The 243,793-nt window shown below is 50.3% G+C and overlaps 1 protein-coding gene across 1 annotated transcript; it reads right to left on the bottom strand.

The window, feature by feature from the left end:
- Positions 1 to 5,559: 5,559 nt before the first annotated feature.
- On the bottom strand, positions 5,560 to 196,577 carry TCERG1L (transcription elongation regulator 1 like). Its single transcript, XM_028119878.2, has 12 exons — positions 196,242 to 196,577; positions 194,080 to 194,226; positions 193,154 to 193,334; positions 148,888 to 149,070; positions 67,465 to 67,556; positions 64,503 to 64,591; positions 50,875 to 51,029; positions 42,699 to 42,768; positions 24,089 to 24,224; positions 13,844 to 13,933; positions 9,987 to 10,105; positions 5,560 to 5,716 (listed from the first exon to the last, which is right to left on the bottom strand). Exons 1-12 carry the CDS (start codon positions 196,575 to 196,577, stop codon positions 5,560 to 5,562), a joined length of 1,755 nt encoding a protein of 584 aa, XP_027975679.1.
- Between the last annotated feature and the right edge of the window lie 47,216 nt (positions 196,578 to 243,793).

The following is a 243,793-nucleotide window of genomic DNA, read 5'->3' as shown; positions in this document are numbered from 1 at the left end:
AGACCCCAGGCAGGCCTGACGACCAGAGCACCTCCATCTGCCCTTCCCGTGTGATCCGCGCTTCTCCAGGACGGGGCGGCTCCCAGGGAGGGTGTCCCAAGCCAGGACCAGCAGGGGAGGCCGTAACCTCTTTGGGGCCTGGCCTGCCGAGTGCCGCCACATTGCTTCTGCCACATCTGTGCTGGACATATCACGGACCCCTGCCCTGCCCCACGCCTGTGACAGGAGTGTCAGCACGTGGTAATAAGGGTACGTGTGATTGTGTGTGATTGTGTGTGTGATTGCGTGCGTGCATGCGTGGTTGTTTTTGGGAGGTTCAATCCACCACAAACTTGTACCGAAGTGCAGTGGACACTGTTCAGCGTTGTGGCAGGGAAGAGCCACCGAAGCCCACGGGAGGCTTTGTCCATGTGGCTCCTCACTTTCCTGCAATGAGCATTCATCACTTTGATGATCACTGAAAATCACATTTTTTTAAAAAGTGTAATACAGTTTTTAAAGACTGTTTCTTGGAGAGCAGAAAGTGGGGACAGAGAGGGGTCATATCACATGACAAACATCTCCAAAATTTCATGGAAACAATTCTGTTTGCTTCAAATTCCACCCCCCAGCAGGCTCTACCCCTTACCCCTTACCGCCTGACCGCCGCTCTCCCGCGTAGCCCCCGCCAGGTCCGCCCCCTCGCCTCCGCACCGCCCGGCCCAGCCAGCACGCGGTGTTTCTGGACACCTCCTCTTCAAGCATTTTCTCCCACCACTGACCCCCACGAAGGTATTACCCCAGAACCTCAACAGCCTTTCCGGAGTGATCCGGAGGCTTTACTGGGTCACCTTTCAAATACCTTATGGGGAAAATGGAAACCAAGTTTAAGTATTTGGGGGAAAAAAGACAAATGGACCACTTTCTCCCACTGTCATTTGTGGATTGTTTGAAGCAGATCACTCAAAGGAGGCCACAGGAAAATAAGCCGTAGGGACAATAAACACTCAGTAAGGAAATAAACCTTCAGCAAATCCAGTAGAAGAAATTCATCACAGCCGTCGATAAAGAAACCAGTGGGAAAGAATCCACTTGGGTTTGTCCTTTTTATTGACTCACAAGCTCCATCTGGATCACTGCTGCTCGGGGCCTGGGGCCCAGCACCTTCTGAGGACCCTCCACAGGGCCCGATGGAGGGGCTGAGCTCTCCGACGGACCTCCGCCCTGGGCCAGAAGTTCTCTCGGGCGGAGGAAGAGACAGGCGTGGCATTGCCAAGAAGATGCAGAGGAAGGCGGGTCACTGCAGAAGGAGGGCCTCGCACACCAGGACCCAGGTGTGGCCGTGCCAGTGTGGGTGGGACAGCTGGGTGAGGGGCTCGGTCCAGAGGACGGTGATTGCTGCGTCACGCTTGGGGAGACAAGAAAAGGGACAGGTTGGTCGGAGGCCTGGGCCCTGGTGGTCGGGGTGAGGACTCAGACTGGGAGGCTCTGGCCTCTAGGACACGGAGGTCTAATCCAGGGATCACCGACAGAACGACCCATCGCCCCTGGGTTGGCCCTTTGATTGGAGGCAGTCATAACTGATTGACGGGCTCTGCGTTTCCTGCTGGATTTTGGCAGCTCAGAGGTCATGACAGAGTTAACCCAAGTTCCCTGGGGGCCTTTAAAATAAAAGGTAGATGTACAAAAATGAAGCAAGGCTATCATTTAAAAGACATCTTAGTCTATTGTCCTTCCATAATGTCTTAAATTCATGGAAGAGACGTAAGAAATGAATGACCTCTGCAGTCTTCCAAGTGGGCAAGCATTTGGAATACAGACGCAAACAAACCAACTGGTTCTGGGTTTTCTCCCTGATAACGCCACAGTTGACCTTTCATCCCCAACAGCTTGCCGGCTGATAGCTGGATAGAGACGAATGTGACCGTGGATGTCGATGGATCCTCTGTCTATAACTTTAAATATCTAATCTTCTTAGCTTCAAAATCACGGTTATACAAACTAAAACGGAAGTTCCCAAACATTTGGGTGAATGTCTAGAAATTTCCGTAGAGGCAGATGGCTGCCTGTGTATCTCCAAGCACTGAGATTATGGGTGTTTTCCACCTTCCTCCGGCACCGAGGCTGGGATTGTATGATCCCCTCCGTCCTCGGGCTAATGTCGTTTCTGGTGTCATTCTGTGTCGTTGTGAGCTCTTTGAGTATGGTGATGGTAACGATGATGGTGGTGATTAAGTCGTGCTGACAGCCAACAGATGGGCTGCAGTCAGAATGACCGAGCAGAGCTTCACAGAGGGGCAATTAGGATCGCAGGAGCAGAGTTACAGGTTAGCACACACGGCCAAGTGCCCGGGACAAAGCTTCGTGGGGGCCGCCTCCCGTGGGCCTAAAGGAGCAGAGGACGGGAGCCTGGGCGGAAGCTGTGGGTACAGGAGGGGCCGCCCCGCCCGAGCTAGGCTGTACCCACCCAGGCTGGGCCCCAGGAAGGAAGCTCGACCGTCATGGTGTGCACGGGCTCTGGGGCCACCGGGCAGGGGAGAGGGTGTCGGGGGATAGTCCAACCCTGGAGCCTGCAGACCGCTCGCTGTCATGGTTGAAGACCACACTTGTGACCCTGGCATGGCCGACCATCCAACCCCATCTTCATGAGGTGAGGCGAATTAATTCAGTCACATGTCTGAAACCCAAGGACTACCACATGGGGTAATAGGAGCAAGGAAGGGAGAAGAAAATCCATGTAAAAACATGGCACTGCAGACCCCAGCCTTCTCCCCACAGGCCCTCGGGCTTTGGTTAGCCTCAGCTGTGTGCTGAGTGGTACTCCGGGCACCTGGGGAACACCCTGGGTTCCTGACACTACCCCCCATCCCCATGAGACACCAGAAGCATAAATTCCCCTTCAAGAATTGAGATAATGCCCCGGCAAGCACAGCCACCACCTTCTCTCCCCCTTGTTTCAGTGCCATGAGGAGTCGAAATGGCCAGGATCCCAGCATCTATGAACCCGACCGAGACGGTGAGTTCTGCCCTGGGACAACAGGATCTCCAAATTCACCAAGCCTGGGGTTGTAAGGATGAGGTTCATTGAGTATAATGAGAGGGGCCGCTCCCACCTCCCGTTTTTGGGGACCAGAGTCAAGCACTGTGATTCCAGGGAGACAGCTGGTTTGAGGCCAACAGGTGACCCCCCTACAGGGCACCACCCAACCTTACAGAGCCTGGTCCCACGGATGGCACTGTGCCTTCAGCAGGCCGTTCCAGCGCTTTGCCAGTCAGCTGCTTCTGGGCCATAGGGTTCATGGGAGTGCAGCAGATTTGGTGGGCATGACCTACTGTGGCAATGACTATCCTTAAAATGAAGGTCTTGGTCAAGAAGACAGTATGTGGGAAGTTGTGTGGTACATAAGCCTTTCTGTAACAGCCTGGACTGTGATGATGGGAAGGGAAGGAGAATCTGCCTCTGAGAGGTTCCTTTTTGTCAGGATGAATTGTTCCCCATTAACAATGCGAGGATTTCATGGGATGAAAAGGGGTCTGTGTCGGACACTGAGCAAGAACCAGGTGGCGAGGGAGATGCCACCTGACATTCCCAGGACTGCCCATCTGGTGACCTGGTTATCAGAGCTTCGTATGAAGCACCTGGGCCATGTAGACTCCCAGCTCTGTGCCTACCCATGTCCCCCAATCTCTTCATCGCCCAGTGATGCCAATCTTATGCCTTCCAAACCCCCAATCAGTGGGCCACCCCAGCCCAGCCCACAAATCAGTGTAGATCCGTAGCCCAGGCCCCACCACCTCTCCCAGGAAAGTTTACAGAACTGTCCTTCAGTATAGCCCACGCTCCCCCACAGAGATAGGGAAAGCAAAGTTGACTGAGTGATAGTACAAAGCCTGACATCTCTCAGGGTGCTGAGGCCCGGGCAGCTAGTGGCACCCCCGGCCCGACATCTCTCGGGTGCTGCTGGGCAGAGGGCATCCAGTGTGACACCGCCACATGAGAGACTTCCCCGGCACACTCGGCGGGGGGGTGGTCCCAGCTTTCCTGGAGCCATGGCTGTACCTCGTCCAGCAAGCGCCCCATCTCTGCACGGCCCTGGGGCTAAGAGCTGTTGCTCGCAGGTTCTCTGCAGTATCTATAGTCACTAACCTCATTACTCCAATGCCCCATTATAACTCGTAATTCTCTCCATTAAATTTCTCTGTGCTGGGCAACCCTCTCCGGTCCCCTCCCTCTTTGGGAGCTTTGTACTATCACTCAGTAAACTTTGCTTCACTGTCACTCAACAAACCTTGCTTTGCTGCCCACCAAAAAAAAAAAAAATTCTCTGTTCCATTTACAAGGCGGTCTCTTACTTCCAGACTGGAGCCTCATGGAGGGTCTGCCTCCTGGTGTCGGCCTCCTGCTCACACCCTGGATGTCCAACCCCACGGGGTCCCGGCTGGACCTGAGCGAGGCCCCAGCACCCAGAACCAACAGAGAAGCTAAGCTAACAACCCTGGTGCCAAGCCCAGGGTGTGCCCCAAAGAGAGAACCCCACCTTGCCCAGTTACGTCCTAATACGTGTGGTGGAACTGTCCGAGGACCGGGCAGGCAGGTGAGAACTGGTGTCACCGTGCACGGGGACAACTACAGTCCCTCCGAAGAGATGCTCAGTAAACCACACGATAAACACGCAACAATTTAGAGAATATGAGGAATTAGCTGGGGTGTTACCAGCATTGCGCCACCCAGACCTGGAAGGTTGAAAAGCAAGATTTTTGTTTGTACATACTCAGCCTTTATGTGTACTCACAAACATTTTTATGAATCTTTCAAAACAGAGTGTCTTAGCTGACAATTTTGCCGCTGAATATTGTGTCAGAAGTCTTCCCACAAAACCACACTGGTTTAAAATATTTATTAATTAAAAAAAATTTAAAATTCTTTTTATACAAAGATGATGAGAAAAATCTCATGCAAACTCTGGGCATACAATAAAAATAACTCAAATATTAATATGATGATTTTGTACAAAATAATTCCATTTTAAGTCAGACCTCCGACAGTGCAGCCGCCCTCTCCGGGCCCGGTGCCCCTCGGGGATGAGGCAATCCCCCTCAGACTCCTGCAGGGGGTCCAGGGTCCACGTGTGGAAATGCTCACGGTTGTCACTATGATTGATGATGAATATCCTATTGCTACTACTCAGAACACGGGACCGAGACCTAACACATTCGCGTAAGGAGCTCAGAATCGAAGGAACGCACAGAAGTTTTCAGAAAAGTTTCAGATAATTGGCTCAACTCATGGAAATGCTGGGAGATGGTTATAGATGTTTCTGCTTAGTTACAAACCTGCAGTGGATTTATAATTTGTATATATTACAAGTAATTTGCATAATTAAAACAATTAAGGGAGCGACCTATCATGGCAATTAGAAATGCATCAAACTCGGAATGTCGTACAAAAGAGAGCTTCAATATGAAACAGTAATCCTCTGAGAACTGCGCGCAGTCCCTGCCTGGCGGCCGCGCGGACACCCACACCCCCTCACCGCGCCCCCTCCGCTCTGCACCTGCCTTATTGCACTCCTTACACACTCATCTCATTTTCCGTAGCCTGAGTCTGTTCTCCTTGTCCCGTTTCTTAAGAATAAGGATGAATTGGTTGAAAAAATGCTCCTGGTCCTTCTTTTTTTGAACAAGTCGAAACCTCTGATCCCGGCCGTACTTCTCCGCAAACTCCTTAAATGTGGTCCTGAAAAACAAGAGCTTTCCTGAGACGCCCCCTGCCCCGGGGGTGGGTTTGACGCTCCCTGAACACCACCGGCTGGCATCCCCTGAGGGGGCAGACAGCTCCTTCCACCACACCTGGCTGTCATTCTGCCGCAGGGTCGGGACGTGGGGCAGGCCGGGGACGGGGCGGGTCGTGGGGCAGGTAACGGACTGAAGGCCGTAGCTGTGGGCCTCTCACACCTGCCCCGCCTGCTCCTGTATGGGCTTCAGCTCCCAGGAAGGAGCAGCAGGATCCTGACCCCACTGAACTCCCTTATGGCTGCATCTCACCCTCTGGAAGTGAGCCGACTCTCCTGCCTCTTTGGCCTCCGTCACCCGGAGCTGGCCACCGCCCACCTGCGCCCACCACTGCCCTGGCCACATGGGTCCCCTGCTGTCCCTGGCTCTCATGCCCTCCCTTGCTTCTGCACGCACCACCACTGGAAGTCGGCATGTCTTGTTCGGGGAACCTCGCCCTACAGACAGGGTCCTTCACGGCCCTTGTCGTGGTCACCACCACGGGAGGCCCTAACTGTGCCATTTGCTCTGCCACCCCCCTCCGTTGGCAGCATTGCTATCCACTTCGTTCCCCGCTGAAGGTCCCAAATGTCTGGCCCAGTGGCCGAACGGATCCAGGGCTGTGGGGCCAGGGAGTCCGACACAAGGTCGGGCGGCTCTCAGGGCAAGCAGGGGACGTCGCTTGCTGGGAAAAAGCATGCCTTGGTGAGCACTGGGTCCCCGGCTCCCCCTCCTCCCTGGCCTGAGCTTGCAGCAGGAACAGGCCCTGGAGGGCTGAGCAGCAGGCGGCCCCCGGGCTGTGCTTGGCCCAGGCCACCCTCCGATTCCCCCATTTCTCTTTGCAGAGACCTTTATATTCTGTGCAGACATTAAATTGTTATATTGAATGATTATAATGTACTAGCTTTTTTATACCCAAACAACAAGATTGCACGGACAGGGCTGTGAGGACCCAGATTCACCCCCTGTGGTCGCCAACCCCCCTCGTCCTCCTTCAGTGTCACCGTCCCCCTGGTCACACGCTGGGGTCCTGCCTGCTCACGGGCTTCTCAGAAAGAAATCACTTCTCTCCTGTGCTCTCCTCCCTTCTTCCCTCTTTCCCCCTTGCTGTGGATGGAAGGCACTTGTCCCCCAGAATCATATGTTGGCCTCTCCTAACCCCCAGGTGCTAACCCTGGGGATGAGGGTGGCGCCCCCATGATGGGGATGACTGCCCTTGCAAAAGAGACCCCGGATCGCCCCCTACTCCTTCCCCATGGGGGGACACAGAGGGAAGACAGCCGTCCAGGGGCCAGGATGGGCCTCACCAGACCCCACACCACTGGAGCCCTGTTTTCAGCTTCCAGCCTCCAGAACTATGAGAAAGAATTCTGTGTTGCTTAAGGCCCCTGGTTTTGTATTTGTAATTTGTTAAGCAGCCCAAATGAACTAAGACCCCTTTTCCTTTCTTCCTTCCAAGATGAGAATTACAGGGGCTTGTTACTTTCTTCACTTGTGTGGGTAGCAGCCTAAGCATTTTATGGTCAGGGGTGGGCAGAGGTCCTGTCTGCAAGGTCCCACTCTGGGCACTTCCAGAAAGAAGCATCCCTGGAAAGAAAGGGAGAGTTACAAATCCGTGGCCCCACAGCCATGCCCAAGGGCACAGCCTGGTTTCCGCTGGCCCTTGTGAACTGTCCAGTGAGCCTGGGGAGCCCCCTGAGTCCTGGGCACAGCATCCCCATCTTCCCTCTGGCAGCTGGGGACACAGCCCACCTGTATGTGAGGCAGGAGGCCTTCAAGAAGGAGCACAGAGTACAGATCCCATACCCTGGCCAGCAGCCCAAGGAGAGGTCGCTTGTGGCTCCTGGCCCCATCCCAAGACCCCGAGAGCTGGGCAGGGCTGGGGGCTGGCTCTGGGGCTGGCTCTGTGGCTGTGGGGACAGGGTCAGAGCTGCTGAGCTCCTAGAGGCTATCTCTAGGGACGCTCAGATGGCCTGTGCCTAGCTCACCTGGCCATCCAGTGTGCAGTGACTTGAACTGCACGGTTCTACTAGCACGTCTAGGGAACAGTAGGAAGAAAAGGTCAAGAAGTCGGAAAGAGTCCTGAAGATGTTGCAGAATCAGCTATTTTGACATAAAAATGGCTAAATAATCATAAAAGGACATATGCACTGTAGTCACTCATTTCCCCTGTGTGTGTGTGTGTGGTGTGTGGTGTGATCTTTCTCCTAATTGCTCAAAGCATTCTGAATATTTTCTCCTTTGCCTTCATAATGGGAGGGGAAATGTGTTGGCTTATTGTTAATATTTCACCAATGGACAGACCAAGAATATTACCTAAATATTGTTGATGATGATGTTGGTGATGGTGATGATGATGGTGGTGGTGATGATGATGATGGTGATGTTGATGATGATGGTGAAGGTGATGGTGGTGATGATGATGGTGATGATGGTGATGATAGTGGTGGTGGTGATTATAGTGATGGTGATGATGGTGATGTTGATGATGATGGTGAAGGTGATGGTGGTGATGATGATGGTGATGATGGTGATGATAGTGGTGGTGGTGATTATAGTGATGGTGATGATGGTGATGGTGATGGTGGTGATGATGATGGTGAAGGTGATGGTGATGACAGTGATGGTGGTGATGATGATGATGGTGAAGGTGATGGTGATTATGGTGATGGTGATGATGGTGATGGTGGTGATGATGATAGTGATGATGGTGATGATAGTGGTGGTGGTGATTATAGTGATGGTGATGATGATGTTGATGGTGATGGTGGTGATGATGGTGATGGTGGTGATGATGATGGTGATGATGATGGTGATGGTGATGATGGTGAAGGTGATGGTGATGACGGTGATAGTGCTGGTGATGGTGATGACGGTGATGATGCTGATGGTGGTGATGATGTGATGGTGGTGTTGGTGATGGTGATGATGGGCATCCCCTTCACCAAGCTCCTTCCAGCTACCAGGCACTATGTTTGCTTCCCTGCCTGCCCCCCTGCCCCAAGGAGCCTGCTGCAGCTGTTGTGCTGCAGATGAGGTCAGAAGCTTAGACAGGTGCAATGCCTCACCCCATTGCAGGGCTTAGGAGGGGCTGAGCAGGCTGTGCACTGAGGCAGGGGCTCCAGACCAACTCCTCTCTCCTAGGGTCACCATGTGGGGGACACAGAAAAGCCAGTGTTCTTACCTCTAATAGTAGAAAATCACAATTTACAAATGTTTAGATGCACATTTGTTTTTCTAGATTAGCATTTTGTGATGGGGATAATTCTTGCTACATTTTCTCCCATTCAGAAAATATCTGCCTTTTAAATACTTGCAGTTTTATAAGGACCATGTACCCAACATCCAATTACTTACTGACCAGGAGAACTAAACAATTATCAATCTAAATATGGGAGCCTGGGGTCTGCATTGAAAGCAACATCAATTAACATCTACTTAAAAAATAATGTTGCATTTATGCATTAGTATTAAAATACTAATGCATAAATGTCCATTTAGACATGATATCCCAACCCTCATACAAAAATAAACCAAAATCCTTTTTGCTTGTAAAAGTTATAGCTCTATAACTCTAAAAGTAGTACACGTTCATTACTTTTTAAATATCAGTCGATGAAAGCTAATTTTTAAGAACAGTTAAGTCCATGTGTTTTTCTAATTTCTGACGTCTAAGTTTCCCATCGGCTTGCTTTATTTTGTGGGAGTAATGCCTGGTTATTTTAGGTGCATTTTGGCAGCAAGTTTACTTGGCCCATTTGCCTTGATGTGTGCATCTTCTGTCTACACCCCAGCCAACTGGGAAGGCGTCTGGAAGCAATGGGGCTGGTGGGGTTTATGTTATGGCTGCTATCTGCTGCGTTCTGCATTTTAGTCTCTGATCCCTAGTTCTGAAGTTATACCTCCTCTCTGAGTGCTGACCTACCTATTAGTTATTAAGACCATGGAGTCGGGGCTGCCAGGCTGGTAAACCAGGTGGTGGGGCAGCAGAACAGAGGGACCGTGGTGCAGGTGGGGGGCGAAGGGCGTGGGGCGTTGCAGCCGCGGGCGGGCCTGGGGGCTCACTCACCCATAGCACGGGGCGAGGTGGGCTTCTCTCCCCAGCAGGTCTCTGCTATTACACTTGTGGTGTCTAGGGCACGTGAGGGTATACAGTTTAGCGGAAACAGACTGTAAAAGCCCTCCTACAGTCATGGGCAAATGTCCAGCCCTGGGGCTTGTGTCTATCTCCATACCTGGGTGACACTTTAGATTCCTCCAAAAGTTTTTTGAATTCTTCTTTGGCTAGCAGCAGTTTGCTTTTCTTTTCCTTGTACTCTTCTTTTATCCTTGTCTTGACAAACTGTTCAAATATCTTAAAACACACACACAAGAGACATATTACAAGGTTGCACATCAGAAATGAAATCTTGGGTTTCAAACACAACACAAAAGAATAGCGAGGGAATCTGTGGTTAAGCCTTTCTATCCCGTAGTGGCTGGGGTTGAAGCCACAGCCTTTCAGTGAGGCACTCTCAACATCATGAGACAAGTGTCTACAAAAGTAAGCCTGGGTCCTCATGAGGCGCCGTCTCGGGGCCACACACTGACTCAGCCCTGCCCGTGGAGGCGAGGGATGGGCAGCGGCAGCCCTCCCTGGAGGCTGTGGGAGCCACTGACAGTCCAGGCGCCCGGCTCTGCTGCCCCTGTGGTTCTGGTTTGGGAACACCGTGAGCAGCTCATACACTGGCCGACCATCACACCGCCGCTGGTAGTCCTAATAACACGTGAGATTGTGTAATTTCTTCTAGTCAGTTCCTACAGGAACATAATTGGCATTTGGGTCTCCAAATGTGATTTTACCTTTGTGAAAAGAAAGTTGACCTGGCATCTCTGGCTCCCCACCCTCTAGTCCCCACGAAGACCACCTGTGAACGTGGGGGTCTGGTCATCAGGGGGCTCGTGTGGACACAGCAAGCCTGTCCTGGGGGGTCGTGGAGCCTCCAGGTGAACACGCCTGACCCTCAGACACTGCACTAGCCCCAGCCTAACAAGAAGTGGGTTTTAAAGCTAATAGGAGAACCCCATTCCCTAGCCTAAAGGGTATGGGTATTGTCTGGCAGGCAGGTGCATCCGTGACTCCAGGACTGTATCTCTTGCAAACTGGCAGCCAACGCAATCACATGACACCGGGGAACCTGTCTGCAGTGGTCTCCGGAAGGATCCTCCCTCGCCAGGACGGAGGTGGCTCACTGTTCTAGTATCAGAATATTGTCATTTATAAACCAGAGTCTAAAGGACGTGGAGACAGCTGTTTAATTAATATCGCTATCGGAGCCTCAAGAACATTAAAAAGAAAATACTGGAGATAATTTAAATGTGCGTGCAGACATAAATAAAAAGATCAATAAAAATTGCACATGTGATCGTGGAAGGCCAATAAATAGCACTTCTGTACCATCCCAGTCAATGGCTGTGGCGGGCATTAGAGTCTGACCCGAGGGCTCTGGGGTGGGGGTCTCCTGCACACCTGCCCTGGTGCAGGAGGCGGGATGTGCACCCACGGCCACTGCAGGAGGGCGCTCACCAGCTTTCAGTAACCACAGGCTTATAGGGTTGCAAATACCAAATGCCACTCTCCTCCGGACGGCTCAGCCTCAACATGAGGCACCAGGAACAGGACTTAAACTGAAAGGGCGTGCGTATATGTTAAAGTAAGAATAGGCTCCGCACCTCCAAGGCAAGTGGAGTGCTAGCTCTCCAGTTGTCTTATAATTTAGACTCAAAAAGGGTGAAGGAAGTGTTATCATCCAAATAAAAGCATGTGGCTCATCATTAGCCAGAGTTTTGCTCTATTAACTTGAAATCGGGACAGAAGAAACCCTGCCTGCCCGAGGGGTCAGGGGCTGAGGGGAGACTTGCTTCTCGGATGCCTGAACCACTCACCCAGCAAACCGGATTTCTCTGCTCATCTTTGCTCTGTTGCTCTACTTACGCTGCTCTAATTTAATGTAGCAGGGTTTCTTCCCTCTGACAAATATGCGACTTTCATTCAAAGTGGGGCATGACTTTTTAAAAGAGAACCATCCGCCATTACCTCCTTATGGCGTGATCTGCCATAATAAAAAGGAAACACTATCTGTTACCCTGGAAATGGGTCTGATGAGCGCTGCCTGACCCCGACTCTGCTTGGGCTCAGTCACCTCCTTTGCAGCCCCCGGTGGTAGGACCAGGTTTTCGGATGTGGCCCAAATACTGCTTCCTTCAGCAGTGCAGCGCCCATGCGCACGGGAATCGCAACACTTCCCCTGGATCGCCAGTGGTTTGTTGCCCACACACAGCGTTCAATCGGAGGGCTCCTGGCGCTGCATGCCTGGGCTCCCAGGGAGGCCGCTCCCCGCTCTTCCTCACTGGGCCTCGGGGCAAGCTGCAGGCTGGTGACACAGGCCTGCAGTGTCCTCAGGGTGGCTTCCTGGGGTGTTTGAGGGAGTGGATGTGGCCGGAAGTACAGCTCGGCAGCGCCACCTGTCCGGGTCAGGAGGAACCCGCTCAACACAACAGCCCCCTGAGCCCGGTGTATGCCGCGCACTCAGGGACGGGACATAAGCGTGAGATCATAAACGGGCCTGTTCTTTGAGGGTCGGGGAGCCTCACTTCCTCCTCTTCCTTCAAAGGGCTAATGGTCTCTCAAAACCCCCGTGAACTGGAGAGGACAGTGCTGACCGTGACCAGCGGCGAAAGCAGTCTACAGATGTGCTGACGGTCAGCAGATGTTAGCCAGCACGCGGATCTGCACCTCGGCAGGAAAACAAGCAAGCTTCTCCGTGTTGTCCTAGTCGAGGAGTCAGACTTTCTGGTCTTCAATATTGCAACAAAAGGGTGAAATATGACCTACAATTAAAGCCTGCAGTTTTCTTTGGAGTCTACGTATATAATCTAACCTCGTCTGACTCTGTAACTTTTTTTTTGCCTTTTTTTTTTGGAGCCACCGCTAGCTAACACATTTCACACATTTTCAAATGTTTCTTTCTGGAAAATACATCTCAGCTGGAATGCAGCAAAAGGATCGTTAATTCTAAGTTCATGAAAGATCCAAGCTCTGTATTCTACTGTGGCCAATCTAGGACCATCCCAACCACCTGCCTGTGCCGAGGGGAAGGGGCCTCTGCCATTGCGGGGACCATCAGGGTCTGCAGGCCCGAGGCTCTGCCTGGATGGTCCGTCCCGGCGGGTGCTTGGAGGAACTTCACGCCACAACAGAATGTGACATTAAATAGCCCTTTCTGGCCCTGGCCCAGGCCTTCCCAGACTCTGCAGTGTGACCATGCAGGCCATGGTGACCGAGCCCACCGCTGAGAGGACGCTCGGGCCTTCTCTGTTTTCAGCGGCCATTCTTGATGACCCACTCCCCATGTGCCTCACTTCGCCCTCCAAGGGCAGCGGGAGGGAGAGGTGGGACTGGCACAGGAACCAGAAAGAAGGAAATCCGGGTCTTCTGCAACTGATATCAGGGCCCATCTGTCTGGGCTCCAGGGACCACCCAGTCCCGGAGGGCTGTGCAAACATGCACCTCATGGCCTCAGCTCCTCCCCTGGCAGTCAGCACCGCCCGTCCCTCTGTCTGCCTGCCTCCTCTGGGAAGCAATACTGGCTCTGTGACCTGCTTGTCAACAAGCCCGGCCAGAGCCGTCAGGTGAAGCTGCCCTCTGACCCATTCCTGCGCTTTCTGGGGACCCGCTTTCTAGAACTTCCATCTCATACATGTGCTCCTACTGTTCCCTGGGCCCTCTTCTCCTTCACTGTTATCATCTAAGACCTTAAGTCTTCTGAACACACTCATCTGGGGTGAGGCCAGTGCCTTCTCATGTCTGAATGGGAGGATCTGTCCTATGGAGTCACCACCAGATGGTTCGCTAGGAACAGTGAGGGATAGCTTCCTCTGTCCCGGTCACCACTCCTGTGCAAGCTCACAAGCGAGCGTGCACTCCGTCTGCAGCCCTCCCCCTGACAACAGGAACGCAACAGTCACCTGCGCATCGGCAAGCACCTGCGGAGGTGTGCCATGCTGGTGCTGCGCGTGCAGAGCCCGCCCCCACGCCTCACCCCCCCATTACCTGTTTCCGCTCGTCAGAGTTTAGCAGGAGGTAGCGTGGATCAAACACGATTTTATGTAATTCTTTCTCCCAGGTAGAAAATGCTGACACCTGAAGAAAGATATTCAATAGAGTTGCTTTTAGCATCTAAGGCTGAGCCTGAATTCATGCTGAAATGATCAATGGTGGAAAACAGCGTTAAGGTACCGTGGGCTCAGTGACACGGCTTGTATGGAAGCCTTACGCACGCCCAACTCTCTAGGAAATCGATACTTAGAGCATTAGAAAATTTAATTTCTACACTCATGACACTATTTCTTCCTTGGATTTCTTCCAGGGCCACGTGCCTCTGATCTGAAGCCCCTGTTATGTCCGGGGAGCTGGGGCATTCTGGAATGTCACATCTTGAAGGCAGAAGTGTTTGTGAGAATTTTCAGAACACCAAGGGCCATGACAGGGGGCAACTTCTTGCCAATAGTCTTGAGTTTAGCATACTTTTAGTTGATTTTTAAATCAATATTTAAACCTTTTAGGTAGGTCATTTTTTTTAAACACACTATTTTACTTTACAATAGTTTTAGATTTACAGAAAAGTTACAAATATATTACAAGGTGACATGTCCTACCCAGTTTCCCATACTCTTAACACCTTACATTGGTTATGGATGCTAGATTCATCTACACTATTGTTAACCAAGGTCCACACTTCAGACTTCTTTAGTTTTAACCTAGGTTTGTTTTTCTTGCTAGGGTCCCACCCAGGACACCACATGACAGCATCACATCTCCTGAGGCCCCTCTGGGCTGTGACCGTTTCTAGACTTTCCCTGCTGTTTTGACCTTAATGGTTTTGAGGAGTGCTTGGCCAGGTATGTTGTAAGATGCCCCTCTACTGGATTGATCTCAGCTTTGCTCATGATTAGTCAGGGGTTCTCGGTTCTAGGGGAAGACATCCCTCTACTAGACTGATCTCAGCTTTGCTCATGATTAGATGGGGGTTCTGGGTTCTGGGGGAAGATGCCCCTCTACTGGACTGATCTCAGCTTTGCTCATGATTAGTTGGGGGTTCTCAGTTCTGGGGGAGGAGCCCAGAGCCAGGTGCCACTGTCACCACAACCCCTCAAGGTACTTACTGTCACCGTGACTTCTGGCAGGTCGGAGTTGGCCCCGGCCTCCTGGCTGAGGTTGCACTCCCCGGATCTGTCCTCCACAAATTCACTCTCTGTCCCCGTTCCGTGCTGTGCTACTCGGGGGGAGTCACTTTGTGCAGCCTATGCTCAGGGCTACGCTCCACCTCTTGGGGGAGGGCGTATCCAAATACAGGTTATTTGGAATTTTGAATGGGATGTTCACCCATTCTCTCACATTTACTTCTTTTTCCATCACTCACATGTACCACTACACACTCATGGCTATTTATTTCATAATCTGGGTGATAATCCAATATGACTTTATGCTTTTGCTCAAATGGTTCCAGTTTTGGCCATGGGGAGCTTCGCTGCCTGGCTCCTGTGTTCCTTTGGCTACCGCATCATTTTGGGGTGGGGCACTTCCTTATTTCCTGGAACGTCAGGGTACTCCAGCCTCGTCTCGTGTCTCTCCTGCCTCAGCCCTAGAATCAGACACTTCTCCGGGAATCCCGGTTCCTCTTGTTGCAGGACGAATCAGACACCATGATCTGGTGCTGAGTGTGCCTGTTGCTGTGGGATGTGCAGCTTCTAGCTTCTCCCCGTTGACAGAGCAAGGAAATGTTTAAGTCATTTACAGAATAATGTATTCACTTAAAAACATTGACTAAATATTGACTCTGCATTAGGCTCTGCGCTGTGTCTGAGGACTCAGAGGAAGTCAGGCTCCCAGACACCAGAAAGCCCATGGTCTGGGCTCAGGCGGATAAATAAGCTAATAGTCTCCTGGGAGGCAACTGGGCCACAGCAGAGATGTGCCCGGGTGCTGAGGGTCCCTCCACCAGCCTGGGGATGAGTCTCCAGAGCAGCGACTATTCTGGAACGTGGACACTCACCGAGCTCCTGAAGGGACGGGAACACATCTGGAAGGGGCTGTCTGGGGTGAAAAGGCCACATTCCTGAGCTGGGGGAACGTGGTAGCTGCAGTGGGGGAGCAGGGTTGGGGGTGAAGGAGCCCAGGAGGAGCTGGGAAGAGGTGGGAGAGTCCCAGGCAGACTGAGGAAGCTGTGCCTTATCTCGAGAGCCATAGTCCCACGTCACGTGTGTGTTAGGAAGGGCTACTCTGGGGCCTGGGTGGGGAATGAGCCCCTGGGCAAGAGGAGAGGGGGCGCTAACAGGCAGCTTACGTTCACCCTCTTAGTTTGCACACGTTAAAGTTTTCCCAGGAGAGATACTATTTTAAGGTGCTTTACTTGGTAGAGCATAATGTACGGGGTTTTTTTGTTTTGTTTTGTTTTCTTTTAACTGACATTTTCTATCTCTCCTAATAAAAATAAAACCCCCTTTTTAATATTCATGAGCTCTGTTCTTGGGCAGGATGACCCAGGCTCCACGCAGAGACTTTCTTCCAAGGACTGAGAACATGATAAAATGTGGGCACTGGGGCAGGGATTTCCTGGGGAAGCGTCCAGGCTGACTGACCCCAGGGTTCAACCTCAACTCAGCCCACACGGATAGGCTCCTGTCCACCTGGTATCTGCAGTGGACACCCCCATCTCAGCTCGCTAGGGAAGGCACAGTGCGGGTTAGAATTGGTGTGTTGAGGGTTTTTGGAGTTCTAGATGTATAATACAATCTTCCTTTAAAAAGTAATAATATATAGTTGGCTCCAAAGGAATTTTCAATCTGTGTGTGAGGCAAGAGAGCCATCTCTGCAATGACTGTAATTTACAATGACAGAACGCGTGCTGTCACCTCACCTGAGAGCCACGCTGACAGGTGCTGTTCAAGTTCAGAGAACAGTGGCCGTGGTGGACAGAGGCACAGCCAGGCACGGGACCCGGGGCCGGGGGCCAGAGCAGAAGGGGAGGATGCACAGCCGTGCGTGGAACAGGGCCTTTCATTGCCTGCAGGGGGCACAGCCCTGTCTGTGAGACCCAGCTGTTGCCAGAGGACTCCCGAGAACTGCAGTTATAGGATGGACCATGAGAATCGCTTCTGATAAAAGCCTGGGCCTCCCGTGTCCCCAAGGTCATGTCTTGGTTGGGAAGCTCACTCCACGGGACAGGGATGGAGGCCTCCCCTCTCTTGCTGAGCCAGCAGGAGCCCTTCTCAGTCCCAAGGCCGCCAGGGTTCCCTGCCACAGCCCTTCCGTGCCAGTGTGGCTTGCTTCTCCACAGCCGGCGGGAGAATCTGCGTGTAAGACTTGTGACGTCCTGTAATGTCCCCATGGAGAGACCCACCATCCTACTCACTGGCCTGCCCATTCCCAAGGGAGGGGGTTATTCCGGGGTGCACCCCGGGGGTGGGGACCTTGGCGCTGCCTTAGGATCCCACCGCCTTGCCGGGTCCCAGGACTGGCACGCGGCCACTTGTCTCCTAGCCTAGCCTGCACGTCTTGGACTCTGGCATTCCCACACAGCTGGCTCCTTGAGCAGTGGAATTCCCCAGCCGCTGGGTCCCGTGCCCGTTCTGTGTCCCTTGCAGGCCTGGGCTCTGTGAGCCCGCTATCAGCTCCTGTCACCTGTAATCCCGGACTTGTGTGAGCACCTGGGCGAGCCAGCCACCGGGAGATAGGGCTCCTCCGGGAGGGCTGGAGCTCTGCGGCCCCGGAGCGCTCCCCGGGGCGCTATCCTAGGCTGTGCCGTCTGCCTCTCCTCAGCACTCCTGCACAATCTTTATTTCGGCCACCCCGCGGTGTCCCCCCCGCCCCCCGCCTGAGGCAGCACCACGGACTCGACAGGTCACCGCGGCACCATGACCCTGCCTTCCCCCCTGCGCGGCCTCGCACCCCTCCAGCGCACGCGCTCCCCTCACCATCTCTAGGGCCTGAGCTGCCGTTTCCTGCTGTCTACGCAGCGGAGGCCGTGGGGCCTGTGGTTTAAGACACACGCAGCCAGGGCGCCCGTCCCGAACCCCAGCAGATGCCGCCATAACCTGAAACTGCAGGCCGGCATGGACCTCTGGGCGGTGGGTGGAGGGGCACATGGCTCCTGGCTTAGGGGTGTCCGCATGTGGCACGTCTGGAGGATGACGGGCAGCAGGGGAACCTGCACCCTCTCGCAGCCGCGCGAGCCAGGCCCTCCTCTTCCAGTGCTTGTCAGTGTGCTCTCCAGGAAAATAACCTGGTTTGGACACACCAACGAGTCCTGCTGGAACTAGCTGTAAATGGCACCTCGCCACTGCAGCTCGTGGACATGGTCATCTCGTGCCTGCACAATCTCGATGGTCTCCTAACTGTTCCATTTCTTCAGCTCTCAGACTGGCCGGCCGTTCACCCAGGGCCCCCGTGGCTCCCAGTCACCCTCCCGGCTTCAGTGTGGGGGCTCCCCGGCAGGCTGAGCTCTGAGCTTCCCTGAGCACCCACCCCAGCTGGCAGGGTCCTCCGGGGGTGCCCCGTGCTCAGCGGCTGCCTCCTCTACCTGCTGGGCACAGGCGAGGCTGACCTTCCATCAAAGCCCAGTGAGGGTGACTGTCTTGTGCAAAAAGAAGAAAAATCTCCAGATGAGACTGGTTCTGACCTCAGCCCCAGCTGCACGAAAGCCTCTCTGAAAGCTGAGGAAAAGGGTCTTGCGTTGGGTTCTAGCTGGAACCTGAGATGTCACGTGGGCTCAGGGAGGTCGTCATGACCAGAAAGGCCCCCATGGGCAGGGCGCCCCGAAGGAAAGAGTCGGATGCTGCTTTTATCCTCAAAGGCCACTCTGAGCATCTGTCAATCACTGGATCACAGAACAACCAGGGACTGAAGGGCCAGGGGAAGGGAGGAAGGCTGCCGAGGATGGGTCCTGCCTGCCCCGAGTGCCAGCGGGCCGGACAGCATGTGCTGGGACACACTCGGGTAGCACCTGGGCAGCCCGTGAGCCAGGGCAGGGCTGCAGATGTGACCGAGTCTGTCTGTCTGTCATTGGCACCATCCTTGTTGCCTCCCACCGGCTCTGTCAGGGTTCCACCCCCAGCAGCTGCCGTCTGGGCTCAGGAACACTGCTGGGTGACCTCGGGGTCTCCGAGGGGCTCATCTCCAGCTCTAACACAAGTGCATGTACATCAGAAGCTAATGTTTTTGCCCAAATTTGACTCTCAGCCACGCTGTATTTACTCTTTCCTTGCTCTGTGTGTGTCAGTGGTGACATGGAATCCGGAGCATGGGCTATTCATCATTAGGGTGGCTTTTTCCTCTGGTTTCCATGGCTTCCCTGCCCCATGGAAGGCAGCGATCTCTCTCAATCACGCTCACGGCTCTGCGACAAGAGCTCCAGCCTCGGGACGCAGGCCCCACAGCCGTGGCCAGCGCACTCTTGTCTTCAGGCTGCACCCGCCCAGGGCCCAGAGGACGGCTCCACGGGCCGTCTCAGCGTAGCGACGCGAGTGAAACTCCTGGAGAACGCTCCCTTCCATGACACTAAAAACAAGAAAAACAGGCAAGCGAGACCGCTCACCGGCGTGTGGGGGCAGCCTGTGCTTGGAGCTGCCAGAGGAGGGGGCCGGGCTGGGCATCAGGGACCTGCCTTCGGTCCCTGGTCACTGGCAGGGCCCCACACTCAGCCATCTCCAGCACCCCAGCCTCAGGGACGTTAACCAATGCCCCTGTTGGGGGAGGCAGCAGGCCTCTCTCACCAGGACGGAAGGAGGTGGAGAGCAGGTGCAGGGCTCTGAGGGGCACCGAAGCCACTGGGTACAGGTGGACGTGGTGCTTCGTCAGCCACGCTGGAGACCCAGTGGCCCCTGAAGAAGGTTCAGGAACCTCCCTCCAGCCTGAGCCCACCCACCTCTGCCTCCAGGACCAGAGGCTGGAGACGTGGGCCCCTTGTTTGGGAGTTTGTTCCGCTTTGCCAGCCAGCTTGTCTAGCTCCCCTCCCACACTGGCCTCGACACCGTGCAGGATCCTCCATCCCCAGCTCCGCCGGACCCCGCCTGAGCCCAGACGTCCCCACTCCACCCACAACTCACCTTCCAGGACTTGCTCCTCCCCAGCAGCCCAGGCCCCCACAGCCATCGCCCACAAACCCTCGTGGCACCGGGTCCCGTGGACGAGTTTCAGTTCTGAAATCTGCATCGCTGTCCTCCGTCCCTGCTCCACGTCCCTCCTCTGCCCTGCTCTCCTGCCGGCTCCCGCGGGCTCAGGCTGGTAACAAATACCATGTTCCTTGTAATTAGCACTTATACCATTCCCTTCTTTACCCAATTTCCTGGGAGGCATGGATTCTGGAGTTCCTGACCACTGAAGGCAGCTTGGGCAGCTGGAAAGGTGAGAGGTGCTCCTTGCTCATCCTCGATGGTGACGCTCATAGGATTTTACCAACTTCAGCTTCTTTCTTCTATTTTGATCGATACATAGAATTGTACACTGTCATCCCAACATCCTCCGTGGATTTAATTTATGTTTGAGGGTTATTTTCCCATTAGGGATAGACAGAATCCCGTTCCGGCAATGAGAGGGGGTGGTCCACTGTCCGCCCCAAGGGCATCTCCATGACGAGAACACGATATCATCACTAATAAAATAGCATCTGAAGACCCGGATCACCACGGCCATGGCGGTCCGTTCAGGAAAGAGGAACCACACCATCGAGGCCGAGACAAAACGTAAACCCAAGGAAACGAACGATGCAGTTCAAAAAATAATAAATATTTACAGTTCTCACTCATCAGGCGGGGTTTGCTGGCAAAACACACTCTCGGGAATTCTCAAACATGGCCACTAGAAGAGTACACTGCATGAAAATGACTTTTCTCAAAGCAATTTGGTAAGAGAGGCCAAATGTTTATAACCTGTAGAAACAATCCTACATACCCAGAGTTCACGTGTCAACATGATCATTGGGTGTTATTTAAAATAGCAAATTTGAAGAATACGAGCAATGAATGAAAATGCAGGATTTTTGAACTGACAATGAACTGAATATCATGACCTCATCTAAAATGTTTTCCAAAGGTTGATACTGACACTTTAAAAAAATGCTTAAAAAGAGAAAACAGTACACAAATTTATAAGTGAAGGTTGAGCCTCATAAAATCGACGATGTTAAACAAAATATTTGGTTGAGCCACATGCCATTACATTCAATCCCGGTTATATACTACAAGACAAAGATATTTATGATTGATATCTTAAAATCTATTTTTAGAAAGACTGGAAAGAAGTGTACCTCACTGATGAAAATAACTCTCTCTTAGGATAGGATTTGGGGTGACCTTTTTTCCTATTGAGACTTTTTTTTGCAAATTTTCTTTTACTGCCTATATGACTTGCACAGCACAATTGTGTGTTATCCGTGGTACTCTGTGTGCCCTGAGAGCTCTGAGGAATTGCCATAGGAACACGGGCCGCTCAGCTCCCTGAGGAGCACAGAGTCACCGCGTGGAGCGGACTGCAGGTGCACATGGCCACAGGGCCATGACGGGCTGCTGGTACATGAGGACGACTGAGCCCTTCAGCGTGCATCCTGCCCCAAGGGCCAGCTCCAGCTCCAGAGAGCAAAGCTGTCTGCGTGTTCACGGGAAGGGGGACCTCAGAAGTCGGGGTGTGAGGTGGGGCCTCTAGCTGCAGGGAGAAGGCCTAGAGTCCCCGGGACAAGATCCAGGGCTCTCCAAAGGTCTTCCTTTCCCGGCCCCTGGGAAAGCCATCCCTACTCCTGAGGGATACGAGGCAGGAGGAAGAAGTTCTCCATAAAATGTTTCTAATACATTTATCTAAATAGGTGGGATCACATGAACAACCTGCTATCCAATTAAACCTGCCCCTTCATAGGCTGAGGTTTGTTTTGTTTTGGTTTGGTTTTAAGCTCTATTGTGGTTTGTATAGTAAAACAAAATAAAAATAAAACCTTCCTTGAGCCATCAGAGACCTACTACAAAACCACAAAGCCGAAGGCCCCTTCCCAATCCATAATCCCTCATGGAGTGCCCCAAACCATGCCCTCCTTAAACTACTGGAAACCTGCAGGAACTGGCTCCATCATTCTGTAAGTACATGAATTTCTGGACGGAAGCATTGAACAAATGCAATAAAAAACCTTATTAATCACTCAGTCCATGAAAAAAGCGACCTTTCTGTGCCTCATTTTTAAGCAACTAGAAATATTATGGGCTTAGCTATCAAATTCTCTTGAGCATGAATAACTTATAAAATCTGCTGGCATATTTTATAAAGTCAAAAAAGTCATAAATGGTGGCATTGCTTTATGACATCAGCAGTAAATTCAAATTGATCTTTTCTATTCATGAACTGTGTGTGGGCTTCTTCTGAAATCCTCCTAACATAGGGGTTCAGGCTTTACCCCCAGACTCTTTTTCCCAGGGGAAACTCAGAAATCCAGGGTGGTGCTTTATATTTCCACATTGTTTTTGCTGATTCTCATCTACATAAGATTCTCACATAGAAGCATCTAAGAATCAAAGAGAATCACCCGCCTCAACGAGGCAAGAATGCACTGAAAATCTCATTATTAAAACTGCTCAACGAAGGCCATTGGGATAAATTCAAGAAGCCTTATAGACCTGGCTTGCCAGCAGGAAGGTGGGTGTCTCAGGCAGCCTTAAGGTGCCATGGGGTTAGTTTGATGCTGTGCTGGTGAGCAGGGCCTGGTTGGTTTCCAAAACAAAGAGATGGGCAATGTAGGCATTATAAAGATGAAATGAATGCTTGCTTCTATTTCTCGAAGGCTCCTAATGCCATCATGTCTCCTGCTGGCTGATTCAACTGGAACAGACTGGCCAGCTCGATTCAAATGCTCAGAAATACACATATTTCTGCACGTGACAAGGGCAGAGAACCACCTGCACGTCCATCAACACCTAACGAGGGCCAAGGCAAACCTCAGGAGCAAGCAGGCCGATGGCTCTCCAGGACAGAAGCAGCCTATTTGGGCGTTTTGCGGGGAGAAGACTATGCTTTATCACTTCTCAGGAGCAATGCCACAGACCTGTCCTGCAGCTGCCTGGGGGCAACGTGAAGGTGGAGAGGAAGAGAGGACAGCAGGTACTACAGCAGATCAGCCCCTGCGTCGCGGGCTCTGTGGGTCCACTCCAGGGTCAGCACTGGACTGGGGCCGTGGAGCACGTCATCTGTGCTCGCAGACCGTCCTGTGTGGGTTCCTCCTAGCACCTCTGTGCTACTTGGCATCAATGTTAATTTAGCCTTCGCACGTTGCTTTTTGCAGTTTCGAGTTCATGAGTCTACTTTTCCTTCCAGTCCCTCACGGCCGAGGGCTGTATTTCAGTTTTAAGTGGATAACAAGCTGGAGTGATGCTTAGGCATTAACACTCACGGTGCACAGGAAGGGAGCGCTCCCACAGCTGGACCGCCCCTTTCCTACCGTCCCAGCTTCCCTGCACCCCCAGGGCCTCCAGCCAGCCCGACTCTGGGGATCCCTGCTCCACCCCCTGCTCTGGGGGGAGTGGGGTCTTCCTGACACCTGGCCGCAGCACCCCCTGCACCTGCTGCTGGGAGGGGCCGGCCCAGCCAGAGGCAGCCTGGGGGCGGCTGCTCACTGCAGAGGGGATTTGCTTGAGTTCCCAAGGTCACTATCGTGTCCATTATAATCACCAGCACACAGAGGCTCCCACTACCACCCCTGCGTTCAGCCTCATTTTGTGAAGAAATCCAACTGGGCTATTAGAGCTGGCTCATTTTATATCCGAAAACCAAAGATGGAAATAAAAGTCACGGGAAGGTTATTTGATTCTAAAATGTTTTCCCCCCTAAATTCAAACCAGGGTTCAGAAGTCAACTATAATTAAGACATCCTAATTTCATTAAAACTGGCCCCTGTTTGGCAAAGATGAGCACAGGGGACTCCCCTCTGGGAGGTGTGGGCCCCCAAATCTGCCCAGGCTCCAGCAGGAAGCTCATCAATGCAGAGGCTTTCTGCACGCAGTCCTGGTGACCGTCCCCTCCTGTCTGTTCTCAGGGGCCTGCACCTGCAGGTGCAGGAAGGGGCTGGCGACTCCTCCACACCCTTCAAGACAAGCAGCAGAGGCTCTTTTCATGTTGCTTCGGTCTCAAACGATTTGGCACCCGAATTTCACTCAGCCTGATTCCATGAACTCAGGGAGGAAGGGAAGTGTCCCTCGGGCTGTGGGGGGCCATTACTCAGTGACTGGCTTTGGGGACAGCCGTCATCTGCATTCGGGTCCTTACCCCTCGCTCCAGCAGCATGTCTCGGAAGTGGGTCACCCGCTCCTCTAGCGGCAGGAGGATCTGGGGCGGCGGTGTCCTGGCACCCTTGCTCTGTCCTTCTGCCTCCTCCGGCCCAGGACTCACATGGCCTTCTGTCCTTTAGGGCACAAGATACAGAGAGTTAAACGTGCCCCGGGAGGCCCACCCGCCACCTCTGACAGCCTCCAGGTAACACCTGCAGAGGCAAGCACTCCGAGAACCCGGGAGAATGCCAGGCGCCGGTAGCCCCACAAAGGACGCGCTTTTGCTCTTGGATGCGGACTGCTTTGTTGTGTTCGGGGTGCAGCCGAGACCGAAGCCCTGACCCAACGGGCACCAGCCGGGAGCGAAGGTCATGGTGGGTGCACGTGTGGGCCGAGTCGGGCCCCCGGGAAGGCCCAGAGTTGCCGTCTCACCCCCCAGACCTGGCGTCAGAGGATGTAAAGGGGTGAGCCTTTCCACCAGAGCAACCCGTCAGGGCTTGCATCCTGTTCTGTTTTGTTTTAGCGAGGCCTTCATTTTGGACAAACGCAGGAAGACAATTACCAGGGAGTGTGCGATCAACACTCTGGGTACAGAAACACTGTCCTGGGGTCTAACCCGACAGGGAGAGGTCAGTGACAGCAGCAGGGACCCAGACCCCGCCCCAGGCAATCTGCGCAGGGAAAGGTGCAGAGCGGGACCTCCGGACCCTTCCCTCCCCCCGGCCCAGGGGTGGCTGCACCACGGCCCACACAGCAGGCTGCATCGGGAGCAGGCAGGAGCCAGGGCCCAGCGGGGCAGCGGGGATCCAACGCGCCACCTTCAGCAGGCTGGCGGCTCGGGGGAAGGAAGGAGCCGGCTCTTACTGAGCACCAGCTCAGCATCCTGCCTTTTGTCCTCTGCCGCCCATTCGATAGCTCTCTCTTCGTTCTGCACCTTATCCCAGCAGCACTGCGGGCCCTCCTTCTAAACCATCTCAGTGTTTGCTGCTGGAAGAAGTTCAGCCACCTGCAGACACAGGTGCTCACATGACGCCCTCCCCTTCCCTGACCTGGCCCGCGTGGGAGCAAGCCCATCCAGCCGCCGCTCCGGTCCCCTCGTTGCAGGCTGTGCTTAGCCCTGAGGCACAGAGTCCACCTACACTGGCCAGAGAGCAGCTTGATGTGACCCCACGGATCCCTCTGTGCGGCCTCCCCCTGGCCCAGCCCTGCCCCATTCTTCCCCATAGTCGGGTCCCATGGCCAGCGACTCCAGCAACGAGGGGGGAAAATCTACTCTGTCCTCAGACCGGCAGTTTTAGGGAACCTTCCCTTTCTGATGGCACTGTGGTCAAGTTAGGCTGCCAACTCCCCCTGCCAAGCACCGTGACTCGGTGCCCCCTGTATGCCTGCTAGGGGATGTAGAAAGAGCAAAGAACATGCACCTACAGAGAATGGCATGTCCCCACTTCTTTGCAAAACCAGCCTCACCCTGGGAATTAGTGGGTGAAAGCACTCATGCCACACCCACCCGGGCTTCCTGACACAGGGGCAGAACCGTGCCCTCGCCCAGGGTGCTCGTGCTCCCGGGGGACATCTGGTGGCTATTGGCACATGGAGATGCAGAGACCAGAGATGCTGCTCTGGTGCTGCATCATGGACGCCCGCACGGATTATCCGGCAAGTCTGCCCAATCCGTGCGTTTTGGGGGGAGAGCAGGAGGAGGCCCGTTCAAGGTCATACCATCACTCAACCAAGCCAGTCCCTGCCCCCTGATGCCCGCGTTTCCCATCACTCTCCATCCAGGACACCATGGAAATCCGTCAGTTACCAACTTTAGGATGTGCTGAGAATACGCAGTGTTCTCTAACACTCACCAGGGGTGGAGTATGGATTAACCCAACCTACTATAAAATGCACAAAGGAAAAAACAACAACAACAAAGACGTTTGCTCAGCCCATTAGGGAATCTTATTTATAGGCCAACTATTTCAGGAGAACTTACATTCTCTGCTTCTTATGTGATTATGTGGATTTTCAAAAAAAAAGAAAATCACCAGTGGATTTGCAATTGTCTCCTATTCCAGAGTGTGTAATTAGGATTTCATTGTAATAAATTTTCATTAGTTAAAAATAGAAGTATGGAAACAAGACCTATATTGTTGGAACTTGAAACAAGATTAATAGGAACGTTGCAAGCTCAGCGATGATCACGTATTATAGCTCATTCAACACAATATTTTGTTCAGAGCTGCTGGATGCCTTCCAGAATGTGAAGCTCTCAGTTCAGTTAGAAATGGTCAAAAGTAAATGCAAACTTGCTAAATATACTTTTGACATTCTTATGGCTGAATGAGTTTGGTATCTTTAACAAAAAGCAAATTCTAATACTTTTAACAAAACTAGCTCAAGCCCAAACCACCAAGGATGAGAGGCAGCATCCCCAAGGGCAGAGTCACTGGTACCCACAAGTCTTGCCAGCTGTGTGGGGTGCCTCTCATCTGGAAGCAGTTTTACCCCATGGCAGATGCCTTGACAGGTTGGCACCTGCTTGGGGAAATTTTTCGGGTCAAGTGCGTAGGTTGAAAGGGGCTTGGTCTTGTCCGGCCTGTCCCCCAGAGCGGGGGTCCCCAAGTCTGGGCCACATACTGGGGTCCCTTCACTCTGGGGGACAGCATGCTCCCTGGCTCCCGTCTCCCATCCTTGGGGAGACATTATGGTGGCCACCCCCTACCTGGGGCAGAAGGGCTGTTTTCCCCCATTCTGCCCCTCGCCTCAGCCCTCTGACCACTCCTGAGCTTGTCCAGCTGAGCCGGGAATGGCGCGTGAGCAGGTGCACACGTGGGTCTGCCCTGGGGTGCGAGGTCAAGCACGGGGTTTTCTGATTCTGCCCATGTGCACTGGACAGCAGATGATTTGGTAAAATTCACTAGACTCACACTTAGTGCAAACGGATTCTAGACACAGCACGACTGGTTGCTGGTTTCCTTTTGGGACACCAAACGTGTATCTGAGGCCGAGGGAACTCGGGGCACCGGACTCTGCCCTGCGCCCACAGGTCACCTCTCAGAAGCACAGACGCTTCTCCCTACCTCCCGAATCCTCCTGTGGAGAGACGCAGAGATTCGGAACAGTGCACCGTTTTCATGGCGGGTGCTTACGAGGGGGTGCGTTTCTCAGCACTTCCGAGGCCTCCCTCTCCCTCCCTCCCCCGCCCTCTCCCATTCCTCTCCACCAGCCCTCCCCCCATTCCCCTTCCCCTGCTCCTCCTTCTCCCGTCCCTAACCCCCACATGCTCCTCCCTCCCCCTTCTTCCCTCTCGCCCCCCACCAGCACTATCAGTTGAGAGGCTGCACAGAAGTAGAAGACATTCTCTGTAACCACTGCTCCAACGCAGAGCACGAGAGGGGAAGAGGCAAGGGCTGACTCGGGCGGTGATGAGTGAGTCCATCTCCTGTGAAGAGACGCTGGGGTCTGAGCGAGCGCCTGGTTCCAGGGAAGAAACCACACGTGGCTATGTGGCGCTCAACGTGCTTCTGAGCCCCCTTGGGGATAGCTTGCTGCAAAATCTTGGGCAAATTATGGAAGCTCTCTGGACCTGGTTTTGGTAAAACACGTGGTTTGGATGAGACGATCTTGAAATGCCTCAAGGACGGCCATCCTGGGATGCGAGTGTGATCCTGTTCCTTTAGTCCTGCTGAAATATTCAAACATCTTGATTCTGCCATCGACTCATTAGCTCTCCCAACTTTGCAGTTCCTAGAAATCTGATAAGCAGGCCTCCTGCATCTTCATCCAACTTGCTCTTAAATCCTTCAGCAGGAAAAGCCAAAGGCAGTCGCCTCCTGCCAGCCCCCAGCCCCACCCTGCTGGGGACACTGTCCTGGTCAGCCTCCTGCAGCACCTGCGTCTTCATTAGCCATGGCCACCACCCGGGTCCCCACCGTTGGCCGGCCGGCGGCACCCCTCTCAAAGGGGCTGCTGAGTGACTCTGGTTTGTTTAGACCCCCTCTTGCTCCCTCCCTGCCCTCGGGTGGGCTTCCCTGGCATTTCTGCTTTACCGCCATTGTCTGCAACCAGTGGCCCCTCGGGGCCACACGGCCTGCTGTCAGGGCCGGCTAGCCGGTCGGTGTGCTGGCAGGAGTGAACCGTGGGATAACAAAGGCTGTGTCTGGCCTCTGTCCTTGCTTTCTCTGTGAATTTCCCAAGCGACAGGGGTGTCCTTGTACAGGAGCCTCTTTTGGCCCCTCCTAAGCTCAGGTGGTCCCTAGTTTCCGGGGAGGGCCTGGCCCACCGGAAAACGACCGCATAGTCAGAGGGCAGGAACCCTCAGGAAGGGAGGGGATGAGCTTGAGTTGGGTCACACGGCCGGAGATTCAATCCTTCCAGCCCACATACTGACACCAGTAGAACTCCAGACAATGGGGCTAGGGGAGCTCCCTGGGTGGGGGGCTTCTTGGTGCCCCGGGAGGGAGGGGCACCCCAACTCTACAGGGACAGAGGCCTGGGTGCTCTGGACCCTTCCAGAGCTCACCCTTCTTATCTCTTCCATTTGGCTGAGTCGTGCCCTTTATGATAAAACCGTAAGCTTACATATAGCGCTCTCCAGAGTTCTGGGAGTCAATCTTGCAAATCCCCAAACCTCAAGGGAGGTTATGAGACCCCTGAGTTTATAGCCAAGTCAGAGGTGGGGATGGGCTGGGGACCCCACTTCCTTCTGGTGTCTGATGTGGGGGCAGTTTTGATTGGACTGGCCGCTTCACCTACGGGGCCTGCACTAACTCTGGTTGGTTACTGTCAGAGTGGAGCTGTAGGATGCCAGGTGACCGTCAGGGAACTGCCCTCCGATGGCAGGCACTATTGGTTTCTTCTAATTCCATCAGCAGGTGTGCCCAACGGCCTGCAGTGTGGCAGCCAGCAGCCAGGGCTGAACGTGTGGCTCCTGAGCCCCCTGGTTCAATCCCAGCAGACATCCCCCTCCACCCCTGCAGCTCTCAGCCAGGATCACCAGTGAGTGCCTGCCAGAGGTGGAGAGGGAGGGTCTGTCCCCGGGCCTGCCCAGCTTGGTGGCTGACCGGCAATCTCTGGGTCCCTTGGTGTTGGAGGCATCATCCAGGTCTCTGCCCTCAGCTTCCCACAGTGTCCCCGTGTGTGTCTGTATCAAAATGTCCCCTTCCATAAGGACAGCATCATTGGCTTAGGGCACACCCTAAGGCCCCATTCTGCGGTTCCGGGGCTGGGACTCCAGCATCTGGATGGGGTAGAGGAACACGCCCATAAGCAGGGCATCCTCCCTGGAAGAGCAAGGCCTCTTCAACACGAAAGTCAATGGGCTGGAAATGAGGAGCCCGAGGTTTCCCTGGGTGTGAAATGTGGGGCCAACATGCCCAGCCCAATCCAGGAATCACTACACCAACCTCACCCTCCCCGGAGTGACCAACCACCTGGGTCATGGGCTTTTTTCTAGAACATTCACACTGGTTTGTGCAGAGAAGTCTCAACTTCTCCAGGACAGGTCTCTGGTTGCCTGTAGCCCACGCTGGGGTCTCCTGAGAGCCTCTCGGTGCCATCACCACAGAGCACCATGCCCTGCAGTCCGGGCCACATCCGCATGCTGGTGGCCCCAAGCTGCGACCTTTCCCCATTCTCTTCTAGCCGCAGCCCTGACAGACCATCCTGGCAGAAGGGCCACCTGCTCCCTCAGGTCCTCATTCCACCAACCTGGTCCAGTGGCCCCGTCTTCATGGCTCCCTCACCTCTGTGCCTTCACCACGATGTTTCTGCTTCACACCTGCTCTTCCTGCTCCTTGTCCACTCATAGCTGGCTTGGCTTCATCTGGTCACCTGGCCATTACCCCTGCAGGACATGCCACACCCTGTGCGACTGAGCTGCTTTCTCCTCTGCGCTCAGAGGGTGGGGCTCCTGAGCAGGAGGGCCAGACACATGATGCTTTTGTCGGAGCCACGTCTGAATCTGCCTCTATGACTGCTGGGCACATTCCTGAAGGCAGCTTCAGGCCTGTTCACGTGTTCTTCTCCACCACGAGGCGAGGCAGTGTGCTTGATACTCAAAAGGCAGTGAATACATTGTTGACTTAGATTTTGCGGTTGAGTTTGTTCCTTGTGATTTCCTTGGAGACACATTAAATGTAGTGGAGCTCCGGGTCCCACCTTCTGAAGAGGACAGGCATCACGGTGTTTAGACGTCTTTCTTACAGCCACAGAATGGTGCCCTTCTGAGCTATGCCTCCAGAATTTGTCTGGATGTAATTAACACATTTTTGTAAGCCTTCTGAATGCATGGTTGTTCTCGCTGAAGAATTGTCAGAGGAATTTATAAAACAAGGTTATTTTTGTAAATGTACTGGGGTTTGGTATCCACTGTTCTGTGCCACATAAAATTGCTGAGAGCAACGCTTCAGGACCCAAGCATACCTGGAACCTCTTCACGGCTCACAGTAACTGTCTTCTGGATTTTCATTAACCTCTTCAAGCTCCATAATCCATATCCTCAAAATGGGAAGAAGGAGGAAGAGGAGGAAGGGAGGAGGAAGGGGAGGGGGAAGTGGGGGGAAGGGGGAGAGCTCCATGGTAGGGATGATGCAGGAGGCAGAGTGTTGGGCATTAATTGTTTGATCTCAACAGACTTGTCTTTGAACTTGGACTTTCACACAAAATGTACTGTGTTTTCAGGAAAATCTCATCATTTCACTGATTTTTTTTAACTGTAAAGTTTAAATTATAATACTTGCCACTTTAGATTTTTTGTAAGAATTAAATGAAGTAATATGAACACCTGATATTTGTTGACATTCTGTGTGTAAAACCCTGTCCTCCTACTTTGCCTCTATCAGCTCATCCGATCCTTATCACAGCCCTGTAGGGCAGCCATGGGTATCGTCCTCATTTCACAGATGGGAAGACTGAGATGATGCATGTAAAGTACTTAGCACAATGGCTGGTCTGTAATAGTACTGATGATGATAGTGATGGTGGTAGTGGTGATGGTGATGGTGGTGGTCCCATGATAGTGATGATGGTGATGATGGTGACAATACAGTGACGATGGTGATGGTGGTGATGATGGTGATGGTGGTGATGATGGTGATGTTGATGGTGGTGATGATGGTCGTGATGGTGATGATAGCCATGTGGTGATGATGATGGTGATGATGGTGACAAAACAGTGATGATGGTGATGGTGATGGTGGTGATGATGATGTTGATGGTGGTGATGATCGTGATGATGATGGTGATAATGGTGATGATGGTGATGATGGTGACAATACAGTGAAGATGGTGATGGTGATGGTGGTGATGATGATGATGATGATGGTGGTAATGATGGTGGTGATGATGATGGTGATGGTGGTGATGATCGTGATGATGGTTATAATGTTGGTGATGATGGTGGTGATGGTGATGCTGATGGTGGTGGTGATGGTGATGGTGGTGATGATGGTGGTGATGGTGGTGATGGTGATGATGGTATTGATGGTGATGGTGGTGTTGATGGTGATGATGGTGGTGGTGGTGATGGTGGTGGTGATGGTGATGGTGGTGATGATGGTGATGGTGGTGGTGATGGTGGTGATGGTGATGATGGTATTGATGGTGATGGTGGTGTTGATGGTGATGGTGGTGTTGATGGTGATGATGGTGGTGGTGGTGATGATGGTGGTGGTGGTGATGGTGATGATCACGGTGATGATGATGGTGGTGATGATGATGATGATGGTGGTGATGGCCATAGTGGTGATGATGATGGTGATAATGGTGGTCATGTGATGATGGTAGTGATGATTCTTCACTTTCACTGTCTCTGGCAGCCTCTGACCATCCACACCAACCCTCCCAACAATGAGATCCAGCACTTTGACTGGGTGATGTCTCACCTTTTATTTGACTTAATGGATGGGGAGAACTTGCTCTTTCTCTTGGCAAAAAAGGCTGGGAATTTATCATCAAAATACTGCCAGCCTATAACTCCAGTGTTAGACACAATATGAAATTCCGCAGGATTCAAAGTCTATGAATCTCTGCCTTGTGGGGCCTCAGACATTCTGTCATGTGGTTGTAACAAATGGCCTTCAGATGAGGCGAACTTTGGAAGATCTGTATTCTATAGTTTTTAGCCCTGACACTGCAGGATGGGAGCTGTCTCTGGATGCTGTCAGAACACTGGCACATCACTCAGGGTAGGCTCCGGGTCCCTTGGTGGGGCTGGGGTACAGGGGCCCCAGCTTGGCCAGCACTGCCCTTCTCGTGTGGATGGTCAGGATTCAAAGTCAACGGTGGCATCGAACAGGATGCCTCCCTAGGTTGGAACACAGCCATAGGCAAGATCCTGGATCCAGGAAAGAGCAAGGAGCCATGGGAGCATGGGATATAGCTGTCCCCTGCCTGCATGCAGAGGCAAGGCTCTAGGAAGCACAGGGACACAAGCTCTGCCTGGAGAAGTAGGACTTGGGTGCAGGCTGGGGCCTGAGCTGCTCGGGACCTTGGGTACCCACCCTAGGACCTCACTGCCCCCCGTGGTCTCACTGACCGCTGACCACCTGGCAAACCTCTGCCTGCCCTGCCCTGCCCAGCTCTCCCCACTTCTGGAGTTTTGCTCTGGCCCCACCTTCTGGTCCTGATGACACCTACCCAGAAAGGGTCTGGGGATCACCAAAGGCACCCCAGCCTGCTGAGGCCAGGCAGACCTCTCCACGGTGGTGTGACTTCATTCATCCATCCCTTTCTGTGCACACAGTTGTGGCATGTCACTTATGACCCAGGGCCCATGACCTCCTACCACACCGATGGCCTTGCCGGCAAGGGCCTTTGGAGGGACAGAAGGGTGTTTCAACTGCAGCTTTATTTGTCAGCTCAAGGGCCGCCCCTGTGTCCAAAGGCCATGGTTCCTTCCATTCCACCTGCTAAAAGGTGTTTGTTGCTAATAGCAGATGGCCTTCCTCTGGGTGGCACTGAGCTCAGACTCTGAGTCTCCAGACACTGGTCAGTTTTCTTGTCCAAAGGGCAGGTCCTGACCCCGTACCTGCTTTACAACACAGCTCTGTAGGTGCCAGGCCGTCCTATCTGGGGGCTTGTCTTGGCTAAATCGGAAAGAGTTCCGAGCAGTGAGGGGTCCTCAAGCACCGTGGGGGGCCCTGTGCTGTCTCTTCATCTGGGAACGCATATGGTCTCAGAGCCCAGGATGTTTTCTCCACGACGGCAGCACAAGGGACCCAGACCTGGTCCCACGGCACTGGGTTCTCACTGTTCCTCGAGCAAGAGGTACCTCCTTTTGTTCTCCATGTTGCCCCACACTCGGTGCTGAGCACACGTGGGCTTGAGGAGCCGGCCCAGGGCACATCTTCGGCTTGGGGGACGTGGGGTGTGGCTCACAGAGGCTGCTGGGTCACTCACGTTGCAACAGCAACAACAAAAGGCCCGAGATGGCCCCAGTTTGAGAGGCGGCCCCGGGCCGTGGCTTTGGACCAGGCCGACAGAGGGGGTGCCTGCAGATGCTCGAGGGGCCTTCCGGGCTCCAACCTCAGATGAACCAACATGGCCCGGAACTTGGAAGGGTGAGGTGGCCGGGGCTGGGACCTGAGGGTCCCTTCAGGATAAAACTTGAGAAAAATGCAAAGAGAAACTGGCGTGAGCATATGGGAATTACAGAGGCACGCCAAGGAAGGGAAGGGAAGGCACAGGCAAAAGTGAGGGACACTGCAGACAGGCTCCAAACGCAGGGCATGCTCTGGTTTTGAGACAAGGAGAGGGAGTTCCAGAGCCTAGTGACCAGGAACCACCTCCCCGTCACCAGCTCATCTAAGCTTGAGCTGTAGGAAAAGGTCATTGTCCAATCCCATACAAATGAGCAGAGAACAGTAATGCAGAGAATAAATGCCCCCACAGGCAAGCAGCAAGGCCAAAGGGCAGCCAGGACTCTGATGAAAATACTACCCGGCTACTGGAACATGAGCTAATTTTTCAAAGGACACGGTAGAGGTTATAAAATCACAGCACGTATCAGGATAGACAATTCAGTGGGAAAAGGGCATGTTGGGCCAAGTACAGATCTGAAAAGACATCTGAATGATGCAAGAAATTAGAAACAAAAGGGGAAAAACTTCAGAAATGAAGAATACACCCGAATGTACGCAAACGTGAATAGAATAAACACCATGGATAATGCCTAAAGGGGAACAGTTAAGAAGGAGAGGAGAAACCAAAAGAAACCGGGAAAGAGACAAAAAGGATGTGGAAGCAAGTGGGGCAGAAAGAAAAAGCCTACGACGTACCTGGAGCGGCCAGTGAGGAGGCTCAAAGTGGGAAAGGGAGCAGATGCTACAAAGTAACTTAAGGGAAGTCTCCTGGTAGAAAAAAGATGTTCACCCACATGTTGAAAAGCACGTGTCAGACCCGGGGCGGTCCAAGAATCACCACAATAGAGACACAAACTCTGACTTCTGGACAGAAGCAGTGACTGAGACCGACGCGCATCAACTCTGTTTCCATCTGGGAATTCACCGTGCATTCAGCACCTGTGCAGGATGCTGGCAAATCAACAGGGTGTTGTGAAAATGAGTTTTAACGGGAAGGAATCAGCATTCGTCCTGTGTTTTCTGTCTGAACTACAACTCCAAGGAACCAGAAAGTGGATGAGGACGTTGCTCTTTGTAAAGTGCTCAAGCTCACGGGTGCAAATAACATGGTAGGACTGACCTACCCAAATTTACCAGTCCTGAAGGAAATGATGGTCCCAGGCTAATCACCTGCTCGCATCACAGGAAGACAGGAGGCCAGAGGCCACCTGTGAGGCCGCCTGATGGAAGGAGCTCAGCCTGCTGTGAGGTTCTCTTGCCCAACGCTGACCAACCCCGGGCGGATGCAGCCCCTCCGTGTGGCTGAGCGCACAGAAGCTACAGGGCAAGGAGCTCGCGGACGCACTCAGGGGGGCAAGGACACAGACTGGGGGGACTTCAGCAAGGGGAAAAACGCTGATTGCTTTCAAAGCAAATGAAGAAAACCAAACTGGGCCAAGAGAGGAGAAAAGTGCAGGTTAACAGACTCAGGAACGTGACCAGCAGGGTGTGGAGTGCAAACCTGATGCGGATCCGGGTCTGAAAAATAAAACTGCAAGAGAAAATAAAACAGTGGAGGGAACACAGACAACATCAGGAGGCGAAGGGGTCACGTCAGGGAATTGCTCTTTGCTGCTTGTTCTCAGGTGGGATTATGGTTATCTTTTAAAAATCTTCTATGTTAGTCATGCGTCCTGAAATATGGACACACGAAATTTATATGAGATCTGGGGTTTGTTTCAAAACAGTCGGAGCGGGGTGGCGGGACCAGGCATGCGAGGTGCCGGCAGGAGGCAGTGGCTGAGCAGGAAGGTGACTGAGGGATGACGCCCTGCTCCATCATCTGTACTGGATTTGGCCACATTAAAAAGCTGAAAATCGGCACACTGACGGTGACTTCGTGGTGGGGGACGTGGGTCATTCTCGCAGTATTGGGCCTTCTCCAGCGACTGTGCTAGAGCTGGATGAACCAGGGGCTGCCCGGGCGGTCCCCCACCCCTCACACTCCGACCTCTCGGCTTCGCCAGACATCACCATGCCTGGGCCCTCTGAGTTTATCTCCCCTGCGTTTCCCCGCACACAACCCTCGTCCTTGGATTTGCCCTGTTCTGGCACTCGCCCCTCATCGCGGACCAGCGCCTTCAGGACGGCACGCGCTCCGCGTCCCCCTCCTCCCCCGTCACCATCACTGCAGCTGCCCCTCCCCGCGTCCCCCAGCTGAGCGCTGCCTGCAGAAGTCAGCATCTGGGGGAGCCGGGCTAACCAGTTCATTATCCTGAGTCCGTGGTAAAGACATGCTTTCTCATGGACGACGAGAAAAACCTGCCTCAACTGTCACACATTTATACTTCAAGGGGTGACAGAAGGAGCCAAAATGCTTGACAACCAGGCTTGTGCAGAGGGAGGCGAGGTTGCCATGGGATGGAGTCAGCGTCTCTCCATGTCCCCGCAGCGACAGCATCAGAACTCCGGCAAACCGTAACCACGCCGTGGGTAACGGTTAACGTGACCAGATGGGGAGGCTGCAGAAGGAGGGCCACGTTCTGGAAAGAAAGCAGGTGGCGCATGCTGGTGAGTGTCCGTGTGCAGGCCACCAGGCGCCGCTCACCTCACTCGCCCTCAGGCACGCCCCCACAAAAATATCTGGTGACTCAGAAAATGCATTTCCACTTGAAAAGCTGCAGGGATTTCAGAAATCCGAACTGGGATTGCCACCGTTAGCCGGTTTCTGATGATCAGTGGCTCACTCCTGTGGGACCAAGAGCAGCTGCAACACTTCTCAGCCTTGACCAGCCAGATGGAGATGGGTCTGGAGTGAGGAAATGCCCCGGCTTCCGTTAAAAGGGAGAGTTCTGAAGTCGGAAATTTAAAGAAGAGGTGGAAACCGAAACTGTCTTCTCAAATCCAAGAGCATCGCCAGGGACAGTTCAGTCCTCCGCTCCCTGCAGAGCAGGTGGCCGACAGCCCTCAGCACCCCGGCGCCCCGGGTAGGACAGGTCCCTGCCTTCTCCTGGCCTGGGGGCTGGTAGTGATGGAGGGAGAGAAGGAGACGTCCCCTCCAGCCCTCTCTCTGTGGCTTCGTCCTCCAGTCCCTGGGGAAGCCTGTCAAAAGCATCTTGTTTAAGGGGCGCCTGCGTGGCTCAGTCGGTGAAGCGTCTGCCTTCCGGTCAGGTCATGATCCCGGGGTCCTGGGATGGAGCCCCGCATCGGGCTCCCTGCTCAGCATGGCGCCTTCTTCCCCCTGCCCCCGTTCATGCTCTCTCCCTGTCTCAAATAAATAAATAAAATATTTTTAAAAAATCCTCTTGTTTAAAACTCAGCATACACTTCGCCTCCCTAATGGCCTGATGCCCACATGGCCTCACAGGGAATCCCCAGACTGCTTTCTCACGGAAGGCTACACAGACGGGCCTCAGCTCTGGTGTGGACGGGGCTGTGTGACACCCGACGCCAGGCAGGAATTCAGATCAAACAACCCAGAGAGCCCAGGAGTGGCCAGATGCCCACGGAAGGCCCAGAACCAGTTACGGTGCCTGCCCCCGTGCCAAGGGGAGGGGCTGCAGCTCAGTCGTGGTTCATTGTCGGCTGACGGAGAACCAGAGAGGGAACTTTGGGGGTGTGGGTTCTGGAACCGACTTGGACTGGCCCCCCGCAGGCCAGATTTCAGATGCATCTGCATGTGAGTGCCGGCCACGTGGACGCTGCCCAGAGGACTCTGCTTGCCCACCCAAAGGCCAAGGGCAGTGTCCACGACGTCGGTGGGCTGCCCGGCATGCTGCACAGGGTTCCTTGCGAATGCCGACATCTGGTCACCCCTTCCAGAAATACATGCATGTATAAATCTTTTTGAACAGCAAATAAATGCCAGGAATATCTGTGTTTGGTTAAAAAAGACAAACTAGAATCCCGTCACAACTGAGGCTTGCACGCTCAATCCCAAAGGCAGCCCTCACCAGGTAAGTGGTGTAGGATGTCCTCATGACACAGGCACAGACTCAGTACTGTTTACAAAACCACGGGTTTCTATACAGAACCCACTGATCAACCCAAATCATGAATTATGTAAAAAGAATAACCTAGAAGGCAAGTGGGTGTTAATGACTTGTTTGCCACGCACGTCCAAGAGCATGAGCCACCCTCTGTTATGAAGTCCCCTGGAGAATGTGAGACTCCCACGCTGATAGCGGAACACAGATCGTTCTCATTCTATAGGGTCAAATTAAAGATATAATTTTATAGCAAGTTTTATTTAAAGTCCACCTATTTTCTAGCATTATTTTATAGCATTTCAAAGAAGCAATGCTCTTACCTTCTCGACAGTAATTTTTCTGGGATTCTAGAAACCCTGTGTATAGAAGTGAACGGAGCTCACTCCCACTTGTCTCTGCGGCATGTTGCCCTCCCCACGGCCCACACACTGACCATCACTTGCCTTTGCGCCCAAATCAGCAGCTTCCTGCTGCAGTAAGAGTGTTTCCCTCCACCTTCCACAGCTGGCTCTCTCTATGTGGGCTCAACTTGGGGACAGTCCCTGGATAGTGTCCTCAAAACCTCCAGACTTTAAATCAGGTTTTTTGTCTTCTAGATGGTAATGTTGTTTTTGTTCTAGATGGATTCTCCCAGCCCTAGGTGGCCCCCAGGTGAAGTGCAGAACTGTGGATGGACAGATCACAACCCCATGACCCAGCCTTGTCCCGAGGACCTGCCCAGAGTGTGTCTTGGCCTCCATGGTTTGCCAAGAGAATATTCAGGCCATATTTGGGGTAAGCAGAATAATCACAAGGTACTTCCTGCTGATTCTATGCTCTCAGAGGACTCCAGCCCAAACTGCATCTGACCCCAAGAAAACACCCTACTTGACATGAAGATTTTATGGTATAAGGTCAACTTCATCACTTACAACCAAAGCTATCGACTGGGCATCCCCCAAACTCACAAACTACAAAATCTATAAACTTAGAAATAAACAATGTTCCAAGCCAAGACATTCTTTTGGTGGCCCACAGGACAAGAAGTCGATGCCAACCCCCGTGGGGCCAGTCATCACTGAAGGAGCAAGGCCACCCTCTCATGCTCCAGGGCACCATTATGGAGGAGGAATCTCCCAGCCTATCCACTGGCCAAGACTGGCGCCTCATGGAATGGCTAGAGGCCACATGCGTCGCGGGCAATTTCTTCTCTGATGTGTTTTGCAGATAATTTCATTCTGAGTTTTAAACTAAATGCCTCACTTTCGCTGAATCCTTAAAATAGTTCAGTTCAATTATTTGAAATAAATCCTAAGTTCTTAAAATAGACTGCACATTTGAAAAGCAGGTCTGAACTAAGAAAAGACTACATGTCAGAAACTGGCAGAACCTCTGGGCATCGCACAGACACGGGGAGAAGCAATCAATTTTCTGGTTCCAGGGAAGATGTCGGATCGTGTATCAGGAATGCATTCCATTAAATAGTAAATAACAAGCTACTTGACACGGCACACTCACCGGGTCGTTTAAAATATTTTAGTTATTTGAAAGCTTGTCATTGTGACATATTTCTCTTCCCAGGGAATTCCAGGAAAAGTATCATTTAGACCTGAGTTATTTGATCAATTGATTTAATTCCATCTGTGAAAGAGCGTGCACAATGTGTATGAATTGTGTGAGGGTTCGAGAGAGATGCAGGAGTAGGAGGTGATGTCCAAAGTGAGCATGTGGCTTATTCCCTTTCTTCTACAACATGGCTGCTAGTGAGTTGCACACTGTAGGAAGATTTCACAGTCTTCTTGATGAGGAAAAATTCTATGATTTATACAAAAAAAAGGTGGATCAAAAGGGACTGATTTTAGCCCATCCTCTGGAGGCCTGTTCTCTTACTATATATGCCAGAACCCGCTAATTAAAAACACACAAAAGCAGTTAGGAGCTTGAGAAGAGCCTGAACTTATTGACATTAACCTTCTGGAAGACAGACAATGCAGAGCTGATGCTGGTGGGCTGACCGCCTGGGGCGATCTGCTCTGAGAAAGGGACATGCCGATCCGGCTGTCGGGGGCATTTGGAAAAACAGCTCGGGGGTGAGGCTTCCGAACAGAACAGGTGGTTTGTGTGCACAGCTCAGAGATGAATGAGCAGGACGGGCGGAACATTCTAGATCCCCAGTCCAGCTGCATCACTAAGCAGAGACAGCATTTCCTCCAAGGGCTCCGTGGGAGAACAGAGCCTCCCAGACAGCAGGGCCTGCAGCTCAGGACGGACTGGGCAGGTGGAAAACAGGGAGGCTCTGCCCAAATCCACTGTGTCTGCTCCAAAGCTGTTGTTTAATCATGGAAATCCCTCAGATGATTAACAGTGAAATTAATGTTCTGATGTTTCTTAAATACCAACTGATCAGAATTCAAGGCCAGTCCCTCAGGAAAATGAGTGAAATCGGGCCGTGCAGGCAGATGGCCCAGCTCCTCTGGATCCTATCCAGCCTCCCCTCCAACACGAGTTCAACATCATCCCATAGTGGCTGGATTTCCGCACTTCTGGTGCCTCGGGAAGGGCGTCTTGATTTCAAGATTCTATATGCATTTATCCAAAGACTGACAGAGACCTGCTTGGCCGATACCCGTGCTCTGAACATAAAGACATGACTCTTTACTCCCTTTCCTGGAGCCCATGGGCCCATCAAAGGCACTTGGCATCCATCCTCTGGGTGCATGCAAGTGTTCTTTGGTGCCCAAAAGTGACTTTATAAAGAGAAGGTGGGAGATTGGGCTGGGGGGCTCCTCACTCCAGCACCACAGGGACCCTCATGCCAACTGCAGCCTGGATCCCCGTCGCCCCAGGAAGGAGACCCCCTCTCCCTGCACCGGGACAGCTCCCTGTCTTGGGGAGGACCGTGCTCACCCTTCCCGGAACTGTTTCTGGAAAGTTCTGTGGTGTCTGTTTGTTATCAGTTAAAATTACAATATACCTGGGCCGTGGTCAGCGGAATGATTTTTTGAGGCGGTGCATGGTAGGGAAAGGCCCAGCGGCGTCGAAATGAAGGGACCTGAAGCCACCCAGGGAGAAGGCTGCAGGTTTGGGCCTCCAGCCTCGTCGGTCTGTCACAGAGAAGAGTCCCATCCCGTGTGGGGGTCGGGGGCCAGGTCCCACGGCCCGGTACCAGTCCTCTTCCTCCCTCCCCTCTGCTGCCAGGAAGCCCCAGTAAGGGCGGAAGATACCAGGATGGACGCAGGCTCTGAGGCAAGACGGCATTTTTCTCCCTGCAGACAGGTGCCATTTCTAAGAAAGGATTTTTTTTTTTTTTGGTAGAAATAATACTGAAACTGTATTTTTCAGACTTCATACAACAGAAGCTTAAAGAATAATTGGGTGACATGGGGGCACCTGGCCGTTTCAGTCAGTGGAACGTGCCACTCGTGATCTCAGGGTCGTGAGTTGGAGCCCCACGCTGGGTGCAGAGATGACTTAAGAATAAAACCCTTAAAAACATATAAAGATAAAAAAACAAAGAATAATCAGGGGGCATAAAAATGGTGACCGGGTGATGGTTTTAACCAGAAATCATCATAAATCAATGATGTGAGGTCTGTTTCTCTCAGATCTGCAGAGAATGATTTTTCTTTACGATGATCACACTTTCCATCTGTGATGCTATTTATACAAACATCAGTTTTTAGAACTTGGCACTGGAACCCTAGCCGCCGCCGTCCCCTTGGTCTCGCACGCCCTCACAGCCCGCCAACCGACCATCGGCCTGTGGGCCCTCTCATGGTGGTCTTCCGTGTGCCGCGTCTGCCCTCACAGGGTCCTCTGAGTCTCCTGACTTTCAGAATGACTTCCAGGACGAGGCCCTGTTCTACCCGAGCAGAGCAGGGGGTGGGCTCCGGTGGCACCGCCTGCCTCCTGAATGTGCTCCGGACTCTAGGGCACATTTTTTTTTTTTACAAGATTTATTGGTTTAACTGAGAGAGAGCGGGGACAGGGGCAGAGGGAGAGGGAGAATCTCAAGCAGACTCCCCGCTGAGCATGGAACCTGACCCGTGCTCAATCCCAGGGCCCGGAGATCATGACCTGCGCCGAAACCAAGAGTCGGGGTCTTCACTGACTGCGACACCCAGGTGCCCACATACCCACGGCACTGACCCTTGACACGGGCGGCTGGCTCCCTGCTGGAGGCCCAGGCCATCCCGTGAGAGCACAGATGTGTGGGCGGCGGGTCGCGGCTGAGTGTGCCCGCTGGGCACGTTGAGCACCAGGCTCTGGCCGGACGTCGGGCACCACCTGAGCTCAGGAAGTGGCCCCTGACTCTCTCTTCATGGGTGGCCTTTTAGATCCCCTGCCTTCTCTGCCAGAGACGGTGGCCCACCAACCTTGCCACGCCTTCTGCCCCCCTTCCAGGGAGCTCAGACACACAGACCCCGAATTACACCCCTTTGTGTGGGACTCAGGAGGAAAGGAGCCACAGACCAGGGCCGGCAGGGGGGAGCTCCCGGCGGGTCTCCCGGCCACGGGTGCTGCCGCCACAGCTGGGGGGCGACGAGTGTGGAGAGCTGTGCACACACGGAGTGTGACCGCAGTCACGCAGCACCCCCCACCCCCCTTCACTTGCCACCTCAAGCTGCCACTGGGAGCTCCTGCAATCTCGTGCAGAGGGGAAATCTGAGGCCAGGGGGAATTACTTTGCCCAACATCACGAAGCAAGCAGGAGGCACCCAACTCCACCCCAAGAGCTGCCGGACATGCACACCCATGCCCTTGCCCAACACACAGCACCCGTGTCACCCTGGCAGCTCCGTGCATGCCTTCAGGGCTCCGGAGGCCAGGCCAGGCAGAGCACATGGGCCCCGGGGAGGGCCAGACGCTGTCCAGGGCCCACAGTGCCTGGAACCACCGAGACACCTGCCCACTGAGGCACGGGGCGCCCAGAGCAGAGTCACTGAGACGGGACCTGAGACCTCCCACCCTCTGCCTACTGGTTAAATCTGCTCTTTACTCAGTCACTAGAGTCAAAACAATCCTTTTTCTTTCTACGCCTCCTAACTGTCTGCGAAGGAAAGACGCGGGAGCAAAAGGCCTTGTCCCCTACCTGTTCCTCTTGGTCTTCAGGTCCCGGTCCGCCCTGCCGTCTTCAGACTGTGACGCGTCACTGTGGTCGGCTGGAAGAAAATCAGCTTAATGAGGCTGGAATGTCAGCTCCCATCACTCTGGCAAACCCCTGAGATGCACTCACTTTCCAGCAGAGTCATCTGGGAATCAGGAACACAGAGATCAACCCCTGGAACCAGGCTTCTCTTAGTATTCCTTGTAAGTTCCAGCAGAAGAGAAATCTGATTTTCTTCTGTGCAGAGAAGGCATTTAGAGGCTGCTAGATCATCCAGCAAAGCCAGAGGACAGAGAATCGAAGGATGGCATCTCCCAACCCCTCCCCGGGCACGTGGGGATGCAGGCCCTGGATGAGCCCTTCTATGTCCTTTCTATGTCACGTGCGCCCTCACATTCTTGCAAGTGGACCAAGAGACCCTGGTTCCCTCCTTTGCCTCCAGGAAGCATCACCCCTCCCCTGCATGCGGCATGCACGTCATTCCCGACTACGTGTCTACTTCAAAAACCCAAATTGATTTTGAAGACAGGTCCCCTATTTCCAACCTGAGACGGCTGGCCTTATAAATATTGGATGAGCTTTTGGAATGAAAAAGTAAAAAGGTGCTTCAGTGTTTCATATTTGTCTCCAAAGGGGAGAGAGAAAAAATGAGGATCAACGTGGTTCTAGAGCATTATTATTTCAGTCCTGACACATGAATGATTTCCAGACATTCCCTGGCATCACAATGTTTTCTTGCCTTGCTTCTCACTCTGTATCCATCACGCCCCAGAGACCCCTTGCTCTTGCTCCTGTCCCGGGCGGGCAGAGGTGCAGGGGGCTGGGCTCTGTGGCGCATCCCCAGGTCCCCGTGTCCCCCACCCACCTGGCTGCCCAAGCCCCGCCCTTCCTGAGGAGGCTCCGCCAGGAGAACACGGCCCACCGCCTCAAAGAATGCACTGTTTGGAACCCAGCGAAGCCTCCAATCCAGTCAATTCCTAATTTGCTTCAGTGTTCAGTGTGGGGCTGGCAGCAAGATGAGAGTCAGGTTCTGGACGCCCACCCGTGGCCACCCACGCCACGCTGTGTGCACTCCACCATCCCGGGACCCAGGGGGACCTGAACGGGACCAAGAACGGGCCACAGGCCTGTCCACGCCACATGCCCTCGGCTCGGCTGGCAGGACAACACCCTCTGGAGGACACTCGCCGAGGAAGGCGGCCCCACAGACATGGACCCTGTCCAAATGAGCATGGAGCAGAGTGAGCTCCTTGTGGGACAGAGTGTGTGTGTTTGGGGGAGGGGGGCGGGCACTCAGGACCTCAGCTCAGGGAAGGCTGAGCATCGGTGGCCTCAGCGGCCCCATCAGGGCGCCTCACGCCCTAGTGACACTCGGGCCATCCTGTGCGCTAGAGGGAGGCTGCTCAGCACGTGCCAGAAGCAGAAGGGACAGGTCCCAGGTCCAGAAACTGCCAAACACCCCCCCTAGGGGACAGAAGCCCCCCTCCTCATTGAGAACCAGAGGAAAGAACGTTTGTGAGAAATGCGCTCATGTGGGGCGAAGTTCACCTTCTTCCCGCTCCACACACTCTTCCCACACGGCCGCTCCGGGACGCGGGCCATCCGTCCCTTCTAGGCTGCTGACCCCTGCAGGCCAAGAGGCACGCTCTCCCCCACTCCGCCCTGCTCCCTCCTCCTGGCCTCTCTGCCTCAGTGACCCCACGGGCACCCCAGCCCTGCACGTTCAGACTGGGTCCACCCTCACGCGCCCCGTTCCCTGTCCCAGCCTCCACGCCCACCGGCATCCCTGCACATGACACCCAGGCCCGGATCCCGGCCGCTCTGCCCCCGCGTGCGCACTGGGCTCTCACACGGACCCCGCCTCTGCCTCTGACCTGACTTCTCTCCCTCGCGCCCTGCAGACACCTCTCTCGGCACTTTGTAAACTCCATGACATTTGCAACAGGCGAGGCGTTCAGGTAAAGTTGTCTGTCCTGTCACTCTTTACACTGGTGTTTGTGAGACAACGTGAGGGAGAGGCGCCTTGGTTCCTTCCGAGGCACAGAAGAGAGAAAGACCCCCAACCCTGGGGCTGCCCTCGGCAAACAGAGGGGCAAGGCCGGGGTGCTCTCCTGCCTGGACAAGAGCCCCAGGAGCCTCTCCTCCCCTAGACAGGGTCAGAACCGGCCCAAGGTGGGAGAGCTGGGGCGGCGGACCCGGGGGCATGGTCATGGGCGTTGGGACGAGATGCCAAGCAGCAGGGCTCCCTCGTTTTTCGGGGTGGCTTTCTTGCACCAACAACTACATCTCCAATTCTCTGGACACTGACTGGGACTGGATGCGCAATAATTCAATTAGACTCTGGCACTAGCTGCCTGGAGACCACGTGGGGCCCACAGGACACGGGTACCCCTGCTTCTGACCGACCGGCTGGAAATCGTGATGCTTGATGTGTGCTAGAACAGTCCACAGAATACAGGGAAACACCTTGTTCCCTGGCTCAGAACTCACTGTTCCTGGGCAGCAGGTGTCCTGCCACGTGCCCCTCCTCCCTGCCTCTCCCCCCTCCCCCTGATTCCTCCTCTGCAGGCCCAGGGCAGGTGGCAGAGACGGGTGGGGGTGTCAGCCTGCACTGGGGGACATGAGGGAATTAGAACAGGTAGATCTGGACCCTGCACTATGGCCCTATCGACCTCCACTAGCTGGGGACCTCCTGACACCAAAACCAGTCTCTGCGTTCTTTGTTCCTCGGCAGGTCATATTCAATCTATGAAAGAAGTGCAGAATGACAGAGTCAGGCAGAGACAGAGCCTGAGCGGAGCTGGGCAGTGTTGCCTGCGGCCCCAGAAAGAGGGTAGAAGCCTTGGCAGAGGTTGCTGGGCCAGAGAGTCCGGCAGGAACCAGGGGTCAGGCACCCTGAGGGACGAGCCTCCTGGTCACTTGGAAAGGCTGCACTTACGGTGCTTCCCCACCCCCGAGTTTCACCGTGAGCTTGCCCAGGCTCCTGCCCCTCCCCGAGCCCCCCACAGGAAATGGGGGCCCCCAGGTGGGCCCCCCTCCCTACTTCCTGGGGTGCAGTGTGAGCGGATCCTCTTCAGGAAGCTCCCCGGCCACTGGTCTGGGGACTCAACGTTGCACCGTCCACCCACAGCCTCTCCTCCTGCCCCACAACACGGCTGTCGCTGCCTGTCACTCCCCGTGGGCCGTCTGCTCGCTGCTGGGTCCGGGGTCCAGCCCGGGGCTAGTCCGTCCAGCCCCCAAGTGCGCAGTGATCGGTCTGGAAGGGAACTGTGCCCTCTTCCCTCCCCCTCCTCCTTCGTTCCTGGGTCCGCAGAGGGGGTGACAGCTTGAAGCATTAGGTTCTGGGGGAAACCACTTGGGAAAATGCTCTCCCAGTCTCCCCGGTCCACAGCTGCACGCAGCCCCAAGGCACAGACGGGATCAGCGCTCATTCAGTGGCGCATCTGAAACCCAGAAGGGCCTCTGACCTGCCGTCCAGGCCGCCGGGCTGCAGCAGGGGAGGAGGGAGGGTCACAGAGCATCGTGACGACCCCGCGGTGCCCAGGTGTCTGGTCTGTTCCTTCCAACCCGGCGGCCTGGCAGCTTCCACTGGAGTTCATCAGGCTCCCTGCAGGTGGCTTTCTGAGCATATGGCCTGTCTCCACTCATCTGCCGGGTCTAGGGTCCTGGATTGGTCAGTGTGCAAAGAGGGGGCCCAGGCTGGGGGCTGCCGGGCGAGGGATGCGGGTCCCATGTGAGGGTCAGGGTCCCTCCCAAACAGCAGGGACGGGGGAACTCTGCATGGGGGGGTGCTCTCCTCCACCTGATCCTTGGGACAGGTGATGCCCACCTTTGGGTGGCGGAGGCCAAGTCGCCAGGGACATTGTCAGCTGAGCCTGGACACCTGGTCCCACTGTGGCTCTGAGACCCGTGTACCTCCCCGGGCAAACACAGCTTGGCAAAGCCAGCCTCTCACAAGTCACAGCTGTGTTTACTCACAGGGATGGTTTTATATCCCACTTGCAAAATGAACATTATTACCAATGTACATTTGTCTTGAATTTAAATGACTAAAATGTTTACAGAGGAACTGAAGCCAAGTGACGTCCGTGCCACCTCTATGGCAGGCTGGGGACAAAGCAGCGACAGGACAGGGCTGCCTGCACCTGACCGTGGGTGTGTCAGGCACAGGGAGCAAAACGTCTTCCAAGAGAGCGTTCTTATCACAGATTCATAGCTCATAAGAAGCCTGGTAAAGCTGTCCCTCCTCAGATGTGGAGTCCGACCCACCTGGGTGTAAATCCTGCCCCTGCCCCTCCCCTGCCCCCCGCTTGGTAGAAATGTGACCTTGGGCGAGTTAATTAATCAATCTCCTTTAATTCCCTCTTCTGTAAAATGGGTATAGAGCCGGTGGGGTGTAGAATGATGGTCCCCAAAGATGGGCATGCCTGCTGCCTGCACCTGTGAAGGTATTAGGTTCTAGAGCATAGGGGGATCCAGGCGGCTAAGCAGCTGACCTTGGGGTGGGAGAGCATCCCAGGTGATCCAGGTGAGCCCAGTGTAATCATAAGGACCCTTCCAAGGGGAGGAGGAAGGCAGGGGAGTCCCAGAAAGATTTGAGGACGCTGTCCCGCTGCCTCTGAAGGGGGAGCAAGGGGCCTAGAGCCGCAGAAACCAGGCGGCCAGGAAACCCGGCTCTGCCAACCCCACTGGGACTCACGCAACGTAACAAACTGGGCTTGTGTTAAGCTACCGAGCCTGTGCTAATGTGTAGCATTAGCTGTAGCTGCACCGGGCCATTCACAGGCGGCACCCACCTGCTGAGGCTGTGCTGAGCGTAAGCGACCAGGCTCCGTACCCCCATTTTCCCTGCAGAGTCTCTCCCCTCTCCCACCTCTGCGGCTCTCAGCCCACGGGGCTCCCCCTGCCCGGAGCCGGGGACGGAGGGCAGCGCTGCTGCAGGGGAACGCAGGCAAAGAGTGCAGCGTCTGACAGGCTTGAGGACCGCGTGAGGACAAGCAGGTGGACACACGTCCTCTCCACCAGGGAGCCGGCCAAGGCCCCCAAACGTCGGGCCAGGGACTGAATGCCGGCCCAGACCCCTGCTTCCTGGTTCCCTTTGGCTCGGTGGGTATTTGCTCCGAACTAACAGAAGTACTAGAGCCATAAAAAATCTGGAGGCACCGCAAGATAATTAGGAAATAATTCAGGTCTTTGTCTGAGTCTCTCAGCAACGCTAACAGAATGAAAAAGGGGACTTTTCCCTTAGCTGTTGAGTGATGAGTGGCTTAGCACTTTTGGCAGTTTTGTATCCCGTACCACCAAGCCGCCTAACCGCATTAGCTCCCACTCGAGCCGTATGTTCCTAGCACACAAACACATCTAGAACCGAGAGCCCGACGTGCAGCAGCTGTTTTATAAAATTCATTTATTTCATTTGCCTCTTGAAAAATAGCTGGTATCAATTGGAATGCCTAATTGTTCTATTTCAGACTAGAAACAGGTATTAATATATTCAAATCCATAATGACTCATAGTTGAACAAAATGTGAAAAGCAAAATTCTCCACCAAGAACACTCTCCCCTGGAGCCGGTTCTCATAATAATTAGGGTCAAATCGTTTGATGAGTCATGATGGATGAAACAGCAAGGGAAAAATGTCACTTGCCGATGGCTGGAGGTTATCAACTCTGCCCACTAATCGCTAATTAATCCTCCAGGAACACCTTCTGCCCAGATTGTTTTGCTGCAAACAAAACAATTTGGGTGGTTGGATCTTAGAAAATTAGAAATTATTCACTGAAATGTCAAGTCTACCCTGCAACAAGAAGTTGAGAATTAAGGTCATTTGCATATCTTTAAGATTCTGGTTAAAAAAAAAAAAACACTCATTTTAAGAAAATCTCTTCCTCTTTTTACAAGCAGAAGCAAGATTAAAACTTGTTTTGTAACTACATGTAATGTTATTAATAATATCTACCCAGGTAGAGTAGTTAGGGCCCTTGTAATAAGCTAATGGAAGACAAGTACCTTGATATATCAAATCTAAACTAATTAGGTATTTCTGGTTGTGTTTGTGTTTGTTAGACTTCAGGCTCAATTCTCTACTGTTTTTTAGTATAAAGTGAGTGAAATGGAACGCTGATCTGTGACCCAGGTAATTCAGATCCTGCCGTAAATTAAACAAGGAGGCCATTAGGCCAACAGGGCTCTGAGGCCTTGGAGGGCTACTTAAGCAAACCGAAACCTAAGCCCATAAATGTCTCAGGTTGCAGAATCAATCAAAATGCTGAGGACGGTCAATCACAAAGAGCCACGTAGGCTTCAAGCTACAGCCAACCCCACCGTCTCTGTATCTCTCTCCTGGGCTGCCACCAGCCACCTCGAACTGCATCAGATATGGTGCTGCCGCATTGGAACCCGGTTTCTGCGCAAATAAACTTCAAATGTTTCATATACCTCAGTTTACCCTCCACCCTGTCCTCCACCTGCAGTCCTCACAAGCCCTGACATGGCAGGTGACTCAGTGGGGAGTTCTGCGGACGCCTCTCTGTCACTCCTAGACCTGGCTTCATTAGGTCCAAAGGAGAGAAGCCACGGGGCAGCCAGGCACTGACTATTAATGAGTTCCTTTCTGGTGCCTGCCAAGCTTTGGGGAATAAAGAGGGAAGGAAGGAAGGAAGGAACGAAGGAAGGAACGAAGGAAGGAACGAAGGAAGGAAGGAAGAAAGGAAGGAAGGAAAGGAGGAAAGGAGGGAGGGAGGGAGAGAGGGAGAAACAGCCCCCAATTATCTATGATGCAAGCTAAGGAAACTGCCTCCATTATTTGACTTTTATCAGTCAAATCAAATCACAGCCATGATAACTGCACCTTGATCTGTCTTAGGAGACTGGGGGTCTCCCGATGCCCCAATATGTGTACTGTTCTGTTGTCTGTGAGTTGGGACCTTGGGAGATTGTTTTCTATGAGGATTTGTTTTCAAACCCTTCAACAAAACATCCCATTTTGAGGAAACAAAATCACAAACCCAATGCTTATTGTCCCTGAATGCAGCTAAGTTTTTACAGATTCAATTAAATATGCACCTAAAACATTTCTCGTCCCAACATGCAGTGACTCAGGCTCTCTGGAGAAGTTCTCGTCATGCTAGGTGAAATAAGCATATTAAATCTGCCTTTCTCAATCTCAACAGACTGCCACCAGCTTTAGAAGAGCAGCATTTTCCAGTCTCTCAGCACTGTTAAAAATGTTAAGAACACTTTTATAACACCATTTTCTAAAGTTCCAGTTAAATGCCTCTGCCTTTGGCTAAAAATGTGGGTGGATGTTGTTGTGCGTTGGCCCTCTATGATGGGAATAAAAAACATCATTGCAAACTCAATAAAACACCCCATAAAAATAAAACAAAGCCCCCTTTCAAGGGGTCAAGATCCAGTTTCCTGGCCTCTCAGCCACATGTGTGCATCTCAGGCTGGGAGGCAGCTCCTAAGCTTCCGCGCCGGAGCCAATGCTCTTTTTACCCACATGCTCAGGGAATGGGGCTTTCCCAACACCGCAGCTAATAAAAAATATACTACATCTAATCGAAAAGGATCCTTGCTGGAAATGCTAACCGTTCTTCTCTGACTCCGGGGAAATGGGATTTCCACGGGTGTCTTCAGACACAGTTACCTCTCCGCCAAGTGCCCGTCCCTCCGGCGGGAGCGCATCCTTCGGCCCATGTGGCCTTTCCCTTGAATTCAAGCACCCTTTGAATAAACAATGGATGATGGGTCCCGTTCAAAGCTTTGACATGGACGTGTGAGGTAGAAGGAAATATGCTCCTGTTTGCATGCATGTGGTCTCGCAAGTGGAGTTCATGAAACATTTGGAATAAAAATTAAATGTTGGCTAATGACCATGCGGGAAGCTTTAAGAAGTTGAGGGAACAAAAAAGCCTTCTCTGAGTTAACAACTTTGCGAAATGTGAAAAGAAAGCCCTAGCCAGCCCCCTGGAAGAAAGTGTCTTCGGCAGGAAGTGCCATAAAATCTTAACTACTAAATTCTCAAATAGTGAACACAATTCTTTAAAAATCAATTTCCAGCATAACCAGGAAAAACATGCTTTCCCTTCCCGTTCATTAGGAATACACAGTTTAAACACTTAGGAAAGCGGATGCAAACAGCCCGGTTGTTAATTACGTGTTGGCGCCTCCAGCTTGCGCTTGTGGGGTGGGTCCTCGATGATCCTGTTGAGGTCCCCGCGGTTTTTCAGGTCCACGGGCTTCTCCCACACGGACAGCTGCATCGTCGGGTTGAAGAAGAAAACCCGGTCATCGCCCGTCCAGACCACACACCTGTTTGAGTGGAAAACTCACCTCAGTTCCCCTTGAAGACATTCAGTTAAGAAATCACTGACCTGCGACCTAACCCAAGAAACGCTTGGTGCCTGAAATCCACACTTTTGCAAAGGTGACTTATGTAACTTATAAATTAAAATGACCCTGTCTGGCTTTTTAGGGGACTTTACAGAGCTTCTCCTATTTTCCCATTTGATTAACAGGTAGATACTCTCCTGATGTCCTTTTATCAGGTAGGGACAATGGAGGTGAGCAAAGCAAGCAGCTCGACAAGGGCCCTGGAGAGGGTCCTCCAAGGGCCAAGCTCCTCCCGGCACGAGTCCACCTCTGCTTCAATGTGGCTCCAACTCAGACCCTGCACTCTGGGGACCTCTAGCCGCCCACCCGGGGATCGTGTCATTTGGAGGGGGCTTCCCAGTAAACATTCCTGATTCACAGGACTTGGAGGCATGTGGGAATCCATACCCTCCCGCATCCGAGATATTAAACGGGCCACTGTGATTAGCAACTCTGGCCCTCATTCTCCAGTTTGTTTCTAGAAGAACAAAGAATTAAGCTTTGTGTTTTCATAAATAGGAATCTAAAATCTCCAAACAGAATAATATGCCATTTTAAGACACTGTCTCTGTGGAAGGTCATCAGAGAGGAGAAAAGATTAAAAAGAAGTGAAGAAAAACAGAAGAAAGAAAGGCCGTGATCTGTTCCTAAGGAGTATGAGTGGGTCTATAAGGGCCTGCGCCCCAGAACCTGGATCCAGTTGCACAGTGTCCCAAAGAACATGGCCACTCAAGGCCACCAGCCTGGCCCCTGGCTCTGTCCCGAGGGTGGGTCCGGGATGGCGCAGAGAAGCAGCCCTGTGCGGGCACCAAGGCCTGCTTCCGGTCTGCGCTCCCGGAAATTTCCCCTTGGGCAAGTGCTGCCCGTCCCTGGGCCCCAGCTTCCCACAGCGGCCTCCCAGAGCCCTACAGCCCCAGGGTTCCCAGACTCCAGACCTGGTGGGACTGAGTGGGAAAGCCCACATGTGCTGAGACCCTCTGGCTATCGATTTTCCTCTAAGGGGGAACCTCTGACAGACGGAGAGCCGCCTGCCGGGCCCTGCCTTTGGCCCTGATGACCAGCTGCTCCAGCCGTGCGTGGCTGCCCGCCATCAGGACGGAGCCGACCAGCCGTAGCCACTCCGCTCTGCACACAGGATATCCGTCTAACCTGAGTCTGCATACTCACCCAGCTAGACACTTCCCATGGGCCATGCAGAGGGCTCGGGGATTGAACCCCACGTTCTGGGACTCTGAACAGACCAGGCTCCTTCCCGGAAGTGATGCTGAGACGGTCTGTCGGACTCAGTATGCCGGCCGGACCAGGTTCGTGGGTGTGGTAAGCAGAATGAGGGCCCCTAACATGTCCACGTCTTAATCCTTAGAAGCTGGGAATGTGTGACCTCACATAGCAAGGGAGGCTTTGCCGATATGACTGAGTTAATATCTTGAGGTGGGAAATGATCCTGGATTGTCTGGGTGGGAGAGGGAGGCGGGAGGACCCCCCACTGCCGGTCTTGGGGATGGAGGAAGGACTAAGGAAGGCAAGAGGCTCCAGAAGCTGGAAAGGCAAGGAAGAGATCTCCCCTGGAGGCTCCAGGAGGAACATGGCCCACCCACACCTGGATTTGAGTCCCATGAGACCCAGGTGGGCCTTCTGACCTCCAGAATTATGAGATGCTAAATTTGTGCAGCTGAAGCCTCTGGGTTTGTGGCAGACTGGTCAACGGGGCTCACCTGTGGCCCCTCTCTGTCCTGGGCACCAGCATCAGGACCCGCCTCCAGCCAGCTGTGACCCAAACCCCAGGCACTGGGCCCACACGCATTGGCCACCACTGGCCTAGCCACTGAAGGTGGAAGAAGACAGCGACCTGCCCCCTGGTTGACATCTCCTTCAGCTCTAGACCTGTCCTTGACCTTAAGGTGACCTTGGGAGCTTCCTGTGGCCCAGGCGGCCTCGGTTTCAACCTGGGTGTAGGAGGGGGTTGGAATGGAAATGTGCATTATTCTTACCCCCACCCCCTGCTATGGGGACACCAGGGCCCTTGTCTTTATTAGAAGTGGGGGGCTCTTGGGCCCACAGGGGTGCTGCCCAGCCCATGCTGGGGCTGGAAGTCGAGGGGGGGGCTGGCAACCAGGATGTTCGGATCCTGTCTCTGCCCCAGTGTGCCCGGGTGGGTCATGCTTCACCTCTGCGGGAGGGAGGGGGCTGTGTGTCTTTGCAGTGTGCAACTTGTCCGGCATGGGAAGTTTTTATTGAGTATCAGGCTGAAGGTAAACGTGCCGTGCTATAATTATGCACAGTTCAGCTGCTGCCGGGCCTCTCCAGACGGGGTCCTGCGCCGGCGGGGACCATAAACCCTGTCAGAGCAACGCGGCTCCTTCCTGCTCATATGCGGCTCCGGGGACGGAGGGTGCCTGGCCTGCCTGGCCTCCCTGGGGGCTGCACTCCTGGCAACATGCAGCCCTCGTCTGGGCACCCCACTGGCCGGCCTGCACTCTCTGGGGCCTGGGGGGTGGTTGTCTGGTCACGAGGGCAGACTCTGCGCCCAGCTGCACCTGGTTTCCCAGGACGGTGGTTCCTGCCGTGTCAGAGGCAAGTAGGCCAGCAGCGTGCAGGAGAGGATGGCAGGTCCCGAGCCTCTTCCTATGTGCTGCCGTGAGCACAGTCAGGCTTGTGGTGCCCACGGCTGCCAACCGCGGCCCCACACGCCAGCTTCAGGAGCCTCCTCTGGCTGGAAGTCCGGAGCTCCAGGCAGCAGTCTTGTTCTCTTGTTCATGGTGTCTGATGGCACTTGGCCTGAGCAGAATATTCCAAAGCATCCCTGGCCCCCTGCGTTCCCATCAGCCCCCTCAACATAGCGTCTCCTTGGAGCCCCAACCTCACCTGGTGGAGCAGAGAATGACTTCTGCCAGGCCTGCTACAGCTAACAGACCTCACGGCACCGCAGCCCCTGGCAGCCGGGCATCCTGACCTCACCGCCTCCCCGAGCAACCCAGAGCCCCGGCCCCAGTGCTGACTGACCTGTTCCCTCCTCTAGAGCCCTCGAGGGAGAGAGCACTCAGCTGGGAGCACTACTCAGCTGTGGATTCACGGCCTCAGCGTCCTCATTTTTAAAAGGCTGATGGACGAGGGTCTACTCCCAGATGGTTTACTCTACCCCTCCCAGCTTCTATTCCACTTTCTATTCTTTTCTCTTCATTTTCCAGTTCGGTGCCAGGACCCCAGTCATGGTCATGCTGGTGTCCCTCCCCAGACCCACCTTACTGGCTGGTGCACCCATGCCCAGCCCCTGAGCTCGGCAGCCTTGGGCTCACAGTGGCATGTTGTTGGATGATGGTGCTCAGCCCATCCTGACCTCACCCAGAGGCTGTGCCTCCCCCGGGGCTGCCTGACGTGGGGTGAAGTGGTGGGTGTGGCCCACGGTCCAGGGCCCCCAGGCTCAGCCGCAGCTGCCCTACCCACTTTCCTGCTCCCTTCTGCCCGGAAATCACTCCTTTGGGACACACAGGCATCCACTCCTTCTAGGACCCTGATCAGGACAAACCCCAAAGGGGAGGAAGGACTAAGTGTTCCAGGAGACTTTCCATCAGGTGAGACAGCAGCTGGTGCCTGTGCCAGGGACACCTGCCCTCACCTGCCCCCACTGCCTCCCTCTTCCCTAGAAGACCTGCATTTTGGGTTTTCAAAACCAAGACCTGATCCCACCAAACACGGCCCTGCCATCTCTATGGTAGCTCGAGGACCCAGGCAACAACGTGAGATGTTCATTGAGAAGGGGGTGGTTAACCAGGCTCTGCAGATGTGACACAGGCCTGGGGCACTTCAGCTCATCCCACAAACAGCTGGGCCATTTCAGGGGAGAATTACTAAGGAGCTGGCAGCCTTGGAAATGCAGGTGCCTGGTGGCTTGGAGAGGTGTCTGTCTGGCTGTGGGCACAGGGAGAGGGCAGAGTTGGCCCCGGGCCAAAGTCCATGAGGGGGACCAGCCTCAGATGACCCCCAGGCTCTCCCACCTGGCTCTGGGAGACTGTCCTACCCACAGAGCATTGGCCTCCTAGGTAATCCACTGTAAGTCACTAGTTTTCCTAAGACCCAAGCAGGGTGCTGGGTCCTAAGAAAGTTCTGGTCAGCAGCGGCGGGGGGGGGGGGGGGGGGGGACTTGAGAATAAGAAGCTGAAGACGAGTGAAGACATCCACTGCTCCTGGGCTGGGCAAGCCCACGTCCTGTCATGCAGTGTCATGGGGCTTAAGAGAGATGGGGTTTCAACTCTGCGCCCTAGGCTGCCACTTACCGATCTTGTGCTGACCTGACACCATGCTGAAGGGAGGCCAGCGGGTCTCGGCAGGTGGGCCTGGGCGGGTGGGGCCCTCAGGTGAGTTTGGGCAGTAAGTCTAGACAGGTGGCTTATGGTCAGGTGGGTCTAGGCAGATGGGCTTGGGCACCTGAGTCTGGACTAGAAGGCCCAGGCAGCTGGGTGCAAGCAAGGGTCTGGACCGAAAGGTCTGGCAGATGGGTCTGGGCAGCTGTGCAGCAGGGAATTAGGGACTCTGCTGAAGCAGCCCCCAGTGCCGGGCTGACTGGTGTGAGAGGGACCCCTGGCTTCCTGGCCTCCTCTACTGGAAAGCGTAAGGTGGGGCTGCCCAGGTGGGACTGACCTCCGGCAGGGCCTGTGGGACCCACCTGAATTCCTCCCAGTGTCCCGGTTTCCAAAGAAAACCAGGTATCTCGTCAGCACAGACCAGAGCAGTCAGGGGAAGTCGGCTCTCTCAAGCGCCAAGTGCCGCGGCTAAGGGCCGCTCCCCACGGCTGTCTCTCCTGTCCCCGGTGAAACCTGCGTCCTCGACACTCGAAAACATGCTGCCCCACGGCAAGGCCCCAGATCTTCTCCCTCAGGCGGGCACGGTTCATTCTCTCACTAACTTCCCGAGGGACATTCCTCCTGGCCCCAAGGAACTGCTGTTAACTCAAGCAAGAGACTTCACATCTGGGGACATATTCGGCACAGTTCTCCCCGGATCCTGGGTCAGTCTCCTGTTTTGGGGACACACTAACTCTGTAACCTCCCGGAGCTGAGTCCAGAGACACCCCTCTAGCACCTGAATCACCGGAAGAGCCAGCACCCAAAACCACCCTGAAGTGTGGGCAGCAATCACTGCTCCCTGACTCCATCAGTGAGCTTCCAGAGAAGGGAAGAGAGGAGCTAATTAGGCACTTAATAGGGGATTATTACCAGGGAGAGAGCCGAGCGACAACAATTACCATGGCACACATTTCATCCAGGCTACAAAGAACCCAGTTCTGGTGCCACGGGGACACGTGTGGATTTGAACCAAAGAGTTGGTGGCAGGGTAAATAAACGTGATCCCCCATGAGAAATCTGCCCATCCACTTGTTACGGTTGGTTTCAAGTAGAGGGAGCCAGCTGTAACATGCAAAATTAATTTTATGTATCATTTTATGCACATTTTAAGTAATATGTATGTGTTCGCCTTCTCTAATCACGCTGCATAATATCTGGATAGCTGCCATATTCCCTCTTCTCTTTAACTGTCCCCGGATCCCAGAGGATGTAATTAGCACATCAGAGTTATTTAAGTCTGGGACAGAACATCCACACTTAGCAGCCCTCATAGATGAAGATCTGGATCCCATGAGGCTGCGCTGGCCACTATGGGGCACTGCAGGGGTCCCAGGGGCACCCGCAGACACAGGGCTACATTGTAGCTCCAGGAGCAGAGGATGCAAAGACTCGTGCTGGGTACCCGCCCCCCTCTCTCCACCTGATTTGTTCCCTCCACGTGCCCAAGGGGACAGAGCCCGACGTCCCCTGGGTCTGCCCCCAGGGCTGGGTGCCCTTTGCTCTTCCCTCCCTGTCCTCACCCCTCCTCCATCTCAGGCAGGGCTGGCCCGGCAGCACCCAGGGGCTCTGGCTGGTGCACAGGGTGGGCTGGGTGAGGGGGCACAGATTCTTGGAGGAGAGGGTAAAAACCTCCCTCCCACCTCCCCTCCCAGGATAGTGCAATTTGCAGTAAGAAGTACGTATTTGGTCTTGTCACTGTTTCTGGCACAGCGCTCCTAAAATCCTTGGGATTTCCTAGGACATGAGCACAGAGAGAGAAAGGTGGGGGTCTCTTGTTACTGGCATCACAAGTCCTTTATGCCAATGAGGTGACTTTGGGACAGCCCACAGGGATGGGGGCAGGTGGCCAGGAGAACCAGCCATGTGACTAGAGGGTTGGAAATGTCAACCCCCCCACACCGCCTCACCTCTTGGGATGGGAGTCGGGGCTGGGGGTTGAATCCATCAACAACGGCCAATGATTTTGTCACTTGTGCCTACAGGATGAAGCCTCCATGAAAACCCAAAAAGAGGGGGGATCAGAGAGCTTCTCAGTTGCTGTTCCCATGGAGCCTGGGGAGAGTGGCCCCCAGATGAGGGTGTGGAAGCTCCTCACCCACTCCCCACACCTCGCCCATGCTTCTCGTCCATCTGGCTATTCCCACGTTGTATCCTTTTATAATAAACCGGTAATCTAGTAAATAAAATGTTTTCCATGAGCCACTCTAGCAAATTAATCCAGCCGGAGGAGGGGGTCGTGGGAACCCCGGATCTATAGCCAGTCGGACGCAAGCAGGGGGGACAGCCTGGACTTGAGATTGGTGTCTCCAGCGGGGAGGGGGCGGTCTCGGGCATGGAGCCCTCGAGCTGCGTGGGGGGCCTGAGCCGTCTCCAGGTAGACAGGGTCAGAGTTCGCCTGCAGGGCACCCAGCTGGTGTCGCGGAAGGCTTGGGGTGGGAAGACCCACAGCAGGTCATGGCAGAAGTGAGGCCCAGGAGACCCGGGAGGTGCCTTTGTCTGCACCTCCTCAGCCGGCTCTCCACGCCGCCCACCCTGGGCTGCAGCGCCCACCCCCACGGCGCTTATTCAGGGAAGAGCTCAGGGATGACCAGGTGACACCTGCCCTCCAGACGAGGGCACAGCTGCTCACAGCAATGACTTGTCTTCGTGGGGACACGTGTTGGCACGTGTGTGCTCAGCTCTAGGACGCGGCGGCCTTGCCATGTCTTGTGAAGACCGGTCAGGATGGTGAGCTCACAGTGTCATTCCAGACAGAAGATGTTCCAGTCGCCGGGCCGCGTGGGTGCCACCGGGGAAAGGCCAGGATGCTGAGGGCGCATGGCCCGGACAAGGGACAGGGGCGGCTCAGCACCCTGCGCCCTACGTTCCTGGGAGAAAAGGGGCCCCTGCTCCTCCGTCTGAGGGAAGGCTGCCCATGGGGATGAAAAGACGAAGCCTGCGGGAAAGGCAGGGTGGCAGCTTCTGGGCTCTGTCCAGCCTGCGGCACCCGGGGAGGGCGTCTGAGCTGATGAGGGTCCACGAGCCGTATGTGCACCGGTCTCTGCTCCTGAACACAGTCACCTTAACATCTTCATGCAAACTCCTGGAAGCATCTCTCCATCTTTGGTTACTGTATTTGTAAATGTAGTTCCCATTTTCAGATGAGTAGCGGAAAGGCGGCCGGCAGCAATCCACAGAGCTGGGCTCCCACTCCAGAGTCCTGGCTGTCTGTCTGTTCAGCCTCTCACACAGGAAACGCGGACGCCCAGGACGTGTGTTCTCAGCACCCGAACGAGGCCCAGAACAAAGTCCGTGGTGGCTCCGTCTCGACTGCAGCTCTGGGTTTCAGGAGACTCTGTTTTCTGGAAAGTCACGATGTCACCTCCACGCCGTGGGTCCACTGGAGCCTGGCGTCGGCGACCACAGGGCCTGCTCCTGCCCCAGGTCCCTGACCGGTCGGGTGACGCAGGCCAGGGGCCCACAGCGGCCCTCACGCCCCATCGCCGCGTCGGCGTGAAAGCAAGCCCCCTGAGGACTCCTCAAAGTGAGCAGGGAGCAGAGCGGGAGAGGCGCAGCTAACGGCCCATCCCAGGAGCTGCCCGCTCGGGAGCCTCTTAACTGTGGATTGAAATGGCAGCCTCCTCACGCGCCCCCTCGTCTGCCTTAACTACGCCACTGACATTTCACTGAACATTAGAATCCCCTCCCCAGCAAGTAATGTCTCACCTGTCCCTTCCGTGACATAATGAGAGACTCGATTATGCTAAGGGGACAGAGTGACATTTGGCTTCTCCTCAGCGGCGTGTGCGCAAGGCAGGGAGGGTGTACGGGCCCCGTCGTGGTGACTGAGTGCACACGTCCCGCTGTGTGACAGCCCAGCGTCCTCTTCACTGCGCTTCCCGATTACTTTGCTCCTGTCAAACCTCATCCATACCTTTTAGGCTTTGGGGAATTTTCCTTTCTTTCTGGAAAAGTTCTACCTTTATCCAAGAACATGTTTTTATATTCTTTTAAAGTCAAACGTGTCCACTACCCCTATTTAGAAAAATCCAGAGAACCTACTATTAAAACATCACACTCAGTGGATTTATATCACGAGTGAATAAAAGGATGCCGTCAGTGCGTGTAAGATGGCGAATAAAGTCAGAATAAATAGCGTGCTATGAACATAAAGTCAGGGGGAGCGGAGAGTGCACCTGGGGCATGGTGCCTCTAGGCACCCGCTCAGAGGATGCCCACCCACTCCACGGCAGAAGGCTACACCCGCAAAACCGCCTCCTTCCTCACGGCAACTGCACGGGTGGGCCTGGCCGGGAGGCGGCACCTGCTGACTGGCGGAGTGAGCACATGCTGGTGCTTCGAGCTCTTGTCGGTCCCTGGTCCTAAGCCACTGTGAAAAGGACTCGGGGTTTTGCTACAAAGGCATCACGGACACAAAACTTAGGTACCAAGTCAATCTTGACCTTTTGGAAAATGATCTTATTTCAAAACCAATGTTCATTTTTTTTAATTTTACAAAAAATAGTGAATTATTTGTAAATCCATAATCTTTTAGAGAATTGTAAAATGTTAATTAATCATTGGCAGCGCCATTGATTGTCCATTGAGCCAAAGGCTCATGAACTTTACACTTTGTTTAACGGTTTTTAGGTTTTTTTGTGTCTTCAACCATGCCAAGGAACACATTTTAATGACGTTCCAGTAACAGAGCGGCTGAGTTGTCCCAGAATGGCCATGCGGGTCAAAAGCCAAGTTATAAAAAAGAAGGAGTACAGGCAGGAGAAATGGAGAAACAGAAACCCGTAAGAGACTGAGCAGCGCTGTTCCGGAATGACCACACGGAAGACGGGAGCAGATTAGAAAGGACAGCTCAGGTTAGACCGTGTCTCTCCCTCGAGCTCCCTCTTCCATCTTGAGGCCAATAGGATGTCCCCTTCTGTGAAAGTTCATACACAGTCTTCATTTTCTCGTGTCTCCTTAAACGCCATGCGTCAGATTATGGCATCCTTAAACCCTCCCGCCGGCATTAAGCTCCTTCCGGGTGGCGGGGCTAACCGGAGACATCGTCCCGGGCTCCGGAGCCGTGTCCGTGGTTCAGCTGACAAGGCAGGAAGAACGAGGGTCGGTTCCTCCCCCTTGGCCACCAGGTGCCCTGGCACCGGCCTGGCATTTCGGAAGGGCTCGTGGGACGCTAGCATTTTTGAGAAGGCTGTACGTCGGGCCGTGTGTCTTGGCAGCCAGAAGAGCAGAGAGAATCGCAGGCAGGTGAGGATGATCACGGAAGCCACCTGTGTGCGGGGGCGATCCACTCGTGCTCAACAGCTCTCCGGGACGGAACCACGAGCAACAGCGCCTTCCCCACTCTCACTTCCAAAGCAGCGGACGCCCCCCTTGGTTTTCGTGGAGGCTTCAACCTCTCACGGCAAGCTTCTCCTTTACCACTACGTTGGGGCGGTCTTGGGTCTTAGCGGACCCTGCCCTCCTCCCACACGTTCGATTGCTCACCTCCAATTTGGTAAATACGTGATCACAGCGAAAAAGTTAGCAGAGTAAGAATATTTTGATTTCCCTTTTAGGGGCACCTGGGGGGCTCAGTCCATTGAGTCTCTGTCTGCCTTCGTCTCAGGTCGTGATCCCAGGGTCCTGGGATCGAGACCCTCATCGGGCTCCCTGCTCCACAAGGTGTCTTGGTCTCCCTCTCCCCCTGCTGCCTCCCTGCTCATGCGCTCTATTTCTCTGTCTCAAATAAATAAATAAAATCTAAAAAAAAAGAATATTTTGATTTCCATTTTACATGTTCTGAATAAATTCCAAAACTTTTTACTTCTTTATTGTGACACCAGCTGTCCCCACCTGGCTCTGTGATGGTCACGAGCAGTCCTTCCCAGCCTGTCTGGCCTGCCTCACCTACCCTGAAACCTCTAGAATCTTCTAGAAATCCCAAGTTTTCTCCAGAGAATGTTGGTCTGAGGCCAAGGCTCAGGTTCACAGGTGATGTCTCATTGTCGGATCTGACCTGAGGCCTCACCCTTCCCTCCAGAGGGAGGTCTGCTCCCAAAGGCAGGAATGGGGCCTGCCCGACTGACGGGACCACCGTGGAGAGGGCATGCCTGCAGGGGAAGACAAGAACCAGATTCCCCAAGACTCGAGCAGGGAGCCCTGGCACTTGACCTTGAGAAGTAAAGAGACTCAGTGAAAACACAGAGCTCCTGGGGGGCGCTGCCACTCCGCGGTCACCCACCTGCACCTGCAGGACCTGCCGGCATCCCCAGCTCACCTCCAAGGGACCCAATCACAACCCACCGTCCCCCCACCCCAGGTCCACACGGAACACCTCACCATCACGCCCTCCTGATCAGAGAGGTGGAGGTGTATTCCTGGAATATTCCCCACCTGGATGAGGTTGTCCCCAGCACAACATGGGCAGATTCAGATGCCTTGACGCACAGGGGGCCGGCGAGGGCGACAGGGCACGGAGCCAGGGTCCTGAACCTCCCGTGGATCCCTCTGCCCTCCGACTGCCTGAGGACCGACCGACCAGAAGAAGGGCCAACCAGCAAGCAGCAAACCGCAGGGCAAGGCTGTCAGGACTGGCTTAAGTAAGGGAAGCAGACACAGCTCCCAGGCGGGAGGGCGCTTGCCTGGCCACAGACGGTGGGGTCAGTGCGGTGCCCTGGGACTAGGCTCCCACACGTGCGATGCCAAGATTAATGCGGATGTCAGACCACGCGGCACGCGAAGCCCCCTCCCAACTGGGGCTCTGTCCCTCAACACTGCCCTCACTTCAGACCCGGATGCCAATGGCCTGGCTGATGGCAAATGTGGGGGTTCTACAACTTCCCCTCGGGTATGATAATTTGCTAGGATGACTCACAGAGCTCAGGAGAAAGGTTTCCTTGTGGTTACAGTTTTATTAGGAAGGATCCAGCTCTGGAACAGCCTGATGGAAGAGACCAGACAAGAGAACGAGGGAGTGGGGGCCCCTTCCCCCGCGAGGTCGAGGGTCCGTCCTCCGTGTTCAGGGGACGTGCAAACCCAGGCTGGAAGGCGTGGTGGGGGTCTGTCAACACTCCCGTCCTTAACCCAACAGCTGCTCGACAAAGCCAGGCCACTCTCCTTCAAGGGCTGAGTCAGAAAAGCTGAGTCAGAAAAGTGCAAACGGAGGAGCAGAGAGTGCACATGGGCAGCTTCTCTATAATCTTGGGGGAGGAACGCACAGGTTCCAGCTGGCAGGCCTGACTCCCACCCAGAAAGCACGTCCTTGGGGCCAGGAAGCTGTCCGTGAACGGGCCGGCCCGTGGTGCCCTGCAGAACGGTGACCCTGCCCGCGTCCATCCTGCTGGGGAGTCAGCCAGAGGACGCCAGACTTCAGGCTCCACCACGAGCCGCTGCCAGGGCTGGAGGCCCAGGGAGGGCACATGCTGATTCATAATTTATGGACAAAGGACCCATGCTGCGGCGAGTGACAGTGAGGGGCCTCCCTGATCCCACCTTGCAGTTTGCATTCTCTATTTAGTAAATATTACTGAGGAAGGAAAACCGTGGCCTCACAATTAGAAACTTCCAATGCTCAAGGTCATATTTGCTACCGAATTATAATCCTCCAAGGGCCACTCACCTGTGCTGCATTTACCCCAACCCCCTAAACAGAACTTGGAAAGTGTGCCTACCTTAGAGATACATTGGAGAGACTCTGGTAATAGGGGACCCCAAGCAGTATTTGTGGCGTAATAAAAAATACGTATTTGGTCTTCATTCCTCATTCAATTCCTGGCAAATCACTTGGCCAGTGATCCAATCAGTCATGCCTTTGTAATGCAACTCCCATAAATAACTGGGTTCGTGAACTCATGTCCTGAAGGTGCTGCTCTCAGGGGCCCGGAAGCTCATGGACCTCCCTACACAGCTCAACCGCTGGTCTCTTCCATTGGGCTATTCCAGAGCTGGATCCTTCCTAATAAAACTGTAACCACAAGGAAACCTTTCTCCTGAGCTCTGTGAGTCATCCTAGCAAATTATCATACCCGAGGGGAAGTTGTAGAACCCCCACATTTGCCATCAGCCAGGCCACTGGCATCCGGGTCTGAAGCGAGGGCAGTGTTGAGGGTCAGAGCCCTTTGCCCCTGGGTCTGGGGAACTCTGCGTCGGTGTCACAACAGACCTGAATTGCAGGACACTCTCTAAGTGTTAGGATGACTAGAGAACTGAGTGTGAACTGTTGGCAGAAGAAGGCTCTTCCCCAACGGTATGTTCAGCTGAAGACAGAGGGTGGGGGCCGCCAGGGCTGGCCGTGCAAAGAAGGAGTGCGTGCCCAGGCTCTCCAGTGAAGAACATGATTCACCAGATAAGCAGGTGCTCAGGGCAGAGCCACAGGGCCCAGCAGATACATGCCCAACGTGCCCTTCCAGCATCGCTGGTCACCGGGGACACCATGCAAGGCTGGTGTCACACTGAGGCCATCAGCAGGTGGCTGTTCCTGCACAGAGGGTGCCTGACGCAGACGCAAGGGCGCCGTCTCTGTTGTCTGAATTAGCTGTTCCTTCCAGCTCTGTCCTACCCTCTAATCTTCAGGTTTTAAAACTAATTTTTATTATAATAACCTTTTTATTCTGCTTCCAAATTACTCCATTATAAAAGGACATTTTTAAAAACCAAAGACAGAGGCTCCCTGGTGGAGGGTATGTTGAGTACAGCATATACTCAAAGATCAAGGATCCTCCCAGGGCAGCTGGAGAGAGTCAGACACATCTTTAATTAACAGTCATTCAGTTACTGTGTCCTTGGAGTAGAGGGAAAAAAGCTCTCTGAAGCGTAATGCATGCTACATTTTCTTCAGACACCATCTTTCACTGAAATATATGCAACAGCTTATTATTTTAATACAGATGCGCAAATGTCTGGGAACAGAATAACCTATCGCTTAAATGCTATTTTTCTTTCTGCAGAATGTCACACGGTGTGGAGCTGTGGCTGCCACAAGTTGCAAATTAATTTTTTAAATCCCTGTATTACTTAAGGAACGTGCACTTTCTCACCGGTGTCAGCAAGCAAGTGCCGGGTGTCGTTGCTCTCAGGTCTCGGGGCGTCTTACCAGGGGGATCCGGGCACCGGGGTGGAGGCCACGGGTCTGTCTCCCTCGGCCGCACTGTCCTCTCTTGTGACTAGTATCGATGGAGGCTCCTTTCAACAGAAAGAGAAGGACAGCGCTGTTTTTTTGTTTTTTTTTTTTTTAATTTAAGCACTCATCTTCAATTAGGCAACCAAGTGGAGAATAACAAGTCTCCTGCAGACAGACCTGCCTACAGGACCCACTGATGATGGCCTGCTCAGTACAGCAAAGCAAAGGGAACTGAGCAATTATGCTGAGAATACGGAATCTAAGGCACAACAGACCATGCTGAGTAACTCAGACAAGGGCATCTCCCTAATTACCCGAAATTGGCTAAACTATCTGCTTTTACAGACACGGAGACAGGAAGCAGTGGCCGCGAGATTGCTTCTGGATGCCTTAACATCTCGTGGGTAAAACATCACGCGGATTCATCTCCAGAAATGGGCTGACCCAGAGGCTGGGGTCCAGGGGTTCCAAAACTGTGCACTGTGGCAGGGACCCTGGAAGCAGCAAAGGGTCCTGGGTGCTGGACCCTGGAAGCAGCAAAGGGTCCTGGGCTTGCTCATCCCGGGCCCTCGAAGGCAGGAGGAAGACACAAGCCCCCTTCCTTGCAGCATCTGTGAGGCTGGCCGCCCCTTTCTGGGCATCTAGCTGGGGGCAGCGTTCAGGGGGCGTATGACATGGTGCAGGGGATTCTGGGGCGGAGTTGGGTTTGAAAAATCACTCTGTCTCTGTTTAGAAAATAAGGAATGTTTGAACATGACACCACCTAGAAGAAAATGAAGATTTATTCTCTAATATTAAGAAGAAAAAAAAAAAAACCCATGGCTGGGACACTTGCTCATCGTTCATTATGGATACAATTTGTAGAGAAGTGAAAGTTGCTTGAGGATAGACGCCACGGAGCGGTTACAAGGCCAACATAAACGCAGACCGAAGGTTTGGATTAACTTATTTAGCTGCCTTCCTGTGGGAGGAGTGCCGGCTCTGTGCCAAATGGAGGGAAAACAGAACCAAGTCGCTGCAGGTGTGACGGCAAAGCCACGGTGAGGAATCTTTAAAAACGCGTCACCTCCGGGGCAGCCACAGGAAAGGGAGTCGCATCGAGCACAGTAAACTCTCGCGGTGTGTGGGGGGGGGACGATGTTCTCCTTTTCCCGGCTGCTTCTGTAGTTTTAATCTCAAAGTTAGAATATTACGATACTGGGTTCTCTTTCTCTTAAAAAATCAGGTGAGATTTAAAAAACACAAGGACGTGGTTCAAAACAAGAACCAGGCTCTTGGATGAGAATGTCAGGTGCAATTAAAGCTCTAGATTCCTTGCATAAAAGGAAAAAACAAAGGATGCCATCTTGATTTCTACCATGGCTTGTGCCAGGACATTAAGGGACACTGTAGGTGAGGAGGTGGTTAACCGCGTGTTTGGACGGTCCGTGGGGCCACGCCGCCGTGTGCGCACCCACGCGTACCTCGGCCAACACTCACGTACACCGTGTCAGCCTCCGTTCAAACAGAAGAGCTGGAAAGGCAAACGCTAAATTATGGACGCACTGAAACACGAGATTCAGACAAGAAGTTCAAAGAACGCTGAGTGTCTCAGAGCCCAGGGCAAAGAAAGTCCCACGCGAGGAAACGTGGCGCTCTGTTGGGCCACCCCCGTTGCCCCCGCCCACCCTCAAGACGGGGACTGGGAAGGGCCCCCGTGGTCAGGCTTGAGTGGCCAGTGCGAGCAGAGCCGGCCGAGAGGAAGGACAGGAGTCCTGAGCGGACAACATTCCTCCGGAAAGTGCCCTCGGGGTCGCGGGTTGAGGGCAAGGCGGGCATGGCAGCTCACCAACAGACAGGCGATGCCCGGGAAGCGAAGGGCCGTCTCACTCATGCGTGAGCATCCTGGGCTTTCCCTGGGCTCCTCTTGTGGCCCTCCATTCGCTGACCCAGATAATGATTTTTAGTTTATATAATTAGCCCTAAGTTTAACAATAATTTCTTTTGAATTTTCAGGTAGTAGGAGATGTCTTCCCCTCCTGTGAGGAAAATAAAGGTCAGATTGAACGTAACAGGGAGGACTCAGAAAGTGGTGTTAAAAGAAATACACTGAGACCAGAGTTTATACTACTAATCCAATTAGAAAAACGAGGGGAGATTTTCCTTATGGAGCTAATTGAACACTAGAAACCCAACGAGGTCCTCTGAGCAGTGGATTACCCCGGCTAATTACTCACACGGATTTGGCGGGGCATGATTTGTGGCAGGGACTAACACTGAAATTTGGCAAGGCTGGGATCGTCTCCCGCTAATTACCACCGTCTCCTTCATGGGGCGCACGCTGCCCATGATTTCCTGTTGGTGATAAAAATGGCATAAAACTCCCTTTCCGCACTAAAGTGATAAAAGTGAATTAGAGGCACAGAGCCCAGGGATGAAGAAAGTAGTTAAGGCACTAGAAAGGGTATTTGTTTAATAAATATGTAATTCTGGCATGGATGTTCATCTCTTACAGAGAAATCCTGTGTCCGGGAGCAAACGTTCAATCTAACATTCGCGACCCACTTCTCCACCGACCATTGGCGCTAAGGATGGGGAGGGCGTGAACAGGCCGGCAATGGCACCCTCTCCTGAAGTGTGGGGACAGCACACGCGGGAAGCCAGGTCACCACCTAAGCTCCTCCACACAGAAGCCGACCGGCGAGCCCTGGAACGGGACCTGCCGGGAAGGCCAGCGGCTGTTCCCAAAGCCCTTGGCCCCCGCCCCTCTGCTGTGTTCTGGAATCATCCTGCCGGGTTTGGCTCCATTTCACAGAGCAGACCGCAAAGTGTCACCACACAAGAGCCAGGTGGGAAAACAGGTGCGGGGCAGGGGCGGGGGGTGGATTTCCAGCCCCGAGTCCCCCTCACCCGGGGTTTCACATCTTTAAAACACAAGCGGAGTCCACAGACCCACCTTCTCTGTCCCGTCCCCGGCCGGGCTCTTCCTGTCGGCGTGAAGCATGAGGGCAGGAGGGCGGGGCGCTCGGCTGCGCTCTCTGCTTTTATCTGTTGGACCAAAACAACTGTCATTAGCATCTCATTTGTCACGTCACTTTGGAAAACTAAACAAGGACAGAAAGTGGCCTTGAAAATTCAACTTGGCAGCCCACACTGCGCATCCCACAGCAAGGTCCCAGGGAAGGGCAGACTTGGGGGCCAAATGAGGCCCCTGCACCTCCATCCCACCTTCCTTAAGCTGCTGCAAACTTGGCTTCCTTGGCCACGTGTCCTGGCAAGGAGGCTGTGGGAAGGGGCCACACAGGCCGGGACCCCACACGGGGCCCCGCCACCTGTCCACAGTGGGCGTCCGCACCTGGAACCCTCAAGACTGCAGCCCTGGTGCAGCCGGCAGGGCAACCTGTCCCGGAGCCCACAGGTGGGTCAGTGTTGACCTCCGGGCCCCGGGGAGCCATGACCACCCCCAGGAGACATCGGCTGGGGCCTGGCAACACCAAATATAGGTCCATGTCCAGATCAGCCCCAAGGAAGGAACAGTCAAGCTTTCGCTGAACTGTCTGACCACACCTGAGTCACGAAAATTCTGACCTCAGGGCAGTGGGGATACCTTATTATCACTCGTGGGGATAAGCAGAGCCCCCGGACAGAGCTAACCTCTCCGGAACCTGTAAGGGTTACTCCCCAAAGTCCACCTTCCATCCAGGTGTGAGGAGCAGTGAGGAGCCTGGGCACCCAGCCCTCTGTGGGCTCCACGTGGGGCCGCCCACAGCAGCCCCAGCCCCACGGCACAGGCCGCACATCCACGCGGAGGGAGGAGCTAAACGTGCAAACCATGTCAGTAAATGAGGCATGGCCTGGGAAAGCCAAGGGGAAGACAAGTGTGACTCAGTTTACTGGGTGTCTCAGGAGCCTGGTGTTCTGGTTTGAAATCCCAGGACTACTCCATCAGTGTCTTCTGCTACATGTGGGGACACCTCATCCTCATGTTAACGATGCCTGATCACCAGCGTCAGCATCAAAGCTGTGCCTGTCCACGATTCCTCCCGGGCTGCCCGCTCCGCTGCTTTACTCCATGGAGACCATTTGTGCCATGAAGACTCACGACCTAAACATCCAGCAACTTCAACATCTGCTTCTGGTGGAACGCACCATAGAGCAAGTGTCAGCGATTCAGTCAGATAGCGGACAGACTTTCCGGATGCTCTGCCCCACCCCACCCCTCCGAGGGGCCCAGGCTGGTAACAAGACGCCAGACCCCAGGGATCCCCATCTTGGCTTCAGCCCACGGCCCCTGGATCCCGCTGCCCACCACGTGCTTGAGACCGAGGGTGCCCAGGAGGCATCAGAGAAGTGGTTCTGGAGCCCCTGGCTCTTCTCCCCGCTGCAGCTGAGCAAACGGAACAGGAAGAGTGTGTGCACGGAAGGATGTCCAGACCGGCCAGAGACACGCGTGGGCCGGCGTCAGGGGGACCGTGGAGGACGGAGCCACAGAGGGTGGGTGGCTGCAGAAGCCACAAGCGCATTCTATAAGAAAGAAGGAGGCCGGCCATCGGGAACCCTGCCGCGGCCTCGGGGAACAGCACGGAAGGCGCTCCAGAGCCGCCAGGCACGACCTCAGACTTGCGTTCCCTGCTGCACCAGGGAGGCCGAACTGAGATGAGCTGAGCCCACCCTCCTGCCTCCCAGCCGAGACCCAGCCCAAGGCAGGCCTAAGGGGCAGAAATGCATGGGCTTGGGCCAGAGTCCCACTCTTCGGGGATGGCCCTGGTCTCCACTGACGTGGTTCCTGCCCTGGGACCTGCTTTGTCGCTAGAAATGAGCAGATGGTGGCTTACTTCCTGCCTCCACCCGAGCCAGAGCCATTGGTCTGCATTTCCCGCAAACTTCAAGGGGCGGGGCAGGGAGCCCAGGAGGGTGTACCGTCACTCTCTGTGACGGACCCCGTGTCTGCCTGTGGCAGCCCCACGAAGATCACGGCCCCCGTGAGTGAGCACGCATGTCAGGACCTTCTCCCGTACGGAGTGCGTAAGGAACGCACTCCGTAAAACCCGTGTTCCGAGACCTGGTGGCAGGGCTGCGGGCTCCTCCAGCTCATCTCAAACGAGAGTTGCCGCACTCAAGTTTATCCCCGATATATCCCCTCATTATCTTGAGGAGACATCTGACAAACTTTCTCTTATCGAGAATGGTTGATCCTGGTAAACAACAGCTGTTCAGATCTAGCTTTTGAGGCCAAAGCACTTGCACTGTCAGTGAGGATCCTCCCAAAGTCCTGAGTCACAGCCGTGGGCCACCAGGCTCCCCAGGACAGGTGCCAGTGCTCCCGGGACAGGTGCCAGGCTCCCCCGGACAGGTGTCGGTGCTCCCGGACAGGTGCCAGGCTCCCCAGAACAGGTGCCGTGGAGGGCATGGCCTCTCCAGGAGCCCGTCGCTTCTGCTAACAGACACGGGTTCACAGCAGCCGCTGCACCTTGGACTCTCACGTGGAACGGGGTCGGCGTCCGGGCCGTCCCACTGCGGACCTGCTCGCTGCTTGGCTCTCTGTGGGCCACTTCTGGGGACAGCTCTGAGATGCTCAAGGACTCCTTGCTCTGGGCCTCTCCACAAAGCCCAATGATGTTGTCAGGAAAGGCTCCCTCAGGTGTCCAAGAGAGCAAATTGATGGAGGACTTTCTACAAGTCTGGATGTCCAGGGTGCAAAGGCAGCTAGGGCCACACGAAGTGTTCCAGGGTGGAGGGGGCCTGGGGGTCAGATCTTTCAGTGCCATCCACCTATCGATCACGCCCGGCGCCGCAATCTGAAGTGCTCTCAAATGGCCTGCAGTTCGATTTTGCTCCTGGCAGAGCTGAGAGGCCAGGGGCTCGGGAAAGGCTGCATGGAGGTCTGGAAGGAGGGAAGGCCTCTCTGCTGAAAATCACCACATCCATCACCTGACAAGCGCTGATGTGCATCCAGCCCAGTCCCGGGGCAGTGGGGGACACGCGGGAAAGTGACACAAGCAATTAGCTGGCTCTTCCCTCGAGTCCGTCAGGCTGACCCGAGGCCAGGACGCAGCAACAGCCCTGGGAAGGCGCGCAGGGGCCATAACTCAACCCCTTGAACAAATCAGGGCATCGGGCCACCGATCAAAGACGGCTCTGGGGCACACGATGAGGCAGCAGGTCTGGTGGGAACTGGACCCTCTGCTCAGTAAAGGCTGTGCTTCCATTGGACAAAGCACCAGGATTTTTCTTTAAACATTCAAAAAAACTTTTTTTAATTATTAAAATGAACTGCAGACAAAAATACCTAATGTGTCAAAAAGGTAAGAGAAATATATCAGTATCTCCTACATCAAAGGAACATTCTACATTCCACCTAATTCTAATTCGGTAAATATTGACCTCCCTTGGTCCCAGTCTCCCCATCCATAAGATGAAATGATCTCTCAAGTTCCTCCAATTTGGGGATTCTAAAAGTCATCTCGGTACTGGGAACTATGTGGGGTATATCCCAAAGAAAGAGAAGTGACCTTGGGGGGCTGGTGAGAGAGTCTTGCAGGTTCCCATGGGGGAGAAGGGCCACCTCTGGAAAATGGATTAACCCCAAGGAAGTGGGCGGGGGAAAGAATTCACCGTTTCTATCCTGAAAGCCGGTAGTGACCTCAGATGGACGGCTCCTTTGGAACCAACCTCCTCTGATGGATTTGGAGTTAAGTGGGAAATCTCCTCTGAGGCTAAGGGACCCCTGGCCCACCCACATCTCCCCCATGTGACCCTGACGGTGATTTCCCAGGGTGGCATGAGGTTGAAGGGAGGTTGAAGGTCCTCTGGCTGGTGCAGACCACGGGGGTATAGGAAGGGTTTACAAGGAGAATCCACAGCACGACCCCAGTGTGCACGCTGGCCTCAGCCTACAGCATGCTGGAGGTTAACAGTGAGACAGGCTCCACGGATGGCCCGTCCCAGGGACACTGTGCCTGGAAACAGGTGTCTGTCCCCAGGGACCTCCATTCACGACAGGCCGGTGTAGACAGGTGAGTGTTAGCGGACAATCCTGGAGTCACAGGGGCTCCGTTTTCTGGGTTTGCCGGTGGGGCAACCCCCTGTCCATATTTGAGTGTTCTCACCTCCAGGAACAGAGAATTTATCAGGAACGAACAGAAGTGTCTTAAGGGGATTTCTGAGCAGTGTTTTAACCTTGCACACCAACCCCCAAGTGCCATCTTGACATAATTTCCCAGACGCGTGGGCCGAGCAGGAACCATTATCTCATTTACACGGAAGAAAAACAGACCAGGTGAGTCATTTCCCAGGTTACAAAATAAACCATTAGGGAGGGTGGAAATTGTTTGTCAATTTAAGTGGCATCGAGCTCCCCTGAAAATCTGACAATAAAATCAAGAGAAAAATGCAATTTATGTCTCAGGTAATAAAAATGACACAGTCAGGCCTGCTGTACGCGGTTCTAAATGAGGCCTGGACAACACACTGGCTTTCAGTGTGCGCCTCCTGGGGACTAAAGCATCCAAGGGAGACCCCGTCCCTGGGAAAGCTGGGGTTCCAGTTCTCACGCTGCCCAGGGGTGAATCAGCAGGTGCTGCCGGTCAGGGCACCGACGGACAGACAGACAGAAAGAAGCAAGACACAGATTCCAGGGCTGAGAACAGGCGAAGCTGGGAGGGCTGGGGGGCCAGGGAGCCACAGCTCCGTCGATCCCTTTTCCGTCCGAGACCCCCGCATCCTATCCCTGCGACATCACTGAGGCCAAGGCCTGCTGGCCAGGAGGCTCCCAAAGGGCGGGACTGAGCAGACGGCCCCCCATTCTCCCCGCCAGGAAGGAGGAGGCGAGTGGTGAGCTCCTAGGGAGTCCTGCCACCTGGTGCCGGCTCAGGGGCCACAGCAGGGCCTGGCCGGCAGGGTGGCTGGGAGCAGAGGCGGCAAAGGCGGCTGGACATGAGGGTCACCCCCTCCCCCCACCAGGGGACGTGCAGGCTGGGTCCCCCGCCTTCTCCAGGGCGGCCGATGCAGTCCAGTAGCCGGACATCCGGGAGTGAGGCTGTTTCAACCTCGGTGAAGCCGAGGCTCTGAATGTCCACACGGACACGCAGTTACGGGGAGAGCCACGTCCTCATCTGAGAAGCCCAGCACGGGAGCCCCCAGCCCACGCACCAGCAACAGACGCAGAAATGCTGGTGGCCGTCGGCTGTGGGATAGAAAGACAGGACCCCTGCCTGGCGGTGGAGTCTCCCAGGAACGACGATCGCAAGCCTGCTCGGCGGGGGGAGCACAGCAGGTGTCGGAGGGGGCCCGGGGCCCGGGGGGGCATGTGAGGACCGGCCTTGTCCGGGCCCACCTCCCCACTCGCCACCCACCCCGGCAAAGGCTGGCCAGTGAGGTCCCGGGGCACCTGCCAGAGCTCCCCTATAACTGAACAATATTTTCATGTCGATGGCAAATCATTCCTGAGTCCTTCCAAATTTTCCACGGACAGTGATTCCCCGAGTTGACAAGCTGCCGAGAGAACTCATTTTCTACCTGTTTGTAACATCCTGGATTTCACTTTGCTGGAATAAAGGGTTTCAAAACACTGAGATTGGAGGGCGTGAGCTTGGCGTCCCCCACAGAAAAAGCATCAGGTTCTGTGACACGCCCCCACTCCCGGACAGGGTTCTGCCCCCATCCCCAGCCAAGATCCCAGGCCAGGCCTTCCAGAATCTGCTGCTGGTCCGTCTGTGTTAACAAGGAGCTGATGTCACCGCTGGATAGAATGGCCTGGGGAGATGATGGGTCATCGTCCCCCGACTGTTCTAGAACCCGAACCTCTCCAGTTCTCTGATGAAGGCAGGTTTCCGATGGGGAGCGCTGACCTTACAATGGGGTTGCAGGAAGTCTGCGTGGAGCAGGGCAGGCTGAGGGACGCTCCCTCGTTCCAGCAGGGGTGGGCAGTGTCCTCCATGCCCAGCCCAGGGGCAGGGCAGGGGCTGCCCGGGAAACTGGCCCCAATGCTGTCCACGGGGCTGTGAGCAGAGGAAGTGGGCAGCCAGGCACAGCGTCTGTGCAGGGAGTGACCAGTAGGGCTAGCATCCCAGTCCACCCCACCGACCCCATCAGCGTGTGTTCACTGAGTGACTGAATGAACTACAGGTGAGTCCCATGTGATTTCAAAAGATTCGTTCAACGTTAAGATTATCATCCACAAGTAGGGATAGCAAAGGCAATGGGGCCATCATCGTGAGTGAGACTGTTCTGAGCCCTGTCCGGTGTACGGTGGGCCCTGCCACACACCAGGACCAGGAAGAGGGGGCAGTGGGGCAGGGGGAGGCCAGGATGCAGAGGCGCCTGGAAGTGTAAACGGAGGTGAGGGAGGGACAGGAAGAGCGGGGGGAGAGGGACAGAGACGGGTCCCTGCAAACCTGCAAACATCATTAACACAGCTCCGTCCGGCTCCAGTGGAACGTGTTGCAAAAGTACAGCATTCAAGCCTTTCCAGAAAGCGTAAATCCATTTCACGGTGCCGGGCTGAGCAACCCGCAGCCCGCACCCTCGAAGCGGCCCGGGAGCAAGACCCGCGGAAAGCAGGGGTCACCTCCTCTCTCCCTGGACCCGGCGAGGCTCCGGAACGCGCACCCCACCCCGCGTGCTCGGCCGGCCTGGCCGTCGTGAAGGCACAGCTGGGCTGGTCACTGGGTGTGCCCTGGGGACGTGAGCGGCACTGGGGGCTCAGGTGCCCATCCGGAGGCAGACGCGCCCCCCCCGCACACGCACACGCACGCACGCACACACACGTGCGCGAGGACAGAAGAGACTAGTAATAGGACTGCGATGGGCTGTTAGCCATCGCGGAAGATGAGCACGTTGGCCAGGATCCTCCGCTTAGCTAGGTTAGTCTCAGGTCTACACACGCCAGAGAGGAGAGGAAGAAAACCTGACGGGGGTCGCTACAAACGAACAAACAAAATGGCAGTGGTGACTTTTTCTGAAGGGGACACCAAAAGTAAGTTCTCTGTTGTAAAAATGATAAATGCTACGCACCACTTCCGAAACACAGACACCACCTTTGGAAACTGCCCGAAAGCGTTATCATTCCCCCTCCCGCAGTGGAAGCCCCTCTTCTGAGTCCAAGGGCACTTTATCATCTCCTCCAGCTGGGGTGCTCCCGCTTGCTGGCTGGGTCGTGGGAGGCGGTGCGGGGTCCCCTCGGAGCTGCATGTCCCCAAGACCCCCAGGAATGCCTGCTTCTGGGACGCCGAACAGGTGAACGGGTGAACAGGTGAAGGGCTCGGGGACATATTTCCACGAGGGTGCTGGCTGACGCCTCCCCTTCTGCACTGAAGGCTGACCCACACCTGTTTCTTTCAGTCTTCCGTGACACTTGCACCCCAAACAGTAGCCATCCAACCCCTCAGGCCCCTCAGGTCAAGTTACTTTCACTTGTTTCCTCTGGGAACAGACGGGGCCTGTGGCCACCTCTCACCTGACCGGCCAGTCCATCGTGGACAGCCACACCTCCCCGCCCTCTCCTTCATCCCGAGCTGTTTCCACAAATCCTCAAGGTCTCCTTGGAGCCTTAACAAAACAGCTGCTTACAGAACCCGGGGTCAGAGGGGAGCCGGTTCTTACACGGTGACAGCACAGTTCGAGGACCCGCAACCCAAGCCCATGCACAGGCAGGGACCCACTGGGTCCCTGGGACTCCACCTCGGAGCTGACCTCTCTCAGGGAAGCCTCTTCGGGAAGCTGTTCGGAGCCTCTGCACCCTGGGCTCAGTGTGTCCTTTAACAGGATGATGAATCTAAAACAGGTCAACGGCATGAGTGATGTCCCAGGAGCTCAGTGGAGGTTTCCGGAGGCCAACGTAAGAATGGCAAAGCTCGCTGGTGGGAGGGCCTCGAAGTGGTTTTGGAAAAGGACAGTCTGGGTCTATAGCCTGCACATCTCTCTTTTCCATCAGCTAGGCCCCAATGAAAGGGATGGAGAGATTCTCGGGGCTCTGGGGTGGTCCTTGAAAGGCTGGAAAGAGCCACTGATGGCTGAGCATGCTTCCCAGGCCTTGAGAGACAGTGGGGCTCCTTAACCTCAGAGCAGGACACCCTGCCCTAAAAGCTTCTCGTCTTGATTTGGAATCAGGCCGTAGAGACCTCCACCCTCCCTGGGCCTGGGAGACCCCAGTCACTCTGTGCGGAAGCCCCCTGGGGGAGAACCCCCCGCCCCGCAGCCCAGGGTTGTCCTCCCTCGGGGCCCCCACACCCCTGCCAGGCACCACCTCAGCATAAACGCTCCCAGGGTGACTGGTTTTCCACACTCGATGGGTCTCTTTCATCAAGTTAAATAACAGAATCAACAGATGGGACTCCACTGTACACTCTAAAGAGCCACAAATTAATTGTTTAATGAGAAAACAAAGCAATTCTGATAGAGGCGCGCAAACACCGCATTGGACTCCAGTAATCCAGAGCTCATATGTGCTCCTGAGTGCACATTTACACCCCGCAGCGACACACTCCCCCGCCCAGCCTCGCAGCCTGACCTCCAGCAGGTGGATGTCAGGCACACGGGGTGGCTGGGGCTCCTGTGAACGCACTCCCCCTGGCTCCGGGGAAACCACGCAGGTCTGTGCAGGGCAGGAGGTGAGCTGGCCACCTGGCCACTGAGCAGCACCCGGGGGGTAAGGACGCTGTTTCCTCCTCCGGCGCAAAATGACAGACCAAGCCATGCTTACAGGCAGGCTTGGCTTGAGTGATAAACATGGAAACATCAAAATGCGTATTATTTAAGTCGGTTTTTAAACTTTTCTTTTAATTCGAGAATGCGCTAACCAGGGGCATGAAGAAGCTGCCCCTCTGAGCGGGGCGCAGTGTGACCTGGAGAGCACGGGCCCTCCCTCCCTCAGAGGACCCCGGCAGCCTGGGGTTCGCCCTGTGGCGACGCCTCCAAACTCCTGACCCTGGAAAGTTCAGACAAAGCCCCACCCACTGATGGGACCACCAGGGACAGCTGGAGGCGAGGGTTCCCAGCAGTTTCATCCAGTCCTAGGTTACTGAGCAAGGACCACAGATTTTATTTGATTTTGGTTTTGAGGTTGGTAACAACTGTGCTAATCTAGAATCTACAGCAAGTGGGCAGAACCTTAAACAACAGGTGATAGTTTTGTCACATAGACGACTATGGGATGGTCTTTCCCTGAGGTCAGGGCCCATGCACCCCTTCTAGTCCTGCTGCAGACAGGTGAGCATTTCCATCTCTGAGCCCTGGACAATAGTCCTCCCCAAAGACAAAGGGTTTACAGCTGTTTCTTCCTTTTTTGCCCAGAAGTATGTGCCGAGCACCGTCCTGCTCTTGCTCGGCGTGAGACGTGAGGGGCTTGAGAGAGAGAAAGGCAAAGTGTGAGGCCGGCGTGAGTTTCGGCAGCTAGCAGCGATCCGGCGAGCAGCCACACTGCAGCATGGGGCCGCTGGATGAGGCCAGGCCAGGCCCCTCTGCAGTGGGGCGGGCGACTTGCTCACATAAGGACCAAGGAGAGAGTCTCCAGGACATGACACTGAGACCCCAAAGACGGGAAGGGATGGGGACAAGGGGCCGGAAACGTCATATGGAGATGAGGATGAGCAGGTGCAAAGTCCCAGAACTCAGATAGCCCTGACCCAGCTCCAAGGCCAGGGCTGGGGGAGCCGGGGCCGGGGTGGGGGGGGGCCGGGGCCAGGGGGGCCGGGGCTGGGGGCCGGGGAGGGAAGCTGGGGCCAGCGGGGAGCCAAGCAGCAGCTGCCTTCCCTGCATTTGGACGTTCAGGGAGCAGCCAAGATGGAAAATGTGCAGACAATGACGTGCGGCCTTGCCAATATTAACAATACTAGTCGTGATGCATTACATGCAGTATCGCAATGTTGCATACACGTGATAAAAGGGACTAAACTTTATTTTCACACTGAAAATTTTTTTCAAGGCCCCTAATTACTGTTACTAAGATTTCATAGAGAAAGGAATCTCAGGAGGGGCCTATAATACCTTAGGTGCATTCTGACAAAGCTGAAATTAAGTCTTGCAGCCTCAGAGTTCAAATATTATCTTAGCAGTTTGGTTATGTTAGCATGAGTATTCACGGCTTCAGACTTTAAAACATCTCCAAAGTACCTTTTCATAAGCTTTAGTTACATATGGAAGAGAAATGCATGATTAAATATATTCACATTTTAAATTACATCATTAAATTTTATCAAATAGGAATATTTTTGTGAAAGAATGGGATTCAGTATTAAAGCAATTATAATATAACAGGGAGGTTATGAAACCCATATTTCTGGAGCAGGAATTATGACCCCTGAGTCTGTTGGCTTCAAGGGGAGTTGTGTAGCTGGGTCTCTGGGTTCAAGAGCACCCCACTGGCTGCATTCTCGTGAGGGCAACTTTAGGGCTCAGGCCAAGAAGGGCACAGCGCCCCACTGCCCCATGGAACTGAGCCAGTCTGGGGGCTCCCCGATGCTGCTCGGGTCTGCCCAGTTGAGACATACCCTCCAGTCCTCCAGCCCCCACCACGGAGCCCCGGCCTGGGAGGAAGGGGCTGCAGAGGGGCTCATGGAGGGTCCCCACGCTCCTTTCACCTGGTCTGGGGCAGTCACTGCCCCTCGGGGACCAGACTGGAGAGGGGCTCAGCAGCTGGGGGGGGGGGGCGGGAATCCAGCTCAGCTGGACCGCTTCCTACCCCCGAAGTATGGGGATGATGGGTTTGGGGCAGGCCACCGCAGAATGCGGATTATTTCCAGCTCAAGACCATTAGGGCCCAGCCGACAAGAACAGCATTCTACCTCCCCCTATTGCCTTTGCCTTCCTTAGAGTTTACTAGGAGGCCTGTAAGGGGAAGAGAGCTCTCACCAAAGATAACAATTTTTTACATAAGAAAGACTTCTAGAACATTTGCTGCTCCCACCTCCTGTGAATCATCTCCTGACCTTGGGAGCTGGACCCCAACCCTTTCCCCTTAGCTCAGGAGGGCAGGTAAGCCTCCCTGCCTGACAGTCCAGGAGCCCTTTATTTCTTTGTGGGACTCCAGCACGAATGTAATTAAATTTGTTTTCCTCCTGTTAATATATCTTATGCAAATCGAATTATCATTTCAGCCAAAGAACGTGGAAGGGAAGAAGGGACAAGTCTTCATCCCTACAGGGACAATCGCTTCCTTCTCTGAGTTTCAGGTGTCCCAACAAAATGGGACAAACGACGCCTGTAGCTCACACTATAGGTGGGGGGGCATGTCTTCCTCACAGGCCCAGGAGCTTGGAGTCCCCGGCCAGGGTGCCGGCCTCGTGGGATTCTGGGGAGAGCCTCGGCCTGGCCTGCAGATGCTGCCTCCTCACTGCACCTTCCCACGGGCAGGAAGAGCACGCTTGGTCCTCTTCTTACAAGGGCCCCCTCTCATGACCACATCTAAACATCATGACCCCCCCACGGCTCTGCCTCCAAATACCGTCACATTGCCAGCTAGGGCTTCAACACATGACTTTGGGGAACACGGGCATTCGGTCCATAACAAGACTACACGGAAGATTCTGGCTATGGGCAGTGCTATGCACAGTATCTACCACAGCAGGTGCGCACGGAATGGGATTCTAGCAGTTTCCAGGGCAAAATCATCTGAAACCAGCTTTATCCACCGGGGAGACTCTGCCTGGGGGCGAGCAAGCGCAGAGGACCCCTGTGGGTCAGGAGCAGAGGGCTCTCTGGCTCACTACTCTCCCCAAGCGCAAACTCAGGCCCCCCGGGTCCAGTCACCTTCTTTGACAGGCGCAGCCTCATCGTCTAGGTGGGGCTTCCAGAACATTGTGCTAGCAATGATTCTAGCATGACGCATTTAAGGGAAACACTGCTTCCCAATATATTGGGAAAGACGATTCATTCCTCCTGAAGCATCCTCGCCGTACTCAAGTGTAGCTGTAAATCGGGACGCAGAAAGTGGCACGACTCGGCTGCGGCAGAGGGTCCAAGTGCATCTGTGTGCAGGTGCCTGCATTTCCAGGCTTCAATCAAGCCACCTGCTGAATGTTCTAGACCCTTCCACTCGTCCCAGGTCCCCTGTGAGCAGACGTAAGAGACAAAATTCTGAAGAATTTTCTCCTGTGTCCTAATAAATGCGTCTGGCACTGTCCTCTTATGGCAGAGATGAAACATATATCGGTCTATCACATCATAAGGATGGTGTAGGGGCTGCCCGCCCTGCCCAGCATCTTTCCGGCCCCTGCACCCCTAGGGGCTTGGCACCAGCTGGACCTCATTACCTACCTAAGTTGAAAGGAACAGCATCTATTATAAAAATTCTCTTAGCTATAAATCATGATTCGTGATAAATTCATCCTACCCCAACTCATTTGCATTATTTAAATGAACAGACACTTATACAAGGGTATATGCCCAGTGCCCAAAAGTGTACTTGTGTTTCCTGTAACTCTATGTGATTAAAACGAAAGGTGATGCTAACAGACCCATCCTCTGCAGCCACACATCGGACTGCGGTGGCCTTTTGATTCCTACACCTGCATCCTGGCACGTGTCATCTGCTTGCTCTCTGAAGAGCCCATATTGAGTCAGTTCTGACTTTTTGCAGGCCAATCTGTATGAAAATGCAGTCCTCACCTAGCTGATATATTTTCACATTTAGATGTAATAAAATTAACAGTGCAGTTCTCATTTCAGTTGATGAAATTAACTGAGACTTTTTAAAAAAATCCAACTTCCTTCAGTTATTTTCTTTATTTTCAAAAGGAAAGTTATTCCAGTCATTTGATACAAATGGCTTTAATTAGTTTAAGGCAAACATAACCTTTAACGAATACAGGCTTGGGATCCCTAGTCTGTGTGCTAAGGGATACAGAACAGTGCTGTTTTCACACATTGATTTGTAATGTCAGCCTGCACAATCTGATTTGGTTTGGCTTCAGAGTAAACCACCCCTCACCCGAAAGAATAATCCCTCTGCTGAGGCCATCAAGAAGCCAGCCCATCCCCACGTACACAAACGCATCATTACAACATAGGCAGGTGCATTTTGTGCAATGCCAGGGAGCAGGAGACCCAACACGTCCATATGCTGTGTATTGTGTTTGGTATACTGCCCAAGATGGAGGCTTGGGCTGGCTTGGAGGATGGCAGACGTGTTCTAAGGAACGTGCATTTTTAATGACTCCTTCTTGTAAAGGTATTAAAAATTAAAAACAGTTAATCCTACATTTACCATGAAACACCTAGTAAAAAGAAACCCTTTGTTTCAGAATTACTCCAGTGGAGGTTCTTGTCTTGGGTTTACCTTTTACCCGGTCTACTGAGCTGGGTACCGCCCGTGTCAGCTCCGTGTCACCTAGAATCAGAGTCTCTGTGCGTCAACCACACATCTAGTGCGGACCTGATCCAATGCCCTTCAGTAGCACCGCGAATCCCATTCCTTTCCCATCAGTATCTGGTTCCCCAGGAGCCCCCCACTGCCTAAACCCCTTCCCCAGAACAATGCCGCTTCGGACAACTGCTCGATCTGGAATATCTTCTCCACCCCTCCCTCACACAGCTCAGGGCTCATCTCCCTGCGACCGTCCGCGACTCTCCACGTGAGCACAACAGCCTGGCTCTGCCCTCCACTCCGTCCATTATTCCTGTCTTTACAGATCGTAGTCAATTGTTGGCTGATGAATCTCTCCTTGGAAGATAAACGCCTTCGAGGTGGAAACCTGTCTCCAGCATTTCTGTCCGCCATGCACCTGCACAGGCCCAGGGTTCAGTGGGGATCCCCCAACCCCTTTAGCCAAAGTCACTTTTCCACCTCGGTGAGGATTCCTCCTCTCTGCCTCTGGGCAGGCCGAGCCATGGGCTTCTCCAGCTCACCGCACTGGGTCTGTCCCAATGTTACTATTTCCTGGAATTTGTCTGCCTTCCCGCCTGACAGTCCTCCATGCATTAGAAAATGTGATCCTCAGCAAAGCCTTCACGCCGGCTCTTGCTTGGGGTAAAGATCTTATTGTCCTGTGTTCTCCACTATATATATTTCTGTTCTAGCATATCACATTCAGATGACTCATCTCATGTCTGTGAGCTCCCAGAAAACAGAAGCCGTGTCTTTTAATCTTTAAATCTATTTTAAATAAACTATGTGATCGACACAAAATAGATGCTGAATGAATGTTGGATGGCTGATTAAATGTATATTTGCTCAAATGAATGAACAACCATCCTCTGGAAGAGATAAGTGGGCTTATCAATCTGCCCCCTCCCATGTGCAGAGCCGTCAGACAAAAGAGAAACAAATCAGCAAATAAACAAGAAGCTGGACACACTGTCTGGCAGAAGCTGAGGCAGCTAGTGTGGGGATTTTCCATTCTGGAGCAAAATCCTCCATCCCAATCACTGAAGGGCCCGACCAGCAAACGGCCAGCACCCAGCACACCTGACCTCGAGGCAGACCTGTCCCTGGAGGCTCTACATGGATACAGAAATCATAGTCAGCTTTCTACTGGCTGATCCTGAAGTGTGAATGGGCAGCTCAGGGCTGCCAGACACCTGAGCACGTCTGCAGCACAAAATAACAAGGCCAACTGTAGGACACGGGGCGGTGAACGGCAGTGGACCTCTCATAATGGAGAGGAACGTGTAAAATAATCAGAAAGCATAGTTAATTTCTAGGAAAAAATACATAAAATATATAATACACATTAAATCATATTATATATATATATTCCCTAGTATATTTACATATACTCATATTTCCCAGAGCTCTGTCTTATTACTCTCTAGCTTATATATAAAATACATATGAATTTACATTACTATATGTATATATACGTTTGAAAGACAACATCGGGGCACCTGGGTGGCTCAGTGGGTTAAGGGTCCGACTCCTGGTTTTGGCTCAGGTCACGATTTCAGGGTAGTGAGATCGAACCCCATGTCAGGCTCCCTGCTGGGCGTGGAGTCAGCTTGAAATTCTCCCTCTCCCTCTGCCCCTCCCCACCCCCACTCACACACACCCTCTCTCTCCCTAAGAAAGAAAAAAAAAAAAAAGAAGAGAAAGATACCATCAAATATCTCAAAATAGAGAAGAATGTGATAAAAATTTTCAAAACATAGAGATGTGACCTCGGGTTTGGCAGTGGATTCTTGGCTATGACACCATAAACACGAGTAGCCAAAGAAAAAATAGATAAATTGTACCTTTTCTAAAATGAAAAATTTTTCTGCATCAAAGGACAATATTAAGAAAGTGAAAAGACCCACAAAATGGCAGAAAATATTTCCAAATCATTTATCTGAAAAAGGGTTAGCATTCAGAATACACAAAGAACTATAACAATGTAATAAGAAGACAAACAACCCAATTAAAACATGATTTGCTCAGAAGGCTCTAGACCCACCTGACACTCTGCACTGAGTGCCCCACAAGGGTCCTTCCCCTGGCAGCCCACTCCCTCCCTCCATTCCAACACGCGACCGGGGAAGGCCACCAGAGACACCCCCTTTGGCTCCAAGGGTAACTGGGAAGGGCAGGCCAAAGCACCCTGGACGGAGGACACAGGAGTCTCTCGATACAGTGACCTCAGTGATGGGGCATGCCAGTCAAGGACGCCACCAGCCCCACCCCAGCTCCCTGTGCAGGAGGCTCTGAGGAAAGGGCAGGGGTAGTAATGAAATGAGCAGCAGATATCTGTGAGGGGGCTGTGTGACCTCAGAGTCCAGGAGAGCTCATCCAGAGCGGTCCCGGACACTCCCATTGTCTGGGACACACAATGGAAGTCCAGGTGGCCCAGCGGGAGCATTCGGTTTGGTGTTCCGCTCTGCTGAGATTCAACCCAATGGCCTCATTAAGGACTGGCCCCATCCCCGTCCCACAATACTCCTGCCCTGTGCGGGATGTTTGCAAGGGGGGCATCTCCCCTGCTTTTTGTCCACTCCACTGCAAGAAAACCAAGGCCGAGATCATCTGCCCCTTGCTGGCAGCAGAGCCTCCTTGGTCCTCTCTTCAGCCTGGAATTTCTCAGCCTCCTGCAGACCCCTTCACTACCTGCCAGGGACAAAACAGCTCTGTGTGGGATGTTTGGGCCACTTGCTTCTGGGCAAGAGCTCCCTGGTGGGCCCAGGCGGCACCCCTACTGAGCGCTTGGTCCCCCCACATTGGGTCAAGTAGGGTGAGCAGTCAGAAGAAAGAGACCCGCAAGGTCTCCGGCAGAGGGGAGCCCCTGTGTGCCGCACAACCACTGCTCCTTCCCTGGCTAGTCTCCGGCCTGATGGAAGGGGATCAATCTGGAAGTGAGTATGCACAGTCTGTATCCTGAGGTGCTCCTCTCCTCCCAATAGACAGTCTCTCCTCTGCTCTGTCCCCAGCACATGCCGCCACCGCCCACCCCTGGTGCAATTAGAGCCATGAGCACCCGGCTTTTGACAAGAAGATGGAGGGCTTCGCCGTCCTGGCGGTTAATTGGCGGTGTTATTTATGAGTGTTGAATGCTCGTGGAGTTCCCTGGCTGTTTCTGATGCAATTAGTTTCATTGATGGCAAGGTTTATGAGTTGAAATAGTGGGAATCAAAGGACCACCTGATACAATAGAACACAATAAAAATGAGCATGCTCGGCTAGTTTCCATGCAGAACACCTAGAAAATGGGTTTCAAAGTTTTTACAGGGAGATAAAAGATCCCTCTGGCTTGCTCAATTACTTTATCCACACTGGAAACATAGAGACCACAGTCAGAGGGCAATGAGCTTCGGAAATAAAAGGCAAATTTTACTTGTAGGCTGCCCCAACATCTTAGTATTGCAAAAACAAATCTGAATTTCTATATTTCAATGACTCCTACACTCAGTAATGGGCACATAATTAATTCAGAATAATTATTACAGAAAATTCAAAAGATGCTTCACACCAATGTTTCAATAGATCTGACTATGGGTGTTTTGCCTGCGACAGTTATGCAGGTACATGGGACCTGACTCCGTAACTTTCTTTTTAAATCAACTTAAATGTTAATAGATAATATGCCCAATGAGTAGTTATTCAGATTCCAAAAAAATACAGAAGAATATAACGTGAAATATCTCCCTCCACTCCTAAACCCACACACAGAACGCTCTTTGGAATTGATGAATGTTAGCCTCTCCGTGAGCCTCTCCGACATTCTGTGCATCTACACGAATCTGAGGATGCACGCTTTCTTTTCTGTACATAGGTGTACCGTAATATATATTTGCATTGTGCCTTTTCTCTTAAATTTAATCATGTAACTTTGAGACCCAGGTAAAGAAAGTCTGCATTGTCCTTTTTAACAGCTCTGAATATCCACTGTACGGACGACCAGAGTTTGCAGAACCCCCCTCCGCATTTTCTAGGTGTTCTGCCAGGGAATGAGCAGAGCACGCTCATTTTTTGTGTGTTCCATTGTATGGACATGAAGATTTTTCTAGTCTTTTGCTCTTACAGCTGTTACTGCCACAAGCAGCCCTATGTCCCTGTCACCTGCCCCCCAGCAGTTCAGGTGAAGGTAAAGCCCTGTAGGAGAGTGGCTGGGTAGGAAGCTACAGTCTCTGTGATTATGGTTTTGTTGTTGCTGAACTGGCCATCCCATTTCTAATTTTAATTAGTGACCACACCTACCCCCCCTCCCTGGGGGAGTGCCCGGCTTCTGGCTCCTGGCCACGCTATGGGCATTAAGCATTGCCTAGGACCAATCTGAGAGGTGGTGCTTGTCTTAAGAGAGATCGCTTTCCTTTGGGCTCCTCCATTGAACACATGCTTACTGAGAGCCTACTGTGTGCCAGGCACTGTTCTTGGCCCAGGGGAGTACACGGGGAACACAATAGGTGAAATTTCCTGTGCCCCGGAATGTCCATTCTGATGAAGACAGACCCAGTGTCACTATGACTGCAAGAAGCACCTTCCCAGAGCTGAAAAAGGTCTCTGTGCGTATCTTCTCTTCCGTGAACTATATGACCGTGACTTCTGCTTATTTTCCCTCTGGATTGGGGATCTTTGTCTTACAGATTCACAGAACCCTTCTGGCTGGGAAAGGGATGGGAAAATGCTGTCCTCCTTTTAGTTTCATTATGATGGTGGTTTCTATGGCCCACAGTTTTATTTCTAAGGGGTCAGATTTTCAAGTCTTTCCGTGTAGAGCTTCTGGGTTTTTGCTGTACTGGGAAAGAGCCTCCTCACCAACAGCACGTAATTAATTCTTGCCTATCATTGTCGGCTCCACCTGAACTTCATCTGATGAAGGCGTGAGGCAGGGATGCACATCCGTAATCCACCTGGTGGCTTCTCGGTGCCATTTTCCTGATGATCCACATCAGCCCTTGATTTGAGATGCCTCCTTCATCACATACCAAGTCCCTGCAGGGAGTGGAGTCCATTCCCAGACACAGACACATAGGCACTTACTTACATACTCATGTAACATTTCTGCACACACACACACACACACACACACACATGCTATTTTAAGATCAAAGAGCAAAGAAAGTTGATGGTAGATTCGGGCAGACGATGCACGTGTGTTACTAAATCTGACCCCCCTACATTTTCATCACTCCTCTTGCTGAGGTCCCTAAGAGCAGCACAGACCCCAGGAGCCAGGCCCCTCTGCTATCTGCAGATCCTGTCTCTGTCCCGCTGGTTCAGGCCACGTTTCAGGTTTAAGCACACTTGGGACTCACTCCGACAAGCATAGGGACAGTGGGGAAATGGGGAACAGGTGCATACTCTTGTCACATTAGCAAACCTCCCAGGAGCCTGGAACCATGAACAGAAAGCCTGAACCACAGCCTGTCCGTTGTCCTCACTTGGCAAGTGTGTATGGCTGTCTTCCGTCTTCCTCGCATGGGGGTGCCTCACTGCTCAGAAACCACAGACTGGGATGCCAACAGAAAGTCCTATCATCCGAAAGCTTAGGACCCCATGGGGATAGCCAGAACCCAGCTTATGAAATCAAACTCAACCTGATTTTGAGCTGTGTCGGGAATCCTTTCCTGAGATGGGCCATGGGAATGTCGGCTTATTTCTCGCGACGTTCTCCTGACGGTCTTCCCAGCTCCGCTCCTCTAAGAGCTTCTGTGGGGGTGTGGGGGCACAGGACAAAGACGGAACCCCCTGCCTGGGTCTGGGGCGCCCATCAGCAGAGGCTGTGGTTCCGCCCACACCCCCGAAGCTATACACAGGCAGACACACTTGCCGGGTGCAGCGTTGCCGAGGGGCTCTGCCCAATGGCACAGGCATTCCATAACTTCTGCGCATGGTCCTGTGGGGTTACCATGGGAAGTCATGGCCACGTGTGGTGTGTGTGTGTCACATACATGCTGCCTTATGGAGTAGACTCAGATAGGACTAGTTGTTGTTAGAATGAATCCTCATCTTACAGCTGGACACATCTGACGAGTGAAAGAAGTTCTCATCCACTTGCTTGCAACCTGGTCCCACGCACCTGGGCCCCCACATGCTCCGCCGTACCACCAGCCGCAGCAGGACAGAGGTGAGAGCAGAGGAGGAAGTTGTACCTGCCTGGGAGCTGGGTCCACCTGGCGTGGCTGGCCCTGCCCTGCTGGAAGGGGGCAGTGGGCTACGGAAAGGTATCCCTGCTGCACCTGCCCAACTAAAAGAAATCGCCCTTCCCTTCCCCACACTGCATCCTGAGTGCCCATGAGCACTCCACCCCGACCTCGCAGAAGGAGCCGCGACCAGGTGGCAGGGAGACCACACACAGCAGTCGTAATGGGTCACAGTCCAGCATCTTGGCAGACTTGGCGCGAACACACTGTCATGCAGACACAGGCGTCAGCAGCTCCTTCCTGGAGTGTTGGCTTCACTCTCGTGTCTGTAAGCCCATCACTGAAGCCCTGGGACCGTCTGCCTTGATATTTTAACATACCATCTCCATGCTTCCAAAGCTCTTCACGAGCACAATTTTAATAACTGTCTCCTCTCTCAACAGAAGTATAGATTGCAATTTGCTCAGTCCCTGCAGTTGGGCACTTAGACTTTTATTATTTTTGATTGCCCTATTTTAAACTATATTCTGTGGCATGTCGTTATGCTCTCCCCCTGCCCATCGTGGGCCCGTAATCATGCTCTAAGCTTTCAGCTGCTATTTCAAGCTTGAGATCGACTGGTCACTTTGCTATGGAGCCTGACCCCTACCTCACCCCACATCCAGGCATGCCCTGTGCTGGGAGAACTCCCGCCAGCCCCTCGTGTGAGGAAAAACGTGTCACAGAAGTTAAGAAGATGCCCCCGCCCCGGGGCCAGGAGGGGAGTGGTGGGTTCAACCAGGTCCCATGAGCTGCAGCCCCATGTGGGATTTCTGATGATGGGATTTCTTCGGATTGAGTCCCATGATTGGAACTGCTGGATTCAATAATACATAAAATTAAGCATCTTGATTTATATTAATCCATTTCTTTCTAGAAACATTGTGCCAAGGTACAGTATCACCAGCTACACGTGATACTTTTCCACCTGCTTGAAGAAGCATGTAGAAAAAACTCATCAAGGACTGTTTCTGATGCCCCACGTTAGCAATACTATGTCCAACCACAAACAAATATGTTTATGCCCATACCACGGACTATTCCTGGAGCAGCTAAGACTGGACATTCTTTCTGTGTCACTGCATTTTGGGTTTCAAGGTATGTTGCTAAATTCTGTACTGTACAACCCCATGCACGTTAAAACAAACATGAATACATGTGTGTGCACGTCATGCAAGGGAAATATTCTGATTATCATGTGACTCTGCTAAGAGAGGTTTCCTTTGTGAGAAGAACAGGGTTGAGAGGAGGTAGATTCTATATACTTCTAAATTATTCCCATTTCTTAAATGGAATATATTCACATTTTATAGTTTAATTAGGAGAAAGCAAACATTTAACTAATGAAGTCTCTGGTCCACGGAGACACACACCTCCATCAGAGCCTGCCTGATGGTGCATGTGAATCAGCTGCCATCCTAAGTGGAGGTTTGGGGTAAGAGGCTCCTGCGGGCCACAGACAATGGGAGAGGACTGGAGGCCAGCCTGACGTGCATATGCTTGATTCACAGCACAGCCACCAGGAATGCCACTTCTGAATTCAAGAACCGTCGTGACAACGGCCCCAGAAGAGCCTGGCACGGCTGTGAGAGGGCTTGTCGAGGAGCTGCGGCGGGTGTGAACAGTGCTCAGGCTGCATGAGCACCCCCAGTCTCGGCGCCTCCCTGACCATGCCTGTGCGGGAGGGGCTGCTCCTTCACTGCCTCCCTGTGTCCCCAGGGCGCACCACGCGGCCCGCGACACCCGCTGGCTTGGTGAAGGACGGTGTTCAATTAGGCTGATGACAGAGAAGTGCCAGACTGCTCTTTTGTCGTCAGACAAACCGCTTCTGGTAGAGTATCTAAATTGACCCCGCACACGCACTTGTGTCTACTCTAAGGAGAGGCTCTCCCTGCCGCGCGAAGCCACTCAAGTTTGGAGATGATTCATCACTTGCATCAGAGCCGATGGGTATCAGCAACCATGATTCAGGAAGCCATCCTTCCTCCTCAGGGCCGCATCCCCAGAGCCTCGGTGTGTCTGGGATCACAAGGAAGGCAGGGGACGCGAGGTGCAGAACATGCATCCCCACCCCTCGCCACCATGCCAGGGACCTGACACTCGTCACTTCTGCTTACGTTCGGGTTTGGCCTGGCCAAGTGGGCTGCCCTGGCTCAGGGTGTCCAGGGCAGGGCAGGCTGGTCCCAGCAGCCATTTTCCAGCCACAACCCCACCCCCCCAGCTCAGAAGGGGTGGCAAGTCTTGAGCGGGCAGCAGGTGTCTCCAGCAGAGCTGAAATGGGGGGGGGGGGGGGCGGGACCTTAAGCCACAAACCAAGGGGGCTGGTGTGACCGGCTCCACCTGCCAGGTGGTCACAGCTCCTCCAACGACCTCTGGGATCCCTCATCCGGGTCCTGGCATGGGTCTCCTAGAGTCCCCGAGGAGAGTCCTAGGCACCAACCTGGAGCCCTCTCTACTCACACCGTTGCTTGAAGAGGGACAGAGTTTCACTGCCCCGTAAAGCTGGTTCATCCAGGGATAAAGTGAAGGTTTTTACAAGAGAGAATTAATTATGATGTTTTCTCTTAATTACAGTCATTTTAATTGGGCCATTTGGCCTTGGGTGCGCTGCCATCACCACGAGGGGACTCCAAGACATCACAGAGATACGTGGAGAAGGGGAATGTTTGGATGAAATCTGCCCTTGGCATGTGGCTAAGGATGTTTAGCCCAACTGGGCTCCTCCACTGGATTTCATCCATTCTGGCCATCCCCGCACCATCACGCTCTGCCGATGCTGCCGTCCAGCCTCCAGCAATAAAAAGCACTCAGGCTGCAGAGTGTGCACCAGGCCTTTGTGCGGTGGGAAGGGTCCTGGAGGGGCCCTGGCCAGGAGGTGCAGCATCACCCTGCCTGTGCTCCCTTGAGTTCTATGACAAACTCTTTCTCTCCTGTGGCTTGTGCAAACTGGGTGTGGTCTGGGTGGAAGGAAGTAAATGGGCAGTGGGGGGCCAGGGGTGTTAGAGGAGAAAGCATGGATTTTGACCCAGACCCACCATTGAGAGGCTCCAAAAACTAGCAAGTTACTTGTCCTCGTAACCTCCATATGCATGGCTGAGAAATGGGGGTGAACATGGTTCGATCCCTCCAAGGTGCCAGGAAGCACCTGTTAAGCTCTTTCCCAGGGGAGGAGGTCTCTTGAATGCCAGTTGACCCACACTTCTGGCTAGGCAAGCAGCTCACCAGCCACCAGCTCCCATGCAGTGCCGGGCATGGGGGAAACCAAATGCAGTGTCCTTGAATGGAATGCATTGTCTACCCTTCCTCCTTCGCAGGCTAAAATGAATCAATCCGCAGGCTAAAATGAATCAATCCGCAGGCTAAAATGAATCAAGGAAGCTACAATGTGACAAGGGGAAATTTGTCTTCAGACCAGACTTCCCTTAAGGGAGAAGCCCCCTTGGGAAGGGACTTTTTCCATCAGTGCTTTCACTGCCCAGCCCCCAGGGTCAGTGGGTTGGCCTCGGATCAGACCTGTAATAGCCTGGACAGAGAAGAGTGCCAGTGGGAGGGGAGACAGAAGCCCCGCAGAGGAGGGGACGCAGCAGGATAGAGGGGAATCTGCATGTCTGGGGGGCCAGGATGCCCTGGGCTGTGTCATGTGCACCACACATCCCCTCAACATTCCCACAAAATTTCACTTTGCTCATTGTTCTAATGTCCTGGGGCTGCCCGGTAAATGACCACAGAGTGGCTTCAACCAGCAGGAATGTATTCCCTCATGGCTCCAGATCTCAGAAATCCTAAGTCCATGTGTCAGCAGGCTGTGCTCCCTCCGGAGGCTCTGGGGCGGGGGGGATCACTCCTGCTCTTCCTGCCCGCCCCGGGGGCTCGAAGTGTCCCTGGGCTGGTGGCCGTGTCCCCCCCACCCCGATCTCTGCTTCTGCCATCATGGACTTAGGGCCACCGTAAATTCGACCCGTGTACTTTGGAAATAGATTTCTTTTTAGAGGATGCTACAAAGTATGCTTCCCGCTTCCATGTTATTACAAACTGAAACGAACAAGGGGTTTGCATAAGAAGTCACAAATGGATACCCTGAAACATTCAAAGGCTTAAATGTCACTTGGTCCTTTATACCAAGAAGAAATCCGGAGAATAATCTCAGCCACCTCCCGGCTTCACCAGTGAATGGAGGGAGAGGTTTGCAGGCAGGCTGGAGACATCCTGGCCCCCAAGCCCAGCATCACGTCGGTGGGCTGAGGGCTCGGCGGGTCCGTGTCCGGGGTCTGGCCCAGGAACTGTCCTGCCTCGGTGCTGGCCCGGCACTCTCTCGGGGACTGCCGTGGGAAGCCAGCTGCGTCACATCCAATGGTTCATTTCATAACCAGACCCATCCTCCCTCAATCCAATCTCATCAGACCTGATTTCATTGCCTTTTGTGCTTGATAAGTGGTTCCCTTAAAAAGGGAAAGAAAATGTTCATCTTAGCGCTTTACCCTTTCATCCCAGCAGACCTCTTCGGGGGGAGCGCTGCATAATTAAGCAGGGACGCCAGGCTTTGCTGTGCCGCATGAATCACACGCATCCTGGCTACTGGCCGCGTCATTTACCTCTGAAATGTGAGGCTATAAAAGCCAAACAGGTTTTCAATTCCTCCTAACGTCAAAAGAATAGCAATAAAATCAAAAAGTGAGAGAAAGGAAAAGGTAGCTAGGCTCTGGGAGCGGCACCCCTCAGGAACCCACATTAGAAGTGAATTATTCCCATGATGATTTCTCCGTGGAGCGGCCTCATTCTGGCCTGTCTCTCACACTGACAATCTTCAATGGCCTGAACTTCAGTTTGGAAAAAATAAAATAAAAAGCTCCTCCTAAGTAGCTCCAGCTGCAGTGGGCACCACTTTCCGTGGCCTCCCTGTGTATACCAAATGAGGGCCACATCCTGGAGGGTAGAGTGTCCCCCAGAGCCACCTCTCGAGGCCCCAGGCCCTGCAGGCCCAGGGCTGCAGGCACCTGTCCCCTACATGCTGTATTCAAGCCACCGGAAGCAGGGTCACTCAAGACGCAGAGCCCAGGACATGGCCAATGTCGTGGGACTGAGATGATCATGGCTGCCACCCCACCCAACCCACCCCCAGGGTCTGCAGAGCTGGCCCTCCAAATTCCCCAGTCTGGAGAACTGGCAGGTGGCCCTGCATTCTAGAATAACACAGACAGCCGACATTGAAAAAATAATCAGGCATCAGTGGACCCGCCCTACTGGGGGTCCAGCCAAGGTCAGCAGAGAGAATCCTCACAAGGAAAGCTGGGGGGCCCCCATCAGAATGACCAGGTCCGGTGATGGGAATGATGGTCCCACAGCCGTCAACCCGGGAGTGGACTGCACAGTGGGGTGCAGCCGAGGGTCCTCTGGGTAGACACTGAGGCAGTGCACTTAAGCATGGGGCACGGGGAATAGGGAAATGCTGGGGGGCTCGTCACTGCCTCCAAGGCCCCCAGACATCCGGGAAGGACAGAACTCGGGGCAGGACACAAGGAGAGGAATAAGCCATCAGAGAGAAGGGCAGCTCCAGGCCCGGGAGGCCACCAGGGAAGGCAGAGTGGTGGGCCTTCTGTGCATGCAGCCATCATCTGTGAAGGCTGATCGTGAGCCCAGGCAGGGGGTGCCAAGTCCATGCAGAAGGGATCCCCAGCGCCGAGCTCACCGCTTGCAGCAGCTGAGGGGAGGGGGCAGAGGTAAACATGTCCTGTGTCCAGAACACTGACTGAGAACCCGGCTGCCGCAGAGTGAACACACGTTGGTCTCGGAGCTGGAGGAGACAGGGAGAAGGGGGGGCGGGAGGGGGCTACAGGCAGAGCTGGAAGGAGGCCTGGCACATGCTGGGATGTCTGCATATGGGGATCCCACGTTCACGTTACAGAGGATTAGGAACACAGGGGTGGGGGAAAGGGCAGGTGCATGGCCTCTGCTTGTGGTCATACAGTCATGTCCATAAATTAAATTCCGGGTATAATTTTAACACAGGAACCCTAGGGACCAGCCCCAACCACTGAGGGGCCAGCCCCACCCAGCCACAAGGGACTCCAGGAGAGAGGACCCTGAGGTTGAGAGAAAACAGACTGACCTTCATAAGCCACCTCTGATCTCCTTGGAGGCTCAATCCTGCACGCCTCCTCTGAGGGATCCCCCAAATCCAGAACCCTCCTTTGAGGAATCCCCAGATCCAGATGCCCCTCTGAGGGATCCCCCAGAACCAGAACCAGGTCCGGAAGCACAAGCTCCATGGGGAGGTGCTCCAGCCCAGGCTGTGGCGGTGGCATGGGCCCCATGGCCCCGAGAGTCCCCAGTCTCCCACACGGCCTCCGTTTCCTGGGCACTGTCTTCTTGCTGGTGTTAGAGCAGACAGAGCTGCACAGTTGGAGGGAAAATGCACACAGCCCCGACGCACACGCACTGGGGTATTATCCCCTGCCCGACCATGCCGGGCAGGCAAAGGCCACTGTCTGCCTTCAGAAAGACTCTCAGTCTTCACACACCTGGAAACCACGAACCATTTAAATAGGAACGTGAACGAAACAGGAAGGGGAAACTGATCCTTGCGTACTACAATTATGATAAAAACAGGAGATTTGTTTCAAAAGCATTGGGGAACCGTTCTTAGAACTCTGAGGAACAGACCTTTTTATTTGCACATGGCATGACTTGTACAATAATTCTATTATCACAAAGGTGGATGTTCTGAATAAATGTACTCATAAATATACAATGTATCCTCCCCGCTCGCACGGCCGCCGATCTTCGCGGAGAAATCGCTCCAGCTCCATAGCTTCCCGCAGCTCAACACCCGTCTGTCTCCGGCCACCCTGACCAACCCGCCTGGCAGCGTCCCCGCGACGATTATGTTTTATAATCATTTAAATACTTACCACAATCAATTATTAAGTAAGCCCTTTGATAATTATCTAAATAAATATAAGTAGATAGCTTTAAGCCGAAAGAAGACTTTCTGGTTTTAATATTAATTTTCAAAGATAAATGCTTTCTAAATGTTATTGTTTAATGAATCAGAATCTGGGGGCTCAGTCGTTAATCGTCTGCCTTCGGCTCAGGTCGTGATCCCGGGGTCCTGGGATCGAGCCCCACGTCGGGCACCCTGCTCAGCAGGAAGCCTGCTTCTCCTTCTCCCACTCCCCCTGCTTGTGTTCCCTCTCTCTGTCAAATAAATAAAATCGTTAAAAATAAATAAATAAATCAGAATCTGGACACTGCAGCACTGAGGTAGTAGGATCATGAATAGATTCATGCCTGCAAACCCAGCACTCGTGATCGGGGCATATGGGGAAGCTAGTGTCATCTCACCGGGCCGCTCATACCAACACAAGTGAGAATTAAAAAGCTAGAGGATGTTTCCCTTTTCCTAGTTTTCAAACAGGTATTTTCGACTAAGCAAGGAACGTCCATGAGATATGACTGGCTAGAGGAAAATGAGGACCTAACCTGAACCTCAGTGTAAGACTCAATTTCCAAGCGTTCTGCTTCCTCCCCTTGCTGTCACTGCCGTAATTTCAGGAACACCCGGAACTGCGGGAGCCCATTCTCCAGATGGGGACACTGACGGCTGGAGGCACGAGGCTCTCCCAACCTCCAGCTCTGCAGCAGGTGTCGGCTCACAGACCTTATCACCTCCGGGTCCCTTGCCGCCCTCAGTCCGCCATCATCCACGGCAGAGCTGAGAACCTATCCAGCTTCTCGCCTTAGTCCCTGCCACGGCCCCCCACAGCCCCCTCTAGCAGGGAGACTCCCTAATGACTGGGACTCCCTGGGCAACATCAAGAGGAAGACAGGAGAAATCTGATCATCTGGGGAAAACAAAATGCTGGGTGGGGGGTGGCCAAGTACTGCACTTAGGAGAAGTGTAGCTTTGCCCAGAAAATGGTAGGAAAACTAACGCAGAGCGTGGCAGGATGAGACCACATCAGGAGGAACCCAGCAGGTCTGTCCCGGGGCACACCCTCCTCTTCCTCACCCTCCTGCGGGCTCCCTCTCTGCTCCACTTCTTATTCCTTCTTCCAGCTATGCTCACCACCCCATTAAGACCAGGTTGCACACATATTTTGCTTATTAATAATAAATTATATCTGCAGTCAATAACTCATTTTCCAAAAATTAATTTGGGAGCTACAGTACACAGTTTCCCATGTAAAATCAAGTAGGCACTGCAAACCACTGAAACCTCAACTCATCATTTCACGTCCTTCCCATTTGCTCGTTTTCCTCCAAGGAAGATTTACAATTTCCATGAGGAGCTGCCATGCACTTTAGTGTTTTAATCAAAATAAAACATCTAGAGACATTTTGTTCAATCTGCCCTTCTGACTCAGACCCACCTGGGGACATTCTAAATGCCTGTTTTTCAGATGCTGCCTGCAGCATATGCACCTGTGTTCTGGGGATGGCTGCAGAGGGTCATGCGTGGACAGGGAGACAGGTGGATGCTGTCTGGGTGGTGGGGCAGGCAGGCACCACAGTCCCCTTCCCACAAATGCAGGAACCAGGCCAGCCTGGAAGGGCAGGGGCCACCCTGGGCTCTCAAGCCCCACATAGGTAGAATTATAATTAGACTAGAATCCCCAAATCAGGACAGTATCTGATGAGCCTAGAATATGACTAGGTTTGAACATGCAGCCAACCACAGCTCTATCTTACTGACCCTTGTGGCTGGTGGGGGCGGGTTTCCTACTGTAATTCTCTTCCTGGTGTTTGTGGGTCCATGCTGTGCTGAGGACCCTGCTATTCAAATATTCCTACCTCCACTGACAAATGTCACCTACCACTGCACCATCACCACCACCACAACCATCCCCACAACGATCACCACCATTATGACCATCCCCACCACCATCACCACCACCACCATCACCACCACCATCATCATCATCACCATCACCATCATCATCACCATCATCACCACTACCACTACCACCATCACCATCCCCACCACCACCACCACCACCACCATCTCCACAACCATCACCACCATCATCACCACCATTACCACCATTACCATCACCATCATCACCACAATCATCACCACCACCATGACCACCATCACCACCACCATCACCACCACCACCATCACCACCACCACCACCACCACCACCACCATCACCACCACCATCACCACCACTACCACCATCACCACCACCATCACCACCACCATCACCACCACCACCATCACCACCATCATCATCACCATCATCACCACCATCACCATCACCACCACCATCACCACCACCATCACCACCATCATCATCATCACCATCATCATTACCATCATCACCACCATCATCACCATCATCACCACCATCATCACCACCACCACCACCACCATCACCACCACCATCACCACCACTACCACCATCACCACCACCATCACCACCACCATCACCACCACTACCACCATCACCACCATCATCACCACCACCACCACCACCATCACCACCACCATCACCACCACCACCATCATCACCACCATCATCACCACCACCACCACCACCATCACCACCACCATCACCACCACTACCACCATCACCACCACCATCATCACCACCACCACCACCACCATCACCACCACCACCACCATCATCATCACCATCATCACCACCATCACCATCACCACCACCATCACCACCACCATCACCACCATCATCATCATCACCATCATCATTACCATCATCACCACCATCATCACCATCATCACCACCATCATCACCATCACCACCACCATCACCACCACCATCACCACCACCACCATCACCACCACCATCACCACCACCATCATCATCACCATCATCATCACCATCATCACCACCATCATCACCATCACCACCACCATCACCACCACCATCATCATCACCATCATCATCACCATCATCACCACCATCACCACCACCATCACCACCACCATCACCACCATCATCATCACCACCATCATCACCATCACCACCACCATCACCACCACCATCACCACCACTACCACCACCACCACACCATCATCACCACTGCAGTCACCATTACAGTACTCATTATAGCTACTAATGCTTTGGGAGCCTTCCTCTGTGCAAGGCCCTACATTAAGCATCCTTAGATACAGTGTTTTACTTAATTCTTCCACCTACCTTCACAATCTATATTTTATAGTGAAGAAACTGAGGCACAGAGAAATGGCTTCCCTAAGATTAGACAGCTCTTAGATGACAAAGCTAGGTTTTGAACCACAGACATGGGACTTTAAGACCATGGCTTCCGAGCCCTAAGCCACGTGTTAGGGTCCTGGGCTGACCAGGGCCATCCTCCTCATCTCTGGGCCAGACACCTCTTCTCTAGCACCAGACCTGACTGCAGAAAGGTTAGGCTGCCATCCCCAACCCCCTTTAGCCTGCAGCCTGGACTCCCGCCCAGGTCCCATTCTCCCCCCACCCAACTCTTGCTCCATTTTGCTGCAACCTAACCAAACTGGGGTCACCATAGTCCGCTGGACAGCAGCTGGCTTTCCTAGAGGGAGTAAGCCAAATATGCAGCCAGTTCTAGATACCTGCCCCACCTCACGTGGCTTCTCCTCTGAGCTTCCCCCAAGGCTCCCTGAGCTGGGCCATGCACACTTGACTGTCCTACTCAAATTCAGTTCCCAGGGGGCAACCTCAGACCAGGGACTGAGCGCAAAGCCACAGAGTCAGGGAGTGTTCAAGAGTCAGGGAAGGGAATGTAACAGGAAGCAGACACAGGTAGGCCCCCAGTCTAGGAGTCAAGGCCAGCTGAGGCCCAGAGCACCCACAGGAGAAAAAGCTCACCCTCCTCACTCAAGGCTCTCAGGGGACCATGCTCCAGGAAGGAGAACAAAAATGGGCAACACGAAGGATAGGTTCCCACGGAGTATCTCCTGGGCTCAGTCTGGACTCTCCCTCCCCCCGACTCTCCCTATCTCTGTCTGTGTCTCTCTTCCTGTGTCTCTCTCTTCCCTCTCTGTCTCTCTCTCTCTTTGAATCTCTCTGTGTGTCTCTCCGTGTCTCTCTCTGTCTCTCTCCCCCCTCTCTCTCCTTGCACTGTGTCTCTGTGTCTGTGTGTGTCTCCCCACTCCACCGGCTCACACTGTACATGGGGAGAGGAGCAGAAGGCTGGGAGGCAGCTTTCCAGCATAACCCACCATGACCCATCAGCAAAAGGAGACATTTTCAGAATAACAGCAACTAACGTGGAAAGTGACAGAGAACCACAGTAACTGCTTTTGCACAAGTTAAAATCCATCCCTAGGGAAAAGCTGGCCTGCTTCTGACGTGCCATTGGCCCCAACTCGGTGTTACCCAGTGTGCCGAGAGCATCCCTTTGCCTTCCCGCTCAATGCCTCAGCGAAACCCTCAAGCACTCTGGACTTAGATTCTAAAGAGCAGAGGCTCTCAAATGGAGGAAGCTGAGCCCCCCAAGCCACGGGGCAGGGAGAGGTTCATGGACGGCCTCCCGTGTGTCAGAGCCCAGCCCTCACCCACGAGGAGCCCGGGGGCCAGCTCTCCACTGACGTGGAAGAGCTCGGTGTGATGATGGTGATGCTCCAATTCACATCAGACCAGCAGGCGTCTGGTTCAAACTGGGAACTATGACGTGGATGCCGCTTATTCTGCCATAAAACCTTCAGACGGAGGATCCACGGCATGGGAGGTGTAGTATGATGGCGCCTCGGGTGGTAAAAAGCCGGAGGGGCCAGAACTCGTGCCGGATATGCTGGAAGCTCTCACATCTGACAAACAGCACGGCAGGAACGCCCTGCTGCAGGGTGACGTTTTCACTCACCTCCCAGGTGGTGAGCGCAGAGCCAGACCCTGCGTTCCAGCCTTGGGAGGACCTTTGCCAGAAAGATTATGAATGGCTTCTCTCACGCATGTGATGGACATTATTAGCATTTAGAGCTTCGAACTGCACAGCCAGAGAAAGGGCATTGCCAGGATGTGGCCTCAGCCTGCACCCCAAGAAGCTCCAGAGAGCTGACCGCCCCCCACTTGCCCCCATCGCCCCTTGAACACACAGTGGCCGGCCGCATCCATTACTCTGGTTGAAAGGGATTATGCAAGGACTGTAAAATAGCAAAGTAATCAAATTAGCAGAAATGTCCACAGCATTAGTTCTAAGTGAGACTGTCTTTTTGCCTTTGCTGGGAACACACTCGACCCTCAATAGGTCTTATTTCTTCCCCAGGTCAGGAAGCAATGACAAATGATAAAACATGGCGACTCTAAGGATTTTGTGCAGATGAGCACCCACCTATGTTCATGGACCAACATTCTCTCTGCAGGAGCTGATGTTCTCCGCTGAAGCACGGGGAGCGTCCACCGGAGAGAAAGCACTCTGCCCCTCTGGCTGTGTGGCTGAGGGAGAAAGGCAACATGTCTCTGTGCCTCCACTCCCTCATCTGGGGAGGGAATCATAATACCTAACAGCGCCTTCTCCATGAGACTGCAGGAGAACAAGATGAGTCTTTAGAACTGGGCCTGCCACAAGGTAGGCATGATAGCTGTTTAGTTATTATGCTTCGATGGGATTATTAAGAAGCCTGGGGGAACAGTGTTGCACTGACCTGGCTTAGAGAGAAGAATTCTATTTCTAGACTAGAAAGGTAAAGCTGCTCTCACCCCTAAAATCTCCCAGCTGAATTTAAATCTGGGTGTCGCCCTCCGTCCAGCAAAGTTCATAGACACAAAGCACCAAGAGCTTGTGAGTCAAGCGTGCACTGGACCACGTCACCCTAATTTCTTGGGTGGATGAGAGACGGTCTCATCCCTTATGAGATCATGAACCTGCAGTCAGGTCAGTTAATTGTGGGTCTGCCTCCTTGTCCTTCCTCCCCACTTGCGGACACCATCTTAACACAGACTCGGGGGCTGGGCAAGAAGGCCATCCCCTCGCCCCCAGTGCTCTCCCACTCACAGCACTATCTATTTTGCAAGGTCTTAATGAAAAGATCTTGAAGGTCCTTCTCAGTGTTGTAAGGGCCCAGGGCAGGTTGCTCCCAAATGTGCCACTTGGGTATATTGATTATTTTATTTTATTTTAAAGATTTTATTTATTTGAGAAAGAACAAGCAGTGGGGAGAGGCAGAGGGGGGAGAGAAACAGACTTCCTGCTGAGCAAGGAGCCCAACGTGGGGCTTGATCCCAGGACCCGGAGATCATGACCTGAGCTGAAGGCAGACACCTAACTGACTGAGCCACCTAGGCGCCCCACATATTGATAATCTTAAATGAAAGTTTACTGAGGAGAGAGCATGTGGAAGACAGACACTCAGGCTTCCCTCTGCCCCCTGGAAGCAAGGAACAAATCTTCCACAGGGAAGGTGGCCTCCCTGTACCAGGAGGTGAAGGGACTTCCTTGTCACCAGAGGTGGGAAATTCAGGGCTGGGAGGGCTGTATAAACACTTCTTGTTACTCCTTCCTCATTTACCAGCAGGCCCAAACTGAAGCTCCAGAACAGAAGTGTTCTTCGTCTTGCCAATTCCCCACAGATTTGTTACCTCTTTGTCTAAAAAGGTATAAAATCACCCTGCATTGGTTATTTCTCTGGGTCTCAGTTTCATTATTGGGCTTCTGTGTGCACGTGATAAAACTTTGTTTTCTTTCTCCTGTTGATCTCTCTCACATAAATTTAATTCTTTGTCCAGCTGGAAGACCTTGAAGGGTAGAGGAAGACTTTCTCCTTCCCCACCGTGTCTACACCCATGGCCCCGAAGTTAAGAGTACCTCAAATGCATGATGGTAAACTTTACTTGCTCATCTTGGCTTCTGCAAGATCAAAATTATGAGACCTCACCTAATGAGCTTATAATTAAATTTGGCCTCCAAAGTAGAATGGCAAATAAAAGAGGTGAAGTTCCAGATGATACATCAAATATGTGTAGACAATTCTTTGAAGGGTCTCAGGTACCCATTAGTTTACACGTACACACGTCTGTTATTCCAAGATTCTTAATTACACCTGGAACTACCAAATTAGGTCTATGAACCTGTGGCTAATAAAACAACTAATTAATTTGTGAATGCTGTAAGCAGCCACAGAGGCAAATTAAAGCTCATTTTACAAGAAGATGAAGGAAGTGAAGGCATGGGGAGTTCAGATGGTTGGTGATGCGTGCTGGGGCAGGTGATGAAGGTGCCCTACGTGGGGCCACACCCCTAGAGCTCCCACATTCCTCTCAGCCACTCGGCCTTCAGTTGCATGTTGGAGCTGAAGACCTTAATTACCGATCAGCCTGAAAATGTCCCTTTCTGCCCCTGCGAGGCAGGCGGCCCAGAAAGCCTTTCCCAAATCAGCCTCAATCAGAGGCTGCACGGGCAGGAAGGGGCGTGTACAGGACTGAGGACTGTCCGCAACCTGGGACACTAGGAGGATCCCCCTCCTGGGGTCAGCATGGTCCTAGCCCCCAGGAAGAGGGCACATTTCAGACTCAACATCTGCGCATCAATCCTCCATGACCTTGCGAGGGCTTGGTATCCAGGCGGCCCACTTGTTCAACATTTCTACAGACATGCAAACATGCAAAATAGATATAATTGGAACAACAGCTCCTATTATACAATTTCTCCACTGGAACCAGGTATTTGTAAACTCCCATAGGTGTTTAAACATGATTCTGTTCTTCAAATGCCTAGTGATGACCAGACAGCATCTAGGAGCTCAGCCTGCCCCGGAGTCCAGCTCCGCCTGCGGAGCTCCCCGTCTATGGAGTGGGGACAGTAAGCGGAGCCACCTCTAAAGCCACTGGCCAAGAAGGTTCAGCAAGCTAATTTATGCAAAGCACTTAGCGCTGCACCTGGCTCCAGGTGAGCCCTGAACAAATGTGATTCTGTGTATCCTGCTCTCTGCTCTGTTTGCTGAACAAAAGCCTAACTGAAACAACAATTTACACATAAGTGTGAGAATTCAATTCCACACGAGCTTGGGGCTACTGATGTGGGAGCTTGCTCCCTCCCTGGGCATGATACCGGAGGACACCAGAGCACTGTCCACGGGGGACCACGGTCCCAGGCCCCCAGAAGCACTCGCAACACCAGTCTGCCCTGCGGTGAGGACGGCTCTGGACGCTGGCCGTGAATGCAGGTAACCCAGCAGACATGAGACGTTGCAGGTATCCAGCAGAGGTGAGAGGTAGCAGGTAACCCGGCAGAGGTGAGACGTAGCAGAATGAGGACACACTTTCATGTAAAACGAGCAGAACAAAACACAGTGACGCTGTCGACTGCAGATCTGGGCACTCGCCAGGGAATTCCCAGTTCCTTGAGGAACCTACGGGCTTCCTGATGTCCCCATGGGGGCGGCTGGTCCTGGAGACAGCTCGACCCTCCCCCCACCCTGGCCTCTGCCCTTGGTTGGCAGTGTCTCCTCCTCCATCTAGAAAATCAGTCTTTATGTTTGCTATTGAATAAAGGACTCACCATCCTTGACACTTCTATCTCCACTAAACAGTGCGTAACAGGAGGGTAAGGAGCTGCCTCCCTCACTGAAGTGTTTCCTGTAAAGCTCATTGCTGCCCGGCTCTGGGGCCAAATTTAATGGGGGGCAGGGCAGGCTTCAGTTCAGCCTAAGAAGGATTTCGGAGACTGTCGGAGGAGGGCATGGGTGCCCTGCACGTCCCCAGCCCCTGACACAAGCCTCGTGAATCCTCACACCAGCCCTTGTGGTGAGTACTGGGGGCGTCCCCGCTCAAAGACAGGAAGGGGGTGCTCAGGGCCGGGCTGAGCAGCCTGCAGGGGATCAGGGGTCGCACAGAGCAAGTCGAGGACGGGCTCAGCCAGGCACTCGAAGCAGCACTCAGGCTCAGAAGTGTGACTGATGCATCCCCACACAGGCACCCCCCGTCGTCCCACTGTATGTACAATATCATGGTCCTGACCCGCGGACGATTTCTGTTCCTGTGGAAACCTCCAGGCCATGCACCCCCCGCCCTGCACGCCCGCGACCTCCCAGTGAATGGACGGCACCCCGCGGAGAGCCAGAACCCATGCTAATCACGGAAGACTGGTTCTAAGTCATGGTAGCGTTTTAAATGCGGAGCTCGCCACTGGACAAACAGATCAACTGCTGAGAGAAAATGACCTTAAATGTATATTTAAACACAAAAGGAAATTGTAGCTCCAATCCAGTGTGATTAAAATGGAACACATGTAATCAGTGAAAGCAGATGCCTGCAGGTCTGTGGAGGTGCCCCTGTATGGATGAGATCATGGGGCCTAACCAGTGGGGACACTGGGCCCGAATGGCACCCCGCAGGGTAGAGTGGGCCCCAGCGGAGGTGAGAGCTGCTGGAAGGAACACGGTGGGAAATGCGGGTTCTGGGGGCACAGGTCCCACGCAGGAGAGCTGGCGACAGTCAGAGGGAAGGCTGCAGAGACACAAGATCAGGGAAGTGAGGCCCCGGGTTAGAGAACATTGCTGCAGAGCAGGGAAGAATGTGGTCCTGGGCCAAGGGTTTACAGTCCTGGATCAGAAACCCGCACAGGAAAGGACAGAGTAAGCGTGTGCAGACAAACACAGCACTATCTTCAGAGGCAAAACGCATGACCAAGAAAAAGTGACCACACTGGAGTGCAAAGGGCGGGGCCTGGCCACCCCTGCAGGAGCTGGGTCTGAGCGGGGCTCGGCCCCGATGGAGAGCTAGGAAACCAGTCCCAGCAAACAAACAAACAGAATTCAGAAGCGGGTCAAGTGAACCCGGGAAGGAAAGGTGGAGCCTGGGGCCGGGATGCTTACTTCGCTGCAGACACTGCTCTGGAAGCGCTCAGCCCCCAGATCTGCACCATCTGTCACCGCAGACAGCCATCCACTCGTTCCCACGGTGAGTCCTTCAGTGTGGACACGGTTTTGCCTCTTCCAAGAGCTGTTTTGAGAATCTTGGATAAAATGGGCACTCACCCACTTTGGAAACTAAAGTAGGTTTTATCATGTGTTCTCTCGGATTACGAAGAAGGAAACGGGAGTCTCCTCTGGCTAGAGTCAGGCCAAGAACTGATTTTTCCAAACACTCAACTTTCTCTTCCACACTATTGGAACGGGGGCAGCAGGAAAATGAACAGGAAGCTCAGAAAACAGCCTGAGGATCAGCCCAGGACGTGGGATTTCACCCACACTGACCAAGGTCGGGGGGTAGACAGTGACGGCATTTACAGCGGCCAGCCATGGGGGGCGCATCCCGTGCCTCTTCTCCAGCCACTCCAGCCCCGGGCGGGATGTGCCCCCCGGCCCAGCTGCGGAGGAGGACACTGCTGCCCAGGCTAAGGAGACAGGGCAGGGCTGGCTGCAGTCTGGCTCCCAGACACGGGGATGGGGGTGGAACCTTGCAGAGAATCCTACTGTGTCCGGAGACCAAGGCTGTAGCCATGTTAGCAACGCCAAGTGAAAAGTGGGAAAAGCACCCCCCAGCCAAGCGTGGCTCCAATCTGGTGACGGCTGGCTTTTTAATGAAAGGAAGAAACAGTGCAAGCCCCTCCAGGCATGAGCCTCGGGCAGAGCAGGGTCCATGCTACTTGCTGGGTCAGAGGTCTGCCTTCCCCCACCCACACTGCCATCCCTTCTTGCAAACACCTCCCTCCCCAGCACCTCGATTTTCATTGTTTAACCAGTACACGAGTCCTGCTCATATTTCTACATGGAGTTCTGTGAGTACTCTCCTGCAAAGTGCCAGTACATCTGGCAGAAAAATGAAAGGTCTAGAAAGCCCGTTTTTTAAGAAAACACATAAATTATGCAACGCCCCACGGAAACACCATAACCCTATATTAGCTGTCCACCCTCACCCTGGAGGGCGACCAGCCCAAGCGCTCCCTCCCCCGCAAAGACCCTGGCGTTCTCTCTAGCCTGTGAGACCCACATCATCGTGCCCCCAGCTACAGCTCATGTAGGGAAACTGAGTGAGTTCAAATCTACAGAAACTTTAATTCACTTCCCTAACTGCTTTCCAGGAGAAACCACCCCTTCTCAAACTGCTGACTTCAGGCACTGGGGGCAGGATGGCAAGGTGTCAGTGGTTTACGCAAAGCAACATATCGTCTAGAACTCTCTTCTCATCCAGCAGCCGGCCGTCCAAGCCCGAGGAAGACCTGCCTCCATCAAGCAGGGAGGCAGAGGAGGGTGTGGAGATTGTACGGGTGATTCTACGGGCATGCCGGCCCTGTGCAGACAGCCTCTGTGGACGCACCTGAGTCAGAGACCGGCCACGGAACCTGCCCCTGGAGGGTTTCGTCAGGAGGGTCCACTGCCCAGAAACGAGACCCCCATTCACAGGAAAGCTCCTCCCTCTTGTATTTTTTCATAAGCACAAGATTTGAGAAGCACCCTCAGCCGAGATCGGACAGTCATAGGACAATCTGCATGAATTCTGATTCAAGGGAAAGAAGCATAGAATTCCATCTGGTCATCAATATTGGCCTGTCTTCCCCTATAGTCGATTCTGTTGGTGTGCATCAGTTTATACATGTCAATGAATTTCGCAGGGTAGATTCTGAGAATATATGTGTCTTTTTTATCATCATATACATTTCTATGGGGTTCTCCTTTTATAAAATTTTCAAATATGGATCCTAAAAAACCTGAAGTCCACTAGTTCTCTGCCCCTAGCACCGCCACCTGCAATGTCTGGCACGAGCCCGCGTGCCCACGTGTGGAGCACGGTGCAGACATGCAACCCACCGGCTCTTGGGGGCGGGCGTTCTAACTGCCCCGTTTATCACTGAGAGGACAGAGTGGCATCAGGAATACGTGGAACTCCCCTTGGCATCCCAGAGTCGGCAAGACCGCTCATATCAGAGGACTCCGGGGCAAAGCCAGGCAAATTTACTGGTGTGTTCTTCCTTCCAGATTCACCCAAGTTACTTTTAGATGCACTTGTGCTGTCCTTTGCAAAGACAGAAGCATGTCCCCTGTGGCCCTGATGGGTTCCAGTCACAATGAAAACTAACAGAGTGACCAGATAAAGCAGTCTGGTGCTAAGAAGTAAAATACAATTGTACAAATATGGAAAACTATTTAGGTGTGGTCAATACAAGTTTTCAGTGTACATTTTCACAGGCTTTGTGCCCCAGATGCAGCGGGAGACTCCTGAGGGGCGGGGGCCAGCTGGGAAAGCTTTCCTGGGGGACGTGGGGACAAGGGAGCCAGTGAGGAAGGCAGCCCAGGGGCCTGAGTGCACATGCCTCCCCCCAGCCCCAGAGCTTAGGATCCAGGCCACAGGCTACAGAGAGGGCCAAGCGTCACTCAGTCCACCAACAAACGCTTATTGAGCACCTACTACGCGCCAGGCTCCTAGCCAAGCACAGGGATCACCTGGGAGACAGCCAAGTGTGGACACAGTCAGACATCCGTGCAGCCAGCGGCTGGCTGGGGGACAGCTCAGGGGAGAAGCCCGGCACCAAGCGCGGGCACCTGCGAGCCATGGGTCTGTGGTGAGAGCGGCTGCCCTAGCCCTGCGCGTGGCCCGGGCTCAGGCCGAGGGGCCAGCACGCATGCGGCAGCAAGCAAGCATTCCTCTCCCTTGCACACTGACTGGTGAGTAATTAAGGAATGCAACAGACCAGTCTGCCCAGTTGGAGTTCTGCTCCTGTTTCTGGTTTGGACATGAAATAAAAGGAGGGATGGGCTTGGCTCTCTGATCCCCGTGGCGTCTGTGGGCCGGGGACAGGCTCCAGAGACAGAAGGGGGAGCTCAGGGGGTCTGCCCTGTATCCCTGAGCTGTAGGAAAGGGGCCTGCTTGACCCCCGGCTCCTCTGAGCCTGAACTGTCCAAATCCTCGGCACTACTTAAAGGCTACAGTAAGGAAGGGCAATGCGTTGTGGGGGAGCAGGGCCCTGGGGGGCAGACCCCACGTTTTGCCAACTGCTCTGCCGGACCAATGTGTGTGCATAACATCTTAGCCCCTGCCCTGGGACCAGGGCCATCACAGTCTAGGGTTACAGAGCCCTGTGCCACCAGGCGGCCCTGCGTCCCCACCAGCCCCCACTGAGGAGCTGGGAAATATCTCCCACCTGATCTGACGAGAGCTGTAGCCCCTCCCAGCCTGCCGTGGGGCAGGGGGGGTCTTCAGACAGGAAAGGCGATGCCAAGGAACAAGAGCAGGCTAGCAGGGAGGACCCCCATGGTTACAACACACAGCTGTCCCAACCAGTGGGACCTCTTCTGAAGGACGGGGCCCCTCAGCCTCCCTTCCTCCCACCAGCTCTGTGGCCAAAACATGCTCTGCTCCCTGCCCTGTGCTGGTGGATCATGCCCAGGCTAATCAGTCTTATTAGGGGCCCAACTTGAACAAGACCCTGCGTTAGGGCTTAGGGACCCAGTGATGAGAAACGGGCCTGTAACGCCCAGCGCAGCTAACCAGAGAGCCCCCGTTCGGGGGGCGACAGCAGTAAGCACACTGACCAGGGCCAAGAGGAGCCCAGAGAAGCGCTCCGGGGAGAAGGCAGCCCCAGAAAGGCGGGGTCTCCTAACCATGGCACCTCTCTCCAAATGGGAAATTTCCCAGAGATCCACAGCAGGGATGTGCATTCACAAGTAATACGTTTATAAAAATACGCCAGACATGAGTTGAAAGTTATCTCTGTTGCAATTACTCATTAAGAAACAGAATTATCGGTACGAGTTTTTACAGCTGGCCGGGTCCCCGTGCTGTGACCCGGGTCACCAAGGGCAGATGCCAGAACATGTCACGTGCAGACAGGAGAGCCATCCGCACTCACTGTCCTGCTGCCCTGAGGCCATTCGGGACGGAGAGGAGGCGCGTGCGCACTGATCGGTCCACCCCGGCCGCGCGTGGCCGCCCCAGCAAGAGTCTTGCCCACGCGCAGCTAATGGACGAGGCCGCCCGTGTTGGGGTGTTCCGATTTTCGCCCATGTCCTACAGCACGCGGAGGACTGACGCCTCGTTCCTCACTCCTCAAAACCCCAGACGGCGAGAGGCCGGCCTCGCTCGGTCTGGTCCACAACTGTGCAACATATTACGCAGTAAACGTGAAATGGCCTTACAGGTTCCAGGCCATTAAGATGGCTGTTTCCGGTGTTAGTATGGCAAATGTGACGATCTATCAAAAGAATGAATTATTGATGCACATTCAGGCATCCTGAGTGTCCAAACCTGACAAATGCTTCAAAATGATCACAAATGGTATTCCTGTTTGGACAGCGGTGGCTGTCTTCTGGACCACGCTCTGCTTACTATCCAGGTATGAACTGGTACCATTCTGATGGGCCGTGAGTCCGGAAGACGAGCTGGCTTCTTCACACAGAATTCAGCATTCTGAGGGGGGCACATGGCTCGACCGGCAGGTAGGAAACCCACTATAATTTCCCCACCAAAGTCCAAAGCCCCTGCCCTGTGTGGGTGTGAGCTCCAGTGCTGAGACTCCCTGATGAGAGAAGAGAAAGCTCTAGATGGTCAGGTGGTTTATTCAACGCAGTGGACCTCTGCGAGCGCTTCCGCACAAGTCCCGAAGTCGGGCTCCCTGAGGCAGATGGGGCCTGGCTGTGCAGGATGTCCCCGCGGGGAGCGCAACGCTCATGCCACGGTGCACACGGCGTATGAAGTAGGCCTTCTGACTGGTTCTCCTCCCCCACCACCCTGCACCCTCTTACACAGAGATTATAGGCTGGACAAGGCCCCTTCCCGACTCCGAGCCTCCGGGCAGGTCACGGGAGATGCAGTGCAGATGCTCTGTGCGTCTCACCGTTCCCCGGGGCAGGTGCCTGGTCAGCCACTGGCCTCAGGGGTCTGGACGCCCCCAGGGTCACGGAGGCCGAGGGCATGCTGAGCTGTGGCCAGCGTAGGGAAGACCCAGGCGAGGCCTGCCAGGGGCAAGGACCATCTCCCCACGAAGGGACCCACCAGCAGGGCAGCTGGGCTGCACTTTGCTCCGGGGAGCCTGGAACAACGCCCAGTGTGATTTACTCAAATATTCTTTGAAGTCCATTCTTTCCTAGGCACTGAATTTCTATCTGTTGGCTCTTTTTCTTAGAATACAAACATATCCCAGTGTTTTTTACGTTAAAAACCACAGCTACAAAAATGAGACAAAGCAAAGTATGTGTGCACACACTCGCGTGCACACACTCACACATGGACACACACATACGTATACTGACACACTTGGTTCTGAGCCAGGTGGGGTCTAGTTACTACCCGATTAAGTTTTTTTCCAGCGAACTTTCCTGTAAGGTCTCTGTGTGCAGAGTCTGTGTCCCGCCTCCTTTGGCTCCCGGGATCTGCTAACCAGAGAAACTCTGCTCTCCTGCGTGATTTTTCAGACACCCTGCCCAGCTCTCAGGGCTCTGTCCATGTGGCCGTCTGCACGCTCGGACACTGGCGACCAGCCTGCCTTGGAGCATCTTCTGGGACCCATCGGCCCCCAGGTCTGCTTTGAGCCCCGGGTTGGGCCCTCGCGGCCCCCAGGCGATCCCTGAGCCCCCCTGCCCCCCGGCCCACTGCTCCTTGGGGCCCGCTGTGACCGGCTCCCCGAGGACCCGTGCTCCACATGCTGAGCACCACACCGGCCGAGTCCTGGTGGTTGCCCTGGTCCTCGCCCTCCTCGCTCTGCCACCCGCTGTGGTGAGGGCAGCCCGAGCCTGCCAGGGCCTTACGGAGGACACGTGGAGGTCCTTCCCACTGTCTGCCAGGGCCTGCAACGTCCCTAGCTCCAGAGAATGCCACCCCAGTGCTCCCCAGAAGCTGGTGTGCCAGCCCCAGGGAAGCCCTTTCCACCCTCCCTCCTGGGCGCGGCTGAGCACCTGCGGCTGGGTCATCGGAGCCCTCTGACCTCAGGCTTCGTGCCAATCCAGGGCCCGGTGGGAGGCTGAGTGGAGACAGTGGAGAGCACGTGGCGTCTGTCCCCGCATATCCCCTCCCCCAAGTCGCCCAGATGGGACCGAGGGAAGCACCACAGTGTGTGGGGATCCCCAGAAGGAGCTTCTGCAAGTTCAAACCTTGATAAAACCCAGTTTCTACTCTAAATGGAGCATCTGAACTTTACACATTCTGAATGCAGTAAGAAGGAGCACTGGCTCACATCACTGAAGATAAACGGAGTCAATAACGCAGTTCATGAGAGTGATGAACATCTTTTTGTGTTGTGTGTCTGTTACGCACCAAGCACTCCGACCCATGAGTGCTGTCAACGTGTCACCCTGGGGAAATCTTCGCATCATCCCACTTCACAGACGGGCACAGCGAGGCTCTGAAAGCCAGGACGGCAGCTGACGGCACTAAGATCCCCCAGACGCTAGAGCTTTTGCTCTTCCTTCCACGTCATGCACCCCGCTAGCTTCTCAGAGGAAAAGAGCTTTGAGGAGAGAAAAACTGCCACAGCCCGACAGCTTCCTCTGGGACGGGCCCTGCACCCTGGACACAAACACCCAGAAAATAGAACCGGGCTGGGCAGGCAGGCTGTAAATGCTGGGCTGCCACCGGATCATCAGGAAGGGCCTTCCAGGACGGGCTCAGAGGAGGCACTGCCTCTGTTTGCAGAGCTCGGTATTCTCCCCACCGGCAGAAAGGGGAAAACAGGCATTCCTCACGGTTTTATATGATGACCTCACGACGCCAGCTCAGAGCGTTACCCTCCGCCCTTCAAGCTGCCTTCACGCACCCAGCTTGTGTTTCTTTCAGACCAGGACACACTTTGATGCTGACAACAAAAGCAGCACATCTGAAGGGAAACCCCAAATCCCACAGCGAGTGTGGAAGCGTCCCCCCAGAGCCGGGGAGTGTGGACTCCCTGAGAGGCAGCTGTAGAACATGTCCACATCAGTGCATACCCCTGACCCTGCCCACCAGCCCCTCCCAGGACTGCTGCCCTGATCTCTGCGTGTAAGAGTCCCTGAGGTTAGCACTGGGCCAAAATGGAGTGCAGTCCACCTCATCATCAATGACTTTGTTTCTAAATCACCCCGCGAGATGAAATGACTTGAAGATACACACCCCAGAGGAACACACTCTGGACCTCGGATATTAATTTTCCTTAAACATCTAACTGGCCTGATATTTCCTCACTCCAAAGAACCCCTGTCAGCCCCCAAAACAGGTGACTACCTTTCCAGAAGAGTGGGGAATCCAGAAAATGATTGGGTTTCCAACATCTCCTTCAGAACCATAAAAATCCGGATTACCCCCGTGAAAATCAGCATTCAGCAGAAGTAGGTTTTCTGCTCGGAAGCCAGGGAACTGAAGCGTGGTCTTATTAAGCAGACAAGCAAAGGAAGTGGGAAATAATCAATGGGACAGCTGGTGTGAGAGAGAGAAGAACATCCCACAAATTCAATTTCAAGGCATTCAAGGTAAATTAGCCACATAGTAAAGACACGTAATCAAAAATAATTATGGGGTTTATAAGTTTTAAAGCCCAGGCAACAGAAACTAGGTTCATTTTGAACAAAGAGGACTCCTGCTCTTGCCCAAGGACAATGGACAGATACAATGCTGTATTTTACAGTTCCTGTAAAAGTTGGAGGGACTCCGCTTTCCTGCTTCAAAGTAAAAGCACTGAAATCAAACAAAGACACGAATGTGGGGGTCCTTACACCTGCGGGCTCGGTCGCTCTGCTCCCTGCAGCTGGAGGCCACTGCTCCAGGCCGGGCGGGCTCTGGGCAAGAAGGACGCGTCCCTCCCCTCTCCCCCAGGTGCCCACCTGCTCTCCGGGTGTGTCCTCGGCCTCTGGCCTCCTCGAAACAGCAATGTTGAAAACAGGCCTGGCCCTCTCCCCTCATAGGCCCCCGGACACAGCAACTCTCCATTCAGAGGCCTGCTCTCCACAACTTGCTGTGGGTGTGGCCCCTGCCCATGGGAAGGGAGCTCTCCTTTCCCGTGGAGCTCGCCACCAGGGATGGAGACGCAATGGCCCGTCTGAGCCCAGACCAGCACGCGTCCCCATGGAGGGCTGCCGTCTCTAAGCCTGGGCGTGGTGGCTCGGGAAAGACCACCCAGCTGGGCTCAGAGCCGGCAAAGAGGAAGAGCAGAATGCACTTGGATGGGCCAGGACGTGTAGGCAGAGGTGGACGGGGTCACCACAGGCCTCAGGCTTTGCCTCGTCCCAGGCCGGCCTAGTCTCCCTGCTGTCGGGTCGTGGAGGGGGTGGGGGAAGGGTGGCAGCCCTCCCCCAACCCTCGGGCAGGAGGGGCTAGCCCCTCCCCCACCCCCACAGGCAGGCCTGATGCACACCTGAAATGGCCAACACCCCCATGGACCAGGCGGACCAGCGGGCTCGGGCTCAGAGGAGGAAGGATGGAGAAGCCGGGCCCCGTGCAGTCACGAAGCTCCATGGAGCCAACCGCTCAGCATAGACACTCGATCAGACCGGCCCCAGAGCTTGAATCAGTCAAGCCGGCTGTGTCGCTGGCCGTTTGGGCCCGAACACATGAACAGCCATGAGCACACATCTAAGACATACACTGTGATCTTTCAGAACAGATGACAGTCATAGTCATTAAAATATTGACCGCTTATAATGTTCTTTATTTCTCAGTTTTTAAGCAGAAAGGGGAACTCTTCTCGGGTTCTCCAGGCATCTGGGTAGCATTTTATGTTGAGTTGAGCCCCACTGTCTTTAAGGTCAGTGCTCCGTGGCGATGGGGCCGGGCCGGGCTGGAGACCCTTCTCACTCACAGACGGTCCTGTCCGCTGGCAGCAGACCATCCTGCACCCCAGTCGTCCTGGGTCTCTGCACCCTGACCCCCGCCTTCTCCTCTGTGGGGCGGCTGCTACCTCTCCTGCCCAGCCGACCTGCTTGTCCTTCTCAGGACATCCCTGGACCGTGTCCACGTGCCTCAGAGCGCAGGAAAACGACTCCCCCTACCTCGTGGGTCTCTAGTCCTGGCTTCACCTCCAGGTCACCATCACCACGGGGACAGCCTGGGGTCCCACTCCTCTAACATGACCTACACCGAAGCACAGAGCCTGCGGGACTAATGCTTCCTTCAGAATTCCCTTTTTCAGTTTTGATTTCCTTCTGAATGGATGGACAGGGGCGTTAAATGCCTTCACGTATCACATCAAGATCTCTAAGAAGAGCAAGTCTTGCCGGCCAATGACATACACGTGTTTTACGGTCCCCACCCTCGATGCTGATTGCCAAATTGCCTACTCAAACATTCATCCCACAGCACTAAGGCTGTTCAACCTCACTACTCACGAGTGAAGGTCACTGTAACAGTAAAGGTTAAGAAATGTTAGGTACAAATGCCAACTACTCATTAGCATACTCATCAACTTCTGATTCTCGGAGGCGAAGGAAACCCCAATAACCCAAGATATATAGGGCTCTTCTATCATGGGAAAGCTGATGAGGAGGAATCAAGGAATGGTAGGAGAAACCTCCTAAATCTCACAGCAGCCAGGCTTTAGAAGGCCGTGACTGTACCTTCCTGCAGCGTCCACCCTTCCCGTCACTGCGTTTTATGAGGACAGGGCAGTGGCCTTCTGTCCTCTCCACAGAGGCTGGTCCTGAGCCCGGAAGTGTCTCTAAAGCAGAGGGGAGGACAGTCATGGGTAGCCCACCAACTCAGCCCTCAGCTGCTCAGCACAATGATCTGGTGGCCAACACATTCCTGTGGGAGCACAGTTTAGCAGGTGGACGACCGCCATCCCAGGGAGCCCTCACCAACCCCCGCCACCGTAGCCGGCCGTCCTGCAGCCCAGGAGAGCGGAATGAATGGGGACACGCCCCAGCCCGAGGAGCAAACACCTGCCGGGCATCTGAGTGAGACACACGTGCACGCCCTGAGGACCACCACCGGCCCCAGTCCTCACTCCGGACAAGTGCTGGCTGTGGGCAAAGCCTGCACTGAGGGCAGCACTGAGGTTTGGGAGAGGCCTTCAGAGGGGCCAACGACTCCCGCAGGCCAGTCCCACAGCTCCGTCAGAGCACGCGGTCCTGAACGCACCTTTAGAGACACAGTCTGTGACAATCCCCTGAGAGTTTTGTTACTTGAAGACACTTTCATAAAACATTCTGCAAAGAGCATAAGACCTTTTGTATATAATTAAGTTCCTACTCTACCAGTTTCATGTCTACACATGTGATGGTTAATTTTCTGTGCCAACTTGCCTGGGCCGTCGGGTGCCTAGGTACATGATGGCACACGGTCCTGGGTGTGTCTGCCAGGATGCTCTGGATGCCGTTAGCCTTTGCGTCCATGGACCGAGTGAAGAAGACGTCCCCTCCCAGTGGGGATGGACCCTATCCAATGGTTGAGGGCCCGGATAGAACAAAAAGATGGAAGAAGTATGACTAATGAGCTAGGAATCCATCTCCCGCCCTTTGTGCTCCTGTTTCTCAGGCTTCCAGACCAGGCCCCTGGCCTTCCTGAGTCTTAGCTGGCAGCCTCCTGTGAGCCAGTTCCTGCTAATAAATCCCATTATACTCCGATAAGCTCAGGATATATCTATATAGTTACAGAGATCCATAGATGGACGCATATATCCTGTGGGTTCCATTTCCCCAGAGAACCCCCCCGAATACGACATGCAGACACGGTGATGCATGTGCTGGTGCGTGTGTGTACGGTGTGTGCACGTGCATGTACATATACATATGATCTGTCCACCGATGGACCTTCACTTTCACAGACAATTTTGAAATTCTAATCATTAATATTAAAATATATGTTGAAGGATAACCTCACCCATTCTTATGGGGCACTGAATGGACCACCCTCCCTGATTTCAGCCGCACTAAACCCGATGCGAACAGGGGGCGCCGTGGCTGGGTGGTCCCTGCACCTCCCGACAGCAGGTCAGGATCACAGACTCTTGGCCACACACACACCTGCTGAATCAGAAGCTACATTTTAACGAGGTCCCCAGGGGATCCCCGAGGGCAGGGAAGTGTGAGACCCACGGACTTCGACTGTGCTCTGACCCAGAGAAAACTGTCCCCACATGCCCAGCTTCAGAAGCCCCCCCCTCCCTGCCTGCACCCCCACCTCAGGCTCCCGGCTGCAGCCACCCAGGCCTGAACATCGCACCCCAGGGCAGCTCCCAATCTGCCTGTAGACCAGCCTGCTCCCAAGCACCCCCTTCTACCTACCCCCTTCTAGGGTCTCTTCCTAAGCTCGCCTGCCCCCGCCTGCCTCTGAGCCAAGGCCACGGGGCAGCTCTCCACTCGAGCGGGAAGGCTCACGCCGTAAGGACGAACTTCCACGTGGGACCAGCGGTGAGTTAAGCAGTGTGCCTTCAATCATGACAATGATGGAAATATTCCCGCTGGACCCCCGCTCAATTAAAGAACAGGGCATCAAACATACTTAGTACAACCTTCCTGCCAGTTTGTTCCTACACCCCGTTCTCAGGGCGGCCTCTCAGGCCTGGAGGGTCCCACTGCGGCGCTGGCCACCTGAGCTCTGTCTACATCCTGCCCTTGGGCTGCTCTTGGGGCTCTCAACCGTCTCAAGGGCCCGCTCATAGCTGGGGGCCAGGGAGAAGCTAAAGGACGGAGCTCCACGTGCTGCTGGGGAGACACAGGCCTCCACGGGTCTGGGAAGGCGGCTCCCGACAGGTGCACAGCAGCCACTCACAAGGAGAGCAGTGGGCCCCGAGACAGCGCAGGGGGACGGCCGCCACCGGGAGCTGGGTGCAGGCCAGAAGAGAACCTCTCCATGGTGGGGGGAAGCCCTGAAGCGATAGAAGATTGGGATTGGGCCCAAAAACCACAGAAGCAGTTGTGGTCAATCGACGGTCAGGCCCAGAGGACCTCAGGCAGCGTGACCATCGGGCCGGGAGGGGGTTTGCCAGGCCAGTGTGAATCCGCCGACCGGTGCTCGGGCGCTTCTGACAGTGGCAAGCCACCAGCGTATGCGTGCTCCTTGGGAAGGCTGCCATGCCGTGATCTGTGCTGTCAAGAGAATTCGGTCAATGGCACCTGCTAATCGCTTTCTAAGCTCCAACTGTGTGACAGACACACATGCATCCCTGTCCAGCCGTGCCCTCCGGAGGCCAATGTCACTGGTCTCACTTTAGAGGCGAGCAGCTGGTGCTCGGAGAGCTTGCGCCCCTGGAGCCTCGGCCACACCTGGATCTGCACGGACCCAGCCTGCAGAACTTGGACCCCAAGCCACCATGGCTACGCTGCTTCTGGCTGAGGCAGCCCCTCTCATGCCTCTGCCCTCCCCGTGGGACCAACATGGCAGGCGAGCGGCCAAGGCAGGAGGGGCGCACAGAGCCCCGGCGGACCGGCCGTCACTCCCCATGGGGCCATTCCGATCCTTCGACCACCTGCCAAGACGGGGACCTGGCAGAAGCCCTGTCAAGGTGAGTCGCCGCCCAGCTGTCCTGAGATGGACGGCCGTGGACACTTGTCACTCCGGCCACCAAGGTTCTGTCTACTTGCGGCAGCACGGGGAGAACGGGTCACCGACATGCCCGCACACCTGGCGCTCGCTCGAGCACACCTGTGCCTCCCGGAGGCTCGAGGAGTCCGCACGCGGCGGTGACTGCAGGTGCTCTGTCCACAGCCCGTTTTCGTTCACAGAAAATTGAGTTAGACAGGTTGATGAATCCTGAAACAAGTTTAAAAATAGTTTTTGTTCTTTCTCTTTAAAATCGCAATGTATAGAAACATTGTCCTGAGTGAAGGGCTGGGTGCCGGGAAACGCTCTGCCGGGAGCTGCCGTGGCGGGCGCCGACCCAGGCCCCGTCCCCCATGCTGACGTCCTCGCTGCAGCCCACCAGACCACGGCCAGCTCAGGGAAACGTCCCCGCCAGGCTCTTCTCTGCATCCGGAAACGCCACGTGTGAGCAGCATTTTAGGTGACCCTGTAGTCTTCATAAATAGCTTAGAAAAGGCCCAGAGAAGAGTTACTTCGGAGAAGCATTTAGAGATAGCACTCCGGGAGATGGAAGTTGCTGACCGGTTTGAATATCTCAAATAGCTCTGCCTGGAGTCAATTTCCTGTCTCCCGAGACTGAATTCCCCGAGGAGAATTGTCAGTCAGAGGCTGTCAGCACGCGCAGGCGAGTGACACCAGTCCCCACAATGTTTTCTAAAAAATCCTTTACTTCGATAAAAGCAGCGTCTGAGCCTCTGCAGACCTCGTAGAAGGGAGGAGCCGGGGGTGGGGGTGGGGCAGGAGGGAGAAATTAGGTAGTAAAACATTGAGCTCTCACTGCTACAAGTTGTATTTTTTGATTATTAACAAAGTTACATTGATTCTGTATTTTTATTAACTCGGGTATTTCTACTGTCTTGCTCCCCTTATACCCATAGCACTATGTTCTCATACTAAGAGCTAATGTCAATACACCTGTGTGTATCCTGTCAGTATATACGTATCTGCACACACATACTTAGGAAAGTAGGCATTTCCCATTTCTGTATTTTGTAACTTTTTTCATTCATTTGTACAGTTTACTAAGTCCTTTTTTGTCCACATGTTTTTTCTGATCAGCCCTGGTTTTTATATGCAACTTTATAATCCATTTCTTTTAAAGATTTTATTTATTTATTTGACAGAGAGACACAGCGAGAGAGGGAACGCAAGCAGGGGGAGTGGGAGAGGGAGAAGCAGGCTTCCCGCGGAGCAGGGAGCCCGACGCGGGGCTCGATCCCAGGACCCCGGGACCATGCCCTGAGCCGAAGGCAGACGCTGAACGGCTGAGCCACCCAGGCGCCCCTATAATCCATTTTTAATGCTACATGAAAACATACAGTTTGAAACTATGAAATGCATATTGCAGTGGAAAGAGAATCTCATTTTAATTTTCATTAAACATTTAAGGAAGTACTTAATTCCTTAAAAATTCTTAAAGGCAGCCTACCAGGTGCTTTTGTTTTGATTACATCCTGCTCGAATCAACCCTGATCCGTTGCTCCCAAGAGACTCAAGGCACCTTCCAGGTATGCTGTCGGAAAAGTACTCCATTGCAGGATAAGCTGATTTTACAAACGTCATTTCATGAATGGTTGCTATGACCAATATTATTTTTTTTGCAGTCTATCACTGGCTGTTAGCAACACCAAATTGTTAAAAGAGTGGATGAAATATGAAGACCATGGAGCAAATTATGAAAATCTTATGAGAAAGTTCTGAGAAACCTGGGATGACTCCAGGGGTCCACAGAGCTGCCTGCAGGTCAGCTGAAAGCTTGCATCCCCAGCTCAAGGACAGCTCTGGAAGGAGAGGGCAGGCTGCCCTGTGAGCTGGCCACTTCCCATGGGTGGCTGGTCCGTGAGCAGCAGGAGCTCCAGGGAAGTGCTCCTGGAGGGCTCCCACCCCTGCAAGGGGGCCTCGGGGGCATGAGGGTCGGTTCCTACCACCAGCACCCAGGACGGCCCCCACACCTAGAGTGGCTCCTGGACCAAGAGTCCAAGCAGAGTTGTTGTCCAGGAGAATTTCAGTAATGACAACCCTCCTGAAGGGAGAGAGGAAGGTGGGGACTTCTGGACAGACGTTGGGTAGCATTATTTTTAAATTAAAAAGTTAACATTTGGCCCAACAATTTCATCTCCGGGAGTCTGTCCTAAAGACAGCACACATAAGCACAGAGATGTGTGCCTGTTGTTTGCAATGATCAAAACCTAAAACAATACTGATAGGCCAGTGAATCCCAGAAGGTCCAAATGAGGGAGTGTTCCAATGAACTTTAACAGAACGAGGGAGGTGGGTGTGGGCCAACGTGGGAGCCATTCGGTGTTCCCAGAACCACAGTGAAGACACGATCCATTCCCCACTGTGTTTTTCCAGCACCGGGATGCAGATCGGCTCACTGTACATGTGGATTTACTTCTCCATCCTCCCCCGTCCACCTCTGTGTCTGTCCTCATGCCAGGACAATGCTGTTTGAATCACTATTGCTTTTCAGCGTGTTCTGAAGCCAAGAAGTTGATGCCCCCAGCTTTGCTCTTACTCCAGACTGCTCTGGCTATTCAGGGCCTTCTGTGGCTCATCTACATTTTAGGAATTGTTTCTATTTCTGTAAGGGGTATCCTTGGGGTTTTGACAAAATACAGCACTGAATCTGTAGATTCCTTAGGGTATATGGACATTTCAACAATAAAAGTCTTCCAGTCCGTGGACATGGATGTCTTTCCATTCATTTATGTCTTTAATGTCTTTCATCGACTTTTATAGTTTCCAGTGTGGTCCCTTCAACAGGGCTGGGAAAACGGCCCACACGTGAAAGAATGAATCAGATGCTCATCTCACACCATACACAAAAGTCAACTGGAAATGGACAAAAAGATTGAAATGTGAGACCCAAAACCATAAAATCATGTTAAGAAATCAGAGAAAGAGCTTCCTAACATCGGACTTGGCAATGATTTCTTGGATCTGACACCAAAAACACAATCAAGGAAGCATAAAGAGACTCAAACTCTTCTGCAAAGGAAACAGTTAACAAGAATCAGTTAACTGAATTGTATTAAATTTGTTAATTTCAATTAATTGATTGAATTAATTGAAAAGGCAATCCATGCAGTGTGAGAAAATATTTGCAAACCACCCATGTTATAAGAGATTACTATCCAAAATACATAAGGAAGTCCTGCAACTCGATAGCTGAACAAACAAACGATTGGCTTAATTAAAAAGTCGGTGAAGGACTTGAACAGATACTTCTCCAAAGAAGCTGCCCACACAGCGCACAGGCGTGTGAAAATGTAGGCTCGTCACTGTCGTCCGGGAAGTCAAGACCATGAACTGGGATCTCGCCCCGGTTAGGGTAGCTGTTACCAGAGACAGTCAGTGCAGGTGAGGATGGGGAAACAGCGAAACCCTCGTGTGCCATTGGTGGGAACGTGAAATGATACGGTGACGACAGGAAAAAGTATGGTAAAATGGAAGTTACCGTATTAGGCGGCATTCCTGGCTGGGGGCATGTGTGTGTCCCGAGGAGCTGAAATCAGGATCTTGAAAAGACTCGTGCCCTCCTATGTGCCTTCCAGCTCAACTACAGGAGCCAAGACACTGAAACAGCCTGAATGTGCATTCCCAGACGAACGGGTTAAGAAAACCCAGTAGACCCACACAACGGAATGTTACCCGGCCTCAAAGACGAAGGGAGTCCCGCCCTCCCTGACGACGTGGATGAACCTGGGGGCTGTTAGGAGAGAAGCCAGTCCCAGAAGGACAAATGCCGCGTGACTCCTCCTACAGGAGCCAACTAAGACGGCGGCATCACAGAAGCAGAGAGAAGGGTGGTTTGCAGGGGCTTGGGGTCGGGGAACACAGGGGGATGCTCAACGGACCTGAAGTTTCAGTTATGGAGGCTGAAGGAGCTCCAGAGCCCGGCTGCACACGTGATGCCGGGACGAACTTTGCATCGTACACGGTACGTGGGCAGATCTCACGGCACGTGTTCTAACAAAAATGTTTTTTAAAAACTACTTTTAGAACAACACTCATAATATCCTGTTTGTGCGCACCATCTGAGAAGGCCGGTGTGTGTGTGCGGCGCAGAGGAGGTCCGGAAGTTCTGGGGGGACCACCAAAGGCAGACAGGAGGCCAAAGCAGTGACGTCTTGCTCTCCATACCTTCGCTCTGTACGAATCTTGTAACGGGAAGCTGCACTTGTCTATTGCTTTGAAACAACAGATACAACTTTAGGTAATAATTTCTGAGGGGCACCTGGGTGGCCCAGTCAGTTCAGTGTCTGCCTTCGGCTCAGGTCATGATTCCGGGGTCCTGGGATCGAGCCCCACATCGGGATCCCTGCTCAGTGGGAAGCCTGCTTCTCCCTCTCCCTCTGCCCCTCCCCCTGCTTGTGTTCCCTCTCTCTGTCAAATGAATAAAATCTTCAAAAAAAAAAAGGAAATAATTTCCGAATTAAAGAACTATCCAGAAGGTACGATGCAAACAGAGTCCTTCACCGGGAACAAAGGAGAGACATGTCATCGCATGGAGGTGTGCTCAGATGCTCATGCCAGGCAGCAAGTTTCCCTGCAATGCCTAACTCAGCCCCAAATCCAGGATAATTTTTCCACTCTCCGTCTCCCAAGACACCCTGTATCTTGGTTACATGCAAACCCCAGCTTCTGGGTCCTGTTACCCCTGCTGTGGTCCATGGTCCTCAATGTTGATATGTACAAGGTCACACACCTCAATCTATGATTCAACCATAAAGACCGTGAAAAAAAAGGTTCTCAGAAAATTAGTCATTACTGCTGCTTATTCAAACAATTTAATTAAAACAGCCATTTGGTAATGGGCCATGGAAGCCCATGACGCCACGGTGAGAACAGAGTACACCATCTCACAGCACCTGGGGGTCACCACTGACCATGCACCCCTGTCACAGCCCCTGTCACAGCTCCAGGTTGTTTGTCGCTAAACATGACAAGTATTCAATCACGGCCATCCCCACTGGGTAAAGGGCACTAAATCTTTTGATCAGCTGTCTCCCTGCCTTGAATCACAGCTGCAGACTCCCCAGGGGTGAGGCCACTGGACAGAGAGCACTGAGTCTATAACAGGAGGCTTCCAGGAGCCGAGGATCTGGGGAGAAAGGGCTAAGGCAGGTAAGCGAGACCAACTACAGCCCTACAGGCTGGTGCAAAAGAAGTGTCCAACGGACACGTTAGTTTGATATGAATCCGCGAGCCGCTGGTCTTATAAATTCCACGATGTGGATGTCTGCTCTGCCCCTTGGCCCCGATGGTTGGTTCTCAGCAGTCCCAGTGGCCACAGGCATGGGCGGTGAGGAGGGCTTGCTTTCTCATACGGCCACCGTGAGACATGGGAAGAGGTCTCCTCCGAGAGGCGCTCTGGAAGTTACATGGGCTCCTAGTTGAAGCTTTTCTGGGTATATTCCTTATCTCTGGTGTTCGTCCGAGTGCTCTAGGATTCCAAGAAATAGAAATCACGCTGCTGTTGGCAACCCTGCGGCCTTAGCTCCAGCAAGGAGAATAAGGAACTTGACTAGAAGCACACTTGGGGGAGGCTTGCAGAGATTTCTCCGGAAGTACTGGGGCTGCGAGCTGGAAAGGGGCCCTGGGAGCTGCCCCCACACGGGCCACCCTCTCCTCATCAGGAAGGCTGGACAGGAGGGCAGGGGGCGGGGGGGCGGGGGCCCGGCTGCAGCCTTGGCTCAGCCCGGCAGTGCCTGGAGCCCCTCTGCCTGGAGGCCCGGCCCCTCTGCGTGCTGGCCCCTGCATCTCCTTGCCGGCTGCATCCTTGAACTCTGAGAACATAAAAGTAGCACATGTGCTTTTTCATCTGCTGTAAACCAAACAGAGCACTTGCCCCAAAGGGCCATCCTGGGCCAGCCACCAGGAAGCTGGGACATAAAGAAGCACAGAGCTGAGCCCCTCACTCCCACCCAGACACAGAAGTCCCATCTGCAGCTGCGTTTTTGAAGATTTAATTCCACGCCTTCCCTTGAATGCACCCTTTATCAGACATAAAAAAAAAAATAACAGTCCAAAAACTGTTTGCTGATATGGGAACCAAAGATATGCAGATAGAAAGAGACCTGCCACAGAAGACATTTATGTAATGCCCAGATTAAAAATGAGAATTAAATGTCAACATACATCTTATCTCCTAAAAATAAAGGCATGTCAAACAAAGAATACATTCCCTTGTTATCTGCTCATTTCTTTATTTATTACCTCTGAAGAAAGCTTTTTGCAGATTTGACAGTGGTCAAATAATGGAAACAAGTTTGGTAATAAATAGACACCTTTCCCAAACACCACACTCCGTGATTTGTATCTGCCGGGCCGCCAAACGCTCAGGTGCTTCCGAATCCTATGTGCTGAGGGGAAAAGTAACGGGAGGCCCGCATGCAGCATAGGCAGAGACTTCTTACAGGCTGGCCTGGAAGACCTTGGTGCCAGGCACACTGGGGGGAAATCGCTTTGAGCTCGATGGAAATCTTACCGCTTGCTTTCCTGCCCAGGCTCTGATCTGCAGGGACCCTGCCTCAACCTGGGTCAGAGTCAGGACCCTTCCGGGGCTCCTCATGGCTCCCCAGAAGAGCAGGTCTTCGTAAAACTTCCCAGGACATGGAGGACAGCAACGCCATCCAAACACGGGTCAGGTGGTGTGAGGAATGGGGTACCTGGGGTCGGGGGAAAAGGTACCCCCACAGACACCCTTCCTGCCCTATCCTTGTGAAGGGACCTTAGACTTTAGAATGCCTGTCCCTGACCAAGTGGGATTTATCCCTGGGCTGCAAGGTTGGTTCAACATCTGCAAATCAATCAACGTGATACAATACATTAACAAAAGAAAGAACAAGAATCATATGATCCTCTCAATAGATGCAGAAAAAGCATTTGACAAAGTACAGCATCCTTTCTTGATCAAAACTCTTCAGAGTATAGGGATAGAGGGTACATACCTCACTCAAGAAAAACCTACAGCAAATATCATTCTCAATGGGGAAAAGCTGAGAGCTTTTCCCCTAAGGTCAGGAACGTGGCAGGGATGTCCACTCTCACCACTGCTATTCAACATAGTATTAGAAGTCCTGGCCACAGCAATCAGACAACAAAAAGAAATCAAAGGCATCCAAATCGGCAAAGAGGAAGTCAAACTCTCACTCTTTGCAGATGATATGATACTTTATGTGGAAAACCCAGAAGACTCCACCCCAAAACTGCTAGAACTCATACAGGAATTCAGTAAAGTGGCAGGATATAAAATCAATGCACAGAAATCAGTGGCATTCCTATACACCAACAACAAGACAGAAGAGAGACAAATGAAGGAGTCAATCCCATTTACAATTGCATCCAAAACCGTAAGATACCTAGGAATAAATCTAACCAAAGAGGCAAAGGATCTGTACTCAGAAAACTATAAAATACTCACGAAAGAAATTGAAGAAGACACAAAGAAATGGAAAAACGTTCCATGCTCATGGATTGGAAGAACAAACATTGTGAAGATGTCAGTGCTACCTAGAGCAATCTACACATTCAGTGTAATCCCCATCAAAATACCATCCACTTTTTTCAAAGAAATGGAACAAATAATCCTAAAATTTGTATGGAACCAGAAAAGACCCTGAATAGCCAGAGGAAAGTTGAAAAAGAAAAGCAAATCTGGTGGCATCACAATTCTGGACTCTATTACAAAGCTGTCATCATCAAGACAGTATGGTACTGGCACAAAAACAGACACATAGATCAATGGAACAGAATAGCCCAGAAATGGACCCTCAACTCTATGGTCAACTAATCTTTCACAAAGCAGGGAAGAATGTCCAATGGAAAAAAGACAGTCTCTTCAACAAATGGTGTTGGGAAAATTGGACAGCCCCATGCAGAAGAATGAAACTGGACCATTTCCTTACACCACACACAAAAATAGACTCCAAATGGTTGAAAGACCTAAACGTGAGACAGGAGTCCATCAAAGTCCTAAAGGAGAAAACAGGCAGCAACCTCTTCGACCTCAGCCGCAGCAACTTCTTCCTAGAAACGTCGCCAAAGGCGAGGGAAGCAAGGGCAAAAATGAACTATTGGGATTTCATCAAGATAAAAAGCTTTTGCACAGCAAAAGAAACAGTCCACAAAACCAAAAGACAACCGACAGAATGGGAGAAGATATTTGCAAATGACATATCAGATAAAGGGCTAGTATCCAAAATCTATAAAGAACTTATCAAACTCAACACCCAAAGAACAAATAATCCAATCAAGAAATGGGCAGAAGACATGAACAGACATTTTTCCAAAGAAGACATCCAAATGGCCAACAGGCACATGAAAAAGTGCTCCACATCGCTCGGCATCAGGGAAATCCAAATCAAAACCTCAATGAGATACCACCTCACACCAGTCAGAATGGCTAAAATTAACAAGTCAGGAAACGACAGATGTTGGTGGGGATCTGGAGAAAGGGAAACCCTCCTTCACTGTTGGTGGGAATGCAAGCTGGTGCAGCCCCTCTGGAAAACAGTATGGAGGTTCCTCAAACAGTTGAAAATAGAGCTACCATACGATCCAGCAATTGCACTACTGGGTATTGACCCCTAAGATACAAATGTAGGGATCCGAAGGGGTACGTGCACCCCAATGTTTATAGCAGCAATGTCCACAATAGCCAAACTGTGGAAAGAGCCAAGATGTCCATCGACAGATGAATGGATAAAGAAGAGGTGGTATATATACACAATGGAATATTATGCAGCCATCCAAAGGAATGAGATCTTGCCATTTGCAAGGACGTGGATGCAACTGGAGGGTGTTATGCTGAGTGAAATAAGTCCATCAGAGAAAGACATGTATCATATGACCTCACTGATATGAGCAGTTCTTAATCTCAGGAAACAAACTGAGGGTTGCTGGAGTGGTGGGGGGTGGGAGGGATGGGGTGGCTGGGTGATAGACATTGGGGAGGGTATGTGCTATGGTGAGCGCTGTGAATTGTGCAAGACTGTTGAATCACAGACCTGTACTTCTGAAACAAATAATGCAATATATGTTAAGAAAAAAAAAAGAAGAAGATAGCAGGAGGGGAAGAATGAAGGGGGGGAAATCAGAGGGGGAGACGAACCATGAGAGACGATGGACTCTGAAAAACAAACTGAGGGTTCTGGGGGGGGATGGGTTAGCCCTGTGATGGGTATCAAAGAGGGCATGTTCTGCGTGGAGCACTGGGTGTTATGCACAAACAATGAATCATGGAACACTACATCAGAAACTAATGATGTAATGTATGGTGATTAACATAACAATAAAAATTAAAGAAAAAAAAAAGAATGCCTGTCCCTGGGAGCCCAGCAACACCAGGTCAACCCTGTCTTTAATTCTGTGCAGAGATGCATGCCCTGTCCTGGAAGCATATCCCCAGCCTGAGGCAGTCCTTGCTACATCCAGATCTGAGTGTGGACCGTGCACAGAGCAGGTGTGCCTCAGACCACCAGCAGCGTCCGTGGGACATGGCAGACATCTGTGCCTGCCTCTGGTAGCAGGCACACAGGAATTGAGAAATTTTCCTCCTCCTCCTGTACTTTTCCCATCCATTCACTTATGGAATACATTCCTGGAGCTGATTCACTGTGCGTCTTATCTGTCTCCTCTGGCCAACCTGCAAGCCTCTGGAGAGCAGGGACGCTCGCCTCTTCTGGAGATGGACAGTCTCAAGAACTTGGCCCAATGCCCTGCACACAGGAAGGGCTCAGCACACGTTTGGTGAAAGGATGGATGGATGGATGGATGGATGGATGGATGGATGGATGAGCGAATGGATGGGATGAGTGAGCGTCTACCCCAGAGGCCCGGCCTGAAGTGTGGAGATGTGACAGAGAGGACAGCACAGTCCCACCTGGACAGAGTTTAGTCTTGGGACAGGGACATTAGCCAAATGGTCTCAAAAACAACACACAGCCTGAAGCTTCAAGACTGAGGGGTGGCACCTGTGCTCCGGGGCCTCCTGATGCAAACATGAAGGAGCCAGAAGGGAGACAGGACTGGATGGGGCGGGCAAAGGGGGGTCCCTCACCGGCAAGAGATTTCCACAGGTTTCGGGAAGGAGAGGCAGACAGGAGCCAGCAGTGAAGTGACTGGGGCAGAAGCCAGGGTCCCCTCGGAGGGTGCAGGGCGGCGGGTCTCTTGGCTAAACCCCGAGAGGGCTCTGCCCCACTGCCCCCACGCAGACAAGACCCACCTGCCCGCCCAGGATTTCTCCTCAGCTCGAGAGGAACAGTGAGCGGCGCAGACGAGGCAGAGGCGAAGAGGCTGCAGGAAAGGGAGACGGAGATGATCCAAGACAAAGTCACCCAGGGGGCTGGACGGAACTGCCAAGGACACTGCGCATCCCACAGACACCGCGTGCACCGTGGGGAGAACGGGCAAGTGTGCGGAGCCAGAGCACCTGCCCAGAGAAGGCAGAAGCGCTCCAGAAGGCACAAACACAGGCTTTAAAACTTCACTAGATTAGGAAAACGCAGCTGAGGAGGTCTCCTGGAATGTGGGGAAAAGTCAAACAGGCAGAAAATAAGAGACGAGGAAGGACAATCCTGGACAGCTTGCCGCCCAGGGGCAGGCGCCCCGGGAACAAAGCACATACCCGGGGCGGGGGGAGGGGGCAAGGGGGAGGGGAGGGAGGGGAGGGGGCGGGGGAGGGGGCGGGGAGTCATACAGTAGGTGATTCCCACCACACTGTAGGTAACATGTGTTTTATACTGTAACATACATAATGTATTGCTATAGACTTAAGACACAGTATGACATATAATATATAATACATAATATACAATATGATGTAGAGCGTGATATAAAAATGTATATGTAATATATACCAAGAGCACGTATGTGAATGTGTATCTGTGTGTGTGTAAACAGAAGAGAATTTTCCAGAAGAAAAACAGGAATCTTTCTATTGAAACGCTCATAGAATGTTCCAGAGAATATTTAAAAGTGTGTAGATCATTAGAAATTCACTGAACGTCAAAGATAAGCGAGGTATTATTACCATAGTATTTTTCCAGAAAAACCACCAACACAAGCCACCTATGAAGCCACACAAACTGGAATGAGTCCCTTTGTGAGTTCAGATTTCAGAAGGATGACAGAGCAATTTCTTTAAAATTCTGAGGGAAAATCAGTTCATGTAACTATTGTATCACCTGACAACCTACCAATCTAGTGTGAAGGCATGTGAGAAATATGAACATCAAAGAAATGAGGACTACTTCCATTGGTACAGCATGCTTGGACCCACCGCGGGAGAGGGCAGCTGGGACCAGGCTGGATTCGGGGGGGCAGAGGCTCCGAGCCAGGGAGCAGGGACTCAGCCCACAGCCAGGGGATGGGGGCTCGGCCAGCGGATGAATCAGAAAGACAGATGCTCTGGGGAAGGAGCAGAAGAGAACAGAAGGCACAGGGAGGGACGGGAGAAATTGCTGGCGATAGGGCAGAGCAAAGGCCTGAGGGACGGCAGGACAGCCAGGCAGACCCCTGTGGGAAAGGCCTCCCTAACCGGGTGTGATCAAAGCAACACGAGAGGAGAAGAGGTACCTGCTGGACCGCGACTTCCCAGGTGGGCATTCCCTAGGGAACAGCATCGAGTTCATTACAATCCTGAAAAGGTATTCATTGTTTTCCTGACTATGAACGTGAGGAACCAGACTCCGAACAAGGCCTGGAAATGTCAGCAGAGCCCACGAGCGGGATCTATGTATTCACACCCTTGACAATGGAAAAGCAGAGCCGAGGCCTCAGAGAGCTGAGGAGGAGACAGGGATGTCAATATCCTCACGCTTCTAAAAAAAGAAGAAGAATTGCCATCTTAGGGGAAAACTCACCTTTTTATGGAAGAAGAATTAGAGGTTTAAGTATTCTATTTATGTTAAGATTTATTGTGAAGAGTCCTTGGTTTGAACTATCTGAAATGATGGAAGAAGCATTTTGGGGGATGCTGGAGGGAGGCTGTGGCAGCAAGAGCCTCCAGCTTTCTCCCACCTCGGCGTCCGTGCCTGTTGGGACATCCACCCTCACCAGCCCCGGGACTGACCGTAGACCCACACTGGCTGGTGGGGCAGCAGGGCACGTGACGCAGACACTTGCCCGCGGCTTGAGCCTCACCATCTCTCCCTCCTCCTAGAACTGCAACCTGCCCGTGGAAAACATGGTCTCGCTCAGGAGGGGCAGGGGGCCAGTCCCCCTTTCTCCCGGGCAGAGGGCTGCCAACTGACTGGCATGTGATTTTTTTTAAAAGATTGTATTTATTCATTTGAGATAGAGAGCGAGCGAGTGTAAGAGAGAGAACAAGCAGGGAGAAGGAGAAGCAGACTCCCTGCCGAGCAGGGAGCCCGATGCAGGGCTCGATCCCAGGACCCCGGGATCATGACCTGAGCTGAAGGCAGACGCTTCACCAATGGAGCCATCAGGCACCTCGGGCATGTGATTACCACCACCCTAGGTCATCCGGCCGCAGGGCTGAGTGACAACTGACTGACACTGAGGGACACAGCCAGGAGCAATGGAAGAACTGGCCGGCAGAGCCCGGCCTCCAGCGCTGACGCTCGTGGCGTCATGAGCTAAGTAAACACCGGCTGTTGTAAGCCCCCAGGTTTCAGGCAGTTGATTACACAGCAGGACGTGACCGTCACACACTCGGGTATTGAAAGTGCTGCCAAAGCAGAAACCTAAAAAGCATAGCACGTGTGTAAAGGATGAGTCAGAAAGTGGGAACCGTGCCGTCACATGGGACTAACACCCTGACACGCCACCGCCTGTAGAACGCGGACGTGACCCGTGGGCCCTGGGGGAGGACTTCTGAGAAAAAGGCCCTAAGTGTCAGTCGGCCTGTGGTCTGCTTGTGATGAGACACAGAGGAGCAAAGAAGCCGGAGAAACGAGTGTTCAGTGTGCAAGAAGAGCTGGGAGGGGCTGAGACTTGCGAGCTGGAGGACACGGCTCATTTCCTGCCCCCTGTCGGGAAGTGATTCTCGATGTTCAGTGAGCCAGAGGCAAAGAAAGAAGTTCCTGTGTGAGCCACTGCCAGACGTCGGGGAGGCTCAGGGCCCGTCTGGGAGTGAGACTGCAAGTCTCGTAAGATGGGGCGCCCAGGTGCCTCGATCGGACGAGCACCCGACTCATCCTTTTGACTCAGGTTGTGATCTCAGGGTTGTGGGATCAAGCCCCATGCCCAGCTCTGCGCTGAGTTTGCAACCCGCTTGGGATTCTCTCTCCCTGCCCTCCCCCCACTCATGCTCTCTCTCTCCCTAAAAAAAAAGAAAAGAAAAGAAGAAAAAAGTCTTGTTAGACGTCTTGCAGGGATAATCTTGCAGAGGCCTAACCCTAGAGTTGCTGTAACTCTTACAGAGAGATGTTTTGTTGAATCTAATATATAGGAAACCCACACACTTTTTAAGAGTATTGTACCAGCGGAAGAACCATCTGCCTGAACCCAGCCCAAACTGCTGACCCAAAACATCATGAGTTAAATAAGGGGTCAGTCTTTGAAGCCACTGCACATTGGGATAGTTTGCTAGTCAGCAAAAGCTAACTTGTCCATTACACAGCCACAGGTAACAAGCAACAATCTTCATCTGTCGTATGATGTCAGTAGACATTGTCTAAAATTGACAAATCAAGAAATCAAGACATGAACAGTCTAGTTACAGTGGAAAAATTAATTTGCAAAAATGCAAGACAGAGAATCAAAGTAGCAGCCACTGAGAGAAGCTGCCTCTGGGGTGGGGGTGTGAGGGCCCCGGGGCAGGAGACCCTCACTCTTGGTCTAGGTCTTCTGTCCCCATGAGCACAGGTGTGTGAATAAAAATAAATGTGAGAAGGTCTGAAATCAGAGCCATGGGAAACAGAGGTGCCAGATGCACCCCATCCTGTAGGAGGCATGTGTTCTCCCTGGGAGGTAGCTATGCAAAGGGAGGGGTGGCTAGGGGTGCCTCGTGAGGGAGGGCACTCTTGGCAGCCCGCAAAGGTCATCTGAAGTATGGTGGGTGGAGGGACAGAGGAAGCGTTGTGTCACCAAGATCCACTACATGGTGGATGGGGGACAGCCAACTCAGGCTCTGGAGCGGATGGTGGCCAGCTAGCGCACGGTGCTGTGCTCCCTACCAACCCAGCCCGGACTCAGCCTCAGGGATGCGGGGGCGTATCCTCCATAGACTCTGCTCAAGACAACCAGTGAGAGGACTTCCCCAGCTCCCGGCCCCGGCGATCACAGCGCAGTGTGAACATGCCTTCCTGCCGGACAAGTCATCCGTGTGGCTTCAGCAGCACCGTGGGCTGCAGGGTCCAGGGCCCCAGCCCCGCTCAGTCCCTGTGTAGACTCTCAGCGCCATTCCCTGGGCAGAGGGGAAATCATAAAAGACCTGGCACATCTCCCTTCTCGTGACCACAGGTGGGGCCAGGTGTCCTCCTGCTCAGGACACTCTGGCCTTGGGGCAGCAAAACACAGGAGCAGCAGGGGCCGTGGCAACTGAGGAAAGAAGGTCCTGGAGGGGCCCCGGGGGGGGGCACGGGATGAAGAGAAGCCCCTTCCAGGGGCGGCAGTGGTGGCGACCCAAGCACGCCCAGGTCCCAGGGACACCGTGCAGCATGAGCCCGACTCCGGTCACCTCCTCCCCGTCAGAGATGGGGGGCCAGCAGGACCCGCACCCTCTCCAAGGGTCTCCCTGGCATGCCGGCCACGCCGACCATGGCACACGGAGCAGGGCACTGCGCCCCACGTCGTCCCAGAGAAAGGGACATAATTACAGCATCCAGCGAATGGAGGCTGCAGGAGGGTATTAATTACAGCATTTAATCCATTAGGCACTGTTGCCAGGTTCACCTCTTTGGAATTCTTCGAGTTTGTCTATGATTAATTATTTTTGGAAATAACAGCCAGCATCGTGGCTTGTTAATATGCTTAAAATAATAAGTTTTAAAGACACCATGAGAGGGTTACATGTGCTTTAGCTTCCAGGGCGCAAACAGTAATTTCATGTGTGAAGTGCATCAGCAAGCCCTTCCGCGCCCCGCACTTCCCCTGCACGAAGGCCCGGCCCTCTGTGTGCGGGAGCCCCAGATACAGCCAAGTCAGCAGCCCCGCACCCTCCCCAGAGCCCCGTACACGCACTCTCTCCAGCCGCCTTCCACGGCGACAGTGGACAGAGCAGAGGGGCTTCCCAAAGCAGCTACTGTGATTCATTCTAACAGTCAAATAGCATGTCCTAACAAGGATCCGGTGCATGGTCTGCATGGTGGCAGGGATGCAGAGGGTGTCACACAAATATGGGGACCGTTCACGGCCGCTGTCATCTGGGAAGGGAGCCGTGTCAGGTGGGGGGACCTCTGGAAGGCTGGGCTAGATATCCGGCAGGAGGTCTGGGGGGGCAGATGCTCTCCAGGGCTCCCCATCCAGAGGGGACCAGCACTGCATGATTCACAGTGACACACGGCGCAGCACTGGCCGGGGTGCATGGGGCACATAACCAGCCCGCAGCGGCCAGGTCGGGCAGGTGCACTCAGGAAGGCTTTCTGGAGGTAATGCCAGCTCAAAGTTCGAGGGTGAGCAAGAGTTGTCCAGGACCACCGTGGAGAGAGGCAAGGGGGCCCCAAGAGATGTAGTGGACACCAAACATGGAGAGTGAGGGTGGGAGACAGGCTGGCGAAGGCAGCAGGGGCTGGGACGGGAGAGGTCCGCACACCAGGCCAGGGCCTGATGCTGGAGACCGAGGGGATGTAGGCTGGAAACCACGTGGTTTGGGTGGTGCACTACAGTTTGCGTGTGGCCCTGGAAATAATGGGCATGCCAGAGGCAGGGAGAGCTGAGGGGTGTTGGCCAGTTGGAGAGGGATGGTGGGAAGCAAAGAAAAAGTTGGGGGACCCATGAAACCCCCCGTCTCCATTCTCCACCCTGCCCCTGCAGAGAGCTCCTCCATGGGGCCCTCTATGTCTTCATATGCTGGAACTCAGGGCCACCCCAGGGATGCTTACCACATCCCAGCAATGGCAAGCGGCTTGGCCCAGAGGGGAAACTGAGGATCCACCTTCTGCCCCCCAGGCGGGGACCATCTGTGGGTGAGATGCACTCCCAGCCGCAGGCCCTCCATCCTTCCTGGGACACTGTAGACAGGTGGTTAAGCACTCCAGGGACACGGTGGCAAGCGGTCTGTATGCAAACATAACTCACAAACACCCCCTCCCGCTACCCTCTCCACCCAACGCTCCGGGGCCGTGGCTCAACGAATTCCCAAGCCGAGGGATGTGTGGGGAGGCAGACACGCAAGTTCGACAACATAGAGCACGGAGAGTTGCAGCACCTCTCAAATGAGATGCAAACATGAATTATGCAGGTGGGGGGCATGCTTCCTCCCACCACACATGGTGCCCGGCACGTTTCCATTACAAGGAGCAGCTCATGCCGCGGTGCTCAGGCCTACCTTGTGTCGGGCAGGCCCGGTGTCTTCTCTGTAAATTCACTTCTATTAATTACTGTAAATTGAGTATTTATATACTTAAGTATTATTATGCATGAGCTGTAACAAATTATATCCGTGCGTTCTTGCTCACCATTACCAAATTCTGCAGTATGTGCCTATAAGTCAGCGTCGTCTACTAGGCCTGGCCTGACCTCATTCCTTTCTTCCTGCCCTGGGGTCTTCCTCCCTGAAATGACCCTGAGCACCTAAGGACCCCTGGGGCACAGGACCAGCCGTGGGGAAGGCTTCTTTGTCCCCTGAGGACAGGTGGGACGAAAATGCTGGAAGGAACCTCAAGTGAGCACGAGGTCCCTGATCGCAAAGGGTTGTCAGCCTGGGTCACCTGTGACACCTTGTCCCCATAGCGCGCCCTGGATCGGCCCACGTCTGTCCCTTTCCTGTCTTCCAGGCTCTCAGATCCACTTCCCAGAGCTGTGTCCGTCTATCCCCCGCCCCGTCCCAGCGTCACTGAGGTCACCTGGCCCCCCGTGTGGCTACAATCACACCTGCACACACGTGTGACTCACACGCACCCTCACACCCGCACACACACACCTTACAGCTCGTGCTTACTGGCACGTGTTTGCAAACAAACATCAATCTGTGGAGGTCGCTGAGCAAACCAGGGAGACATTGTGAATTCTGGGCACAAGCACTGGGGCTTCTGATCCCCGTGCTCTTTCAAGGGAGGATGAAGAAAGTTCCTCCCTCAGCTCACACGAGGAAGCGCCTGTGTGCGTGTGGTTTCCCCTGTGAGCAACAGTGATGGTGGGTCCACAGCTCTGGGAGGCCAGCAGCTGAACACTCACCACAAAGCACCACGGGAAGGCCGGTGAACGCAGGGGGCCACGGGGTTGGAACTGGAGAGGACCCTCCGTGGGAGGAGCTTCTGCAGGTCACAGAGGGCTGGGGGCAGGGACCCCTCACTCTGGGCCCAGGACGCCCTGACTCTCCAGGTGGAGACTCGTTCCCCCTCAAACTTTCCTGAGAAGGACTGTGCTGCCCGGGGAACAGCGTCCGCACCCGGACCTCGGCTCCTCTCTGGGAGCACCCGACCCCCCAGTGAGAACAGGACCCGACACAGACACAGGACAGAGCAGCTCTTTGGACTGAAGAAGAGGAAATAAATAAAAATACCGATACACGCAGGTCCCACTCTCAAGGCAAAGCAGCCGCTCCTTCTGGAACACAGCGGAGGGCCTTCCGAAGGGTTTAGCAGGGACCGCTCAACTGCAAACAGAGCTAGAATATAGGTCACCTTCCCAAGCTATCACTACAAGAAAAGGATTTAGAAAATGCTCCATAAACATGAATAAAATAACTCAAATAATTTTATGTGCATTTGGGAAAATAATTAAATCACTTTTGAAAGCACAGATTTACCAGTTACTAAAATGTGTCTGAGGACGTGCCTGTGATCACGTGCGCTGCGTATCCTTTGGGCACCAGATTCCCTTTCTGCAGGACCCCCTTCACCATGTCCTGGGCGGTGACTCATGCTGAGTGGACAGGAGAGGAAGGGCCAGTCATGATCCCTGCCCCACGTTAACTGCGCAAGAACGGCCACCTGAACCAGACTCTGCACCCTCCTGCCCCTCATCCCGACCTCAGGGCTGCAGAGGCATGAACTGCCTTCCAGTCCTCTCTGCTGCCCTTCCCCATCCCCCAGACCCACAGACCCTCACCTGTACCCCCCTCCCTCCATCCCCCAGACCCTCACCTGTACCCCCATGCCTCCATCCCCCAGACCCTTGCCTGTACCCCCTCCCTCCATCTCCCATCCCCCAGACCCTCACCTGTACCCCCATCCCTCCATCTCCCATCCCCTAGACCTTCACCTGTACCCCCCTCCCTCCATCCCCCGACCCACAGACCCTCACCTGTACCCCCCTCCCTCCATCCCCCAGACCCACAGACCCTCACCTGTACCCCCCTCCCTCCATCCCCCAGACCCTCAGACCCTCACCTGTACCCCCACGCCTCCATCCCCCAGACCCTCACCTGTACCCCCCTCCCTCCATCCCCCAGACCCTCAGACCCTCACCTGTACCCCATCCCTCCATCTCCCATCCCCCAGACCCTCACCTGAACCCCATCCCTCCATCTCCCATCCCCCAGACCCTCACCTGTACCCCCATCCCTCCATCTCCCATCCCCCAGACCCTCACCTGTACCCCCCTCCCTCCATCTCCCATCCCCCAGACCTTCACCTGTACCCCCCTCCCTCCATCTCCCAGACCCACAGACCCTCACCTGTACCCCATCCCTTCATCCCAGCTTCCCAGGGACCCCTGTGCCTGATCCTGGGGAGGAAGTTGGAACCTCAAGATGGCCAGACCAACACAGAAAGGCAGTGAAGGGTCTGAGACCTGAGACCTCCCCTTGCAGGCCCAGGGTCCCTTTATGAGCAGCCCGGGCCTCTGATAGGATGATGACCATGGTCATACAGATCTGCAAAGCTACCAGGAAAAAGCGGAAAACATTCAAATACAAAATTACTGGAATTAGTCGATTTGACAGACCACTCTTGCTCTCTCCCCAGGAGGGGTGTTTAACTGATGGGATCTGAAGTTGTTCTCACTGCCACTTTATTCCAGAGCAATTCCGGCACGTGGCGGTGCAAGGCTGTGGACCCCGCCCCGCCCCCCCCCCCCCCCCCGCCAGCAAAGCTGCATGTGGGGGCTGGAAGCGAAGTGGGTGCTCTGCACATATTTATCTTCCTATAATGGCTTTATTAAGATATAATTCACGTACCATAAAATTCACCCATTTGAATACAGTTGGTGGTTTTTACTAGATTCAGAGAGTTGTGAAACCATCACCACAATCATTGTTAGCACACTCTCACCCCAAAAAGAAACCCCGTGCCCATTAGCAACCACTTCCCCTTTCCCCCTAACCTCCCCACCCTGCCCTCTACCCTACGCAGCCTCTAAATTCTACTTTCTGTCTCCGTGGATTTGCCTGTTCCGGACGTCTCATATAAACAAAAACATATACTGTGTGGTTTTTGTGACGGGCTTGGGTCACTGAGCATCACATGGCCAAGGTCCCTCCGTCCAGGGGTCAGTACTTCCTGGACATCTGGGTGGTGTCCACTCTTCGACTGTTGTGAGTAATGCTGCTACAAACACTTGCATGCACATTTTGTGTGGACAGATGTCTTCCTCTCTTGTATATTCTAGAAGTGGAGCTGCAGAGCCTGTGGTCTGTCTGAGCATCCGAGGCACTGCCAAGCTGTCTTCCACCGCTCTGCATTCACCAGCCTGTAAGGGGCCCCAGTCTCCTCACGCCCTTGCCTACACTGGTCACTACCCATCCCTCTTATTTTAGCCACCCCGTGGGTGCAAAGTGCATTTCATGCTGGCTTTGATTTGCATTTCTTGATGGCTTAATGGTACTGAGCATCTTTTCATGTGTTCATGGGCCACCTGTGTGTCTTCCTGGGAGAAATGTCTATTCCGAGTCCCTGCTCATTTATTCGTCGGGTGCTTTCTCTTGTATGTATACTTCTACAGTCCAAATGAATCTTTACCAAACTTGCAAATTCTACCACATGTGGAAAATGACAGCTACATCCACATAATTGATGCAGACTGAGTGGCTTCTGTGGTAAGCTCAAGCTCCTCGCTGTTCGGCCACAAGCTTCCTAACAAAGTCCCCAGATCCCCTCCAGGAACTAGGGCACACCCTCAATGACCATGAGACTCTTAACACAAGGACCCTGAAAGTGTCCGTGCTACCTGCCTCTCAGCAATTGTCCATAACATACCCTCCATCTTTTATACCATTGATCCTCTTTCCGTAAGTGTTGCTTCCACCTGTGTAAATGACCAAGCCATATACAGCCCCAGTGAAAACATCAGAACACTGACTCATGCTCATCTGCTGGCTACCATGGCGGCCGGGCAGCACCTGCACTTGCTCACGCACGCTGGGGGGAGGTTTAGAGAGGGCCCCAGGAGCCCCTCCTCCTTCCCTTCCAAACCGGTCCAGGAACACACGAGCTGTCTGCAGCACAGGAGAACCTGGGGACAGGGGACGGTCCTCTGCCCTTGCTCTTGGAATGATTCAGACGCTGGTCTTCACCCGGTGAAGGGAGCTGCCCTTGCAGAAAGCAGCAGGGACCTGCCCAAATGCCCAGCATGAACGCCGCACCCAAGCTCTACTCCGGGCCTGGCAGAGCTGCCGGGAGAGATCAAAGCAGCAAGGTTCAATGACATGCTTAACCATGAGGGTGAGTGGACTGAGTCCACAGAAGATGCAGTAAGGGCATCCTACCTGCACACCCGATGGCAAGCCACGGAGTGTACACGGCCCCCAAATGATCCTCTGAGAGAGAGTCCACCGAGAACCACCAACCCCAGCCGTCCATGGGTTTCCTCCAGCAGCTGTGCCATGCGTGACTGGAAAGTGGGAGGGAGCAGCCGGTGCTGAACACTGGGAGCAACTCTGCACACACGGGCTAATCCCACTTGCTCACGCACTGCTTCTGTTAAAACGAAATGTCTCAATGGTTTGCAGAGGCCAGGGGATTATGGGCAACTTGAATTTTCTCATTTACACTTCTTGATTATTTTCTAAGTGTTTTAAGTGAGCATTAATCACTTTAATAATTGGGGAAATCTATGAAGGATATAATGAAAAGGAAAACAACAGCCAAAAACGATGCCTTCAGTTCACCAACAGCTAAACTGGAGGCCACTGTCCCCGGGACTCTGCCATGTATGAAGGGACAGATGATGCTAGTTGTCCACAGAGCCGTTCTGGCCCCGTGGGTGCGTTTCTTGGGATCAGAGCTGCGGCTGGTGCATGGGCTGGGCAGAGGCAAAGGGGAGGATGAGCTGCAGGTGGAGGTGCCGATGTGTGTGTCTTCATGGGCTCAGCAGGGAAAGCAGGTGGTGGATGCCGGGTGCCCTGACTGCACACAGCAGACTGGCTGGGGTGCACAGAAGGCATTAACAGTCATTCTACCACAAAACCCTTCTTATGAGAGTGCAGCTATGCAGGCACGACAGAAATTTAAAAATCATGAGAAACCTAGGAATACCTTTACCTCCGTGAATCGGAAAGTTCAGAAGCAAAGGACAAATTCCAGGGAAGGAGAAATGTGCCAGAACTGACTCAGGAAAATAAAGAAAACTTAAATAGTCATGTGGTTAGAAAAAATATTAAGTTATTACTTAAAACTCTTCCAACAAAGAAAAAGCATAGGTCCGAACAAACTCATGGGAGAGTTCTGGTAGTCCTGCCTCATAGAGATTCTTCCAGAATGAAGAGAGACAGACTGGGGCCAGGATGAGCCATCACACAGGGTCCCACGCCATCTGTGCGTGTGCAGAACCTCCAGGACAGGTCACCCATAGGGCAGCAGCTCAGAGGCTGCCCGGGGACTGGTCGGGGGCAGGGGGCGGGGGGCAGTGAAAGGAAGGGGCCGATCAATAGGTTCAGGGATTTTGGGGGGGTGATGGAGATGTTCTGGAACCAGAAGGCGGTGTTGGTGACCCAGCACTAGGCGGATGAATGTCACTGAACTTCATGCTGCCAAACAGCTAATGGTTCACTTTACATTTTGTGAATTCGAACTCAATAAAAACTGGGCACATCAGCCTCATTCATGAACTAAGAAGAAAAACTTCCAGAAGTTGTCTAAGGGAGGTGTTTCTGAGCATGGACCAGGGAGGTCTTTGATCCAGCACCAAGGTCAGGGGTGGGCCAGCAGGAGCCCATTCCTGCCAAAGGGGACCATGGGGCTGCCCAAGCACGCAGCAGACCAGGGAGAGACCTCGTGCATGTCTCGCCGGCACTAACAGCTGACCTGGCCGGAGAAGAGAGTGGAAAGCTTCCTCAGGCTGGGCTGAGAGGGCAGGGGTGGGTGGGGGTCTGGACCACGCGGTCAGCCCCTTCCACAAGATGAGGAACCATTCCTCCATCAGAAGCAGTGGGCACCTCTGTGCCTCCTGGATACAGGCCTCCCTGGCTCTGAGGCTCTGCCCTCCCAGCTCTGCACTCAGGGTCCCCCATTCATCCCCTTGGAGTGGAAGGGCATTTCCACCTTTTGCTTGGCTGTCCAGGACCCTCCCCGGCCCACACTGAGCACACAGGGATACGGGGCGGCTTCCCGGCATGTGAAAGGTCAGGCTTCTAACTCTATCTTAGGTTGGATGGCACGGGAGCATCGCCAATGTCCATCCAGCAGAGAGCACACGAGATGCATCTGACAAGACATGTGTGACTGGGAAGGAGTCACGAGCTCGTGCATCTCCCCGAGCACGGCGGTGCTGGCACACACAGCGCAAGGAAATGAGCAGACTGAAGACACCGAGGTCACCTATAGGAGGGAATGGACTGTGAGGACCTGGGCTGTTTCTTTCTCGGGTCGGCAGGACCGTCTTCACGGGCAGATAACAGGAAAGGACCTCATTCTGCACATGCTGGGTAAACAGGGAAGGGGCATTCTTAGAACATGGTATAATTTTCATGATCCAGCCTAACTTGACCGGTGGAGTCTCCCACCTAGGAAATCCTCGGAGCAGCGGCCGAGTGCTCAGGAGCCGTGCTGAGCGCCCAGCAGGGTGCAGCGCCGTGGACCCCGCCCTGTGGACGTTCAGCACGGGGATTTGAAGCGCAGACTTGTCAACAACCTGCTACCAGGTGAGGGACGAGCACAGGGTAAGAGGCCGGCGGCTGGAAAGGTTCCAGCAACTGACAGCGGTCACGGCAGGTGCCACGCACAGACAAGGTCAGTGCTCTACTGGACTTGCGGAAATGGGGGAGGGGTGTGAACAGAGGGGGAAGGAAAGGCCATGGAAAGAGGGCGCAGGTGGAAGGCAGAGCAGTTAGCAGTCAGGTGGTCGTTCTAACACCATGCGCCTGCTCCTTTCTGAGGGTCCCTCTTTCTCGTGAGGGCGGTCCTGCAGCCCGTGGTCTGGCACCATGCAGGGACACGGTGGCGGGAGAGCCTGGGATCCCACGTGACTGCCAGCCCTGTGCCATCATTCACCTGCAGTGAATGAAATGCAGGGAAAGGGCGAGGGTTGAGAGAAGGGGTGAGCTCCCAGGGGTACGAGTGGCTCTCACAGCGCAATGTGTCCCCACCGAGCCACGGTCCATGGCCCAGGGCCCAGGCTGCAGAGGTGCCGCCTCGCTCATCCCATTCCCACTCTGCCCTCCCACTGGACTCCAGCAAGATGAGCTGATGGGCTGAGCACTAAGCTCAAGGTCATGCTGTCACCCTGGGGCCCCCGAGGCACCTCTGTGCACCCACGTGGCCTCAGGGAAAGTCACAGTCTTCTGTCTCAAGCTCATGACCGACGGTCTACGGGGGTCCGTGACCAACTAGCCGACCAGCATGTTCCTCGTTCTGAACTAAACTGAAAACATGCAGCACCCAGGTGTGCAGGGCAGTGATAATCTACAACAGGGTCAGGAGGGAGAGCACCATGGGAGGAGACTGTGGTCAGGTTCTGACTGTGTTTACGGCACATAAGTACCCACCAGGGACATTTAAAATGGAAACGCTGGGCCCAGAGGAATGCTCAGCACACAGCAGGCTGCATGCTGCCTGGCACTGGAGCACCCGTCCCCCCAAATGGAAAGACGGCCAGCGCACCAGAGTCCTGAGAGCCGCAACCCCGGGGAGACAGCCGTGGACGTTCACGACCCCGTCGGAGCACAGCTGTTCATAGACTCTTCCGGGGAAGGGGTTGAAACGGTGACCGAGTGCTTGCTCATGGCCTGCTCTGAGGAGGCCCCTGGACCTCTCCTCCCCAGCAAGGGAGCCGCCAGGCGTCTAGCTGACTTTCAGGGAAATGAGCAGTTGCGCTTGCCGGTGAGTAGCGAGAGCACATCCCCTTCGTCGCGGACGTTTATAAAACCTCCAACACCGACAGAGCGTTTCAACTGCACGCATCCTTCTCTGCTAAACAGCTTCCCCAGCGCACACTTGTCTCATGACCAAGGACCACCGCGAGTGTGCAGAGCGCCCCGACCCCGCAGGGCCTCCCCGGCTGCCGCATCTCAGGGTCAGCTGCTCTTGCCTCGGAGAGCCGAGGCCAGGCCGGAATTCTCCGGAGTGTTACAGTGTCAGTGTGCTGACAGTCCGTGGGCCCGCGGGAGGGGGTCCCGCTCGTTATTATGGCATATGGCGCGCGGGGGCCCCGGGATTCCTGCAGAGCATGGCGGGCAGTCCTCCCCCTCGTAGGGGTCTCCCACCGTCCGCACGGACACACCCTCAGTGCTCTGACCTCTGCCCTGGCCCCAGGTCCAGCGTTGGGGGTCTGCCGGTACACGCTGAGGCCAAACCTCGACTTGTCTACCCTGTTCTCCTCTGGCCCACCCTTCCTCCCGTCTCGTGCCTGTCCCACCTCAGGGTGACCTGGTCCTGCCACCCTCAGCTGCCCCAGTGAGCACAGTCCCACAGGCAGAGGCCACTCAGGCCAGCCCGGGCCTCGGCCACCTTCTGCCCTCTTCCAGTCCCACCTCAGGTCTGCTGGCCACCCCTGGAGCCAGCACAGCGCGTGCACTTTGCCACGGCTGTCCGCCCGCACGCTTGGAGGACTTCCGTCCTCTGCATGCCTCCGTTTCTATGTTGTGCCGGAAATCTGGCTGCTGGAAAAGCTGTTACTGGGGTTTAATCAGAGGAGACGCACCTGCCACACTGTCAGAAATGTGACTTACAAAGAAGAGCATAAGCAGTAAAGTGTCGTCTCTACATCTTACTTAATGCTGTTCTCCTGGCACTTTCCAAATCCCTAAAATAAATTAGACTTAGGTGCGCCGACATTTTATGCACAATGTTTGCGTGGCTTTAATCTTATTTCCTCACCAAAGAGGTCTGTTTGAGAGTTAAGGCCAAAGCAGCTTAGCCCAGAGATCCTTCTGGGTGTGCGCCTGGACCAGCCACCTGCAGAGATGTGCATCAGGGTCCCTTCCCGCGTCCTCGATGCCGCCACCGGCCGTGGACGTTGTTTCCAACGGTGCTGTCATCACAGAAGGATTGAAGGGGCCCAGCCCAGGAAGGAGCTGGGTGCGCCAGTTACAGGCACACTAAGACAATGCTCAGGCCCGTGGCTATAGCAACCAAGCCTCCTCCGAGCATGTTTTCCATTCAAGCAACCACCACCACGTGGCTCTTGCCTCATTCCTGTGTCTCAGACCAGCCTATTTTTCTCACAGCCCTTGCAGGCTCTCCAGTAATGACGGCTCCCTTGGAAGACCACAGGCCCACCGCAGGGTTCCCACGGCCCACAGCGCTGTGTGTGAGCCTGTGAGTGTGTGAGTGGGGCTTTGCAGCCCTCCTCTGCCAGGGCTGGCCACAGACTATGGATTAAGGCCCTCGGTGCCAGGGGACCCGGCCATAGGGCTGGAACATCCCCATGGTGCCGGTGGCCCCACCTCCAGAGTCCTGATCACTGATTTTAGCACAGTGGCTTTTTTGCTGAGTGTGACTGGCTGGTGGAGGGAGGGACAGGGGGGCAGAGGGCCGGCAGCGCATAAAAAAAAACACGCAAGGCTTTTGGATGGGGGCCTGGGTCCCAGCCGGCTCTACCCTTCCCAGCACCAGCATGTAGGTAAGGTGGACCTCCCCAGCCTCCCACCCTGGCTCCCAGCATTAAGGAATGGAATCGGTTGAACAGGGTCCAGGAGCCTTTTCAGGGTGAAACTTTGGGGTATGGGGAAACTTCAGTCTTGCAAGAATGTAACAGTTGGGTCGGGACCATTCCTGAGAAGTCCTTCACCACGAATGCTGAGCTGATGAGCAATGTCAGGAGCCAGTTCTGTGTCCCCAACTCTGCTGAGAAAGTCTGGGGCGGGTGGAAGGTTCCCTGAGCCGCGAGCCTGTGGGTTAGGCCGGAGGCAGTGGGCCTAATGGACCACCTTCAGAGCAGCCTGTCACCTCTCCTAAACAACATCACTGTTACTGGCTAGGCCTCATTCAGCAGAGAGGTGCCTGGAGACAGCTGTGCCCTGTGCGCCAGCCTCAGAACTACTCAGGGCGAATAAGACCCAGAAAGCCACTGACCTCCTGGAGTTAACGTTCAGGGTTGGGAGGGTAAAGGCACACCAGGCCCGAAACAGACACCAAAGAGAACTCTGGACAATGAGCAACGCTACCAAGTAAATAAGCAGGTGAGGCGGGGTTTACTCCAGAGGTGCTGCAGAACGGGAGACACGGGTCTCAGAGCCGAGGCCCCAGTGACGGAGGAATAACTGGATGTGCGTACTGGGATAAGAGCTGAAGGCAGAGGCAGTGGCCAGTGCAAAGGCCCTGAGGCAGGGTGGGGAAGTGGGGGATGGTGCAAGCAGCAGCCAAAGCACCAGCTGGGGTCACAAACGGTGGGTCCCAGGGACTCTGGGTAGAAGTCTGGGGTTTGTTCCCAGCTCCCAGAGACAACCCCCAGGAGTCCTAAGCAGGGGAAGGCTTGGTGTGGTATACATTTCTGAGGAGTGACCCATGACTCCTGTGTGGAAAACAGCTTATACGAAAGGGCACAGTGGGAGCAGAGAGACAGCATGCGGGAGCCACGGTCTGCTGGTGGTGCTGGTCCGGACGAGGAAGGCGGACTTGGGGGTGGGTTTCAGGGGGGTGATGGCTGACGGGCTGGATGTGACGGATCAGGCAAAGACAGGAGCCAGGGATGCCCCCGATCAGGCAGACTGGGGGGTCCTCAGGAAGAAGAGGGTTTACCCAGAAGGCTGCAGGAGGAACATGTTCTTGTGTTCTGCTTTATGAGCAGGACCGTGGGCTGGGGATCAATACTCCCTTTATAGGAAAGTGCAGTGTGAGACGTCCATCAGAAAGAACAGGTGCCCAGTGGGAAACCAGATCCATCAACATAGCACCCAGAGGAGAAACAGGCCCAGGAGATAAGGCTGGGCAAGTTACCATCCGAGGAGAGGGTCTGGGATGACCGAGAGAGGCGGTGTTGGACACTGTAGGGTCCTGTGCACACGCCCTCCCCCCGGAACACCAGCAGGAGGGGACCACCATGCTGGGCATTTCAGGAAACAGCCCAGACGCCCACCAGCAGCAGAACACAGGACGCACGGTGTGGATCCCCACTAATGAATGAAGGTTTTACCAAGGGCACGTGATTGCATTACAACTCCAAGCATCAGTGGGATGGCTTAAAAAAACAAACAATAACAAAACCATCATTTGAGCAAAAAAAGAGAATCACGAGAATGCATGGATTATGATATTTATGTAAAATTCAAAAGAGCCTGAATCACACAGTATATTGTTTGGAGACAATACATGTATGGTAAGCATATTTCTAAAACACAGCAAAGTAGTGATTCGCATACATTCAGGAGAGTAATTACCCCCGGGGTAGTCAGGAGTCGAGGCTCCCAGGAGCATGGGGGGTGTGGAAACGTCCACTTTTCCAGGCTCAGATGGAGGTATTGGGGCGTTCTTTATACTTGGCATAAATATATACGTGCTTTTGTGCGCGTGATGGATTTCTGATTTTTTTTTTCAAAGAAAGAGTGAATCGCAGCTACCAGTGCAGACGGCCACCCGAGCTGAGAGCCAGGCATTTCTCAGGGAAGGCGGCAAGAAGGGAGATGGCCAGGGGGCAGACAGGTCAGCGAAGGAGCTTTCCTAGATGGACGCTCGAGAGCACGTGCACTCGCTCTCGGGGAGGACTCACCGCGGGAGCCCTCCCCACGTTGGCATCTCCATTGAGGGAAATCTGCACTTCCCTTGCCCAAGGGCCAACCTGACTGTTTGCAGCTTGTCCCCTTAACAGGAGTTCACTGTGGAGAACAGACTATACACAAAGCCTTTTTGTTTGTTTGTTTAAATCCAATAATTTTTCTATGAAAAGCAGCTTGATCCCTGTTTAGAGACACGTATGCCTTCCTCACAGAAGCTGGCTGAGTCCCAGGCACTTTGGGGTGTCAGTGATTTCACTGTTATAAGCATTTTTGTCTCTGAAAACTCTCTAAAGTGTAAAGATGTAGGATGACGTTTTTGATTACAGTGGGGGAGGAAATAATTCCTGGATAAGGAGAGAAGAGCCTTCCTCCCCCGCGGCCAGGTTCCTGTTGTTATGAACCCGTGTCGGCACCTGTGAGTATGCCGCTAACGAGGGCGGCCGCGGCCGCGGAAGGCCGTGTGGCAGGGCGCTGGCGTGGGGGTCCCTGGCTTGTTGCGGAGCTCGGATGCTACCTCCCGATACAAACAAGAATAGTCACTTCCCAGCTGTTCGGTGGCAGGACAAAATGTGAAATTTAAACCATTAAATAGTTCTGGAAGCAAAAGAACAGGTGGTAAATGGTTTCCCAGACAGATGGTACTTTTTAATCATTGTGTTTGACCGTCAGCCGCTCTATGAGTGGCTGTAACTATCACTCATATTTTACCTTTTTCACTTGAATGCTTGCAAAATGGGGGCCAAGATTCAAAACGAGCTACCATCAGTCTTAAAAAAAAGAAGAATCACTTCATTTATTTTCTCAACTCGGGCAGTGCCGGAGCCGTGCGGCGCTGTGACCCCGCGGTGTCAGGGACGGGCAGCGCGCAGAGCCGCCCTCCGCTGCACGCTGAAGGCTCCCCCTGAAACCTCAGGGTCTCCTTAAACACTAGGAAATGAGTACGGTACAAGATCCGTCTTTCTCCAAACTCTTCCTTCTTTAGCCTGAGTTCTAACACTTAAAGGAGCCCTTGGAACGGAGGCAAAGCGCGTCCAGCTGCAAGCCAGCGGACAGAGCAGACGGGAGGACAGGAAGACGTGCACCCCGCCGCCCCCCAGCCGCCGCCACAGACCCTCAGGCATATCTGCAGGCCTAGCCCCGGCTCCGCCTTCCCCCCCGTCTATGTCACCCTGACTCAGGAGCAGGCGTGTGAGAATCAGCAGCAGAGATGGTGTGAATGACAGAACCGGTCACACGGTATGGAGACCAGCCGTGCCCGCGGGGGAAACTGCCCAAGGTGCAGACGTGAGGAGCACGGCCTGGTGCCCGCCGCGGGCTGGGCGAGGACAGGCAGACACAGCCCCGCCACACACGACCTACAGGCCGGGGAAGGGGACAGACGCACGAACAGACGGCGGTCTGTGCAGTCCCGGGAAGAGGACACGCAAGGACCAGCTCCTCGTGTGCCCGCAGGGCCCTGGAGGGAAGACTCCAGTTCACGATTGACGTGGACCAGCTCGTGGGGCTCTTCAAATACGGTGTCTTATTGGAAATGTTAAATCATGTGAAAGACATATAATTAAGTGTAACTCTTCCGGCTGATCTTCTTTGCAGCGATAAGCCTATCTCCTTCTGGGTCCCTCGTTACTGGATCACTAACGCTCCCCGCTGAGCTTATTCACACACCAGCATAGGTTTCCACACCTTGTTAAGGGGGGTTCTAGAATATAAACCAGGGTTTCTCGGCAGAAGCACTACTAACATCTTGGGCCAGATAAGTCCTCATCATGGGGGCCGTCCCAGGCGGTGTGCGGTGTGCGGCGGTCTCCTGGCCTCTGCCCGCCAGATCCCAGTAGAACCCCCAACTTCTGGCGACCAAAAAAATGTCTTCAGCTGTTGCCAACCATCTGCCCCCGCGTGAGAAGCATAGAGCTACACCCCGCAGGGCTTCTACGCTTACCTGGATTTCATGACCAAGCCAAGGGTGTAAATAAAATAGTCCAGCTCCTTTACCAAATATGTGAATTCTCTGAATAAAAACAAGATTATTCATCTGTAGATAAATTAAAATTCACATGTTTTTATAAAATCAATTTCAATATGGCGCACACTTCGCAGACAGGTGTGTTTTTCTTGTTCTGTAAAATCCGCGTCGCGTGGGCAGGGATGTCATTCTGTCTCAGCCCCACCTAGCCTTTCTCCCAGCCCTGTCCCCCTCCAGGAGCCTGTTCTGAGGGGTGGCAGGAGTTTCCCAGCATCGAGAATGCTCATCGACCCTGGCAACTCCTCGACCTCACCAAATCTCATTCTATGGAGCTACTGACTGTAGTTAAAACAAACTCTGAGAGACAAACTATCTGCTCAGGCTCCTCCAAGCCACGGTTCCCAGAAAGTTCTCAAGGAAATTCTGGAAAGGTCTCATCACAGGCATGGCCAGTCTCACACAGATGCCTTCTGCTGACATCAAGGGGACATGGCCAGGGACAGACTGCTAGGTGGTTGGGTCTCCCAAAGGACGCACTTAGCAGGGCTGCCCCAGGTAGGACCACAGCCACTGCGGGTGCTAGAGCTGGGCACAGAGCTCAGAGGCTGCCCCCCGGGCTGGGGTTGTGCATCCAGACCAGCCCCCCCACTCTTATTCAATTCCTACCTGATCCCTCTGCTGTAGCATTCGGTTTTTGTTTTTGGGTTTTTGGATCAATACCACAGGGACCATTTTAGAAGCTGCCTCTGGACGCCCCCCCCCCTTCTTCCTGACGGCACATTTCGGTGGTTACCTACAAGACAGATCATGTTGACACAGTCATCCTCTAACTGAATGCACATTACGGCAAATCTGATTATAGCACCTTATAAAATGCAAACACAGAAAGACACCTAATTATTATGTCACTTTATATATCAAAGGAGGCATGGGAAGTGAAGCCACCCCTGGGTACATGGGTTTGGGTTCCTTCTAAGATTCATTTTCTCAGAAAACAGTAAGTCATCCTTAATAAATGCCAATGGACTGATGGATTTTAACTGAAATCTTGACACAGCTGTAAATTATGTTCCACACGAGATTATTTATGTGTTTTATTTATTTCCCCCATCACACCCTAAATGCATGTTCACTAACAGCCTGAAATAGAAATAAGATTTTGTTCTTGAGAATACAATGTTCTACTGACCAACTAATTTATCAAGCCTTAGTGAACTACAGACACCAAAGACCACATCTGATTTTCCAGAAACAGTATCAGCAAATCAAAACAGGAAAAGAATGAAAATGGGTTATTGCCCTTTCTTCCAAGAACTTGGACGTGTGTGTGCACGTGTCTCACAATCTAGTGATGTTTCCTATTACTGATAACCTGGCGATCGATGATATTAATGCTAACATTAGAATTCTAGTATCAGATTCATACGAGAACCCACAGAATTTTTATTCAGGTCTTATCACATCACAAGCAAACCTAACACTGAGGTAGTAGTACCAGCTCTCAAGATCTGAGTACTTACTAAAGGTCATTCCAAATTCATGACTTTTTGCTACACTTAAGGGAAGGACCTAAGCTCACATTCACTGGCAGCTCGGACACATGGCCTGCCAGTCACGATTAACAGACACACACCAACATCTGTGAACACATGGACACAGAGCTGTAACCAGTCCAAGACCCGGGTCTCTCCGTCTCCCTGCTGAGCCCCCGAACACGCATCACGGCTCCACTCGGGTACCAGAGTGCCTACCAGCCCCACATCCGCCCTGAAGACTTCCCAGAAGAAGCACACACCCATGCATTAAAAGGAAGCTGAGGACCTCCATGGCCATCCATGCCCCTCACAGTCAGCCACGCGCATCAGGGACTTCCCGATATCTCTGCCCCCACATTCACAATGAGCCAGCCGGCAAGCCCAGAGGGGGTGACTTCGTGAGTACCGGCGTTGCACATTTTTGTGTTTTATTAACTTAGATGCTTAGCTATTTTCTGTTGTCTTTGTTCCCTTCCGAGTTCCATGTAAGGAAACCACAAACCTCTGGGGACGTTGACACTTTCAGTGACTACATTACTCTGCCTCAACACTTAGTAAAGGGAAGTCTCACTTCTCCGAATAGAAACTTCTAACTTGACTTCATGGCAGAAAACACCCAAGTAGACTTAGCAGGACATTCTTCAATGGAGTTGAGGTCCATTTGTGTAGTGTGAAGATGAGCAGAACCTGGGTAACCCCCACAGCATGTCCCTCCCTGGGTGCCCGCAGCACACGAATCTAGGGATCCCCAAAACTGGAGGCAGGCTGTGAGCTCCGAACCAGCTCCAGGCTTAGAGAGCCCATGCTCTGTGCTTACCGGAGAAGGGGGCGGTCCTCAGCGGTATCGTGATGGGTGCCAATGTCAGGAAGTGGCAGGGCTGCACGCTGGAGGGGGATGGGCCCCCAAGTCCCTCGGGGTCCACAGACACCATGGCGGCCGCAGCAGTGATGGCAATCCCGGGGCTACTGCCAACAGGCTTCAGGCTGTTGTGACAACCACCTGCAGAACAGGGACAGGGAGGTCAGCACGGGGACGCCTGGTGTCCACCAGGGGCAGCTGCCGTATCATGACGCAGTGCATCATCACCCAGAAAACAAGGGCAGCACTAACCCGTTTCTTGGAAACCCATGCTGTGTGCTACTATCCCAGAAATAAATGGGATGGGTTCTCAATCTGTCCAAATGTTTACTGTGCACAGAGCACATGTACACCACTATGTGATGTTCTGTGAGGCACAAAGCTTAGGCACCAGGGGACACGCGTGCCTTAAGAGAGCGGCTCCTTGGCTGTGGGGCACACGTGGTACATATATAACCAGGGATGGTGGTGACAAGCACACAAATTCCTTGAGCAGCGGGGGCTGAGGGCCAAGACAGGAGCACATAAAGGTCGGAGCGGGCTCAGAGGAGAAGGCAGCTGTGGGTCAGGGTGGGGAGGGTTCTCTAGAGCCCAGGAGGCTCAGCTGATACCTGAGGATGTGGCTGCCACCTGCCCGGCCTCTGCAGAGGAGGAACTTCATACCCATATCGGCTTGGGCAGCCCCTTGTGAGGAGTCAGGCTCCAAACTCACAATTCAGCTTGTCTTTCCTGGCATAATTGGAAACACTTGAAAATTTGCTTCCATCTCTGCCTTTTCTATAAAGCTGTTTTTTGGTTTTTTTTTTTTTTAAGGAATCTTCAGTCCCTAAAATAAGTATGGTTTCTAAGAAATATTCTGTTGGTACCAGCTTATATTGATGGTGCAAGTTCTGGAAAGCAATCTGGAAATATATTTTAAAAATGTTAATATAGTTTACCACTTTCGATCTAATGTTTCCCTTTCTAGAATTCACCCACATGCCCAATGCCTTAGGATAAAGGTTTATAGCGAGAAACTAGAAAAGCCAGCAAAGGGCAGATGCTTGTATTAACAACGGTGCGTCCACTCAACGAGACACTGAACAGTCGGATCGTACAAGGGAGAACACTCGGCACCATAGGGGATGGCTCACAATATGTTCAGTAAATAAAGCAAATTACAAAATCATTTATTTTTCTATACCATATAGTCATTCAGTCAGCAACTTTTGATTTGGTTGACTAGATGCCAACCATGTTCTAGCTCTTAGGGACAGAGCAATGAACCGAGCAGATGGAAGGCCTGCCTTCAGGGACCACACCTCCCAAGGAGGGAAGACAGATGGCATATACTTCCCTTTTTTATTTGCTTTGTGTTATAGGTTGATGGGCAGGGACGAAAAAGATGGGGAACTGGTAGGTGGGTTTCATCTTCATACAGGTTTGTCAGGAAGGTCTGCCCTGAGAAGAGAATTTATGGGTGACAGCCTGCAGGAGGCGAGAGGTTAAGAGCAGGCCAGAGAGAGGTGGGGAAGTGCAAAGGCCCTGAGGCAGGTGCCTACCCAGTGTGTTCCAGAAGCTGCAAGGCAAGCAGGGAGGTGGAGTGGAGAGGCAGAGATGAGGAAATGTGGGTGCGGGGTCGGGAGGAGACTGTGCTTTGCAGGCACACTGAGGTATGTAGCTGACAGGAGGGTGGGGTGCAGAGGAGGGGCATGCTCTGAGTTTCATTTCAGCGTCTCACCCAGGCTGCCTTGTTGGCAACACATGGGAAGGGGGCCAGCTATGTCCTGGCTACACTCTGCCAGATCCTGTCTGGTCTGTCTTTATTTTTGTCTTCCCACAGTGTTCAAATCCCCTTTGATGGGCATATACAAATTTTAAAACTGTAACTTAATTTTTATGGAGTAGTTCGAAGTGTACAGAAAAATGGAGCACAAAGTATAGAGTTCGCACAATGCCACCACACCGAGCCCCCAGCACCCCCAGCTTCCGGTCTTGCATCAGTGTGGTGCACCGTTACACTGATGAACAGACACTGGTACACGGTGGCTAACTCAAGCCCATCCTTGACAGCAAGCTTTGCGGTTTGTGCTGGGCATTCTCTGAGCTTTGCCAAAGACAGACTGTCATGCATTCCCATCGCAGAATATAGAATACAGAAGAGCTTCACTGTCCTAAAATCCTGTGTCCTGCCTGTTCATCCCCCTCCCGACCCCCCCCAACAACCACAGACCTTCTTACTGCCTCTACAGTTTCCCCTTTTCCAGGATGCCGTATAATTGGAACCAGACATTATGTAGCCTTTTCAGACTGGTTTCTTGCTCTTAACAATGTGTGATTGAAATCTCTCTGTCTTTTCGTGGCAAGACAGGTCCTTTCCTTTTATCACTGAATAATATTCAATCGTCTGGAGGGACCACAGCTCACTCATCCACTCGGCTACTGAAGGGCATCTTGGTGGCTTCCAAGTTTTTGCAATTGTGAATAAAACAGTTATAAACATGTGCGTGCATGTTTTTGTTTGGATGCAAGTTCTTTATTTGGGTAAATACCGAGCAATGTGCCCGCTGGATCGTATGGGAAGACAACATTTAGCTTTGTAACAAACCGCCAGACTGTCAAAGTGGCTGCACCATGTTGCAACCCCACCAGCCAGGAACGAGCGCTCCTGTGGCTCCTCAGGCTCGCCAGCATCTGATGTCAACGTTCTGGATTCTGGCTGGTGTGTAGGAGCATGTCCTTGTTGTCACACACACATTCGCAGTTAAGAAAAAAAAAAACCACTATTCTAAATATATTATCTTACTTGACAATAAAAACCCATTATAGAAAATTTATAAAACAGAGTGAATAAGTATGTAAAAATGTCCCTGCAGACTCCCCAGCTGATCACAGCTGATCATTTGTCGTGCAGCAAACCCGTTTCCTGGGGGCACGGTCTGGCTGCACCGGTGTCCCCATCAGACAGCAGGAACAGCTTTTTCAGGAGGTGTTAAAAAATAAACACTTCCCTTATCATTAAATGGCTTACCCAATCCAATTACTAATCGGAGCCTAGTATTCCAGGAAATACAGCTGTCACACAAATTTGCCATGTTCACTACGATCCCCCATCATAACAGGTGTTGCCTCCTATTATAAATAAACATAATAAACAACGGTTTGCAAAAACATTCATTTCTGCATTTATTGCTCTGGGATAGATGTTCAGGGTCAAGACAGTGTGAATATTTTTGGGTGTGCATGTGTCAGTTTAATGAGCTAATTTTGTGAAAGCCAACACACTCTAACAGCCCTCTATAAATGTCTCTTATTAAATTCGGCTTCTCTCCCTCAGGATCTACACATTTATATGATCTCCCCGTGGGTGTGTTCACTGGGGTTCAGCCACCAGTCTGCACTGTTTGGAGACAGACCCGCTGGTGAGACACACCGCGGAGTTCCATGACCTCAGTGACATGCTGCCTGTTGGATTTGTCTAATAATCCCAACCTGCTGTTCAAAATGAGGATGACCTTTTAGCAATAAATGACAAAGCAATTACTGGTGTTGTAAAAGAAGCAGATGCCAAGGCAGGAGCGTTTTGTAGATGGACGTATAGGGACATGTTTATTATCATATGATTTTGTTGTCAAAAATAATATGTCACTTCCTGATTTCAAGTCTACCATGAAGCTATAATCACCAAAACAGTGTGGTACTGGCATTAAAAACAGACAAATCAGGCAAAGGAACAGAATCAAGAGCCCAGAAATGAACCCAGTCATATATGGTCAACTAGTGTCTCCGCAAGGGAGCTAAGGACACTCAGTGGAGGAAACACATCTTAAACGGTGCTGCGATAACTGGAGAAATGAAACGGGACCCTCATCTCACACCACTCACAGAAATTAACTCAGAATGGATTAAAGACTGAAACGTAAGACCCAAAACTGTGAAGCTAGAAGAAGACATGGTAACAAAGCTCCCTGACGTGGGTCTTGGTAATGATTTTTTTTTTTTGAAATTACACCTAAAGCACACAAGCAACGAAAACAAAATCGACAAGTGGGACATCAAACCAAACAGCTTCTGCACAGCAAAGGAAACCATCAATAAGGTGAAAAGGCAACCGGCAGAATGGGAGAAATATATATTTGCAAACCATATATCCGATAAAGGGTTAGTATCCAAAATATATAAAGAACCCCTACAGATCAATAGCAAAAAAACACAAATAATCCAATTTAAAAATGGGCAAAGGACCTCATAGATGTTTCTCCGCAGAAGATGCATGAAAGGCCAGCAGGTAGGTGAACTGGTGCTCCACTCCACTCCTCATCTGGGAAATGCAAATCAAAACCTCGATGAGGGATCGCCCCACACCTGTGAGAACGGCTGTCACCCCAAAGATGAGACGACAGATGTTGGCGAGGATGTGGAGGAAACGGAGAGTGCAGACAGGGGCAGCCGTGGTGGACAGCATGGAAGATCCACCGAAACATTAAATATAGGGCGACCACGTGATCCAGCAAGTCCACTCCCGGGACTATATCCACAGGTAATGAAAACACTAACCCAAAAATCTACACTCCCAGCACACAGCCTGATTCACAACGGCCAAGGCATGGAGACACCGTGTCCATCGATGGATGAATGGATGGAGAACGTGTGTGTGAATATATGGACTGCTATTCAGTCATAAAACTCAGGAAATCTTACCGTCTGTGACAACACAGACGGACTCTGAAGGCATTATTCTAAGCGAGCTAAGTCAGACAGAGAAAGACAAACACCACATGATTCCACTGATATGTGGAGTCTTAAAAGAAAAAAAAATACGATAATAAAACAAAAACCCAAACAGAAAGAGACCAGCCCTGTGGCTCCCAGAGGCAGAGCTGGTGAGGAGGGGGAGGGAGGGAGGTGCCCAGGGGAAAACTTCCAGGTGTAAAGATAGTGCTGAGGAGGTCGCCTACACCAGGACACCTGTGGTTGACGTCGCCCAGGGATTCACAGGAACGTGGTTAAAAGAAATCCTGAGAGTTCTCATCACACAGAGAAAAATGCTTTTCCTTCTTTCTTTCTTTGTATTGTCTCTATACAAGCAGATGGATGTTCGCCTGACCTACTGTGGTGACCGTTTCACAAAGGACATAAATCCAGCCAACGTGCTGTATGCCTTACACTTACACAGTGATCTATGTCAATGACTTCTCAATAAAACCAGAAAAAAATAATGAGTCAGCTGAAAAGGAAAAGAGAGAAGTATACCTTATCTACTCTTTTTTTTAAAAAAGGCTGCAAAGATAGTTTTTAACCTGCTTTGAATTCATTCGTAGTTCTGAACATACAAAAAGGCAACCCTCTCCAGTTAGTTCACAAAATCGACTGAACATCAGTGAAGTCAGGACGTTCATAACCAACAGCCACAAAAGAAGGCTCATAATTGGTGGACGAAATGGAAGGTGCCCTGGTCTTCTTGCTGCAAAGGTTCCGCCAGGCTCCGGGCCACAACGGGGTGCACTGCACTGACATCCCACCCAGGTGCCTGGAGTGGGAGCAGAACCTTGCACCCACACCGGCGCACACCAAGGGCACACGTGAGCCCAGACGCACCTGTGTGTGTGTGCGAATGAGCAGAACACACTTTGGGACCTGGTGCTACAGATGAGCACACAATAATAAAATTCGGGGAGCCCGGCTTGGGAAGGAAGTTGTTGGCCACCTCGTGTTTTCCTCTCTGTTTGCTTCCCCACACACCTTGGCCGGGCAAATTCCGAGCACCTCTACCTGGCAGACTGCGCCCAGCTTGGGACCGGGAGATGACATGAAAGGAGACACCCATGCAAACAGACCAGCGCCGCCCAAGGACGCCAGGAGGCAGGTGTGCAGAGCCAGCAAGAGCCCGGGCACACCAGCTGCTCCCCCAAGGGGTGCCTCCGGAGCCCAGTCTTGGAAGACGAGTAGGCACTCAATAAATTGTGTTGACTGGTAAGAATTATCATAACTTGCTTTCCCCAAAGGACTGCAGAGAATCCCTCAGTGGAGTAAATAAACAGTGAGATAAGAGGTCTAGCCAAAAAAAAAACTGCTAAGCCAGCTAAGAGATAAGCCAGAAATGCTATCCCGTAAGTATTGCTTGTAAAAAAATCAATGTTTTAAGCAAAACCGTAATTAGCCGTGAGCTTCCCTTGAAGACGGGCGGAGGAGAGCGTGCAGGCCAGCAGCTGGGGCGGGGGGTGCGCTGTGCGTGCCAGAGCCTGGCCCGCGGGCTGCAGTATGATCACCTTTCCCGTCCTCTCCCTCCTCCTCTGATTCCAAACTTGTAAAAGAGCTCTGCTTGCAGGTTTTATTCTGAGTAATCCGTCTAGTAGCCCTGCGGAGGAGAACTTCTATTGTCTTCTGTAGCGGGAGAGTGGGGCTCAGTAAGCATGATGGCCCCGAACTCCAGAGTCAGGTGCGAACCCCCTGCAGGGCAGGCGCCCCACTGGCCGGGCATGTGCCGCCTCCAGTCTGAGACACTCGGTGGACTGCGGCCGGAGGCCTTCCACCTTTGCTCGCTGAGTCCACGGGGAGCCTGTGGTCCCGGCCCCCACGCTGGCCTGTCTCACCTCCATCGGCCTGGGCGACCCTGGAGGGCAGGCAGGCTCTGGCGGGGGGCTGTGCTCACAGGTACACGGCAATCATATCCTCCCAGAGTCCGCCTGCCCAATCGGGAACCCAGCCAGCAGCTGGATTTTGCTTTTCTCAGGATTCAGCGAGGAAACAAGAGAAAGGCTGGTGGCCATGGGAACGGGGATGGCAGGATAGTCGGGGACACTCTGGAACCGCCCAGCATCAGTGCAGGCCTCCAGGTTTGGACAGCGCTGTCTGTCCTGGCTCCCCTGGATCTCCTGCCCCCATCCAGGCGTGCTCTCCGCCTGGTGGCCCTCAGCCACCGCGGGGGACAGGAGGTGCCAGGGAGGATGCAGCCCTGGTCCAGGCCTCTACCCCCCCCGCACCCCACCCCCCGCCATGAAGGGATGCTCAGCCTCCCAGGGCTGCTCTGGCCTCAGAGCATCACCAAACACTAAGCTGGGGATTCAAAGCAGTAGCGGGGTGCGGAACAGATACATGCTAGTGGTTTGGCTTCTGCGTCTTCTGAGAAGAGCAGGAGGAAGGCCGCGCATACCCTGTCTGTCTGGGAGAACGCCCCTGTGGAGGCGAAGACCCGCAGGTGTCCAGGATGGCAGAGGGGGGACGCGTGAACAACGGGACGGCGGACGAGTCCTCTGCTGGGAAGGAAACCTCCGCTGACAAACACCAGCTGTTCCCTTCTCTGTGCTGAAGCACATATTCAAAAAAACAAACAATCATTAGTTTATTATGTCTATTTAGCAAATGATTTCAGCTCCGGTGGAAATCCTTCAGGCAATATATCTACCAAATGGTAATTATTTCTGCAAAAACAACTGTTTGATCAGAGCAGTGACTTCAGCCATGCGGTGCATGTGGTTGACGTTCTCGGAGGCGAGTCTGGGGTCTGCGGCGGGCAGACGGGAGGGCTGCAGGGCTCGGCGTTAAAGAGTCCGATGCCGTCCCCCTTCCTGGCCCCTGAGAGCCCTCGGACACCCCACTCTCAGGAACGAGGACATCCTTTCAGCAAGATGGTGATGGGCTGTGTCTTCATGTGATGAGCTTTTCCCAAAGAGCTACGTCAGAGCTGGTGGCATTTTGTCTCTTCGTATGGACACTTACCAGCTGTGGTGAATGTGGAAATGACAGAGTGTCCATCCACATTCCCCAGACCCCCCCCCTTCTGAATTGTTATCTTGGGTGAAGTTGGGTAGACTCAGGGTCTCAGAGTCGAGCCCACAGCTGTGGGCACAGACCTTGAAGATCCCACGGTGCTGCTCTGAGCCCCGCACCCCATGACTGACGATCCCTCCAGGTCACTGTCCCCTGACCAGATGATGAAAGGTGTCCACGCTTCCTGGCTCTTGGCACTGAAGGGGCCTCCAGCCAGGATTAATTCAACTCCTTCTCCTCACAGCCGTGGGGACCCTCTGGGGCTCCTCCCAAGGAGCTGAAGAGCAAAAGGTATAGCTTTGACATGTGTCTCTAGTAGGGACACCTGATGATGGGCGCTCAGAATGTTCACTGGATCCCACCAGGGCAATATGAATGAGAACCCCATCCCCCAACTGGACAGAAGCCCAAACACCTAATCACGGAGCCACGTTCTGAGGGCAGCACGCACAGAACAGGAGCATGAAGTTGGCTCTCCCTGCCTTGGCCTTGTAGACCATACAAGACAAGGACGCATGACTTATTCAATGCTGAGACGGTGGCAAATTCACTTAGCTCTGTGCATCAGTTTAGAAATACTAATTTGTTTTATTTTTATGATTTCATGTAACTTGGTACACAATCATTTGAATATTCATTTTATTAAAACTAGAGATTAATTATACTACCCCAAAGAACAAATTGCTGCTAATACTGGGTAATCTAAATGTCCTGATTGCTGTAATAAACTGAGTCAGGGAAGGAAAGGAAGAGAGAGCAGGGTAGCAATTTTCTTCATTAAGAAACAATGGACCGTTTGACAGTAGCTTCCGCTGAGCACTGTGAGCCCAGCCTTCCGCTCTGGGTCAGCACCTCCCATGGCAGTTGGCTCTCTGGAATCCCAGCACCACCACGGGAAGGAGCGGGATGTGCAGCAGACCAGGTGGGGGTGCCTGAGGTGGAACTAGATGGTGACAGCTAGCTCAGCTGAGCCCAAGGGCTGGCTCGGCTGAGTCCATCAGAACATCCAAGACAACATGGCCATCTCCACCACACACACTTATAAACTCCTTGGGGGCAGGACTGTGCCCATAGGGCATGTCCAGATATTCCGTATGCAGTTGGTGCTTGACAGATGCATGCCAACTGAGTGGCTCCTAGACAATACTGGTCTTCTGAAGGATTCACTCTGTAAGTGGCTTAGTGGGTTCCATGGGTCCATACAGACTTCTGAATTCACTCCTGAGTGGGCCTCGCGCCTGGGGGTCTAGGGATGCCTGTCCTACAGCCTCCCCCCAACCCCGGCCCGAACGTGCGTGGCTATCCCTAAAGGGAGCGCCTCCTTCTATGGAATGCAGAGGCACTGGTGAAAGATTAACCTTTTGCCTTAAAATAAGTGTATTTACACTCCAACAGGAAGCCTGAGGTTTTGCTGACCTTGAAGCAGGACGAAAGCTTATTTGTTTGCACGATGACAAAAGTTGTTTGAAGGGTTCTTTAATGCGTTCAGCAAAACTATGCTGTTTATCATCTTGCAGCTGTTTTCAAGCCCCTTCATTATGCTCTGCGCACACATGACTTACACTCGCCTCTTACCTGGCTCATAATGTCCCCTGGCAGTAATGAAGCACAGGAAATTATTCTCAGCCCGAGTCTTTCTCTTCAGAGACACATTTAGACAGCGATGCCATCAACCAGATGACGATTTTTAGGAATTTTCCTGCTTTGCCGTGCCTACCTTCATTATGAAATTAAGATGATTGAATGCCTCATAATGGAGACAGCAGCTATGCCTTTCCCTTCACCACCTGCCAGAGTGGCTCTGTCCCCTGAACCTCCCCAGGTAAACGCATGTGGCTGTTCCCTTGCAGGAAGGTTCAGCGCGGTGGGCGGGGCTTCTGCAGATGACGTCAGGGCAACCATGTCTGCGCTGAGGACCTTCTTCCTCAGAGCCCAAGTGCTGCCCCCCAAAACAGCCTCTGGACCAGGGTTCCATGCGTATCCCTGATGACGACGCACAGGGCTTGAGAGCGAACATGTTAAGGCAGAAATTTTCAGAAAAACGTCCTCATCACAGGTAGCTGCTGCTCAAAGACACTGTACCGAATTCACGTCTGGGTTCCGGCAAAACATGGTGCCATTGTGTCTGTCCTTGTGGAACCGATGCCCTATGGGAGACCAGAGTCTGAGTGTTCGGAATGCAGGCATCGTTAGAAACAAGGATTACCCCACCCCGGCTCACGCAGGAGAATTCTCTCGCAGACAGACCTGGCCCAGCAGGCTCCGGCCAGGCTCAGAACCTCAGCTCCTACTCCCACAGGCTGATCGCCAAGGACAAAGGGGACATAAAATCAGCAGGCCCATTACAGAGATTATGAAAGATACAACGGAGGTTTGGGACCACTTTTGAGCCCCTGCCCCTAAATCGTGAGGATTCTCTGGAGCAAAGCCAGCCTGCCCCCAGAGCCTCACAAGAGGCCTGCCGTGGAGCGGGGGCAGCTACGCGGACCCATGGCCGAGGGTCTCCCGCGGGCTGTGAGCGGTGGCCTGCGCCAGGCGCTTGCCACGCAAGGGGCGGCCCTCTGCCTCCCGCCTTGCTGGCGGGTGTCCCCCGCGGCCGAGTGCACGCACTCACTCAGTGCACACTTACCGAGCACCTCCCCCACGCAGGCACGCTCAGAACCCACAGCCCGGCCCTCGGGAGGTTCAAGCCCAGTGTGGGAGGCCGACCGCCAGCAGGTAAGGGGGTGGATCATGGCCACGTCAGGTGTTGGGTGGCCAAGGACGTTCAGAGAAGGACACAGAGGCAGGGGTGCTCGCATGAAGGGGGCGGGGAGCCGCCTGAGGTCACGTCTCAGCAGCGATCTTAAGGGAGCAGGGGGTGAGCCGCGAGGATTTCTGGAGGAATGGCGATCCAGGAGGAGAGAACAGCAAGTGCAAAGGCCACACGCAGGTGGTTGGTAAGTGGAAGGAGCTAGAGGGGCAGGAGCTCCCCAGGTAGGGGGAGTGACCGGGGTGGGGGCCACCCTGGGTTTTGGGTTTCCTTCCCCCTGCAGGGGCTTTGGTCACTCACCAAGGCTCCGGCTGCAGGAAAGGCCGCGAAGCTTTGCAGGCGCTCCCGGGGAGGGGCCGAAAAAAAGAGGCTGCTGGGCAGAAAGCTGCAGCGGCTGCCCGCCCCACCCCGCCGCACAGGGTCCACACGGCCTCCATCCGGGCCTCTGACCCCACGGTCGGAGCCCGGGGCCGTGGGAAGGACCTGAACTCCCAGCGCCTGCACCTGCGCCTGCGCGGTCGGTGGGCTGTCTGCGGGGCGGACCACCCCGTCCGGGCAGCGCCCGCGCAACATCCACGCAGCATCCACGCAGCGCAGGCGCGGCGGCCCCTACCCTCCAGTTCCTCTCCTAACCTGAGCCACCGGGGTCTTCTCAACACTCAAAACCGACCACGTGAGTTCCGTGGGCATCATTTCCCCACCACCCTCGGGCCTCCGGGCTGCCGGCCCCGAGAGCGGCTTTCCGAAGGACGGCAGGGTAAGCACGGTGGCCCCAGTCACCCCAACGCTTTCCCGTCTCCCCCTCCGCGACCGCCCCCCTGCCTGCCCTGCCAGGATATCGGCAGCTGCCTGGGAAACGTGGCTCCCTCGTGGCCTCAGAGCCACAACAGCCCGGAGACCTTGCCCGGCTGCTGCAACAACCCCCTTCTGGAGCCCCGTCCAGCCTCACCGCAGGACCAGGTGCCCCCTGGGATGGGGACACTGTTACCCCTCCACCAAGCCTGTGTGAGAACTCGGTGAGTAATCCCCCTGCACGGGCAAGGCCTTTATAAAGTGCCTGCGCACTGCGCGTGCTCAAGTAAAAATGTGTCATTATCCTTGCAGTTTTAAGGCAGGGTAAACAGGTGCTGACTTCACAAAGGGACAGAAGGAGGGAGGGATGGAGGGGGAAGGCAGCGGCAGGCAGGTAAGCAGGAGCCTAAGATGCTTGGTGCAACAGATTCACCATAATCGTCACTCCTGCCCGTAAGTCCCAGGCGTCACCACGTGCCCCGACTTGCTACCACTGAAAGCATTCCCAGGAGGGGCCAAAGAAACAGTACCATCAGCATCAAAAGCAGAGTGCAGAAGCCCTGTTGGAAGTGACATTTGGCGAGACAGATGCAAGTCACACTTTTAATGGTGCCCAAAGCAGAGAAGACCATGATCACATTAGCCTGGCATCCATGGAAAATGCCCAACAAAGGAGATGGAAAATCAAGATGGACCCAGGAGGAACACGGGCCACCCAGTGTCTCCGGGAGGACCGTCACCCTTCAACAGACCCACCTCAATTTATGGAGTCCCAAAATCATCTGAAAGAAGGGAAAACGGATGAGTTCAGCACTTTAGTGGGTCTCAGATGGCCCTAGCCCACAGCAGCCTGTCCAAACCCACTTCCAGCCGCCCCATTGCCTTTCAGTGCACTGATTAAGCCACACTCTCAAGCAGCGCATCCTGTTCCTACGGGACTCCTCCTGGGAATCCCTTGCTGGGAGTTTCCCCCGTGGAGGAGCTGGTCTGCATCCTTAAATAGTAGGCCACACGTGGCATCTGTGCCTGCTCAGAAACACACCTGCTGTCTCTACGGTTGCAATGTGTGGATCGGCCACCCGTTTACCTGGGTGTCGTCAGAGACGGGTGAGGGCAGGCAGTGGGCGAGCCTGGCCACCAGAGCCTCGGCAGCTAGAGGCTCACTGAGGCGGGCTCTCCTGGACCTTATCTTTTCCTTTCCCCAACATAAAGGGAAGAAGTTCTGCCATCCATGGGATCCAAGCAAACCCTGGGGTCCTGCCCTTCCTCTTCCATCTCAGTACTCGTACCTCGACCTTTAGAGTCAGTCACAACAGTTCATTTATAAAACGTGTGCTCAGTGAGAACTGCTTAACTCTTACCCAAGCCTGCATCAACGTCTCTCTCTACACCTCTTTCTCATGATCAAAGGCAAAATTCTACAGCCAACAGTCACTAACCTTCTTCCTTCTCTTGCAAATCATAAAACTCCATTCTCTGCATTCCAAATTGCATTCAGTCTTCCTTTTACTGAATCAGCAGACATTTTTTGGGTGTCCATTATGTGCAAGGTCTTACAAAAATGCATCTGAAGGATACCCTGCATTCCTCACACTGCATAAGTAAATCTGCTATGCAGGCTTGTTTCTCTATCATGAAGAATGAATGCAAATAGGCTAATTAGATCAGAAGAGATTCAAGGTTCATTTCCAATTTAAAAAGAATCCACTGTATTGAAGATAATGTTACCTGAAATGAATACTTATTTTTCTTAAATGAGTGAATAATGTATTGTTTATGTAAAAGGCACTTACATTGATGTAAGGAGGTACCAGGAAGTTGCAAGTAAAGCTCAGGACCACCAGGTCATTATCACAAGAAGAAATACAAGGACTGGTCCCTGGAAAACACTCATATATTTATTCTTTCCAAAGGCAGATCTGATTTGAAGCTCTTGAGGCTTAACCTCCAGGGAGCTCATTCACACAAACTCTCTCAAGCCTCCATCTTTAATTTCTATTAGTGACTTTGTCTTCTTTTCCTTAAGAAGAAAACCAAATTTGCATAAATGTCACGGTCTGAAACACCTGGCCTGCCCCTTCTTACCACCTTCAGTATCTAAAAGTAAATATTGTCCAAGACAAATGAAAACCCATGCTTCTGCAAAGCCACTTGGAAAGAATTGGCCCATCCCCATTTCCTGGAGTACACACAAGAGCTAGATATTTGGGTCTTAAGCTTGCAAGTTTCTCAGAATTCTAACTGAAATCACATTTGCATGAATTCAACAAATTTAACGATGATTGCAGGAAATTTTAGAAACAAGCATCATTTTTAGGATTCCTAGTGCAGTTTTTCTGTTGTTTGTTTTAATTTGCAATGTTGGTAAGACCTCGCAAGCAGAAGGGAACTGATTCTTCATTATAGAAACCAGTGGAAGTAGCCTTGGGTGTCGTACCAGAAAGACTGGGTCTCCCTATCTGAAAACTTTCCACCAAGGGTATTTTAATCTATTCATACAACAAGTGATATAGTAAAATGTTAACAAAATCAGCTAGAATATAAGACCTACAGAAGCCAATTTTTTAATCTGTTTGGTTTACCATCTATACCCCAGAGCATGGTATGTGGTAGGTGCTCAATCCATACTTGTGGTATTGATCATTGTTTAATATTTCCAAGCACTTGTTAGAGGCAAGACACATTGCCAGGCCCTAGAGACCCAGCAGTAAACAAAACAGGGTTTTTGCTCTCGAAGAACTTGTTTCCCACCTGCATGATGCTGATACTGAATGTTTAAAGGAAGAAAATTATGGTTGGGCAAGCTGAATATCTAACTTTTATCAAAAACATTGTATCTCATAAGTTAACTCCTTATAAGTCTTGAACCTAACTTTTGATTGAAATACAGTGCTGGTGATATTCATATTTCAAGAGAAATCTATGACTCTCTGCCTGGCTGTCCAACCACAAGGGTATCTAATGTAAGAGAAAAAAAAATGTATACTCTATTAGAGGAATACTTATTACACAATTATAGAAGTAAGTGGATATGGGCCACTGAGTTGGCTGGTCTTCTCAGTCGAAAGAGTTGAGCTGACTTACGTTTCCAACAGTGTGATGAGTTAAGTATTCTAACTAACAGACTCTCCAGTCACTGAAAAGAACTGCCCTGGATAGAATCCACTTTGGGATGCTTTGCTAAGCTTGCCGATAGTAGAAGTGGTCTCCAAAGATTGCACCTCTTCTCACTTACCAGGAAGAATTTCGTCTCAGGTCTACAGGTGGCAGACGGGAGGGGCACTCTTGGAGGCTGGCCTGCAGTGAGATGGGGAAGCTGAGTCTAGGGTTTTATAATTGGGCAGGAGTTGTATATTCATGGGGGACTTGTCTCATCCTGGGTGCCCCTTATTTCTGCAGAAGTAAGTATAAAACCTCTTAGAGGAAAGCACAACCAACTCAGGACCACTGACATTCCACATATTATGATAAAGTGATAACCTCATCACTAAAGCCTATTCAAATGCACATGCATCGAACCTTAATGGATGCACATGCATCCACCATTAACCGATGCACATTCTGATCAATCATGACAAATGTATCAGGCCGTAAAGCAAATCTCAACAAGTTTCAAAAGAATTGTGGTTATATAGGCCACATATCCGACCACAAGTTATTTAAATTATAAATGAATAACAAAAAGAAAATTACAGAACTTATGAATGATAAAATTAATTAAACAGATATATCTTAAAAATCCATGAGACATAAAATTACAATAAAAATGTAAAATCTATAGGATTGAATGATAAAAATGCTTTTACAAATTGATGGAAAGCAGTGAAATATGTAGAGGGAAAGGTATAGCTTTAAATCTTTTATTAGAAAAGAAGACAAAAAATAATGTGCAAATATATAACTTAAGGATTTAAGAAAAGAAAAATTCTGAATGAATCCAAAGAAAATGGAAGAAACTAGAGGTAAAATCAGAAATAAATAAGGATGAAAATACCTATAGAAAATATTTTTAAAGGGCGAAATTGTTTCTTTGAAGCCCTAATAAAATGGACAAGTTTCTAGTCAAGTTGAACAAGTAAACTGTTTTTAAATAAAGAGGTATAAATAGCAAGATTATATGTTTAAAAAGACAAAACTATTAGTAGAGTATATTAAAACAATAGGTAAATATCATGAGAAATTGTATACCAAAAACAATTTGGAAATGTAAATGTAAGTATGAATTCTAGGAAAGACATCTATAACGTGTTGATCCTTGCAGGAATAAGAGGCAGAAAACGTGAACAGTCATATGGCAAATAAATACATTAAATCAGGTACTTAAAATCTTTCCACAGATGAAAAAACAGGATCTTATATTTTAACAGGAAAGTCCTAAAAATTGCTTTTTAAGGAGTATCCCATTCTAATATAAAACCCTTCCAAAGAATCAAAAAAGAGGATCCACTTCTCAATTTATTCTATGAACCCAGTATAACTTCCACACTAAAACCAGGTGAGCAGAGTGGAAGAAAAGAAATAGCAGAGCAGAAGCACAGATCAACCACCCTGGACAAGGGAATAACTGTAATGCAGCACTCTATACAGAAATGGCAATTTGCAATGAAGAACTCGGGTTTATCCAAGGAATGCAAGTGATTTAACATTAATCTTTTTAATAGCATACACTACAATAACAAATTAAAAGGAGAAAAATGTGATTATCTTAACATAAAAAGAAAAAAAAACATTTGAAAAATTTTACATCTAAATTATGATAACAAGCAATAACCACCAGCAAATAGGAGCAGCAGGAACTTTCCTCAGCTCCGTAACGGGTAATTAATAAAAACTGTACCACACATCAGTGTTAATGGAAAGGTTTAAAAGACTCCCTTCAAAACGGGGACAGCCCGGAGTGCCTACCATCATTACTACATTAGTTACTGCACTAAAGCAAGGGAAAGACTGTGACAACCTGGCTTGAGAGGTCTTTAGGAAGTCTGGGGACTTACGAAGAAGCGATGCTAAACGCCTAAAAAATATGTACCCACGGCGAAAATGTGGAAATAGTGTCCTCTGCTGCATGTATGTTAACTAAACTCTGATTCGTCAGCTGGATTTTGAAAAAATTATCAAAATTATCAAAAAAATTATCAATTATTTGAAATAATTATCAAAAATTATCAATTATCTAACATCTTCTAATGTATCCAATCATGAAGAAATACATATTAAAACATTAAGTCAGAGTAGAAAGCAAGACAGTAGCTACAATATTGTAGCAACATAGCACTGCTTGGAAACCCATCCTGGAGCCTCTGGTGACTTTTTTTCCTTCCTTCCACATTTTGGTTGTTTCCAAATTTTCTATACCTAACAGATACGGTTAATTCTTCAATTGGGAAAAGTGAAATGTGTTAAAATGAAAGGCAAACCATTTGTGCATATAAATCATACATGCTTATTCCCTTTTAAGTATTCTACATATAGGATAAAATTGGTGCTTTATATTTATAAGATCATAGGCATAGAAAGGTCACATTTGAATTCAAGTTGTTTGCAAAATGGGCATTGGGTAAATTTCTTTGAAATGCTATCTTCACAGCTTATTGACTAGCTATTCTATAAAATACCCTGACAAAGAGATCTTTAAGGTCTCCACTGATACACTTTGTTCTTATCTTCCGGCGCTGCCCTGTCCTGCACGGGGACGTCAGCCACACGAGCCCATCAGCCACACGAGCCCATCAGCCACACGAGCCCATCAAACGCTGGCTGGTCTGCACTGAGGTGTGTTGTGTGTGTAAAATACAATACAGAAAATACCAAGACAATACAAAAAAAAAAACAAAAACCAGAAGATAAATATCTCATTAATATTTTAGACTGATTACATATTAAAATTAATTTCACCTGTTTCATTATACTTTTTTAAAAGTATATATGAGTACCAGAACATTTAAAATTCTATAAGTGGTTCGCAGTCTATTTCCAAAGGAGAATAGTGCTTTAGAATAGGTACCAGCATCTGGAAAGTTCTCCTGAGAAGAAAGTAGGGAATAATCATGTCTAATGTAGATTTTGAAGTCCACACTTACCATGGAATTCTGACATTTCCCTTGTTATTTTCTGAATAGGCTCAGTAGTACTACAATGATTCAGAATCAAATCAGTGACCTACAACTCTCATCTTTCAAGTTTCATTATTTTGTGGAATGTCCCCATACATCCAAGAACAAAAAGATCACAGGATGCAAACCCCCAGTTCTGTAAAAAGATATGAGTTATGTCGGTTAGTTTGTTCATTATCTAGGCAACCTGTCAATTGTTGTTGATATCTGAATAATATCCCAGTGGTTCTGGGGGCACAACCAGTTTTCCCAGAAATGGAGCCTTGAAGTGTAGTCGAGACACAGAGAAAATATAAAGTGATCCGAAGGGCTGGCTGGTCCACCGGATGATCTCTGAGAAGACACTCCTCCACTGTGTCTGCAGAAGCACTGGATGCGAGCATCTCTACAAAGCAGCTGGGATGGCACGGTGCGATCCCCAGATGCGATGGGGATGTTAGCATTTATACTGATTACTGATGTTGTCATAATAATGTATTGAATTCTGGAAAGAGCCCCACTTTACATATGAGAAACACTGTCCCCAAGGTTGCACCGCTAATAAGAGGAAGGGTCAGTTTGAACTCAGGCAGCCTGTCTTCTGTGATGCCACTTCTCCAAAACAAACTTTTAAGCCACTCATTAGAAGATGACTTGGATGCATGTCTTTCCCACGCCAGCATGTCTCTGACTTCCTGCAGAGGGCGCAGTTCACAGCGCTTCTTGGACCGCCCCCCCCCCCCCCAAACACACACACAGAGTTTTCTCTGGGACTGGAGGGAAGTGTGAACATACTCCTGGGGTGCACAGCAGACCCTAAACTGGTCACCACGAGCCTGAAGTCCCTTGAGGGCTTCCCGTTTTCTGAAACAATCAAACACACATCTTCCACTAAAATACCTGGCTTCCCATCATATAAAAGCAGCATGTTTCCCACAACCCTGTCGGTAAAAGTGGGGGTCCTGGAGATCTATCTGCTTATGCTCTCACTGCAGAAATACCAGGCCCTGGGTGGCCAGTTGGAGAGCTGAGGCCGAAGGCCAGATGGCTGGGATGGCATGGTTTTGTTTCCTAGGAAGCAGGCTGAGTCCTGGCGAGCGGTGATGCACTCTGCACACACACTCCTTCCCCCTCATCCATCCCCAGCACCTGGACGTCCAGGCCTGGAGGGGGGGGCACATCAAACCGTTCAGGGGGTGCTCCGTGGGGACACCACTGTCGGGAAGGTGGTGCCACCACCTGCGCTGGCCCCCAAGGATCCATAGGGCTCTGTTTCCAAGGAGGAAATGAAAGAGACAGCTGTCTAAGGCTCTGGCCTCAAAATGGGGCGCAGCTCCTTCCCCAGGCAGGATGAGGGCTAGAAAAAAATGGAGCACCGCTTAGCACGGCCGTTTCCTTGTGGCACAGGAACACACAGCTGCATTCTCTTGTTCTGCCAGAGGTACGCAGCTGATGAGAAGCCCCAGCGGCAGGTGATACTCTCCTCTTCAATGGCATGAAGAGAAAGCAGCATTTTCATGTATTTTATGACCCTTTTCTGATTATAGAAGTAATACCTGCTCATTAAACATGGAAAATAAAAGATACTCTATAGGTGGACGTAAAAGCGCCTCCTCATTTCCCCTCCAGAAAGGTACTATCGTTCTGGTACGTTTCCTTGTCTTTTACCAGTGTGCGTGACGGTGAGTGTGTGTGTGTATGAACAGTGCTCTGAAATTTGGATCACCCTCTGCCCATACACTTTGCAAGCTGCTTTTCAAACTTACCAAAACAAAACAAGAGCACTTCCTTTTGTCTAAATAACCTTCCAAATATGATTTTATTGATGGTTGAAGACTATTTTTTAATACTGACATATCCTAACTCACTTAACCAACTATCTAGTCGTAGATATTTGAGATTTTATTTTTTCTTTTTGGTATTCTAAATAATGATGTGCTGAATCACTGTACATACGTATTTGTTCTTTCTCCAAGAAGTAGAATCACTGAGTGAAATTATATTAACTTTTTTTAAAAGATCTGAAAGTCAAACTGCATGACCCATTACACACTACACTTAATAGCTTTGAGAATGAGTGCACATCCCACTCCATTATTGCAAACACGGAGCAGCACCAAGGTTTTCGAAAGTGTGCCAATTTAATAGGAATATTATATTTGGTGGTTTAAATTTGCGTTCCTTGAATTACTTATGAGTAAACCACGTACTGCATAATGATCTCTGATGATTATTCTGTGAGTCATCTGTTTGTCTTTTTTTTATGATGGTATTAGAATATTGTCATATATAACAATTCTTTTAACACTCATAGCATTAATCTCTATGTAGATTAGTATATCAGCACCCCATTTTTAAAAACCAATGCAACTTTAGAATAAGAAGTTAAGTCTGTCTTACTACAGATTTTTTAAAAGTATATAGTTGCCCATCTCATGGGTGTAATCCCTGATCTACAATTTAAAATGATTTTCTCAGGGCGCCTGGGTGGCTCAGTCATTAAGCGTCTGCCTTCAGCTCAGGTCATGATCCCAGGGTCCTGGGGTCGAGTCCCTGAATTGGGCTCCCTGCTCAGCAGGAAGCCTGCTTCTCCCTCTCCCACTCCCCCTGCTTGTGTTCCTGCTCTCACTGTCTCTCTCTCTCTGTCAGATAAATAAATAAAATCTTAAAAAAATAAAATTATTTTCTCACATTCCAAAAAACTAACAAAATTCGCATTATATTATATCCATAAGCTAATGTGAGAAGAATTGATATCCTCACAATGTTCCATTTTCCTATCCAAACCCATAGTGAGTCTGTCCAGTTGAAAAGTACCATTTACAGCAAATTCTTAGTTTCCTCTTTTAGATTTATACCCAGGGGAAAGTTCTGATGTACCTGCCTGTCAATAGCTGTGTGCAGGTACTTGATGCATTTTCCATGTGCTGAGAGAGCATCTCCCCACTGCAATCTCTAAATAACTATTAACATGTAGGAAACATACTGTCTTTTGTATGTTTATATTTTATCAATCCTTTTTGCTGAATGAACTGCCTTTCTAATTCTGAGAATTTTTAAGCTGAATGTCTTGAGTTTTCAAAATATAAAGGCATACAAACTTCAAGCAGAATTTCATATTTGTGTTTCATTTCTTATTGCAATGGCTGCAACTTCCAGAAAACAGCCAAGCAAAAGATACATAGTGATTGATTTTCATGGGAAGGACAGTGATGTTTGCTGTGTGATGTGGCAGTTTTTAGATAAATACATATCATGTTGAGGGATTACACTTCAGTTTTTAGATTTCTCATTTTTTAAATGGCTGTTGAGTTTTATCAAACAATACATCTTCCTCCTAAAATCCAATTAAAGAATATTTTTTCTTATTAACCCTACTGATAAAATATTGTTGCCAATCCCTTTCTTATTGTTATACAATTTCTGCCACCATTAAATGTACTCCACTGGATCCTGGCCAATGTTATTGCTATCATACTATTACATTTTCAGCAATACTTTTAGGATTTTTGCAGCCACTTTTACAACTGAGATCTTGTAGTAATTTATTTTCTTGTCCAAGTAATTTATTTGCTTCTCTTTTTTTTCCTGTCTTTGAGAAACATTGGTAAAATAGGAAGCCGACTTTATAATCTACATCAGCATGTTACCATTTTCTACGTTTGGAAACAAGCTCTGTGTCAGGAGAAGACTTTCCTTGGTGTTTGGAGACCTGACAGGTGACACCCGTGGAGTGCCCGTCAAGGGACGCAGTTGGAGGGACCATGACAATGAGGTCTGTGAGCTTGCGGCCGTCACAGGAGGCGAGACTGTGGGCTGTGACAAGGCTGCCCCACCTTGATCCAAGTTGAATAGCTAATTACGTCCCAGAAAACAGTTTTTTAATCTTAAAAATATTACTGATATTGACCAGAAATGTTTCCACGTGATATGTTTATTTTTTTTCTGACCTTTGGTGGGGCATGTTTTCTGTTTTTTTTTTATTTTTTTTAAAGATTTTATCTATTTGAGGGAGAGAGAATGAGAGAGAGAGAGAGCACATGAAAGAGGGGAGGGTCAGTGGGAGAAACAACCCCCATCGAGCAGGGAGCCCAACGCGGGACTCAGTCTGGGGGCTCCAGGATCACGACCCAAGCCGAAGGCAGTCGCCTAACCAACTGAGCCACCCAGGTGCCCGGGCATGTTTTCTTTTAAATCAATGTATTTGTTTCTAAAACTATGAACGTCTGTCTTTATTTTTATCATTTTCCTCACTTTTCTCTAACTTTCTAATGCCTTGATTTGAAAGCAAGTTTACGCTGCGCCCGTGGTAACACCATCATCATTTTGGGGCTTAGGTTTGCCAGGCGTACGGTACCACTGGCCAAAACCTATCCCTTCTAATATGCACACATCATGTTTGGTTATTTTATAAAAGGTTTATTTTCGTCAGTTGATTTCTGTCTCATTCATTTGTTTTTCGATACTACTAACTTTATGGGGGCTGGGTGCCTCTTTATAGTTCACCTTGAATTGTCAAGTTCGCTGCACTGGGGCAGGCAGGTGGGATCTGCACCATCACTCTGTGGTTTCTTGAGTGTGCTCCTGGCACTATTGCTTACTCTTTTTTCTTCAATTTTCATTATGAAAACTTCCAACAGTAATATAAGAGAGAACAGTGCGATAACCCACACATCCCCAGCACCCCTCCCACGAGTGGCAGCTCCGGGCTGGGCGTGCTTGGTGCTCACACTCCCACCCCCGATTCCGCTCCCGTAAACCCGGGACCCCCCTCCAGCTCCACCAGCATGTCGCAGCAGGTTCTCTCTCAGACAGAGGGGTTCTTTTGAAAGGCATAAGCATGGAACTCTTGTTACACCTACAAATGAACCCAATTAACAAGAACTCCTTAGAATTATTAAATACCTAGTCAGTGTTCAGATTTCTCCAGTTGTCTCACAATTTTTTTGTTTGGCTTGTTCAAACCAGGATCACGTGACGTCTGCCTGTGTTACTGGGAAGGTCTCTTACGACTCTTCTTTTAAAAAAAAAAAAAGTTGGGTGCATTCAGATAACAATTTACATATAGTGGAATTCACTCCTTTTCCACAACTGCCCCCGTGTAACCACGCCCTCCATGAGACAACTTACCACAACCCCACAAGGTGCCCTCTGCCCCTCTATAGTCAGTACCCCCCTCCCACCCCCAATCCCTGGAAGCTACTGATCTGGTTTGGGTCTCACAGTTTCACTTTCCCTAGAACATCATGAAAAGGGAATCATATACGACACAAATGTTTGATTCTGCACTCTCCCTTAGCATAATATTTTTGGGATTCGGTCACGTTGCTGCATGTACCAGAGGTCCATCCCTACCATAGGCCATTGTTTGGACGTGCCCAAGCTTGTCGATCCATTCAACGATTAATAGATATGTGGATTGTCCCCAAGTTTGTTGCTCACCACGAAAGCCAGTATAAATACTTGTGTATAGGTTTTTGTGTGGACATGCCTGTTTTTCGGTAAATACCCAGCAATGATATCACGGGATATATGACATGGGTATGTTTACAAGAAACTGCCAAACTGAATTCCGAAGTGATCCTATCATGTTGCATTCCCACCAGCAAGCTATGAACATTTCAGCTGCCCCACCTCTTCCCGGGTACGTGGCACTGCCCATGTAGGGTTTAAATTACAGCTATTCTAATATGAAGGGGGGGTCTCATTATGGATTTAATCTGCATTTTCCTAATGGTAGAGAACACTGAGCATATTTTCATGTGCTCAACTGCCATCCATATATCTTTGCTGTTGATGTGTCTGGTCACATATTTTGCCTATTTTCTTATTATTGACTTCTAAGTGTTCTTTGTATATTCTGGATCTCAATTCTTTATCAGATATATGTTTTATGAATCTATCTGTGAGCTGTGACCAGGCTGCCCAACCTTACGACTTTTCTTTTCATTTCATTAAAAGTCCTTTCGAAGAACAACATTTAATTTTGATGAAGTACAATGTATCAATACACTTTCTTTTATGGTTCAGGCTTTTGGTGTCATATCTAAGAAATCTTTCCCTAATTCAAGGTGAAAATTTTTTCTTTAATGTTTTCTTTCAGAAGTTCTAGGGTATTTTGTTTTATAATCAGGTCTATAATCTATTTTCAGTTAATTTTCGTATATGATGCAAGGTATTGGTTAGGGTCTCTTTGTTTATTTTAAAGATGGATTGTTCCTAAACCGTTTATTGGAAAAAGGCAAATTTTCTCTATCAAATGCTTTTGCAGCTTTGTCAAAAACAAATTAACCATATATGTGTGTGTCTATTTCTGGAAAGTCTATTACTATGTTCTATTGATCTTTGTTCCTATGGGTTTGCCAATTATATAACACCCATTCCTGTAGCTTTATCATAAGCATTCAAATCAGTTATGTATGATTCCTCCGCATTTTTTTTTCAAAACTACAGTGGCTATTCTCCTTTCTTCAGCTTGTCAATTTCAGTAAACTGGGATTTTGTTTAGGTTTGCAGAGATTATAGATCAATTTGGAGAGAACTGATATCTTAACATTATGGAGTCTTCCTGCCCATTAATACAAAATATCTCTCCATTTATTAATGTCCTTGATTTCTCCAATCAATGTTTTATAGTTTTCAGGACATACGTTTTGTTAGGTTAACCTGTAAATATTTTGTGATTTGAGTGCTTTAGTGATACTGGTATTTTATTTTAATTTCCAATTGTTCATCACCAGTAATACAGGAATACAATTGAATTTTCACATTGACCTTGTGTCCTGCAACTTGCTAACCTCACTTACGAGAACTAGTAGCTTTTAGTAGATTCCTTGAGATAGTCCATATGGCAATCATTTTGTCTGTATATTGTCTGCACTTTGTATGCTTTCCAACATTTTCTTTTTGCCTTATTGCATTGGTTAGGACTTCTAGTAAAATTTCACGTAAGAATAGGGAGAACACAAACTCTTTCCTTGTTCTCCATCTTAGAGAAAAAACATCAGGGATTACTACTAAATATAACATTAGCTGTGACTCTTTAAAAGATGTCCTTTCTTAGTTTGAGGACATTCCCTTTAATTCCTAGTTGACCTCAGGTGGCTCAGTCGGTTAAGCATCTGCCTTCAGCTCAGGTCATGATCCCAGGGTCCTGAGATCAAACCCTGTGTCCTGTTCCCTGCTCAGTGGAGAGTCTGCTTCTCCCTCCCCCTCTGCTGCTCCCCCTGCTTGTGCTGTCTTGCTTGCTCTCTTCTCAAATAAATAAATAAAAAATCTTTAAAACAATAATTCCTAGTTGACTTAGAGCTTCGTTTGTTATTTTTTTAAATCTGAATAGATGTTGAGCTTGACAAATGAATTTTCTGTATCTATTGAAATGATCATATCGCTTTTCTTCTTTATCCTTTTGATAAAGTAAATAACATCGATTTGCTAATGTGGAACCAACATTGATTTCCTAGAAAAAGCCCTGCTTGGTCATGATGTATTTATCAGTTTTATATATTGTTAATATCATGTTGAAGACATTTGCATCTCTTTTTATGAAGTATATTGGTTGGTAATTATCTCTCTTTGCACTATTTTGTTTCCAAATCAGAGGAATGCTGAATGAATGAATGAATGAATGAATACTAGGCAATGTTATTCCTGCTTTTATTTTCAAACAAGTTTGCTTAAATTTGGTATCATTTCTTCCTTAAATATTTGGTAGAACTCCACTGAAGCTGTCTGAGTCTAGAGTGTTCTCTCTTGGAAGGACTGAAATTATGAATTCAATATTTTTAATATATATAGTACCGTCGTGTTTTCTACTTCTTGAGTGAGCACAGGGAACTGTGACTCACAAATAATTTGTCTCTTCCATTTAAGCTGTTGAGTTTAGTGTCACGAAGTAGTTTATAATATTTTCCTGTTTCATTTTTATGTTAAGATCCATAGTAACATTCCTCTTCTGATGTGCCTGATGTTAATAATCGGTGTTGTCCCTCTTTTTTATTTATTTTTTTTAGGTAGGCTCCATGCCCAGTGTGGAGCCCATTGTGGGCTTTGAACTCACGACCCTGAGATCAAGACCTGAGCAGAGATCAAGAGTCAGACGCTTAACTGACTGAGCCACCCAGGCACCCCTCTCTTTTTCTTTTATTCTCTATAGCCAGGGGTTTGTCAGTCATACTGACCATTCTATAAATAAATAAGTAAATAAATAAATTGGTTTCATTGACTCTCTCTATATTTTTCTGTTTCTAGTTTCTTTGATTTCTGCTCTTGTCAATACTATTTCCTTCCTTCCGCTAGTTTCAGTTTAATTAGCTCTCTTTTCTAGATTTTTAAGGTGGAAGCTTTAGATCATTGATTTCAGACCTTTCTTCTTATTTTCTTCATTTTTCTTTTTTTGATGAGAATATTTAAGATCTGGTCTCTTAGCAACTTTAAAGCATATAATGCAATATTTTTTTTTTAAAGATTTTATTTATTTATTTGACAGAGAGAGAGAGAGAGAGACACAGCGAGAGAGGGAACAGGAGCAGGGGGAGTGGGAGAGGGAGAAGCAGGCTTCCCGCGGAGCAGGGAGCCCGATGCGGGGCTCGATCCCAGGACCCCGGGACCACGACCCAAGCCGAAGGTAGATGCCCAACGACTGAGCCACCCAGGCACCCCTATAATGCAGTATTTTTGACTATAATTACCAAGCTGTACATCTTGTCCCCAGAAGATATTTGTCTTCTAACTGCAAGTTTGTACACTTTGACCAACATCTGCCCAGACCCCCACCCCTAAACTCGGTGACCACCAATTTACTCTCTGTTTCTATGAGTTCAGCTTTTTTAGATTCTGCATGGAAGTGAGATCATATGGTATTTGTCTTTCTCCATCTGACTTATCTCACTTAACATAATGCCCTCAAGGTCCATTGCGTTGTCAAAAATGACAATTTCTTTCTTTCTCATGGCTGAGTAATATTTCATTGAGTATATATACCACATGTTTATCCATTATTCCCTGGATTAATAGACACTTAGATTGTTTCCATACCTTGGCTATTGTGAATAATGCTGCAGTAAACATGGGAGTGCAGGTATCTCCTCAAGATCCTGATTTCAATTCATTTGAATATATACCCAGAGGTGGGATGGCTGGATCATAGGGTAGTTCTACCTTTATTTATCTAACCTGAATTTTATCTAACCTCTATGCTGCTATTTAACCTTATCTTTAACCTTAATTTTAGGGTTTTCCTCAGTGACTGTACCAACTGACATCCCCACCAAGAGTGCAAAATGTTTCCTTTTCTCTACACCCTCACCAACAGTTATTTCTTGTCTTTCTGATAATAGTTATTCTGACAGGTGTGAGGTGATAGCTCATTGTGGGTTTGATTTGCATTTCCCTGATGCCAAGTGATGTTGAGCATCTTTTCATGTGTCTCTTGGTCAACTGCATGTCTTCTTTGGAGAAATATCTATTTAGTGCCTCTGCACATTTTTTAAATGGATTGCTTGTTGTTCTTGTTGTTACTGAGTTGTAGGAGTTCTTTTTATATTTTGGATATTGATCCCTTAACAGAGGTATGATTTGCAAATATTTGCTCCTATTCCATAGCTGCTTTTTCATTTTCTTTATTGTTTCTTTTGCTGTGCAGAATCTTTTAAATTTGATACAGTCTTACTTTTTAATTTTTGCTTTTGTTCCTTGTGCTTTTGATGTCATATCCAAAAGCTAGTTGCCAAGACCAATGTCAAGGAGTTTTTTCTCTGTTTTCCACAAGGGGTCTTACAGTTTCAGGTCTCATGCTTAAGTCTTTCTCATTTTTGTGAGTGTTGTAAGATAGGGGTTTAATTTTATCTTTTTTTATTGAGGTATAGTTGACATACAACATTAGAATAGTTTCAGATGTGTGACAGTAATTCAACATTTATACAGTATGAAATTTTGTTTTTCTGCATGTAGTTATCCAATTTGCCCAGCACTATTTATTGAAGAGACTGTCTTTCGTCACTGAATATTCTTGGCGCCTTTGCCAAATATTAGTTCACCATATATGCAGGAGTTCATTTTTGGACTCTCTGGTCTGTTTCATTGGTCTACGTCTATTTTCATGCCAGTACCATGTTGTTTTGATCACTAGCTTTGTATTGTAGTTTGAAGTCAGGACATGTGATGCATCTGGCCTTGATCTTTTTTCCCCCCGGATTGCTTTGGTTATTCAGGGTCTTTTGTGGTTCTGTAAATATTTTAGGATTTTTTTCTATTTCTGTGAAAAATGCCATTGGAATTTTGATAGAGATTGTATTGAATCTATATATGGCTTTGGGTAGTGTGGACATTTTAACAATATTAATTCTTCTGATCCATGAACACAGACAAATGTTTTTCCATTTGTTTGTGTCTTCTTCAATTTCTTCCATCAAAGTGCTATGGTTTCCATAGCACAGATCTTTCATTTCTTTGGTTAAATTTATTTCTAAGTATCTCATGGGTTTTGATGCTATTGTGAAAAGGATTGCTTTCTTTATTTCTTTTTTCAGATAGTTATAAAAAATAGAAATAGTGAAATAGAAGAGCAACTGATTTCTGTATGTTGATTTTGTATCCTGCAACTTTACTGAACTTTTTGATTAGTTCCAACGGATTTTTGGCTTAGTCTTTAGGATTTTCTTTATATAAGATGATATCTTTACATAAGATGATATAAGATGGTATACAAACTGTCTTTGTAAAAAAAAAAAAAAGACAGTTTTACTCCTTTCTTTCTGATCTGGATGCTTTTTCTTTCTTTTTTTTTCCTTTTGCCTGATTGTTCTAGCTAGGACTTCCAGTACTATGTTGAATAATAGCAGTGAGAGTGGGCACCTTTGTTTTGTTCCTGAATTTAGGGAAAAAAGTTTCAGCCTTTCACTGTTGAGTGTGATGTGAGCTGAGGGGTTTGTCACATAGGCCTTTATTATGTTGAGATATGTTCCTTCTATACTCATTTTGAGCTGATAGTTTTTATCATGAAAAGATGTTGTATTTTGTCAGCTGCATCTATTAAGAGGATTATGTGATTTTTATCTTTCAGTCTATTAATGTGACACATCACATTTATTGATTGGCAGGTGTTGAACCATCTTTGCATCCCAGGGATGAATCCCAGTTGATCATCGTATATGCTTCCTTCAATGTGTTGAGTTCAATTTGCTAATATTTTGTTGAGAATTTCTTGTTTTTTAATATAGGCATTTTTAATGCTATACATTTCTGTCCAAACACTGCTTTAGCTATGTTTCACAGGAAGTTTTAAAATTGACTTTCATTTACCTTCAATTCTAAATATTTTTAAATTTCCTGTCACTTCCTCTTTCAGCTATATGTTACTTGGCATGTTCTCATTTAATTTCCAGATATTTGAAAATTCTCTGGAATTGTTTTCTGTTAGTGATTCCTAAATTAATTATATTGTGGCAAGAGGACAAATTATATATATTTGATTATTTAATTAAAATTTGTTGACTTGTTTTCTGGCTAAGAATGTGATTTATTTTGGTGAATCTTCCATATGCACACAAGAAATACAAGTGCTATTGTTAGGTAGAGTGTTCTACAAATGTCGATTTAATCAAGTTGGTGGATAGTATTGTGTAATTTCTCTCAATTTTTACTGATCTTTTGCCTTCTTGCTCTGTGAAATCCTGAGAGATGATCGCCAGCATCTCGAACTGCTATTGTGTCTATTTCTTTGTTCAATTCAACCCGTCCTTGTTTCATGCATATTGAAGTTCTCTCACTAGATGCAGACACATTTAGAATTGTTATGCCCTCCTGGTATGCTTTTAAGTATGCTTTGGTAGTTATGCAATGTCCCTTTTCATCCCTGGTAATAGTTCATTCTCTGAATTCCAATCTACCTCATATGAATATCCCAGCCTTCTTCTGATTTATATTTGCATATTGTATATTTTCTATGTTCTTACTTTTATCTACTCTATTTCTGTATTTTTTAAATGAGTTCCTTGTGGACATCATGTCCTTGAGGATGAACATCTGCCTTTAATTTGGAAGCTTACACCTTTGTACTTAAATCTATCATCTTGTAGTTATTATTTTTTAAAATATTTGTTCCATCTGTACTTTGATCCTTTTCTTTCTTTTCCTGCCTGCTTTTGGGTTGTTATGTTTCTAATTTTATCTCCGCTATTGTTTTAGTAGTTACAACTTTTTAAATAAATTTGGAGTGTTCACTCTATGCTTTATAATATGTATTTATTTTATCAGAGTTTGCCTTCAAATACTATTATAACACTTACCGTATGGTGCAATAGCCTTACAGTTCTATATTTCCAGTTCCTCCCTTCCATCATTTGTGGCTGTTGACATATATTTTGATTTTACCTATGCGATATACATATATTATTTCATACTGCTTATTCTTTATACAATTAGTCATCTTTTGGAGCAATTTAAAAAAAGGAAAAATATTTTTTACCTTACTGTATTTTATCTCTAGAACTCTGTATTTCTTTTTGCACAGGTTAGCTTCTCCCTGCTATTATATTACTTCTGCTTGATAAGCTTCTTTATAATTTCTTGAACTATAGGCTTACTGACAGTGAATTCTCTCCAGCTTTAGTTTGTTTGGAAAAAAATATTTATTTCACCTTACTTTTAAGAGCTGTTTTTGTTTGGTATAAAGGTCTTGACTGAGAGATTTTTATTTCAGTCTTTTAAAAATTTCATTTTATGCCTTATGGCTTATGTAGGTTCTGACTGTAAAACACCTACAATTTTAAGATTTGTTTCTATCTATGTAATGTGTTTTTTTTTTTTAGTTGTCTTCAAGATTTACTTTTAATCTTTGAATCTGAAATTTGAATATGATTTATCTAGTTTTCAGTCTTGGAGTTTGCTGAGTTTGCTGAGTTTGGAGCCATGTTTTGATAAGTTTGATAATTTTTTTCATCACCTTTGGTCATTATTTCTTCAAATATTTTTTTCTGCCATGTTTTCTCTCTTTCTCCTCAGACTTCAGTTATATGGATATTAAACCATTTGTTATAATGCATAGTTCTGGGAAAGTATGCTCTACTTTTTTCACCTATTTTCTCTTTGTGTTACAATCTCAGCAATTTCTAATGACCTCTCTTTAAGTTAATTCATTCCTGCCTTAGATATATCACATCTACTCATGAATCCATCAAAGTAATTCTTCATTTCTCATACCATGCTTATTTCCTAGTATTTCAGATTGATTCTTTATTATATTTTCCATATCTGTGATGAAATTCTCCATTCATGCAGTTTGCCCTCCTTTTCCATTAACTCAGGAAGATATTAATCATTAGTAATTCAAAGTCCCTATCTGGCAGTGTCAACATCTGCATCACCTGAGGATCTGGCTCTGTTGCTTGTTTTATCTCTTGATAATGGCTTATCATCTCTTGCTTTGTTTGTGTGTCTTGTAACTTTTTAGTTGAATGCCACACATCATGAGTAGAACAATAGAAAGTGCAGTGAATAGGATTTACTCCTAGAAATGGGCACCCCTTTTCTTCTGTGAAGCTGCTAATGAATGAGATGTGTCGGTATATTTGGGTGTTGACCTGGATTTGAATTTTGTTGCTGCAGTAGCCTTCAATGCCCCAAAGTCTTCAAAATCCTTTAACAATGCTTTTTGCTTAGGGTAAGTTCTGGGGTATCTGACAGACTTTCTTAATATTTGTGCTCCCCTCCCTCAATTTTCAGCCATCCTCATATTCTTGCACCACAGAAAAGGGTCACTCTCCATGTCTTGCCCCGCAGCACTGGCAAATGGCTATTGCTCTCATTCATCTGCTTAGTGGGCAGCAGCCTTGGTCCAGTCTCAGGTCTAGATAACCTTCTTATCTGGGCTTCAAGTAGGAGAGTTTCCTAATGTTTCTGCTTCTTTTAACAAAGTTGAGGGATTTTGAAAGACTTTGTGCTCATGTTTCTCACTTCTCTTCTCCCCCCAGTTATATCAGTACATTTTGAGGTTATCTATTCAGATTATAATTACTGTTGTAATTCCTTCTCCATCAAGAATATTGCTTAGAATTTTTCACTCATTCCTGTAACCAAATTAACAAGTATTCGACATAACTGACAGATTATTGATAATTACAGATATTTTGAAACCTGACTTATCCCATTCATAGTTTTTGCTTTAGATGAATTTCTCAATTGGTGGAGGAAATTAAAGAGAGACTATAAATTTTTATGATACAAACTTTTCCCAAATTTCTCATATTCTATAAAAGGATTTGGAAGTGTCATGATATTCTAAAGTGTTAGGTCTGTCATGATTTGGAAATTAGAGGAAACGCAGGATCAAGTCAGCTTTTTAAAATCTAACTGGTGATGGCTTGAGAAAAGAGGACCAGCACATTCCAAATAACCATATAAAAGTAAACAGAATCAAAACATAAATGGCACAGTGAAAGAATAAAAACAGATGAACACAAAGGAATTATGGAGAACACACTGATGGTCACCAGAGGGGAGGTGGGTGGGGGGATGAGTTAACAGGTGATGGGGATGAAGAGATGCGCTTGTCCTTGTGAGCACCAGGTGATGTATGGAAGCATTGAATCACTATATTGTACACCTGAAACTAATATCATACTGTATGTTAACTAACTAAAAATAAAAACCAAAATAATAAAGGAATTACAAGATACTATTAAAGGGGCAGAGCAAGATGGCGGAGGAGTAGGAGACCTGGATTTTGTCTGGTCTCAGGAATTCAGCTGAATAGGGATCAAACCATTCTGAACACCTACGAACTCAACAGGAGACCGAAGAAGAGAGTAGCAACAACTCTCTGAACAGAGAAGCGACCACTTACTGGAAGGTAGGACGTGTGGAGAAGTGAATCCGAGGCGATATTCGGGAGGATAGACGGCGGGGGAGGGGGCCTCCGTTGGGCGCTTCTGGCAAGTGATAGAGCCGCGGAGCACAAAATCGGACCTTTTAGAAGTCGGCTCCGCTGAGGGACGTCGCTGCAGTGGCTAAGCGGGGGGTGGAACCCTCGCGGGACAGTGTGGTCTCAGGACCCTTGGGGTCACAGAAAGACCGGGGGTGCCTGAGTGCGGCAGAGCTCCCAGGGATCGGAGCGGGGAAGCCAGCTGCAGAGACGGAGCCGAGGCGTGGGCTCTCAGCTCAGGGTGGCCATAAACTGTGATCCGCGGCCCAGTCGGGCCACTGCTCCTCCAGCAGGACCCAACAAGCGGCAGATCCAGGGAGACTCCTCTTCCTCCCCCGGGAGGAGAGGTGCGGGAGCGCACCGCAGGGATCTGCTGGGTTTGGAGACTCCACACGGGGTTGGGTGCCAGAGATAGAAATGCTCGGTCACAGGTGGGGTGAGCACGGAGTGCAGCCGGAGACCGGGGAGACGGGAGTGACTGCTTTTCTCCGGGGGCGCACTGGGGAGTGGGGCCCCGAGTTCTCAGCTCTTCCGAGTGGACATTGGGAGGCCACCATTTTCACCCTGGTCCTCCAAAGCTGTACCAGAGCTTGCAGGGATCAAAAGCTCCTAGGAGCAAACCCGAGTAGCTTGCTTAGCCCAACAGACAAGGGCGGGGCAATTCCGCCTCCGGCAAAGACATTTGGGAACCACGCAACAGGCCCCTCCCCCAGATCAGCACAAACAGCCAGCAAGCCAAGACCAAGTTTACCGATCAAGGAGAACGGGAGAACTCCAGCGCTAGGGGAATACTGCACATAGAATTCATGGCTTTTTTTTACCATGATTCATTAGTTTTTCAGAGTTAATTTTTTTAATTGTTTTTTTAATTTTTCTTTTTCCCTTTTTCAACCAACATCTTATCAATCCCTTTTCTTAAAAAAACATTTTTTATTTTTCATTTTTAGAGTCATATTTTATCCCTTCATAGTAGATACCCTTATTGTTGGCATATATATATATATAAGTTGTTCTCTCTTTAAAATTTTGAGATACAGTTTCTTCTAACAGATCAAAATATACCCTAAATCACTAGTGTATGGCTTTGTTCTAGTCTCCTCCCTGATCACATTCTCTCCCTTTTTTTCTTTCTTTTTTTTAAAAATCTTCTTTCTTTTTTCAAACTTCTTATCTTATCAATTCCTTTTATAAAATCTTTTATAATTTTCATCTTTACAGTCATCTTCCATCCCTTCATTGTATCAACCCTTATTTTGTACATATATAAGTCTTTCTTCCTTTAAATTTTAGGAGGCACTTTTTTCTAACAGACCAAAATACACCCAAAATCTAGTTGTGGCACTGATCTGTGCACTAGCCTGATCATATTTGATCATATTCTGGTTTTTTGTATTGTTCTGTTTTTGTTTTTATCTTCTTTTTGTTTTTTTTTTCTTTCTTTTCTTTCTTTTTTCTTTCTTTCCCTTTCTTTTCCCCTGGTTTCAGGTCTTTTCTGATTTGTATACAGTATATTTGCTGGGGACGTTGTTATCCTGTTAGCATTTTGTTCTCTCATTCATCTATTCTCCTCTGGACAAAATGACAACATGAAAAAAATCACCTCAGCAAAGAGAACAAGAGATAGTACCGCCAGCCAGGGACCTACTCAATACGGACATTAGTACGATGGCGGACCTAGAGTTCAGAATCATGATTTTAAAGATACTAGCTGGGCTTGAAAAAAGCGTGGAAGTTATTAGAGAAACCCTTTCTGGAGAAATAAAAGAACTAAAATCTAACTAAGTCAAAATCAAAAAGGCTATTAATGAGGTGCAATCAAAAATGGGGGCACTAACTGCTAGGATAAAGGAGGCAGAAGAGAGAATCAGCGATATAGAAGACCAAATGATGGAAAATAAAGAGGATGAGAAAAAGAGAGAGAAACAACTACAGGATCACGAGGGCAGAATTCGAGAGATCAGCGATACGATAAGACAAAACAACATTAGAATAATTGGGATCCCAGAAGAAGAAGAAAGAGAGAGAGGGGCAGAAGGTATATTGGAGCAAATAATAGCAGAGAACTTCCCTAATGTGAGGAAGGAAACAGGCATCAAAATCCAGGAGGCACAGAGAACCCCTCTCAAAATCAATAAAAATAGGTCAACAACCCGACATCTAATAGTAGAACTTACGAGTCTCAGAGACAAAGAGAAAATCCTGAAAGCAGCTGGGGAGAAGAGATAGGTAACCTACAATGGTAGAAATATTAGATCGGCAACAGACCTATCCACAGAGACCTGGCAGGCCAGAAAGGACTGGCATGATATCTTCAGAGCACTAAACGAGAAAAATCTGCAGCCAAGAATATTATACCCAGCTAGGCTCTCATTGAAAATTGAAGGAGAGATAAAAAGCTTCCAGGACAAACAAAAACTAAAGGAATTTGCAAACACGAAACCAGCCCTCCAAGAAATATTGAAAGGGGTCCTCTAAGCAAAGAAAAAGCCTAAAAGCAGCATAGATCAGAAAGGAACAGAGACAATATACAGTAACAGTCACCTTAGAGGCAATACAATGGTACTAAATTCATACCTTTCAATAGTTACCCTGAATGTAAATGGGCTCAATGCCCCAATCAAAAGACACAGGCTATCAGATTGGATTAAAAAACAAGACCCATCAATATGCTGTCTGCAAGAGACCCATTTTAGACCCAAAGACACCCCCAGATTGAAAGTGAGGGGGTGGAAAACCATTTACCATGCTAATGGACACCAAAAGAAAGCTGGGGTGGCAATCCTTCTATCAGACAAATTAGATTTAAAAAAAAAGACTGTAATAAGAGATGAGGAAGGACACTTTATTCTACTTAAAGGGTCTATCCAACAAGAAGATCTAACAATTGTAAATATCTATGCCCCTAACATGGGAGCAGCCAATTATATAAGGCGATTAATAACAAAAGCAAAGAAACACATTGACAACAATACAATAATAGTGGGGGACTTTAACACCCCCCTCACTGAAATGGACAGATCATCCAAGCAAAAGATCAACAAGGAAATAAAGACTTTAAATGACACACTGAACCAAATGGACTTCACAGACATATTCAGAACATTCCACCCCAAAGCAATGGAATACACATTCTTCTCTAGTGCCCATGGAACATTCTACAGAATTGATCACATGCTAGGTCACAAGTCAGGTCTCAACCAGTACCAAAAGCTTGGGATTATTCCCTGCATGTTTTCAGACCACAATGCTTTCAAACTAGAATTCAATCACAAGAGGAAAGTCGGAAAGAACTCAAATACATGGAGGCTAAAGAGCCTCCTACTAAATAATGAATGGGTCAACCAGGAAATTAAAGAAGATAAAAAAATTCATGGAAACCAATGAAAATGAAAATACAACTGTTCAAAATCTTTGGGATATAGCAAAGGCGTCCTGAGAGGAAAGTATATAGCAATACAAGCCTTTCTCAAGAAACAAGAAAGGTCTCAAATTCACAACCTAACCCTACATCTAAAGGAGCTGGAGAAAGAAGAGCAAATAAAGCCTAAACCCAGCAGGAGAAGAGAAATAATAAAGATCAGAGCAGAAATCAATGAAATAGAAACCAAAGGAACAGTAGAACAGATCGATGAAACTAGGAGCTGGTTCTTTGAAAGAATTTACAAGATTGATAAACCCCTGGCCAGACTTATCAAAAAGAAAAGAGAAATGACCCAAGTCCACAAAATCTTGAATGAAGGAGGAGAAATCAAAACCAACACCAAAGAAATACAAACAAGTATAAGAACATATTATGAGCAACTCTATGCCAGCAAATTAGATAACCTGGAAGAAATGGGTGCATTCCTAGAGATGTATCAACTACCAAAATTGAACCAGGAAGAAATAGAAAACCTGAACAGACCTATAACCACTAAGGAAATTGAAGCAGTCATCAAAAATCTCCCAACAAACAGAAGCCCAGGGCCAGATGGCTTCCCAGGGGAATTCTACCAAACACTTCAAGAAGAATTAATACCTATTCTCCTGAACCTGTTCCAAAAAAAAGAAATGGAAGGATAACTTCCAAACTCATTTTATGAGGCCAGCATTACCTTGATCCCAAAACCAGACAAAGACGCCATCAAAAGGAGAATTACGGAACAATATCCTTGATGAACATGGATGCAAAAATTCTCACCAAAATACTAGCCAAAAGGATCCAACAGTACACTAAAAGGATTATTCACCATGACCAAGTGGGATTTATCCCTCGGCTGCAAGAATGGTTCAACATCCGCAAATCAATCAACGTGATACAATACATTAACAAAAGAAACAACAAGAATCCTACGATCCTCTCAATAGATGCAGAAAAAGCATTTGACAAAGTACAGCATCTTTTCTTGATCAAAACTCTTCAGAGTATTGGCATAGAAGGTACATACCTCAATATCATAAAAGCCATCTATGAAAAACCGACAGCGAATATCATTCTCAACGGGGAAAAGCTGAGAGCTTTTCCCCTAAGGTCAGGAATGCAGCAGGGATGTCTACTCTCACCACTGCTATTCAACATAGTATTAGAAGTCCGAGCCACAGCAATCAGACAACAAAAAGAAATCAAAGGCATCCAAATCGGCAAAGAGGAAGTCAAACTCTCACTCTTTGCAGATGATATGATACTGTATGTGGAAAACCCAAAAGACTCCACCCCAAAACTGCTAAAACTCATACAGGAATTCAGTAAAGTAGCAGGATATAAAATTAGTGCACAGAAATCAGTGGCATTCCTATACACCAACAACAAGACAGAAGAGAGACAAATCAAGGAGTCGATCCCATTTACAATTGCACCCAAAACCATAAGATACCTAGGAATAAATTTAACCAAAGAGGCAAAGGATCTAACTATAAAATACTCATGAAAGAAATTGAAGAAGACACAAAGAAATGGAAAAACGTTCCATGCTCATGGATTGGGAGAACAAACATTGTGAAGATGTCAATGCTACCTAGAGCAATCTACACATTCAATGCAATCCCCATCAAAATACCATCCACTTTTTTCAAAGAAATGGAACAAATAATCCTAAAATTTGTATGGAACCAGAAGAGACCCCGAATAGCCAGAGGAATATTGAAAAAGAAAAGCAAAGCTGGCGGCATCACAATTCCGGACTTCCAGCTCTATTACAAAGCTGTCATCATCAAGACAGTATGGTACTGGCACAAAAACAGACACATAGATCAATGGAACAGAATCGAGAGCCCAGAAATTGACCCTCAACTCTATGGTCAACTCATCTTTGACAAAGCAGGAAAGAATGTCCAATGGAAAAAAGACAGTCTCTTCAACAAATGGTGTTGGGAAAATTGGAAAGCCACATGCAGAAGAATGAAACTGGACCATTTCCTTACACCACACACAAAAATAGACTCCAAATGGTTGAAAGATCTAAACGTGAGACAGGAGTCCATCAAAATCCTCAAGGAGAACACAGGCAGCAACCTCTTCAACCTCAGCCGCAGCAACTTCTTCCTAGAAACATCACCAAAGGCCAGGGAAGCAAGGGAAGAATGAACTATTGGGACTTCATCAAGATAAAAAGCTTTTGCACAGCAAAAGAAACAGTCCACAAAACCAAAAGACAACCGACAGAATGGTAGAAAATATTTGCAAATGACATATCAGATAAAGGGCTAGTATCCAAAATCTATAAAGAACTTATCAGACTCAACACTCAAAGAACAAATAATCCAATCAAGAAATGGGCAGACGACATGAACAGACATTTTTCTAAAGAAGACATCCAAATGGCCAACAGACACATGAAAAAGTGCTCCACATCACTCGGCATCAGGGAAATTCAAATCAAAACCTCAATGAGAATCCACTCACCCCAGTCAGAATGGCTAAAATTAACAAGTCAGGAAACGACAGATGTTGGCGGGGATGTGGAGAAAGGGGAACCCTCCTACACTGTTGGTGGGAATGCAAGCTGGTGCAACCACTCAGGGAAACACTATGGAGGTTCCTCAAAAAGTTGAAAATAGAGCTACCATACGATCCAGCAATTGCACTACTGGGTATTTACCCCAAAGATACAAATGTAGGGATCCGAAGGGACACATGCACCCCAGTGTTTATAGCAGCAATGTCCACAATAGCCACACTCTGGAAAGAGCCAAGATGTCCATCGACAGATGAATGGATCAAGAAGAAGTGGTATATATACACAATGGAATATTATGCAGCCATCAAAAGGAATGAGATCTTGCCATTTGCAACGACGTGGATGGAACTGGAGGGTGTTATGCTGAGTGAAATAAGTCAATCAGAGAAAGACATGTATCATATGACCTCACTGATATGAGGAATTCTTAATCCCAGGAAACAAACTGAGGGTTGCTGGAGTGGTGGGGGGTGGGAGGGATGGGGTGGCTGGGTGATAGACATTGGGGAGGGTATGTGCTATGGTGAGCGTTGTGAATTGTGCCAGACTGTTAAATCATAGATCTGTACTTCTGAAACAAATAATGCAACATATGTTAAGAAAAAAGAAAAAGAAGAAGCTAGCAGGAGGGGAAGAATGAAGGGGAGTAAGTCGGAGGGGGAGATGAACCAGGAGAGACGATGGACTCTGAAAAACAAACTGAGGGTTCTAGAGGGGAGGGGGGTGGGGGGATGGGTTAGCCTGGTGATGGGTATTAAAGAGGGCACAGTCTGCGTGGAGCACTGGGTGTTATGCACAAACAATGAATCATGGAACACTACATCAAGAACTAATGATGTAATGTATGGTGATTAACATAACAATAAAAAATTTTTAAAAAGATACTATTAAAAACAGGATATAGCAGAAGAAATATAAAAATAGGAAAACAGATATAAATATGCTTAACTACATCTTTAAAAGGCAAAGGCAGATACCGTGCCTTGAAATAGTTAACCGGAGCTTAAAACAAAAGACAAGGCAAAACTGACAGGAAAGGTAACATGGGGATGTGCCAGAGCTGAAGAGGTAGAGGAGAAGCAGCATTCGCTGTAGACAAAGTAGAATTCGAGGCAAAAATTTTGGTGTGACAAAGTTGATCCGTTGCTTATTTGAGAACATCTTTCCCTTGCCTATGCATGTGTAGGACTTCCCTATTGGAATACATTTCTTCAATCACAGACTTTTGTCCTCATAATTCTCTAAAGCTCCCCCACCGACCATGACATCTGGTGCTGATGAATGATGTGAAGCTACGTGCACTCCTGTGTCAAGCAGTGCCTCTCGCTCTCATACAATTTATCAGGTCATAGTGAGCAAGATACACGGTGTGGCCACATTGAACACTCCTGCGGCTCTCGGTCTTCCACGGAGGTCAGATACAAATAGATGCATTGTTTGCTATTTCACATATCACCACCTCTCATTATTCTCATCTCTTGTTGTCCCAGATACACATGCTTTTCCCGTGCTGTCTTCTGTCATTACATCCATAATCAGCTCTTCTCTTTAATGATTTTAATTGCCAGTGTTCAAAACGTCCCTTGCATTCTTGTCTCACGTCTATCTTGCTGCATGACTTTGCACCTTAGCCAGCTCCCTTTTGATTTTATCTTTTGCTGCTTTTCTATAACACTCCTTTTTTTTCCTACTAAGGTAAACCAAGTTGATTTATCCAACATATTTACAAGTTCCTATGCAAGAACCTGTTCCTAGGTTTGTTTCTCTTCCACGTCTTTTGAGTAAATGATTTTTTTATGAAGCAGAATATGTTCAGGCTCCCCACCTCATCTTCCATTGGTTCCCTCTCTCTTTCTCTCTCGCTGGTCATCTTTGAATGAGATGGCTTGTTTTTTTTCCCAAGAAGATGTTGGTAGAATCAGGTTTTTGATCTTAAGCTGAAGGGCGATGGTATACAGACAACTTTTAGACAGATCTCCATGTTCCACCAAACTATTATTTCATGCATGTTTACTGGACAGAGGCTGAATTAATTATCTTCCCCTCCCATTGCTTGATACTCTGAATCTAAGTAATTTTATTTCTGAGCAGCTTGAAGGACTCTGCAGTTCTCATTTTTACAAGTACGGTACAGAGACTCCTTAGGAAGCATCATTTCCACACTGGCCCTGCCTCCTCTTCTGCTTGCTATTATCCTAAGATGCGTTGCAACCCCTCTCCTCCCTGGGAAGATGGGCTCCCAGTGCTGCATGGGAGAAAGGGGCTGTCGGTGGAGGAGATACAGCGAAGACACCACCCTAAGTGTGGAGGAGCTCCTCAAGAGGAGAGAGTGTCTGTGCAGGGGGCACACTGCCTCTCCTCCCCAGCAGTCTTGCCTTGAATCAGTTTCTGAGGTCTGGGAATGAGTGAATCCTGGCTTATTTCTCAATTCAACCCATTCATACTGTAATTAGGGATAATTCCTTAAAAAGCCACTAAATTATTCATTAGAGACTTAAGTTTCTAGTACAGCTGTAACTTTGCATATTTTTAAATGCTTGGATTTACTTGTCAATGAGAAAACACTCTGTCTTCTCTGCTCCACTTTGCTGAAGGAACCAGGGATCCTGAGCCAAGGAAGGATGGAAAATTCCACAACACTCTGCAAAGAGCCAGGCGCTTACACACTACACCGTTCCAGTGGGATAATGGGGTTCATCTTGCCGAGCCTGGGTCACTTGCTGCCCCATCCCTGCCCCTCCCCATCTACTTCTGCAGTGCAGCCACACTCAACCGCTTGTGATGACCAGACACAACATCTCTCATGTGTTTGTGTCTTGAGACATTCTACTCCCTTCGTTTGGAATTCCATTCCCCTCTTCCTGCCCTGGTAAAGTTCTACTAAGTCTTGGAGATGTGTTTCAGGTGGCATCAGCCCCCCCTGGGGGGGGTGCTTTCCTGATGATCCCCTCCCAAGATTCTCCTCAAAGGTCTGCAGAGAGCTTACAAGATCCATGTTGCGTGATTTTATCTGCTGACTTGCCTGTTCCCCACTGGAGCATGACCTCCTTCCCAGCACCTTGCATGGCTGGCAGGGTGGTGGTCCAGTGAATGAAGGCAAGAATATGATATTAACCATTAGCTTCCATGAATAAATGCAGCCAATTAGCTTTTCTCAGATCTACGTATGATGGCAGATCATCACTATTACTGCAACATAAGTGAGTCTAATATAAAGCGAAATGAAGTTAAGTCCTTTATAATATTTACTAAACTTTGGATGACTTATCCAAATTCACAGCTGTTCTAATATTACATGAGACCCTGTTGCTATACAGTCAGTTAACCAATAATATATCGGGTTGTGTGATATTGACATGAGTCTCAGAGGTCACCCACCCCGGCATCTCTACCTGTTTCAACCTCTAATTCAGTTCAACAAACAACATGCTTATTCAGATAAAGCTGCTATCTAGTGTCATATCATTGGAGCTCATGATGTATATTGACATCACACTGCATACAAAACAACACTGCATACAAAACATTACTTCAAAAATGATTATTACACAAAATTACTATCTACCCAAAAAAGGAAGATGAGCTTCACTCACTAGACCTATTTAAAATGCGGGGGTTTGACTCATTCTTCTGGTTCATTTGGAGTTCTAATAGTGTTCCTTTTGATTAATTGGAAACAGATCGATAAAACATATCTATGATATGAGGCCATTTACCTATGAATGTAACAATTTATAACAAGATTGATCAACTTAAAATATCAACTATATAACATTTATACATGATATATTAATATAAGATATGCAATATGTTTTATATGTAAAATGTATAGCTATATAATAAAAATTAAATATAATATCTAAATCTATTGATTTATAATAAGATATAAAATTTAATAGAAAATTTTGAGAGAGAGAGAGAGAGAAAGAAAGCATGTGTGGGTGAGTAGGTTGTGGGGGTGGGAGAGGGGCAGAGGGAAAGGGAGAATCTTAAGCAGTTTCCACACCCAGCAGGGAGCCTGACACGGGGCTCGATCTTATGACCCTGAGATCATGAGCTGAAATCAAGAGCATGCTCAAGCAACTGCACCACCCAAGCACCCCTTAATAATTACTTTTAACAGTATTCTGAAAATTGACATGTAAAATGTTTCAATGCATTTTTATTTTCTTGTTAACTATGGTGAACCTGCAATGATGTATCTGCTCTTTTAGCTGACCTGGAGCTGACCTCACCTCCTGCAATTACTAGATCCCCTCCCTGCTTCTCTGTTAAGCAGTTAGTAACATATAAACAACCCCCTAAATATGTTCTTTAGATACAGGATATTTAATGCATGCTTTCCAGAATAATAATTCCTAAATATTCTGAAATTTATCAAAAAATCAAAAATTTCACAAAGAGTTTGGAAACTCCCATCTCAAACACATGTATTTAACTGTTATTAAATTACCTCTAGGGCAGACACATTTTTCCCCAAAAGATAAGTAAGAGTGTGTTATATTCTTATGGGTTATAAGTTAAAAAAAAAAAAAAAACAGGGAAAAATAAAAGGAGAGATTTTACAGATGGTAGACCAGGTCAGAATGAGTATTCTATTATCAACCATGTTAGTAAGAAATATTATTTTATTTTGTTCTTTAAAACAGAGTAGTCAAAAGTCAAAGGTAAAATGAGTATCAATATGCTTTGAATAAAGTATGAGATGTTTGCCGCACAATAAACAATATCCATATGAGAGAAAAGGTGTAAGTTGCCATAATCTTCTTCAACTGGATATTTAACACATTCACAGTATGGGTTTTCTAAGAAGAGGGGTAGGTATACTGAGAAATGTCTCTATGATACTCAAGGATGGTATGCAAAGTCATGGAATCCTTATATAATATGTGCAATCTGATCATCTTTTATGGTCATTAAATTAAATGGGAAACAGGATCACCTTAGTGTAAAGTGTTTATAAATGTATGTATGATATGCATTCAGATTTTAATAACTCAGTAATGCACAATTACAAGGACAGAAGGCAAGTTTCAGTCAAGAATCACTAAAGCCTGTGAAAAATACAAATAGTTGAGTTGTTCTTCCTGATTTATTACTAAACAAGATCTATAGCAAATTGGAATACGTAAGGGAGGCAAAGAGAGAAGAAAATAAATATATCTCCTAAACCAGCACTGCATTATCCACAGGAACATGTCCTTATTACTAAATTTTAGAAACACACATTGATAAAAGCTTGGTAGGTAGGAAATTACAGGAAGATAATGTAATTCTGAAGTCATAAAATATTCCATAATGGAAGGCATTGCAAGATAATCTTGGCATGGACAATGCTTGCTTTTATAATATGATCTATGTTAAGGTGATTTTAAAAAATCAATTTAAAAATTCATAAGATGATTTTATTCTCCTGTTGCTATATATGTTTATTATACAATCTTTCATCCAGAGATTATTTCATGGGAGTCTGTTCCAGGACAAATGTTCTTTTAGGCCACTAGGCTCCAAAGATAGAACAAAATCCATCTTCCAAACAGGATATTTTTATAGGCCCTTCCCAATATCACCCCCAGCATGTGGGCAAAATTCACAAACATCTTACAAGTGCCCCTGTCCTGCAGACCAGGGAGCTTTGCTACGTGTGCCTCACCCTACACAAGTAACATGTGGGCAATTAGTACTCCTGTTAAGGGCTATCAGCAGAAGATTTGGTCTAATTTTAAAAAATTGAGCACCAAAAAACAGGATTCTATCAAAATCCCCTCAGCCATACTTTTCATCCTAAAAACAGATTCCACAGTCTAAAAACACAATGAATGAGCTACTCAACACTCAATTTCTTTATAAAAGGGAATCATACTCATGAAAAAAATTATAACTTGAAATAATCATTTCGTTAAAATGACAAGTACAGTTTTCATACCTAAAACTAACGTATGACTAAAGCAGAAACAAAGTAGTATATATTTGGGGCACCAACCTGGGATTGGCTGAGGTGCTAAGAGCACAGTGGGAAGAGGCCTGGAGGCAGGAGCTGGTCTGGACAGAGAAAGAGCGACTTGATTTGCCAACAAATGAGGCTTTTCATGCCCATGGAACAACCTTGACTCCTCAGGATATATCCACATTGAGTCCAGAGCAAAGGAATTGTTAAAAAATATCTGTCCAAAAATAAAACAAGCATAACATTTAAGACAAGACACATGATAAAAGCTAAACACTGCTATAAAATAGTTCCCTTTCTTACATTGATCAAATATTGGAGATTCTTTAAGTGGGCACTCTCTAAAAGTATCATTCTAAAACCTAAAGATCCATGGAGCTCTGACACCAATCACCTTCTAGATAAAGTCTCCTGGGCTGGTCTTCAACCATTGACTTGATTAATTCAGCATTGCAGCCAGTTTTACAGATTGAAGAATCACCCCAGTGAGGTAAATAGTGTGTTGTAGAAAAGTCACCGTATTACTTGCCTTTAGTTTTCAGGTAAACACAGTGTGGCCTTTAAATTTGAATCCAAAAGCTAAGAAAATCATCAGAAAGATGAACACTTAAAGCAATAACAGCAAGAAAAATCCGCTCATAAAATTTATACTTATATAATGTTTAAGAGTAGATTTTGATCAATGCTTAGAGATCTAAAAACTGAAAAAAAAAATTAAAATGGATTCTGTTTCAGAGGTAGAAATTTATATTGTTCCACAGAATCCAAATTTTTCGGTTAAAACAAAATGAACCCCCACCTCTGCTGGTGTTTTTGAACAGACTGATCTTATTCTGAAAAGGTTTCTCTCTAGACCTAGATATTGCAATTAGAAAACACACAATCTTTTCTGTTGCTATGGAACTACCCAACAAATTAATAATTAAAGGTCCATTTATCTAATTAAATGACTTGCATTTTACCTTACAATTGGGTATCCTTTTGTCTATCCAACTTTTCCCAACAGGAGGTGGAAGAGCAGATGGGCAGACGTGTGGGAAAATGGGTACCAACTCCACAGCGGAAGAGGGAGACAGTCCTATGGATGGAGAATGGCCACCGCACAGCCACTGAAGCCCAAGAAAAGATAAGGGAGGGCTCATTAGCCTAAACAGATCAACTACTTTGTACCACAAGATGCTGGGATGGCTGCTTTAAGAAAAGAATTTAAAAATGTATGTATTCGATTAGGAGAGAAATTCCTCCTTTCAACAGTGAAGAAAAACCATAAATATTCACAAATTTTAAAAAAATGTGTAAAAGTTTTCATATTTGAATCATCACAAAGCATCACCAACATTGCATTCTTTGATACTGAAAAAGAATTTCTAAGCACAAAGCCATGAGAATAGGGTAAGAAATGGGTTTCTGCCCTGAGATAATGAGAAACCACAATGGAAAGATGAAATGCTGGGTATTCCTTTTATAATTCTGGAATTCTTTTCACAAGCAAGCAGGGAGTTATATTTTATGATAATCCTTTCAATGCAACATTTTGTATTAATTACACTTATCATTTAAAAACCAACACAACTAATATTTTCAAAATAAAATTAGCTCAGGGGTTAGGATGCAAAGTTTCCCAAGGTTCACAAATGCAAATACATTCCAAGGCAAAGAAAATGTAAGTGAGCTTATCACACAACTGAAGATCCCAATGCACAGAATAAAATAGCAAACATTGAAAAGGGGCAGACAGTCTTTAGGAGACAGTCTCCCTAATTCATCAGTGGAGAACTAATAAGATCATTGTTCAATGGTATGGAACACTATTTCTTTTAAAATCATAGAAGCATCTTTGATTTTCCTGTTAATGTGAAAACATTCTTCTGGTTCTAAATATTGTTATTTAACAGAAAATATGTAGCACAAAAATATTTAAGAAATAAGGTTTTTTGGATTTTTCTTTTTAAATTTACACACACACGCACACACACAAATGCAGTGTTCTCTACAGAAAAAAATTGTAGTTCCTTGACATTATATACCTCTAGTGGTAGGACTCTGATATAACAGCCCTTTCAAAACATCAAAAAAACTACCAACATTTATTCAATAAAACCCAATATGAACTGCATCAAAATGTGATATTTAGTACCCCATATGTGATGTATCATTAAGTCTAAAGACCAACTTAAGAGGAGTTTAATAACATCTTTTAGAAAAGCTCACAAGATAATATTGTAATTAAATTAATTAAATGATGTATTCTAACACACCGCTCATTTGAATATGCTAATGAGGACAATCTTTGGAATAAAATACATGTTATTCCCTGATTTAAATGCATCTGCATAGTTAGATAGCAAACAATGGATCTTGCCAAATCCAGCCTGCCCTGCTCTGTTGCACCATTAATCAAAGGTACAGTCACTTTTTCTTTTTAATTCCACGTTTTAAACCCCAAACTCTTCTAGAGTGCAATATGGCATTAGCTAATTTGGTGGACTCAGGCTGACCTAGGATGGGAGGGGAAATCACCGGCAATATTTCTCAATAATAAAGGCAGGATTTCCTTGCCGGCTTCCATTGGTTTGAATTCTCTTAAGCATTGTCCTGAGTCTATTCTCAAAAAAAAAAAAAAAAAAAAAAAGCCCAGATCAGAATCAGAAATAGCTATTGATTCCCAGCTTGCTTTTAAAGTCTGGCAGAGACTGTAAAAGTATTAACTTCTCTGCGAGAAGTCAGCCACGGTAAGCGGCGGCAAAGCTGGGCTCCGGCGGCCGCTACTTCAGCACCGCGCTCTGGACAGCGACCCCCGCCCGGGCGAAAGTTGTGGCCAGCGCGGTCCCAACTCTGGCCTTGGGGCGCGGGCTCCCCAGCGCCCGGCCGAGGGACCGCGAAGACGTGCCGCGAAAACTGCCGAGAGGCAGAACGCGACGTCGAAGCATGAACTTTGTTGCCGATGCATGGCTGCCAGGCTGCGCCCTGATGGCATGGGGAGCCGAGGACCACCGCGGGGAGGGAAAGGCGCAAGCCGCAGGGCCAGGGCTGCCCCAGGGCCGGGTGAGGGCCGCGCCCAGGCGGCGGAGGGGCGCAGCCGGCGACCCCCTGATCCCGGGGCCGGGGGCCGGGGACACGTTACCTGCCCGTGGAGCAAGGGGTAGTGGTGCACGGCGGCGTGGTCTGGCGCAGAGGGCAGCGGCAGCAGCGGCAGCAGGGGCTCGCCGGGGGCTTGCCAGCCGGGCAGCCCCGGGAGCAGCGGGCCGGCGGGGGGCTGCGCCGAGGCGAGCAGCACGGGCGGGGGCGCGACCCCGGCGCCCAGCCGGAGCAGCCCGGCCGAGCCAGGAACCATCCAAACCCAGGGCGGCGGCGGCGGCGGCGGCAGGTCTGCATTCATCGGCCAGAGGAGAGGATGCCGCCGCCGGGGCTGCTCCTGCAGCTGCCGCCGCCGCCGCTGGAGCCTGGCGCCCACCAGCATCCTGCATCCCCGCGCGGGCGGCGGCGGCGGGGGCGGCGGGGGCGGCGGGCGCCCGAGGTGCGGGCCGGCGGCGGCGCGGGCTCCGGAGCCAACTCACTTGGTTCCGCGGCGCGGCCGCTCGCTCCGCCCCTGCCCCGCGCGGGGAGCTCCTCCTCCCGCCCGCGCCGCCGCCGCCCCCCCCCTCCCGACCCCGGGCCCGGCCGGGGCCGCGCGCCCCCCCGACTCCCGGCGGCGGCGGTCCGCGCCACACACCCCCCTCCGGCGGCCGCCGGGCGCCCGCCGCTCCCCCTGGACACCCGCGGCGGCGCGGGCGCGCGAGCCGAGATCCCGAGGATCGCGCCCCCGGCTCCGGGGCGGCGCGGGCGGCCGCCGGCTAGCGAGGACGGTGCGCACGGAGGGGCCGCGGGCTCGGCGGGACCCGGGAACGGAAAGCAAGCGCGGCGGCGAGCGGAGGCCCAGGCAGCGGCGCCGAAGCGGGGCACGTCCTGCCGCCGGGCGGGGCTGGGGGCGCGGGCTGGCACTGCGCCAGCCGCCCTCTGCCTGGCTTAAGCAGGGCCAAGGTCTCAGGGCCCTGAGGGGATACTGGCTGCAGACGTGGCGCCAGGCGGGCATCCATCGCCACTGGGCGCGGGTAGATTTCTCTCCTGGGAAAACCTGCCCAACACTTCCCTGAGCCGCCAGCAGGTCCTCTGTCCCGGCGGCCCCTACCCCACGCCCCACTCGCTCCGTTGCAAAGCAGCAGAGGTCGCCTCTGGGCCTTTGCACAGGATGGCCCCATGATCGGACTGTGAGCTGCTCCCAGACTCTCCCAGGCGCAGGACTGTGCTCCTCCTTTGCCCTCCGCAAGCGGCTTCTGCTGTGCACCCTGAGCTGCCTGGGACTGAGGACGGACCCCTCCTCCTAGGACCCTCGCTCAGCCCAGGGCACAGCCCACGCCTGCAGAGTGAGCCGGTACAGCGCCGGTCACAGGCAGTCACCGCCAGGCGGCGCGTCCTACCCGCTCAGGCCCACCTCCTGCCGCAGACCCAGGTCCCTTGGAGCGCCATCAGCTTCACCTCCGTGTGATCCTGGCCTGTAACAGCAGCTCTGAGACCTAGCCCAGCCCTGGGCGATCCGTGTGCCAATAAATTGCTTAGGTCGCTAAGCTGGAGAAGCCCACCAGCAGTTAGCAGGGTCCGTGCTTCTTTGCAGCATTTGATGAAGGGGCTTCTTGCTACGAGAGTAGAAAGGGGGTGCGGAATTAGGGTGCATGCATTCAAAAGTATGTATGGAAAGCTTCCCCTGACCTGGAAGGACAGCATACACCCCCACCCATCTACACCCATAGACACAGCTGGGACTCCCCAAAGGCGTTTTCTCATCACCTCTGAACTGGTCTGCTGACCACCCCCCTGAGATCAGCTAGCGCACCAGGGTGCTTTCAATTTGCTTCTAGCCTTGTGTGTTCATCCTAATTTGCTTAATCCCTCCTGTCCTGGCATGATTTCTTGTAGATCTGGGCATATGCTAATTTACATAGCTGGCATCCCCCTACTTTCCTCCAAGCAAACCAGTTTTCAATTAGCAAGTTTAGCTTTCTCTTTGATGCAAAAGTACTGGCAAGATTTTGTTTTTTCTCACCTAAAATCAGACAGCTCTGCAGATTAGAGGCTGTTACTATTCAGCTAAAGCCCTTAATTCATGTGCATATATTTGTATGTACATGCACAGGGGATACCAGTGTCTTGATCTTGATGGTCACAGCCAGACTAGGGTCTGGGGGCAGGCATCTTCAGCAGCCTAATGTGGACCTCTTAAAGGATCCTGTTTGAATTGGAGTTTTTACCCCTCCTTCATCACTTGGAGGATAGAGACTGGGGACCATTGGTGGCAGTGCGCGGTTCGCATGCTGCCTTTGGCGTACAGATGGCCACATGCGCTGACCCTGAGCTCCTGGGGAGGCAGGTTTAGCCATCATCTGCTTCATCGGGCACTTGGGGAGGAGTCTCACCCCAACCGTACACAGCACTGTCCTTGGAGTGGTTCTTCTAAAGTCAGCGTTTGTCACCTGGTGAAATTCATTCCCTCCCTGGGCATTCCAGTGTTCTGAGTGCACAGTGCCTTGGGCAACTGCTCCGCTCTGAATGAGAGCTGGAAAATCACAAGTAACTGTTCACTCAAATAAGCTCAAAGTAACCCAAACTCCTTTGCCATTTCCTGCCATGGGCTTCACCGTATTCATTTATTACAGTGCTTTTAATTTTTTCACGTACCGTGCTAAATTCTAGGGACACGGCCTAGGATAACACAGATGCAGTGATTTCCACTAATAAATTAATTGGTATGATGGGGGACGCAGGAGATGGGCTCATCTCTTACTTCTGGCTCTTGATTCAGTCAGATTCATCTCAAGGTTCCCCCCACATTCCCCACTCAACCAGTAGGCACTCTAACCACAGTGGGGATTTAAAGGGCTCTCTTAAATCAGGAAGCCCTGTTCTCCTTGAGGACCAGAAATCAGGGGAACACCCATTTGAGAGGGTAGGCTCTGGGCCAGGTAGACCAGCACTACTGGTGTGCAAGTCTACTTACTGGCAACGCCCCCCAGCAGGTCAGCTCTGGGCAGCGCACATGGCTAGTACCCCACAAATCAGGCCCTTTTTCTCGGTGAGAAGTTTTCTTTATAAAGGGTTTTATACACAATTAGGGTCAAGTTCTTCTAACCAATAAAAACAGCCTTAAGTTTATGTTATTCAGGGAGAAAACCAGCAGAAATTTCCAGCTAAGATGAAACAAACAAGAGGAGATTTACACCATGAAAAAAATGTGAATTATTGACGTATGCTAATGAGTTCTGAATTGTTTATTACCTTTCAGGAAAAAATAATGTTGCGTTTTAGGGAGAGATCAATGAAATAAGATTTTGCAGACTGTAAAAGGTTTTCCTTTTTATTCCAAGTTATTTTACTCTGTTTTTCTAAGTAAATCTAATAGAATCCAAAAAAATGAGACAGATGAAAATAATCCCTTCCAGGCCTGCAGAGTTAAAATACACACCCCCCTGGGGGAACAGGAAGGAGGTGGAGCCCCGGGGACGTCACCTCGGCAGCGCCCCTCCCACCCACAGCACTGCCAGAACATCCTCCCCAAACAGGCGTGGATGCCACCTAGTCCTTACCTCCTGAACACTCACCAGCTGGGGCAGGATGAGGCCCGGATGGAGGCCAGGAAAGCTGCCGCCACAGGAGGAGCCTGGTGGCTCCTGGAGGAATGAACGGCAACGTGGTGCCTGACTCGGTGTGGGGTCAGAATGAGAGGCTGCTGGAGTGGCTCCCCAGGCTCTGGTGAACTTGGGAGTCTCTGCAGCCGAGCCCCCCTCTGTAGGCGAGGGCTTCGGGGGTGATGACCGGCCGCGAGGACGAGGTGGCCTCAAGCACAATGACTCTGAAGCCTCCATGAGACACCCAGAAAGATGTGCTCTGTCTGTCTCAGCTGGAGACTCAGCCGGGAGTTTGGGAGCAGGGTCGTGGAAGGGGTGCAGAACTGGGATTGAGGGTGAGACTGTCTGCAGTCCCTGGGGTTGGGGATGGGCATGGGGTGACCCCCGGGGAGCACAGAGTGTGGAGGAAGAGGCCACTCATGGGGTCACGTGTTGGGGAGGGAAGCTTCCTAAAAACACAGAGAAGTAAACCAAGGCAGGCGGTGGCCTCAAGGCATTGTGGACAGGCAGGAATGTGCATGCTTGATAAAGGGTGCTGCTATCAGTTTTACTATAAATGGGTCGCGCTAGAATATCTAGAAAACAGGAAAACATGATGAATCAAACCCACTCAGAGAAAAAGAATGTGAACTTCCATGTCCTCCTTTCCATAACATTTTGTCCTACTCTCTCTCTATATATATATATAAAATGTGATCATGTATCTTGTATGAATATCACATAGAGCACATCCTATAATGTTGCATTTTTTAAGATTTTATTTTTTTATTTATTTGTGGGACTGTGCACGCGTGACAGAGAGAGCACGTGCACGGGCCGAGAGGGAGGGGCAGAGGGAGAGGGAGAAGCAGACTCCCCGCTGAGCAAGGAGCCCAGGACCCCAAGATCGTGACCTGAGCTGAGGGCAGATGCTTCACTGACTGAGCCACCCAGATGCCCTTATAATATTGCATTTTATATTAAACTGTATCTTATAACAAAAGTTTTAATTCAGCTTATGCTATATATAACTTTAAATCTTATTTTTCACTCAACTTCATAGCATGAGCATTTCTCCACATTATTAAAAATTCTTAGAGGAGCCACTTGTCAACAGCAGAGCAAATCCCTCACTGAAGATGTTTAGGAGTTAAGGTACCTGTGCCCTAATGAGAATTCAGTAGCCAGTTGTGGAACAATAGGGGCATCCCCCTCGACCTGCCACTCATTTTGTAGTTACAAAAATCTACTCACCTATCCATCCATTCATCCATCTATTCATTCATCCGTGACATATGTAAAATGTCCCAAATAATGGAGTGGGTAGAGGAGTGAGGAACGGAAGGAGACCGTTGGGAAACCAGAGCCCTGGGTGGTTGCGGGAGGCTTGCTCCCTGGATTCTCAGGACACGGTGAGACCCAGGCTACTCTCCCTGCCCCCAGAGCCTCCACCCTCCCCGGGGGCACATCCCCAGGTCCACACCGATCCTGGGTCATGACACACATGCACCTGCTGGGTCAGCTCAGTCGAGAGGCTGGGGATGGCAGGACCCAGTGCTCCTTGGGAGACACTAGCAAGTTCCCGGTGAACAGAAGACCCGGGTTGGATGCCCCATTCCTGAGCCCCCACTGGACGCGGAGATCTCCACCCAACTAGCAGGGACACAGGCAGGGCTTTGAAGGTCGTGTGCAAGCAGAGGGGAGGGGGCTGGCACCCAGCCACACGCCAGATTAGTCTACCCAGAGGGGCGACTTCCTGAGATCACACCAAGGCGGCCCTGGGCATTGAGCTCTGGAGAATGACAGGGAGAGGCATTTATGAGGGATAGCACCGTGCACGTGATTCTACAGAGCAGTAGGTCCCGGTCAGGCGGTGAAAGCGCTCCTACATGCTTCGGTCTGTAGAGCAGAGATGGGAGAAGGGGCTGACTGTGCTTTCTGAGTGCACGCCCCCCTCATCCCCTCTTTCTGCTCTTTAGACAAGGATGACCTGAGAAGGCAGGGTGGTCAGAGACTGCGGGACTGGCGGGGCACTCCCAGGATGGGCTCCTGGCAGTGTTGGGGGTCTCTCCTGCCAAACCCCTGGAACTCCCGGCCCCTTCCTGTGCCCTCTGCCGCCCCACAACCCCAGCTGCTGCCAGAGGGGATGGAGGTCTTCAATCTTGGACTATGATTTACCAGGCACTTAAGATGAGGAGGGAGGGGAAGACACACAGGACGATGCATTCTCACAAGCCGTACGATTTATCTGCCTTATTCTTGGCACATATCTGGTGGCATGATTTGTGGGTTTTGGAGACATGACGAAGCCGACCAAACGAGAGAGCCACCTGACGCGTGCCAAGCAGACCCACATTTCCGATTCTGACACAAACATTTGTACGTAGGTATCGTTTTATTTTGCCCTGTCAAAGCATGTTGACCTCATATCAGATGAAGCCCCTGGGTTAACCCCACTCCCATCTGTCTGACATGAAGTGCCCTTTCTCCCGATTTCTGAACGAGGGCGGAGAAGGGGGCATCCCCAGGATCCACGTCCCTGTGGGGAGGCACGTTTGGTCATCACTCAAGCTTAATTGCACTGTGGCCTCGCCACATGCTGACTCGCAAGAGGGGCCACAGTCGGGGAACGTGTTACAACATTTCCGCTAATTGGAAATAACTCAGGAGGAGAAGTGGTGTGGTCTGACCTGGGAAGAACGTACAATATCAAGTGCATTTTTAACATAGTCTGACTGTTTCGGGGCATAACCAGGAGCACAAGGTAACAGGGGTCAAGGGGAAGCCCCGCTGAGCCCCCTCCAAGCAGGTGAGAAGCTGGAGCAATTAGCGGACCCAAGGCAACATTCCTCCCGGCAGGCTAATCAGCCTCCTTGGAACACGGCTTACACTTGGCAGATTCCAACCGGGTTCAAATTAGCACAGACTCCAAAGCACAGGGTCTGAATTCATAGCCTAGCCCAAAGCACATTTCTTTAGAGGCGCCAGAACAACAAGGTTCCTGGGGAGCGGAGGGTCTGGACCACTCCTGGTAGCTCAGCATCTGCCCCCACGTGCCTCAGCTGACCAGAATTCTAAAGATCGACCCTGTTGGCTCCCTGCTAGCAGGGCTGAGCTTGCCCGGGTGCAGCACCCACCACACAGGCTTGCGGTGCAGTGTGAGTAGACGTGTGGGCTGCACACAGGGCGCAGGGCACAAAAACGCAGGGTGGAGATGGGTGTCTAGCCAACCCAGTGATGCTGCTGGTGCTCAGGTCAGGCTGAGGCGTCCATCCTTGCCCTCTGGACGTGATGCCGGAGATCTCCTGAATCTGGGTTTCTGCACCTTGGTTTTGTCAAGCAGCTCCCATCCCCAAGAGGTGACAACTCTGAACTCAGCGACCGTAATCCTTCAAATCCAAATTCTCTGTTCTCGATAATAAATTACATTTCAACAGGAAAAAAAAAAAACTGGGGAAAAGACTAAATGTGCTGTCTGCACCATTGATTGTCTTAATATTTTTCACCTTGATAAAATATTCTTAGGGCAAGGAAAAAAAATAGAATTTCATAGAAGATAGTCTGGGGTTTTTTTGCCCTGAACCGTTAAATAATTCTGTGCATTCAGCAAATTCTGCCACTTAACCTTTTCTCTGACTCTTCCAACTCATTAATAAATATATTGAAATATACTCGCTTTGGGACCAATCTCTGGGGCATCCGACTTTTGACCATTTTTCCAAGTTCAGAATTAGACAGGGCAGAGATTCAGATTATTTAAAGAGGGAAGTGGTAAAATAGAGGCCCGTACACAAACCCCTTGACCTAAGAGTGAGGCTTCCGTAGGGGTGCTGGTAGAGGGACAGCTGAGCCATTGTGCTACTAAAAAGCTGCTCCATGAGCTTCAGGCAGGTGGGAGCAACTCAGGACAGCAGCGGTCTTGCCCCCGGGCCCACCCTCCCATAAGCTGTCCACGAGGGGCTGTGGGCAGGCGGCCCAAGGTCCCACCTCCAGGTCCCCTGAGTAGGTCATAAAGAATCTGTTCCTCCCAGGTGTCCCATGGCCAAGCCCTGACATCGCTGGACCTCAGGTGTCCACAGGTGAGAGAGGTTTGGATGGAGTCGACAGTGTCCCGCCGAGGGCAGCATCTCCAGAGCTCAGTCTCAGTGTGTCTGGGGTGGGAGTGTGACATGGACAAGTCCTGCCACCTCCCTAGGGTCAGGTGCCCAAATGGAAGCCAGAGGCAAGCCACACACCTTAGCAGGGCTCCTACAGAAGCAGAAGGAGGAGGAGCTTACGGGGCTGTTTGCTGGAGGCTGATAAAGTACCGAGCTTCCTTTCACTGTCTTGCTCTGTCCAGCAGCTTGGACACGGCTCCTCAGCTCCTTTGTCACGGCTGTGTCCCCACTGCCCAGAACAGTGCCTGGAACATAGCGGCTCAGTGAGAGAAGATGCGTGTCTTGTCCGTCCCAGCCGCTGCAACACGATACCATAGCCAGGGGGCTTATCAATAAAACTTTATTTCTCACCGTTCCGGGAGGCGGAGAGCAGAAGAAAGCAAGTGGTCTTGGGACTCTTACAAGGGCATCAGTCCCACCAAGGGCCCCACCATCATGACCTCAGAGAGCCTAAGCCCCTCCCAGAGGTCTCATCTCCCAATACTCTCACCCTGGGGGGTAGGGTTTCAGCGTATGAATTTGGGAGGGCTGGGGACAGACATTCAGACCAGAACAGCATGTACAAAACCCCCTACACTTCATTCCAAAATAAAATGAAATGTTCAAGGACCGCAAGCCGCTGGTGTCATCAGAGGGACCGTCCTGGCCGAGGCGGTGATTGGGCGGCGGCCTCTCTGGACGCCCAACAGCAAAGCTGGCTCAGACAGTCACCCCCCCTGAGTGCCTGGACTCGGGACACCTGCCCACGGCCTGGGGTCCCTGGGCCAGGTGCGGGGTGAGCCTGTCCCAGTGCCCCTCTGGGGCCTCAGAAGGAATACCTTCCTCTGAAGCCAGAGAAAAAGGCAAAATAACAATAAAATAAAATAAACCTGAAAAAGTGATGCATACTGGCTCCCTGGCCCAGAGGAGAGCTCTCTTCACGTGACCAGACACGGGACTGTGCATTCCAGAACCACGCCCAGGCTAGGACCCAGGACGCTTCGAGGTGCTGCTGCAGCCTCGACTTTGGCGGAGAGCAGGCCGCACACACATGGGGCTCCCAAGCCCACCCTCGGATAGCCCTGGATCCATCCTACCAAGTTTCCACTGCTGTCCCCAAGGCAGGCCCTGGGCACCTGCGGCCTTCCGGCAGCCGAGTTGGGGTCAGGGTCCTGGTCCCTTGACCCTGGTCTTTCTTCCATCAGCAAGATGAAGACTGATGACAGATGGACAGACTGGTTTGGGGAAGGAGAGGGCTGTCCCACAGGAAAGGTCCCCATCCTGCCAAAGCCGGCCAAAGCCTGAGCGAGGGCGGGCCCCAGGGCCCCAGCTGCACAGACTCGGGTCTCTGTTGAGGGGCTCCCCTCCCTCCCTCAGCCTCTCCCCGTACTTGCTCTCTCTCTGACCAGTGTGACTGTTTGCATTTGCAGACATTAAGTACTCACGTGAAGTGACAGCCCGCTGCATCAGCAATGCTGGCCCGGAGGGGTGAGGTCAAACGTTCTTGTAGCCACTGCGACTTCTGCCTGGCGCCATCCGAGCAAACGCTCAGAGTTCCACAGGCCTCCTGGCCGGGGCGCAGGGGCGGGGGGGCACGGGGCCTGGAGGTCCTCAGCCCGCCCGGAAGCAGCCTAGCGCCCCGCAGCAGAGTGAAGCAACGTTGCTTTTCCTGTTTTAATAATAAAATTGTGTGGCTCCAGCGTCCCAGCCCCACACCCGATGTCTTGTTTAGCCCACCTCTGACACCTGGAACACCTGCCCCCGGGGTGAGGACAGCGGGGCGTGGTGGGTCAGGGGACTTGCCCGGGGCCTGAACCCCACTGGGGCCCTGCATCTCCCTAACCGTGCAAGACCCCTGCTCCTCATTTCTCAGGACAGGAGAGAGGATATCCTGCCCGCCCCCCCCACTTGCACAGCCTCCGAAGGCAGCTCTCCCAGCCCTGTCCCAGCTCCCCTTGCCGGCTGCGCCGAGCAGGCTTGCTCTGCCTCTCGCCCCTGGGCTCTGTCCAAGGGCCACTTGTCACCCCTCGTGCTCCATCCTGTGATGGACAGAAACACTGTCCTCCTCATCCCTGGGTCTCAGCTCACCGTCCTCACACTACAGCCCACGCCGGGTACTCACTGGGGAGGGGGTAGGGCACTGGCCGGTCCTGAGTCCTCTGTCACCCCCTTCCTTCTGCGGCCAGAGTCTCTAGACTATAAGCTGCACACATCACCTTCTCAGAACCAGAACGCAATCGGTCGGCACTCACATATGCACTTGCTGAATGAGGCTCTTATAATCTCTGTGTCGTGAATAAAGTTTCTCGTATGAAACACTGAAAAAAAAGCACGATTGAAACCTTTGCAAATACAGGGCTGAATTGGTTAAAAAAAAGAACAAGTAGAGGAAATCCCGAGACGCCAGAAACGACAAGAAAACCCCTAATGGAGACGTGACAAAGCCACAGCTGTCATCTGCCCAGACGTTCATTGCCCGTGGGGATGTCTACGCCCCTTGTGCTGTGGCCGCAGAAGCCAGGCGGGGCTGGTGGGGACCCCCGGAGGGCCTCGGCCTCCGCGTGAGCCAGGAAGGGCATCCCGTAAGGGGAGACAGAAACGTGCCCGCCATGCACCTGAGGCTGCTGTTGGGAGGAAATGTATCTCTGGAAATTCGTAACCACAGGCTGTCCTCCCACAGGTGTGGGGTCCGAATTCACACCACCCATGTGACAAGAGAGAAAGCACCTCAAGTGGTCGGTGAAGGGAGGTGGTTGCAGGCACCTGGCAGTGAGGACTACCAACTCCGGAGGAAGACCCCGGAAGTCCAGTCGGCGGAGCTGAGCCTCAGAAGGAGATCAAAGGCACACACCTGGAGCAGGGAGCATGTGACAAAAGAAGTCATCATGACTGTGGCTCGGAGGAAAGAAACTGAAACGGAAAGATCAGCTTGAAGACAAAAAAAAAAAATATATGTGTGTGTGTGTGTGTGTGTGTGTGTGTGTGTATATAACTATTTTAACTCATTCTGTAAAAACCGTTTTAAAATAGTTTAAAGTACTGTCCTAAGTTGCAGCTAAAGAATGAGAGATTACAAAAACAACTAGGTGAATTTGTAAATTGATTTAATGAATCCTTTAGAGAAAAACCCAGTGTCCACGGCGTGTGGATTAAAAAGCAGTATAGACCCCGCTGAGGAGAGAAATGACCGGGGGAGGAGGATCCCAGAGGCATGCGGGCTTCCCCGGCATAGTTGGAGGATACAGGGAAAAGTGCTAGTGCGTCTCTCCTGAGAGTTCTGGAAAGTGGCGGAAGGAAGAGCAGAGAAGAGAGGCGAGATACTTGGGAAATCAGGGGCAGACACCGTCTAGAACTCACGGGAGCCACGAGTCCCAGCTGCTGGAAGTGCGAGGGATCCAAGCGCACTTCCTGCGTGTGTGGCCATCACCAAGGGGGCCCCGGGACGAGCTCTGACCTGCAGCAGGACTGACGGACGGCTCCCAGAGTAAGGATGTGCCTGCATCTCATGCACACGCTGGAGGGGAGATGTGCAGGGCACCGGGCACACACTCCAATCGGCTGTGCTCCGTGAGTCACAACGGAATTGCTATCTTTTTCTCGTGTTGGGAGATATGAAATTGGCCAGGAATGACGCATGTGGCAATAAATCACATGAAGAGAACATTCCTGCATCTGACCAGGAAGAGATGGTGCCTCAAAATGACCAAGCGTATTCATGTGCGCTGGTTGGAGAATAAACCAACACATGAGTCCCTCTTGTCTACCCACAGTTCTAAATCTTCATGGACAAATCACAATACTTCAAATAGACCTGTGGATTTTCTAAAACATTTTTAAATCAAGTTATTTCCATAGACAAGACCCCATATAAAAATACTTGCCCACGGTGTCTCACAAATACTAGGAGCAGCCCTGCATACAAGCACTAGCCAGAAGAAAGCTGGTTTAGGTTCATGGATATCAAAGAATACTTTGAGACAAGAAACATTATCACAGAGGTGCAAATGATGAATAATAAGATAGAACAGTTCCAAATGTATATGTACCTGGTAACAGAAACTCAGAATACATAAAATAAATACTAGCAGATTTTTAAATAGACAACTTAGTAATCATCATGGGGAAGTCTAACACATCTCTCTTAGCAACTGGTAGAACAGCCAGATGAGTATGGAAATCAGCAAGGTGCCCAAGAAATGAACAAGACAGCGAAGTTCACCTTTTTGATAAATATGGAACACAGGACCCAACATTCATGGACTACAAAGGTGAGGGCAAAATAAAGCTTTGTGGAAATGAATACAAACGGGAGAGCATTTACTCCAACAGACCCTCAGGGTGGGGAGTTACGGTGAGGTTCTGGAGAAAGAAAGCAAGTGGTCCCAGAAGGAAGGCCAGAGATGTCAGCAGGAACAGTGAGCAGAGGAAGACACAGGCATGTGAGCAAAACACATGCCAGCAGCAGCCTGACAATACAGCAGTGGATGAATACTGGGGGGAGTTAAAATTAAGTTAGAAATAACATACTGGATGAAAAACAGCATGGAAATCTGGAAAGAAATAAAGATACTTAGTAAATTTTAACTTTGTTAAATTAAATATGCGTGTTAGAATTTCCAGGGCAAATACTAAAAGAATAAAAATAGACTTTGGCAAGTTTTTAAAAATCAATATCTAAAAAAGTTATTTGCATTTCCATAATACATGCAAGTGGAACATAAAACTTAAAAATGTGTAATATTTAAAATAGTAATAAAAATGATGAGGTTCCTGAATCTAACAGAAGATGTGTAATTTCTTTATAGATTAAATCATATAACTTTGTTGAGACATTGAGAAAAATCTTAAAAAGTGAATAAACGATATATACGGATATGAAGACTCAATATTTTAAAGCTGTCAGTTTCCCAAACTGCTGTACAATTTTAATGCAATCAAAATAATCAAAAGGTTTTTTTAATAGAACTTGTGACGTGAATCCTCCAATACATCTACCTGTGCAAAGGGCAAGGACAGCTGGGATGTAACAAGCCATTCAGGTGGGGAACTATTCAAAAGACTTTTCAACAAACGGTGTTGGAACTCCTGGATAAGAGTATGAAACACAACACAACAAACTTAAACTTTTGAGTTTCAGAAGTCACCACTAGGAAAATTTAGAAAGCAATACACAAACTGGGAGAAAAAAAATTCATAGCACATATATCTGACAAAAGATCCAGAATATATAAAGAATATCCAGCATATATATACAGAACTTCTATGCATTAATAACAGAAAGAATAACAGCCCAATAAGAAAAGTTGACTACACAATTCGCAAAATAAGGTATCTGAGCGGCTGATGCACATTAAATGTCAATAAACCCTGAAAAGTCACCAAACGTCATGAATTAACTAGAAAATGTAGATTAAAACCCAAAGTAGATACATGGCATGCACCCCGCCTCCGGATGGATAAAATTAACAAACAAACAAAATTGACCATCCCAAATATCGTGAGGCCGAGGAGTAACCAGAACTCATGCACTGCAGAGAGAATGTTGATGGTCCCACAAGTCTGCAATTCTGTTTGCCAGTTTCTTTTACCATGAACCTTGGTCATGTGACCCACAATTTCACCCTGGGATACTTACCTGAGATACATATAAACACACCTGTAGGGGGCGCCTGGGTGGCTCAGTTGGTTGAGCGTCTGCCTTCCACTCAGATCCTGATCCCAGGGTCCTGGGATGGAACGGCATCGGGCTCTCTGCTCCGCGGGGGTGTCTGCTTCTCCCTCTGCTCCTCCCCCTGCTCGCTCTCTCTCTCTCTCTCTCTGTTAAATAAATAAATAAAATCTTTAAAAAAGCATGTCTGGGGGAGCCTGAGTGGCTCAGTTGGTTAAACGACTGCCTTCGGCTCAGGTCATGATCCTGGAGTCCCGGGATCGAGTCCCACATCGGGCTTCCTGCTCAGCAGGGAGTCTGCTTCTCCCTCTGACCCTCTTCCCTCTCGTGCTTTCTATTTCTCATTCTCTCTCTCTCAAATAAATAAATAAAATCTTTAAAAAAAATAAAAATAAAAAAAATAAAAAAGCATGTCTGTAGTAAGACTTGTACAAAATGTCTTAGCAGATTTAATCATAACAGCCCTAAACTGGAGACATCCCAAATGTCCACCAACAGTGAACAACAAATTTTGGCATATTCAAACAATTAATTACTATTCAACAATAAAATAGTGTAAGTTCCTGATACTTGCAACATTGATTAGTATTGAAAACATGATGTTGACTGAAAGAAGCCAGACATGAGAGAATGCATACTTAATTCCATCTTTTTACAAAATCCAAGAACAGGCAAAAAATAACCTGCAGTGATAGAAATTAGGGCAGCGGTTGCTATAGGAATGAGGATTGACTTGAGGGGACCCAAAGAAACTCTCTTGGGGGATGAACATGTTCTATATCTCCAGTGGATGGGGTTACATGGGTGCAAACATTTATCAAAACTCATCAAAATGTAGGGGCGCCTGGATGGCTCAGTTGTTAAGCGTCTGCCTTCGGCTCAGGTCGTGATCCCGGGATCCCAGGATCGAGCCCCGCGTCGGCCTCCCTGCTCCGCGGGAAGCCTGCTTCTCCCTCTCCCACTCCCCCTGCTTGTGTTCCCTCTCTCGCTGTGTCTCTCTCTCTGTCAAATAAATAAATAAATAACATCTGAAAAAAAAAAAACTGATCAAATTTTACCCTCAAGATATGTGCATTTTACTCTCTGCAAACTTATCTCATAGAAACATAGGTAAATGACTCAGAAGGAAGATATGTTCCATTAGATAGAACCAATGTTTTACGCTTTTAAAAATTAAACTTTCTGTTTGAGAGCATTGTTGATTCACATTCAGTTGTAAGAAATAACACAGAGAGATTCTGTGTACCTTTACCCAGTTTCCCCCAATGGTAACATCTTACAAAACTGTGGTACAATATCACAGCCAGCATTTGACATGGATGCAGTCAAGAAACAGAACACTTCTGTCATCCCAAGGACCGGCACACTGTCCTTCCAGCCACGCCCACTCCGATGCCATCCCCACCCCATCCTTACCTCCTGCCGGACACTAATCTCTTCTCCATTTCCACTACTGTGTCATCTCGGGGTTGGGGTACAAATAGAATCACATGGCAGGTAACCTTTGTGGTGGGTGTTTGTCATTCAGTGTAATTGTCTGCAGATTGACCCAGGCTGTTGTGCACATTAATGTTCATTCTTTTCAGCTGCTCAGTAGTACTTCATGGTACGAACATACCACAATCTGTTTAATTATTTATCCACTGAAGGCCGTCCGGATGATTTCATGGCTTTGGCTATGATAAACAAAGCATCCACAAACACTGATGCACAGGTTCTTCTATAAACACGTTTGTGTTTCCCCAAGGTAAAAGTCCAGAAATGCAATTTCTGGGTCATACAATAGTTTAGTTTTAAAGAAACTATCAAATCGTTTGTCAGAATGGCTTTACTATTTTACAATCCTTTATGAAAAATCCAGTTTCTCCTCATCCTCACCAGCATTTGGTGTTGTGACTTAAAAACAAGAGCCATTCTGACAGATGTGAAGTCAGCGGGTTGAATTTGCATTTCCCTAATTGGTAGTAATGTTGAACTTCTTTTCATGTGTTCTTGCCATCTGTATATCCTCTTCAGTCAAATGCCTCTTCATATCTCTGCCCATTTTCAAATGGGATTGTTTTTATATCATTGAGTTCCGAGTGTTCTTTATATATTTGAGACAATCCTTTGCTGGACTGGTGGTCTGCAAACACCTTTTCTCAGTATTTACCTTGTCTTGTCATCCTACTAACACAGTCTTTCATAGAGCAAAATATTTTCATTTTTGTAAGTCTACATTTTCAATTTTTTCCCCTTTAGTAGGTCATAGTTTTGGTGTCAAGTCTAGGAACTGTTAGCCTGGTCTTAGATATCAGATGTTAACTCCTACGTTCTTTTGCTCCTTCCTAAAAGTTTCATGGTTTATATTTTATATTAAGTCCATAATTCATTTTGAATTAATTTTTGAATAACACGTGAGAATTAGGTCATTTCATTTTTGTTTGTTTTACCTATAGATTCCAGTTGCTCCAGCACCACCTGTTGAAAGGATATCTTTTCTCCCTTGAATCATTTTTGCCCCTCTGCTAAAAAGTAGTTAGGCAGGCAAAAACAACCCAAATGCCCATCGGTCGATGAATGGACACACAAAGCATGGCATATCCATACAATGGAGCATTGGCCATAAACAGGAATAAAACGTGACACCTGTACAACATGGCTGAACCGTGAAACCACGATGCCGAAAGAAGCCAGACACGAGATCACACATTACACGATTCAGTTCTTACAATATGCCCAGAATATGCAAACATGTAGAGAAAGAAAATAGATTGGTTGTTTCTTAAGGCTGGAGGGGATGTAGGATAGGGGATTAATAGCTAAATATTGGGGGGTTCTTTTTAAAGTGATGAGAATGTTCTGAAATTTATGGAAGTGACAGATGCCCTAGAAATCACTGAAGTATACACTTTAGATGGGCGATGACTATCAGGGAAGCTGTTAAGGGTGTGAAGAAGTCCTTTGGGCTGGACCATTCTCTATGGTGGGGGCATCCAAACATTGCAGGATGTTTGGCAGCATCCCTAACCTTTCTCCATGGGTACCAGTAGCAATATTCCAAGTCATGATCATCAAAAAATGTCTCCAAACTTTGGCAAATATCCCATAAGGGGAATCCTGTCAACACTGAGACCCAGTGTCATAGAATAGGAAAATAGCAAAAAAGTAAACCTTGAAGCCTAGTCAATAGATCCATCATCAAGATAGCCAATGCAGAAACCTCCTGGGAATAAGGGCCAGTCATTATTATGCACACCTGCATACCAGCCCAGCACTTATGTGACTGGGAGCAACATGAACCACTTTGGGAGGCTTCTCCTTAAAAGATGGCTTCCACACTCTCTGGGGCTCCGTCTCTCTGTCCTATGCTTGACAGGGAACCAAGCAGAGGTTAGCAAACAGGTCCCTAAAACCCCCCATTGCTAATTCAGTGAGAAGTTGGGTATGACTGCACAAAGACATACACCTGCACTACTCCATTGGTTCTCGCCCTTTCCCAATTCATTTTGACCAAGATGACTCAAGCTAAGGTGCTTCTATTTGGGAAGACCTCCTCCCCATGGCTGATGGAAGTATCGTGCTCTGAAGAGGGCCCAGCTTTGGTCCCCTTATACTTGTACTTTGTGGTGTAGCAGCTTTGGTGGATGCCACAGAAGGTCTCCACTCTCGGGGAACCTCGGGCTATGTTCCTGCTATGGCCGAAAGGCCTTCTCCTGAATGACATCCTTAAAAGGAGAACTCCTTATTTGTATTCCTTAAGGAAGAGCATAAAGCCAAGGACCAGCCAGCAAGGATGCCACTCCTGTTATTTCATTCAAACTTGACCTTCCATAGGAAAAAGCATTAAAAACCCATATTTTGGAAAAAAAAAAAACCATATTTCGAGATTGATGGGTTGCACCACAAGAATAATTCCACTTTTACTATCAAGTGGCAAGATGCTTTTAAATAACATCACTCATGCTGTTGTGGATGTCCTCTGGGAGCCTGCTTCATGAAGAGTCTATGAATAAAAGATGCAGAAGCAGCCTCAGCCTCTCTGGGCTCAGCAGAGGCTGGGAGGGGTGAGGGGTGAGGTGAGCTCTTGAGCACAAACCTTGAGCGCCTTCCTAGTGCCAGGAATGCCATGGGCATCCACACGCTCATTCCTAGAGGTGTGTCTGCTGGCCTGAAGACTGCCAAAGCAGCCCCTCGCCGTGCAGGGAAGGTTGCTTCAGGACCAAGTCACCCTGACGTGAAGGGTGTGCCATCCCAGGCCCCTCCTAAGACTGAGCCCACACCCCGTTGGAAAGCAGCTGCACAGACCCCTTAGGAAGGATGGTGAAACTCTCACTCAGGAGAAGCATGCCACGTGGTCACGCGTGTGTGCAAACCTGCCTTGGAAGTCACGGAGAAGAATGGGTTCGAAACCAGAGGGCTTTCAAGTGGGTTTCAAGCCACCTAATTTTGTGGGGCTGGAGTTTTCTTCTCTGCTCCCCTCCAAAGCCGTCTCCCTGGGACAAGACTCTCCACAAGCAAACACTGGCATCCGAGGAAGGACAGAAGGCACATAAAGGCCGGCAGAGTCTTGCTGAGGGAGGCCATCCAGCCTCGGGGCTGAGAAGTCAGAGGAGGAAAAGAAAGGTAGCATTGCCCACTGCAGAGAGGGGCAGGGTGGAGCCTGGGCAAGGTCACCAAGGACATCCTGCAGGGCGATTTCTCCATCCAGCTGGTCTGGGCCCTGACCACTCCCCACACACAAGGGAGTTTGCTTTGGTTCTGGCCTTTGCTGTACCCTCCCGGAGTATGTTATCCCATCTATGCACAGCCTCCTGTCTCTTCAACATCCACCACTTTTGCGGGGACCCGGCACTTCCAAGAGGGGCGGTCACCATCTTTCCTAGGTTCACATGACATTGGCACCGGCGGCCATGACGTACCAGCGTGGGTCACTCCTCCCCAAACTGGAAGACCTTCGGTTTCTTCAGGACCCAGTGCCGTGCTTGGCATGCAGCAGGCATCAATGCGTGACAGAGTGATGGGTGAATGGAAGAATGAGTGAGTAAATGAATGAGTGAATGAGTGAGTGAGTGAGTGAAGGAACAAAACGATTTTATGCTGTCAGCAAACTCATGTAACACATGGCTGGTGATGCAGTCAGCTTGTTCGATGCACACCCTTGCCACCCCAAATATGATCACATATAAACAAACAAACAAGAAGATGCAAATATCTAAAAAAATATTTCCAATAAATAAAATAAATGGCATGGCTCCCCTTTCAACCTGTCATTCTCTACACAAAATCCTTCCTAGCAAACATAGGTTGGCACGGGTACAACAATAATACAAAGTAGCTGGACAGGCAATTTTAAAACCGAAAAGTGTCCCAGGGCTGCCGTGGGTGTCAGGTAGGCAGGTTCAAAGGATGGGAGGCCCACCCAGCCAGCCACAGCGCCACACGGAACAGAACCTACACTCCTTCCCTGGATGGGGAGAGAATCGTATCTCATGCCAAGGACAGACTTTTCCTGAGGCATTAATTACCATCAACCCACACACTGTTTCATCATTTCTCACAAATTGCCAAGAGGGGTTGCCGTGTGAAGCCTGAGCATCAGAGGACAGTTGGTACACAGATCGCTAGCAGTTATTTAGAATATTTTATGGGGGCGGATGGTGGGTTGCGGGGAAAAGTGTTCTGTGTACCTATATTCCATACCATTTTTAGTTACTTCTGTCCACTTGGTGACCACCTCCACCTTAGCAAAATGCAGACGAGTTTCAGTACTTGTAGAGCACGCCACGACGCCCGTTGGGGTTCTCCAAGTTGTGAATCTTTCCGTGGGGAGGTGCCTGGTCCAAGGCCTCCAGTTACCTACGTGTCTGCTTTCCTTCTCACTGAAATTTAAATTTTCAAAACACTGTGGCAAAATACACAATACCTAACATCTATCACCCAAGCATTGTGACGCGCACAGGTCAGCGGCACAGAGCACGCTCTTGTGGGGCGCTCCCCACCATCCCTCTCCAGGACTCTGTCCGTCTCTCAACACTGAAACACCGACTCGCTGTTGTTCCTTTCTCCCAGTCCTCGCAGCCCCGGTCCGGCCATCTGCTCTCTGTCTCTATGGATGTGACGACCCCAGGGACCTCACGTGAGCAGAGTTGTACAGCACGTGTCCTTCTGTGCCTGACTTATCCCACCGAACATGATGTCCTCAAGGTCCATCCACGTTGTAACAGGTGTCAGGACTTCTTTCTTCTTTCTGGCTGAGTAATATTCCATTGTATGGACGGACCCCATTTGTTTGTCCGTTCTTCCATGGTGACACTTGGATTGTTTCCCCTTTGTGGCTAATTGTGAATAATACTGCTGTGAACATGGGGGTCCAAGTATCTTCAAGACCTTGCTTTCAATTATTTTGATTATACACCCAGCAGTAGAGTTGCTGGATCATACGGTGATATTCTATTTCTATTTTTTGAAGAACAGGTATCTTGTTTTCCATAGAAGTGGCACCATTTTGCATTCCCACCAAGGATGTACAAGTTTCCAATTTTTCCACATTATCTCCAACAATTGTTATTTTTTTAATAATAGTGCATGCGGTTTTAATTTGTGTTTCCCTAATGATTAGGGAAGTTCAGCATCTTTTCATGGGCTTGTTGGCCATTCTTATGTCCTCCTTGGAGAAACGTCCATTCAGGCCCTCTGCCCATTTTGTAATCGGGTTGTTCGTTTTGTTATTGAACGTACAAGTTCCTTATGTATTGTGGATACTAACCTCTTATCAGACACACGATTTCCAGGTTTTTTCTCCTATTCTGAGGGCTGCCTCTTCACCCTGATTCTGTCCTTTGATGCACCAAACTCTCCCGTCTTGATGTGGTCCCACTTATCTGTACCTTTTGCTGCTGCCTCCATTCCTTTCCACATCCTTCTTAGCTCTCTGCTCTGCCATCCTCTTCCGCAGCAAACTGCTGGGTTCCCACAGCCGCTGTGCTTTCTGGGAAACACGGGCAATGGAGTCTGGCTGCCAGGGTTGTAATCTAGTTCCACCACTTTCTGAGTGACGCCCAGCGAGGCCTTTTACACCTGCCGCTCAGTCTTCTCTGCGAAATAGGATGGACATCCTAACATTTACCTTACAGTGCTGTCATGACCTGTGCAAAGCCAGGGTAAATATTCGCTCTCTGTAGAGTTCTTCGTACCCCGCTTTCAGGAGCGCGTGGGCTGGGTCTTCGCAGTCGCTGAAGCCCCATGGACATGGTATATATTCCCTAAACATTTGGGTAAACAGAGAATCCCATCCCCCATCACATTTCACGTCTGTACTGATGACTTAGGCTCCTCTTTCTTTCCCTCTCTGGCCCCGCTCTATCTGTATCTAAGATAGATGTGGCTAACATAACATAATAAAATTAAATTAAATTTAAAAATATAAAAAATAAAAAAAGATAGATGATTTCCTCTGTAAGCCTACTGGCATAAATATTTCATAGTTAAGATTATCCTAAGAAATAAGATTATATGTACTTTTTACCAATCATAGAAATTAGGTTCTGTTAAAAATTAGCACAAGTAATGATCTGTCTGCTTTGTCTATTTTACTTAAGCACTAACGTGTGGGGTTTTCTCTCTCTTGCATAGAAGTGCTAAGGACAGCCATCCAGGGCAAGAGCTCTGCTCCCAGACAACTTGGAGCATGGGCCCTACTGGTACATTCCAGATAGTCCCAGATGGAGCTCCAGCTATAGGATAAGCAGGATGAGCAAAGGGGAAGAAAAGGCAACAGGTTCATGCCAGCCAGTGGGGCGTTGGTGGTTCAGTGGTAGAATTCTCGCCTGCCAGGTTCATGCCAGCCGGTCTTTCAGGAAGTTTCCAAAGACTGCCACATCCACTGAGGGCCTCCTGGCCACTATTTTATCCCACAGCCATGCTATCTGCAAGAGATTCTGGGAAATACAATATTTAGATCTATGGGGGCAGGTGTCTCAGCTAAAAAACTCTATTACTCTGTAGGAAGGAAAAAGGCTTTTAGATAACAACTAGCAACTCAACCATAGAGACTATCTCATGAGAATTTACACTTTGAAAAGAAATGCGGATTTCCAGTAAGCTGTGGGTTCAGAGCAGACTTGTGGGCAATGTCACAAATGTGGCTGACTCTACAAGATGTGAGAATGCCCTTCGGGAGATACCGCACCCTGCACTTTGTGGTTAAGTGCCTAAGCGTGTATCCTCACTCTGATGGTCTTTACTCTGTGACCTTGAGCAACATCCTTGAGCTCCCTGGTCATGCACGTGGGCTAAGAGAGGAGCGGTCAGCAGTAAAGAGAAGCCACCTTCAATTGCTCAAGCACCCAGTGCTTTGGTTGGCCGGTTGTCTCAAGATTGCCCCCTTCCCCGCCACACCTTTTTGAAAGTGACTTTCCATTTGAGGACTTCTCTGTTCTGTGTGACCCATGATTTCTTCACACGGGTTCCCAGAGCCTGCCACACATTTACCCATGTAGGGACCATCGACAGGGTCTGCAATATCCTCAAGACTAGTAGGTTCTCCTAAAATTTTGAGAAATACATGATATGTCTCCTGTTAAAGTTTTTGAATAGGTAAATTTGCTATAGGGAAACACTAATCATTTTGGTTTTTGCTTTTTTATAGGTTTTTTTTTTTTTTGCTTCTTAAATAAACTTTACTGAGATGTATTTGTATGCACCAATTTCAAATGTCTTTACAAATACAATGTAACCACCTCCATAATCAAGATATTGGACATGTCCATCACCCCCCCAATGAATATCATCCCACAAGCCACCCTCTTACCCCAGGCTCCAGGCAACCACTGACCTGCTTTGTGTCCTATTAATTAATTTTATCTGTCCCAGAATTTCATATAAAAGCATTTTTTGCAATTTTCACCAATTTATATCTTGTTTCTTTCACTCAGGATGATATCTTTGGGATTCATGCATGTTTTTATGAATAAAGTAGTATTCTGCTGCGTAGGTATACCCAGACCTGGTTATCATTTCATCTGCTGATGGATGTTTTTAGTTGTTTCTAGCTTAGGGCACAATGAGTAAAACTGCTATAAACATTTGTGTGTATGAGTCGTTATGTGGACATGTGCTTTTATTTCCTTTCAGTAAATATATGAATGGAATTTCTGGGTGATGTGAAAGTGTGTGTTCAACTTTATAATAAATTGCCAAACTATTCTCCAAAGTGGTTGTACCACAGTTAATCTGCCCAGAAATGTATAAGTGTTCAAAATGCTTCTCATATTCACTTAAAGTTGTTAATTTTAAAATTTTATCCCTACTAATGTACCTGTAGTCTTACTTCACTGGGGTTTAATTGGCCTTTTGATGATTACTGATGATATTGAGCAATTTTCCTGTGCTTATTGGTCATTTTTATATATTGCTTGGTCAAGCGTCTCCTTGAATATTTTGCCACGTTTATAATATTAACATTTTAAATCAATTCCACTGAGATTTAATTTAGGTAGAATAAAATGTACTCACTTAAAGTGTATAATTCAATATGTATAACGTATTACTTTCTTTGTTGAAGTGTCTGTCCAAATCTTTGTCCCATTTTCTATCAGAGTGTTCATCTTCTTCTTATTGGGTCATATGAGTTAGTTATGTTTTGGATACAATTCCAAGATTCAGGCCTTTTTCTTGAAGAAATGCTCCTCAGATTGTGGCTAGCCTATGGTTAATTTACGGAGTCCTGAGAAAAAAATAGGTGTTGATAATTCTTTACATTGTTTTCATCACTTTTATGGAGTAGTGGATTTCCAGAGGTCCTAGCCATTAGGGAAGTGGCTTCTAAAAAGACTGCTCCCCAATTAATGACCTTGATATCGTATTCTGTTCATTTGACCTATCAATCTATCCTGAAAGCAAATCACACATTTTCTTGATTAGGGTAGCTTCATCATAAGTATTGAAATCAGATAGTATGATCATTATGAAAATTAGAAATAACTAGAAGAGCCAACATAATTTCAAAAAAGAACAAAATCAGGGAACTTCTAAATGAATTTAGCAAGGTCAGAAAATACAAGGTCAATAGTTTATTTTAGATGCCCTTTAGCAGGTGCAGTAATGCCCTTCTATTCATGGCTTGCTGATATTATTCCTCAGGGATGAATGTTGGGTTCTGTGAAATGCATTTTCCACATATATTGAGGTCACTTATTTTTTACTCTTTTAATATGGTAAGTGACATCGGTTGATTTTTTAATGTAAAATCACTCTTGCATTCTGAGAATAATCAACACTTGATAATATATTATTCTTTTATATATTGCTTGATTTGAATTGCTAATATTTAGCTAAGGATTTTTACATCTATATTCATGAGGAATATTGGTCTGTAACTTCCTTTTCTTGTAATTCTCTTTTCATAAATGAGCTGGGCAGTTTCCCCTCCTCTGAATTCTGAGGAAGCTTATGTAATATTAGCATGACGTCTTTCTAAACGTTTGATAGAATCCACCATGAAAGCCATCTGGGTCTGCAGTTTCTTTCGTGAGTGGGTTTTAGGTATAAATTCCATTACACTACTAGATAAGAGAGATTTATTTTTGTATCATTTGTGTTACAGTACTATTTTTCAAGGAAGTTTCCAACTTCACTTTTTTTATGTTAATTGGAATATAGTCGCCTATGCCAGTCTTATCCTATTGCTTTCTGTAGGGTCTGTAGTGATATCACCTCTTTCAGTGCTGAGACCAGCAATTTGTATTTTTCTGTTTTTAAAAATAAATCTAGCTACAGACTCATTGATTTTATAGATTTTTAAAATATCATTTTGCATTTACTTCCTTTGTTTTTTTACCTCATTTTCTTCCCTTATATTTATTATTCCCTTTCTTCTACATTCTTTGGGTTTATGTTATTCCTTTTTCTTCTAGCTTCTTAATGTACGAGTTTTGATGATTAATTTTAAAACTTCCCTTTTTTCTGATATGAGTATTTCAAGATCTTAATTCCTTTCTGTCAGCTTTATCTGTACACCACAGGATACACTGTGTTTCTTATTATTAGATTCAAAATATTTTTGCCCAATTTCCAAATATTTAGAGATTTTCCAGATATTTTTCTTCTTGCTTTGAAATTTAATTCCAGTTGGCTCAGAGAAGATAAACTATGTGACTTCAATCCTTCTAAATTTATGTAGATTTGTCTCAGGGGAGCATATTGTCTATCCTGATGATATGTCACGTGTACTTGAGAAGAATGTGTTACTGTTGTGGAGTGGCACATTCAGTGAGCACTGGATCGGTACCCAGCTGATCGCATTGTTCGAGTCCTCTGTTCCCGTACTGATCCCATGCCTACTTGTTCTGAAATAACTGAGAGGAATCAAGAAATCTCTAACTATAATTGTTAATTCCTATTTCTCCTTGGAATTCTGAGCTTTAGTCTTCAGGTAGTTGAGGCTTTGTTATTGGGTGCATACACATTTAGGACTCTATGTCTTCTTGATGAATTGATCCATTTATCATTACAAAAGTTTGTTATTTTTATCTCATGATATTCTCTCTTTCTCAAACATGTTTCATCTAGCAACTATAGAACTGCTCCAGCTCTTTTATCAGTAATATTTATATGACATATTTCATCATCTTTCCATTTTTCAGTGTTTCTCTTTTTTTTATATTTAAAGCACATTTTCTGAAGATAGTATAGATGTGTGTTGCATTTTTTCCAGTGTAATAAACTGCTTTTTCACTACAATTTACACCATTTACATTTAGTGCAACTATTGACACAGTTAGGCTTAAGTGCACAATTTCACCATTTTCGATTTGTCCCATCTGTTCTTCAACTTTTTTCTCCACTTTTCTCTTTTTTAACTATTTTTTTGGATTAATTGGGAAATTTTAGTATTCATTTTCTCTTTCCCACTGGCTTATTAGCAAAATCTTCTTGTTTGTCTTTTTAGTAGAGGCTATAGGGACTAAGCATCACTAAAGTATCACAACAAGCCTTCAACTAATACACAACTTCACATTTAATGTAAGAACCTTACAACCATATACTTTGATTTTCTCTTTCCCCTTTCTATGTTACCTGCACTCATCTGACTCCAATACAGGCTATGAACTCCACAATACACCATTGTTTTTATTATTGTTTTCCCACATGTGTTTAATGAATGATCTGGTGTTAAACAAGATCACCTTCCTTTGTTTGGCCAGTCAGAACACAAGCATCTCCCAGCTCTGTGTGAGCCATGGAATTGCTCATTGTACAGCCATAGGGCAGTTGTTCTTTCAGTTGTTCTAATTTTATAGAGTTCCATATCATGCATGTGCAGCTCAATATTCAGCCAAGTATACAATGGGGGTGCTCTAAAAATTCGTGGAGCTCCTTGTCCACATAGCTTCTTCCTGTCCAGTGAACTGCTCTGCAAATTCCAGACACATCAGCCTTGCTACAACTCTGAGCTCTGTCCTCAACTCAGCAAGACTACTGTACACAGTCTGTAGGGATGTCGTGCTTACAGTTCTCCGCTCCTTGTGCCAGTCTGGAAAATACCTCTAGAACAAAAAGGGCAGGCAATCATAGGGCTCACATACTTTGTTTACCTTCTCTCAGGGACTGCAGTCTTGACTTGCCAATTAATGAAAGACTCCAAAATCATATTTATATATTTTGTCTGGTTTTCTAGTTAATGGAGGAAAGAGAAGTCCTTATAAGCTAATCTGTCATAAATGGTGGTGGAATAAGAACCATATAATATTATCTTATGCTTTTCTTTACCACATTCTAGTTTTACTTAAATACTTTTTGTTTGAAATTGTTATTGTGTCTAATCATTATATATTTCATCCTTAACACCAATGGCCCTCCAGTCTTTTTACGGTCTTTTACCAAGTTTTATTTATATGTTTTTGCCTTTTATATGCTATGAGAGCATTCATTATGCAATTTTGTAACAAATTTCACCTACACTGTCATTATTTTTCCATATCAGTAAACGTTTCTGACAAACGTGACTTTTTTAAGAGAGGGAGAGAGGAGGGGGAGGGACAGAGGGAGAGAGAATCTTTAGCAGGCTCCTCACCCAGCATGGAGCCCAACATGGGGCCCCATCTCACGACCCTGAGATCATGACCTGAGCCAAATTCAAGAGTCAGACACTCAACTGACTGAGCCGCCCAGGCGCCCCTGACATGCATGATTTTAAACAGCTGTGTAATAGTCCATATGTGAGTGTCCCACAGCCCGATGTTGAATATTTAGGACTTCCCAATTTTGCTAATATGCACGATATTGTACGACTGTCTTTGAGTGGAAATCTTTGCCTTCAGATTACAGAAGGCCAACAGGCATGGACCCTTCTAAAACTCCTGATACATATTGTGAAGTTAGTGGTGTGGGACTAAGTCAGTCCCTCTCATACTGCCATGGAGTGTTCATCATTTTTGAAATCCTTTGAGTCTGGCAGTCAACAACTAACCCATTTTGTAGTTTTAACTTATTTACATATTGGATGCTTACTGAGGGTGAATCATTTTTAAAAACATGTTTATTAACTAGTGTCCACATGTATGCCTTCTATTGTGAATTATTGGCTGATGTTTCCTGCTCATTACTCTATGGTACAAATGCCTTTTCCTTATGCAAACTCTGCCAAGAAAGGTACCCACCATTTTTTTTCAAGGCCTTCAAGGCCAGAATCAATTATTTTCACCTATGAAAAGCATCTTATTACCTCTGTGGCATATCTAATCCCACACCCTGCTCTGCTCCCAGAGCTCATTGCATGTCTTGATTGTATGATTACATCCTTTTATAGTGATTTTCTTGAGGACAGGAATTCTATCTCATCTGTCAATGTACAGCAAGCCCTCACCTGGATGAGTGAAGAAAAGAAAGAAAGAGTGAATGAATGAATGAATGAATTTGTGCTCTGATGCTGCTGAGGCCCCCACCTCAGCAGACCTGCTCACAGGTCTGAGGCAGGGATGATAGCAGGGATACTTGGTTCTTCATCCAAGGAGGAGCCAAGGAAAATGGCCAGTGTTCTTGTGCAGCAAATGTGAAGCAAAATGAGGAAACTGGCCTTTGGCAAGGACAGAGGAAAGGATAAGAAGAAAACAAATTCCCTGAGTAAAGAGTGTGGTTGGAAGCTGACACCAGCTGCTTGACAAGTTCAGCCAGAAGAGACAGCCTGCTGGTCAGGACTCCACCACCATTGCCAAGCAAAGCCACAGTTGGTGAGCTTAGAGGGTAGGTGTGGGGACGCAGGTAAGATGTTCAGTGCCCCCTCCCTCCAGCCGTCCTGTCCTTGCGGAGGCAGACCTGTGCAGCCGAGGGTGGGCCAACCTTGTTCATGGGCGTGCTCAAAAACGTTGGAGGGAACGGGGTACCTGTTCTCCATGAGAATCCAGCTGTTCTCAGTGGGCCCCCCCTTCCCTGCCACACTTGCTGAAGGAGCCCCACACTCCGGGATCATGGCGCTGTGGGAACTCTGGCTACATGCCCCCTTGTTGATGAAAAATGTTCATTTGCTCTTTCTTCCCCTTCTTTCTTTAGATTATGGAAAAGCAAGATTAATGTATATTTTTTCTTGATTCTAAGAAGTACGTTTAAATGTCAACTGTCTGAAAGGAAAAATGCATTTCGGATGATATGGTGTACAGTATATTTCATATAATGTGTTTCACACAAGGTCAATAGTATATGTAAATCTTACTCATTAAAATAAAGTCATTTTTATGTTTTCCTTTGGCACTGAATAGTTAAAAGAAAGCTGTTTTAAATTGCCAGGCTGTCTCATTTTCAAGAGTAATTGAGATCCTGAAATAACTGGATGAAACCTTTTTAAAAAATGTTTACAGAAATGAATTTTTCTTTAGTTCATATAATGGGAAGTCAGTGTCTGTTACTGTTTCAGATTTTTGTTTAATTTAATTCCACCAATCCTCTTCTTCTTTGGTTCACCACTGTCCAAATGCATCATTTTATCTTTTTAGTATTGATTATTATATCCCCATGCTGTAAGAGCATGTCAAATCATGCAGCTGCATTTATGGTGAGATTACACACTCCATTTCAGAAAGAAAAATCAGGTTCTTCCTTTCCGAGATTTATGACTATGATTCACTCTTTCCCTGAATGTACAGTTTGCTCCCAGGAAGGTGCCACTCTCGTTTCTTAAAAGGGAACCCATCCACTCCTTCGGCTCTTCTTTCCCTGTAAAGGACTTGGTGTGATCATTCAAGCCACAACACAGGAAAAGAGGAGTTCCGTAAGCACACAAAGGAGTCTGTGGCAGAAAGACTTGGCAGGTGGCCTCCTGTCCCTTCCTGCAATGAGCAGTGCCCTCTGAGCTTGGTCCTAGGTAGGGGTCGATGGAGTTGACAGCTCCAAGGTGCCCAAAGGCAGGTGTCTCTCATCCCAGCTCTCGTGCTGGCCTCAGTGGGAGCAGCTGTGGTCCTGCGTTTGCAGCTGTCAGGTCAGATGGTGCAGGTGCATCAGTTATCTTCTGCCGCAGTGTCCGCAGTGCAACAAATGACCCCCACTCTCAATGGCCTGAAACACAAACATTTGTCTAGCTCATGAATCATGGGTTTCTGGTGGTTCTTTGGTCTTGGCTGCACTCACACGTCTGGGGGTTGGGTGCCTGTCTAGGGGCCTATACTCATTTTCTTCCACCTGTCCTATCCCCCAGCATGCACCAGGGAACAGACAGAGAAGGCCAAGCCAGCAAGAGCTCTCTAGGCTTCTGCCTGCATCATGTTTGCTCAGAGCCCCTAACAGATCATGTCCCCAGTTGAGTCTGGAGCCATTGTGGGGGGACACCACAAGGGAGGGACCGTGAGTCATCACAATGTTGGAAATCTATCCCAACAGGATTCTCTTCTGGCCGGCAGACATGGACTCACCCTGTCCATGTCCTTCCCCCCACAAGGTGAGCTTGGTCTGATGCAGTCTGGCTTGCTGGAGGGGAGGGAGCCCACCTGTGCAGCACAGTCTCAGGGACACAAATGCTTTCATGGCCCAGAGTAGCTGCCCCTTAGCCTCTGTGGCCCTGCTGCATGGACCAAAGGGCCCAGCCTTGGCACATTGTCGCCACACGTCAGTTGTCCCCTGGAGAGGCCGCGGGCGTAGCTGACCCTTGGAGGTGGAGTAGGGAGAGGATAAGAAGACAAGCCATGGCATGGGATGGACGGTTCATGACCGAGGAAAGGGGTCTTAACAGGGAAGCCAAGCTTAGGTGCCCACAGTTGCGGCTGGAGACTGACCCTCTGCAGGGGCGCTCTTCCTCTTGGCCCCACGGCCACCCCTTGTTCTGCCGGGAAGACAAAGTTGGAGCCAGCAGCTCTCTGTGAGAAGGGCTTTTGCGTTTGTTCTCAAAGTTGACCCCCAGTCCCCACATTCACCGGCTTTCCCAGGGGACACGACCTCTGTCATCGTGGGAAAACGTTCCCTTTAGACTCAACTGTGGCTCACTCTTTACTCTTTCAACGCCAGTCATGTGGTCTTGAATTCCTTGTGTGAGATCTGTGGACTCCTCTACTCCATCTCCCAAATGGCAGTGATAAGTCCTGCTTTTCAGGATCATTTCAAGAAATAGAGATTTTTTCACACATACTCACGTGTGTATATCACTATAGATATGGACATGTATGTGTAGCATGTAAACTATCAGTGACATGTTCTGACTTCCAAAATCAGTGTCCTCAAGACACATGGAGGAACATTTGCTTATGTTTGGGTTGTGTCTGTGGTTTCCCTTTGTTATTGTTTAACAAGGTGGGGTCCAGAGATGTTCCCAGGGAAACAACTGGCTCAGGACAATGTCACGTGTGTCCTAAGATTGGCCTCCGTGTGGACACCTGCTCCTCCCACACTCAGGTGGCCTGGGCCCCAGGGGCTCCTGAGGGAGCATCACCAGGATGCTCCACAGGCCTGTGCATGAGGTGACAGAAGCCTGCCCACAAAGTGGACAGTTCCTTGTGTTCAAAGGAGCCTGGGGTGGGTAGCGGGGGCATCAGGACTCAGCACTGATGGCAACTGCTCTGAGTCACACGCCAACAGCGGGCACAGAACTAAGCAAAATCAATTAACACATGTTTGCTGAACAGTTCAACTTTTCCATTTAACAAAGCTGTGTATTGAACTTTGGTAAATACATAACATAACGGGGCCCAGCGGTGGGTGTAGGTTCCTGGAGGCAGACCAGACAGCTTTGAAGAGCTTGCTGAAAAGTCAAGAAAGCGCAGATGGAGTCGTAACTGACTGGCATTCCAGGGGCAGGTGCTAAGCCTGGCAGCTGGCTCAATATTTAGTGAGATCTTCCTGCAACTCCTGCCCAGGAGCCCCCAGCAGGATTTCCCAGTGGCAGGGCAAGCACAGCAGTCTTCAGAAGGTCAGGCCCTGCGGAGCTGGGAGCCAGTGCCGCAGGCCTGCACAGAACTCACTCTTCCATCTGTTTCCCCCATGCTGCCCTCCCTCCAGCAAACACCCTACTTTTTCAGGTGGACAGAAATCTAGGACAGTTGTTCTCAAAATGTGCTCCTGGCACAAAGCACCATCAGCATCACCCGGGAGCTTGTTAGAAATGCAGATTCTTGGGGCAGAGCAAGATGGCGGAGGAGGAGGAGACCTGGATTTCGTCTGGTCTCAGGAATTCAGCTGGATAGGGATCAAACCATTCTGAACACCTACGAACTCAACAGGAGATCGAAGAAAAGAATAGCAACAACTCTCTGAACAGAAAAGCGACCACTTTCTGGAAGGTAGGACGTGCGGAGAAGTGAATCTGAGGCGATATTCGGGAGGAGAGACAGTGGGAGAGGGGGCCTCTGTCAGCCGCTTCTGGCAAGTGATGGAGCCGCGGAGCACAAAATCGGAACTTTTGGAAGTCGGCTCTGCTGAGGGACGTCGCTGCAGTGGCTAAGCGGGGGGTGGAACCCTCGCGGGACAGTGCGGTCTCAGGACCCTCGGGGTCACAGAAAGACCGGGGGTGCCTGAGTGCGGCAGAGCTCCCAGGGATCAGAGCGGGGAAGCCGGCTGCAGAGACGGAGCCGAGGCGCGGACTCTCAGCTCAGGGTGGCCATAAATCGTGATTGGCAACACAGTCGGGCCACTGCTCCTCCAGCAGGGACCAAACAAGTGGCAGATCCAGGGAGACTCCCCTTCCTCCCCCGGGAGGAGCGGCGCGGGAGCGCACCGCAGGGATCTGCTGGGTTTGGAGACTCCACACGGGGTCGGGAGCCAGAGATAGAAATGCTCGGTCACAGGCCGGGTGAGCACGGAGTGCGGCCGGAGACCGGGGACACGGGAGCGACTGCTTTTCTCTGGGGGCGCACTGAGGAGCGGGGCCCTGGTTCTTGCCTCCTCCAGGCGGAGATTGGGAAGCTGCCATTTTCACTCTCATCCTCCAAATTTGTACCAAGGGCTTGCAGGGAACAAAAGCTCCTGAGAGCAAACCCAAGCAGATTGCTTAGCCCGGACTCACAAGGGCGGGGCAATTCCGACTCCGGCAAAGACATTTGGGAACCACAGCAACAGGTCCCTCCCCCAGAAGATCAGCACGAACAGCCAGCCAAGACCAAGTTTAATGATCAATGAGAACAGGAGAACTCCAGCGCTAGAGGAATACTGCACATAGAATTCATGGCTTTTTTACCATGATTCATTAGTCTTTCAAAGTTAATTTTTTCAACTTTTTTTTTGAATTTTTCTTTTTCCCTTTTTCAAACAACATCTTATCAATCCCTTTTTAAAAAAAAATTTATTTTTCATTTTTAGAGTCATATTCTATACCTTCATAGTAGTTACCCTTATTTTTGGCATATATATATAAGTTGTTCTTTCTTTAAGATTTTGAGATACAGTTTCTTCTAACATATCAAAATGTACTCTAAATCTCTAGTGTATGGCTTTGTTCTAGTCTCCTGCCTGATCACATTCTCTCTGCTTTTTTTTTTCTTTCTTTCTTTCTTTCTTTTTTTAAATCCTCTAAATTCTTTTTTCAAGCACCTTATCAATTCCTTTTTTAAAACTTTTTATAATTTTCATCTTTACAGTCATATTCCATCCCTTCATTATATGAGCCCTTAGTTTGTACATATATAAGTCTATCTTTCTTTAAAATTTTAGGAGGCACTTTCTTCTAACAGATCAAAATACACCCAAAATCTAGTCTGTGGCACTGATCTATGCACTAGCCTGATCATATTTGATCTTGTTTTGTTTTTGTTTGTTTTTATCATTTTTTTATCTTTCTTTTTTCTTTCCTTCCCTTTTTTTTCCCCTGGTTTCAGGTCTTTTCTGATTTGTATAGAGTATATTTGCTGGGGACGTTGTTAACCTGTTAGCATTTTGTACTCTCATTCATCTATTCTCCTCTGGACAAAATGACAACATGAAAAAAATCACCTCAACAAAAAGAACAAGAGGTAGTACCGTCTGCAAGGGACCTACTCAATACGGACAAGAGTACGATGTCAGACCTAGAATTCAGAATCATGATTTTAAAGATACTAGCTGGGCTTGAAAAAAGCATGGAAGTTATTAGAGAAACCCTTCCTGGAGAAATAAAAGAACTAAAATCTAACCAAGTCAAAATCAAAAAGGCTATTAATGAGGTGCAATCAAAAATGGGGGCACTACCTGCTAGGATAAATGAGGCAGAAGAGAGAATCAGTGATATAGAAGACCAAATGATGGAAAATAAAGAAGGGGAGAAAAAGAAGATAAACAACTACTGGATCACGAGGGCAGAATTCGAGAGATAAATGACAGGAAAAGATGAAACATTAGAATAATTGGGATCCCAGAAGAAGAGAGAGTGAGGGGCAGAAGGTATATTGGAGCAAATTATAGCAGAGAACTTCCCTAATGTGGGGAAGGAAACAGGCATCAAAATCCAGGAGGCACAGAAAACCCCTCTCAAAATCAATAAAAATAGGTCAACACCCCGACATCGAATAGTAAAACTTACAAGTCTCAGAGACAATGAGAAAATCTTGAAAGCAGCTCGGGAGAAGAGATATGTAACCTACAATGGTAGAAACATTAGATTGGCAACAGACCTATCCACAGAGACCTGGCAGGCCAGAAAGGACTGGCATGATATCTTCAGAGCACTAAACGAGAAAAATATGCAGCCAAGAATACTATATCCAGCTAGGCTGTCACTGAAAATAGAAGGAGAGATACAAAGCTTCCAGGACAAACAAAAAATTAGGAATTTGCAAACATGAAACCAACACTCCAAGAAATATTGAAAGTGGTCCTCTAAGCAAAGAGAAACCCTAAAAGCAGCATAGACCAGAAAGGAACACAGACAATATACAGTAACAGTCACCTTACAGGGAATACAATGGCACTAAATTCATATCTTTCAATACTTACCCTGAATGTAAATGGGCTCAATGCCCCAATCAAAAGACACAGGCTATCAGATTGGATTAAAAAACAAGACCCATCAATATGCTGTCTGCAAGAGACTCATTTTAGACCCAAAATATCCCCACATTGAAAGTGAGGGGGTGGAAAACCATTTACCATCCTAATGGACACCAACAGAAAGCTGGGGTGGCAATCAATATCAGACAAAATAGATTTTAAAACAAAGACTTTAATAAGAGGTGAGGAAGGACACTATATCCTACTTAAAGGGTCTATTCAACAAGAAGATCTAATAATTGTAGATATCTATGCCCCTAACATGGGAGCAGCCAATTATATAAGGCAATTAATAACAAAAGCAAAGAAACACATTGACAACAATACAATAATAGTGGGGGACTTTAACAGCCCCCTCACTGAAATGGACAGATCATCCAAGCAAAAGATCAACAAGGAAATAAAGGCTTTAAATGACACCCTGTACCAAATGGACTTCACAGACATATTCAGAATATTCCATCCCAAAGCAACAGAATACATATTCTTCTCTAGTGCCCATGGAACATTCTCCAGAATAGATCACATCCTAGGTCACAAATCAGGTCTCAACTGCTACCAAAAGATTAGGATTATTCCCTGCATATCTTCAGACCACAATGCTTTGAAACTAGAACTCAATCACAAGAGGAAAGTCAGAAAGAACTCAAATACAGGGAGGCTAAAGATTATCCTACTAAATAATGAATGGGTCAACCAGGAAATTAAAGAAGAATTAAAAAAATTCATGGAAACCAATGAAAATGAAAACACAACTGTTCAAAATCTTTGGGATGCAGCAAAGGCAGTCCTAAGAGGAAAGTATATAGCAATACAAGCCTTTCTCAAGAAACAAGAAAGGTCTCAAATGCACAACCTAACCCTACACCTAAAGGAGCTAGAGAAAAAACAGCAAATAAAGCCTAACCCCAGCAGGAGAAGAGAAATAATAAAGATGAGAGCAGAAATCAATGGAATAGAAACCAAAGGAACAGTAGAACAGATCAACGAAACTAGGAGCTGGTTCTTTGAAAGAATTAACAAGATTGATAAACCCCTGGCCAGACTTATCCAAAAGAAAAGAGAAATGACCCAAATCAACAAAATCATGAATGAAAGAGGAGAGATCACAACCAACACCAAAGAAATACAAACAATGATGAGAACATATATGAGCAACTCTATGCCAGCAAACTAGATAACGTGGAAGAAATGGGTGCATTCCTAGAGATGTATCAACTACCAAAATTGAACCAGGAAGAACTAGAAAACCTGAACAGACCTATAACCACTAAGGAAATTGAAGCAGTCATCAAAAATCTCCCAACAACAAAAGCCCAGGGCTAGATGGCTTCCCAGGGGAATCCTACCAAACATTTCAAGAAGAATTAATACCAATTTTCCTGAAACTGTTCCAAAAAATAGAAATGGAAGGAAAACTTCCAAACTTATTTTATGAGGCCACTATTACCTTGATCCCAAAACCAGACAAAGACCCCATCAAAAAGGAGAATTACAGACCAATATCCTTGATGAACATGGATGCAAAAATTCTCACCAAAATACTAGCCAAAAGGATCCAACAGTACAGTAAAAAGATTATTCACCATGACCAAGTGGGATTTATCCCTGGGCTGCAAGGCTGGTTCAACATCTGCAAATCAATCAACGTGACACAATATATTAACAAAAGAAAGAACAAGAATCATATGATCCTCTCAATAAATGCAGAAAAAGCATTTGACAAAGTACAGCATCCTCTCTTGATCAAAACTCTTCAGAGTATAGGGATAGAGGGTACATTCCTCAATATCATAAAAGCCATCTATGAAAAACCTACAGCGAATATCATTCTCAATGGGGAAAAGATGAGAGCTTTCCCCCTAAGGTCAGGAACATGGCAGGGATGTCCACTATCACCACTGCTATTCAATGTAGTATTAGAAGTCCTAGCCACAGCAATCAGACAACAAAAAGAATTCAAAGGCATCCAAATCGGCAAAGAGGAAGTCAAACTCTCACTCTTTGCAGATGATATGATACTTTATGTGGAAAACCCAAAAGACTCCACCCCAAAACTGCTAGAACTCATACAGGAATTCAGTAAAGTGGCAGGATATAAAATCAATGCACAGAAATTCGTAGCATTCCTATACACCAACAACAAGACAGAAGAGAGACAAATCAAGGAGTCGATCCCATTTACAATTGCACCCAAAACCATAAGATACCTAGGAATAAATTTAACCAAAGAGGCAAAGGATCTGTACTCAGAAAACTATAAAATACTCATGAAAGAAATTGAGGAAGACACAAAGAAATGGAAAAACGTTCCATGCTCATGGATTGGAAGAACAAACATTGTGAAGATGTCAATGCTACCTAGAGCAATCTACACATTCAATGCAATCCCCATCAAAATACCATCCACTTTTTTCAAAGAACTGGGACAAATAATCCTAAAATTTGTATGGAACAGAAGAGACCCCAAATAGCCAGAGGAATGTTGAAAAAGCAAAGCAAAGTTGGCGGCATCACAATTCCGGACTTCCAGCTCTATTACAAAGCTGTCATCATCAAGACAGTATGGTACTGGCACAAAAACAGACACATAGATCAATGGAACAGAATAGGGAACCCAGAAATGGACCTTCAACTCTATGGTCAGCTAATCTTTGACAAAGCAGGAAAGAATGTCCAATGGTAAAAAGACAGTCTCTTCAACAAATGGTGTTGGGAAAATTGGACAGCCACATGGAGAAGTATGAAACTGGACCATTTCCTTACACCACACACAAAAATAAACTCCAAATGGTTGAAAGACCTAAATGTGAGACAGGAGTCCATCAAAATCCTAAAGGAGAACAGAGGCAGCAACCTCTTCGACCTCAGCCGCAGCAACTTCTTCCTAGAAACATCGCCAAAGGCAAGGGAAGCAAGGGCAAAAATGAACTATTGGGATTTCATTAAGATAAAAAGCTTTTGCACAGCAAAAGAAACAGTCCACAAAACCAAAAGACAACCGACAGAATGGGAGAAGATATTTGCAAATGATGTATCAGATAAAGGGCTAGTATCCAAAATCTATAAAGAACTTATCAAACTCAACACCCAAAGAACAAATAATCCAATCAAGAAATGGGCAGAAGACATGAACAGACATTTTTCCAAAGAAGACATCCAAATGGCCAACAGACACATGAAAAAGTCCTCCACATCGCTCGGCATCAGGGAGATCCAAATCAAAACCTCAATGAGATACCACCTCACACCAGTGAGAATGGCTAAAATTAACAGGTCAGGAAACGACAGATGTTGGCGGGGATGCGGAGAAAGGGGAACACTCCTACACTGTTGGTGGGAATGCAAGCTGGTGCAGCCATTCAGGAAAACACTATGGAGGCTCCTCAAACAGTTGAAAATAGAGCTACCATATGATCCAGCAATTGCACTACTGGGTATTTACCACAAAGATACAAATGTAGGGATCTGAAAGGGTACATGCATCCCAATGTTTATAGCAGCAATGTCCACAATAGCCAAACTGTGGAAAGAGCCTAGATGTCCATCAACAGATGAATGGATAAAGAAGAGGTGGTATATATACACAATGGAATATTATGCAGCCATCAAAAGGAATGAGATCTTGCCATTTGCAATGACGTGGATGGAACTGGAGGGTGTTATGCTGAGTAAAATAAGTCAATCAGAGAAAGACATGTATCATATGAGCTCACTGTTATGAGTAATTCCTAATCTCAGGAAACAAACTGATGGTTGCTGGAGTGGGGATGGGGGGGAGGGATGGGGTGGCTGGGTGATAGACATTGGGGAGGGTATGTGCTATGGTGAGCGCTGTGAATTGTGCAAGACTGTTGAATCACAGATCTGGACTTCTGAAACAAATAATGCAATATGTGTTAAGAAAAAAAAGAGGAAGAAGAAGATGGCAGGAGGGGAAGAATGAAGGGGAGTAAGTCAGAGGGGCAGACGAACCATGAGAGATGATGGACTCTGAAAACAAACTGAGGGTTCTAGAGGGGAGGGAGGTGGGGGGATGGGTTAGCCTGGTGATGGGTATTAAGGAGGGCACGTTCTGCGTGGAGCACTTGGTGTTATGCACAAACAATGAATCATGGAACACTACATCAAAAACTAATGATGTAATGTATGGTGATTAACATAACAATAAAAATTTTTTTTTAAAAAAAGAAATTCAGATTCTCAGGTCCCGTTCTGGGCCACCGAATCCCACACTCCAGGCTGCATCCCTTAAGGGCAGTCTGTTGCACCTAGGGTCTGAGACCCGTCGCCCCCTGATTCCTGGTCATCATTAAGGAAGCTAGAGCATGAAGTCTGCCTCAGACCCTGGATCCCTGGTCTGCTTTCTTGAGGACAGAGAGCAGTTTATTGCTTGATTGGTTTCCTGCAGTCTTGAGACTTGCTATGGGAAATCCTTCCTCCCAGGGCTACGGGACTGCTCTACCCCAGTGGCTCTTCAGAATCGGGGTCCCACACTGGCAGGGATGGAGGCTGACACGGGAAGCTGGGAGATGATGATCAACCGTCACTGCCACCCCCCTCCCCGTTCCAGGTGTGGATAGGAGTGGTGCCGCCCTTCCCGGGCCACAGGAGAACAATGAGCTGGCCAATGTTTGGACAGGCCAGTGAGGGCTTTCTCACCCCCGTGGTGTGAGGCTTCACCAAAAACGATTTTCCAGTTCCACTGAGAGAAAATCATATAAATACAGGGAAGCTGTAGTTCAGTGCTCAGAGTCTGGTGGTAAACTGTTTGGAGATAATTGTATATATTTACTGAGCCTGGAATATGTGCCAGGCATTACTTTATGCTTTCATATGTACGCATGGCATGCACATCTCCAGCAGGGCTTGGAGCTGGCTCAGCGACTGCTCACTTTGTAGGTGAAGGGACGAGACCAAAGCGCTAAGTAGCCTGGCCCAGCTCACGGGCTTGAAAAGGGGACAGGGCAGGATTTCAGGGGAGCGGCCAGATGGACGTTGGGATGTGCACAGTGGGGCAGAGTTGATGGCACTTCAGGAAATCACTGAGCGCACCTGTGCAGAGTGCTCACCTGGGACTCCCGCCCCAGGGCGGCCCTATGCTTGGAGGGTGCAACTCCAGCTGTGTACTGAGGTCCGGGCTGGCGCATCTCCAGAGTGCTCCTCAAGAGCACCACGATGCTGACATGATGGTCCCAGGGAGCCCGCTTTGGCCTCCTCTGCAGAGAGTCCTTCCCAAAGGACTCTGGCAAAGCCACACCAGGTCTCAGGTAAATGATGCTCGAGTTTGCTCAATGTCAGCTTGGACCTAGTTATCACAGGCACCATGAACCGCCTGGCGGGGCCCTCGTGTGGTAACCCCCCCTCACCAGGGCCCTGGAGTTTCCAAGAAAAGCAAGCAGCAGCTGGGCGCAGAGCCCGAGAGGGCTGACCTGCCTGGCTTCGGGCCTCACCAGCTGTGGCCCTTTCTTTAAGAGTGAGCAAACCTCTGGGAGAGGCCTGGAGTTGGGGGCCAAAGCTGTGTGGCCCTGCTGCCCTCAGCCTCACATCCGGCCTTGCTCACGCGCTGCGGCCCGGGGCCTTTCCCCTCATAGGGCTCTGCAGGGGACACTCAGCAAAATCCCAGACTCCCCTCTGTTGCCCCGAGCTGTGCTCACACTCAGAAAATTCTTACCAGCAATCTGTTCACACTGCTTCTAAGGGGGCCTTTGTGGGGAGGGGGGTATCCCAAAGCCCGTGTCTGTCATGTCCCCGCCCCCAGCCAGGCCGCCCATCAGCTCCGTCCATGCCAGCCTCCTCTGTCCCCTCCAGCTCCCGGCAGCATCCCCCCCCCCCCGCGCCCCCAGTTCTTGACCTCAGAGCCGCCTTCTCCTCTGCGGAAGCCGCAGTAGACTCTGGGAGTCTGTCCTGTGTACACGGCTCTTTCACTGTGTGTCCGTGGCCTCCTGCATCAGATCCACCCAGCTGGGTGTTCATGAGGTCCCGCCCATGACCTGGCCTGTTCTTGACCTCCCCGGGTGGCTACCGTGTCTGTCAGCACCTGACGGTGAGCGCTCTGACTTCCTATGTCCCCATCCAGCGTCCCTTGGCGCCGCGGTGAGGTGAGGCAGTGCGCTCAGCACTCGGGGCGGTGGGCTCAGCAGTCGGGGCGGTGGGCTCAGCAGTCGGGGCGGTGGGCTCAGCAGTCGGGGCGGTGCGCTCAGCAGTCGGGGCGGTGGGCTCAGCAGTCGGGGCGGTGCGCTCAGCAGTCGGGGCGGTGGGCTCAGCAGTCGGGGCGGTGCGCTCAGGAGTCGGGGCGGTGGGCTCAGCACTCGGGGCGGTGGGCTCAGCAGTCGGGGCGGTGGGCTCAGCACTCGGGGCGGTGGGCTCAGCACTCGGGGCGGTGGGCTCAGCACTCGGGGCGGTGGGCCTTTGGCCTGCAGCCACCGGCCCTTGCACGCCCGCCCCCTCGGCGCCCGCTGTGCAGGGCCAGAAGGCGCGAACGCAGCCGCACCAGCGAGACCCTCACTTGGCGGTCGTTTTGCAGCGGCGAATTAGTCTAAATTCCCGTGTAAGTTATGCAGGTCACCTCTGAGGGAAGCCTCTGTGCTCAGTCTTCATTACCCCAGGATCAATGGCACTCCTGAGGCTTACTGTTTGGCGTAACATTTATCCACGGACTCTGGGCTAGTGTGTCAAGCCCGTTTCTCTGCGGAGCCCTCTGCGTGTCCTCCAGCGAGCGCCATCCGCTGAATTATGATGCATTTACATTCCTCACCATTGATGCAGACAATACACCCAGAGGTTAAAAGGTAGCGGGGAAACAGAACGACATCTCCCGCTCTGCAATCTGCTGCCGGACGCGTCATGTGCCTGTTGTGAGCATTTCTCTCTGTGCGCGAGATTTTTTATTGTCCATAAACCTTGTAGCGCCAAACCGCAGTTGTCCTTGCTGGAAGGAAATAATCTCCTGATAAAATCTCATAGTCTCCGAGGGCACTACTTATTCCCTGAAGTGGCAAAGTAAAGTGCGGGCAGGATGGGGGGTGCTTGGGGGCTGAGAGGTGTGGGGGCTGCCTTCCTCCTGGGGTGACTCCCCTGAGCCCCGTGCATCATGCAGGAGCTGATGGGAGCACGTGTGCACCTGCTGTCAGGGAAGTCTGGGGCTCGCACACCAGGCAGTGGGTCCCTGCAGAGAGGGGAGGGCAGAGCCTGCCGCACTGGGTCAGCACGAACCCTGCCGAGGCGAGCCAGCCTCGTTTCCAGCAAAGCCAGTAGGCGTTCAGCAAGGCCAGCGGGAGCTCGGGGGACAATCAGGAGCTATGATCCTCTTCCCTCCCCCGAGCCCCGCAGACCAAGGGTCTTGCATTGGCACTGAAACTGGCCCTGCATTTGAGGCCCTTCCTAACTGAAACTTGTGTCTCCTCCCAGAACCTGATGAGCACAGCCCAGGACTGACACACGGAGGGGATGGAGTCACCGACAGGCACCACGTGTTTGTAGGTGCGCGTTCTGGGCCGGGGGGGGTGGGGAATGGGGCCCAGTGCTCAGCGCAAGGAGCACATGAGATCCCCAGTCCCCCCTCACCCACCACCAGCCTGCCCCCATCTGCTAGGCAGGAAAGCTCCTCAAACATCAGGATTTGTTTCTGTTGTGACTTTGACCTACTTTGGTCCTGTTTCTGTGATGTTATTGAGACATGCAGAACCCTGTGGCTTTTTCAGATCATTTGGGGGAGGCGGGGGATTGTTACCTCTATCACAGCCTGAGACAGAGCTCCCAGCTCTACCTGGGATTCAAGTCGTTGCCTGAGACCTGAGCCACGGTACATTTCACTCCGATTTCCAGACACTTAACACAGTGCCGTGAAGAACAAAGCTAATCAGAACCCGGCCACGAAGACTCTCAAACAATAACGGCAAGTACCCATCACTGCTCCTCCACCTTTAAACACATAGCTCTCTGATCCTCACAGCAGACCTGGGAGGTAGCTGCTTCCCTTACCTTCACCCTCATTTTACAGCTGAGGAGCCTGGAGCACAGAGAGGTTAAGCAATTTGCGGGAGGTCACACAACTAGGAGGGGAGAGCAAGGATTTACACTCTGGCTTAGCATCTGTGTGTTTACCTTCACTCTCCAGTCTCCAAACACATCATGAAAACCGATCGGGGCTCATCACTGCTCAGGATCCAGGCAGCAGAGCGGGACACAAGCCTCTCTGATGCTCTGTGAGAGCACTCAACCGAAGATTATCAAAAGTCATTCCTGTACAAGCTGCACACAAAGCCGCGGGTTTAATCCAGCCTTGTGGAGTCCTCACTGAGCAGAGGGCAAGTTCGGTGATGGACAAGGACAGTCTGCTTCAAGACCACTTGCCTGTGCCGTCAGGGAGACCCCGTGAGCACAGGTTGCTGCTTGGAACCTGCAGTCCAGCTGGCTTTGGACCCCGCAGGCTCCTTGCGTCGGGAGCTGGAGACCATGGGGAGCACGGTGTCGGGCTCAGGGGAGCGGCTTGGGGGTGGCTGGGAGGCTGGCATGGGACCTGGGCAGAGTCTCAGAGTGGATGGGTGCGAAGCCCCATAAAATCACTGTCACCGGCATCCTTGGCTTTGATCGACTTCTAAATATAAAATAAAACCAAAAATAACCTCCCGTGATGAATAGCACAAGAATTAGATGATTCTTGTCACTGTTTCATCCTTTCTTCCTTTTTGGCTAATTTGTCAGAAGGGGGGTATCTCAGTGCACTAGATACTTGGTCTTAAATTTCTGAAACTCACACTCGACTTGGGACCCCTGACCTTAGCATGCTTCCAGCAACTGTTCACAAGAGAACTGCTTTTTTTCTCGTGCTCTCTAAAAAAAGAAATTCCATAAATAAATTAGTAGTGGGACCATCCAAAAAAATTAAATAAATGTTTACTTTACTGTGAAATTTGAATTTTCAACTGCAAAGATAGCCTGGTAAAAAAATTAAATGATTCGAGTCCCAGCTCAATAAAATCCCCCACGGGGATTTCTTCTGGGAAATAAATCAAGTAGTGAGTAAATTGGACTCAACAACATTCAAACAATCTATTTATTTATAATTTTGTTTTCAGAATTAATAATTTCACCTAAAATAATTCTCCCACATGAGGAAGCACCTCAGTTACATGGTCCTTTCTGAGCAGGGGACAGATGTCTCAGGCTCCCTTTGCCCCAGTCCCTGATTAGATTCACTCTGTATGACTTCCAGGCAGATGGGAGTCTAAGGTTCCCCTGAATATTTGCTAAAAGAAAGGAAGAGAAAGCCAATTTATGCTTATATGTTTTGTTGTGACTATTGTATCGGTTAAGGTGTTCTAGAGAAACACCACCAGAAGTTTATGTGTGTGTGTTTGTATATAACTATGCCTCCACCTGCACCTGCACCTATCCCCAACCCTACCTCTACACCTGTACCTCCACCTGCACCTGCACCTGTGCCCATCCCTACACTGCACCTGTACCTCCACCTGCACCTGCACCAGTCCCCATCCCTACACTGCACTTGTACCTCCACCTGCACCTGCACCAGTCCCCATCCCTACATCTACACCTGTACCTCCACCTGCACCTGCACCTGTTCCCATCCCTACACTGCACCTGTACCTCCACCTGCACCTGCACCAGTCCCCATCCCTACACTGCACTTGTACCTCCACCTGCACCTGCACCTGTCCCCATCCCTACATCTACACCTGTACCTCCACCTGCACCTGCACCTGCACCTGTCCCCATCCCTACATCTACACCTGTACCTCCACCTGCACCTGCACCTGTCCCCATCCCTACATCTACACCTGTACCTCCACCTGCACCTGCACCTGCACCTGTCCCCAACCCTACCTCTACACCTGTACCTCCACCTGCACCTGCACCTGTTCCCATCCCTACACTGCACTTGTACCTCCACCTGCACCTGCACCAGTCCCCATCCCTACATCTACACCTGTACCTCCACCTGCACCTGTACCTGTCCCCATCCCTACATCTACACCTGTACCTCCACCTGCACCTGCACCTGTGCCCATCCCTACCTCTACACCGGCACCTGCACCTGCACCTATCCCCAACCCCACATCTACACCTGTACCTCCACCTGCACCTGCACCTATCCCCATCCCAACGTTGCACCTGTACCTGCACCTGCACCTATCCCCACCCCTACATCTACACCTGTACCTGCACCTGCACCTATCCCCATCCCTACATCTACACCTGTACCTGCACCTGCACCTATCCCCACCCCTACATCTAAACTTGCACCTGCACCTGCACCTGACCCCAACCCTACATCTACACCTGTACCTCCACCCGCACCTGCACCTGTCCCCATCCCTACACTGCACCTGTACCTCCACCTGCACCTGCACCTGCACCTGTGCCCATCCCTACATCTACACCTGTACCTCCACCTGCACCTGCAACTATCCCCATCCCAACACTGCACCTGTACCTCTACCTGCACCTGCACCTCCATCTGTACTTGCACCTATACCCACACCTGTACCTGCACCTGCACCCACACCTGTACCTGCAACTATACCCACACCTGTACCTGCACCTGCAACTGCACCTGCACCAGCACCTGTACCTATCCCTACACCGATGCCTGCACCTGCTCCCACACCCACACCCACACCTGCACCTATACCCCTCAGCTATCTGCCCTCCTCTAGAGAGAGGGGTTTAAGGAATTAAAAGGCTGCAGAGCTGTCAAGTCCTAATCTGTAGGCTGGAGGGGCTTGCAGGATCAGATGCTGCAGGCTTGAGGCAGAATTCCTTCTCTGGGAAACCTCAGTTTTTGCTCTTACGGCCCTCGCCTGTTTGGATGAGGCCCACCCCCATCATGGAGGGTGACCAGCTGTGTGTAGGCACCTCCACAATGACACCTAGCCTGGGGACCAACTGCGGGTTCCACCACACAGCGGTGGTCATAGTGTCTGATGATTGCTTTCCTTCCTCACCACGCACAACCTCCCAACCCTGGCTGCCCACCTGCCTTGCTCCCCACTCCCACCCCTGTCGGGAGGGGCAGCAGGTGTGCAGGCAGCAGACATGGGGAGGGGCACAGGGCAGACTCGGTGAGGCCATCTGAAACCTTGTCCGCACAGCCGTCCACCCACCATCAACCCTGGCCCTGGGTGAGTTTCATGTGGGCAGCGTCAGCCCCAGCCCTCGTCCACAGGACCCCACACGTGACTAGCAACCCACCTTCAGCACCCACTTCTCCATGAGGTTCACTGACGACTCAGCCTCACTCTCTGGCGTCACCGTCCGAATCCGAGATTATTTCAGTCTCCACCCAGTGATCCACTCCAAGCCCCGGGCTCTTCCCCGCAGCACCTCCTCTCCCCCACCATGGGCCACTCCCTGCCGTGCTCATGCACGGGCCTCATCATCACCAAGAACTGCCGCCCACCCACGCTCACGCCCGGTGCACCCGTCCCTGAACGCACTTCCTGTCTCTGCCACCCACGCCAACCCTTGCGTCCTGGAGATGGACCGACTCTCCTGGCCCTTCACGCCCGCCGCACTCACCCCGCCCGTCAAGCCCGCCTCTCATGGACCACCACTGTGAACTCTCCCCTGCCAGCACCTTCCCTCCTTCACCCCCTTTTTGGCCAGACCTCAGCCTGATTCAGCCGAGCCCGTGCCCAGTGTTGCTGCACCAGCTCGGCTGAGCGTGGCTGCAAGGACACTGAGCTGGGCAGGACGTTCTCACCGTGGATCCAGGGCCAGCCCTCAAGGGGGCCGAGGGCCACCAGAACCGTCCCAAGCTCACGGCCTCATTCCCCCTGTCCTTCAACTCTCAGGCCTTAGGCTCGGGGCCATCATGGCTCCTCTATGGCCTTGTGCCCATGTGCACCTCATCCTCATGCCGCGTGCTCCCCCAGATGTGTGCAGGTCCCAGCTCTGCTCCCTGGTACCTACAGCCCTACCTTGTTCCTGCACCTGCAGCTGCCTTCCCCTCAGCCCCCTTCTGTGCACGCTGGCAGCCTGCCTATGGGGGCTGCACATCCTGGAGCTGCTCGGGCCACAGCCCCCCAATAACGCCCATCTCGTTGGGAAGGTTGGCCAGCTCTCATCCCCCACCCGTGCCCAAGCGCCCTCTCTCGGAAGGAGCAGGCTCATGCTCACCTGGGTCGTGCCCTTGCTGCACCAGGTGGGCCCGAGGCTCATCCACCTCCCCCCTGCCCACTTTCTCCCATCTGAGGGCCACAGCTTCCAATTCTTTTCTGTCTGTGTCTGTGTCTACACTGCAGTGCATGCTGGAGAGTCTAGTAGGACAGGGACTGTGCTGGTGGTATTGCTGCTGTTGACATCACGCATTTCTTGTTTCTCACGGGTCTAAGGTCATCTTGTGGCTCTGTGACCTGGGCCAGCCCCCGCTGACTTGGGTTGGAATCATTCATGCTCCTCTTGGGAAGCGGGGGTTTTAAACGCCCCTCCCTCCCTCCCTCTTGTAACTTTTGCAGCTTGAACGGTGCCAGGGGCGTGAGGATGCTCCCCAGATGACCGTGAATGAGAAAGCCCGGCTCAGATCTGAAACTGCAAGGTCAGCTTCCTCTTCCTCGAAACCTCACATCGTGGCACCCCTAAAGTTTGGACCAGATGCTTTGCTTTGCCATCTCACCACTTAATGATACAGAAATCAAAGCGATCTCCAGAACTTGAGACTCACTCCTCTGCTCTTGCCTCCGTGCTCGGCAGAAGATAATGATCATGCTCACGGCACCAATTTGGGGCTTGGAGTCGCAGGGCAGCCCCCAAAGCATCTAGTTTATAATTTAGAACCCCTTCACCTAACATTTGGACTTATTTTTATGGTAGAGAATATCTGAGGAGATTTTTCATTTTCTGAGTTTAAAAAGAACTTTGGGGTTATTTTCAATGTCACCTTATTAAAATAGAAGCTGAAAATGCTCTGAAGCCTTACCAGATGTAGTAGTGCCCCATTTACAGAGGCTTCTCCCAGCATGAGCCCGGAGCTTCCCTTCCCCCCTTTGCCACATGGTGGGATAATAGCCCTCCTTCCGAATTGGTTTATCTCTGTCCACGGCAGCTTGGAGCTCAGTGTCAGGGAAAGGAGCCTTCCCTTGGAAGCATGTCAGCGTCAACTCGAGGGTGACAGTCGGCGTGGAAAATGGTCTCCAACAACACGCAGCCCTGATGGGTTTGTTCCTGTGGCGCTGTGGGGATGGGAGGGGGGCACCACACCACAGGAGGCAGACTCTGTCTGTGATCCATCCTGGACTCAGGCTTCCCATGACGCACCCACCTCCGTGCACCTGAGCCCATGGTCCAGCCCCTTTGCTCCTTGGTGCTGTGGCCTCCCCTCAAAACGACGGGCTCAGGACGGAACATGGGCCTGAGTGTCTGATGAGCCCTTCCATCCCTGAACTGCTCTCTCTTTTGCCCAGCGCCATGGCTGTGGTGAGTGGGAATCTGATAGACGGCCCGAGAGGAGATGCCCCAGGGCCCGAGGGTCCTGGGAACACTGATCAGGCAGATCCCTAAGACTAGAAACCCACCCCACACGTCGTGCCGATGTTCCAGTTACCTGGCGCCATTAAAATGCTACAGTAAGGATGAGTTAAGACAACAGGGGTTTATGTGCCTTCAGTAGGGATGCTTTCTAGAAACAAGTGAGCTCAGCTGTCATGCAAGGCTAACGTCTCCCACTGGTGAAAACTCTGTTCTCCGGGTTTTCACTTCTGTGCTCATAAAATTGGTAGTTTACACCCTGACTTGTCACAGATTTTCATCCAAGTGGGAGCTCTACACGAGGGAGGCAGGGCCCCACCACGCACCA

Source organism: Eumetopias jubatus, unplaced genomic scaffold, assembly GCF_037043125.1.
Source record: "Eumetopias jubatus isolate StellerSeaLion01/CBP00866 unplaced genomic scaffold, mEumJub1_p1.0 scaffold_17, whole genome shotgun sequence".
NCBI lineage: Eukaryota > Metazoa > Chordata > Mammalia > Carnivora > Otariidae > Eumetopias > Eumetopias jubatus.
This window is presented reverse-complemented; position numbering and strand designations above follow the sequence as displayed.

What these genes read in the sequence shown, in the direction of transcription:
- TCERG1L (XM_028119878.2), bottom strand. Translation starts at nt 196,577, where the DNA reads ATGCTGGTGGGCGCCAGGCTCCAGCGGCGGCGGCGGCAGCTGCAGGAG. An exon ending in AAAGGATACCCAATTGTAAG is followed by an intron (nt 193,335 to 194,079) that starts GTAAAATGCAAG and finishes ATTTTTGGACAG; the next exon opens with ATATTTTTTAACAATTCCTT. An exon ending in GAGGACCGCCCCCTTCTCCG is followed by an intron (nt 67,557 to 148,887) that starts GTAAGCACAGAG and finishes TTGGTCCAACAG; the next exon opens with ATAAAAGCAGAGAGCGCAGC.